Below are 288,358 nucleotides of genomic sequence, written 5' to 3' on the forward strand. Positions count from 1 at the left end.
ATCATTAGTGTCTGAAGTGAAAGAGAAACAAGACCAAGATCCTATTTTGCTTAAATTAAAGGAAAATGTTCATAAGCAAAAAGTTATGGTTTTTTAACAAGGGGGAGATGGTGTATTGAGGTATCAAGGTAGATTGAGTCTACCAAAGATGGATTAATTCCAAGAGAGAATCATAGAAGAAGCTCATAGCTCCAGATATTCTATCTATACGAGTTCCACAAAGATGTATCGTGACTTGAGAAAAGTATATTGGTGGAATAGTATGAAGAAATGTATCACAGAGTTCGTTGCTAAATGCCTGAATCACCAAAAAGTTAAGGTAGAGCACCAAAGGCCCAACGGTATGGCCCAAACTATAGAGATTTCAAAATGGAAGTGGGAGATGATTAATATGGACTTTATTACTGGTTTACCACGGTCTCACAGACAACATGATTCTATATGGGTGATTATAGATCAAATGACTAAATCAACCCATTTTTTGCCTGTAAAGACTACCCATTCAACAAAGCATTATGCCAAGTTATATCTTCAAGAGGTAGTTAGACTTCATGGAGTTCCAGTGTCCATCATTTCAAATAGAGGTGCATAATTTACTGCATAATTCTGGAAGTCTTTCCCGAAAGGTTTGGGTTCAAAGGTGAACTTGAGTACTGCTTTTAATCCTCAGAAAGATGGTCAAGCAGAGCGCACTATTAAGGCTTTGGAAGATATGTTGAGGGCTTGTGTGATTGATTTCAAAGGTAATTGGGATGATCACTTACCTCTCATAGAGTTAACTTGCAACAATAGTTATCACTCTAGAAACCAGATGGCTCCTTATGAAGCTCTTTATAGGAGAAAATGCAGATCTCCTATTGGATGGTTTAAGGTTGGTGAAGCTGGGTTGATAGTACCAGACTTAGTTCATCAAGCTATGAAGAAAGTGAAAGTTATTCAACAAAGCTTGAAAACAACACAGAGTCGTCAAAAATCCTACACTGATCTTAGGAGAAGAGACTTAGAGTTTGAAGTAGATGATTTGGTATACCTGAAGGTTTCACCCATGAAAGGTGTCATGAGATTTGGTAAGAAGGGGAAGCTTAGTCCTCGGTATATTGGTCCATACAGGATACCCAAAAGGATTGGTAATGTAGCTTATGAGTTGGAGCTACCGCAAGAGTTAGCAACAGTTCATCTAGTGTTTCACATTTCCATGTTGAAGAAGTGTATGGGCGATCCTTCACTAGTTATACCAACTGAAGATATTGGTATTAAGGATAGCTTATCTTACGAGGAGATTCCTGTTCAGATTTTAGATCACCTGGTCCGCAAGTTGAGAACCAAGGAAGTAGCATCAGTCAATGTCTTATGGAGAAATTAGTTTGTTGAGGAAGCTACTTGGGAAGCTGAGGAGGATATGAAGAAGAGATACCCACATCTTTTCGAATCTGGAGAAATTCCAAATTAAGGTAATAATCATTTTCTTGGCATTTATTTTAAGTTGGCTTGTTGTATTATATATTGCGTGTTCGATGTTTGAGCTGAATGTTTGATGTTACACCCTTAGTCTACTTAGAGTAATCTCATTCGAGGAAGAATGTTCCCAAGGGGGAGATACTATAACATCCCTCCCTCAAAAGAACTAATTTTGGAAAGAATAAATTTGGAAATTTTGGCAAGTTATGCTAAGTATGAGTTTTGGGTCAACTTCAAACGACTATAACTTTCAGTACAAAAGAATTTAGGTGGCCGATAAGATATCAAATGAAAGGTCTTGGAATACTCTTTCCAACGCCACCGAGTTTGCTAATTTTCGAGCTCGTATGAGGGAGATATGCCCGTTTGAAATTGGGTTGTCTAGTTAATGAAAGTTACCCGGATTTAAGAGGAGTATTTGGTCTTTTCCTTACCAAATTAACTTAAAACGAAATTTGTTAATATCTAGGGTCTAAACTAATTTGGTTCATTTTTGCAAATCCAAATTTATGCTAGGGTTTTGAGAGAAGTTCAAGAAGAGGAGAAGAGGAGAAGAGGAGAAAAAGTGAAGTGTTCGTACAGTTCTTAAGGATTTTCATTGTGAATTTCACCAAGGGTTTGATCACTAAAATGTATGTGAGTTCACATAGTGTTGGGTTCATTCACCCACGTACCAATCATGATTTATTCAGCGTAATTTCGCTCTTGAAAGTAAAGAATTTGAGTTCTTGATGAGTTTTGTTATAGTTTCCTTAATAATCTTGATTGTTGAGGTTTTGATGAGTTCTTGAGGTAATCATATGAGTTTTAAGGTTGTTTTTGGAGTATATTCTTGTGCACTATTGTTGGGTAATCGAATCATACTGATTGGGGAAGAAACCATTCGATTCTAGGTGAATTGGGGGTTAGAAAATGAGTAAGAAAATTCATCAAGTTTCTGGGCAGGGGGCTGGCGCACTGCGCCACTCAGTGCCCCAGCGAAGAGTGTCTGTAGTTTGGGCTCTGGGGCGCCATGCCACTTAGTGCGCCCCAACCCAGGTCCTGTAGTTCAGGGTCTGGAGCCCTGCACTACTCAGTACACCAGGTCATCTACCATTTCCCACTTCTTTCCGTTTGAGTTCCCTCAAATTGTACCTATGTTTTCTAATTGATTTCTACACTCTAAGGTACGTCTAAACATCATGAGATCATCGTTAACATGAAATCATAACCCTTTAATCCATAATTCAAATTCAAGGTAGAGCTAAGAGTCAAGGCTAGAGAGTTCTTTAAGTCTTTTTAAAAAGTCTTTTACAAATATTTTAACCTTGTTTTGAGACTTCAACATTGAGTTGAGGAAGAGTAGAGTCGATGTTCATTTCTTTAAAATGATATATGAGAACTAAGTATTCCCAAGTGTAAATGTTTTCATATTTAAGATGAGAGGAAACACTGATTTCCAAAAGAGTTTTCATGAGCCGTTTTAGTACCATCTCTTTTAAGAAAAAGATTTTTGAGTAATAATCTCAAACCACAGAGAAACTTATATTTTTAAACATATGATTTGGTTACACTTTGGGAGTAGTATTGAGCACCGATATGGGGACGAGTTCAGATAACTCAAAGTCTCTATAAACCATGTAGCCAACGTGGGTAGAAAGGGTCATACTTTTTAGATGATTCCTTAATGTTTTTTAGCATAGACTACTGGATCAACATAGTGATTAGTCCTATACACCAGCAAAGTATATGACAGTTTTGGCAGCGTGGACGAGACGTTGTATTATCACATAGCTCATAGTGATGGTTGTCGGTTAGAGAATCTCCCACAGAGTTACTTGTATTTTAATATACAAAACTAAGTTACTATTGTATTTTTCAATACACTGAATTGTTATCTACATGTTTTAAAGATTTTGTTTATACTGCATCTTTATTACTGCTTTATATTGAAATGAGTTGAGTTGAGTTGAGTTGAGACGAGGTAAGTTTCTTCGGTTCCCTTTCAAGCTTATGTCTTGTTTTAGAATTCCCCTCACATGCTCATACATTCCATGTACTAACACCAATTGGCCTGCATCTTTTATGATGCAAATACAGGTAACCAAGATCAACATCCAGTGCTTAGTTGATCCAGTTGAGCTTTAGAGTTGTTGGTGAGCCTCTTTACTTTCGGAGGACCCATTTTATTTGCTTTATCAGTCTAGTTTTATTAAGATATCGTGGGTCTTGTCCCGACGTACATCTTAGTTATTAGAGGCTTCATAGATAGATAGATATAGTTCATGAGTCTTTTCATTTTCATTCGGTTATGTTAAGACTTGAGTTGCCACTTTGGCTAGTTGAATGTTTATTTATAAAACATTCTAAGTTATCATTTGAGTTACAGTTTACTTTTGAAGTGCTTTTATTATGAGTAAGTCTTCTGCTAAAAGTTAATCCAAGCTAAGCGTTCGCTTGGGGCCAGCAATGGTTCTCAAGTGCTGGCCAAATCCAAGGTGTAGGCTCGGGGAGTGACACTCAGTAACACTTGAACCGGTGAAGTCTGGAGGATTCATCCTAAGAACTCACGGATCCTTGATGTATAAGCCACATTCTGTTGATTCCCTCTTTGTTGTCCATCTTGGTCGGTCACCACTTGACTCAACATCCGGAGAGCATCACGGAACTCAACATTTGTGACCTCTTCTTGGGGTTGCACTTCTGGTGCATTGGGTACCCCTTGATCCCGAGGATCAACATTCCTCGTAGCAGAACGACCTCAAACAGCTCTTCGTGAAGGCATGATCTGAAAGATATGCGCATGCATGAATTAGAAAGAAACTTTATAGAGTTAAAATCTATCGCACGTAAAGAGTATGAAAGACGGGAAGTGTTTCCTAAATGTCACAGCCTCCTAATTATAGGTGTGGCGCGATTCACACCGATAACTAGGTCTCTACAGAAACGGCTTGATAGACACCCTAGGACTCTTGAACTCTGTGCTCTGATACCAAATTTGTCACCCCCTGAGCCTACACTCTGGACGCGACTGCCACTCGAGAACCATTGTTGGCCCCAAGCAAACACTTGGCCTGGCTCAACTCTCAAAAGTAGAAACTTTAACTCAAATGTCTCAAAATAATAAACTCAAAATGTCTAAGAACATTCAACTGGCCAAAAGAAGGCAACTCGAGTCTCAAACATTAACAATGGAAATTAAAAAGACTCATAAACTACTACTGTCTATCTATGAAGCCTCTAATACTATGAATTGTCATAGATACTCATATTATATGAAATCAATAAGATAAATGTTTTCATCTTGGGCATTCTTACTTTCAATAAGTGAAGTATAAAGAAATTTTAATGAAAACATATATAAGATCTTTAAAATTGTTTATAAAAACAATATATTAAGTATGTATATTAACAAAATATATGTATATAATTCATCGGTTCGGTTAGGTTATTTCTTCAATTTTTTTGAATAAAACCATAACCAAACCAAATACTACCGGTTTTTAAAAATCTAAAACCAAACCAAACCAAACCCAAATAAAATCAGTTTTATTTTATCGATTTGGTTTGGTTTTTCGGTTTGGATCGGTTTTTATCCAAACCGTGAACACCCCTAACAATGAGAGATGTCGGGACAAGACTCCTGATCATCCTAACAAAACTTAAATAATAGAAATAAATAAGGGATCCTTCGGAAGCAAGGAAGCTCACCAAAAAACTCTGGAACTACAAATGGTATCAATGAATAGCCTGTTGATGACCCTGATCTCCTGTATCCGCATCATGAAATATGCAGGACAAATGGCGTCAGTACATGGAATGTATGAGCATGCAAGGGGAAATCTAAAACATGACATAAGCTTGAACTGGAACTGAAGAAACATACTCACCTCATCTCAACTCAATGATACTTAAGGATACTCAAAGGTGTTCAAGATACTCAAACTCAGAAATACTCAACTCAGTTTAATATAAAAGCAACAATAGAGATGCATTATAAAGAATGTTTTTAAAATAGTAGATAACAACTTAATGTATTTAAAAATACAATAATAACTCAGTTTGTATGTAAAGATACAAAATAACACAATTTGGGAGATTCTCTAACCGACAACCATCATTATGAGCTATCTGATGATACAACGTGTCACCCATGTTGCAAGAACTGTCTTATAACTTGCCGGAGTATAAGACATCCTCAACTAAGTGGATCCACTAAGCTAATGCTTAAAAATCAATAAGGAATCGTCTAAAAGTATGACCCCTTTTATCCACGTTGACTACATGGTTTATGAGAACTTTGAGTTATTTGAACTCATTCCATATCGGTGTTCAATACTACTCCCAAAATATAACTCAGCTCATATGTTTAAAAACATTTCCTCATCCTCAAACTTTGAGATTATTACTTAAAATATTTCTCTTAAAAGAGATAGTACTCAGAACTCCTCATGAACTCATTTGGAAATTGATGTTTCCCCTCATTTTAAATGTAAAATCATTTACTCTTTGGGAATACTTAGTTCCCATATATACATTTTTAAAAATGAAACTCAACTCTACTCATCCTCATACTCGAGTACTCAAGTCTTAAAACAAGTTCTAAGTGATTGTAAAAGACTTTTCAAAATGACTCGAAAGAACTCTCAAGACTTTACTCTTAGCTCTACCTTGAATTTTAATTATGAATTCAAGGGTTATAATTCATGTTATGAAGGATATCTCGATGTTTAGATGTATTTTAGAGTACTAAGAATCAGAAAGGAGTGAAGATACAATTTAATAGAACTTAGACGGAGCAAACGATTGAAAACAGGACGGGGCATAAGCGACTTCGTGGCACACTGCTGGCGCGGCGCGCCTGCCCCTTGCCTAGAAAATCCGACAAATTTTGTTTCTCATTTTCTGACCCTAATTCGCCTAAAATCGATTGTTTTCCTCAAATTTTCCTTAGATTCAATTACCCAATACAAGTACACAAAAATCTACTCACTTTTCCTCAAGAAGAACCCTCAACAATTGAAATCGTCACCTCAAAATTCATCAAACTCCATAAACCAAGCATGAAAAACAAAATCTGAAGGACACCTATCAAGAATTCAAATCATTCAACCTCAAGAACGAAATTACGGGTGAAATTTATATGATTGGTGTGTGGGTGAATGAACCCAACACTATGAAAACTTACATACCTCGATTGGCGAAACAAATCCTCGATTCGCAAGAAATCTTGACAGTTCTTCCTTTTCTCCTCTTGAACTCTCTTTTAAAATCATAAGCGTAATTTAGGACTGTGAAGACTGATCCAAATCAGTTTAGACCCCTTAAATATTACCAAAAATGTTTAAAACTGATGGGGTAAGGAAAAGACCAAAACACCCTTCATTAATTCGGGTAAATTCTCTTAACTGGACAGGTTGACTTCAAACGGGCATATCTCTCTCATCCGAACTTGAAATTTAGCAAACTCGATGGCGTTGGAAAAAGGATTCAAAGACATTTAATTTGATATCTTATGGTCCATCTAACGTATCCTTTACTGAATGCTATGTTAATTAGAAGTTGACCCAAAACTTACAACTTAAACATGACTTGCCAACTTCTCAATTTCACTCTTTCCAAATTAGTTCTTTCTAAAAATAGCTCGTTCCAAGACCGAGGTGTTACATCATCTTCATCATCATCGTCGTCGTCGTCATCATCATCATCATCATCATCATCATCATCATCGTCATCGTCCTTGTCATCACCATCGTCGTCGTCATCATCGTTATTGTTATTGTTGGTGTATGTTATTGTTATTGTTATTGTTATTGTTATTGTTGTTGTTATTGTGTTTGTTATTGTTGTTGTTGTTGTTATTATTGTTGTTGTTGTTGTTATTGTTAATGATGTTATATTTATAATTATAAGGGAAAAAGGACAAATATACTCCTGAACTTTCAAAAATGGTATGTATATACCCTTTGTTATACTTTGAGACTGTATATACCCTTGCCGTCTTATTTTTGGGTCATATATATCCTTACAACAAATGGAGAAACACTTGGCAACATCTCAACAATTGACTCTATTTTATTTTATTTTTCACCTACAAAACTAAAAACCCACTCAAATACTTTAAACCCACCCGGTTATCCAATTTTATTTCTACATCGTCCCCATTCACTAGCTCCGATAACTTTCTCAAAACTATCGCTGCCGCCACCCAGTCATAAACTACATTCAATTTTATCCCTTCTCGATCGATTTCTCGTTTTCTAATCGATAAATTATCACGCAAAACACTCTAACAACATGAAGAAGAACACATCTTCTTAGTTTGAATTCAAAACCCTGACAACCTCTTGTTATTTTGTCTCCTTTTCTTGGTACAATAACAAAGCAATATTCAATACTCCATAGTGTATTATCTTCATAACCCAATGTAATGCGAAAACTCCGGCAGAGTCTTGCCGTCAGCTTAATGCGAGCCAACTTAGACATTTTACTTCATCCCCAAATCATACATATAAACATTGATTGGCCGCAACGATTGATTAGAACGTACTGTTACCCGACGGATATGAAAAAAGCAGAAATTTCAGTTTATTATGAATAGTTCGATCACTATACAAAAGATGTGAAGAAAAACTATTTGTAATCAATAGTTTGATCTTTGCCAAAAGTTATTGAAATTTTGAAATGGATTTCTACAGCCAAATGAATTTTCCACCATGGAAACATATGATCTGATTATTGGGAATAGGAAAAGAGGAATAGATGAAGATGGAATCAAGTGATTTGCTGCACTGTAAAGGTGTTTTAGATTGGGTCAAGTTTTTTTTAATACGGGTCGGGTAAAATAAATTAATAGTTGGTGAGTGGGTTTTTAAACTTTCAACAAAATAAAATAAAATTGAGACAATTGTTGAGATGTTGCCACGTGTTTCTCCGTTTGTTGTAAGGATATATATGACCCAAAAACATGACGGCAAGGGTATACACAGTCTCAAAGTATAACGAAGGGTATATACATACCATTTTTAAAAGTTTGGGGGTATATTTGTCGCTTTTCCCTAATTATAATTATAATTATAATAATTATTATTATTATAATAATAATAATAATAATAATTATTATTATTATTATTATTGTTATTATTGTTATTGTTATTGTTATTGTTGTTGTTGTTGTTGTTGTGACAACATTATTATGTGTCTGAAGGTAATATTTTTAGCGACGAGATGAAAATAGTGATAACATTATTATGTCTATGAAGGTGATATTTTTAGCGACGAGATGAAAGTTTTGGCTACAAATTTAAAATTGTCGCTTATTTATTTATTTAGCGATGAAACATTTTTTTGATATAGAAATTTGCCGCCTGGAATACAAGTAAAACTTAATACACTAATTTGGAAATCACTAAGGTTTTGGCTCATAATTTAACAAATTGATCAATTAGCCTGTTTGCTCAAACTCTTGGCACGTTAAAAATACTTATTTGTTTAAAAAAAGATATGTTTACCAAACTTTTAGAAGAAAATAAACTTTTATTCAAAAGCTTTTTTTGTTTTTTTTTTTTTTGAAAAGATACACTTTTAGAAGCATTTTAAAAAAATTAGTCAAACATTTATTGTTGCTCAAAATGTTTTTAAATTTATTCGTGAACATTTCTTGACCAATTCTATGAGGCTGCCTAGTTTTAAAAAAATTTCCATCACAGACAATTACAAATTAAATGTACTTTTTTACTTTTTTTTATAAACACTAAGCCAATAATTGGAGCTAGTATTAGATGGAAGCTTAAATATATTTTTCCTTCAATTGCTTCTCAAGTCTCACGGGATGCACTCATACATAAATTATTTTAGAAAAGTTAGGCAAAAGATTAATTCTGTTTAGGCTCTAAACTAGTACAAGGTACATTGTATACTATAATAAACTAGATAATACAATATCCTAACATCATACCACAATATTTAATAACAATTACTACTACTTTGGTCTCAATTTATGTGACACGCTTTTTTTTAATCAGCAAAAAAGAATGATATATTTTCTTTTACAAATATTTAATTACACTATTAATATTTTACCTATGTTCGGCTCCACTTATTTGACAAAAAAGTCTACAAAATCGTACTTTCCTATTTAAAAATTCATTTACTTTTAGGGAAGTCTTGTAACAACCCAAAATTTTCATATATTTCTTAGGCGGAATGACTTGAGAGACCCTTATACTTGATTTGAATTGTCACCTAGATCCTTCTACTCATAACTTTACCAAGTGAATCTTAAAGTTATTAAAACACATTATTTTAAATCCCTTTGACTATTAATCAAAGTTGCATGATATTTATTTAGCTGAATCATATGAAATGCATGAATACATTCGTTTAAAAGCGAGTGTAGACAATAATTTTAATTTAAAATATTAAAATTAAAAAGAAAAAAATATAACAATCAAAATAAAAGAGAAAGCATCCCATCCCCATCTACCATTATGAATCAGCAGAGTCATAGATGAATTATTATTTTGCAAAAGTTAGGCAATAGACTTGTGATTAGGCTCTAAACTACAAGGTACACTGTACATACACTGTATGATCATTGCTTTCAATTAGTTACCATATATATATATATATATATATGGCAAATTGACAAACACCTTCGTTGGGAATATTTTCATTTTGAAGAAATTTAAATATATATATATATATATATATATATATATATATATATATGGCAAATTGACAAACACCTTCGTTGGGAATATTTTCATTTTGAAGAAATTTAAATGATATAAAAACCTCTCAGCCTTTTTAAGAACGGAGCAAAATATTTTCTAAAAAATGTTAGTCTATTTTTTCATGTTTCAACACTATCGGAGACCTTTTCTCTAACAGAAAAATAAGTTCCTTAAAAATTATTATATATTTAGTAAAAAGTGAGAAAAATTAGGTTTATCAAGTGACATTCCATACGAATTATCTAAATACTCATCATCCACCCAACAGTTGCGTAGCCACATGTACTTAAGGGGGACATCCCTTTGTCGAAAAATTATATTGTATAGTTAGGTAAAAATCATATTTTATATTTCATATTGACATTCCTTAACTTCTTCGTGAATTTAGTTCTTTATATTTTGACATTCCTTAATAAAAATCTTGGCTCCACTACTGCCACCCCACCCCCAGCCCTTGCCCGCCACTCCACACTGTATAACTCACTATGTTAACCTTAATAGTATTTGACTAGATTATATACAAATTCTTTTGAAATAATATTTTTTATTTATTTACCAAATATCAGAAAATAAGTAAACACCCATCCAAAAAAAGAAATCCTTCAAACCAAACACACCCTATGTAAATAAATTAGTCATTCCCTACGTTATAGCAATTGCATTATTACACCATGTGGTGGGATTGCCTAACTTTGTAAGCATGCCAATATATAGAGACGATAGTGTACATTCTTATTGGCAAATGTGAGTTCATTTTAAGACATAAAAAGGTATACATATATTTTTTTTTAAAATTGTCATATTTTTCAAAATAGTGGTAGAATTTTGCCAACATATGCTCTTATTATATAGTGTTGAATATTATTCAACTTGTTAATTTCCCTAACACAGTTGACTTTTTTTATGTTCTCAGTTGGGACAATGGTGGCAACAAGATCCTTCAAACTTGTTTTGTTACTCCTTTGTTCATTGACCTTTTTATTAGCAGAAAGTACACCTAATCAACAAAAGGACACATATAATTATGATGAATACTTTGTTGAGAAAACAATCCTTAAGAATGCTGTGTCTAAAGGAGCAGGTAAAATCCTTCACTTATACAACTCAAAGCCGAGGTGAAGTCAAAATTTTAAATTTATGACTGTTTTAAATTTTATAACCATAATTTCAAGTGTTAATAATTGAGTTCTTAACTTAATATTTACATATTTAATAAACTTCTTAATATAAATGCACTATTTAAGTTCGGAATTCTGTTTACTCACTTTAAATTGAGTATTCCTTCCCCTCCCTTTCCTACTAGGATTGGAATTTTTTTATTTTACATATCCAAACGATTGAATATATATATGTCTATTGACTTATTTTAGATCATAATTTTTTAAAAGAAAATAACTTGGTGCTCAATCAAAGGATATCACATAAAATAAATAATATAGAAGAAAATAATATTCTCCAAACCTACCTATATCCTATTTTAAAAGTGTCTTCTAGTGTTGTAACCTCATTTAGATGCAGTTTGCTTGGATGGAAGCCCACCAGCATACTACATGGATAGAGGATTTGAAGAAGGTGCTCAAAGCTGGATGATTCACCTCTCTGTAAGTTTCGGAGGATTAATGATTGTCTATTTATTAACTTAGTCTATTTTAACAACATAATTCAAGACGTTAAAATGAAATTTGTCTAAATTATATATAAATATTCTTTGTGATAGTACGTACGTACCAAAATCAAACACCAGAAATAACATTTTTTGTCACACCCTAGAATTTGTGCATTTTTTGTTTGTTATTTTTAGGGAGGAGGATGGTGTAGAGACGTGAGAGAGTGCCAAAATCGTTCAACTACTTCTTTTGGTTCTTCAAAACATATGCCTCCATTCAAATTTAGAGGTCACTTTAGCAACAATAAAAATGCTAATCCAGGTAATTAAACACCAATTTTATTTTATTTTATTATCTGTGCTATTTTTGGTTACAAAATTAGAAGGAATTAATTAATCACTAACAGCCACTTATATTAATGTGATTATAAGTCTTCCACTTAATAGGTGTAAGTTCGATTCTCACTATCGGAAGATATTTTAATTTATATTTGTGGTTAATTTTGCAGAACAATTAATAACCTTTACAATGCAAAACATGCAGATTTGTTCAACTGGAACAAAGTTATGGTTGCATATTGTGATGGAGGAGCATTCACTGGAGATGTTGAAACAGTTGATCCTGTATGTTATTATAAAGCAACATTATCTTATAATTTTATTCATATTAATTATCATATAGTTTTATTTTTTTGTCTTTCTAGGCTACCAACCTTTACTTTAGAGGTGCAAGGATTTTTTCTGCAGTGATGGAGGATTTGTTATCAAAAGGATTAAAGGATGCCAAAAATGTATGTCAACTTACTTTACTTAATTATTATACAAAGTATAAATAACTCTGTCGCTGAACTCTTGAAAATATCAATAAATATATGTCAAATACTCTGTAAATATGCATTTTGGAGAATCCGAGCAACATAGGTAAAAAAAATATTGTGTCTAGACATACTAATAAGTCGATGTTTAATTTTATTGTACTACTAGGCCCTTCTTATTGGAAGTTCTGCTGGCGCATATCCAGCAATGTTATATTGTGATCGCTTCAGCAAACTATTGCCTAATACTCCTAGAATAAAATGCTTGACCGATAGTGGTTATTTCATTGATGTGTAAGACATTTTTATCGTGTTATATGATCAATTTTTGAAGAACGATTCATATGTTTATGAATTACATTATACAATTTGTTCTTTTATTTCAGCAACAAGAATCTTCAGAAGGGAAAAGGCTTCGAAACAATCTATAAAGCACTTGTTACATTACATGTACATAATCTCCTTTCGTATTTCTTCTTGTTTCATTTTATATTACTCAAACAGACAATTCTCGTGACTAAAGGTGTCAAATGAACGAGTCAAAAATAAATTGATGAGTTCATATATGCAGGGGTCTGCCAAAGCACTACCAAAATCCTGCACTTCAAGAATGAAGCCAGAATTGGTACAAATTGTTACTTGATTAATTTTTATTCTTGTGGATTAATGTTGATAATATTACTGAAAATTATTGCGATACATTTTTCCAGTGTTTCTTTCCACAAAACATGCAACAATATATCAAAACGCCACTTTATACAATCATGTCACCATTCGATATAGTTCAGGTAATTATATTATATACACTTGTCATGTTTTTTTCTCCGAGAGTCAAACTACATGAATTTTGACCAATAAATTGTATTGCAGGTTGGAACTTCATTGGGTGATTATTACAATGCCATTAAACAGAATAATTGCTCTGCTAATCAAAAGAAAAACCTTAGAGGTCAGATTAATTTTTTTTTTATTTTTTCCCAAAGTACAAATTTGTAATTTTCTAATTATTTGAATTATTTTATTCCAGAACTTAGAATGGAGTTGTTAAGTAAATTGCCCAATGCAAGTGACACAAAATCAAGAGGAGGTTTTATTGACTCTCAATTTCATCATACTAGACTTCAGAATTACTGGAAGCCACAGAATGTCAGTGTGGTGAATAATGTGGTATGACATTATTTAGTCTGTCGTCTCAAAAAAGATGCCATGTTTTAAAAAAATAACTCAACTTTCAAAAGCATCTTTTTTTCATAAACTTTGTGTCTAGTCTAATGGTGCCACGTAACGCTTATTAATGAAGGCTTTTATGCAGACAATGATAAAGGCATTTGGAGATTGGTACTTTGACAGGCAGTATTATTATCTCATAGACAAGCATGACTTGCCAATCCCATAAAATAAGCTCCTTGGATCATGCTGCTGGGGTTACTTAAACACATGAAAACTGCAAAATGGCATGTAATATATTAAAAAGTTGTGAAATAAAGCATATGTTAATTATTCAAGTACTTGATACATGTATTTTGCAGCAAGTTTCTAATATATATAATAGATAACAAATTCAACAGATGTTCTTACAATACATTACTACTAGGAGTGGTCTTCCTCTATTTTAATACTTTTCAGTCTTTCAGAAGCTAAAACAAACATAGTATCATAAGAGTCAGTTTCTCTATTAAGTGCACAATGGACATGAACCACTTCATCGAGGTCGAAATTGTAGTACATGAAGCTCTCTTTTGAGTTTAACTCGCTGGAACAGCCACTGCATTTGATAACTGCCATCTCACCATCATATGGATACGAATAGAGAAGTTTATAAGAAACTTTCTTGTTTGTGCCAAGGGTAAATGTCATGGGAGCACCAGCACAGCAACGATGGAGACTGAATTTACAAGTAGAGCAACGGTATTTTGCACCTTCTTCATGACCACAAGCTCTGCATTTGGACTTTGGGGGATCGTTATAGCTAGCGAGTATGAGGGGGTGATTTGGGTGAAAATGGTGTTGTATCCTTCGCGGAAGAGGGAAACAAGTCTCGTCGATGAAATAATTGCATAGCTGGCAAATGTAACCGGATAAAGCCTGGTTTGAACACATGCAGCAATTCATGATTGACGCCTTATTCGTTTGTTTAATTGCTTTCAACGGGTGGCGGTGGCTGAAGTGTATAACTTCTCCTAGCTTTTCGAGTTTCTGTTGTTGGCCAGAACAACTTTTTTGGAGGAGCAAGGATTTCTGGACTTCAGATAGGAAACTTTGATCCCCTATAACTCCAACCTCTTCTTCAGCAGCACACTCGAAATGACAGATGTAATCAAACTCGCGATTATAGAAAAGCCAAGCGGATTGCCTATTCATAACTTGGTTACAAATACAACATAACAGGGTTGCCCCTTCACTTTTTAGTGGAAAGGAAGTGAAGAGATCAAGAGGGTATTTTACCTTATGGATCAATTTCGTCGTCACAGAAGCACATTCAAGATGAAGATCAAATTTACACAAATCACAATGATAGTAAAATGAAAACAATGAGTTGTCATAACCACATGCCACACAACAGAATTCACTTTCCACTTTCGAATGCCAAAGAGCGATTGAAGGAATGGGAAGAAGAGTGATTGAGTGCATAGGATGAAAATCATGTCGAATTCTTTTAGGAATGTTAGAACATACCTCATGGAGAAAGTAACGACAACAATCGCAGCCATAAGCTACCCCGGAAATTATAATAGTACACATGTTGCATCTTATAACGTCTGTTCCTTTAAGATGAAATCTTAGCAAAGGATGTCTGTGGCTGAAATGCACCAGATCACCATCACGAAGACGAGGAGGCATTTTTGACACACAAATTTCCTCTTCCTTATCAATCAATTTAGAACAGCTTGTTATTTCTGTTTGTATCTTTTTGTGCCTCAGCCTAAATCTGTACAGAACAGCTTGTTTGCCTTTTGCTTCATCCAACTGATCTGAAGCATCTGATTTTTCGTTCGTAACGATTTCTATCTCTCTTTTTTTGGGCTGAGACATATGTTGAGGATGATGAATTAGCAATTGAAGAATAAATTTGAGCAGACAATAAACCAGAACAATAGTTGGCAGCAATATAGAAAGGCCCTGTAAATAACTGAATTCCAAATTGTTATCATCAAATTGTAAACATAGCATCTTCTTGTCGTCCGGCATCAATTGATATTACTAGCTACTTGATTATTTTTCTTTAAGACTTGATTATAATCTTTGAAATAGCATACGACAAGTGAAATTATTGAAAAAGCAAAAAGCTAAAGAAGCCAAAAAGTCAAAAGTGAAAAAGGCAAAAAAGTAGAGAAACAAAGAAAGATTCTTGTTCTACAGTAGCTTGCCTTTTGGAAAGAAAATAAGTTGTTTATCTTTGTTTTAATAGGATGTCAATTCCAAATTCTACTATACAATTTTGTTTTGAAAATGAATAGTTTTTACCTTTTCCTCTCTTGTGTTTCAATAATTCATAGGCCAAAATGACATTTTAGATGAAGCCTTGGGTTTTCTAGTAAATTTCTCATATAGTAACTAAGTAAAAGAAAAGTGGATAATTTGTATACACCTTAGATCAAATATGAACTCTAAGATTAACTTAAAATAAACACTCTAGCTATATTTGAACTCAGGTCTCACAAGTGGATTCTCTAACTTGTACCAATAGCACAACGGCACTCCTATGATTTTCATGGGTGCACTTTTAATTATATCTTAGTTTTTGTCAGTTTCTCAAGATAGATATACATACATATACATGATATTTTTTGAAGTTAATGGGTGCACGTGCACCCCCACCTAGAGGGGTGGACCCGCCTCTGTCCGTAATCATCAACCAACAACACTAACCACCATCATAATCATCACTATCATTACCATTGTCAACCACCACTTCTTGGAGCAATAATACAATGATACATTGACATAATTATTAAAAATGAAACGCTCCAAAGTATGAGGTTGAATCACTATTTTACTCCTCCATTAAATTATAAAATAATTAAATACAAATATTTCAATTACATAATAACATAATTTGAAGTTTAACAACTGCACTTTAATACTTTTGTTATGACATTAAAATTCTCTTAGTTATTACACTACGGAATGTTAGTACATTCAATTACAATGAAAATAAAATGGCTAAATGCTTTATTGTTTGTTAAAATAATACTACATCTTGTAACACCCCAGAATTTTTTTTAGCTAAGACTTGAATCATCCTTCGTTGTGAGTAGGATTTTATCAAAGAATTTAAAATTTCTTAAGTATTAAGGTCAGGTCACTAGATGTAGCACCTTGAGTTCCAAAAAGAACTAAATTTGGAAATAGCAAAATCTGAAGTTTTGCAAGTTATGAGTTTTGGGTCAACTTCAAACGACCATAACTCTTAGTACATGATGAGTTAGGCGGGCTACAAGATAACTAATGAAAGGTCTTTGAATTATCTTTCCAACGCCACTGAGTTTGCTAAGTTTCAAGTTCGTATGAGTGAGATATTCCCTTTTGAAGTTAGGCTGTCCGGTTAAGGCAAGTTACCCGAAAATAGTAAGGGGTATTTTGGTCTTTTCCAAACCCAATTAGATTTAATTCATTTTTAGTATGTTTTTAAGGATCTAATCCGATTAGGTTCAGCTTTATAATCCTAATATACGCCTAGGGTTTTAGTTGAGAGTTCAAGAAGAGAAAAGAAGAGAAAAGAGGAAAGGATCAAGGCGTTCGTCGAGGTTCGTGAGTTTTGTTGCGAATTTTCGCCATGAGTTTGATTCCTAAGAGGTATGTAAGTTTCCATAGTGTTGGGTTTGTTCACCCACATGCCAATCATGTTAATTTCAGCGTTAAATTCGTTCTAGAAAGTTGAAGGTTTGATGTTCTTGATATGTGTTCTTGAATTTACTTTCGTTCTTGAATTGGGCTGAGATTGAGGAGTTCTTGAGATTATTGCATCGATTTATGGAGTTGTTTTGATTTATATTCTAGTGTACATGTATTGGGTATTTGAATCTAAAGAGAAGTTGAGCAAAAGAATCAAATTTAGACGAATTGGGGTTAGAAAACGAAGAAGGAAAAAGTCGGGCGAATATGGCAACCCAATCCGCGTCGCGGACCTGCCTTCCCATTTCATAAAAACTTTCTTCGCGTCACGGAGTGGTCACCGACCCCTCTGCCTCAAAAGTTATTTCGCGACCAAATATTAAAATGCATCTCCGCGTCGCAGACTTGCTTCCAGACAATGATTTCTTGATCTTTTCTCAGGTTTAACTATCTAAAATCACCTCTAAACATCACAAGATCTTTCATATCACAAATGACAACCTTGAATTCATAAATCAAATTCAAGGTAGAGTTGAGAGTCAAGTTTGAGAGTTCTTTCAAACATTTTTGAGAAAGTCCTTTTGAGTCTTTTTGAGGAGTCTTCTACAATTTCTAATAACTTGTTTCAAGACTCAAGCAAGTGAGTATGAGAGTGAGGAGAATGTATTCATAAGTCTACTTGATCATCGTGAGATCCTTCATGTCATGAACCATAACACTTGAATTCATAATTCACATTCAAGAGAGAGTTAAGAATAGAGTTCAAGAAAGTCTTTGAGTTCAATTGTGAAGCCTTTGAGATCAACTATCGATTTTGAGCTAAGTTTTGAGGAAGTAAGTATGAGAATGAGAAGAATCCTATACATGAGTTCCATACTGTTATGTAGACCCTTGGGCCGAGTCGTTCATGCTCATAAATTACGCATGAACTCCATACATTGAGTGTCTTCGAGAGGAGTAGCATCTTCGAGTTCTAAGTCATTGAGCATTGAGTCCTAATTCTTTGAGATTTTATTCCTAATCATGGACCATTTACATATTATCCATGGGGTCCATGAGTTGAGTTGTTCATGCCCATAATTCCGCAGGAACCCTACGAGTTGAACATTCTTGAGATGAGTATGTCACGCTCGGAGCCTACACTCCAGACGTGGCTGGCACTCGAGAACCATTGATGGCCCCAAGCGAACCCTTGGCCTGGCATACTTACTCAGCGGAAGGCTCTAAGCATTATTACAATGATCAAATGCACTTACTCAATGGTTTAGTAAAATAATTTAGAATGTTTAAAAGTCAACATTCAACTTGGCCAAAATGGCAACTCAAGTCTTAACATATGAAATGACAATGTAAAGACAGCTAAACTACTAACTATCTATGAAACCTCTAAAACAAAAAGGGATGTCGGGACAAGACCCCCGATCATCCTAACAATGAAATACTGAAAGCAAATGATAAAAAGAGTCCTCCGGAATGCAAGGAAGCTCGCCAACTGACTCTAACTGCTCAACTAGATCAACGAGGCGCTGGATGCTGATCATGGTTACCTGCGTCTACATTATCATAAGATGCAGGCCAACTGGCATCAGTACATTGAATGTACGAGTATGCGAGTTGTAATGCTAAACATAACTTAAGCTTAAAAAGAATTTGAAAGAAACACTTACGTTGGCCTTACTCAACTCCTGAATAACTTAACTCAATATAAAGCAATAAAACACATGCAATACATATAAAGCCTTTAAAACAACAGAAAACAACTTAATTCGTTAAAGAAAATGCAATAACAAACTCAAATTTACTCATATAATAAACTAATATAGTTTCTATGGGAGTTTCTCTAACCGACAATCACCACTATGATCCTAAATGGTGATACAACGTCTTGCCCATGCTGCCAGTACTGTCCTATACTTTGCCGTCATATAGAACGCCTTAACTAAGTGGATCCTCTCGTCTATGCTAAAAGCATCTTAATGTGTCATATAAAAAGTATGATCCTTTACTACCCATGATGGCTACACAGTTTATGGAGACTTGAGTTAATATGAACTCGCATCCTCATATCAGTGCTCAATACTACTCGCAAAATATACTTAACTCATATGATTTAAAATCAAAACTTCTTTCTTTGGTTTGAGATAATTACTCAAAACTTTAGCTTAAAAGCTCTCTTGGAAAGCGATGTTACCCTTTCTTGTTCAAATGTGAAAACATATTAAACTCTTGGGAATACTTAGTTCCCTTATAGATTTTTGAGAAATGAACTCAACTCTTTACTCTTTGATTAACTTGAAACTTAAGTCTTAAAACAAAGTTAAAACGTTTGTGAAAGACTTTTGAAAACTTTATAAACTTCTCTTGACTTGCTTCTTTACTTCTAGACTTGACTCTTAAGTTTCCTTGAATTGAATTATGGATTCAAGGTTCATGATCTCATGTTTAGGGATGATTTCATGATGTTTAGATGTACCTAAGAGTGTTGGAATCAACTAAGAAACATAGGTACATTGCTAAGGAACAAGTATGAAAAGATGGGGGACGAATGGGGAGAACTGGCGTTCTTGGCGCTCTAAGAGGCGCGGGGCGCCAGCCCTCAAAATTCAAAGACTGGTCTGGGGCGCGCTGGCTGGCGCGACACCCCAAGGGTGAAAATCCAGAAACCCTTTTGGGGCGCGCTGGCTAGCGCGACTCCCCACCCTTTTCCCAGCTGTTTTACAATTTTTCTTGCTCGTTTTTCATCTCTAAACCCTCTAAACTTCAATGGTTCTTTTCACAAATATTTAGAATCGACTAAACCATCCAAATACATCAGATTCTACTTGAAATCACAACTAATTACATGAATTAGAATCAAACAATTCCTCAACAATTTCAACGAATCAAGAATTCAAAGGAACTTCAACAAACCCATCAAGAATTCAATTTCTAAACTTTCAAAGACTCAATTCACTGAAATAAAACATGATTTGGCGCGTGGGTGAATTGAACCAATGCTATGTGACATACCTTGTAGGGATCACCCCTTGACGAAATCCACAAGCTTAACTCGAACGTTCTTAACGATTTCTCCTTTGTCCTCTTTTCTCTTTTCTCCAAGCCCTAGCGTGAACTTCAAATTTTATAAACTGACTAAAATCTGAATTTACCCCAATTAAACTCCTAAAAATGAATTATAACAATTGGGTAAGGAAAAGACTAAATTACCCTTCCAAAATCCGAATTGGACTTTCCTTATCCGAACAACCCAACTTCCAAAGGGAATATCTCACTCATAAGAACTCGGAATCACGCAAACTCGGCGGCGTTGGAAAGATTATTCCAAGATATTTCGTACCATATCTGGAAGTACACCTAACTCATCCTGAGCTAGGAGTTATGGCCATTTGAAGTTGATCAAAACTCAACTTATTCTAACTTAACAAAATTTCCAGATTTTCATTCTTTCCAAAAACGACTATTTCCAATTATTTACTCCTTCCTAGTTATTTCAATTTATGAGATGTTACAATATCTCCCCCTTGGGAACATTCGTCCTTGAATGAGATTACTCTTACTAGGCTAAAGGTGTAACATATAACATTTAGCTCAAACACCCAACAAGCAAAGCAATTTCAACATGTTAACTTATAAATGAAAGAGTCCTAAGAATATAATTAGTACCTTGGTCTGGAACTTCTACGGTTTCAAAGAGATGTGGATATCTCTTCTTCATATCCTCCTCGGCTTCCCAAGTAGCTTCCTCAACAAATTGGTTCCTCCAAAGGACTTTGACTGATGCTACTTCTTTTGTTCTCAACTTGCGAACTTGGCGATCTAAAATCTGAACAGGATCTCCTCATAAGACAAGATATCCTTAATCCCAATATCTTCGGCTGGTATGATCAATGAAGGATCACCCATGCATTTCTTCAACATAGAGATGTGAAGTACCAGATGAACCGCTGCTAACTCTTGTGGTAGCTCCAATTCATAAGCTACTTTGCCAATCCTCTTGACTATTCAATAAGGTTCAATATACCGAGGACTAAGTTTCCCCTTCTTACCAAATCTCGCAATGCCCTTCATGGGTGAAACTTTCAAATACACCCAATCGTCTACTTCAAACTATAATTCCCTTCTCCTAACATCAATGTAGGATTTCTGACGACTCTGTGCGTTTTCAACCTCTCTTGAATCACTTTCACCTTCTCCATAACTTGATGAACTAAATCTGGTCCTATCTGCCCTGCTTCACCAACTTCAAACCATCCAATAGGAGATCTGCATCTTCTCCCATAAAGAGCTTCATAAGGAGCCATTTGGATGCTAGAGTGGTAATTATTGTTGTAAGCAAATTCGATGAGGGGTAGATGATCATGCCAATTACCTTTGAAGTCAATCACACAAGCCTTCAACATATCCTCTAAGGTCTGAATAGTGCGCTCTGTTTGCCCATCAGTCTGAGGATGAAATACGGTACTTAAGTTCACATTTGAACCCAAGCCTCTTTTGAATGACTTCCAAAACTATGCAGTAAATTGCGCACCTCTGTCTGAAATAATGGAGATCGGAACCCCATGAAGTCTTACCACCTCTTGAAGATACAACTTAGCATAATCTTCTGCTGATTTTGTCATTCTGTAGACAATCACCTAAATAGAATCATGCTGCCTGCGAGACCTTGGTAAACCTGTGATGAAATCCATATTATTCATGTCCCACTTCCATTTCGGAAGTTCTATATTCTGGACCAAATCACTGGGCCTTTGATGCTCAACGTTAACTTGTTGGCAATTCGGACACTTAGCAACAAATTCTGCAATGCCCTTTTTTCATGCTGCTCCACCAATAGAGTTCTCTCAAATCGCAATACATATTTGTGGAACCCGGATGAATGGAATATCTGGAGCTATGAGCTTCCTCCATGATCCTCTCTTGGAGTCCATCCACCATTCGTACACATAATCTACCTTGATATCTTAATACACCACCTCCCCCTTGTTCAAAAGCTAATACTTTTTTATTATGAATATTTGCCTTCAATTCGAGCAAAATAGGATCTTTCTCTTGGTTTGCTTTCACTCCTGACACTAATGAAGATTCAGCCCCATTCATTACCACTACTCCTCCTTCTGTGGAATCCATTAGTTGGACTCCTAAGCGTGCAAGTCTACGTACATCTCTCGCTAACTCTCTCTTTTATTCTTCAACATGGACGGTACTACCCATAGAAAACCTGCTTAAAGCATCAGCAACCACATTAGCCTTACATAGGTGATAAAGAATACTCATGTCATAGTCCTTGAGTAATTCCAACCACCTCTTTTGTCTGAGATTAAGCTCTTTCTGAGTAAACACATACTGAAGACTCTCGTGATCAGTGAATACATCAACATGAACACCGTACAAATAATGACGCCATATCTTTAAAGCAAATACTACATCAACCAACTCTAAGTCATGGGTTGGGTAATTCTTCTGATAAATTTTCAACTGTCTGGAGGCATAGGCTATAACCTTGCCATTCTACATTAACACGCAACCCAAACCAACTCTAGATGTATTACAATACATCATAAAACCTTGAGTACCTTATGGTAAGGTCAAAACTTGGGTAGTAGTCAACCTCTTTTTCAATTCCTGAAAGCTTTTCTCACAAGCTTCATACGATTGAAACTTCACTGTCTTCTGAGTCAACGTGGTCAAAAGGGATGAAATAGATGAGAACCCCTCTACGAACCTTCTGTAATTGCCAGCCAAACCAAAGAAACTCCTAATATCAGTTGGAGATGTGGGTCTAGGCCAACTCTGCACTGCCTTTATCTTTTGGGTATCAACTCTAATTCCATCACCGGAAACTATGTGGCCCAAGAACACCACAGACTCAAGCCAAAACTCACATTTAAAGAATTTAGCATATAACTCCTTATCCTTCAAAGTTTAAAGAACTATTCTTAGATGACTAGAATGATCTTTTTCATTCCTTGAATAGATTAGTATGTCATCAATGAACACGATAACAAATATATCTAAATAAGGCTTGAAAACTTTATTCATAAGGTCCATAAACATTGCAGGTGCATTGGTTAAACCGAACGACATGACCAGAAACTTATAATGACCATAACGGGTCCTAAATGTTATCTTGGGATTATCACACTCCCTTACTTTCAACTGATGGTAGCCAGATCTGAGGTCAATCTTAGAAAAACAAGAAGCACCCTGAAGTTGATCGAAAAGATCATCAATTCTCGGAAGAGGATACTTACTCTTGATAGTAACCTTGTTCAATTGGTGGTAATCTATACACATACTAAGGGAACCATCTTACTTTCTCACAAATAAGACCGGAGTGCCCCAAGGTGCGACACTTGGTCGAATAAAGCCCTTATCAAGGAGATCTTTCAACTGCTCTTTAAGCTCTTTCAACTCAGCTGGTGCCATTCTATATGGCGGAATAGAGATAGGACGAGTATCTGGAAGAATGTCTATGCCGAAGTCTATTTCTCTCTTAGGAGGGACTCTGGGTAAATCATCTGGAAAGACTTCTGGAAACTCTTTTACTATAGGAACTGACTGAATATGAGGTATCTCAACACTAGAGTCATTAACTCGGACCAAGTGATAGACACAACCCTTGGAAACTAACTTTCTTTCCTTAAGGTACGAAATGAAATTACCCTTAGGCATTGTTGAACTACTTTTCCACTCTAAGACTGACTCATTAGGAATTTGGAACTTGACAACTCGAGTTCTATAATCTATTGACGCATAGCAGGCATGAAGTCAATCCATACCTAGAATGACATCAAAATCTACCATGTCTAACTCAATTAAATCAACCATGGTGTCTTTGTGGTTGATAGAAATGACACAATCACGATAAACTCACTCAGCTAGAATAGACTCCCCAACAGGTGTAGAAACACAAAAAGGTTCACAGAGTTTCTCAGGAAGAGCATCAAACTTATTTGCAACATAAGGGGTTACAAAAGATAAACTTGCTCCTGGGTCTAGCAAAGCATAAACATTAAAAGTAAAGACTTTGATCATACAAGTGACAACATCTGGAGAGTTCTCTTGCTCATGACGACTAATGATTGCATAGAGGAGGTTTGCTCCTCCGCTAGTATCGGAAGTAGCTCTTCTAGGTGTAGCCCTGTCTGGTGGAGCAACTGATGAAAATTAGGCTCTATTGCCCTGATTTCCACTACCTTGACTGTTCTTAGGGCACACTTTCATGAAGTGACCCTCTTGCCTACACTTGAAATAAACTGACTGGCCATCACGACACTTACCTAGGTGGGTTCTACCATACTTAGCTCATGCAGGAGCCCAATTACCTCCTTGTGCTACACTACTCTGAGACTGCGCAGGTCTAGCTCTGAAGTTATGCAAATTCTGACCATTATACTCATCTTTGTTTCTGGGTGTAGGTGCACTAGCAGATGATGGAGCATGTCCCTTTTGCTTTTGCTGAAAGGACGAATGGTTCACATTACTTTTCTATTGCCTGAACTCATTACCTATCTTAGCTTTCTTATTTCTAAACTTCTCCCTATCCCTCAACTTCTCTTCTTCAACCTGCAGCACATAGACCATTAACCTTGATATATCCATGTCCCCAATTAGCATCGTTGCCATGCCCTCTTTGCTTGATAGACGGGCAACCCAGCAACAAACAGACTCATTCTACTCCTCATATCTGCAACCATCTCCGGAGCATAACGGGATAGTTGGGTGAACTTCAACTCACACTCATGAACACTCAAGGAATCCTGCTTAAGGGTAAGAAATTCTCGTACCTTAGCCTCTTTCAGTTCTCGGGGAAAGAAACGCCCCAATAAGGCCTCCTCAAAACATGCACAACTCGCAGGTGGTGCATCCTCAACTCTACCCTCTTTCCACTGGTCAAACCAAGTCCTTGCAATATTCTTCAGTTGATATGCAACTAGTTCAACTCTCTCAGTATCGGCAACATGCATAACCTCAAATACCTTTTTCAGTTCCTCAACAAAACTCTCTGGATCCTCAGTAGTGCTTGAACCCGTGAAACTTGGAGGATTCATCCTCAAGAACTCTCGGATCCTCAAAGTATCAGTCACTTCCTGTCTAGCTCCTCTTTGTTACCCAACTTGGTAAGTCACAACTTGGCTCAACATCCGGATAGCCTCACATAACTCAACATTGGTAATCTCTTCTTAGGGTTGCACTTCAAGTGCATTAGGTACTCCTTACTCCTCAACATTACGCCTAGTAAGACGACCTCTGACAACTCTTCATAGAGGTATGATTATTTGAAAACACGCGCAAGCACGAATTATAAAGAAACTTTTTAGAGATAAAACTCTAATGCACGAAATGATTGTGAAATAAGTGAGAAAATTTCCTTGCAGCCTCCTAGTTATAGATGTGGCGCGCTTCACACTGATAACTAGGACTCTACAGACACGACTTCATATACTCCCTAGGACTCTTGAACTATGTGCTCTAATACCAAGTTTGTCACGCTCCGAGCCTACACCCCGAAAGTGGTTGACACTCGAGAACCATTGTTGGCCCCAAGCGAACCCTTGGTCTGGCTTACTTACTCAGCGGAAGACTCTAAGCATTATTACAATGATCAAATGCACTTACTCAATGGTTTAATAAAATAACTTAGAATGTTTAAAAGTCAATATTCAACTTGGCCAAAATGGCAACTCAAGTCTTAACATATGAAATGATAATGTAAAGACAATTGAACTACTAACTGTCTATGAAGCCTATAAAATAAAGAGGGATGTCGGGACAAGACCCCCGATCATCCTAACAATGAAATATTGAAAGCAAATGATAAAAAGAGTCCTCTGAAATGCAAGGAGGCTCACTAATTGACTTTGAGTGCTCAACTGGATCAACGAGGCACTGGATGTTGATCCTTTTTTCCTCCATCTGCATCATAATAAGATGCAGGCCAACTGGCTAATACATTGAATGTACGAGTATGGGAGTGGGAATGCTAAACATAACTTAAGCTTGAAAAGAATCTAAAAGAAACATTTACCTTGGCCTTACTCAACTCCTGAATAACTTAACTCCATAAAAATAAATAAAACACATGCAATATATAGAAAGCCTTTAAAATAGTAGAAAACAACTTAGTTAGTTAAACAAAATGCAATAACAACCTCAACTTTACTCATATCATAAAGTAATATAGTTTATGTGGGAGTTTCTCTAACCGACAACCACCACTATGAGCCTAAGTGGTGATACAATGTCTTCCCCACTCTTCCAGAACTGTCCTATACTTTACCGTCATATAGAACGCCTTAACTAAGTGGATCCACTAGTCTATGCTAAAAGCATCTTAAGGAGACATCTAAAAGGTATGATCCTTTACTACCCATGATGGCTACACAGTTTATGGAGACTTGAGTTAATATGAACTCGCATCCTCATATCAGTGCTCAATACTACTCGCAAAATATACTTAACTCATATGATTTAAAATCAAAACTTCTTTCTTTGGTTTGAGATAATTACTCAAAACTTTAGCTTAAAAGCTCTCTTGGAAATCGGTGTTTCCCTTTCTTGTTCAAATGTGAAAACATTTTAAACTCCTGGGAATACTTAGCTCTCTTATAGCTTTTTAAGAAATGAACTCAACTCTTTACTCTTTCCTTAACTTGAAACTTAAGTCTTAAAACAAAGTTAAAACGTTTGTCAAAAACTTTTGAAAACTTTATAAACTTGTCACGACCTGATTTCTCGAGTCATGATGGCACGTACTATACCCTACCAGTACGTAAGCCAACCCGTAACCCAGAATATCAACCAATGAGCGAAAGGGCAGAAACTAACGAAAACAATAATCTAAACAAGAATAACAAGGCGGAAGCAACCCAAAATAAATATATACAGAAATCTCTCCCAGAACCTGGAAGTCACTAGTACAGAGCTATCTAATAAAGAGTACAAGTCCCAAAAGTGGACCACAACAGAGCGTGTCTCAAAGGCAACAAGACTAGCTAAAACAAAAGAAGGAGACAAAACAAACCCCAAAACGCCAAGTGCTCGCCCTCGTCTCCGAATCACAGATGCAAAAGAAGGCTGGAACTAATCACCGCTGGTAATTGGTACTGGGACCTGCATCACGAAATAGATGCAGAGCGTAGCATGAGTACCAACACAACAGGTACTCAGTAGGCATCATAGGCCGACTGAGCAAAAAGGGTAAAAACAATAAGAAATGATAGAATCTAGACACAGAGAGGTCAAAACGGATAAGAAAAGAAAGTACACGAGCATACCAGAAACAAACTAAGTACAACTAAACAAAACCTAATTAGACCCCATATGCCCAGAAGGTACACTCGTGCGCAAGCTCAAATAAAACTTGAACAAACCCCCATAAGCCCGACATGTACACAGAAAAGCTAAGTCTACTGAGAAAGAAGAAAATCAGACTCCCAGCCCAAAGTAACTAAGATAATCCATCAGACTCCACCCAGCCAGCAGTGCACTCCCAGCCCAGCTAGAAAGAATGACCCTAGGGGGCACCCAACCAAACAGTCCACTCCTAGCCCAGCTAGAAAGAGGGACCCGTGAGTGAGATAGATATTGCGAGTCGTCCTACCAGGCAGTCAGCTCCCAGCACAACTAGAAAGAGCGACCGAGGGACACCCAGCCAGCAGCACACTCCCAGCCCAGCTAGAAAGACAGGCCCGGGGGCGATCGCCGATATCACCGAGTCTACTCAGCCAACGATACGTTCCCAGCCTAGCTAGAAAGAATGACCCCGGGAGTGATGGTATCTCCAATAGGATTCAATCCAACAACAACCACCGTGGAACGCCGTCCACTCTAAGACATCACAGAAAAGGCTCCAAGCCTATACTATCTCAATCCCACGCCTCGAGTGATGCACCAAACCTTCGAGAATGCATCGGAACCGCAGAATGAGATGGAGAAGATACAAAAGTTCAGCAAGTAGTGATAACGCCTAATCTAAGGCTCAAACTATCAGACTCAAGTCTGCTATTTTAGTCTACAAAGAGCTAAGTCATCCGAACGATGTCGGCAGCAAGTCAAGGCTATCCAGCCCACACTGTCATAAGTCTAAGGAAATGTTAGCCTAACCTAGACTAAGGACATCATGCTTACAGTTAAGGATGAACAAGGCATGCAATACATAGCATACAAGCATACAATAATATTTAGCACATAAGCATGCAACTCTACTAAACCGGCTAACATGATACTATACTCAAAATGTGGTCAATTGATCCTAACATAAGGTATCTAATCAAAGTAAGGTAGTAAATTGGTACCCACCCCCAATTCACTCCAATCGACATGTTTTTACACAATTAAGCTCAATCTAAAAGAAAGGAAGTCGTAGCCTACCTTAAAGCCGATCGCGCGCTCTCCAAATCACTTTACTGGAGCTTTTTCTTCCCAAATGACCCTTCCGGAGCTGATAGAATCGTCAGAATTGGATTTCGATGTCATCTTCTTAAACTTTTGATCGAAAATGATCGTTCAAGGTTCATAAGCTCCAAAACACAAAAACTCGCACCAAGACCAAACGAACGACCAGGTGACCGAACTGTCAGTCCCAACAGGTCATAAATGACTTGGGGTCGCTACAGGAACACTCTAAATGACAAACACAAAAGGCAAGACATAGAAATGACCTGGAGGGTCATTACAAAACTTCTTTTGACTTGCTTCTTAACTTCTAGACTTGACTCTTAACTTTACTTATATTGAATTATGGATTCAAGTTTCATGATCTCATATTTATGGATGATTTCATGATGTTTAAATGTACCTAAGAGTGTTGGAATCAACTAAGAAACATAGGTACATTGCTAAGGAACAAGTACAAAAAGATGGGAGGACGAATGGGGGGACGAATGGAGAGAACTGGCGTTCTTGGCGCTCTGAGTGGCGCGGGGAGCTAGACCTCCAAATTCAGAGACTGGTCTGGGGGAGTCTGGCTGGCGCAACGCCCTAAGGGTGAAAATTCAGAAACCCTTTTGGGCCGCGCTGGCTGGCGCAACGTCCTACCCTTTTCCCTAGTTGTTTGACGACTTTTCTTGCTCGATTTTCATCTCTAAACCCTCTAAACTTCAATGGTTCTTTCCCCAAATATTTAGAATCGACTAAACCATCCAAATACATCAGATCTACTCGAAATCACAACTAATTACATGAATTAGGATCAAAGAACTCCTCAACAATTTCAATGAATCAAGAATTCAAAGGAACTTGAACAAACCAATCAAGAATTCAATTTCTAAACTTTCAAAGACTTAATTCGCTGAAATAAAACATGATTTGGCGCGTGGCTGAACTAACCAAACGCTATGTGATCTCACATACCTCATAGGGATCACCCCTTGACGAAATCCACAAGCTAAACTCGAACGTTCTTGACAATTTCTTGATTTCTCTTCTCCTTTCTCCTCTTTTCTCTTTTCTCCAAGCCCTAGAGTGAACTTCAACTTTTCTAAACTGACTTAAAATCTGACTTTACCCCAATTAAACTCCTAAAAACGAATTAAAACAATTGGGTAAGGAAAAGACTAAATTACCCTTCCAAAATCCGGATTGGACTTTTCTTATCCGAACAACCCAACTTCCGAAGGGTATATCTCACTCATACGAACTCAGAATCATGCAAACTCGGTGGCGTTGGAAAGACTATTTCAAGAGATTTCCTACCATATCTGGAATTACACCTAAATCATCTTGAGCTATGAGTTATGGCCATTTGAAGTTGACCAAAACTCAACTTATTTTAACTTAACAAAACTTCCAGATTTTCATTCTTTCCAAAAATGACTACTTCCAATTATTAACTCCTTCCTAGTTATTTCAATTTGCGAGATGTTACAGAGTAGTATCCTGAAGTCCATGAGTTGAGTTGCTCATGCCCATAACTCTGCATGAACCCTCGGAGTTGAGCATTCTTGAAGTAAGTAGTATGTTTGAAGTTCTTAAGTTTTGAGTTGTCGAGTTTCGAGTATTGAGTTCTATGCATGGTTATTGAAAACCTTGAATTGAGTCGTTCACGTCCATAATTCGGCATGAACCTTATTTTGAGAAGTCTTTTTACAATTTTTTCTAAAGAGCACTTGAGTTGAGAAAGAGTAGAGTTGAGTTCATTTTCTTTAAAATGATATATGAGAACTAAGTATTCCCAAGAGTAAATGTTTTCACATTTAAAAGAGGAGGAAACTGAGATTTCCAAAAGAATTTTGAGCTGGTTGAGTAACATCTCTTTTAAGAGAAAGATTTTTGAGTAATAATCTCAAAACACAGAAAAAGTTATGTTTTTAAACATATGAGCTGAGTATATTTTGGGAGCAGTAGTAAGCACCGATATGGGGACGAGTTCAGATAACTCAAGTCTCCATAAACCATATAGCCAACGTAGGTAGAAAGGGTCGTACTTTTTAGATGATTCCTTAGTGCTTTTTCGCATAGACTAGTGGATCCACTTAGTTGAAGAGTTCTATATACTGGCAAAGTATAAAACAGTTCTGGCAGCGTGGGCGAGTCATTGTATCATCATATAGTTCATAGTGATGGTTGTCGGTTAGAGAAACTCCCACAGAGTTATATTATATTTTATTATATATAAATTGAGTTGTTATTATATTCTTCAATACACTGAGTTGTTGTCTACTGTTTTAAAAGTTTTCCATATATTGCATGTGTATTGTTGCTTTATATTGAGTTAAGTATTTCGAGTTGAGTATCCTGAGTTGAGTACCTCCGAGTTGAGTATCTTGAGTTGATATGTGCTTCATTGTGTCAAGTACCTTATTGTTGAATTTCACTGAGTTGAGAACCTTATTACTGAGTTGAGTATCTTATCCTTGAGTACTTCTGAGTTGAGTAAGTTTGAGTACTTCTGAGTTGAGTAAGTTTGAGTATCCTTGAGTTGAGTAAGTTTGAAAAGAGGTAAGCATCTTATTCTTGAGTACTTCTAAGTGGGTCCTCTGCAGCCATAAATTAGCCATGGGATTTTCACTTCCCATCGAGTTTGAAAAATTTGTGGTTGTATGACTTCCCTCTGTTGTTCGATTTACTATCAACAATAGTGAGACTGCCCAACCTTGAAGAGTTGATCCTTTATCGTACAATCATCCATGGGAAAGAATTGAACATGGGGGAGGAAGACACCTTTGAGAATCTCAAATGTCTGAAGTTGCATAGAGTGACTCTTTCCAAGTGGGAGGTTGGAGAGAAATCCTTTCTCGCGCTTGAGAAATTAAAACTGGAGGGATGTTGTGATATTGAGGAGATTTCACCTAGTTTTGGGGAAATTTATTCATTGAAAATTATCAAACTTGTAGAGAGCCCTCATCTTGAAGATTCCGCTATGAAGGTAAAGGAAATGCTGAAGATATGAGGGGAGGAGACGAGCTTCAAGTTGTTGGCCGAAAGAATATCCCGTTATTTAAGTAGCATTATGTGTGAACAGGTTCTTCTCCATTTTTTGTTGTTCTGATTCTTGTTAAAAAATGTCTAAAATGTGTTTGATGAAAGTCCATCTGAACTGTCTGTTTTTGAATACTAAGTAGAAATATCATTGTTATAAACAAGTTTGAGAAATATATTTGAAATATACATGGCCTTATATTATGTCTCGACAATATACATCTGCCCTTGACCTATATCGTTATAGGTTTTGTTTCCTTTTTCATCTTATAAACTACTCTTCTTCTCTTTTTTGTGTGTCTAAATCAACATTGTGGGATAATGTTTTGTAAGCGCCATTTGATCAATATATTGAAAATGATTTTTTATATGTCCGACTTATCTGCAGAATTGTGAGATTTACCGACTAGTTTTGGAGTCATTTATTCATTAAAAATTATCACAGTTGAATGAAGATATGATGTGAGAAGACAAGCTTCAGGTGTTTATTACTTCTTCCCTTTTTCTTCATTTTGTGTTCCAAGATTTGTTCTTTCAAGTTATTTGCATATCATGTGTTTACTCTTCAAGTCCGGCTACATCAGGATTCTCTGTACTATATGAAAATTATTCTATATCTCAGTTTTTTCAAGATTTTGTATATCTTTCAAGATATACATTTGTGGTTTATTCTTTGGTGCTTCTGATATACAAATTTGACATTGTGGATTCACTTTGAACATAACATATGGAAAAAAAACTATGTTACAAATATAGTTGTTGTTGCAGTTAACTCTACATGAGGATAAAATTGTTAAACAACAGAAGACAAACTTGAGTGACGGCAAGGCCTAAGCCAGTGTCTGCTTAGAAACCAAAATATGTGTGTTTTTCAGATTAATTTAGTCGTTTACAGTCTTTTGTGAGTCCTACTTATGGTACCATGGCGATTATCATTCCTAATCAGAAAGGGTTTTTGTTTGCGTGGATTACCTAGTTGAACATAGTTTTAACCCATTCAGCTGTCATGTTTTTATTTGATTTTGCTTTCAGCAACCATCCTCCCTGATGTATCTCTTCCTGGAAGTGAGAACTCTGCTGCCCGACCAAGGAAATAAGGAGAAGATTGAAAGGGTTATGAATTCCATTGAGTTAGTCCTCCTTGACCGAATCAGCCAGGCGGAAATTGACACCGACGTTGAAATATGTCTGTAAGTGATGAATGTCTCAACTGAACTATTTGTGAATATTATGTAGAATTTGAGTAGATAAACATGTGTTGTTTTATGCTCTTTTTCTTGTCATCATTTTATTTGTATAAAAATATTTTTAGATTAAAAAAATATGTATATATAAATTATAACAGGTTATTCTGAAGCACATTGCAACACTTAAAAGATTTTGATTAATTGAGCCTAAAATAACTTGAGCTAAGAAGCTCCCATTTTGTTCGTTGTCTATATCTTATAGTCCAACTATTATTACCTAGCTGGTATTAGTACAATTATGAACCAAATTACTCTACGAACTTACTGTCTAGTGCACTCAAGCAACTATTTATCACTCAAAACTCTTCACAGAAAATATTAAATCATCGTTCGCCATGTGGACAAAATGGTCTTGCAAAATCAGATGGATTTCTGTTAATCCATTAATCCATAATGACATAAATAAGTTTTTTCTCATACGAAAATATCATAGATGAGCCAAACTTTATAATAATGACATAGATGAGATTTTTTTTTTCAAATTTCGTATATTTAAGCCTATTCCCCATTAATATATGATGTAAATTTTAGAATGAAGATCAAAAATATATCTGAACTATCATTTTTTCACGAGTCAACAATTCTTTTTTTCTATTTAAACTATCACAATTTATATATTAAAACATATTTCAAAATTGATTAGACCAACGATCAATTGATAAGCACCAAAACAGGTCCTTGTTCATTTTTGCACAATTGTTTTTGCTGTTGTGATTCTTGTAGAAAAGATGCCCACAATGTGTTTGATCAAAGTCTCCACTAAACTGTTGGTTTGTTTCTTCTTCTCTTTCCGATTATTTTTTTAGACTTTTAGACTTATGTTTTCTGGTTGGGGTTGCATCCCCTTTATTCTAGATACTTTAGAGTTTTGGTACTATGACTTTCAGGTTCTAGGGAGTTAAATTCCGCAAAAGATTTTATTAAATGAATGAGTTTATGAGAACTTGATTCTTTGATTGTTTTAAATTGTTTCCTAGCATCTTATATTATGATTTTGCTTCTTAAATGCTTACTAGCTAGGTTAGTTTGGGGTTCTCCCACCGAAGGATTAGTGTGGGTGTCACTCACGGCGGTTTGGATCGTGACAAAAGGATACTATATAGTGATGGACAACTCTGATATGGCTGTTTTGAGTTGTCAATTTGAAAAATCTGTTGTATTATTTCATTGGTGAATTTTGTGTTGGATTTTGAATGTGTAACCTTTGTCAATGAATGCCTATGTCCTAATATATAGTTTGTTGGAAGTATTATAGTCATACACAAAAACAGATAAAAACCATGTGAGATTTTTCATCAACTAATATTGGGACATCTCTATTTGGAATACAGGAGAAAAACAGACAGGAGTAGAACAATCATCTCATCAACTAAAAAGGTTAGTCGTCTTTAATAATATAACTAAAATTAAAGTGTGTTTTATTTATGAAATTGTATGCTTCTTTCTTTGTTTTTCTCGTGATAGAGTTTTTATCTACTTTTTATACATCAGATCCGGAGAATTTGAGCAGTGAAACTTAAAGAGTCATGGAAAATGAAGGAGAAAGAGAGAAAGGGGAAGCAAACAACTTTGCGGTATGTCACTCAACTTTTTTAATGGAGGGTATATCTGGACCTTTTCCCATCGCTTAATTTGTGTTATTTGAAATTTTTAGTAGAAGATAAAGTATATAACAAGTATCCGATAATTTTAGATGAAGTATTAGGTCAAATAGATAACATGAATTTTCATAAGATATTCCTAAAGGATGGCTCTTCAAATTCACGTAAAATAACATTTGATTATTTGGAAGGAATCATTTTCTGCTGGCAAGGACATTGACGATGTTCTTGATTTCCTAGAGAGATTAAAGAATGAAGAATATCAAAATGCTGTTGACGTGGCCGATCAAATTGAAACGCTGAAATCAGAGCTGGCATTTATTTGTACATACGTCCAGCTTTCTTATTCCTATTTGGAGCAGTTTGAAGATGTAATGGCTGTCAAAGGACAAGAGGTTGAGAATCTGTTTCGATCAATTTTGTATGATGTTGACAACAACGTTGAGTGTAAATACGACATGCATCATGTCCTTCCTAGCATCAGGGATAATATCGATCATTGTATCAGCTCACAACATCGTTCTACATCAAGCGCCACCATGACTGAGGAACAGTTGAACTTCCTCCTCCTGAATCTCCATCACCTATCCAAGTTTCTTGCTGAGCACAAGTTTCCAATAGTGACTCAGTATGAGATTCTTCAGAATGTGTGTGGCAACATGAAAGATTTACATAGGTTGATCGTGAATGGTTGCGTTGAGCACGAGATTGCTGAATATGTCTTACCTCAGTTTCAACTCATGACTGAGAGAGTAGGACACTTCATTTGGGATGATCATATTGATAGAATTTCTCGTCTCTTCAAGCTAGTTCATCTATTCTTGAAGATTATTCCAATTGATCTGGATACACATGTTATACAAATTTGAAAGCTTCAACTTCAGAAAAAGTTGGATGCTTCATTAAGCAGCTCCTAGAAACCTCTCCGAATATTCTTCGGGAATAGCCTATTCTTCGGGAATAGCCTATTCATTTACAAGAGCACATGGTAACTGTTACTACCCCTAGCAGTTTTAGGGCTCGAAACATTTATGTCATGATTGAGTTCCTATTAATTATTCTTTTTGATATGCAAACGGACTCTATTCATCATGACAAACTTTTTTATCTATTGGCTCGTGTTGGAGAACTTACCAGGGAGGTATCAACTCTTGTTAGCGACTTAGAAGAGAAATCAAGGAATAAAGAGAGTACCGATGAGACAAATCGTGCCACTCTAGACTTGTAGGAAAATATTGAACTCCTCAAGAAAGATCTCAAACATGTTTATCTGAAAGCCCCGGACTCATCTCAATGTTGCTTCCCCATGAGTGATGGACCCCTCTTCATGCATCTACTACACATACACTTACATGATTTGCTAGATTCTAATGGTTATTCAATTGCTTTGATAAAGGAACAAATTGGGCTGGTGAAAGAAGACTTGGAATTCATAAGATCTTTTTTTGCGAATATTGAGCAAGGATTGTATAAAGATCTCTGGGCACGTGTTTTAAATGTGGCATATGAGTCAAAAAATGTCATTGATTCAATTATTGTTCGAGACAATGGTCTCTTACATCTTATTTTCTCACTTCCCATTACCATAAAGAAGATCAAGCTTATCAAAGAAGAGGTCTCAGATTTACATGAGAAGATTCCCAAGAACAGAGGTCTCATCGTTGTGAACTCTCCCATGCAGGGGCGGACCCACGTGTTGTCGAGGGGGTTCACCCGAACCCCCTCGATAAAAAATTACACTGTATATATAAGGTGAATTTTTTGGATTTATGTGGATATATATATTTTGAACCCCCTCAATGACAAGGTGAAGGAGATAGCCCAGCGGTAGCTCCCTTCAATATTAAGCCTGACGTCCAGGGATCGAATCCCTGGGGTTAGCGTCTTTTTTTTAGTTTTTTACTTTCAGTTTTTTTTTTTTAGTTCCAGTTTCAATTTTCATGTTTTTTTAAGTTTTTTTTTTTTTAATAAAAAGTGCTAAAATGTGGTGTTAAACCCAAAAAATTCAAGGGTCCCATACTCCCATTCCTAAAAGCTAATAACTTTTTCACTTTTCAAATCCCTAAATCACTTTCTTGTTCTTCCCAACACTCAAAACTCAAATATTAAAATCATCTCCCATAATATTCTATTGTTGATTTGACATATTTTAAAGGGCTAACTTTTTGTTTCACTGTAATCACTTATGTTAGTTTCAGATTTCTTGTAACGAAACTAACTTTTTGTACCTATAAACTATATACTACTACTTCATAGAAATTTATTTTTTTTGGCTTATTTACACGTTTATACTTTTATTTTTCGAACCCCCTGAACGAAAATCCTGGGTCCGCCACTACTCCCATGAAGCCAGTTAAAAACAAGTCATCATCGGCTGGTAAAATAATTGTAGGTTTCGAGGAGGAGACAAATTAGCTAATGAGAAAGCTCACCAGTGGACCGACAGATGTCATTTTGATCACTGGTATGCCGGGTTCTGGTAAAACTACTTTGGCGTACAAAGTATACAATGATAAGTCAGTTTCTAGTCATTTCGACCTTCGTGCATGGTGCACAGTTGACCAAGAACATGACGAGAAGAAGTTGTTGGGTACAATTTTTAATCAAGTTAGTGATTCAAATTCAAAATTGAGTGAGAATCTTGATGTTGCTGATAAGCTACGGAGACAACTGTATGGAAAGAGGTTTCTTATTGTCTTAGATGACGTGTGGGTTACTACTACATGGGATGAGTTAACAAGACCTTTTCCAGAAGTTAAGAAAGGAAGTAGAATCATTGTGACGACTCGAGAACAGGAAGTGACTTTGCATGGAAAGGTATACATTGATCCTCTTAACCTTCGATTGCTAAAACCCGAAGAAAGTTGGGAGTTATTAGAGAAAAGGGCATTTGGAAACGAGAGTTGCCCTGATGAACTATTGGATGTTGGTAAAGTAATAGCCCATAATTGTAAAGGGCTTCCTTTGGTGGTGGATCTGATTGCTGGAGTCATTGCTGGGAGGGAAAAGAAAAAGACTGTGTGGCTAGAAGTTCAAACTAATTTGATTCCTTTATTTTGAACAGTGAAGTGGAAGTGATGAAGGTTATAGAATTAAGTTATGTCCATTTACTACATCAAGTAAAGCCATTCTTTACCTTGCAAGTTTTCCAAAGGACAGACCTATAATAATCTCTGAGTTAATAGATGTATAGCGTGCTGAAGGACTTGTGGAACAGACAGAGAAAATGAGTGTGGAAGAGGTGATGAAGGTTTATTTGGATAACTTAATTTCCAGTAGCTTGTTAATTTTTTTCAATGAGATAGGTGATTACCCTACTTGCCAACTTCATGATCTTGTGCATGACTTTTGTTTGATAAAAGCAAGAAAGGAAAAGTTGTTTGACAAGATAAGTTCAAGTTCTCTATCTTCTTCTTCAAATTTGATGCCACGTATAGTGAACATTCATTACAACAGAAAGTTCTTTGGGCTTAACAATTTTGTCCTGTTTGGTTCAAATGAGAAAGGCCTTTCTGGTAAACACATGTATTCTTTGGGGATAATTGGAGACTGTCGTTTTGATACATTTCACCTAAGACACTTGAGGCTTCTTAGAGCACGTTGTACCTGGATCCCTCTTTTATCATGGTGAAAGATTCTTTGCTGGATGAAATATGCATGTTGAATCATTTGAGGTACATAAGAATTGGGACAGAAGTTATTGTCTTTCTCAAGCCTCTGGAATCTAGAAATCATGTGGGTGGATAACGAAGAATCAACCCTGATACTATTACCGAGAATTTGGGATCTTGTAAAGTTGCAAGTGCTGGTCATGACTGCTTGTTCTTTCTTTGATATGGATGCAGACGAATCAATACTGATAGCAGAGGACACAAAGTTAGAGAACTTGAGACATTTACACAAACTCGTGCTTTCGTATTGGAAAGATACAGAGGATATTTTCAAAAGGCTTCCCAATCTTCAATTGCTTCAATTTGATCTCAAGGAATCATTGGATTATTCAACAGAGCAATACTGGTTCCCGAAACTGGATTGCCTAACTTGAACTAGAAGACCTCACTGTAAATTTTGAAAGTTCAAACACAAATGACAGTGGGTCCTCTCCAGCCACAAATCGGCCATGGGATTTTCACTTCCCTTCAAGTTTGAAATGTTTGCAGCTGTATCACTTTCCTCTAACATCCGATTCTCTATCAACAATAGCGAGACTGCCCAACCCTGAAGAGTTGTTCCTTTATCGTACAATCATTGAGGGGGGAGAATGGAACATGGGGAAGGAAGACACCTTTGAGAATCTCAAATGCTTGACGTTAAATAAAGTGACTCTTGCCAAGTGGGAGGTTGGAGAGGAATCCTTTCCCGCGCTTGAGAAATTAAAACTGTGGGGATGTCGTAAGCTTGAGGAGATTCCGCCTAGTTTTGGGGATATTTATTCATTGAAAATTATCAAACTTGTAAAGAGCCCTCAACTTGAAGATTCTGCTCTCACGATTAAGGAATACACTGAAGATATGAGGGGAGGGGACGAGCTTCAAGTTGTTGGCCGGAAGAATATCCCGTTATTGAAGTAGCTCTTAAGAATTATGTGTGAACAGGCTTTTCTCCACTCTTTTGCTATTCTGATTCTTGTTAAAAGATGTCTACAATGTGTTTGATCAAGGTCTCAACTGAACTGTCTGTTTTTGAATACTAAGTAGAAATATCATTGTTATAAACAAATTTGACTATATTTGAAACATACATGGGATTATATTTGTTTCTAAGACTGTCTGCTTAGAAACCAAAATATATGTGTTTCTCTGATAAATTCAGTCGTTTACAGTCTTCTGTGAGTCCCTACTTATGGTACCACTGCCATTATCATCCCTAATCAGAAAGGGTTTTTGTTTTCACGAATTTATCCAGTTCACTCAAGCAGCTATTTATTACCCAAAACTTCCCTCTTTGATATTTCTTCTGTAAAGGATTCATTGGGTGTTTATAATTTGGGTGCGTTTATAGTTTATTCTTAAAAAATGGTAAATTCAAATGGATTTAAAAAATTTAGCTGATTTTTTTTTTTTTTTTTTAATAATAATGATGTGGTGGCCGAATCATCATCTCCATGTGGACAAAATAATTTTTGAAAATTGGATGGTTTTTCCGTTAATCCATAATGACATAGATGAGTCTTTTCTCAAACGAAAATATCATAGATGAACCAAATTTTTAACGGATAACATAGATGGTTCTTTTTTGAAAGTTCGATCACATATTTGAGTCTTTTCCCAGTAATATATAATGTAAATTTTAGAGTTTAATGATAAAAAAAAAAATATACCTGAACCATCATTAAAACACATCTTAAAGTCTTTGTACATGTGTGTTCAAGTCCTCTTCTTTTGATACTTGGGGTATTGGCTTCTGCAAGTTGTGTGCTTTGTGGTTAGATTCTAGATTGTAATACAATTAAGAAATTCTATGTCAAAAGGTGAAGATTATGTTTAGGTCTCTTATCATCTATCCAAGCATTGTGTTGGAAAGGTGTTTCCATTAGTGACTCAATATGAGGTTCTTCAGAAAGTATATGGCAACGTAAGAGATTTCCATGGGTTGATAGTGAATGGTTGCATTAAGCATGTGATGGTTGAGAATGTCTTACCTCTGCTTCAACTGATGGCTGAGAGAGTAGGAGATCAGATTAATGATGGAGACTCTCGACTTTTCGAGGTAGGTGAGGATGATCAAACTCATGAAGATGCTCAACTCTCCGAGGTAGATGAGAATGATCAGACTGTTGAAGTCTCTCGACTCTCCGAGCAAGATGAGGATGACCGTGGTGTCTGGGTCAACTTTCACGCACCTCGACTAATTCCACGGGATATATGTCACCTCCCACTAGCAACAAGATATTAGGTAACTCTGTCTACCAATGATATAACAGATGGGAAGAATCATCTGGTGTTTTTACCTCGGGATTTGAACCTAAGACCTTAGGAATCTCAACCACTTCATTGACTACAAACGGAGAGTATTGAAAGTTTGATTAACTTTCTTATATGTTTCCTTTGTGGCAGACAAGCATACTTGTGTACAAGTTAAAGGTCATAGTTGTTTTCTGAAGCCTAGTTAAGGGTCTTGTTAATGTGTTATGCCTAAAAAGAATGAATATAACTTGGAAACAAAAAGTAAATCAAATATATTCTAGAGGATAAATTGGCAGCACCAACAGGATCTTACACCTTTTTACTGTTCTGAAATTGGTAATGTTAAAAGATGTCTACAATGTGTTTGATGATTGAACTATTAAGTAGATGATATGATCCTTCTAACTCTTAGCAGATGAGGTTACTAAAATAACAAGCAACCAAAGCAGTTTAGAGAGATCACGAGATTTTTCTAGTAAGGTTTTAACTAGGCATATTATCTACTAATGGACATCCAGTGTTGTAAAATATCATGCTAAGAGTTACTACTTTGGTTTGCTCATTATTATTGAACATTGCTTTCATATAGTGAGTTAGTATCATTATTTGTTTGACGACACTATACAAATTCAATTTAGATTACTCTGGGTAAACAAGCCATATAGTACAACTTAAATAGCTCATCCTTTCAGCTATTAATATTTCTAGTTGAGAATGAATGCCTGTACAGTCCCAATGTCAGCTGACTGATTGACTTGTTCAAACATATTTTTTTTGATTTTCTTACTATCTTCTCCTCCACACAAATCTTATCAACCTAATAAATACTTTGTTGGAAGGACTATAGTCATACACACAAACAGACAACACCCATATCAGATTATAAGTGTGTGCTTAAACTTGTTATCTACATCAGATCCGGAGAATTACTGTCATGGAAAGAAGCAACTAAGAGGTATCTTATATTTACTTGGATCATTATCTTATTATAATATATAATCAAATTCAAAGTAGAAATAAAATAAAATACTGCACGTAGATTCTCGAGTTAATTTCACCCATGATCAATGAACTTTACTTGTGTATATGTAAAATTCTAAAAACTAATTTTCGTCTTACTAGATTCACTGAACCTTATGTGCTGTATCAATATAGCCACAAAATTAACTTTTGAATCATTAAATTCACTGAACTGTTTGTTAGTTACCCAGAAAGTATAATTCATCGGAAAGTCAAATATTTGGGCACTGAAATATAACATGTCAGCAGTTATTTTAAAAAATCTTACTGCAATGAAAATGCATTCCTTGAGAAATGGAAAATTTTAACCACCAAATTGTCGATAAACCCCACTAGATGCCTAGAGAAATCGAAAAAACCAACTGAACGGACATATTATGCTTCAAGAACCAATGGAGCTGATCACCAATAAGTACATAGGAATTGTACGGTATGTAATATGGCAGAATGAAACATGAAACATAACTAAAAGAGAAACAGGACGTCCAATAGAATCATAATCATAACATAGGAGGGAACATGAGTGGCATATGAGTATAAAAGGGGAACCATAAAAGCTACAATAGAGGAAGCAAACAACTCATCGGTATGGTAGGTGCCTAAGTAGAATAACATATAGCATGGTAGAAATGTGGCTTCGTAAATTTAATAGGACTAGGAGAATAACAGTTGGTCTTTTGGCAGGTGTCATTTTTTGCTCTTCACAAGGACGTTGACAATGTTCTGGATTTCATGGAGAGATTAAAGAATGAAGAAGATCAAAAGGCTGTTGATGTGGATCTAATTGAAAAGCTGAAATTGAAGCTGACATTTCTTTGTACATATATCCAGCTTTCTTATTCCGATTTGGAGCAGTTTGAAGATATAATGACTAGAAAAACACAAGAGGTTGAGAATCTGCTTCAACCAATTTTGGATGATGATGGCAACAAATTCGGGTGTAAATATGTCCTTACTAGCCTCGCCGGTAATATGGATGACTGTATCAGCTCGCATCATCGTTCTAAATCGGATGCCACCATGATGGATGAGCAATTGGACTTCCTCCTCTTGAATCTCTATCATCTATCCAAGAATCATGCTGAAAAAATGTTTCCTGGAGTGACTCAATATGAGGTTCTTCAGAATGTATGTGGCAATGTCAGAGATTTCCATGGGTTGATAGTGAATGGTTGCATTAAGCATGAGATGGTTGAGAATGTCATACCTCAGTTTCAACTCATGGCTGAGAGAGTAGGACACTTCCTATGAAGCCTCTCAACTCTCCGAGCTAGCTAAGGATGATCAAACTGATGAAGACAAAGATGATCAGACTGATGTGTCAGTTTTGCTGAATGCCTCTCAAAGTGAGAGTCTTTCCATTATAGAGAGAATAAAGATTACACATCCCTAAAGATCCGTCATTCCTATTCCTAAAGATCAGCTATTCTATCTCTACAAATATGCTATTCAATCCCTCTAAATCTGCTTTGCTATCCCTCCTAATCAGCTAATCTATCACAATATTTATTCCTTTGATTCTACAACAAATCTATTTGATCATGTTATTTTATATCACTACATAATTACATTAATATATACAATTGTTTAGATGTCCACCATGCTAACATCCCCTCTCAAATTAATGTTGGTGGATCAAGAAGCATCAATTTGCCTACTAGAAACTGATGGTGTTGCTGTGCCATGGATTTTGCAAACACATCAGCTATTTGAAGGTCACTGGACACATGTGGAAGAGTAACAATTCCTTTATCTACAACTTCTCGTTTATAATGACAATCTACTTTGATGTGTTTGGTCCTCTCATGAAAAACTGGATTAGTAGCAATCTGAATAGCACTTGTATTATCAGCATGGAGAGGAGTAGGATGAGATTGAGGAAATCCAATCTCAGCAAGTAATCCACGAAGCCATACAACCTCGGAGCAAGAAGTAGACATGGATCGATATTCAGCCTCTGTTAAAGATTTTGACACACGATCTTGCTTTTTACTCTTCCAAGATATCAATGACTCTCCAAGAAACATGCACCAACCAGTGACTGAACGACGAGTATCAGGACATCACGCCCAGTCAGAATCACTAAAAGCCACTTGGAAAGAACAATCCACGAGTAGATGTTCCTAGAAGATACCGAATGATGCGACGAATAGCCACCAAGTGGAGATGACGGGGAGCTTGCATAAATTGACTAACTTGTTGCACTGCAAAAGAGATATCAGGCCGAGTAATAGTAAGGTAATTTAGACTCCCAACTAATTGTCGAAACATAGTTGGATCAGGAAGAAGATCGCCTTCCTCACGACGATACTTCACATTCAATTCCAATGGAGTATCTACAGAGGAGAAGTCTTGAAGACCAGCCAAAGAAATCAAATCCTGAGTATATTTGTGTTGGTTTAGAAACACACCTGAAGCAACATTATGAACTTCCAAACCCAAAAAATATGTAAGAGTACCAAGATCTTTCATATGAAAAGAATATTTAAGTTGTTGTTGGAGGCTAGTGATTAGTGAAGAATCAGTTCCTATGATGATAATGTCATCTACATACACCAAAAGAAGAACACAACCTGTAGATGTTTTTCGAAGAAACAAAGATGAGTCATATTTGCTCTGCTCAAAAGAAAATTGTAGCAAAGTAGACCGAAACTTATCAAACCAAGCTCTTGGAGCTTGTTTTAAACCATACAAAGACCGCTTCAACTTGCATACATCTGATGTAGGTGATGGGAATAAACCAGGTGGAGGTTTCATATATATATGTCTTCTTTGAGATCACCATGGAGAAAAACATTTTTTACATCCATTTGATAAAGAAAGCAGTTTTGTGAAGCAGCAATGGCAATAATAGTTCGCACCGTAGTCATTTTTGCTACGGGTGCAAAAGTCTCATCATAGTCCACCCCATACTTTTGTATGTTACCAAGAACAACCAATCGAGCTTTGTACCGATCAAGAGTTCCATCAGAATGAAGTTTAATTGAATAAACCGATTTACATCCAATAGGGCGGACATTTGAAGAACATGAAACAATGTCCCATGTGTCATTTTCTTTAAGAGCCAAAAGTTCCTCCTCCATTGCTTTTTGCCAACATTCAAGCTTGGAGGCTTGTGAGTAACATGTTGGAATCGAGATGGTGGATAAAGTAGAAGAAAAATCATACCGTTTAGGAGTTTGAGACACTCTAGTAGATCGCCGAGGAGGCTCAAGAAGAGCAGACCTTGAAAAAATCTCAGATTCTGATTGTGGAGCAATCTCAGGTGGCGGATCTGTTTCAGGATGGGGTAAAGTTGGCCGACGTCATTCATACACAAATCCTGGTTTGAAACGCTTAGAAGACAATGACAAATCCTCAAAAGTAGGAAGAAGAGGAGAAACATAAGATGACTTAATATGAGTAGGAAAGAAATACTGATTCTCAAAGAAAATAACATTTCTAGAAACACGAAATTTGTTAGAACTTGGATCATAGCAAATAAATCCTTTCTGTGAAGTACTATAGCCCATAAAAGCACATTTAATAGACTGAACAGAGAGTTTATTGCGTTGAAAATGAGGCAGGTGCACAAAACAAACACAACCAAATGTATGAAAACTATGATAGCTAGGATGCTTGTGAAAAAGACAATAATATGGAGACTCAATGTTTAACACTTTAGATGGAAGTCTATTAATCAAATAGACAGAAGTAGACAAAGCTTCAACCCAATATTTAGATGGAACAGAGGACTCAATCAATAAAGTACGAATGATATCCAAAAGATGACGGTTTTTAAGCTCAGCAACCCCATTTTGTTGTGGCGTATATGGGCAAGAGCATTGTGATACAATTCCTTTCTCAAGCAAAAAATTATTGAATTCATGAGACATATATTCTCCACCAGAATCAGATCTTAATATTTTGATGCATGTGGAAAATTGAGTCTCAACGTAAGCCAAAAATTTCTTGAATATGGAAAACACTTCAGATTTAGATCGAAGAAAATACACCCATGTAAACCGACTATAGTCATCTATAAATGTCACAAAATACTTGAAATGAGCATGAGAAATAACTGGTGAAATGCCCCAAACATCAATATGAATGACATTAAAACACTTTGCAGCATGACTACCAAAATTAGGAAAAGGAAGAGTTTTACTTTTGCCTAATTTACAAGTAGAACAATCAAAGAAAGAAGCTGAAAATTGATTTTTATTTCCCAATAATCCAAAATTGGACAAATGAGACAAGCAATAGAATTTGGATGTCCTAGACGTTTATGCCAAACCTCATTCTTAGTAGTGGTAGAAGAAAAAGCTAGAACACGAGGAATAGAAAAATGTATAGGAAACAATCTGCCAACTTTAGGCCCCTTTGCGATTATCATCCCCGACACCTGATCCTGCACAAGGCAACCATTACGAGAAAAATTCACATTACAATTGTTATCTACCAATTGGCCAACTGAAATAAGACTAGTGGAGAGCTTTGGTGATACAAAAACATTCTTGAAAGTTTCAGTAATATCCCCAACCTTGGTAATGGATAAATTACTACCATTGGCAACCTGAATTTGTGTTGGACCACTATACTCACGAATGTTTTTAAGTATATTAGTTGAGTTGGTCATATGATTGGAAGCGCCAGAATCAACAAGCCAAAATTTAGATATTACATCATTACCTTGTAGTCCCAAAGTTGAAAATGCTGACAAGATCATTTGTTGTACCGTTTCAGGAGTAAGAACTTGTCCTACTGAAGACAAGTTATCTGTAGTGGAACCATTTATCCCAACTTGAAAAGCCTTTGCCCTACGATTTTGAGGATGTGTGGGACACAGTTTGATAATGTGTCCTTGTTGTTTACAATAATTACTGTAACATCCGGCAATTTGAAATATCTATGAAGAGGCTTAAAAATCGGAAATAGTCATTTTTGGAAGGAATTCAAAAAAATTAGAAATTTGGCTAAGTGTGGAAATCAGTGAGTTTTGGCCAACTTTGAGCAGTCATAACTCCTAGCTCCGGATGAGTTAGGAGTAGTTACAGTTATGTTTGGAAATCCCTTGGAATAATCTTTCCAACGCCGCCGAGTTTGCTCGATCCCAAGTTCGTATTAGCGAGTTATGCCCTTTGAAAGTTGGGCAGTTGGCAGGGAATCCGTCCGGAAAATTTAAGGGCATTTTGGTCTTTTCCCTAGCCATTTCTTTTGGGATTATATTGTGGTGTTAGGCTGATTTTTGGATAATTTTGTCCCATTTTAAAAGAGTGAGAGCTAGGGCTTGAGAATGAAGAGGAGAAGAAGAGGAGAAAGAGAAGATCAAGCAAGGAGTTTCCGTCAAGGATCGTCGGGGGTGATCCCTACTAGGTATGTGAGTTCTTAGTGTGGGTTGATCCTTTCCCCCACACACCAAAATCATTATTATTGAGAAAGATTGGATATGTTGTTGAAGTTGTTGGGTTGTGTTGTTGATGTTGTTGATTGTGTTGTTGAAGTTATTGTTAGTTGTGGGACATGATTTGGTTGTGTGTTTGAGCTGAATCTCTAGTATATTGGGGGGTTTTATGATCCTTAGTGTTTGGGGTTGAATCCATTGAGGTTAGAGAGGTTTAGAGTTGGAGAAAAGAGGGAGAAAAGTCGGGTTTTCTGGGGAAGGGTCTGGCGCGTCGCGCCAGCCAGCACGCCCCAAAGGGGACTCTGAAGTCCAGCCCTTGGGGCGGCGCACCTCTCAGAGTGCCAGTAGGTGCCTTCTGAGCTTCGAGGACTGGTGCTTCGTGCCTTGCAGAGCGCCAAGGACGCCATGTTCTCCCTTTCTTTCCACACTTTCTCATGCATGTTCCTAGGTATTGTACCTATGTTTCCTACTTGTTTCCAACACTCTAATGTACATTTAAACCTCCCGAACTCATCTATAAACATGCGATCATATACCTTGAATCCATGATTCAATTCGAGGCGAGTTTGGATCAAAGTCAAGTGAAGTTAGAGTCAAGTTAAGCAAGTTAAGAAGTAAGTCCAAGCAAGTCTTTAGAGTTGTTAAAGAGTCTTTATTGAACGTTTTAACTTCATTTTAAGGCTCAAGTTTCAAGTCGAGTAAAGAATATAGAGTTTCAAGTTAAGTCAAGAACATAAAGTTGAGTTCATTTCTCAAAGTTATTAGGGAACTATGTATTCCCAAAGAAGTTTTAAAGAAATGTTTTTACATTTAAACAAGGTTGGAAACTGAGATTTCCAAAGAGCCTTCGGGCTAGTTTTTGAGTAATTATCTCAATCAGCAGAAAGACATATGTTTTAAAAAACATAAGAGCAGTACATTTTTGGGAGTAGTATCGAGCAACGAATTGGGGGAGTGTTCAAAGAACCCACAGCCCCCATAGAACCATGTTAGCCACCATGGGTAGAAAAAGGGTCATACTTTTTAGATAAACCCTTTTCCAGATAGACTAGTGGATCCATTAGGCAGTTCAAGTCTTATACCTTTGGCCGGGTGTAAGATGCTCTGGCAGCGTGAGGTCGATCGTCGTATCATCACTATAGCTCTTAAGTGATGCTTGTCGGTTAGAGAAATTCCCACAGCAGTTATTGTATTTTCATACACAGAAATTATTGTATTTTTATATACATTAGTTCATTGTATATCTATATACATCTCAGGCTTATTGTAACTTTGTATACACACAGAGTTTATAATATGTTTTAAACAGTCTTTCTTTATATCGCACTTGCTTTAAATTGCCTTATATTGAAAGAAGTCAGTCAGGTTGAGTTGAGTTGAGCCAGGTAAGATATTCAGTTTCTTCCAGATTTCCTTCTAGCCTTTGTTGCTTAGTTTTCCAACTCGCATACTCGTACATTCCATGTACTGATGTCAGTTGGCCTGCATCTTATGACGATGCAGATACAGGTACCCCGGATCAGCATCCTGCATGTCGTTGATCCAGCTGAGCACTCTAGAGTCAGTGGTGAGCCTCCTTGCATTCCGGAGGACTCAATTATTTTGTATTCTTAGTTTTGTTTTATTTGGATGTTGCGGGGTCTGTCCCAACATCCATCTCAGTATTTTAGAGGCTTCATAGACAGTCAGTCAGTTAGTTTTGAGTCTCTCATCTACGTATATATGTAAATATTCTATTTTTAGATTCGAGTTGCCTTTGTGGCCAGATTTCATAAGTTAAGTTGTTTTGTATCAGAGCAAAAAGTTCTAGAGTCCTAGGGAGTCTATCAAGAGTCCTAGGGTGTAGGCTCGGGGTGTGAAAAACTTGGTATCAGAGCATAGAGTTCAAGAGTCCTAGGGAGTCTATGAAGTCGTGTATGTAGAGTCCTAGTTATCTATGTGAAGCGCGCCACATCTATAATTAGGAGGCTACAACATTTAAGAAGATTTCTCATTTCTTTCACACTCATCTCGTGCATTAGAGTTGATCTCTAAAAAGCTTCCTTTTAATCTGTGCTTGCACGTGTTTTCAGATAGTCATGTCTCCACGAAGAGTTGGTAGAGGGCGTCTTCCTAGACGTTATGTGGATGAGCAAGAGTTACTTTATGCCCCTGGAGTGCAAGATCAAGGGGAAGTTTCTAATGCCGAGTTCAGAGAGGCAATTAGAATTCTGAGTCAAGCTGTAACTAATCAGATTGGTCAGCAAAGGGGAGCTCGACAGGAAGGAGCTAACACTTCTAGGATCCGTGAGTTCTTGGGGATGAATCCTCCGAGTTTCATGGGTTCGAGTACTACTGAGGATCCAGAGGACTTCATTGAGGAGTTGAAGATTTTTTATGTGATGCATGTGGCAGATACTGAGCGGGTTGAACTAGCTGCGTATCAATTGAAGGATGTTGCTAGAACTTGGTTCGACCAGTGGAAAGAGGGCAGAGCTGAGAATGCACCACCTGCGAGTTGGGCTGATTTTGAGGAAGCTTTCTTGGAGCATTTCTTTCCTCGAGAATTGAGAGAGGCCAAGGTACGTGAGTTCCTCACACTTAAGCAGGAGTCTTTGAGTGTTCATGAGTACAGTCTGAAGTTCACCCAACTATCCCGCTATGCTCCGGAGATGGTGGCGGATATGAGAAATAGAATGAGCTTGTTTGTTGCTGGACTGTCTCGGTTGTCAAGTAAGGAAGGTAGGGCTGCAATGCTTATCGGGGATATGGACATATCCAAGTTAATGGTCTATGTACAGCAGGTTGAGGATGAGAAGCTGAGGGACAGAGAAGAGTTCATAAGTAAGAGAGCCAAGATCGGTAATGAGTCCGGGCAGCAGAAAGGTAATTCAAACCGTTCCTCCTTTCAGCAAAGGCAAAAGGGACCTGCTCCATCATCTGCTAGAGCACATGCACCCAGATACAAAGGTGAATTTTATGGCCAGAATTCAAAGGACTTCAGGGCTAGACCAGCACAATCTTCGGGTAGTGTGGTACAAGGGAGTAGTAAGCCTCCTGCCTGCGCCAAATGTGGTAGGAACCACTCAGGTATTTGTCGAGAGGGCTCCATTGGTTGTTTCAGGTGTGGTCAGAATGGACATTTCATGCGAGAGTGTCCAAAGAATAGGCAGGGTAATGGGGACAATAAAGCACAGTCTTCTTCAGTTGTTCCACAAGACAGGACGGCACCTAGAGGAGCTACTTCTAGTGTAGGTGGAGGAGCAAACCACCTCTATGCAATCACTAGTCGCCAGGAGCAAGAGAACTCTCCTAATGTTGTCACTGGTATGATCAAAGTCTTTGCTTTTGATGTGTATGCTTTGCTAGACCCAGGAGCAAGTTTATCTTTTGTAACTCCTTATATTGCAAATAAGTTTGATGTTCTTCCTGATAGACTTTGTGAACCCTTTTGTGTTTCTACAGCTGTTGGGGAGTCTATTCTAGCGGAAAGAGTCTATCGTGATTGTCCTGTTTCTATCAATCACAAGAGCACCATGGCTGATTTGGTTGAGTTAGACATGGTAGACTTTGATGTCATTCTAGGTATGGATTGGCTTCATGCCTGTTATGCATCATTAGACTGTAGGACCCGAGTGGTCATGTTTCAGTTTCCGAATGAGCCAGTCTTAGAGTGGAGTAGTAGTTCAGCAGTGCCTAAAGGTCGTTTCATTTCATACCTTAAGGCAAGAAAGTTAGTTTCAAAGGGTTGTATCTATCACTTAGTCTGAGTTAATGACTCTAGTGTTGAGGTACCTCCTTTTCAGTTACTTCCTATAGTAAGAGATTTTCCAGAAGTTTTCCCTGATGATCTACCCGAAATTCCTCCTGAGAGAGAAATAGATTTCGGCATAGATCTCATTCCAGATACTCGTCCTATCTCTATTCCGCCATATAGAATGGCACCAGCGGAGTTGAAAGAGTTGAAAGAACAATTGAAAGATCTCCTAGAAAAGGGTTTCATTCGATCGAGTGTCTCGCATTGTGGTGCTCCGGTCTTGTTTGTGAGAAAGAAAGATGGTTCCCTTAGGATGTGTATAGATTACCTCCAGTTGAATAAGGTTACCATCAAGAACAAGTACCCTCTCCCGAAGATTGATGATCTTTTCGATCAGCTTTAGCGTGCCACTTGTTTTTCGAAGATTGACCTCAGATCAGGCTATCATCAGTTAAGAGTAAGGGAATGTGATATTCCGAAGACAGCCTTCAGAACCAGTTATGGTCATTTTGAGTTTTTGGTCATGTCCTTTGGTTTGACCAATGCACCGGCAGCTTTCATGGACTTGATGAATAGAGTCTTCAAACCTTATTTAGATACATTTGTAATCGTCTTCATTGACGACATACTAGTCTATTCAACGAATGAAGAAGATCATGCTAGTCATCTCATAACAGTTCTTAAGATTTTGAAAAACAAGGAGTTGTATGCCAAGTTCTCTAAGTGTGAGTTTTGGCTTTAGTCTGTGGCATTCCTAGGCCACAGTGTGTCCGGTGACGGAATTAAAGTAGATACTCGGAAGATTGAGGCAGTGCAGAATTGGCCTAGACCCACATCTCCAACTGAAATTAGGAGTTTCTTGGGTTTAGCTGGCTATTATAGAAGGTTTGTTGAGGGGTTCTCGTCTATTGCATCTCCTTTGACAAAGTTGACTCAGAAAGCAGTGAAATTTCAATGGTCTGAAGCTTGTGAGAAAAGCTTTCAGGAATTGAAAAAGAGGTTGATTACAGCTCCAGTTTTGACGCTACCAGAAGGTACTCAAGGTCTTGTGGTGTATTGTGATGCATCTAGAATTGGTTTGGGCTGTGTCTTAATGCAGAATGGCAAGGTTATAGCTTATGCCTCCAGACAGTTGAAAGTTCATGAGAAGAATTACCCAACCCATGACTTAGAGTTAGCGGCTATAGTGTTCGCTTTGAAGATATGGCATCATTACTTGTATGGTGTGCATGTTGATATATTCACTGATCACAAGAGCCTTCAGTATGTGCTTACTCAGAAAGAGCTTAATCTCAGACAGAGGAGGTGGTTAGAATTACTCAAGGACTATGACCTGAGTATTCTTTACCACCCAGGTAAGGCTAATGTTGTTGCTGATTCTTTGAGCAGGTTGTCTATGGTTAGCACCGCCCATATTGAAGGAGGAAGGAGAGAGTTAGCAAAAGATGTACACAAACTGGCATGCTTGGGAGTCAGATTTACAGATTCCGCAGAAGGAGGAATAGCGGTGGCGAACGGGGCCGAGTCATCCCTAGTGTCAGAAGTGAAAGAGAAACAAGATCAAGATCCCATTTTGCTTGAGTTGAAGGAAAATGTTCAAAAGCAAAGAGTATTAGCTTTTGAACAAGGGGGAGATGGTGTTTTGAGGTATCAAGGTAGATTGTGCGTACATATGGTAGATGGACTCCAAGAAAGGATTATGGAGGAAGCTCATAGCTCCAGATATTCCATTCATCCGGGTTCCACGAAGATGTATCATGACTTGAGAGAAGTTTATTGGTGGAATGGCATGAAGAAGGGCATTGCAGAGTTTGTTGCTAAGTGTCCAAATTGCCAACAAGTGAAAGTTGAACACCAAAAGCCCGTTAGTTTAGCTCAGAGGATAGAACTTCCAGAATGGAAGAGGGAGATGATCAACATGGATTTCATCATAGGGTTGCCAAAGCCTCGCAGACATCATGATTTTATTTGGGTAATTGTCGATAGAATGACAAAGTCAGCCCATTTTCTACCGGTAAAGACTACCAATTCAGCAGAAGATTATGCCAAGTTATATGTTCAAGAGATAGTGAGACTTCATGGAATTCCAATCTCCATTATTTCAGATAGAGGTGCACAGTTCACTGCACAGTTCTGGAAATCTTTTCAGAAAGGCTTGGGTTCGAAGGTGAACTTAAGTACTGCCTTTCATCCTCAGACTGATGGGCAAGCAGAGCATACTATTCAAACTTTAGAAGATATGTTGAGGGCTTGTGTGATCGATTTCAAAGGTAATTGGGATGATCACCTACCTCTCATTGAGTTTGCCTACAATAACAGTTATCACTCTAGCATCCAGATGGCTCCATATAAAGCTCTTTATGGGAGAAGATATAGATCTCCTATAGGATGGTTTGAAGTTGGTGAAGCATAGTTGATAGGACCAGATTTAGTTCACCAAGCTATGGAGAAGGTGAAGGTGATTCAAGAGAGGTTGAAAATGGCACAGAGTCGTCAAAAATCCTACACTGATGTTAGGAGAAGGGCGTTAGAGTTCGAGGTAGACGATTGGGTATATTTAAAAGTTTCCCCCATGAAAGGGGTTATGAGGTTTGGAAAGAAGGGGAAACTTAGTCCCTGGTATATTGGACCTTACCGCATAGCCAAGAGAATTGACAATGTTGCTTATGAGTTGGAGTTACCACAGGAACTAGCAGCGGTTCATCCGGTATTTCATATCTCCATGTCGAAGAAGTGCATAGGTGATCCTTCATCGATCCTGCCAACAAAAAGTGTTAGGATCAAGGATAACTTATCTTATGAGGAGATTCCTGTGCAAATTTTAGACCGTCAAGTTCGTGGGTTGAGAACGAAGGATGTAGCCTCAGTTAAGGTCCTTTGGAGGAACCAATTTGTTAAGAAAGCCATTTGGGAAGCCGAAGAGGACATGAAGAAGAGATACCCATATCTCTTTGAATCCGGAGGAAATGTAGACCAAGGTACTAATTTCTTTCTTAGTGCTCTTTAAATTTTTGTGAGCATGTTGTTGCTTGTTGTTGTTTGCATGAATTGCTTGTTGGGTGTTTGAGTTTGATGTTACACCCTTAGCCTTGTTAGAGTAATCTCATTCGAGGACGAATATTCCCAAGGGGGAGATATTGTAACATCCGGCAATTTGAAATATCTATGAAAAGGCTTAAAAATCGGAAATAGTCATTTTTGGAAGGAATTCAAAAAAATCTGGAAATTTGGCTAAGTGTGGAAATCAGTGAGTTTTGGCCAACTTTGAGCAGTCATACCTCCTAGCTCCGGATGAGTTAGGAGTAGTTCCAGTTATGTTTAGAAATCCCTTGGAATAATCTTTCCAACGCCACCAAGTTTGCTCGATTCCGAGTTCGTATGAGCCAGTTATGCCCTTTGAAAGTTGGGCAGTTGGCAGGGAATCCGTCCGGAAAATTTAAGGGCATTTTGGTCTTTTCCCTAGTCATTTCTTTTGGGATTATATTGTGGTGTTAGGCTGATTTTTGGATCATTTTGTCCCATTTTAAAAGAGTGAGAGCTAGGGCTTGAGAGTGAAGAGGAGAAGAAGAGGAGAAAGAGAAGATCAAGCAAGGAGTTTCCGTCAAGGATCATCGTGGATATCGTCGGGGGTGATCCCTACTAGGTATGTGAGTTCTTAGTGTGGGTTGATCCTTTCCCCGATACACCAAACTCATTATTATTGAGAAAGATTGGATATGTTGTTGAAGTTGTTGGGTTGAGTTGTTGATGTTGTTGATTGTGTTGTTGAAGTTATTGTTAGTTGTGGGATATGATTTGGTTGTGTGTTTGAGCTGAATCTCTAGTATATTGGGGGGTTTTATGATCCTTAGTGTTTGGGGTTGAATCCATTGAGGTTAGAGATGTTTAGAGTTGGAGAAAAGAGGGAGAAAAGTCAGGTTTTCTGGGGAAGGGTCCGGCGCGTCACGCCTGCCAGCGCGCCCCAAAGGGGACTCTGAACTCCAGATCTTAGGGCGGCGCGCCTCTCAGAGTGCCAGCAGGTGCCTTCTGAGCTTGGAGGGCTGGCGCTCTACGCCTTGCAAAGCGCCAAGGATGCCATGTTCTCCTTTTCTTTCCACACTTTCTCATGCATGTTCCTAGGTATTGTACCTATGTTTCATACTTGTTTCCAACACTCTAATGTACATTTAAACCTCCCGAACTCATCTATAAACATGCGATCATATACCTTGAATCCATGATTCAATTCGAGGCGAGTTTGCATCAAACTCAAGTGAACTTAGAGTCAAGTTAAGCAAGTTAAGAAGTAAGTCCAAGCAAGTCTTTAGAGTTGTTCAAGAGTCTTTATTGAACATTTTAACTTCATTCTAAGGCTCAAGTTTCAAGTCGAGTAAAGAGTATAGAGTTTCAAGTTAAGTCAAGAACATAAAGTTGAGTTCATTTCTCAAAGTTATTAGGGAACTATGTATTCCCAAAGAAGTATTAAGGAAATGTTTTTACATTTAAACAAGGTCGGAAACTGAGATTTCCAAAGAGCCTTCGGGCTAGTTTTTGAGTAATTATCTCAATCAGCAGGAAGACATATGTTTTAAAAAACATAAGAGCCAGTGCATTTTTGGGAGTAGTATCGAGCAACGAATTGGGGGATCATTCAAAGAACCCACAGCCCCCATAGAACCATGTTAGCCACCATGGGTAGAAAAGTGAAACGACCCCAAAAATGCCCGAAAATGTGCTTCGGAAACACCTATAATTGTAATTTCCATATATCTCAAAATCCATTTCGTTTTTCGAAAATCCGACTTCATATTCTTGTTTAGGGGGTCAAATTGAGTGGGAAATGGGTCTAACCCAAATTTTAGAGCAACCGTATCAAAATCCAAAATTTCCAAGTGAAGCCTTTTTCGAGGGTCTACTTTGGAGGGTCATATCTCCTAGCACACAAATTATTTGGTGGCCAATAATATATCCATGGAAATCCCTTTGAGTTAGCTATCTAACGCACTTCGTTTCACCTCATTCGGAGTTCGGACGAAGAAGTTATGCCCATTTTCGTAAAATCTTTCCGGCAGAAAAAGACAATTTCCAGTAGCTAATTTTACTGTTCACCCGCCCCATTTTTTTTTCTAAGTGTTGGACGATTTTCTTCCAAAGGGCATATGTTATTTCCTATATAGCATTAGTTCAAATTTCATCTCTAAAACATTTCCAAAACACCTCTCCCATACTTAGACACATTTTCTCTCAAGTTCTCTCAAGAACCCTAATCCAAAACCTTCCTCAAGATTGAAGAGACTCTTGTTCCAAGTTGCAAGCTTCCATTGAAGACACTCTCAAGACCTTCATAAGAACTCAAGGTATGTGGTGTTGAACTCATGGGTCCTTCCACCCATAGTGCCTAGACTCTATTCTACTCACTAATTCATGGTTTAAGTTAAGATTCATATATTAGTCTTGTTCTTTGTAATAATTTCCTACACATTGAATTTTAAACATGAAAAGTGATTGTTTTGAGCATGTTGTGACCCTAGAACTTGAACCTAAATTTGGAATGGATGTGGAGATTTTCATGTGGTATTGTGGGTGTTAAAAAGGTGTTGTTGTAGGTTGTTCATTGGTTTGGCTGCATAATTACTACCCTATTTCCCATGCTCTTTGATTCCATTACATGCCTTCAAGGTGTTTGACAAAATGTCCAACTATGGAGAATTGATAAATTGATGCTTTAAAGCTTGAGTTATGAGATGTATGGAACTCCAAAGATGTGTTGATGACAAACTAAGCTTGTGTATATGTTCATTCCATACGTGAGATTGCATTAGAGCCTAATGAGAATTTCCTATATAAAGTGTTGCATGACCATGTCCGGTCCGGGGGAAAAGAACCGGACAACCATGTGAGAGGTTTATATCTCACCACCTAGGATGCTTGGGGTGTGACCAACATCAACCATGTGAGAGGTTTATATCTCACCACCTAGGATGCTTGGGGTGTGACCAACATCAACCATGTGAGGGGTTTATACCTTGCCACCAGGGTGTCCGGGTGTGAACGGCATCCCCCATCCTAAGTTGGGGTTATAGATTGGTTGGATCATGCATACACATATGATATCTACTATTAGTATAGATTTACTTAAACATGTTTTGACTTCACTTTGATTATGCATCCTCATATTGTTATTCATAATGCCTATGAAACTATTTCTTGTATTTCGATTGTGTCCTTGTCTATTGTTGTGTTGCACCCCGCATACTTAGTACATTCCAAGTACTAACGCATATTTTGCCTACATGATGTCACCATGTAGGGATCGGAGCTACTCTTGATCCTTCTCTCCATTCACGTGGCTAGTACGACGCTTATCCGAGTTTGTTGGTGAGTCCTCAATAATTCGAGGGCTATGTTATGTTTCTTACTCCTATGTTTTGAGACTTTAGCTTGCAATTGTATTTTAACTATGAGGGGAGCCGGTAATATGTCATGGCCCCCGTCCTATCTATGTATGTAGAGGTGTGCGTTGGACAAGTATTTTGTAAACGAGCTTGACTCTTATTCTATGATGTCATTTTGAAATGGTTTGCCTTAGTCCCTATTTCCCGTTAATTAATGTTGAATGTACTTCCGCGATCGATGAAGTGTGATGACAAGTTTGAGAGGCTTGTTTGGGGTTCCTTCGGGTTCCTCATTCGCCATGTCACCTCTAGGCCCTAGGCTTGGGTCGTGACAAGCTTGGTATCAGAGCACTAGGTTGTTAAATCCTCGGAGTCCAACACACCGCGTTGAGTAGAGTCCTAATCATGGTTGTGAAGCGTGCCACGACTATGAATGGGAGGCTACAAAACGTTTTAGGAAAGGTTTCCCTTCTTCATGTTCTATGTCGTGCTTAGAGTGTGATAAGGTGATTCCTCCCTAACGCTTGTTCTTTGATTGCTAGATCATCATGCCAAACATGAGGGGAAGACGGGCCCGATCACCGGAAGAGCCACCCACCAATGGTGAGCTCCGTGATGCACTCACCATGCTTGCACAAGTGGTATCTAACCAAGTGCAACAAGGAGCCCAAGCTCCTCGAACTACCACCCCGGGGGAAAGGGTGAGAGATTTCATGAGGATGAACCCTCCGGTCTTCCATGGTTCAAAGGTAGATGAGGACCCGCAAGAGTTCATCGATGAGGTATGCAAAATCTTGACCATTATGGATGTTGGTGCTTGTGAGAAGGCGGAATTGGCGGCTTACCAACTCAAAGGGGTTGCTCAAATTTGGTTTGATCAATGGAAGGGTGAGAAAGGTAATGGCTATGTGGTGTTGTGGGAGGAGTTTAAAATTGCTTTCCTTAATAGGTTCTTCCCTCTTGAGCTTAGGGAGGCAAAGTTGGTGGAGTTCATGAACTTGAAGCAAGGAGCTATGAGTGTGAGGGAGTATGCCCTCAAATTTGTCCAACTCTCCAAGTATGCACCTCACTTGGTGGCCGACTCTAGGTCGAGGATGAACAAATTTGTGATGGGTGTATCCGACTTGGTTAGTGAGGAGTGTCGGTCCGCTATGCTCATTGGAGATATGGATTTGTCTCGGTTGATGACTTATGCCGAGCAAATGGAGGAGGAGAAATTGAGGAAGAGAAGGAGGCACGAGGCCAAGAGGGCCCGATTGGAGAATAGGTTCCCTAAGGGTGCTAGATTTCATCAAGGCCGAGGAAACCCTCATGTCAACCGGGGATTTGCTATCAATGTTCCTAGACCTCAAGGGGGAGGTGAAGTGGGTTCTATGGATGTATGCCCTAAGTGTGGGAGGAAGCATGGTGGTCCTTGCATGAAGGGTTCGGGTGCTTGCTTTGAATGTGGAGAAGTAGGTCATAAGAGGTTTGAATGTCCCAAGATCCGCAACAAGGTTCGAAGTGCTAACACTACTCCTTTGGGTAGAGGTGCTTCTCAAAGTGGTGCCCCAAGGAACAATCGATTTTATGCTTTGCATGGTAGACAAGGTGTTAATGAGACCCCGGATGTGGTGACCGGTATGTTGCAAATCTTTGATCTTGATGTTTATACTTTGATTGATCCGGGTGCCACCCTTTCCTTTGTTACCCCCTTAGTTGCTAGAAAATTTCATGTTGAGTCAGAATTGTTGCATGAGTCATATGAAGTATCTACTCCCATTGGTGTCTCTATTGTTGCTAGAAAAGTGTATAGAAATTGTCCGGTTTGCATATTGAATAAGTTGTTGCCTTGCGATCTTATTGAGTTGAACATGGTGGATTTTGATGTTATTCTTGGGATGGATTGGTTGCATGCATATTATGCTTCTATTGATTGTAGGACTCGTAAAGTCAAGTTCCGATTTCCTAATGAACCCGTCCTTGAGTGGGAGAGCCGGGATGTTGTGGTGAAGGGGAAATTCATTTCTTGCATTAAAGCCCATAGGTTGATTTCCAAAGGGTGCTTGTACCATATTGTGAGAGTCAATGATGTGGAGTCTAAAGTCCCTCCTATTGAGTCTATTCCGGTTGTTAATGAGTTTCTAGATGTCTTCCCAGAAGACGTTCCCGGTGTCCCTCCCGAAAGGGAGATAGATCTTGGTATAGACCTCCTTCCCGATACTCAATCTATTTCTATCCCCCCTTACCGTATGGCCCCGGCAGAGTTGAAAGAGCAATTAAAAGATTTGTTAGAGAAGGGATTTATTACACCTAGTCATTCTCCCTGGGGTGCTCCGGTTTTGTTTGTGAAGAAGAAAGATGGGTCTCTTAGAATGTGTATTGATTATCGACAACTTAATAGGGTCACCGTCAAGAATAGGTATCCTCTTCCAAGGATTGACGATTTATTTGACCAATTGCACGGGGCTAGTCACTTCTCTAAGATTGATCTTCGGTCAGGGTATCATCAAGTGAAGGTGAGGGAGTGTGATATTCCCAAGACGGCCTTTCGTACTAGGTATGGGCACTATGAGTTTGTGGTGATGTCTTTCGGGTTGACTAATGCTCCGGCTCTCTTTATGGATTTGATGAATAGGGTTTTCAAACCCTACCTTGATTCTTTTGTGGTGGTGTTTATAGATGACATCTTGATCTATTCTCGGGGTGAGGAAGAGCACAAGGGTCACTTGAGGGTGGTACTCCAAAGATTGAGGGAAGAGAAGTTGTACGCTAAATATGAAAAGTGTGAGTTTTGGTTGAAGGAAGTTGCTTTCCTAGGCCATGTGGTGTCGGGGGATGGTATTAAGGTGGATCCTAAGAAGACCGATGTTATTAGGAATTGGCCTAGACCTTTGACCCCGTCGGATATAAGGAGTTTCTTGGGTTTAGCGGGTTATTATAGGAGATTTGTAGAAGGGTTTTCTTCTCTTGCTTCTCCTATGACTAAGTTGACTCAAAAGAAGGCTAAATTTGTGTGGTCGGATGAGTGTGAGGAAAGCTTCCAAACTTTGAAAGAAAGGCTTGTGTCCGCTCCTATTTTGTCACTTCCGGATGGGTTAGAAGGTTTTGTTGTTTATTGTGATGCTTCCCATATTGGTTTGGGTTGTGTGTTGATGCAAAGTGGTAAGGTTATAGCCTATGCTTCTAGGCAACTTAAGGTTCATGAAAAAAATTACCCAACCCATGATCTTGAATTGGCCGCCGTGGTTTTTGCTTTAAAGATTTGGCGTCATTATTTGTATGGGGTGCATGTTGATATCTTCACCGACCATAAGAATCTCCAATATGTGTTCACACAAAAAGATCTTAACTTGAGACAAAGGAGGTGGTTAGAATTCCTTAAGGATTATGATATGAGTGTTCACTATCATCCGGGGAAAGCTAATATGGTGGCGGATGCATTGAGTAGAGTGTCCATGGGTAGCTTGGCTCATGTGGAGGAAGGTAGTAAAGAGTTGGCTAAGGAGGTCCATCGGTTGGCCAAATTGGGAGTTAGGTTAGAAGGGGTGGATAGTGGAGGAGTAGTTGTTGTTGATGGTTCAAGGTCTTCCTTGGTTGATGAGGTGATAGTCAAGCAAGATCTTGATCCTTCTTTGGTAGAATTAAAGGCTTCGGTGAGTAGTGGTAAGGTGGAGGTTTTCTCCCAAGGGGGAGATGGTGCCCTTAGGTACCAAGGTAGATTATGTGTTCCTTGTGTGGATGGTGTGAGGGAAAGAATCCTTGATGAGGCTCATAATTCTTCTTATTCTATTCATCCGGGGTCAACAAAGATGTATAGAGACTTGAGGGATGTGTATTGGTGGGGCGGTATGAAGAAGGACATTGCAAAATTTGTTTCGGGTTGCCATAGTTGTCAACAAGTCAAGGCTGAACATCAAAGGCCGGGTGGCCTAACTCAAGACATTGAGATACCTACTTGGAAGTGGGAAGAAATCAACATGGATTTTGTAGTGGGCTTACCCAAGGCTAGAAGAGGCTTTGATTCGGTTTGGGTGGTGGTTGATCGGATGACAAAGTCGGCTCATTTCCTACCGGTTAAAACTACTTACGGGGCTGAAGAGTATGCCAAGTTGTACATTCATGAATTGGTAAGGTTGCATGGGATTCCTTTGTCTATCATCTCGGATCGTGGTGCCCAATTCACTTCTCACTTTTGGAAGTCATTCCAAAGGGGTCTTGGTACAAAGGTAAAGCTTAGCACGGCCTTCCACCCTCAAACGGATGGCCAAGCCGAAAGAACAATTCAAACCTTGGAGGATATGCTTAGAGCTTGTGTATTGGAGTTGAAAGGTAGTTGGGATGATCATCTTCCTTTGATTTAATTTGCATACAACAATAGTTATCATTCTAGTATCGGTATGGCTCCTTTTGAGGCACTTTATGGTAGACGGTGTAGGTCACCGGTTGGGTGGTTTGAAGTCGGAGAGGTGGCCTTGTTGGGTCCGGATCTGGTCATGGATGCTCTTGAGAAGGTAAGGATGATTAGGGAGAGGTTGAAAACAGCCCAAAGTCGTCAAAGGTCTTATGTCGATGTGAGGAGACAGGATCTTGAATTCAAAGTGGGTGATTGGGTTTATTTGAAGGTTTCTCCAATGAAAGGTGTGGTTCGTTTTGGTAAGAAGGGGAAATTAAGTCCTAGGTATGTCGGTCCTTATGAGATAATAAGAAGGGTTGGTAAAGTAGCCTATGAGTTGGGGTATTCCATGTATCGATGTTGAGGAAATGTGTTGGTGATCCTAACGCTATTGTACCTCTTGAGGTTGTGGGTGTTGTAGAAGATAATTTGACGTATGAAGAAGTCCCGGTTCAGATCTTAGATAGACAAGTTAAAAGGTTGAGGAACAAAGAAGTGGCGTCTGTTAAGGTGCTTTGGAGAAATCAACAAGTGGAGAGTGCTACTTGGGAGGCCGAAGCGGACATGCAAAGACGTTATCCTTATCTATTCAACTCCACTCAAGCCTAAGGTATTAAATCAAGTCATTTGTACTCCATCGAGTCTTACATTTCAGCCTCTGAATCATTAATGTGCATACATGTTTAAATTGATGAGTTATGGATGCTTTACACTAAGTTTTGAAATCTTAAAGTGATGTTTAAATAAAAATTTTGCATTCATGTTGGGGCTGATATGTTCTTACTAAGTCTTGCCTTGTACGTCTCTTCCACATTCGGGGACGAATGTTCCCAAGGGGGAGATATTGAAACGACCCCAAAAATGCCCGAAAATGTGCTTCGGAAACACCTATAATTGTAATTTCCATATATCTCAAAATCCATTTCGTTTTTCGAAAATCCGACTTCATATTCTTGTTTAGGGGGTCAAATTGAGTGGGAAATGGGTCTAACCCAAATTTTAGAGCAACCGTATCAAAATCCAAAATTTCCAAGTGAAGCCTTTTTCGAGGGTCTACTTTGGAGGGTCATATCTCCTAGCACACAAATTATTTGGTGGCCAATAATATATCCATGGAAATCCCTTTGAGTTAGCTATCTAACGCACTTCGTTTCACCTCATTCGGAGTTCGGACGAAGAAGTTATGCCCATTTTCGTAAAATCTTTCCGGCAGAAAAAGACAATTTCCAGTAGCTAATTTTACTGTTCACCCGCCCATTTTTTTTTCTAAGTGTTGGACGATTTTCTTCCAAAGGGCATATGTTATTTCCTATATAGCATTAGTTCAAATTTCATCTCTAAAACATTTCCAAAACACCTCTCCCATACTTAGACACATTTTCTCTCAAGTTCTCTCAAGAACCCTAATCCAAAACCTTCCTCAAGATTGAAGAGACTCTTGTTCCAAGTTGCAAGCTTCCATTGAAGACACTCTCAAGACCTTCATAAGAACTCAAGGTATGTGGTGTTGAACTCATGGGTCCTTCCACCCATAGTGCCTAGACTCTATTCTACTCACTAATTCATGGTTTAAGTTAAGATTCATATATTAGTCTTGTTCTTTGTAATAATTTCCTACACATTGAATTTTAAACATGAAAAGTGATTGTTTTGAGCATGTTGTGACCCTAGAACTTGAACCTAAATTTGGAATGGATGTGGAGATTTTCATGTGGTATTGTGGGTGTTAAAAAGGTGTTGTTGTAGGTTGTTCATTGGTTTGGCTGCATAATTACTACCCTATTTCCCATGCTCTTTGATTCCATTACATGCCTTCAAGGTGTTTGACAAAATGTCCAACTATGGAGAATTGATAAATTGATGCTTTAAAGCTTGAGTTATGAGATGTATGGAACTCCAAAGATGTGTTGATGACAAACTAAGCTTGTGTATATGTTCATTCCATACGTGAGATTGCATTAGAGCCTAATGAGAATTTCCTATATAAAGTGTTGCATGACCATGTCCGGTCCGGGGGAAAAGAACCGGACAACCATGTGAGAGGTTTATATCTCACCACCTAGGATGCTTGGGGTGTGACCAACATCAACCATGTGAGAGGTTTATATCTCACCACCTAGGATGCTTGGGGTGTGACCAACATCAACCATGTGAGGGGTTTATACCTTGCCACCAGGGTGTCCGGGTGTGAACGGCATCCCCCATCCTAAGTTGGGGTTATAGATTGGTTGGATCATGCATACACATATGATATCTACTATTAGTATAGATTTACTTAAACATGTTTTGACTTCACTTTGATTATGCATCCTCATATTGTTATTCATAATGCCTATGAAACTATTTCTTGTATTTCGATTGTGTCCTTGTTTATTGTTGTGTTGCACCCCGCATACTTAGTACATTCCAAGTACTAACGCATATTTTGCCTACATGATGTCACCATGTAGGGACCGGAGCTACTCTTGATCCTTCTCTCCATTCACGTGGCTAGTACGACGCTTATCCGAGTTTGTTGGTGAGTCCTCAATAATTCGAGGGCTATGTTATGTTTCTTACTCCTATGTTTTGAGACTTTAGCTTGCAATTGTATTGTTACTATGAGGGGAGCCGGTAATATGTCATGGCCCCCGTCCTATCTATGTATGTAGAGGTGTGCGTTGGACAAGTATTTTGTAAACGAGCTTGACTCTTATTCTATGATGTCATTTTGAAATGGTTTGCCTTAGTCCCTATTTCCCGTTAATTAATGTTGAATGTACTTCCGCGACCGATGAAGTGTGATGACAAGTTTGAGAGGCTTGTTTGGGGTTCCTTCGGGTTCCTCATTCGCCATGTCACCTCTAGGCCCTAGGCTTGGGTCGTGACAAAAAGGGTCATACTTTTTAGATGAACCCTTTTCCAGATAGACTAGTGGATCCATTAGGCAGTTCAAGTCTTATATCTTTTGCCGGGTGTAAGATGCTCTGGCAGCGTGAGGTCGATCGTTGTATCATCACTATAGATCTTAAGTGATGGTTGTCGGTTAGAGAAACTTCCACAGCAATTATTGTATTTCATACATAGAAATTATTGTATTTTTATATACATCAGTTCATTGTATTTCTATATACATCTCAGGCTTATTGTATCTTTGTATACACACAGAGTTTATAGTATGTTTTAAACAGTCTTTCTTTATATCGCACTTGCTTTAAATTGCCTTATATTGAAAGAAGTCAGTCAGGTTGACTTGAGTTGAGCCAGGTAAGATATTCAGTTTCTTCCAGATTTCCTTCTAGCCTTTGTTGCTTAGTTTTCCAACTCGCATACTCGTACATTCCATGTACTGATGCCAGTTGGCCTGCATCTTATGACGATGCAGATACAAGTACCCCGGATCAGCATCCTGCACGTCGTTGATCCAACTGAGCACTCCAGAGTCAGTGGTGAGCCTCCTTGCATTCCGGAGGACTCAATTATTTTGTATTCTTAGTTTTGTTTTATTAGGATGTTGCGGGGTCTGTCCCAACATCCATCTCAGTATTTTAGAGGCTTCATAGACAGTCAGTCAGTTAGTTTTGAGTCTCTCATCTACGTATATATGTAAATATTATATTTTGAGATTCGAGTTGCCTTTGTGGCCAGATTTCATAAGTTAAGTTGTTTTGTAAATCTTGCATTTGCATTGAGTTTTTCTGTTGAGTTAGGTTTCCGCTGAGTTAAGAAATTCCGGCCAAGGGTTCGCTTAAGGCCAGCAATGGTCTCCTAGTGCCGGTCTCACCCAAGGAGTAGGCTCGGGGCGTGACAATTACAGAACTTCTTGCCACAATTGCTAGCAATATGACCATATTTCTTGCAAATGTAGCATTGAGTTCTAGCCATATTCATGCCATTTCCTTTCCCTTGAGCTGCAAATGTAGCCGTGACAACATTTCCTTGATGGAAAACATTTTGTGTGAAGAGACGCTGCTCTTCACGAAGTAATTCCCTAAAACAGACATTCAACGAGGGAGATGGATCACGGCTCATCAAGTTGGAGCGAACACTTTCAAAGTCAGATCGTAATTTCATCATGAATTGATCTCGCTTGCTTTGTTCATGAACTTCTTGAATGATGGAGAGAGATTCAAAAGGTATTTTAGCATAAACGATATCGGTAAATTCAGCCCATAAGTTCTGAAATCCAGAGAAATAATCTTGAATAGAGAGACCTCCTTTAGAATACATAGCAATTTTATTCTCTAACTGAAAGCGCCTTGCACTATGGTCTTGGTTGTAAACCTTTCGTAAATAATCCTACATGGTCTCTGTTGTCTTGTATGGCCTGAGATGAAGAACAATAAGAGGGTCAATTGACCCTAAAATCCATGTCATCACCCGAGCATCTTTAACCTTCCATTGACCGAGCTTTGTAGGATAGGTAGGAGTAGGATCGCTTCCATCTATATGTCCCCATAATCATTTTTCGGTGACAAATAGTTGGAATTGAAATTCCCAGACAGAGTAATTTTTTCCTGTGAAACGAACATGGAAGGACTCAAACTGATATGACACCATGATCTTGACAAGCTAAGGAAAATAGAAATGTAATGATGCAAAATAACCAGAATGACCAAGACTAAGATTCCAAGACACTTTGGACTAACTGTTGACTAACAGTAAGCAGAACCAAAACTTTCAAAAAAAATTCTAAAAGGAACCACATATGAAAGACACTAAGAATTTAAGCACTGAAAAAGGCTCTAATACCGTGTCAGTTTTGATGAATGCCTCTCAAAGTGAGAGTCTTTCCATTATATAGAGAGAATAAAGACTACACATCCCTATAGATCTGTCATTCCTATCCCTAAAGATCAGCTATTCTATCTCTACAAATTTGCTATTCAATCCCTCTAAATCTGCTTTGCTATCCCTCCAAATCAGCCAATCTATCACAATACATATTCCTTTGATTCTACAACAAATCTATTTGATCATGCTATTTTATTTCACTACATAATTACATTAATATATACAATTGTTTAGATGTCCATCATGCTAACATGATGAAGACAAGGATGATCAGACTTATGAAGACTCTCAACTCTCCGAGCTAAATGAGGATGAGCAGACTGATGAATATGCTCAAATCTCCAAGCAAGATGAGGATGATCAGAATGATAGAGACTCTCGAATCTTCAAGCTAGCACATCTACTCTTGAAGATTATTCCAACTGAACTGGAGGTTATGCACATATGCTATACAAATTTGAAAGATTCAACTTCAGCAGAAATTGGACGCTTTATTAAGAAGATCATGGAAACCTCTCCGGACATTCTTTGGGAATATCTTATTCATCTACAAGAGCACATGATAACTGTTATTACCCCTAGCACTTTAGGGGATCGAAAAATTCATGTCATGATTGAGTTCCTATTAATTATTCTTTTTGATATGCCCAATGACTTTATTCATCATGACAAATTATTTGATTTTTTGGCATTTGTTGGAGCACTTATCAAAGAGGTATCAACTCTTGTTCGCGACTTAGAAGAGAAATTAAGGAATAAAGAGAGTACCGATGAGACAAATCGTGCAACCCTAAAGTTACTAGAAATTATTGAAATCCTCAAGGAAGATCTCAAACATGTTTATCTGAAAGTCTCAGATTTATCTCAATGTTGCTTCCCCATGAGTGATGGACCTCTCTTTATGCATCTGCTACAGAGACACTTAGATGATTTGCTGGATTCCAATGCTTATTCAATTGCTTTGATAAAGGAACAAATTAGGCTGGTGAAAGAAGACCTAGAATAAATAAGATCTTTTTCTGTGAATATTGAGCAAGAATGGTATAAAGATCTCTGGGCACGTGTTTTAAATGTGGCATATGAGGCAAAAGATGTCATTGATTCAATTATTGTTCGAGATAATGGTCTCTTACATCTTATTTTCTCACTTCCCATTACCAGAAAGAAGATCAAGCTTATCAAAGAAGATATCTCCAATTTACATGAGAAGATTCCTGAGAATAGAGGTCTCACTGTTCTGAACTCTCCCAAGAAGCCAGCTGAGCAAATCATTGACAACTGATAAAATAATTGTAGGTTTTGAGGAGAAGACAAACCTGATACTTAGAAAGCTAACCAGTGGACCGGCAGATCTAGATGTCATTTCTATCACTGGTATGCCGGGTTCAGGTAAAACTACTTTGGCATACAAAGTAAAAAATGATAAATCAGTTTCTAGCCATTTTGAACTTCGTGCATGGTGCACGGTCGACCAAGGATATGCCGAGAAGAAGTTGTTGGATAAAATTTTTAATCAAGTTAGTGACTCAAATTCAATATTGAGTGAGAATATTGATGTTACTGATAAGCTACGGAAACAACTGTATGGAAAGAAGTATCTTATTAGCTTAGATGACGTGTGGGATACTACTACATGGGATGAGTTAATAAGACCTTTTCCAGAAGTTGAGAAAGGAAGTAGAATTATTTTGACAACTCGAAAAAAGGAAGTGGCTTTGCATGGAAAGCTCTACACTGCTCCTCTTAATCTTCGATTGCTAAGATCAAAAGAAAGTTGGGAGTTATTAGAGAAAAAGGAATTTGACAACGAGAGTTTCCCTGATGACCTATTAGATGTTGGTAAAGAAATAGCCGAAAATTGTAAAGGGCTTCTTTTGGTGGCTGATCTAAATGCTGGAGTCATTGCTAGGAGGGAAAAGAAAAGGACTGTGTCGCTTGAAGTTCAAAATAATTTGAGTTCTTTTATTTTGAACAGTGAAGTGGAAGTGATGAAAGTTATAAAATTAAGTTATGACCATTTGCCACATCACCTGAAGCCATGCTTGCTTTACCTTGCAAGTTGTCCAAAGGACACTGCACTGACAATCTCTTTGTTGAAAGCTGTATGGAGTGCTAAAGGACTTGTGGAACAGATAGAGATGAAGAGTGTGAAAGAAGTGATGGATGTTTATATGGATAACTTAATTTCCAGTAGCTTGGTAATTCTTTTCAATGAGATAGGTGATGAACCGAGTTGCCAACCTCATGATCTTGTTCATGACTTTTGTTTTATAAAAGCAAGAGAGGAAAAGTTGTTTGAATGGATAAGTTCAAGTACACCATCTTCTTCTTCAGATTTGATGCCACGTATAGTGACCATTCATTATAACAGCGAGTTATTGGGGCTTAACAATTTTGTCCAGTTTGATTCAAATAAGAAAAGGCATTCTGGTAAACACATGTATTCTTTGACAGTAGTTTGTGACGACAGTGTTTCTGAAACATTTCAACTAAGACACTTGAGGCTTCTTAGATACTTGGACCTGGATCCCTCTTTTATCAAGGTGAAAGATTCTTTGCTGAATGAAATATGCATGTTGAATCATTTGAGGTACTTATGCATTAGGACAGAAGTTAAATCTCTGCCTTTGTCTTTCTCAAACCTCTGGAATCTAGAAATCTTGTTGGTGCATAATGAAGGATCAGCCTTCGCACTATTACCGCGAATTTGGGATCTTGTAAAGTTGCAAGTACTGTCCGTGAATGATTCTTCTTTCTTTGATATGGATGCAGATGGATCAATAGTGATAGCAGAGGACACAAAGTTAGAGAACTTGAGAATATTAGGGAAACTACTCGTGCTTTCCTATTCGAAAGATGCAAAGTATATTTTCACAAGGTTTCCCAATCTTCAAGTGCTTGTATTTGTTCTCAAGGAATCATGGGATTATTCAACAGAACAACATTGGTTCCCGAAATTTGATTGCCTAACTGAACTAGAAAACCTTAGTGTAGGTTTTAAAAGTTCAAACACAAACGACAGTGGGTCCTTCGTAGCAACAAATCGGCCGTGGGATTTTCACTTCCCTTCGAATCTAAAAAAATTGTGTCTACTTGATTTTCCCCTGTCAACCAATTCACTATCAACAATAGCGATACTGCCCAACTTTGAAGAAATGACACTTTATGATACAATCATCCATGGGGAAAAATGGAACATGGAGGAGGAAGACACCTTTAAGAATCTCAAATGTTTGAAGTTGCATAGAGTGACTCTTTCCAATTGGGTGGTTGGAGAGGAATCCTTTCCCGCGCTTGAGAAATTAAAACTGGAGGGATGTTGTGATCTTGAGGAGATTCCGCCTAGTTTTGGGGATATTTATTCATTGAAAATTATCGAACTTGTAGAGAGCCCTCAACTTGAAGATTCTGCTATGAAGATTAAGGAATATGCTAAAGATATGAGGGGAGGAGACGAGCTTCAACTCGTTGGCCGGAAGAATAACCCGTTATTTAAGTAGCATTTTATATGAACAAGTTCTTCTCCATTTTTTTGCTCTTCTGATTCCTGTAGTGGCAAATGTTAAAAGATGTCTACAATGTGTTTTTGAATACTAAATAGAAATATCATTGTTATAAACAAGTTTGAGAAATATACATAGCCTTATATTATGTCTCGACAATATACATCTGCCCCTGACCTATATCGTTATAGGTTTTGTTTTCTTCTTTCTCTTATAAACTACTCTTCTTCTCTTTTTTTGGGGATAATGTTTTGTAAGCGCCATTTGATCAATATATTGAAAATGACTTTTTATATGTCTGACTATATCTGCAGAATTGTGAGATTTACCGCCTAGTTTTGGAGATATTTATTCATTAAGAATTATCAGAGTTGAATGAATATATGACAGGAGAAGACAAGCTTCAGGTCCATGTACGCTAAAAAATATGTGAGTACAGATGAATTTATTACTTATTCCCTTTTTCTTCATTTGTTCTTTCAAGTTATTTACATATCATGTGTTTACTCTTCAAGTCCAGCTACATCACGACTCTTTGTACTATATGAAAGTTATTCTATATCTCAGTTTTTTCAAGATATACATTTATTGCTAATTCTTTGGTGCTTCAGTCTCAAAGAGGGAAACAAGTCTCGTCGATGAAGTAATTGCATAGCTGGCAAATGTAACCAGACAAAGCCTGGCTTAAACATATGCAACAAATCATGATCGATGCCTCATTCGTTTGTTTGATTGGTTTTTCAACGGATGGCGGGGCTGAAGTGTGTAACTTCTCCTAGTTGTCCTTGTTTTTGTTGTTGGTCAGGGAAGCTTTTTCGGAGGAGCAACGATTTTTGTGTGATATTAATTCTCACTTATTCATTTATTGTAATGCAAAGAACACAAAGTAAAATATGTTACAAAGAAAGTAAATTTTCTGTTCCAAAGCAAAACAAGAGTTTCTGTAGAATGTGATGTAATGGCCTTTAATTCCATTAACATTCACAATGTGTTATAAAAAATTAACTCTTGACTCTACAATAACTCCTATAGAAATTTCATTTATAAGTAGTGCCTTTGTGAATGCTAAGAAACCAACAAAAAGGAAAATAAAACATTTCCCTCCTTTCTTCTTATCTTTAGAATATTTTTGGGCAATTGGTTTTAGGCAACCTCCAAACTCTCAGTCACGAGTGCACGTGTTTGAGAGTAACTGTGGAACCTTGGGGAGCGACCGGCTACAACGATTTGCACTGAAGTCGAGCCAAAATCGCTTTCATGGCAGTGGCTTGCCACGACACAATGTTTGTGATAAGTTATTTACTACTTTATAATTCCAATCTAATATCAATATTGTAGATATTTTCCCAACAATTTGAAAGCGATTTACTAACATACAATATTGATAAATGGTTATTTCTTTGAACAAAACTTTTTCTGATTTCTCAAAACTTGAGCCTTTGGATGGAAATAATTTTAAACGATGGTCACAAAAACTTTTAATTTTCTTTGAACAATTAGAAGTTGATTATGTTTTATTTAACGAACCTTCTATGAATGGTTCTAATACTACTATTGATTCTAGCAATGTTATGGTTGTTGATGATGTTGCTAAAAAGAAGTTTGAAAAGGATAACAGAACTGTGAGAGGACAGTTGCTAAATCATACGACTAATCCTTTATTTGATTTATTTGTTACTTATAAATCTGCCAAAGAAATATGGGATAGTTTGAAAAAGAAATATGGTGCTGATGATGCAGGAAAGAAAAAATATGTTGTTGGTCAGTGGATTAAATTCCAAATGGTTGATAATAAGCCAATAATGGAACAGGTTCACGAATATGAGAACTTGACTGTTGATGTTCTAAACGAGGACATGAAGATGTGTGAGATATTTCAGGCTAATGTTTTGCTTGAAAAATTCCCACCATCTTGGAGTGATTATAGAAATCAATTAAAACATAAGAAAAAGAATTTAACTCTCCAAGAACTTATTAGTTGTATGAGGACTGAAGAGGCGAACCGTCTCAAAGATAAGATGGAAGAACTTTCTTTTAATTCTTCTAAAGCTAATCTTGTTGAATCTTATGGTACTGTTGTGAAAGACAAGTTCAAAGGAAAACAGAAGAAAGTCTCAAAAAAGGAACATATGAAGAAGAAAAATCAATTCAACAAGCCGGAGAGTCAAATTCAAAAATTTAAGGGTCCTTGTTTTGTTTGTGGAAAAGTTGGTCACGGGGCTGCCAAGTGCTATCAAAGAAAAGGGCAAGACTCAAAGCAAGAAGGAAAGAGTGATGTCCAAGCTCATCTTGCTGAGGGTAATGAAGTGATTGATGTTGTAGTCGTTGAGGCAAATCTAGTGTCTAACAAAACTGACTGGGTGCTAGACACAGGCGCTTCAAGGCATTTCTGTGCTAATAAGAATTTATTCCATGACTTTGAGGAGTCCACTGATGGAGAGTGTGTTTACATGGGTAACTCCACTACTGCTGGAGTTATGGGTAAAGGAAATTTTTTACTTAAATTAACTTTTGGAAAAACGTTATCCTTGAACAATGTTTTGTACGTTCCCTCCCTCAGTAGAAACTTAGTTTCCGAAGCACTTCTCAACAAAGTAGGCCTTAAACTTTTTTTTGAAGCTGATAAAATAATTATTTCCACTACCAAAAAATGCTCATTTTTTAGCGGCTAACTTGTGGGAGTTTTTAAAAGTCCCACTAATAATTCATTTTGTGGCATTTTATTATAACCCCCACAATATAAATATTTTTATGGTGGTTTTATTAAGGAGGTTAGAAAATCGCCACAATTTAATATTATTTATTGGGATTATCGAGCCCCAAAAATTTAGTAGATTAGTTACATTTAGAAATTAATTTATATAATATAATATAATATAATATAATATATAGTATTTTTTTCAAATTATATAATATATAACATTTAATGTTGAAAGTTAATTTTATTATATATATACATACACACGAGACATCCTTCTCCTTCTTTTATTTTAACTTGATTGTGATTTTTTTATCCTCTATTTCTTTTATATATTAAGATACTCTTCGAATGTTTTTTTACTTAGTATATGCAATTTCACTTAGACATTTATCTTATATAGTAATACTTTAATTTATATTATTTAGTGATTTTTGTTGTCTCATAACACAAAAATTTAAATTTTATAACTTTTAAAGCTAAGTCAATAGTAATATTTATATATATTTATTTGTATTTGTATTTTAACTTTATTTAAGATTTTATAATACTAGTTGAGGGTGAAACATTTTAATTAATAGTTAGTACTTATCATTAAAAATTAAAAATAAAAGCTTGTTTTATGCACAAAATTCTTTTATCTTTCATTTAGATCCAACTCAATCAAAATTTTAATACATCTCCCTCCAAAATTTAAAAAAAAACAAACTAAAGACTATAATTCCCCCTAAAATCATTCAAACATAATCAAATAACCACCCCCTCCCACCCATTCCTAAATCCCACGTAAACAACACACAAATACCTTTTTTTTCTTTCTCCTTAACTCATTTCTTTTTCCCCTTAACCCATTAATTCCCACGTAAAACACACACCCTCCCCTCTCCTCTCTCCTTTTGTCTTTCACTCTTCCTTACTTCATTTTTTTATATGTAGTTTTGCTAATTATATTTTTCATTGTAGGCTTTGCAAAGTGGAATAGAGGAAAAATAATTCATTATTTGAATACAAAGGTAATTTTGTGTTACGCGAGTTTGATGATTCATACTAGAATTTGAAACTCATATTATTATTTGATCATTTTATATTTTGCAAGTTGTTAAACTTACTGAATCAATGTTTTTTTTTACATATTTCAGATTTTGTTTGAATTCTCACTACATCGTAAAGTCGTCTATATCCAATCATTGATTGATTTATGGTAAATCATAATTTTATTTTTGTTTAGTTAAGAATCACGTAATCATTTTATTCTTGATTGGATCGACTATTACAAATTAAAGGACATTTTTTCATATTAGATTGTGATCGATATCAATATAACTTTAAAATTATGTATTTTCTTATTCAGTACGATAAATTGTTGAAGTTATGATTACTTTTTGGTAAATGAAAGAAAAAACTAAGGTCAAAGAGGAAAGTCTAACTTATAAATCAAGAGAAGTGAAAAATACTTGAACCAACGTGTTAAATCGAATGAGCAATCATTATATGATTTTGGAAAATATAAACCTAGTAAACTTATGTAGAAATAATCATGAAGTTGTTGTTATTCACTTTATTAGTGTGTATGAGAGAACATCAAAGTAAATTTCTTTCATCCATAATCTTATAATTATTTGTAAAATCAAAGCTTTATATGCTTTGCTTTTGAAATGAATTGAATTTTAATACTTTTTTATCAAGATGTACGAAGATATATGGGTATCAATATATGTTTATCTGATTATATATAATGTTTTCATTGTTTCAGCCTGATGCAGAGAGCTTATGTCACTTTGGATAAAAAGATTGGACGACAACAACATAAATCACCAAACAAGTGCTACAAATTTTTTGTTATGTTTATTTGATGTGGATTTTAAAAAGATTTAACATTGTTATGTTAAAATTATTATACACAAGTTTGTATTACTTTTATTTGACATAAATTTGAATTTGTGAAACTTATTAATATAAACTTGCTTAGTGAAATTTAATTTGCTTTAAATGTGTTATTTAGTAAAATTACTTATTATTCTGAAGAATTGATGTAAATCAAATTTAAAACTACTTATTATTTTGAAGGCTTGATGTAAATAAAATTTCACATTTATTATTAAAATAATAATTTTGTAAGACTCCACAAATCAAATTATAAATGTAAATTTTAATTTAAAGCCATGACAGTTTTAAATCCACACAAATTTGAGTTTAAAAATATTGAAATCATATTGTGAAGGTTCTAAACCATCAAAAATTGTATCGGAAAACCTCCACAAATTTAAAAGTCATTTTGCGGGGGACGTTGTGGAGGTTTACTAAAACCGCTGCAACTATGCTCGTGGCAAGGGTAATTGTGGCATTTTTAAAAACCGTCACAATTTAATTTGTGGGATCCCTAAACCGCTATAAATTGACAAAATAACCCCCATAAATTGAGCATTTTTTTGTAGTGTTCTCGTGGAGGAGACTTTGTTGGGAAGGGATATCTTAGTGGAGGATTGTTTGTATTGAACATTGTTCAAGAGATTGTCAATAATGCAAGTATTTCAAATTCCTCTTATATTGTTGAGTCTGTTAATTTATGGCATGGTAGACTAGGTCATATTAATATTGCTTCTATTAGAAGACTTAGAAAAATGAAATTAATTCATATAATAAAACTGGTGATTTTTCTAAATGTCTTGTGTGTGTAGAAGCAAAGCATGCCAAAAAACCTTTCAAATCTGTTATTAGTAGAAAGACCAAATTACTTGAACTAATACATTCAGATTTAGCAGATTTCAAGAACATTGTTAGCAGAGGTGGAAAAAAAGTATTATATTACTTTTGTTGATGACTTTTCTAGATACACTAAGGTATATCTTCTTAAGTCTAAAGATGAAGCTGAAAGCATGTTTTTGAAATTCAAAGCAGAAGTGGAAAATCAATTAGACAGAAAAATCAAGAGTTTCGGATCTGATAGGGGCGGTGAATATAGTACTAAAACTCTAGAGAATTTTTGTGAGAAAAATGGTATTATTCATGAAGTTAGTGCTCCATATACTCCCCAACAAAATGGCGTAGCCGAACAGAAAAATAAAACCCTTAAAGAAATGATGAATTCTATGCTTTTAAGCTCTGGTATATCTGACAATATGTGGGGAGAAGTTGTCTTGTCTACATGTTATATTCTTAATAGAGTCCCTCATAAGAAGTTAGACAAGACCTCATATGAGTTGTGGAAAGGGTTTGCTCCTAACTTGAAATTTTTGAAAGTGTGGGGGTGTTTGGCTAAGGTTGGTCTACCTGATTAAAACGAGTAAATGTTGGTTCTAAGACTTCTGATACTGTGTTTATTGGTTATGCTCAAAATAGTGCTACATATAGATTTATGTCTCTAAGTGATCATTCTATTTGTGAATCTAGAGATGCAGAATTTTTTGAGCATATTTTTCCTTTAAAAATGAATGTGTCAAGTGATGTGCAAAACAATGCTTCTACATCTATGTCAGATAATTCTCATGTAGTGCCTTCTTCGAATGTTATTTCTAATGAGCATGAAAATGAACTCAGAAGAAATAAAAGATGTAGATTTGAGACTAATTTTGGTCCTGATTTTATCACTACTTTCTTAACTGAAAATTTTGATATTAATGTCTTAAACGATGAATTAGTGTCTATCTATTTAATAGAAGAAGACCCTAAATTTTACGATGAAGCAATGAGATCAATAGATGTTATATTTTGGAAATAGGCTATTAAAAGTAAATTAGACTCTATAGTTTCTAATCACACTTGGGACTTGTATGATTTACCTAAAGGTTGTAAACCCATAAGTAGCAAGTGGATATTTAAGAAGAAATTGAAACTGATGGTACAATTGAAAAATATAAGGCTAGACTTGTGATTAGGGGTTTTAACCAAAAGAAAGGTGTTGATTACTTTGATACTTATTCTCCTATGACTAAAATAGCGACCATTAGAACTCTTATTGCTTTAGCCGCTGTTCATGATTTAGTGGTACATCAAATGGATGTCAAAACAACATTTCTAAATGGTGACTTAGAGGAAGAGATCTATATGACTCGACCTGAGGGTTTTGTGGTTCCAGGACAAGAGGATAAAGTATGCAAATTGAGAAAATCGTTGTATGGACTAAAACAAACACCTAAGCAATGGTATGAAAAATTTAATATCACATTAGTGGATAATGACTTTGTTGTAAATTAATCTAATACCTGTGTTTATTCTAGGATGATAGGTTCAGATTGTGTGATTATATGTTTATATGTAGATGACATGTTAATCGTTGGTCCTAATGTGAATGTTATAAATGAGACCAAAAACTTTTTGTCTTCTAAATTTGAAATGAAAGACCTTGGCGAAGCAGATGTGATTTTGGGAGTTAGAATCAAAAGAACTGCTAATGGTTTCTCTTTGTGTCAATCTCATTACATTGAAAAAATGTTGAAAAAATTTGATTGTTTTGCTGTAATTCCAGTGAGAACTCCTTATGATCCTAGCATACACTTGAAGAAGAATACAGAATCTAGTGTTTCTCAAACTGAATATGCTAAAATAATTGAGAGTGTAATATTTCTCATGAACTATACTTGGCCTAATATAGCTTATGTTGTTAGTAGATTGAGTAGATATACTCATAATCTCAGTAGTGAACACTGGAATGCTCTTCATCGCTTGCTAAGGTATGTGAGAGGTACTATGAATTGGTGTTTGCATTTTAACAAATTTCCTGCCGTTTTAGAAGGTTTTTGTGATGCAAATTGGGTAACTGACAATGATGAAGTTAGCTCCACCAGTGGCTATGTGTTTACTTAGGGTGCAGGTGCTATTTCGTGGAAGTCTTCCAAACAAACTTGTATAGCACGTTCTACCATGGAATTAGAATTCATTGCTCTCGAGTTGGCAGGGCAAGAAGCTGAGTGGGTAAGAAATCTTTTGGAGGATATGCCATTGTGGGGAAGACAAGCTTCATCAGTCTCTCTTCATTGTGACTTACAAGCAACAATTGGAATTGCCAAAAATAACGTGTACAATGGAAAAAAGAGATATATTCGCATCAGACATGGTACGGTTAAACAGTTGTTGAAACTGGGTGTTATTTCCTTGGAATATGTAAGGTCCGAAAGAAATTTGGCGGATCATATGACCAAGGGTTTGACAAGGAAAATAATCCTTGAAACGTCGAGGGGGATGGGGCTAAAGCCCCTTGATTGAGCTAGTGTGGTGGACCCATTAGGCCTCAATATACACCACATTTTCAATCCCTATGGCGTGAGACAGTATTTTAAAAGATTGAGTTTATTTTTCTCTTAATGATTCTATAGTCGTAAGGTGGTGTATTTGAGATAGACTTTATGGAATCACCTACGTGAGTGTAAAGGTGTGGTCGCCTTTTATGAAAGACTTGGGTCGTCTTTCTAGAGCACTCATAAGACCCAAGGTGTGTGTGCATGACCATAAAAGCACTTTGTATCACAGAGGTTGCTTAAATTTAAGGATATAGTATTTGTTACGGGAGTCTCAATTTAAATCCACTCAGTTCAAGAGTACTTCACTTTGTGTATATTAAGTTGTTGCCTCATATCACTACGTGTCAATTCAAATCGAAAGATATTGACACTTACGTACATGTTCCTTCCTTTTGTCCAAAATTTGTTCTTACTCTTTGTCTTTGAATTAGTGGAGGATTGTGATATTAATTCTCACTTATTCATTTATTGTAATGCAAAGAACACAAAGTAAAATATGTTACAAAGAGAATAAATTTTCCGTTCCAAAGCAAAACAAAGAGTTTCTATAGAATGTGATGTAATGGCCTTTAATTCCATTAACATTCACAATGCGTTATCAAAAATTAACTCTTGACTCTACAATAACTCATATAGAAACTTCCTATATAAGTAGTGCCTTTGTGAATGCTAAGAAACCAACAAAAAGGGAAACAAAATATTTCCCTCATTTCTTCTTATCTTTAGAATATTTTGGGCAATTGGTTTTGGGCAACCTCCAAACTCTCAGCCACGAGTGCACATGTTTGAGAGTAACTATGGAACCTTGGGGAGCGACCGGCTTCAACGATTTGCACTGGAGTCGAGCTGAAATCGCTTTCAAGGCAGTGGCTTGCCACGACACAGTGTTTGTGATCGATAAGTTATTTACTACTTTATAATTCCAATCTAATATCAATATTGTAGTTTTTTACCCAACATTCTGTACTTCAAATAGGAAACTTTGATTTCCTATAACTCCAAGCTCTTCTTCAGCAGCACACTCGAAATGACATATGTAATCAAACTCGTGATTATAGAAAAGCCAAGCGGATTGTCTATTCATAACTTGGTTACAAATACAAGATAACAGACTGCCCCTTCACTTTCTAGTGGAAAGGAAGTGAAGTGATCAAGAGGGTATTTTACCTTATGGATCAATTTCATTGTCACAGAAGCACATTCAAGATGAAGATCAAATTTAGATGAGGCCTTGGGCTTTAGAGTAAATTTCTCATATAGTAACTAGGTAAAAGAAAAGTATGAAGCAAAGTCGTTTTTTTGTTTTATATCAATAAAATCACTAAATTTTGTTTGGATAATTTTTATTTACCTCAGCTCAATATGAGCTCTAAGATAAACTTGAAATAAAAACACTAAAATAAACTAGATTTGTACCCGAGTCTCACAAGTGGATCGTCTAGCTTGTACCAATAGTACAACGACACTCCTATGATTTTCATGGGTGCACTTTTAATTATATCATAATTTCTGTCAGTTTCTCAAGATAGATACATACATATACATGATTTTCTGAAGTTAATGGGTGCATGTGCACCCCCACCTAGAGGGGTGGATCCGCATGTAATCATCAACCAACAACACTAATCACCATCATAATCATCACTATCATTACCATTGCCAACCATCACTTCTTGGAGCAATAATACTAAACAATGATACAGTGACATAATTATTAAAAATGGAAAGCTCCAAAGTGTGAAGTTGAATCACTATTTTACTCCTCCAGTAAATTATAAAATAATTAAATACAAATATTTTAATTACATAATAACATAATTTGAAGTTTAACAACTGCACTTTAATACTTTAGTTATGACATTAAAATTCTCTTAGTTAGTACTCAACTGAATGTTAGTACATTCAATTACAATGAAAATAAAACGGCTAAATGTTTTATTGTTTCGTTAAAATAATACTCCATCTGTCCCAATTTATGTGACACTTTTCATTTTTCGTCAGTCAAACAGTTTAAGTTTGATCGGTAATTTGTGCATGCAATCTTCAATTTATTTTAAATGATATTTATATATTTGTAAACTACGTAAAAATTTCTATAAGTCAAAATGTTCAAAAGATCTATGAATAACTTACGGTAAAAAAAATAGACTTGTTTGAATCTCGAAATCTGAAAAGTGTCACATAAAATGGAACAAAGGGAGTATAAAATAAATAAATTGACACTTGGCCACGTGCATTCTCACTTACTGCACCATTCATGTATTGAATAGATTCCATGTATCAATATTCATTGCAACCTTTAGAATGTCAATTAAATAGTTGACATAATAGATAAATGTGTTCTTTAATTTGGTTTCAGCTCGTATTTATGGCCTTCAACTTGTGGAGAATAGCAGAAGAAAAGTATAATCGGAAAACCCTTCTGCTAGCCTAAGATTATTAACTAAGATCAGAAGATTCAACTAAAGAAGAGGAAATTAGAAAGGAGAACTTGTTTATGGAAAAAGACTCTTGAATTGTCTTTGTTTTGGGTTGATTACAAATGCCTAATGTCACCCATATTCATACTTGTATAGGGATGCTTCTAGAAATTATTCTAGATACATCTAAAAGAAATATCTAGATATCCTTATCTTCTAACTATGTAACAAGAACATCTAGATTTTTCTTAAGTATAAATATCAAAGATATTTACTCTACCAAATTCTAGAAAGTTCTACTTAATATCTAAGATATTTTTTGTACTTCAAAAAAATATCAACTTTAATTTTTCACACTCCCCCTTAAAGTGATTTTTTGGAAACTACACCACACTTGTCGTGGAAGAGCTCAAACGAAGCTTTGATCCACATCTTGGTGAAAATCTCGGCAATTTCTTTCGAACTCCTCTTGCTTCTTCAAATGATAAAGATTCTTCATCGTCAGTTAATCCATGTAGATTATCTCCTTATTGAGTTCTCAGACTCCCCCTTTCTCTTAACTTCTCAACAATTATTTTATCTAGAGAAACACTATCAATTTTCTGTGAAGTCTCAACACCAACATAGGATCCACTGCCATATTCTCTTATCATCTCATCATTAGATAGTTTCATAGCTTTCTCTATAAAGGTCGTTACTAGCCATGTAGTTTCAGTTATTGCCTGTTCAGGATCTTCTTCTTTGATTTTTTCTATAGAAGCTATCATATCACCACTGGGAACATCCTCAATAATGTCTTGTTTCGTGCCGTCAACAAAAACTTCTTGCTTCTCCAAGTGATCGGCTATATTATATTCTAAATCCCCGATCCAATATTTTTCAAGATTAATGGAAATCATGGCATCTATTGCTCGAACCTTAGCTACTAAACACTTTCCCCATTCTTCTTATTCTTCATCAACTTTTTGAGCCATATTGCTCTCCTTGGCTCCGCAATATCTTTTTATGTGCCCTACTTCGCCACAACGATAATATCTGAAAGGCTTCTTACCATAATAGTTAGAAGGCTCTTTCTTCTCTCCAGGTGAGTGTGAACCACCTGAGGATCGAGAGTGTGGCATATCTCTTATTTTTCCTTTAAAGTTCCACTTATTGTCTACAAGAGCATTTTCTTCTCCTTCTTCGACAACTACACTAGCAAACTACTTGGCTAGTAGTTCCTGTGACGACAAAAAATTTTAAACTCCTCCAAGGATGGTTGTTGAGCCCATCCTTGAATCGACGTCACAAATGGAATATATTCAAGTTTCAAACAACAAATGACAATTCTTCTCATTCGTGCTTTAGAGATAGCCTCTTCTGGATTCAACAAAGATATCTAAGAACATAAGTTCTTAATCTTCAAAAAATACTAGGCGATAGAAAGGTTTCCTTGAGTGGTGTTAGTGAATTCATTCTCCAATATCTGCAGTCGAGCTTTATTCTTCTTGTAGAACAGACGATCGAGGGTCCTCCATATCGGAAGATTCAACTAAAGAAGAGGAAGTTAGAAAGGAAAACTTATTTATGGAAGAAGACTCTTGAATTGTTTTTGTTTTGGGTTGATTACAAATGCCTAATGTCACCCCTATTTATACTTGTATAAGGATGCTTCTCGAAATTATTCTAGATACATCTACAAGAAATATCTAGATATCCTTATCTTCTAACTATGTAACAAGAATCTAGATATTTCTATACTTCACTATAAATATCTAATTATCTAGAACACATAGATTTTTCTTAAGTATAAATATCAAAGATATTTACTCTACCAAATTCTAGAAAGTTCTACTAAATATCTAAGATATTTTTTTGTACCTCCAAAAAAATCAACTTTAATTTTTCACATTAGGATGTGCATAAGTAGATAGTTAAAGTTATATAAAATTGAATACAATATTTGAATAATAAAAATTGGGAGTTTAATGTATGCAATGCGCTTGACTAGACCTAATATAACATTTGTTATCGGCAAACTTTCAATATTTACAAACAATCCAAGTGATATTCATTGAAAAGCTATAATTATAGTACTTGGATATTTAAAGAAAATAAAATATTTACGAATTTGTCATAGTGATTTTTCTATCGCGTAGACGATATTCTTAAGTGAGTTGTATAATAAGTATAAATGATAAAAAGGTTATTTCATATTCGATATCCACTTGGAGGGGGGGGGGGGGAGGGGGGGGGGGTACATTAGTTGGGTATCCAAGAAACAAACTTGTGTTTCTCATTTCACATTAAAATCTGAATTAATTGCATTAGCAACTATTGGAAAGGAATCAGAATGACTAAGAAATATATTACTGGATATAATGTGTTGTGGTCGCAATCTATGTCAACCATTTTCATATTTTGTGATGGTGTGATTACTATATGTGCAGCTCACAATAAATATATATTGGGAATTAAATGAATACATATAAACTTAAGACATGTTTTTATATAAGAGAGATAGTTACTTGTGAAACTATAACTATAATGTATATGAGATCCACTAACAATTTGGTTGATCAACTTACAAAAGCATTAAATAGAGATGTCGTACAATAAACTAGAAAGAATGAGGCTAAAACTCTTAAATCAAACACAAGTAATAAAAAATCAATTTTGAGTTGGTATACACTCTAACAACACAAGCTCAATAGATAATTACAAGTTTTTTTTGTTTAAGAACGAATCTTCTCGTTTAAATCTTTGGTTTGGTGTACTGTTTAGTGTGACAAGATGAGTTTAGGAGTTGTTAAGTGCCTACATTAAAAGGGGTATAATAACAAACTTCAAAGTGCATACTATTACAAAAAAAAAAAAGGTGAATTAATTTTTAATGAAATTAGCAAATAATGTTTGCAGTAATAGCAACATAAAGTCTAGTTTCATCTATATTAATATTGAGGTGGTGCCTCTTCAAACAAGATTTATGGTGTTGACGTTGTTAATATTAATGAATTTGGATTAGCACACTATCATAAATGTGCTAAAGCATAATATTGAATTGTTTCACTACTTAATAATATTATGTGTGTGATACTTTTGATTTGACAAAAGAGCAGTTTAAATCTTAGGATACTAATATCATCGTCAAACTTTACGGTATTTACAAATTACACTTATGCAAAGTTCAAATCTGAATAAGATATTTTTTTATGTGTGATATTTTGAGGTATATTACAAATTAGTGGGGATTATTCTGTAGTTGTAATATGAGGAAAATTCCACATTGGTGGCTTCTTTCCACCCTTAGGGCCTTTAGCCTTTTAAGGACAAGCCCATTAAGTCTAACAAATTGAGTAAGTTTAAATGGAAACTACGTAAACGAGCCACAAAACATAAAATAATTACAATTTCATAGTTCAATCCAAACTAATTCAGTAAATACTCGCTTTGCCAAAATAAATTACAATTCATGCCCCTCCCCGTTTAGTTTAGGCTCAATTTCCTTCCAGCCCCCTTTAAATTTAGTAAAATTTTTAGAAATCTCAGTGTAAGGAGGAAACTACTTTTATCCCTACTTTTTTTTAATTTACAAAAAATCTCTAAATTTGTTGTCATCCGGGTACATCTCATTCTTCTTGATACATCACATTTGATACATTATATAACTAGGTTGTTGAGATTAAAAAGGAAATTAAATATAAAATTAAATGCCAGCAACACTTTTTTAAAAATGATGAACAACTTTTTACTTTTTACTTCAAAAATTTTCTTTTAAAAATAATTCAAAATATAATTTTGTATTCATATAAATTACAATTTGAGATCAATACTTTGTTGTACATTAGTAATAACTCATACATATATCAAACGATAAATAATTTAAGCATCGATTATTTTAATAATAATCTGCACCTTTACACTTTGATGTTTTTATGATTTAGTTCTTTGTTAACCATTTTAGTTATAAGAATATAACGACGTCAAACATGAAATGAGTATTTTTTTTATCAGACATCATTTTAAAAAGAAAGGCACAATCACTATGAGCTATGTGATGATACAACGTGTCACCCACGCTGCCAGAACTGTCCTATACCTTGACGGAGTATAAGACATCCTCAACTAAGTGGATCCACTAAGCTAATGCTTAAAAAGAAATAAGGAATCATCTAAAAGTATCACCCTTTTTACCCACGTTGGCTACATGGTTTATGAGAACTTTGAGTTATTTGAACTCATTCCCATATCGGTGCTCAATACTACTCCCAAAATATAACTCAGCTCATATGTTTAAAAACATTTCCTTGTCCTCAAACTTTGAGATTATTACTTAAAAGAATTCTCTTAAAAGAGATAGTACTTAGAACTCCTCATGAACCCATTTGGAAATCGATGTTTCCCCTCATTTTAAATGTAAAAACATTTACTCTTTGGGAATACTTAGTTATCATATATTCATTTTTTTAAATGAAATTCAACTCTACTCATCCTCATATCAAGTACTCAAGTCTTAAAACAAGTTCTAAGAGATTGTAAAAGACTTCTCAAAATAACTCGAAAGAACTCTCACGACTTTACTCTTACCTCTACCTTGAATTTGAATTATGAATTCAAGGATTATAATTCATGTTATGAAGGATCTCTCGATTTTTAGATGTATTTTAGAGTACTTAGAATAAAAAAGGAGTGAAGGTACAATTTAAAAGAACTTAGATGGAGCAAACAATTGAAAACAGGACGGGGCAGGCGACCTTGGCGCACTGAGTGGCGCGGGGTGCCAACCCCTAAACTTTAGAAGTGACTTCCTGGCGCACTACTAGCGCGGAGCGCCTGACCCTTGCCCAAAAAACCCGACGAATTTTGTTTCTCATTTTCTGGCCCTAATTCGCCTAGAATCGATTGTTTTTCTCAAATTTTTCTTAGATTCAATTACCCAATACAAGTACACAAGAATCTACTTACTTTTCCTCAAGAACAACCCTCAACAATCGAAATCCTCACCCCCAAATTCATCGAACTCCATAAACCAAGCATGAAAAACAAAATCTCAACAACACCCATCAAGAATTCAAATCATTCAAGCTCAAGAATAAAATTACGGGTAAATATACATAATTGGCGTGTGTGTGAATGAACCCAACACTATGAAAACTTACATACCTCGATTTGGCGAAACAAATCCTTGATTCGCAAGAAATCTTGACCGTTCTTCCTTTTCTCCTCTTTTCTCCTCTTGAACTCTCTTCTAAAATCCTAAATGTAATTTAGGATTGTGATAACTGACTCAAATCAGTTTAGACCCCTAAAATATTACCAAAAATGTTTAAAGTTGATGGGGTAAGGAAAAGACCAAAATACCCCTCATTAATTCGGGTTAATTTTCTTAACTGGACAGGCTGACTTCAGGCGGGCATATCTCTATCATCCAAACTCGAAATTTAGCAAACTCGGTGGCATTGGAAAGAGGATTCAAAGACATATAGCGCATTTTGTACTGAATGTTATGGTCATTTGAAGTTGACCCAAAACTCACAACTTAAGCATAGCTTGCCAAATTCTCAATTTGACTCTTTCCAAATTAGTTCTTTCTAAAATAGCTCGTTCTATGACCGAGGTGTTACATCATCATCATCATCACCATCGTCATCATCATCATCGTCATTGTTATTGTTATTGTTGGTGTATGTTATTGTTATTGTTATTGTGTTTGTGTTTGTGTTTGTTATTGTTGTTGTTGTTGTTGTTATTGTTGTAGTTGTTGTTATAATTATAACTATTATTGTTATTGTTGATATGACAACATTATTATGTCTATGAAGGTAATATTTTTAGTGACGAGATGAAAGTAGTGATAACATTATTATGTCTATGAAGGTGAAGTTTTAGCGACGAGATGAAAGTTTTGGCTACAAATTTAAAATTGTCGCTTATTTATTTATTTAGCGATGAAACATTTTTTTGGTATATAAAAGGACACTATACAATGACAAAATTATGATTGTTCAACTTAACTTTAAAGATAATAGATATCGTCACTAATTAAACTAGATAGTCAGTAACATGTGGTTTCATCAGTATTAGTAACCATTTTAGCTAGTGACAAAAACATACAATCTACTATAAAATCTTATATTTTATATGATAAACAAATTTAACACAAATACTATGCATTTAGAGATGAAAAAAAAACATAGTTAATATTTGATATAGAAATTGGCCGCCTAGAATACAAGTAAAACTTACTACAATAATTTGGAAATAACTAAGGTTTTGGCTCATAATTTAAAAAAATTGATATATGTCACGACCCAGACCGTCGTGATTGGCACCCACACTAACCCTCCGGTGGGAGAACCACTACTACAACTCAAACAAGCAACTAAACCAAAACTAAGACATTTAAACTACAAAAACAAATTAATTAACTAAAAAATGCGGAAATTTAATACCTATAACCTGAAAGTCAATGTACCAAAACATCTAAAGTTCAACAAGTCTAAGCGAGAAAATCGTCTACAGAACTAGTCTAAGTCCGAATAGGATGGACTAGTCAAAAAGAGAACTCAAGGCAACCCGGAAGAACTGACTCACCCTTAAATTCGAATCGGCGATCACTGATCTTCTAAACAAGGTCTGTCAATAGCCCCGGAAGATGTCCTGTACTCAACAAAAATAAGAGCAAGTGCAGTATCAGCACACAACAACCGTGTATTGGTAGAATCACGCGACTATCCCACTAAGTGTAACATACATTAGTCACTACAACAATATAATCACATGCACATATCAAACATATACAATATCATCAACATATACGAACAATGAACAATTTCACGATTCTCACATATCACAGTTATATCAATTTAGAGCAACATGCCATCTTCCAATATCAATTATCATTAGATATGAACGAACTCATCACAAGTAGATACACAGCACAATTCAATGGTCCTCTCATGGAACCCAATTCTATGGTCCCCTCATGGAACCTAAACCCAAACAGTTAGTATGTCGGAACGTGGCAATCTGATCCCATTCACACACCACAATCACAAACACAAGTACATCATCAAGATCATACATTTAAGTCATGATTTCATGGCAATGATATCCATTTATCTCATTTACAACAAGTGTGATCAATAATGCAACATTCGCATACATACATGTATTATAATGAAGCAAGAACAAACATACATCACACAATCATAGAATCACAACCATCACCTACCTCGAAACAAGCTTGAAACCCTAAGAAACTTGATCCTTCCCTTTCTGGATTCATTCCGCTTGTTCTTGGTCTACAAACAATCAATATAATACGAGAATCAATAAACAATCATTAATTACCAAGATTACTAACAATTCTATAAACCCTAGATCAAACCCATGATCCTAATTATCCAAATTAGTGTTGTTTCCATCATAGAATCTATAACAAAATCCTCCCCCATCAATATTCACCCATTCTATTACGTTCAACGGATCGAAAAATGGATTTGGGGAGTGAAAAGCTTACCTTTAGCCTCAAGAATGGTGAAAAACGAGTACGAGTCGCCTGGGGGTCGTTCCTTAGCTCTAAAAGTTGAAAAGTGCATAATGAGGTCGTTTAGGGGTTTATTAACGACTTTAATTGGCGTTGGGCCCGCCACAGCGGCCACCGCCCCGCCAGAGCAGCAAACATTCTCGTCAAAGCTGCCAAAATGAAACAGAGAGCTATTTCAAGAACTCCAAAATTCCCATTTCACAACAGACCTCTAACCTACGACGCTCAGTAAATACTCTTTACGCTAAGATCTATTCCGGGAGTTCTACTCGCCCGAATTCAATTCTGTAAAGTCGTACATTTTCCTTAATGAGTTATCTAACTACTCATGTAATCAAAATCATAAATGATTCGCCCGATTGTTACCAGATTTCCCTACACCTCAAAGACTCTGATTTCGTCCAAATCTGGACAAGGTTGGGAAAAATCCAAATACTACAAAAAAAGGTTTCTGACCCCAATTCTTTCCCCATTGGCTTTTCCATAACGATGAAAATAAGGTCGTTACAATAGATACCAATTTACCCATCACTCGTCCCCGAGTGATCAACTAGGAAAGACTGGCTAAAGTAAGGGTAGAGTAGTATATGAATCATCGAATTATTAGAGATACTTGTCTCGCATGCCCTTCTTACCGAATCTCATTACCCCCTAAGAGTTTTACATCTCCAACCTCAAATCAACCAATTGAATACCTACACATCCTCCCTTACAATGCCTCAATAAAGTCATCTCAACACTCGAGTGATAAATATTGTTGTATGTAAACTTAACTAATCAACAAAATGATTCCCAACAACCACCAAAGTTGATCGTACACACATCTGCCACATGTTATCAAGGATCTTGACACAAACATCAGGACGAATCCTTTCTCACACAACCATGATAAAATCCTAAATCAAAACTCGACACAATTAGAGGTGAACCTGAACCAACCAACACACAATCATAGTTCTTATCAATATCTCCATCTCACAACCCAATTTCCCATGAGTTTAAGTTATTACAAATCTGATCTTTAGAAATCATATACTCATCGAGGGATATGTCCAAGCATACAACCTCTCCAACAACACTATCAAAATGCTATATTTAGAAATTGTAGATTACCTCTTAAGAACAGTAGAATTGGACCCAATGATCCCCACATTCAACCATACATAATCGATACATGACCTCAACGACAAGATGAAAATTAAGATTGACGGATAACCACAAATACGCATGGTAGCTCTTCTATAAATTCTCATAAACAAGGTGGAACATGTAGACCCACTAAAATACTTTAACAACTCCTAGACAACACCAATTATGTCATTCGAAATAACCAAAACTTCCCAATTTTCCCACTTAACCAAGAGAACATCGCAGGATTTGGTACCTCATAATTTACCACTAGGGATCCACCCACAAAAGTGAAAACACACGAGAGCATAGCTAGTGAATCATACTCACATTACTAACAACCATCATAAACATTTCGACCATTTACCTTATCATAAACCAACACTTTTAAATGAAACCTTTCTTGGTACTTTAACAATCAATAGTAGTAAACTTACGACTCAACCCAGGTGTAAGTCCTTTCAAATGCTCAATACCGGATACAATTGATCATTTCTCAGCTTGACAATTCATACCTTGACAAAATACATCCCCATGAATGTAGACTCACAATGAAAAATCTAAATTGTAATTTCCACCATAAAACACAACATTAGCTTGTACCTTGAAGATTTTTATGAAATCATGGATCTTCGTTTATCATCGATCGCATTTCCATCGATCTTACAATATCTTTCGCTAACAATCCAATCATACTCATTGCTAGACTCAAAACAAAACCAAACACTTGTCATCACACTGAAGCTAATGTCCGCACACTCCTTTCTCAAGTCTTTTTCGATAGTTTTTAACCAATTCGACACACTTGTGACACTATTACCATACCCACATCAAAACAAATGAAATCACACGTCTCTGAACCCAATTATCTACTCCTTTAAACATAACTATTTATCATTTGCAATCAAATAAAATATTCTTCCTCTTGCCTCTCTCTAAAGGTTGTATTACATCCCACTATCTTTCTTCATCATGACCCTAGCTCTTTTAAATTCTATTCGAGTGGTGTCCCCCCATCTCTTAAAACTTTCCATACAACCACGTTACTCACCAAATATTAGGAACACACAACCTTAGGTACTCGCAAGTCGTAATTACTATACAAAATTCGCTTAATCAACAATCTCATTATATAGTTGCATCCCATCACAATCCATTGCGAACTCTTATTACCATTACGCTCAGTTAGCCCTGACTATAACTATGAAGTCAACCTTTTCATCAACATGACACCTAAAACTCAGGTATACTCATCAAATTTAAAGGACTAACCCAATCTTGGTACGCACTTATTTACGAAAATCTTTTATTTCCTTCACCCCAAGTATACTCAATGGAACTTTCTTTATCTGTAAGCTTGTCATTCTGGTATTAATCCACTCCCTTATGGTTTAGATAAAATCATCAATCATCATATTACCTTTCTTCTTCTTAACAAACAAGATAGGAGCACCCCACGGGGAAGCACTAGGACGGATGAAACCTTTATCAAGAAGCCCTTGGATTTGAGCTTTAAGCTCTCTCAATTCTGACACCACCGTAATAGACTCAATAGAAGGGGATTCAACTTCAACATCCCGAACATGGGCCAATAAGCCAACAATCATGCCCCACCAGTTTCCTAGCCAAAATAAATGATATGATCTTATCTAGCTTAGGCTTGTACACCCCTTCCCACTCTAATCTTTCCTTATCGGGGATCTTTAGAGTTACCGACTTAGTATTATAATTAAGCTGGGTATAATAGGGGGACAACCAAGTCATGCCTAAGATTATATCAAATCAGTCATATCTAGCATAACCAAATCAACCCAAATCTGAAAATCCATAACCATAACAGGACAACACGATACACATGGGTGACTATGACGACTCTTCAACTGGGGTAGAAACATGGATGGGGGCATCAAGTATATCAACAAACCACATCAAATCCCAAGGTAATTGAACTAACATGTACGAATAAGTAGAACCCAGATCACGTAAAACAATAGCCATCCGGGCACAGACAAGAGCAGCACTAGTGACCAATGCATCACACACCTCAAACTTGGTCTTGCCCGGAAAAGCATATAACTGAGCCTTGTCGTCTTGACGGGCAGCCTCATCGCCTGGCTGCACTACTCCTCTACCTGCATTACCATTTCCCCGCCCTTCACGACCTCACTAATTTCCTCCTCATATGCCCAGGTTCTCCATAAGTTAACATACTTTACAACTTATATTTGATTGCTGAACAATGAATTAGATTGCGAGGGTTAGTTCGGGTACTATTCAGGGTCTATAATTGTGACTAGGGGAAAATAGGGGAGACAGGTTAAGGTTCTGCCTCACCTCATCCCGTTCTGGCAGGAAAATTTCCGCACTGGTGGCCTCGCCTTGGCTGGAAAAGTTCCGCCCCAGCGGCCATAACGGAAACAGAACCCCTGCCAATAATTTTTCTAGGGTTCTTTTCTTTTCTAAATTCCACAAAGGTTCTCAACTTTACTTAGCAATTTTAGAATAATCCTCATAACTAGGATAATCATTGTCTACCCCCAGTCAATCCCACGATACACGAACCAATTCATTCTTGTCAATTCAACACAACAACCCACACATCCCCAGGATACACCCAGACACTCACACGATTCTAAGTCAAGATCTTCCTTTCACAACGAATTTCACGATACTCAAGTATTTACAACATACATAACTTCAACGACCAGCCCAACATATTGTACATATCAAAGTTCAGACACATATTTATTGTGCATATAATGACCTCATAATATTCAAGCAATTACAACTTCACATTCACAGTTAATTCAGACATCCAGAAGCATGCATTCAAAGTTTCCAAGATACAATTTACAGATAAGTCCAAATTCTTAATTAATTATTTCGTTCCATGGATGGCCATTCCAGATCATCCATGCATTCACACCACCCCTAGGGAGATACCAATTGGAACCTTCTCAGTTTCCAATTTGCTTTGTTTGTGGCCCCTCAGTCGTGATCACGACGTCTAGTTCACTTCGTTGAGATACCAATTGGAATTGGGAGATACCAATTGGACTCAACTCATACCACAAGCGACAATAGTAGCTAGCGAGCCCCTCAAAACTGCTAATTTCAGTCATATAACTTGGTCGAACTCAATTCTTAACCGCCTCAATTTTTAACTGATGGTAACCAGATCTTAAATCAATCTTAGAGAAAATCGATGCACCTTGCAATTGATCAAAAAAGACATCTATCCGAGGTAATGGATACTTGTTCTGAATGATGATCCTATTCAACTATCGGTAGTCTATACACATCCTCTCTTGCTAGCGATGGTGTTACCACTTTTATTGCTCTAGTTTGGACCATAGAGTGAACGAGGAAAGATAACAATTTGTATCACCCATATACCAATTGGATTCAAGTCATAGTATGAAGGAGTAGAAAGAAGTAAGTTTTTCCTAAAGTCCTATAGCCTCTCAAAGAAAACTACGGACATTTTCGTACCGTTCCAAAAGACTCTACTAGACTCGTTTTGGTACAATGAGATTAACGAACCTAAGGCTCTGATACCAACTTTGTCACGACCCAGACTGTCGTGATTGGCACCCACACTAACCATCCGGTGGGAGAACCACTACTACAACTCAAACAAACAACTAAACCAAAACTAAGGCATTTAAGCTACGAAAACAAATTAATTAACTAACAAATGCGGAAATTTAATACCTATAACCTGAAAGTCAATGTACCAAAACATCTTAAGTTCAACAAGTCTAAATGAGAAAATCATCTATAGAACTAGTCTAAGTCCGAATAGGATGGACTAGACAAAAAGAGAACACAAGGCAGCCCGGAAGAACTAGCTCACCCTTAAATTCGAATCGACGATCACTGATCTTCTAAACGAGGTCTGTTAATAGCCGTCAGAAGATGCCTTATACTCAACAAAAATAACAGCAGGTGCAGTATTAGTACACAACCACCGTGCACTGGTAGGATCACTCGGCTATCCCACTAAGTGTAACATACATTAGTCAATACAATAATATAATCACATGCACATATCGAACATATACAATATCATCAACATATACGAATAATGAACAACTTCACGATTTTGACATATCACAGTTATATCAATTTAGTGCAATATACCGTCTTCCAATATCAATCATCATTAGATATGAACGAACTCATCACAAGTAGATACACAATACAATTTCATTGTCCTCTCACGGAACCCAGTTCAATGGTCCTCTCATGGAACCCAAACCCAAACAGTTAGCATGCCGGAACGTGGCAATCCGATCCCATATTTATGCCGGAACGTGGCAACCGATCTCATAATTATGTCGGAACGTGGCAATCCGATCTTATATTTATGTCGGAACGTGGCAACCGATCCCATAATTATGTCGGAACGTGGCAATCCGATCTTATATTTAAGTCGGAACGTGGCAACCGATCCCATAATTATGCCGGAACGTGGCAATCCGATCCCATAATTATGCCGGAACGTGGCAATCCGATCCAAGTTAGTTATGCCAGAACGTGGCAATCCGATCCCATTCACACACCACAATCACAAACACAAGTACATTATCAAGATCATACATTTAAGTCATGATTTCATGGCAATGATATCCATCTATCTCATTTACAACAAGTGTGATCAATAATGCAATATTTGCATACATACATGTATCATAATGAAGCAAGAACATACATCACACAATCATAGTATCACAACCATCCCCTACCTCGAAAAAAGCTTGAAACCCTAAGAAATTTGATCCTTCCCTTTCCGGATTCGTTCCGCTTGTTCTTGGTCTACAAACAATCAATATAATACGAGAATCAATAAACAATCATTAATTACCCAGATTACTTACAATTCTATGAACCCTAGATCAAACCCATGATCCCAATTATCCAAATTCGGGTTGTTTCCACCATAGAATCTTTAACAAAACCCTCCCCTATCAATATTCACCCATTCTATTATGTTCTACGGATCGAAAAACGGATTCGGGGAGTGAAAAGTTTACATTTAGCCTCAAGAATGGTGAAAAATGAGTAGGAGTCGCTTGGGGGTCGTTCCTTAGCTCTAAAAGTTGAAAAGTGCATAATGAGGTCGTTTAGGGGTTTATTAACGACTTTAATTGGCGTTGGGCCCGCCACAGCGGCCACCGCCCCGCCAGAGCAGCAAACATTCTCGTCAAAGCTGCCAAAATGAAACAGAGAGCTATTTCAAGAACTCCAATATTCCCATTTCAGAACACACCTCTATCCCACGATGCTCAGTAAATACTCTTTACGCTAAGATCGATTTCGGGAGTTCTACTCGCCCGAATTCAATTCCGTAAAGTCGTACGGATTCCTTAACGAGTTATCTAACTACTCATGTAATAAAAATCATAAACGATTCACCAGATTGTTGCCAGATTTTTCTACACCTCAAAGACTCCAATTTTGTCCAAATCTGGACAAGGTTGGGAAAAATCTAAATACTACAAAAAGATTTCTGGCCCCAATTCTTTCCCCATTGGTTTTTCTATAACGACGGAAATCAGGTCATTACAATATATTAGACTGTTTGTTCAAACTCTTGGGATGTTAAAAGTACTTATTTTTAAAAAAAAGATATGTTTGATCAAGCTTTTAGAAGCAAATAAACTTTTTCAAAAGCATTTTTTTTTTTTTGAAAAAATACACTTTTAGAAGCATTTTAAAAAATTTAGTCAAACATTTATTGTTGCTCAAAATGTTTTTAAAATTTATTCGTGAACATTTCTTGACCAATTCTATGAGGCTGCCTAGTTTTAAAAGATTTCCCATCACAGCCAATTATAAATTAAATGTACTTTTTAATTTTTTTATAAACACTAGTCAATAATTGGGGCTAGTATTAGATGGAAGCTTAAATTTATTTTTCCTTCAATTGCTTGTCAAGTCTCACGGAATACACTCATACATTAATTATTTTAGAAAAGTTAGGCAAAAGACTACTTCTGTTTAGGCTCTAAACTAGTACAAGGTACAGTGTATACTATAATAAACTGAATAATACATTATCCTAACATCATACCACGATATTTAATAACAATTACTATTACTTTTGTCTTAATTTATATGACAATTTTTTTAATCAGCAAAAAAAATGACATATTTCCTTTTACAATATTTAATTACACTATCAATAATTTACCTATGTTCGGCTCCACTTATTTGACAAAGAAGTCTACAAAATTGTACTTTTCTATTTAAAAATTCATATATTTTTAGGGAAGTCTTGTAACATCACAAAGTCTTCCTATATTTCTTAGGTGGAATGACCTGAGAGACCCTTATACTTGGTTTGGATTGTCACCTAGATCCTTCTACTCGTAACTTTACCAAGTGAATACTTAGTTATTAAAACACGTTATTTTAAATCCCTCTGACCATCAATCAAACTTACATGATATTATTTAGCTGAATCATATGAAATGCATGAATACATTCGTTTAAAAGCGAATGAAGACAATAATTTTAATTTAAAATATTAAAATTAAAAAGAAAAAATATAACAATCAAAATAAAAGAAAAAAAACATCCCATCCCTATCCCCACCTACCATTATGAATAAGCAGAGTCATAGATGAATTATTATTTTGCAAAAGTTAGGCAATAGACTTGTGATTAGGCTCTAAACTACAAGGTACACTGTACATACACTGTATGATCATTGCTTTCAATTAGTTACCATATATATATATATATATATATGGCAAATTGACAAACACCTTCGTTGGGAATATTTTCATTTTGAAGAAATTTAAATGATTTAAAAACCTCTCAGCGCATTTATAAATAAATTACATCCTTAATTCATTGGCTTAAACTAGTTTTAAGTTAAAGGAGGTTTTGGGTTCAAAATTACTTCACTACATTTTTTTAGTACGAGTAATATATTTTGCAAAAATAAGCTTTGATTGAGGATTAAATCCGGGACCCCAAACACAAAAACCAGATGCTGAACCAAAGCGCCATCAGAATATTATTGTTAAATAGTGTCATTTTAGGGAAAAGTCATAAATCCCTCCCTTAAACTTGTTCGAAAAGTCATTTACACGCTCAAACTATAATGGTGACCTTTTACATATTTATACTACTCAAAAGTGAATTCTAATTTTTTTTTTACCCCCTAAAACTGGCGTGGCAAAAAAATAAAACATAGGCGCGTCAATTTGAAATTAAAGTAAAAAATAATAATTAGAATCATTTTTCCCACCCTCACCCCCCACACCTTTTCTTGTTCACGCCCCACTCATTGTCCTTTTCTTCTCCATTCTTTATTTTCATCACACTTCTTTATTTTTTATCACAATCTCAAAGCACAATTTTTTTTTTAATTCACAATTAGGCTAATTCCTATAGATATATTAGTAAGTAATTATATTTTATCTAGAAAAATTTTGGTTGATTATTCTATCTATTTCACTTTTTTTTTACTTTGTTAAAAAAATTTTGGTTGTTAGTCAATTTTTGGGTTTGGTGGTGATGGGTGGCGGGTGGCAAAAATTAAAAGAGGTAAATGAAGGTGGTAAAGAAGAAAAAATCGATATTGATGATGGTGGTGGTGATATTTGGTGGTGGGTGACAACGAAGAAGAAGAAGAATTGAAGGTGATATAGTGATGGTGAAGAACAAAGAATCGATAGTGAAGGTGGTCGGATATGATTTTTCCGATGAGAAGAGAATTGAAATGAGTGGATTTAGTGATGAAGAAGATATAATTATTAGAGAATTAAAATAATTAATTAGGGATTAATTAGAGTAAAATATAGCCAACAAACGAAATTTTTTTTTTTATAATTTCTGACATGACGCTGATGTACGTGGCAGCAAGTGTAATACACCACATACTGTGAAAGCGGTGCTACACGTCTCAGGGTGGTAATAAATTCACTTTTGAGTAGTAAAGGTATGTAATAGGTCACCATAATAGTTTGAGCATGTAACTGACTTTTTGGAATAAGTTCAGGGGGGAATCTCTGTCTTTTCCAGTCATTTTATTATACATAAACATTTATACATAGTATTAAAATATAGTAAATTTTTCCGACAAAGGGTGTCGCTTGACACTCCTTCGCCTTACGTGGGTCCGCCCATACCTTTTTCAGAATGAAGGAAAATATTTTCTGAAAAATGTTTGTATATTTTCTCATGTTTCAACACTACCGAAGACCTTTCTCTATCAGAGAAATAAGTTCCTTAAAAATGATCATTTCTCTAGTAAAAAGTGAGAAAAATTAGGTTTAATAAGTGATATTCCATATTAATTATGTAATACTCACCATCCAATATCCTCCACCCAACAGTGGCGGAGCCACATGTACTTGAGGGGACGCCCTAGTGGCAGAGCTAGTAATTTCATAAATGGCGTCCTAGCACAACAAAAATTCTTTTCAAAAAATAGAACTAATGAGATTCGAACATGCAAACACTACCTCATTCCAAGCATCTAAAACCATTGGGCTACAATAACTTGTTGTGTTAAGAATGTCCAAAATATGTTATTCAATCTTTTCATGTATCATTTTACTTGTATATACGATATTTTTTTACAATGAATTGGACACCCTGACAATCATGTAGCTACGCCACTAGACACATACTGTGTAGCTAGGTAAAAGTCATATTTTATGTTACATATTGACACTCCTTGACTGCTTCGTGAATTTGGTTCGTTATATTTTGATAACCCTTAATAAAAATTTAGGCTCCCGCCACTGCAACCCCACCCCCAACCCTAGCCCCTATCCTCACCACCCCACACTATATAGCTCACTATGCCAACCTTAATATAGTATTTGATTAGATTATATACAAATTCTCTTGGAATTATTTTTATTTAGTTACCAAATATCGAAAAATAAGTAAACACCCACTTACTTTTCCAAAAAAAATTCCTTCAAACCAAACACACCCTATGTAAATAAATCAGTCATTCCCTACGTTATAGCAATTGCATTATTACACCATGTGGTGGGATTGCCTAACTTTGTAAGCATGCCAATATATATAGACGATAGTGTACATTCTTATTGGCAAGGGTGAGTTCATTTTGAGACATAAAAAGGTACACATATATTAAAAAAAATTGTCATATTTTGCCAAAATATATAGACGATAATGTACATTCTTATTGGCATTATTCTATTTGTTAATTTCCCTAACACACTTGACTTGTTTTATGTTCTCAGCTGGGATAATGGTGGCAACAAGATCCTTCAAACTTGTAATTTTGTTACTCCTTTGTACTTCATTGACCGTTTTATTAGCAGAAAGTGCACCTAATCAACAAAAGGACACATATAATTATGATGAATACTTTGTTGAGAAAACAATCCTTAAGAATGCTGTGTCTAAAGGAGCAGGTAAATTGCTTCACTTATACAACTCAAAGCCGAGGCGAAGTCAGAATTTTATAATGATGATTTCAAGTATTAATAATTGGGTTCTTAACTTAATATTTGTACGTATTAATAAACCTTTTAATATAAATACACAATTTAAGCAAAAGTTATTGAACTTGATGTTGAGTCTAACAATATCACGTAAAATAAGACAGACGAAATTAATATTCTCCGGACCTACCTATATCCTATTTCATAAGTCTCTTTTAGTAGTGTTGTAACCTCATTTAGATGCAGTCTGCTTGGATGGAAGCCCACCAGCATTTTACATGGATAGAGGATTTGGATAAGGTGCTCAAAGCTGGATGATTCACCTATCTGTAAGTTTCGGAGGATTAATGATTGTCTATTTATTAACTCAGTCTATTTTGATAGTACAATTCCAACGGTTTAAACAAATCTTAAGATTTGTCTTAATTATATACAAATACTTTTATGATAATACTCGAGCCGTATGTAATACTTTGTTGTTATTAGGGAGGAGGATGGTGATGTGAGAGAGTGCCAAAATCGTTCAACTACTTCTTTTGGTTCTTCAAAACATATGCCTCCATTCAAATTTAGAGGTCACTTCAGCAACAATAAAAATGCTAATCCAAGTAATTAAACACTATCTCCTTTTTCTTTCTTTTTTTAATCTGTGCAATTTTTGGTTACAAAATTAGAATAAATTAATTAATTAATCACTAATAATAGCCTTTACAATGCAAACCACGCAGATTTGTTCAACTGGAACAAAGTTATGGTTGCATATTGTGATGGAGGAGCATTCACCGGAGATGTTGAAACAGTTGATCCTGTATGTTATATATTATAACGCAACATAATCTTATAATATTGTTCATATTAATTACCATATGGTTTTATTTTTTTGTTGTGAAAAAAAATGGGGCGGGGGTGGGTTAATAACTTAATACTCAACGCTTTTAGTCATTTCATGATTCAATTGAACATTCCATTTTTCTTTACCAAACATATGCGATCCAATCAGTATGATTCATCACACAAGTACCACGGGTTTTGGGTAAATTTCTTTCATTTTTGAATTAGCTTGTGACAAGGCTAGTATTAATATGAGTTCGTTGACCACGTAAAGGCGGTCCATCAAGATGATGAATTCCACAATAACATACTATTGTTCATTATAAGAATTTAGAGGTTAAAAAAGCTTCAATTTATGTACTTAATTACTTCTTTTTTTGTCTTTTTTAGGATACCAATCTTCACTTTAGAGGTGCAAGGATTTTTTCTGCAGTTATGGAGGATTTGTTGTCAAAAGGATTAAAAGATGCCAAAAAAGTATGTCAACTTACTTTACTTATTACACAAAGTATAAATAACTATGTCGCTTAGACTCTTCAAAAATATTGACCAACATGTACTGTCAGATACGCTAATAGAAGTTTAATTTATTGTACTATACTAGGCCCTTCTTATTGGAAGTTCTGCTGGGGCATATCCAGCAATGTTTTATTGTGATCGCTTCAGCAAACTATTGCCTAGTACTCCGCGATTAAAATGCTTGACCGATAGTGGCTATTTCATCGATGTGTAAGACATTTTTATCGTGTTATATGATCAATTTTTGAAGATGATTCATATGTTGTAAGAACCACATTATGCAATTTGTTCTGTTTTCTCAGCAACAAGAATCTTCAGAAGGGAAAAGGCTTCGAAACAATCTATAAAGCACTTGTTACATTACATGTACATAATCTCCTTTCGTATTTCTTCTTGTTTCATTTTATGTTACTCAAACAAAGGTGTCAAATGAACGAGTCAAAAATAAATTGATGAGTTCATATATGCAGGGGTCTGTCAAAGCACTACCAAAATCCTGCACTTCAAGAATGAAGCCAGAATTGGTACAAATTGTTACTACATTATTTTTTCTTCTTGTGGGTTAATGTTGATATTATTACTGAAAATCGTCGCGATACATTTTTGCAGTGTTTCTTCCCACAAAACATGCAACAATATATCAAAACGCCACTTTATACAATCATGTCACCGTTCGATATAGTTCAGGTAATTATATTATATATATTTGTCATGTTTTATTCCCCGAGAGTCAAACTACATGAATTTTGACCAATAAATTGTATTGCAGGTTGGAACTTCATTAGGTGATTATTACAATGCCATTAAACAGAATAATTGCTCTGCTAATCAAAAGGAAAACCTTAGAGGTTAGATTACAATTTTATTTTTTTTCCTAATGTACAAGTTTGTAATTTTCTAATTATTTGAGTTATTTTATTTCAGAACTTAGATTGGAGTTGTTAAGTAAATTGCCCAATGCAAGTGACACAAAATCAAGAGGAGCTTTTATTGACTCTCAGTTTCATCATACTAGACTTCAGAATTACTGGAAGCCACAGAATGTCAGTGTGGTGAATAATGTGGTATGACATTATTTAGGGTGTGTTTGGTATGAAGGAAAATGTTTTCCATGGAAAATGTTTTCCTAGAAAATGTTTTCTTGGAAAACAAGTTGATTTTTGACTTATTTTCTCATGTTTGGTTGGTGAGTAGAAAATATTTTTTGTGTTTGATTTATGAATGAAAAATGTTTTTGAAAAATTTCTTTTATTTATACTAGAGTAGAAAATAATTTTTGAAATTGAAAATATTTTTTTAAAACAAACTTAATTTTTTTTTGGGGTGGGGGCTGGTAGGGGGTGGGGGGGGGGGTCGAGGGTAGGGGTGAAAAATTGAAATTTTGAAGTTAAATTTTTTTTTAAAAAAAAAATGCCTTAAAATTTTTTTTGGGGGTGGGGGACTGGTAGGGGGTGGGGGGGCTGGTAGGGCGTGGGTGGGGGGGGGTGTCGAGGGTAGGGCTAAAAAAATGAAATTTTGAAGTCAAAAATATTTTTTAAAAACTAACTTAAACTTTTTTTTTGGGAGGTGGGGGGGGGGGGGGGGGGGGGGGGGGGGGGGGGGGGAGGGGCTGGTAGGGGTGAAAAAATGAAATTTGAAGTCGAAAATATTTTTTAAAAACTAACTTAATTTTTTTTTTGGGGGGGGGGAGGGGGGCTGGTAGGGGGTGGGGGGTCGAGGGTAGGGGTGAAAAAAATGAAATTTTGAAGTCGAAAATATTTTTTTAAAAACAAAACTTAAAATTTTTTTTGGGAGGTGGGGGGGGGGGGCTGGTAGGGGGTGGGTGGGTGGGTGGGGGTGGGGGGGTCGAGGGTAGGGGTGAAAAAAATGAAATTTTGAAGTCGAAAATATTTTTTAAAAACTAACTTAATTTTTTTTTTGGGGGGGAGGGGGGCTGGTAGGGGGTGGGTGGGTGCGTGGGGGTGGGGGGGGTCGAGGGTAGGGGTGAAAAAAATGAAATTTTGAAGTCGAAAATATTTTTTAAAAACAACTTAAATTTTTTTTTTGGGAGGTGGGGGGAGGGGGGGGGGGGCTGGTAGGGGGTAGGGGGTCGAGGGTAGGGGTAAAAAAATTAAATTTTGAAGTCGAAAATATTTTTTAAAAACAAACTTAAATTTTTTTTTGGGAGGTGGGGGGGGGACTGGTTGGGGGTGGGGTGGGGGGTCGAGGGTAGGGGTGAAAAAATGAAATTTTGAAGTCAAAAATATTTTTTAAAAATAAACTTAAATTTTTTTTTGGGGAGTGGGAGGGCTGGTAGGGGGTGGGTGGGGAATGGGTAGAGGGGTCGAGGGTAAGGGTGAAAAAATGAAATAATATTTTTTAAAAACAAACTTAAATTTTTTTCTTTTTGAAGGGGGTGGGGGCTGATAGGGGGCTGGGGGGGAGGGGGGGCGAGGGTAGGAGGTGGAGGGTAAAAAATAAAAAATTGAAATTAGAAATATCTTTTAAAAACAACTTTTAAATTATTTTTTTTTTGGGGGGGGGGGGGGTTGGGGGGGTTGGTTTGAGTGTAGGGACAAAATAAATTGATTTTTTCAACAATTTTTTTTTTAATTGGAAGTTGGAAGAGAGTTTTGGAAAATGTTTTCCTTAAGTTTTGAAGGGAAGTCATTTTCCTTAAATTTGAGGAAAATGAGTTGATTTGGAAAACATTTTCCAAAACATTTAACCCAACCAAACATGAGAAAATTGGAAAACATTTTCCGGAAAATGTTTTCCTTCATACCAAACACACCCTTAGTCTGTCATCTCAAAAAAGATGTCATGTTTTAAAAAAATAACTCAACTTTCAAAAGCATTTTTTTCTTTCATAAACTTTGTGTCTAGTCTGACGGTGCCATGTAACGCTTATTAATGAAGGTTTTTATGCAGACAATGATAAAGGCATTTGGAGATTAGTACTTTGACAGGCAATATTATTATCTCATAGACAAGCATGACTTGCCAATCCCATAAAATAAACTCCTTGGATCGTGCTGCTGGGGTTTCTTAAACACATGGAAATTGCAAAATGGCATGTAATATATTATAAAGTTGTGAAATAAAGCATATGTTCAAGTACTTGATACATGTATTTTGCAGCAAGTTTCTAATATATATACTCCATATATGGACATTCATGTTGAAGGACATCTAATTTTCTCTGTATCGTTCCAATTTTATTGATGTCCCCGAAGGGATGCCTAGTAAGCATGAAAACATAACTTTCATAGATAACAAATTCAACAGATGTTCTTACAATACATACAAGCTAGCTAGAACTTTGTAATTACTACTAGGAGTGGTCTTCCTGTATTTTAATACTTTTCAGTCTTTCAGAAGCTAAACCAAACTTAGTATCATAAGAGTCAGTTTCTCTATTAAGTGCACATTGGACATGAAGCACTTCATCGAGGTCGAAACTGTAGTACATGAAGCTCTCTTTTGAGTTTAACTCCCTGGAACAGCCACTGCATTTGATAACTGCCATCTCACCATCATATGGATACGAATAGAGAAGTTTATAAGAAACTTTCTTGTTTGTGGTAAATATCATGGGAGCACCAGCACAGGAACGATGGAGACTGAATTTACATGTAGAGCAACGGTATGTTGTACCTACTTCATGACCACAAGCTCTGCAATTGGACTTTGGAGGATCGTTATAGCTAGTGAGTATGAGGGGGTGATTTGAGTGAAAATGGTGTTGTATCCTTCGCGGAAGAGTGAAACAAGTCTCGTCGATGAAGTAATTGCATAGCTGGCAAATGTAACCGGATAAAGCCTGGATTGAACATATGCAGCAATTCATGATTGACGCCTCATTCGTTTGTTTAATTGCTTTCAACGGATGGCGGTGGCTGAAGTGTATAACTTCTCCTAGCTTTTCGAGTTTCTGTTGTTGGCCAGAACAACTTTTTTGGAGGAGCAAGGATTTCTGGACTTCAGATAGGAAACTTTGATCCCCTATAACTCCAAGCTCTTCTTCAGCAGCACACTCGAAATGACAGATGTAATCAAACTCGCGATTATAGAAAAGCCAAGTGGATTGCCAATTCATAACTTGGTTACAAATACAACATAACAGGGTTGCCCCTTCACTTTTTAGTGGAAAGGAAGTAAAGAGATCAAGAGGGTATTTTACCTTATGGATCAATTTCGTCGTCACAGAAGCACATTCAAGATGAAGATCAAATTTACACAAATCACAATGATAGTAAAATGAAAACAATGAGTTGTCATAACCACATGCCACACAACAGAACTCGCTTTCCACTTTCGAATGCCAAAGAGAGATTGAAGGAATGGGAAGAAGGGTGAGTGAGTGCATAGGATGAAAATCATGTCGAATTCTTTTAGGAATGTTAGAGCATACCTCATGGAGAAAGTAACGACAACAATCGCAACCATAAGCTACCCCGGAAATTATAATAGTACACATGTTGCATCTTATAACTTCTGTTCCTTTAAGATGAAATCTTAGCAAAGGATGTCTGTGGCTGAAATGCACTAGATCACCATCACGAAGATGAGGAGGCGCTTTTGACACACAACTTTCCTCTTCCTTAGCAATCAATTTAGAACAGCTTGTTATTTCTGTTTGTATATTTTTGTGCCTCTGCCTAAATCTGTACAGAACAGCTTGCTGGCCTTTTGCTTCATCCAACTTATCTTCAGCTTGATCTTCAGAATCTGATTTTTCGTTCTTAACGATTTCTATCTCTCTTTTTTTGGGCTGAGACATGTTTTGAGGATGATGAATTAGTAATTGAACAAGAAATTTGAGCAGACAATAAACCAGAACAATAGTTGGTAGCAATATAGAAAGGCCTAGTAAATAGCTGAATTCTAAGCTGTTATCATCAAAGATCAAACGTAGCATCTTCTTGTCGTCTGGCATCAACTGATATTACTATTACTAATTGATTATTTTTCTTCAAGAATTGATCATAATCTTTGAAATAGCATAGGACAAGTGAAATTATTGAAAGAGCAAAAAGCTAAAGAAACCAATAAATCATAAGTGAAAAAGACAAAAAAGTAGAGAAAACAAAGAAAGATTCTTGTTCTACAGTAACTGGCCATTTCCTCTCTTGTGTTTCAATAATTCATGGGCCAAAATGACATTTTAGATGAGGCCTTGGGCTTTAGAGTAAATTTCTCATATAGTAACTAGGTAAAAGTAAAATAAACAGTCTAGCTAGATTTGTACCCAAGTCTCACAAGTGGATCGTCTAGCTTGCACCAATAGCACAACGGCACTCCTATGATTTTCATGGGTGCACTTTTAATTATATCATAATTTCTGTCAGTTTCTCAAAATAGATATACATACATATATATGATATTTTGTGAAGTTAATGGGTGCACATGCACCCAACCTAGAGGGGTGAATCCGCCTGTAATCATCAACCAACAACACTAATCACCATCATAATGATCACTATCATTCCACTTCTTGGAGCAGTAATATTAAACAATGATACATTAGCATAATTATTAAAATGGAAAGCTCAAAAGTGTGAAGTTGAATCACTATTTTACTTCTCCATTAAATTATAAAATAATTAAATATAAATATTTTAATTATATAATAACATAATAACATAATTTGAAGTTTAACAAGGGCACTTTAATACTTTAGTTATGACATTAAAATTCTCTTAGTTATTACTCTACTGAATGTTAGTACATTCAATTACAATGAAAATAAAACGGTTAAATGTTTTATTGTTTCATTAAAATAATACTCCATCTGTCCCAATTTATGTGACATTTTTCATTTTTTGAGAGTCAAACAATTTAAGTTTGATCGGCAATTTACACATGAAATCTTCAATTTCTTGAAATGATATTTATTTATTTGTAAACTACGTAAAAATTTCTATAAGTCACAATAATTGATAATTTAAAATGTTTAAAAGATCTATGAAAAACTTACGATAAAAAAATAGACTTGTTTGAATCTCAAAATGTGAAATGTGTCACATAAAATGGGACGAATGGAATATAAAATAAATAAATCGACACTTGGCCAGGTGCATTCTCACGTACTGCACCATTCATGGATTGAATTGCTTTCCATATATCAATATTCATTGCAACATTTAGAATGTCAATTAAATAGTTGGCATAGATAAATGTGCTCTTTAATTTGGTTTCAGCTCGTATTTATAGCCTTCAACTTAGAATGTGCATAAGTAGATAGTTAAAGTTATATAAAATTGAATACAATATTTGAATAATAAAAATTGGGAGTTTAATGTATGCAGTGCGCTTGACTAGACCTAATATAACATTTGTTATCGGCAAAAGACTTACAAACAATCCAAGTGATATTCATTGAAAAGCTATAATTATAGTACAATTGAATATTTAAAGAAAATAAAATATTTAAGAATTTGTCATAGGGATTTTTCTATCGTGTAGACGGATATTCTTAAGTGAGTTGTATAATAAGTATAAATGATAATAAGGTTATTTCATATTCGATATCCACTTGGTTTGGGGGGGGGGGGGGGGTTTCCATTAGTTGGGTATTCAAGAAACAAACTTGTGTTTCTCATTTCACATTGAAATTTGAATTAATTGCATTAGCAACTATTGGAAAGGAATCAGAATGACTAAGAAATATATTACTGGATATAATGTTGTGGTCGCAATCTATGTCAACCATTTTCATATTTTGTGATGATGTGATTACTATATGTGCAGCTCACAATAAATATATATTGGGAATTAAATGAATACATATAAACTTAAGACATGTTTATATAAGAGAGATAGTTACTTGTGAAACTATAACTATAATGTATATGAGATCGACTAACAATTTGGTTGATCAACTTACAAAAGCATTAAATAGAGATGTCGTACAATAAACTAGAAGGAATGAGGCTAAAACTCTTAAATCAAACACAAGTAATAAAAATTCAATTTTGAGTTGATATACACTCTAACAACACGAGCTCAATAGAGAATTACAAGTTTTTTGTTTAAGCACGAATCTTCTCGTTTAAATCTTTGCTTCTGGTGTACTGTTTAGTGTGACAAGATGAGTTTAGGAGTTGTTAAGTGCCTACAATAAAAGGGGTATAATGACAAACTTCAAAGTGCATACTATTAAAAAAAAAAAGGGTGAATTAATTTTTAATGAAATTAGCAAATAATATTTTCAGTAATAGCAACATAAAGTTTAGTTTCATCTATATTAATATTGAGGTGGTGCCTCTTTAAACAAGATTTATGGTGTTGACGTTGTTAATATTAATGAATTTGGATTAGCACACGATCATAAATGTGCTAAAGCATAATATTGAATTGTTTCACTACTTAATAATATTATGTGTGTGATACTTTTGATTTGACAAAAGAGTAGTTTAAATCTTAGGATACTAATATCATCGTTAAACTTTACGATATTTACAAATTACACTTATGCAAAGTTCAAATCTGAATAAGATATTTTTTGATATGTATGATATTATGAGGTCTATTACAAATTAATGGGGATTATTATGTAGTTGTAATATGGGGGAAATTCCACATTGGTGGCTTCTTTCCACCCTTAGGGCCTTTAGCCTTATAAGGACAAGCCCATTAAGTCTAACAAATTGAGTTAGTTTATAGGGAAACTACATAAATGAGCCACAAAATACAAAATAATTACAATTGCATAGCTCAATCCAAACAAATAAAGAAAATACTCATTCTCTCAATAAATTACAATCTATCCCCCCCCCCCCCCCCCTTTAGTTTAGGCTCAATTTCCTTCCAGCCCCCTTTAAATTTAGTAAAAAAATTAGGAATCACATAGTGTAAGGAGCAAACTTCATTTTATCCCTACTTTTTTTAAATTTACAAAAATTTCCTAAAATTGTTGTCATCCGGGTACATCACATTCTTCTTGATACATCACATTTGATACATTATACAACTAGTTTGTTGAGATTAAAGAGGAAATTAAATATAAAACTAAATGTTAGTTCCCCAAATCATGCAAATCAAATTGATGTCAGTCTCTCCCAAATCACAGCTCCAAACAATTCAAATTTCCAATTTTCTTCTCTCAAATCTCTCCCAAATCGTAACAAATTCAAATTTTTTTTGACAATTTTATATAGTTATGTATCATATACAAAAAAAAAACTATGAATATGATATACACTAATTTAGTTATAAAACAGTGTTACGGATATTTAACAACATATGATACATCACAACATTTGATGCATAATTGTGTTATATACATAACAAAGTTATGTGTCATATGCATAGCTATAAATATGATACAAACTGCTTTTGTTATAAAACATTAGTGTTTATGTATCAACGATAATATTTGATAGTATCTACAGATATATAGTCTTCTAGTTGAATAAGATTGGGTGAATGTATCTGGTAGTAAGAAATAACGAAATTGTAATAGTCGTGTATCCAATACATAACTATGAACATGATACACACTAATTTGTGTTTCAATAAATTAGAGTTATGTATCAAAACAAATATTTGAAAATAATGTATTGTACATGATAAAATTGTAATGTATCATAAATGTGAAATGAACGAATTATACATTAATTTAAGAATAAAAATCAAATAGATACATTAAAAGATCTGCTGAAAGCAACAAAAAATCAAAAAAGAAAAATCAACAATTTGATATGCTAAATGCAAAAAAAAAATAAAAATGATGAAGAAATTCTTCCACACTTTGTTTTTTGCTCTGTATCAACTCTTGTAGTTTTTTTTTTCACTTTCAACAATGGTGTCACCCATGGATCTCGACCCAAAGCCCTTACCGGAGACACCAACAACTGTTGATAAAATTGTAATGTATCATATTGTTGAAACAAAGTCATTATACATTAATTTAAGAAACAAAACAACTAGATACATTAAAAAACTAAACCCATATGTATCAGAAAAAGATGAACAACAAAAAATCAGGAAAAAAGTCAACAATATGATTTGCTGAGAGCAAAAGAGTTGATGAAGAAATCCTTCTACACTTTCTCTTTTGCTCTGTATCAACTCCCGTAGCTTTTTTCACTTTCAACAATGGCGTCACCCATGGATCTCAACCCAAAGCTCTTATCGAAGCGACCAACAACTCGACCTCCCCCCCCCCCTTCGGTGTTTTTTCCACAATTGATTTTGAAGTTGAAGATGCATCCTTCTTCGACTAAACTTTTAGATGAAAAAGCTAAAAAAAATAATTAAAAATCGATACAGGATGAAGTGGAAAGAAAAAAAATAGTTGAAGAATAACTACATCTTCAATAACTAGCAATTGATAAATCAGAAAGAGAAAATATTTGAAATTCAAAAATAAAGTAATGGAGATAATTGGTGATACCATTGAGTGACTTTAGGCGTGAAAAAGGGAAAAAAATCACGGAGTGAAGTTACAATGATGTATCTGGAAAAGTGAGAGGAATTGTGGAAAAAGAGATTTTTGTAATTTTTTGGATTGATAGGGAATAATTAAAAAAAATAGGGTAAAAAATGATGCATAGTTTGGTAATTTTTCCTTAAATTTAGACTCAATTTTGTCCAGCCGTTTTAAATTTAGGCCCAATTCGCCCTAGCTGAAGTCTTTTGTCCTATTATTAATTTTTTTTTCTCATTTATTATTTTTGTCCTATCATTAATTACGTTTGTTCATTCTCATTTATTATTTTCGATTTATTTTTATTCTTTTCTCATTTATTATTCTTATTCTTTTTTTATTTTATCCTTTATTAGAGATACCATTTAGTAATATTTTATTATTTTTTTCTTTGTTTTCTTCGTTTATCTTCTTTTTAATTTTTTTTCTCTCTTTCTATATTTTTACCTTTTTAAGAAAATAAAATAAATTATTTTTGTTCTTTTTTTTTTCTCTTTTATTCTTTTCTCATTTATTATTTTAATTTTAATTTTTTCATATTATCCTTTATTAAAGATACCATTTGATAACAATTTTATTTTATTTTTCTTTTTTTTATTAGTTTATCTTCTTCTTTTTTTTTTCTCTCTTTCTATATTTTTACCTTTTTAAGAAAATAAAATAAATGTTACAATCCATTTAATTGTGGATGTTTCTCTTAATCTATTCCTAGCGTAATGTATCTATTTATTATATTAATTAAATACAATATTGTAACGACCCATTTCCGTCGTTATAGAAAAGCCAAGTCAACGGTGAAAAATTTTGGGCCGGAAAACTTTTTCCTAGTACCATGAGATTTTTGAACCTAGTCCAAATTTGGATGAAATTGGAGTCAGTAAGGTCTAGGGAAATCCGGTACCAAATGAGAGATCTAATTATGATTTTGATCACATGACTAGATAACTAAGATGTTAAGGAACCCGTACGACTTTACCGAATTGAATTTGGGCGAGTAGAACTCTTGAAATTGACCTTAGCGTGAACGGATATTTTCAAAGTGTCATGGGATGAAGGTGTGTTGTGAAATGGGGGTTTGGAATTCTTAAATTTGCTCACTGGTTCCATGCAAGACGCAATGGCGGGATTATTCCCGCCTGGGCGGGGCCGCTGGTGCGGGTTGAGGGTTGCCGTAGCGGGACAGTGGCTATTTAAGTCGGAAATAAACCCCAAAATAGTTTTCTTCTGCACTTTTCGACTTTGAGAACTAGGAGGCGACCCCAGGTGCTTTCTTGACAGTTTTCCACCATTCTTGAGGCTAAAGGTAAGGTTTTCACTCCCCAAATCTGTTTTTCGATCCGTAGAATGTAAATTTGTGGGTAATTATTGTTGGGGAAGGGTTTTGGAACTGTTTGGATGGTAAGAAAATCCCTAATCTGGGTATGGGGATCAATGGTTTGACCTAGGATTGATGTTATTGATTATAATCTGGATAATTAGGCCTCATTTGTTGATCCTTGCCTTAATTGCATATTTTTTTACCACGAACAAGTGGGAAGAATCTAGAAAGGGAAGATTCAAGTGCCTTAGGGATTCAAGCATGGATTCGAGGTAGGTGAGGGTTGTGATTTCATGTTGGTGTGATATATGTTTGCAATTACTACATTATGATGCATGTATGTATACAAATGTTGCGTTATTGATCACACTACTCGTAAATAAGGTTGATTGAATAATTGTATGCCATGAAATCATGAATTGATTGTATGATTATGAGAATGTACATTGTGATTGTGATTGTGGCTTGTTGAATGGATCAATTGCCACGTTTCGGCATAAAAATAGGATCAGTTACCACGTTCCGGTATAAATATGGGAATTGGGTACCACATACCGGTACACTAACAATTTGGGTATGGGTTCCATGAGAGGACCATTGAATTGGGTTCCGTGAGAGGACCATTAAATTGTGTTGTGTATCTGCTTGTGATGATTACGTTCATATCTAATGATATTGATATTAAAAGACTGTTTGTTTCTCTGAAATGATAACCTATGTGTATTATTGAGAACGTGGAATGCTACATTAATCCTGAAAAGATGACTAATATTGTATATGTTTGATATATGCCTGTTTTATAATGTTGTGGTTACTTGCATGTGTTTCACTTATTGGGATAACCGCGTGATCCTACCAATACACTGTGGTTGTGTACTGATACTGCACTTGATTGTTCTTTGTTGAGTACAAGACATCTTCAGGCGGCTAATGATAGACCTCAACTAGGTGACTATTGAGTGTGACCGGATTCAAGGGTGAGTCAGTTCTTTCAGGCTACCATGGATCTCTCTTGTTTAAGTCCACTCTTTTTGGACTCAGACTATTTGCTTAAGGTGTTGTTTAGTTTTGGGGTTGTACCCCTTGTTCTTAGACTTGTCGTTATTAGAGTTTTGGTACAATGACTTTCAGGTTCTAGGGGTTGTTCTTCCGTATTAGTTTGACTAGTTTATTTAAACCTTTGGAGTTTATGGGAACTCCGTATTTCTTAGGCCATTTAAACCTGCTTCCGTATCTTTAAATGCATAGTTTTAGGTTAAGTTGTTTAGTTCTTTGGTTAGCTAATTAGTATTAATAGTTCTCCCACCAGAGTGTTAGTGTGGGTGTCAATCACGATGGTCTGGGTCGTGACAAAGTTGGTATCAGAGCCCTAGGTTCATTGATCTCATTGTACCAAAATGAGTCTAGTAGAGTCTTGCGGAACGGTACGAAGACGTTCGTATTTTTCTTCGAGAGGCTATAGGACTTTAGGAAAAAACTCACTTCTTTCTACTCTTTCGTACTATGACTTGAATCCAATTGGTATATTTCCTTCTTCACTCTATGGTCTGAACTAGAGCAACACAAGTGGTAACACCATCACTAGCAATAGAGGATGGGTATAGACTACCGACAGTTGAATAGGGTCACCATTCGGAACAAGTATCTGCTGCCTCAAATAGATGATCTTTTGACCAGTTGCAGGGTGCATCAGTTTTCTCTAAGATTGATCTAAGGTCTGGCTATCATCAATTAAATATTAGGCCTGAGGATATACTAAAAATGGCATTTAGGACCCGTTATGGGCACTATGAGTTTCTAATTATGTCGTTTGGGTTGACAAATACGCTTGCAACTTTCGTGAGTTTGATGAATGGTGTGTTCAAACCATTTCTTAATTCGTTTGTTATAATATTTATTGATGACATTTTGGTTTATTCGAAAAGTGAGGAAGAGCATGCCGACCATCTTCTTATTATTCTGGGTATTCTTGGGAAACAAAAGTGGTATGCAAAATTTTCTAAGTGTGAGTTTTGGTTGATTTCGGTTGCCTTTTTGGGGCATGTAGTTTCAAGGGAAGGGGTAATGGTAGATTCCCAAAAGATTGAAGTAGTCAGGAATTGGGCCCGACCTAGTTCTGTGATTGAAATTATGAGTTTTGTGGGGCTCGCTAGCTACTATTATCGCTTGTGAAGGGATTAAGGTCAGATTTGCAGATTCAAGTTATAGGTGACAACATTCAAGAAGTTTTGGTAAGAGGCGGCTAGATAATGAACACCGTTACTTTGCAAAATGCAGTTAGTTTTGTTGTCACAATATGTATGGGTTGTTTAGCGAATGATGAAATTAAGTTATGTCAATTGAGGTTAGAAGCTATACTGGGATTTCATGGATTGATTATTTATCAAGGATGGTCAGGATACGACTGCTCCAATAGCAATGATGTTTACTTGGTTAAGTTATTAAGTCTGTTACAATTATGGAGAACTTGTGCATACGAGGAGGAAATCAGCAAGGCCGTGGAGGTCGGGGAAATGGTAATGCAGGTAGAGGAACAGTGCAGCCAGGCAAGGAAGTTGCCCATCAAGATGACATGGCTCAGTTTTATGCCTTTTCGGGCAAGACCGAAGCTAAGGGTCTGATGTAGTAATCACAAGTACTATTATTTTTTGTGACCGGATGACTAATGTGTTGTTTAATCCAGGTTCTACTTATTCTTATGTGTCTTTGCCTCAGAATTTGATATGATTTGTGATATACTTGATACCCCCATCCATGTTTCTACCCCAGTTGAAAGAGTTAGTCATAGTCACCCATATATTTCGTGTTGTCCTGTTGTGTTTATGGATTTTTAGATTTGGTTATGCTGGATATGATTGACTTGATATAATCTTAGGCATGACTTGGTTGTACCCCTATTATACTGCGCTTAATTGTAATACTAAGTTGGTAACTTTAGAAATTTCAGGAAGGGAAAAGTTAGAGTGGGAAGGGGTGTACAAGCCTAAACAAGCTAAGATCATATCCTCCATTCGGGCTAGGAAACTAGTAGGGCAAGGTTGTTTGACTTATTTAGCTCATATTCGAGATGTTGAGGTTGAGTCTCCCTCAATTGAGTCTATTCCGGTGGTGTCAGAATTTAGATAAGTGTTTTCTACTGATTTTCTTGGTATGCCTCCGCATAGAGATATAGATTTTTGTATTGATTTGGAAACTGACACTTGCCCCATCTTCATTCCTCCTTATCGCATGACTCTGGTAGAATTGAGAGAGCTTACAGCTCAAATCCAAGAATTTCTTGATAAAGGTTTCATCTGTCCAAGTGCTTCCCTGTGGGGTGCTTATGTCTTGTTTGTTAAGAAGAAGAAGGGTAGTACGAGGACTGATGATTTTATCTTAAGCCATAAAACAGTGGATTGATACCGGAATGGCAAGCTTATGGATAAAGAAAGTCCCAATGAGTATACTTGGGGGAAGGCAATTGAAGTATTTTAGTAAGAAAGTGCGTATAAATTGGGTTAGTCCTTTGAATTTGTTGAGTTTACCTGAGTTTGAGGCGTCGTGTTGATGAATAGGTTGACTTTGTAGTAATAGTCAAGGCTGACTGAACGTAATGGTAATAAGAGTTCGTGATGGATTGTGACGAGATTTAACTTAATCGAAGGGAATAAGGCATCAAGTCAGGATAAAGCAAAGGCTATGATTTTCCTTTGTCATCATCTTGATGAAAGCTTGAAGCTTGAATACTTGATGGTAAAAGATCCATTTGAATTGTGGATAGGTTTGAAAGGGAGGTATGACCACCTCAAGGCAACGGTATTGCCAAGGGCTCGTTATGAGTGGATGCACTTACAATTTCAAGATTATAAAATTGTAATTGAGTATAACTCTGTTGTATTTAGAATCACTTCCCAATTGAAATTATGTTGGGAAACTATAAAAGATGAGGACATGTTGGAAAAGACACTAACTACTTTCCATGCCTTTAATACGATATTACCGTAGCAATACCGTGACAAGGGTTTTCAAAAATAGTCTGAATTGATCTCATGCCTTTTGGTGGCTGAGTTGCTTAATGACCTTTTAATGAGAAATCATGAAGCCCGCCCCACTAGAAGTGCTCCATTATCGAAAACACACGGGTTAGAAGCACACGACCAATCTAAAATAAGATAAAATGATCGGGGCCATGATAATGTGCATAGGTGTGGCAAGGGCAAAATACGATATAATAATTGTCAAGGTGGTGGTCATAACAAAAGGAAGAGCAATATGGGTTTTCAAAAAAATCCTTCAAAAGAAAAGGGAGATCATTGTCATCATTATGTGCCTTAAAGGTCACTGGAAAAATGAATGTTGGGCACCTGAGTGTTTTGTCGGGTTGTATCAAAATTCCTTTAAAAAGAAAGGAAATAAAGGTGGTGTCTCCTCTTCTAATGCCCTGTGGAGTCACATTTAACTCTCAAAGATGATGCTCAAGCAGGATCTTCTCAAAAATATGATGAGAATGTTGAGGCAAATTTAGCATTTAAAGATGATGCCTTTGATTCGATGATATTACTCATCTAGAAGCTGAGGACTTCTTTGGGGATCGCAACTGAAGATTGAGAATTGAACTGAGAAATGAATAATGTTGTTATGTGTTTTTAATGTCTTACTTAAAGTTTATGCACTAAAAATTTCTTTTGTTAAGTTTCGTACTTCTTATTATGTATTTTTATTTTTATGAAGATAAATAAAATTTCTCAGTCTTCTAAATAATAGAGATATGTGCCTTTTGGACGGTGACACAACTCATACGATACTAAGAGAAAGAAATATTTCTCTCATTTTATTATGAAAAAGGCATATGTTTATACAATATCGGGTAGTACAAAATTGATTGAGGGCTCTGGAAGTGTGGCCTTATTAATACTTGGAGGAATATTATTGGTAATTGATAATGCATTGTATTGTAGTAAGTTTCAAAGAAATTGGACTTATTACTACTCTTTGTATCAGCTCTCATCATCGTTCTAAATCAGATGCCACCGTGATGGATGAGCAATTGGACTTCCTCCTCTTGAATCTCTATCATCTATCCAAGCATCGTACTGAAAAGATGTTTCCTGGAGTGACTCAATATGAGGTTCTTCAGAATGTATGTGGCAACATAAGAGATTTCCATGGGCTGATAGTGAATGGTTGCATTAAACATGAGATGGTTGAGAATGTCTTACCTTTGTTTCAACTGATGGCTGAGAGAGTAGGACACTTCCTTTGGGAGGATCAGACTGATGAAGACTCTCAACTCTCCGAGCTAGATGAGAATGATCAGACTGATGAAAATGCTCAACTCTCCAAGCTAGATGAGGATCAGACTGATGAAAATGCTCAACTCTCCGAGTAAGATGAGGATGATCAGAATGATAAAGACTCTCGACTCTTCAAGATAGCACATCTACTCTTGAAGATTGGTCCAACTGAACTGGAGGTTATGCACATCTGTTATACAAATTTGAAAGCTTCAACTTCAGCAGAAATTGGACGCTTCATTAATGAGATCTTGGAAACCTCTCTGGACATTCTTCGGGAATATCTTATTCATCTACAAGAGCACATGGTAAATGTTACTACCCCTAGCACTTTAGGGGATCGAAACATTCATGTCATGATTGAGTTTCTATTACTTATTCTTTCTGATATTCCCAAGGACTTTATTCATCATGACAAATTATTTGATCTTTTGGCACTTGTTGGGGCACTTATCAAAGAGGTATCAACTCTTGTTCGCGACTTAGAAGAGAAATTAAGGAATAAATAGAGTATTGACGAGATAAATCGTGCAACCCTAAAGTTGCTGGAAAATATTGAACTCCTTAAGGAAGATCTCAAACATGTTTATCTAAAAGCCCCGGATTCATCTCAATGTTGCTTCCCCATGAGTGATCGACCGCTCTTCATGCATCTACTACACATACATTTGAATGATTTGCTGGATTCCAATGCTTATTCGATTGCTTTGATAAAGGAAGAAATTGAGTTGGTGAGACTAGACCTGGAATTTATAAGATCGTTCTTTGTGAATGTTGAGCAAGGATTCTATAAAGACCTCTGGGAAAGTATTCTAGATATGGCTTATGAGGCAAAAGATGTCATAGATTCAATTATTGTTCGAGATAATGGTCTCATACATCTTATTTTCTCACTTCCCGTTACCATAAAGAAGATGAAGCTTATCAAAGAAGAGGTCTCTGATTTACATGAGAACATTCCCAAGAGCAGAGGTCTCTCCCAAGAAACCAGTTGAGAGCAAGTCATTGACAACTGATAAAATAATTATAGGTTTTAAGGAGGAGACAAACTGGATAATTAGAAAGCTCACTAGTGGACCAGCAGATCTAGATGTCATTTCGATCACTGGTATGCCAGGTTCAGGTAAACCTACTTTGGCATTCAAAGTATACAATGATAAATTAGTTTCTAGTCATTTCAACCTTCGTGCATGGTGCACAGTCGACCAAGTATATGATGAGAAGAAGTTGTTGAATACAATTTTTAATCAAGTTAGTGAGTCGGATTTAAAATTTAGTGAGAATATTGATATTGCTGATAAGATACGGAAACAACTATTTGGAAAGAGGTATCTTATTGTGTTAGATGACGTGTGGGATACTACTATGTGGGATGATTTAACAAGACCTTTTCCAGAATTTAAGAAAAGAAGTAGAATTATTTTGACAACTCGAGAAAAGGAAATGGCTTTGCATGGAAAGCTCCACACTGCTCCCTCTTAACCTTCGATTGCTAAGACCAAAAGAAAGTTGGTAGTTATTAGAGAAAAGGACATTTGGAAATGAGAGTTTCCCTAATGAACTATTGGATGTTGGGAAAGAAATAGACAAAATTTGTAAAGGGCTTCCTTTAGTGGCTGATCTTATTGTTGTAGTCATTCCTAGGAGGGAAAAGAAGAAGACTGTGTGGCTTGAAGTTGTAAATAATTTCCATTCCTTTATTTTGAAGAATGAAGTGGATGTGATGAAAGGTATAGAAATTAGTTATGACCACTTACCTGATCACCTCAAGCCATGCTTGCTTTACTTTGCAAGTTTTCCGAAAGACAGAGCAATGACAATCTATGAGTTGAAATCTATATGGGGTGCTGAAGTGTTTGAAGAAAAGACTGAAATGAAGAGTATGAAAGAAGTGGTGAATCTTTTATTGGATGATTTAATTTTCAGTAACTTGGTAATTTATTCCAATGATATCGGTGATGCAACGAAATGCCAAATTCATGATCTTGTGCATGACTTTTGTTTGATAAAAGCAAGAGAGGAAAGGTTGTTTGATTTGATAAGTTCAAGTGCTCCATCAGATTTGTTGCCTCGTCAAATTACCATTCATGATGATAAGGAGCACTTAATTTTGTCTTGTTCGGTTCAAATAAGAAAAGGCATTCTGGTAAACACCTCTACTCTTTGAGGATATATGGAGACGAGCTGGACGATTGTCTCTCTGATACATTTCACCTAAGACACTTTAGGCTTCGTAGATTGTTGTACCAGGATTCCTCTTTTATCATGGTGAAAGATTCTTTGCTGAATGAAATATGCATGTTGAATCATTTGAGGTACTTAAGAATTGGGACAGAAGTTAAATCTCTGGCTTTGTCTTTCTCAAATCTCTGGAATCTAGAAATCTTGTCGGTGGATAACAAAGAATCAAACTTGATACTATTACTGATAGCAGAGGACACAAAGTTAGAGAACTTGAGAATATTAGGGCATCTTGTGCTTTCCTATTCAAAAGATACAGAGGATAATTACAAAAGGCTTCCCAATCTTCAAGTTCTTTCAATTGAACTCATGGACTTATGGGATTATTCAACAGAGCAATACTGGTTTTCGAAATTGGATTGCCTAACTGAACTAGAAGAACTCATTGTAGTTTTTGAAAGTTCAAACACAAATGACAGTGGGTCTCTGCAGCCATAAATCAGCCATGGGATTTTCACTTCCCGTCGAGTTTGAAAAAATTGTGGTTTTATGACTTCCCTCTGTTGTCCGATTCACTATCAATAATAGCGAGACTTCCCAACCTTGAAGAGTTGACCCTTTATCGTATAATCATCCATGGGGAAGAATGGAACATGGGGGAGGAAGACACCTTTGAGAATCTCAAATGTCTGAAGTTGCATAGAGTGACTCTTTCCAAGCGGGAGGTTGGAGAGAAATCCTTTCCCGCGCTTGAGAAATTAAAACTGGAGGGATGTTGTGATATTGAGGAGATTCCTCCTAGTTTTGGGGATATTTATTCATTGAAAATTATCAAACTTGTAGATAGCCCTCATCTTGAAGATTCCTCTATGAAGATTAAGGAATATGCTGAAGATATGAGGGGAGGAGACGTGCTTCAAGTTGTTGGCCGGAAGAATATCCCGTTATTTAAGTAGCATTATGTGTGAACAGGTTCTTCTCCATTCTTTTGTTGTTCTGATTTTTGTTAAAATATGTCTACAATGTGTTTGATGAAAGTCCATCTAAACTGTCTGTTTTTGAATACTAAGTAGAAATATCATTGTTATAAACAAGTTTGAGAAATATACATGGCCTGATATTCGACAATATACATCTTCCCCAGACCTATATCGTTATAGGTTTTGTTTTCTTCTTTATCTTATAAACTACTCTTCTTCTCTTTTTTGTGTGTCTAAATCAACATTTTGTAAGCGCCATTTGATCAATATATTGAAAATGACTTTTTATATGTTTGACTATATCTGCAGAATTGTGAGATTTACCCATTAGTTTTGGAGACATTTATTCATTAAAAATTATCACAGTAGAATGAAGATATGATGTGAGAAGACAAGCTTCAGGTGTTTATTACTTCTTCCCTTTTTCTTCATTTTGTGTTCCAAGATTTGTTCTTTCAAGTTATGTAACACCCCAACTTTTTGAAACGTCTACATTAACTCGTACCTTCGTGGAAAGACAGAGAGGGTGAGTAATAAATTAAGAATGATGTGGTATGTCATATTTTAAGTGTTCAAGGGTTGTATCTCAAGTTTTGAAGTAAGGTAAGTCGCAAAATAAAAGTTGGCGAAAGTTATCGTAAGTTCCTTTTTAAAGATTTCTCTAAAATTTGGGTCAAATATCTCGGAAGTTTTCTCCCAATCTATAAAGAGTTATGGCGCTCAAGACCCAATAAATCAAAGGTCTACGAGTCTAGTTTCCAACGTATCAAACGGTTTGATCATACGACTTCAGAATAGAGAGATATTCACGTTTTCGCGAGACTGCACAAGCAAGAACGTGAGGTGGGTCCCCTAAGTCGGTGGAAGCCTATAAGATAGCATCTTCTTCATTTTTCCTCATTCAAACTCGTAAGTAACCCACACAAATCAGAGAAATTCTCCTAAAATCATCCTTGTGTGTTCATAATCTCTTCTTGGCTCCTTATCGAAAATTGCCCTACTTCGCGAGCTCGTCGTTTTGGTATAGTTTTCATGGTGAATTGATCGGTGTAGCTCTGTGGAGGCTGTGGCAGCAGAGTTTTTTTCATTTGTTTGATTTTATTTAAGTGTTCTGGGCCTGTAAAGAAAGGTAGGAACCATCTTTTATTAGTTTATGGATACCTTAGGTCTTGGATAGTAATTTCCGATAGGAATTCTATCGATTGTCGTAGTAATTCTTGTCCTTAATTAATGATTGATTTTACCTTGTTTTTTTAGTGTTGTAGTGGTGCGGACAGAGGTATTTTCAGCATAAATTATAAAGGAAAAGGTATGTTAAGGCTATTCCCTTCGTTCGGCATATTTCCTTAGAACTTGGGAGTGATATAGTAGGGTAGTTAATGTTGGTGATCTTGTAAATGTAATTGTGAATGGTTACATGATTGAGTGGTTATAAACCCTCATCATAGGGACTCAGAATCTATTAAGAACAACCATGAGTTAGGAACGACTTGGAAACTATATATATATATATATATATATATATATATATTGTTTATAGCTAAATTACTCACCTTTAGCTTATTCAATTGTTTATTGTTGCCCTTGGGGTTATTGTGGTTAGTTGTTGAGCTATGAACTGCTTATGGGGGCTATGATATTGTCTAATAGGACTATGTTATTGCTTAAGAGGGCTATGTGTTGCCCACGTGGCTATATCGATGCCAAAGAGTGTTATATGTTGCCTACTGGGCTATTTTGACGCCAAAGAGGGCTATGTGTTGCCTACAGGGCTATGTGATGCAAAAGAGGGCTACGTGCAGCCCATATAGCTATGATGATGCATAAGAGGGCTATGTGCTGCCTACGGGGCCATATCGCTGCCAAAAAGGGCTATGTGACTTCTTACAAAGACAAGGGGCTACCGATAGGGTTATGTAGATTGATTTGGCACCTTCTGGGCTTATGGGGGCCTAGGTAGGTGGTATGTTGTTTGTACCTACCGAGCTTATGGGGGCTTGGTTAGGTTGTTGTTTGATCATTATTGTATTTTTTTTAGATTCAGTAGTGGGTTAGCATGCTTATCTAGATTGGATTTCCTTACCTGATTGCTTTTGGTATATTATGATACTTACTCATTTAGTCTATAGCCTTTCATACTCTGTACATTATTTTGTACTGATGCCCCATTGCCTGGTGGCCCTGCATTCATGTATGCAGGACCCGACAAACGACCCAGTAGACCTCTTCAGCAGTAGGATTGACTTCTATCTGGTTGGCTAGCCCCTTTCCTCCGGAGCTGCTGATGCTAATCGTGACCAATGACACTAACCTACGGTTTGAGTGTCTACGATCGTCGATAATATAGTAACCCAACAAAAGGTTGAGGTCGTGTCCCAAGGGAGAAGCTTTGAGAATCAATAGCTAATTAGAATTTCATTCAAATTAGTCGTAGTTAAAGACATTGTAAATCAAGAGTGACATAAAAGTGTCAAATATCACTTGGGGGTTTTGAAACAAGTCTAGTAAAACAACAAAATAAACAAGAAAATCAAGTATGGGGAAAGGTTCTTGGGATGTGACCGCAATACAAGTTGAGATAAATCGCTGGGTACATGCTTTCAATAGGAAATTTACAAGATAATAGTGACTAGGCTAAGCTTTAAATGGAAATAAGTTCCTTCTCGGGCAACTTACTCCGTTTCAATTGCGTTCCTCTCAGACACCCATTTGCGGCATGAAGACCAGCCTACGCCTTACCCCGCTCACTCTCTCGAGCTAAGTGTTAGGATATGGGACTAGGGCTCACCCTCTTGGGTTGAACCTCATGTTGGCACACTCCTTAGGCCATCAGTCTAGTGGTCTTGGTTTCACGACCTCCCTCTCGGGCAAGCCGAAAACACATGGGTGGTTTTGTATTTGTAACTACAAACCCTTTAGATTAAACCACAACCACTAGGTGAAATCACCATTAAACTACATCTAACCTATCAGCAAGCAAAACCCAACAAGAATATCAACCCATATTTGCTAAATCACACCCCAAGAATGGGGGTTTTTAGCCACACATCAAGAAATAAGAAATTATACCTAACATGATAATGAAACCAACTGGGTATAAGAATTAAACCTTGATTTAAGCTAATGAAGAAGAATAGAGAAAACCCACTTCCAATTTGGGGAAGATGAACTCATTTCTTCAAGTCTCCACAAAACCCCCTCCCAAACTTGAGAGAATACAAATATAAGCTAAAATATTAAAAATATGTTCTAAAGTGAAAATCCTCTTCGTAATTACAACTCTCAACGAGTATTTATAGTTTTCACAGATTGTGATGCGGAGGATTGTTCGGCGATGTTAGTCGGGATCGCTGATGAACTCGGCGATCTGCCCTTTGGTCAGCTCATCGCCTACAGTGTCTTGCCTTCAGCATCCTCGCATTCTGGATCATTAGGCGATACCGTACTGCTTCGTGGAACTAATCGGCGACTCGCCAACTGCTCCTTTCATCGCCTTTTGATCCACTTTCTTCAAGGCTTCGCATACTGGACAAAGGGCGGTACATGTCATTTCGATGACTTGCCAAGTTAGACACGGCGATCTGCATGATTTCATTTCTTGTTCTTTTCAGCCCTTTTTTCTCCATTTTGCGCCTAAGTGTCCATGCTTCCACTAAAACTTCAAATACCTGAAACTTAAGCATTTTAATCAGGCATTGAGATAAGACAAGCATTCAAGGACACTATTTCTATTAAAATAAAGCCCTAAATGGGTCCAATTTGTGGACTTATCAACACCCCCAACTTAAGCTTTTGCTTGTCCTCAAGCAAACTCAAGATCATCAGTTCAAATAGGATGTCTCAAATAGTGCTACTCAAGACTAACTCATGAACACACACAACAAGGCCCCAATTACTTATGCATAGGTCAAATGTGTACTCAAAGATTCAAGATGTGACACACCATTATCAAAGATTCTCATGCTCGCAATACTTGCTACTTGTGCAAGTTCAAGCTCAACAAAAAGTATCTAAATGGCTTCACATAAAGAATGATTTCGTATTCACACACATATATTAGTCAATTTAAGATCAGGAATCAGATACAACGCTCACACTCAAAATGAGGAACACAATGCATGTTTTTCACCCATAGGTTTGCCCTTATTTTCCAATTGACTTTCGATTCGGCTTACTCAAGATTAAAAAGGTCTTTCTAAGGCTTGTAATGGGGCTGAGTGCAAAGGTATGGTAATTTTAGTCTCAGTGACTTTTTCCTCGTGAGATGTGGTATTCTCAAGGCATTCCCTTCTTTTCTTTTATCACTTCTTTTTCTAGTGCTTCGAAGTCATCCTTTTATTCATTCTCCATGAATTGCTTAGAACCCCAATTTTTTTTGTACTATATTCCACAAATTTTCTTTTTCATTCTTTTTTCTTTTTCTTTTTTTTTATATGGAGGGTTCCATTGTTCCGCAGCACCATGGGTTAAGGGAGACTTCTTATAACACTCATTGACTTCGCTTTTTCCTTTTTCACCACACCCCCAACTTAAACTTTTGGCCTAAGTTGGCTATTCACTAAACCACAAATTAAGAGGATTATAGGTAGTGGGTCCAGTAAGGTCTAGGGTACATCAAGGTTCTTCCAAAGAAAGGTGATGTCCAAGGGGTGTTCAAAAGAGTTTCACACGCTCATGGGTAGGCCACAAAAGAGGTATATGTTAAATTTGGCTCACACTCTTTAAAGTTGCCTAAGATCATCTCAAGAGGACACCTTTCTAAATCAATCAAACTAACTAGGCAAATTCTAGGTTTATTCATGCATGGTTCAAAGTAAGTTAAACACACAAGGAAGGCATCGATACTTCTGTCAAACAAGACTACACACGTTCACTAGTGTGCAACGGTCATTACAAGAGAATCAATTTGATACATGGCTAATCACAACGAGATGCAAAGAGTTCACATATTGTCTATGTAACTTCATTTGGCCTCATCGTAGCTGTACATTCATGTTCATTCAATTGAGAGAACTGTTCAAGTCATCGGTATTGATCAAAACTGAGACTCTAATTTTTGCAAAAGAACAGCCACATTTAACTCACGAGGGGTGGCAAAAATGCGAAAAAAATTCAAATTTTTTTGAAAGGGTCAAAATCGTTTTCAATTTTCAATTAAAAGAAAAAGGGAGCCATGAGATCAAACATCCACAAAAAATAGTGTAAAAACAATTTAAAACAGAACAACCCAAATATATTCAGAACAAAACATGAATGTCAACACAAAAGGTGTGGGCCTCACCCCACCACAAATAAAAATAGTTGTCCTCAAATGCGAATAATAAGTATCCAAAAGTAGATGCTAGTAATTTAGAGAGAAGGGTAGAGAAAGGTCCTGTCTACGCAGTCTCTCTATCTGCTAGGGCATCAGTGCCCGATGCATCTTCCTGAAGCAAAACAATGGTCCCCAAAGCATTGTTATTTTGGACTCCATTGTTTGCTTTTGTCTTAGCCTTTGCAGCAAGATTTCCTGCAATCATCTGATCTATCTCTTGAGTTGCTCTGAAGGCATGTATTGCATTAACTAAACTTCGATCATAATGGCGTACTTTACGATCGAAAGGAATTCGTCTATTTTCCCTAGCTTCCTTGGTGTACTTCCTTTGTCTGGCTAGCTCTGCTCTCTTTTCATCGTTTCTAAATTCTCGTGATCTTATGTACCTGGGTGGATCATCTCTCCCTGCGACTTTTGGTCTAGCCATTTATGCAAAAACTTCAAGGATAAGTTAAATAGTAATTCAAATAGGAGCACAAATGGTGTTTCTGAGTGTGGAATTTCTCAACTAAGCTGTTAGGCTAATTATTGAAATTGATGTATAAATGATACAAGGGCTCTTTCGGCGAGTCGCCGAGTGTATTATGCGAACCAAACTGACCACCGAGAGTCACAGGGTCAATCAGTACATAAAACATGCAGTTAAGAGCAAAATAGGGTTGTTAGGCAAACCGCTGAGCAGTTCGGCATAATTTGTTCACCTCGCCTATCAGCTCAACGTGTCCATTATCAACCCAGCCTTTCGAATCTCACCTAGCAACCCTAGATAATGTAGCTTACGCGCATATAACTCAATTTCAACGAAGACACATAGAAACTTCTATTCCCACCATGTAACAATTCAATTGAAAGCATAGCTAAGTGGGAACTCTCCGAATAATGCACTAGGTACTAAATTATAATCGAAAATATATGTAATCCAAGTAACTCAGAGACTTAACAAAGTTTTAACACTTTCATCATTATGCAAATGAGTACAATTTTAATATTTTTAAGCGCGAGGTTCAGACTACCAACCTTTGATGTTGAATAGATGCTAATGAAGTGCTAGGCAACAATGCAATCCAAATCCACGCACAAATCAATGAACCACAATATTCCAAAAGTGCAAGAAATATAAAACTAGAGTGCAGGTGTGAGTTTGGTAGGACGAAGAAATAAGAGAAAGTGAGTGAAATAGGACTTTTAAACATGTGGATTGCAAAAAGCATCCAGTTCCTGCCCGTTCAGCGATGTGAGTCAGGTTCGCTCAATCATTCAGCAAAGCGCCAAGTGTCTAGATAGTTCGCCAAATGTCACAGAATCTGCAGCTCCTATGAAGATTTCAACGGCGGTCTACATCGCAATCGCCGACATGGTTGGTGATGCACCACTAGCTTCTCTAGACCGCCGAGTTGTACAGGGTTTAGGCTGACAATTGCCTTGTGTTAGCCAGCGGACAGAATCGTGTTCGCCAATCTTTTCAGCGATCCACCAACTGAACCTGTTGCTTGCCTCCATATCCTATTTCAATCACCTCCCTTATTTCAACCTATACAAACAACACACCATTATTTTCTTAAAGCAAAACAAAGCAATAAAGGGTTATGGGTTGCCTCTCAAACAACGCCTTAGTTAACATCATGGCACGACGCAAGTCAACCTTCAAACCTCACTCTTGGGGTTAGCCGTAGTATCACTAGGCAAACCCCCATGCTGTCTTGGGTTGAGATGAGATGATATATGACCCATTTGGGTCTCTAACTGCTTGATTGAAACTGAATGAGAGGTGACAGTCTGAGTGAGGGTAGACACATCTTCTTTCATGCCTTTTAGCATTTTTTCTGACCCTTCAACTTTGTTTAGGATACGTGAGAGCATATCCTCAGATCTACCACCTTTCGAATCCTTGGGTTTTTGTCGCTCGTGAGGCGGCACATATCTGTCTTTTTCGCCATCCTTCCAATTTGGATTCCGGTCCCTCCATTCACGGTCTCGATCTTTCCATCCTTCGTCTCTAGCCCAACCTTAATTACCACCCTGCCTTGGGTAGTTTGAACGATAGGCCCCGCATTGGTTAGCTAGAAAATTCACCTCTTCGTCATACATGGCTTCAAACTTCATTTCCTCAGGGTTCACACCCCCAATCCCCACAGCGTTGACACCATGGGCACCAACCACTATGACATTTTTGGATAAAATATCAAGTTGTGTTATGATCTTAGCCATGTTTTGGTCTCTTTCATGGTCCTTTTCAATCTGCTCCTTAGATAGTTAGATGGTGACATGGGAGACTTGGTCCTCGCGAGTATACCATGCTCTGTTAATGGTTGTCATGCCATCCAAAAGTTGGGCTGCTACTGCATATGGTTGTTGGATTAGGCCTCCGGGTGAGAATTGGTCAGCGACACCCTTGTTTACTGAGTCTAGACTCCGGTAGAAATATTGAAGGAGCACATTGTTAGGAAGGCCATGGATTGGGCATTGTTGCACCCGTTTTTTTAAATCGGAGCCAAGTTTCATACAGAGTCTCTCCATTCAGATGCTTGAAGTTTTGGATGCTATCCCAGATAGTCATCATCTTTGAGGAAGGGAAAAATCTCACATTGAATGCATTCACCAACTCCTCCCACGAAGTGATTGAGTTACATGGCAACTCGGCTAACCACTTGCACGCCCCACCCATCAATGAGAAAGGAAATAGCCTTAATCGAACTGATTTTTGAGAGATGTTCTTGAACGAGAATGGTCCACACACATTGACGAAGTTTCGAAGATGCTTATGTGGGTCCTCATAAGCTAATCCGCTAAAAAGCCCTTTTAGTTGCAAAAGTTGCAACATGGTGCTAGTTATGTGGAATACTGCATTTCCCTCTGCTGGAGGTAGACGAATAGCTCCAACACCACCCATGAGATGTAGATCATTGAGATTGGGTTCTTGGACATCATGGATATTATCGATGTCATCCTAATGGCCCACTTGGCTTCCATTACTATCGCTGACACTCATGCTTTCTGCAATGTTTACAGAATCACCAAAACACAACTAAAAATTAAGTTAGTAAACTACACTAAATAGAACATAATTTCTAGTAGACTACAAATTCTCAAATAACACCACTCCCCGACAGCGGTGCCATTTTGATGCTTATCGTGACCAACGACACTAACCTACGATTTGAGTGTCTACGATCATCGATAATAAAGTAACTCAACCAAGGGTTAGGGTCGTGTCCCAAGAAAGCAATTTTGAGAATCAATAGTTAATTAGACTTTCATTCAAATTAGTCGTAGTTAAAGACATTTTCGATTAAAGACATTGTAAATCAAGAGTGACACAAAAGTGCCAAATATCACTTGGGGGTTTTGAAGCAAGTCTAGTAAAATAGCAAAATAAACAAGAAAATCAAGTATGGGGAAATGTTCTTGGGATGTGACCGCAATACAAGTTGAGATAAATCGTTGGATACATGCTTTCGATAGGAAATTTGTAAGATAATAGTGAATAGGCTAAGCTTTAAATGGAAATAAGTTCCCTCTCGGGCAACTTACCCCGTTTCAAATGCATTCCTTTAGGACACCTATTTACCGCATGAAGACCAGCCTACGCCTTACCCCACTCACTCTCTCGAGCTGAGTGTTAGGATATGGGACTAGGGCTCACCCTCTCGGGTTGAACCTCATGTCGACTCACTCTTTAGGCCATCAGTCTAGTGGTCTTGGTTTCACGACCTCCCTCTCGGGCAAGCATAAAACACATGGGTGGTTTTGTATTTGTAACTACAAACCCTTTAGATTAAACCACAACCACTAGGTGAAATCACCATTAAACTACATCTAACCTATCAGCAAGCAAATCCCAACAAGAATATCAACCCATATTTGCTAAATCACACCCCAAGAATGGGGTTTTTAGCCACACATCAAGAAATAAGAAATTATACCTAACATGATAATGAAATCAACTGGGTATAAGAATTAAACCTTGATTTAAGCTAATGAAGAAGAATAAAGAAGACCCATTTCCAAATTGGTGAATATGAACTTCTTTCTTCAAGTCTCCACAAAACCCTCTCTCAAACAAGAGAGATTAAAAATATAAGCTAAAATATTAAAAATATGTTCTAAAGTGAAAACCCTTTTCTTAATTAAAACTCTCAACGAGTATTTATAGTTTTCACAGATTGTGCTGCGGAGGATTGTTCGGTGATGTTAGTCGGGATTGCCGATGAACTCAGCGATCTACCCTTTGGTCAACTCATCGCTTTCAGTGTCTTGCCTTCAGCATCCTCGTATTCTGGATCATTGGGCGGTACCGTATTGCTTCGCGGAACTAATCTGCGACTCGCCAACTACTCATTTCATCGCCTTTTGATCCACTTCCTTCAAGGCTTCGCGTACTGGAACAAAGGGCGGTACATGTCATTTCGGTGACATGCCAAGTTAGACTCAGCAATCCGCATACTTTCATTTCTTGTTCTTTTCAGCCCTTTTTACTCCATTTTGCGCCTAAGTGTCCATGCTTCCACTAAAACTTCAATTATCTGAAACTTAAGCATTTTAATCAGGCATTGAGATAAAACAAGCATTCAAGGAAACTATTTCTATTAAAATAAAGCCCTAAATGAGTTCAATTTGTGGACTCATCAGCTGCCAAAGTTGGGAGGTTTGTTACCTTTTGTTGTATATATCTTTATGGGTAGGTTGGGGCCCTGTCCCGCCTATCTTTACTACTCTTAGTGGCTTGCAGACTAGTATGTTAGGTGTACAACTACATTATGGCCATGCTGGCCTAGTTTGTTGGTTTGATGCTGTTTGTTAGCTGTTTGATGTATTGTATTGATATATACCTGCTTTCAGTTTCGCTATAGAGATCATGGTGGCGTCGACAGCCCAATCAGGACTTATGTGCTAGTTGGCTATTTCTTTATATGAACTCTTGGGAGTAGCTGTTTCTTTTGTAGATCTGTTGACAGGGGCCTTGCCGGTCGAGGGCCTAATTTTAAGCCGAGATATACTTGTTTGTTTTTCTTGATTGCGTATGGCTGCCATGAGCTAGTAGCAAATTGTTCAGCAGGGTCGGTTCGGGCCTGAGTTCTGGCATTAAGAGCCAATTACACCCCTCGAGTTTTGGGCGTGACAAACTTGGTATCAGAGCAACATCGTATCCTAGGGAGTCTGCAAGTCGTGTCTAGTAGAGTCTTGTTTATAAATGTGTTGTGCACCACATTCAATAAGAAAGAAGCTACCGGGCATGTTAGAATGACTATCCTTCTTTTGCTCACCTCGTGTTATAGAGCGGTGTCTTAAGGGTTGAGGTTTCTTGCTTATAATTGATACTTGTAAGCAGATAGAGATGGCTGACATTGGACAGACCATAGCTAGCCAGGGGCTAGATACAACTGCAGGCAAGGGTACCGGCAAGGTACCACAGGTGGAGGTAGCCCATTGTGAGACCCATGGGGAGACATCTTCTCAGCCCCCTATAGCTTCTCCACCGCTTCAGGAGCCTTCAAGGGCTACAGGACTTTCGGCTCCACCAACAGTACCACCTCTAGTTCCTCATATTCCATCTGATCAGGATTTCAAGAGTATAGTATATATGTTAGCACAGTTAGTAGCAGCACAACACCAACCAGTTGTGTCAGATGTTGTCGAACCTTCTGAAAGGCCCGAAAGTTCAAGAATTCGTGAATTTCTTGCCTTGAATCTTTCAAAGTTCACAGGGACAGATCGCAGAGAGGACCCTCAGCACTTTGTTGATCAGCTTCATAGGATCTTCAGAGTCATGCATGCCTCATCGAATGAGTTAGCAGCATTTCAATTACGTGATGTTGAAGTATTGTGGTACTAAAGTTGGGAGAGATCTAGGGGAAAAGATGCATCTCTACCCACTTGGGATAACTTTACAGAAGCTTTCATAGATCACTATTTGCCTCGAGAGATTAGGGATGGCCGTGTGGACCAGTTTTTGAACCTCCGATAAGGTAGCATGAGTGTCCGAGAGTACGGGCTGAGATTTGATTCATTGGCTAGATATGCACCAGCATTTGTTAATATGATGCATGACATGATGTGTAGATTTGTGGGAGGGCTTGACTTAGACTATATCGATGTTTGTTCTACCGCTGCACTAAATAATAATATGGATATCTCGCGAATTCAGGCCTTTGCACAAGGCATAGAGGATCGTCGACATCTACAATATATAACAGAGAGGGTCGATAGAGACAGAAGAGGGATAGGCCCACTAGTTCTTATGGAGATTTTCAGGGTGGTCCCAGAAGCCCAGGTGAGGGTTCATGAGCATCAGGCTCACAACAGCAGAGGGGTTCAGGCCAGGCTAGGACAGCCCCTCCGCGTTGCGCTACTTGCGATAGGATGCATTTCGGGAGGTGCAGACAGGGTTCCACAGGTTGTTATTCTTGTGGACAAGAGGGTCATGGGTGGAGAAACTGCCCAACCATAGGTCAGGGTGGTATAGGACAGTCGACCACGTCAGTAGTAGGTTCCTTCTCATCAGCACAGTCTACAGGGCGTGGACCCCAAACTTCAGCACGTAGAGGTAGAGGCGGAGGCAGAGAGGGAGCATCTAGTTCTGGTAGTGGACAAAACCGTACATATTCACTAGCCGGCCAATAGGACTCAGAGTCATCACCAGATGTTGTGACAGGTACATTGATTGTTTGCTCCCATTGTGTTTATGCTTTGATAGATCCTGGATCTACTTTGTCTTATGTTACACCATTTATTGCGGGGAAGTAATGTATAGTACCAGAGTCATTAGATCGACCCTTTATTGTATCTACACTAGTTGGTGAGTCTATTGTTGCCAGGAGAGTTTATCGAGGTTGCACGGTAGAAATTATCGACCGTTAGACCTCTGTCGATCTTGTAGAGTTAGAGATGGTAGATTTCGACATTATTATGGGTATGGACTGGTTAGCGTCTTGTTATGCTAATGTTGAGTGCCGGACAAACATTGTTAGATTCCATTTTCCATGAGAGGTAGTTCAGGAATGGAAAAGCGATACAGCAACGCCGAAAGGTAGGTTTATTTCCTATCTTAAGGCAAGGTGGATGATTACTAGGGCTTGTATTTATCATCTTGTTCACGTTCATGATATAGATGCAGAACCACCGACTCTTCAGTCTATTCTGGTAGTTAATGAGTTTCTAGATGTATTTCCAGATGAGCTCCCTGGTATCCCTCTAGAACGAGAAATTGATTTTGCTATCGATATGCTAGCGGGTACGCCACCCATATCTATCCCTCCTTATAGAATGGCTCCTGCTGAGCTAAAGGAGTTGAAGGATCAGCTGAAAGGCTTGCTAGATAAAGGCTTTATCAGGCCTAGTGCTTCACCATGGGGTGCACCAGTGTTATTCGTGAGGAAGAAAGACGGCTCACTAAGAATGTGTATCGATTATCGACAGCTGAATAAGGCGACTATAAAGAATAAGTATCCCCTTTCGAGGATCGATGACTTGTTTAATCAGTTACAAGGTGTTGAGTGTTTCTCAAAGATTGATTTAAGATCAGGATACCACCAGATACGAGTTCGGGAGAAAGACGTTCCAAGACAGCTTTTAGAACCAGATATGGACACTTTGAGTTCTTGGTAATGTCTTTTGGATTAACTAATGCCCCAATAGTGTTCATGGACCTAATGAATAGTATATTCAAGCCGTATGTAGACTTGTTTGTGATTGTATTTATTGATGATATTTTGGTGTATTCACGTTTAAAAGCTGAGCATGCAAATCATTTGCGAGCAGTCCTTCAGGTTCTTCGAGAGTAAGAAATTTATGCAAAGTTCTCCAAGTGTGAGTTCTGGTTGAGCTCTATGGCTTTCCTAGGCCATATTGTATTAGATGCAGACATTGCGGTTGATACACAAAAGATTGAGTCCGTAAAGATTTGGCCCAGACCCATGACTCCGACTGAGGTTCGTAGTTTCTTAGGGTTAGCTGGGTACTACAGAAGGTTTGTAGAGGGGTTTTCTTCACTTTCAGCACCATTAACAAAGCTGACTCAAAAAGTAACTATGTTCCAGTGGACTGAGGCTTGCGAGCATAGTTTCCAGGAGCTTAAGGACAAGTTGACATCAACACCAATTCTAACATTGCCAGAGGGTTCAGAAGGCTATGCGGTGTACTGTGATGCTTCTAGTGTTGGGTTAGGATGTGTTCTAATGCAATATGGTGAGGTTATCTCATATGCTTCAAGGCAGTTGAGAAAGCATGAAAAGAACTATCCGACCCATGATTTAGAGTTGGCTGTTTGTGCATGCATTAAAGATCTGGCGACACTATTTGTATGGCGTTCATGTTGACATCTTCACAGATCATAAAAGCCTTCAATATATCTTTAAACAAAAGAAGTTAAATCTGTGACAACATCGATGGCTTGAGTTATGAAATACTATGACATGGATATTTTATATCATCCAGGAAAGGAGAATGTGGTAGCTGATGCCCTCAGTCGAAGATATATGGGTAGTTTATCCTATTTAGGTGTTGAGAAGCGTGAGCTAGCGTGAGAGCTTCATTAGTTAGCTAGCTTGGGAGTTAGATTATTAGAGGCAGAAGATAGTAGGGTAACAATTCAGGACACAGCCGTATCATCTCTAGTTGTAGAAGTGAAATCACGGCAACAAGAGGATCCTAGCTTAGAGAAGCTCAGAGCCAAGGCTCAGAATCAACAGACTTTAACATTTGATATAGCAGGAGATGGAGTCCTTAAAAGTAGCGGTCGATTGTGTGTTCCGAATGTTGTAGGGCTTCGACACCGAATTATAGAAGAGGCACATCATTCCCGTTATACTATTCACCCTGGTTCGATGAAGATGTACCATGATATTAATGAGATATATTGGTGGCACGAGATGAAGAAGGACGTTGCTGAGTTTGTTGCACAGTGTCCTAACTGCCAACAGGTGAAGGTTGAGCACCAAAAGCCCGCTGGGCTAGTTCAGGAGATAGTCATACCTTTGTGGAAGTGGGAAGCAATTAATGTGGATTTTATTACAGGGTTACCTCGATCGCGTCGCAAGTTTGACTCTATTTGGGTAATTGTTGATAGACTAACAAAAATCAGCCCACTTCTTACCAGTCAGGGTTACTTTTACGGCCAAAGACTATGCAGGGCTCTATATTAGAAAGATTGTTAGGCTACACGGTGTCCCAATATCTATTATCTCTGATAGAGGAGCACAATTTACCGCCAACTTCTGGAAGTCCTTCCATAAAGGACTTGGGACACAGGTTAATCTTAGTACAGCCTGTCACCCTCAGACAGATGGCCAGGCTGAGCACACAATTTTGACACTCAAGGATATGCTATAGGTGTGTGCGCTAGACTTCAAGGGGAGTTGGGATTACCAATTACCTCTTATAGAGTTTGCATACAATAATAGTTATCATCCCAACATCGGGATGGCACCTTACGAGGCTTTGTATGGGAGAAAATGTAGGTCCCCTGTTGAATGGTTCGAGGTAGGTGAGTGAGGGTTGATTGGACCCGACTTAGTACAGCAAACAGTGGAGCAGGTTAAGCTCTTTCGGGAGAGGTTGTTAACAGCTCAAAGCCGACATAAGTCATACTCAGATGAACGACGAAGGGACTTAGAGTTTTTTGTCGATGACTGGGTATTCTTAAAAGTCTCACCTATGAATGGTGTTATGAGATTTGGAAAAAAGGGCAAGCTTAGTCCAAGATTCATAGGACGGGTGGCTTATAAGTTAGAATTGCCTTCGGGGCTAGAATCTGTTCATCCAATTTTCCATGTATCGATGCTACGGAAGTGCGTAGGAGACCCTTCTCAGGTTGTCCTGGTTGAGGATGTTCATATCATAGAGGAGTTGTCCCACGAGAAAATTCCAGTTGCCATATTAGATCGACAGGTCCATAAATTGAGGACCAAGGAGGTGGCTTCGGTTAAAGTATTGTAGAGAAACAAGAATAGAGAAGAGGTGACCTGGGAAACTGAGGATGGTATGAGGTCCAAATATCCTCACTTGTTTCATACCCCCAAGTTGATAGCATATCAGTTTATATTAGTGAAGTAAGGTAAGATACCTATCTAATTTTTTATATTATTGCTTATTATTATGGTTGTTGTCGTTGTATTTTTACTCGCACTGTTATTGCGGAGCTTATAGTGCTTAGCTATTTATGTCGTCCTGTGAGACGCCTTGGTTAGAATTTTTATGTTTTAGGTTCTGGATAGTCACATTCACAAAGGATACTTTGGCAACTCCTAGGGACACAATCATGTGACTCAGATTTTTCATTCGAGGATGAATGTTTCTAAGAGGGGAAGGATGTAACACCCCAACTTTTCAAAATGTCTACATTAACTTGTACCTTTGTGGAAAGACAAAGAAGGTGAGTAATAAATTAAGAATGATGTGGTATGTCATATTTTAAGTGTTCAAGGGTTGTATCTCAAGTTTTGAAGTAAGGTAAGTCGCAAAATAAGAGTTGGTAAAAGTTATCGTAAGTTCCTTTTTAAAGATTTCTCTGAAATTTGGGTCAAATATCTCGGAAGTTTTCTCCCAATCTATAAAGATTTATAGGGCCCACAACCCATTAAATCAAAGGTCTATGAGTCTAGTTTCCAACGCATCAAACGGTTTGTTCATACAACTTCAGAATAGAGAGAAATTTGTGTTTTCGCGAGACTGCGCAAGCAAGCACGTGAGGTGGGTGGTCCCCTAAGTCGGTGGAAGCTTATAAGATAGCATCTTCTTCATTTTTCCTCATTCAAACTCGTAAGTCACCCACAAAAATCAGAGAAATTCTCCTCAAATCATCCTTGTGTGTTCATAATCTCTTCTTGGCTCCTTAGCGAAAATTGCCCTACTTCGCGAGCTCGTCATTTTGGTATAGTTTTCATGGTGAATTGATCGGTGTAGCTCCGTGGAGGCTGTGGCAGCAGAGTTTTTTCAGTTGTTTGATTTTATTTAAGTGTTCTGGGCCTGTAAAGAAAGGTAGGAACCATCTTTTATTAGTTTATGGATACCTTAGGTCTTGGATAGTAATTTCTTATAGGAATTCGTATTGATTATCGTAATAATTCTTGTCCTTAATTACTGATTGATTTTACCTTTTTTTTAGAGTTGTAGTGGTGCAGACAGAGGTATTTTCAGCATAAATTATAAAGGAAAAGGTATGTTAAGGCTATTCCCTTCGTTCGGCATATTTCCTTAGAGCTTAGGAGTATATAGTAGGGTAGTTAATGTTGGTGATCTTGTAGATGTAATTGCGAATGGTTGGCTGATTGAGTGGTTATAAACCCTCATTATAGGGACTCATAACCTGTTAAGAACAACCATGAGTTAGGAACTACTTGGAAACTATATATATATATTGTTTATAGCTAAATTGTTCACCTTTAGCTTATTCAATTGTTTGTTGTTGCCGTTGGGGCTATTGTGGTTAGTTGTTGAGCTATGAACTGCCTATGGGGGCTATGATGTTGTTATATCGATGCCAAAGAGTGTTATGTGTTGCCTACTGGGCTATTTTGACGCCAAAGAGGGCTATGTGTCGCCTACAGGGCTATGTGATGCAAAAGAGGGCTACATGTAGCCCATATAGCTATGATGTTGCCTAAGAGGGCTATGTGCTACCTACGGGGCCATATTGCTGCCAAAAAGGGCTATGTGACTTCTTACAAAGACAAGGGGCTACCGATAGGGTTATGTAGATTGATTTGGCACCTTACGGGCTTATGGGGGCCTAGGTAGGTGGTATGTTGTTTGTACCTACCGAGCTTATAGAGGCTTGGTTAGGTTGTTGTTTGATCATTATTGTATTTTTTTTTTAGATTCAGTAGTGGGTTGACATGCTTATCTAGATTTGATTTCCTTACCTGATTGCTTTTGGTATATTATGATACTTACTCATTTAGTTTATAGCCTTTCATACTCTGTACATTATTTTGTACTGATGCCCCATTGCCTGGTGGCCCTGCATTCATGTATGCAGGACCCGACAGTCGACCCAGTAGACCTCCTCAGCAACAGGATTGACTTATATCTGGTTGGCTAGCCCCTTTCCTCCAGAGCTGCCAGAGTTGGGAGGTTTGTTACCTTTTGTTGTATATATCTTTATGGGTAGGTTGGGCCCCTGTCCCGCCTATCTTTACTACTCTTAGTGGCTTGCAGACTAGTGTGTTGGGTGTACAGCTACATTATGGCCATGCTGGCCTAGTTTGTTGGTTTGCTGCTGCTTATTAGTTGTTTGATGTATTGTATTGATATATACCTGCTTTCAGTTTCGCTATAGAGATCATGGTGGCGTCGACAGCCCAATCAGGACTTCTGTGCTAGTTGACTATTTCTTTATATGAACTCTTGGGAGTAGCTGTTTCTTTTATAGATCTGTTGACAGGGGCCTTGCCGGCCGATGGCTTAATTTTAAGCCTAGATATACTTGTTTGTTTTTCTTGATTACGTATGGCTGCCATGCGCTAGTAGCACATGGTTCAGCAGGGTCGGCTCGGGCCTGAGTTCTGGCATTAGAAGCCAGTTGTGCCCCTCGAGTTTGGGGCGTGACAAGTTATTTGCATATCATGTGTTTACTCTTCAAGTCCGGCTACATTATGATTCTCTGTACGTACTATATGAAAGTTATTCTATATCTCAGTTTTTTCAAGATTTTGTACATCTTTCAAGAAATACATTTGTGGCTTATTCTTTGGTGCTTTTTATATACAAATTTGACATTGTGGATTCACTTTGAACATAACAGATGGAAAAAAAAGTATGTTACAAATATAGTTGTTATTGCAGTTAACTCTACATAAGGAAATAATTGTTAAACAACAGAAGACAAACTTAAGTGACGCCAAGGCCTAAGCCAGTGTCTGCTTAGAAACCAAAATATATGTGTTTTTTGGATTAATTCAGTCGTTTACAGTCTTTTGTGAGTCCCTACTTATGGTACCATTGCGATTATCATTCCTAATCAGAAAGGGTTTTTGTTGGCGTGAATTTACCTAGTTGAACATAGTTCTAACCCATTCAGCTGTCATGTTTTTATTTGATTTTGCTTTCAGCAACCATCCTCCCTGATGTGTCTCTTCCTGGAAGTGAGAACTCTGCTGCCCGACCAAGGAAATAAGGGGAAGATTGAAAGGGTTATGAATTCCATTGAGTTAGTCCTCCTTGACCGAATCAGCCAGGCGGATATTGACACTGACGTTGAAATATGTTTATAAATGTGTTTGATGAATGTCTCAACTGAATTATTTGTGAATATTATGTAGAATTTGAGTAGATGAGCATGTGTTGTTTTATGCTCTTTTTCTTGTCATCATTTTACTTGTATAAAAATATTTCTAGATTAAATAAAAATGTGTATATAAATTATAACAAGTTATTCTGAAGCACATTGCAACACTTAAAAGATTTGATGAATCGAGCCTAAAATAACTTGAGCTAAGAAGCTCCCATTTTGTTCGTTGTCTATCTCTTATAGTCCAAATATTATTACCTAGCTGGTATTAGTACATTGGCATGCCTAGTACATTTATGAACCAAATTACTCTACGAACTTACTGTCTAGTGCACTCAAGCAGCTACTTATGACTCAAAACTCTTCACATAAAATATTAAATCATCGTCCGCCATGTGGACAAAATGGTTTTGCAAAATCAGATGGATTTCTGTTAATTCATAATGGCATAAATGAGTTTTTTCTCAAACAAAAATATCATAGATGAGCCAAACTTTATAATAGATGACATAGATGAGATTTTTTTTTAAAAATTTCGTATATTTAAGGCTTTTCCCCATTAATATATGATGTAAATTTTAGAATGAAGATCAAAAATATATCTGAACCGTCATTTTTTCACGAGTCAACTATTCTTTTTTTCTATTTAAACTATCACAATTTATATATTAAAACATATTTCAAAATTGATTAGACCAACGATCAATTGATAAGCACCAAAACAGGTCCTTGTTCATTTTTGCACAATTGTTTTTGCTGTTCTGATTCTTGTAGAAAAGATGCCCACAATGTGTTTGATCAAAGTCTCCACTGAACTGTTTGTTTGTGAATATTAAGTAGAAATTGAGCAGATGATAGATAGATATGATCACATTTGTTGTTTTGTTTCTTCTCTTTCCGATTAATTTTTTAGACTTTTAGACTTATGTTTTCTGGTTGGGGTTGTATCCCCTTTATTCTAGATACTTTAGAACTATTACTTTCAGGTTCTAGGGGGTTAAATTCCGCAAAAGATTTTATTAAATGAATGAGTTTATGAGAACTTGATTCTTTGATTGTTTTAAATTGTTTCCTAGCATCTTATATTATGATTTTGCTTCTTAAATGCTTACTAGCTAGGTTAGTTTGGGGTTCTCCCACCGAAGGATTAGTGTGGGTGTCACTCACGGCGGTTTGGATCGTGACAAAAGAATACTATATAGTGATGGACAACTCTGATATGGCTGTTTTGAGTTGTCAATTTGAAAAATCTGTTGCGTTATTTCATTGGTGAATTTTGGAGTTAATAACTTCGATGGTCACTCAACTATCAACTATTTTCACAGAAAGTCACTCAACTTTCATTTTCAACTCAAAAGTCACTCAACCTATTTAATTATTTTTTTCACTAAAATTTTCTGACATGGAATTTTTATTTTTAACCAAAATTTTAAGAACCAAATATATATTCATTTAAACCATTTAATGACCCATCCCATTTAACCCGACCCGATAAAACTATAATATTTATTTTACCATTAATTCCCCAAATCATTCTCTCTTGTCTCCTTCTTTCTCCTAAGCATTCTTCTTTTATTTTTTTAAAAGGAAATTAAAAAATTGTGTAAGTATAAATATTTTACTATCAGAATTTACTAAACATTTGAATTCACATGTATTCTCAGGGTTAAAAACATTTGAAATCGTATAAAAGATAATATGTTGCATAAATTCACTTGCTATCTAAGACTTTATTGTCAACCAGATTCCTTCTTGCATTGCCTCGGCATCGTTCTCCTTTTCCTTATGTCTCCAATAGTCGTATCACAGGTTTAACCTTTAATCCTCTATACAAAGAGTTCCAACTATCAAATCAAACCAGGAAAAAGAGACATACCATGAAACTTTAAGAGTTATATATATACATAATACTGAATGATTGAATCAATTTTAATTTCCGATTTGCTCAGACATCTTTTCATTTATTCTTTAATTTCCTTTTAAAAAAAAGAAGAAGAATGCTTAGGAGAATGAAGGAGACAAGAGAGAATGATTTGGAGAATTAATGGTAAAATAAAAAGTTCAATATTATATTCTTATTGGGTCGGGTTAAATGGGGTGGGTCATTAAATGGTTTAAATTGATATATATTTGGTTCTTAAAATTTTGGTTAAAAATAAAAATTCCATGTCAGAAAATTTTAGTGAAAAAAATAATTAAATAAGTTGAGTGACTTTCTGTGCAAAGAAGTCATAGTTGAGTGACTTTTGAGTTGAAAATAAAAGTTGAGTGACTTTCTGTGAAAATAATTGATAGTTGAGTGACCATCAAAGTTATTAACTCGTGAATTTTGTGTTGGATTCTGAATGTGTAACTCTTTGACAATGAATGCCTATGTCCCAATGTTAGTTGACTGAATTTATTTTGTGATTTTCTTACTATCGTCTCCTCCACACAAATCTTATCAACCTAATATATTGTTTGTTGGAAGTATTATAGTCATACACAAAAACAGATAAAAACCATATCAGATTTTTCATCAACTAATATTGGGACATCTCTATTTGGAATACAGGAGAAAAACAGACAGGAGTAGAGCAACCTTCTCATCAACTAAAAAGGTTAGTCGTCTTTAATAATATAACTAAAATTAAAGTGTGTTTTTATTTATGAAATTGTATGCTTTTTTCTTTGTTTTTCTCGTGATAGAGTTTTTATCTACTTTTTATACATCAGATCCGGAGAATTTGAGCAGTGAAACTTAAAGAGTCATGGAAAATGAAGGAGAAAGAGAGAAAGGGGAAGCAAACAACTTTGCAGTATGTCACTCAACTTTTTTAATGGAGGGTATATTTGGACCTTTTCCCATCGCTTAATTTGTGTTATTTGAAATTTTTAGTAGAAGATAAAGTATATAACAAGTATCCGATAATTTTAGATGAAGTATTAGGTCAAATGGATAACATGAATTTTCATAAGATATTCCTAAAGGATGGCTCTTCAAATTCACGTAAAATAACATTTGATCATTTGGCAGGAATCATTTTCTGCTCTTCTCAAGGACATTGACGATGTTCTTGATTTCCTAGAGAGATTAAAGAATGAAGAATATCAAAATGCTGTTGACGTGGCCGATCAGATTGAAACGTTGAAATCGGAGCTGGCATTTATTTATACATACGTCCAGCTTTCTTATTCCGATTTGGAGCAGTTTGAAGATGTAATGACTGTCAAAGGACAAGAGGTTGAGAATCTGTTTCGATCAATTTTGTATGATGTTGACAACAACGTCGATTGTAAATACGACATGCATCATGTCCTTCCTAGCCTCAGGGATAATATCGATCATTGTATCAGCTCACAACATCGTTCTACATCAAGTGCCACCATGACTGAGGAGCAGTTGAACTTCCTCCTCCTGAATCTCCATCATCTATCTAAGTTTCTTGCTGAGCACAAGTTTCCATTAGTGACTCAGTATGAGATTTTTCAGAATGTGTGTGGCAACATGAAAGATTTACATGGATTGATCGTGAATGGTTGCGTTGAGCACGAGATTGTTGAATGTGTCTTACCTCAGTTTCAACTCATGGCTGAGAGAGTAGGACACTTCATTTAGGATGATCATATTGACAGAATTTCTCATCTCTTAAAGCTAGCACATCTACTCTTGAAGACTGTTCCAACTGAACCGGAGGTTATGCACATATGTTATACAAATTTGAAAGATTCAACTTCAGCAGAAATTGGACGCTTCATTAAGCAGCTCCTGGAAACCTCTCCGGACATTCTTCGGGAATATCTTATTCATCTACAATAGCACATGATAACTGTTATTACCCCTAGCACTTTAGGGACTCGAAACATTCATATCATGATTGAGTTCCTATTAATTATTCTTTTTGATATGCCCAAGGACTTTATTCATCATGACAAATTATTTGATCTTTTGGCATTTGTTGGAGCACTTATCAAAGAAGTATCAACTCTTGTTCGCGACTTAGAAGAGAAATTAAGGAATAAAGAGAGTACCGATGAGACAAATCGTGCAACCCTAAAGTTGCTGGAAAATATTGAACTCCTCAAGGAAGATCTCAAACATGTCTATCTGAAAGTCCTGGATTCATCTCAATGTTGCTTCCCCATGAGTGATGGACCTCTCTTCATGCATCTGCTACAGAGACACTTAGATGATTTGCTGGATTCCAATGCTTATTCAATTGCTTTGATAAAGGAACAAATTGGGCTGGTGAAAGAAGACCTAGAATCAATAAGATCTTTTTTCGTGAATATTGAGCAAGAATGGTATAAAGATCTCTGGGCACGTGTTTTAAATGTTGCATATGAGGCAAAAGATGTCATTGATTCAATTATTGTTCGAGATAATGGTCTCTTACATCTTATTTTCTCACTTCCCATTACCATAAAGAAGATCAAGCTTATCAAAGAAGATATCTCCAATTTCCATGAGAAGATTCCTGAGAATAGAGGTCTCACTGTTCTGAACTCTCCCAAGAAGCCAGTTGATAGCAAATCATTGACAACTGATAAAATAATTGTAGATTTTGAGGAGGAGACAAACCTGATACTTAGAAAGCTCACCAGTGGACCGGCAGATCTAGATGTCATTTCGATCACTGGTATGCCGGGTTCAGGTAAAACTACTTTGGCATTCAAAGTATACAATGATAAATCAGTGTCTAGCCATTTTGACCTTCGCGCATGGTGCACGGTCGACCAAGGATATGCCGAGAAGAAGTTGTTGGATAAAAAATTTAATCAAGTTAGTGACTCGAATTCAAAATTGAGTGAGAATATTGATGTTGCTGATAAGCTGCGGAAACAACTGTATGGAAAGAGGTATCTTATTGTCTTAGATGACGCGTGGGATACTACTACATGGGATGAGTTAACAAGACCTTTTCCAGGAATTGAGAAAGGAAGTAGAATTATTTTGACAACTTGAAAAAAGGAAGTGGCTTTGCATGGAAAGCTCTACACTGCTCCTCTTAATCTTCGATTGCTAAGATCAGAAGAAAGTTGGGAGTTATTAGAGAAAATGGCATTTGGAAACGAGAGTTGCCCTGATGACCTATTAGATGTTGGTAAAGAAATAGCCGAAAATTGTAAAGGGCTTCCTTTGGTGGCTGATCTGATTGCTGGAGTCATTGCTGGGAGGGAAAAGAAAAGGACTGCGTGGCTTGAAGTTCAAAATAATTTGAGTTCTTTTATTTTGAATAGTGAAGTGGAAGTGATGAAAGTTATAGAATTAAGTTATGACCATTTACCACATCACCTGAAGCCATGCTTGCTTTACCTTGCAAGTTGTCCAAAGGACACTGCACTGACAATCTCTTTGTTGAAAGTTGTATGGACTGCTGAAGGACTTGTGGAACAGACAGAGACGAAGAGTGTGAAAGAAGTGATGGATGTTTGTATGGATAACTTAATTTCCAGTAGCTTGGTAATTCTTTTCAATGAGATAGGTGATGAACCGAGTTGCCAACTTCATGATCTTGTGCATAACTTTTGTTTGATAAAATCAAGAGAGGAAAAGTTGTTTGAATGGATAAGTTCAAGTGCACCATCTTCTTCTTCAGATTTGATGCCACGTATAGTGACCATTCATTATAACAGCGAGTTATTGGGGCTTAACAATTTTGTCCTGTTTGATTCAAATAAGAAAAGGCATTCTGGTAAACACCTGTATTCTTTGACAGTAATTTGTGACGACACTGTTCTGAAACATTTCATCCAAGACACTTGAGGCTTCTTAGATACTTGGACCTGGATCCCTCTTTTATCAAGGTGAAAGATTCTTTGCTGAATGAAATATGCATGTTGAATCATTTGAGGTACTTATGCATTGGGACAGAAGTTAAATCTCTGCCTTTGTCTTTCTCAAACCTCTGGAATCTAGAAATCCTGTTGGTGCATAATGAAGGATTTGCCTTGGTACTATTACCGAGAATTTGGGATCTTGTAAAGTTGCAAGTTCTGTCCGTGAATGATTCTTCTTTCTTTGATATGGATGCAGATGGATCAATAGTGATAGCAGAGGACACAAAGTTAGAGAACTTGAGAATATTAGGGAAACTACTCATGCTTTCCTATTCGAAAGATACAAAGCATATTTTCAAAAGGTTTCCCAATCTTCAAGTGCTTGTATTTGTTTACAATGTGTTTTTGAATACTAAGTAGAAATATCATGTTATAAACAAGTTTGAGAAATATACATGGCCTTATATTATGTCTCGACAATATACATCTGCCCCTTAGGTTTTGTTTTCTTCTTTATCTTATAAACTACTCTTCTTCTCTTTTTTTGGGGATAATGTTTTGTAAGTGCCATTTGATCAATATATCGAAAATGACTTTTTATATGTCTGACTATATCTGCAGAATTGTGAGATTTACCGCCTAGTTTTGGAGATATTTATTCATTAAGAATTATCAAAGTTGAATGAAGATATGACAGGGGAAGACAAGCTTCAGGTCCATGTACGCTAAGAAAATATGTGAGTACAGATGAAATTATTACTTCTTCCCTTTTTCTTCATTTGTTCTTTCAAGTTATTTGCATATCATGTGTTTACTCTTCAAGTCCGGCTACATCACGACTCTCTGTACTATATGATTTTTTTCAAGATATACATTTATGTCTAATTCTTTGGTGCTTCAGTCTCAAAGAGGGAAACAAGTCTCGTCGATGAAGTAATTGCATAGCTGGCAAATGTAACCAGACAAAGTCTGGCTTGAACATATGCAATAACTCATGATCGATGCCTCATTCGTTTGTTTGATTGGTTTCAACGGATGTTTGATAGGTTTCAATGGATGGCGGTGGCTGAAGTGTGTAACTTCTCCTAGCTGTCCATGTTTTTGTTATTGGTCAGGGAAGCTTTTTCGTAGGAGCAACGATTTCTGTACTTCAGATAGGAAACTTTGATCTCTTATAACTCCAAGCTCTTCTTCAGCAGCACACTCAAAATGACAGATGTAATCAAACTCGCGATTATAGAAAAGCCAAGCGGATTGCCTATTCATAACTTGGTTACAAATACAACATAACAGGGTTGCCCCTTCACTTTTTAGTGGAAAGGAAGTGAAGAGATCAAGAGGGTATTTTACCTTATGGATCAATTTCGTCGTCACAGAAGCACATTCAAGATAAAGATCAAATTAGATGAGGCCTTGGGCTTTAGAGTAAATTTCTCATATAGTAACTAGGTAAAAGAAAAGTATGAAGCAAAGTCGATTTTTCGTTTTATATCAATAAAATCACTAAAAAAATTTGGATAATTTTTATTTACCTTAGCTCAATATGAGCTCTAAGATAAACTTTAAATAAAAACACTAAAATAAATAGTATAGCTAGATTTGTACCCAAGTCTCACAAGTGGATCTTCTAGCTTGTACCAATAGCACAACGACACTCCTATGATTTTCATGGGTGCACTTTTAATTATATCATAATTTCTGTCCGTTTCTCAAGATAGATATACATACATATACATGATATTTTCTCAAGTTAATTGGTGCACGTGCACCCCACCTATAGGGGTGGATCCACATGTAATCATCAACCAACAACACTAATCTCCATCATAATCATCACTATCATTACCATTGCCAACCACCACTTCTTGGAGCAATAATACTAAACAATGATACATTGACATAATTATTAAAAATGGAAAGCTCCAAAGTGTGAAGTTGAATTACTATTTTACTCCACCATTAAATTATAAAATAATTAAATACAAATATTTTAATTACATAATAACATAATTTGAAGTTTAACAACTGCACTTTAATACTTTAGTTATGACATTAAAATTCTCTTAGTTAGTACTCCACTGAATGTTAGTACATTCAATTACAATGAAAATAAAACGGCTAAATGCTTTATTGTTTCGTTAAAATAATACTCCATCTGTCCCAATTTATGTGACACTTTTCATTTTTCGTGAGTCAAACAGTTTAAGTTTGACCGGTAATTTGCGCATGGAATCTTCAAAAAAAATTTAAATGATATTTATATAATTGTAAACTACGTAAAAATTTCTATAAGTCAAAATGTTCAAAAGATCTATGAATAACTTACGGTAAAAAAATAGACTTATTTGAATCTCGAAATCTGTAAAGTGTCACATAAAAGGGAACGAAGGGATTATAAAATAAATAAATTGACACTTGGCCAGGTGCATTCTCACGTACTGCACCATTCATGTATTGAATAGATTCCATGTATCAATATTCATTGCAACCTTTAGAATGTCAATTAAATAGTTGACATAATAGATAAATGTGTTCTTTAATTTGGTTTTAGCTCGTATTTATGGCCTTCAACTTGTGGAGAATAGCAGAAGAAAAGTATAATCGGAGAACCCTTCTGCTAGCTTAAGATTGTTAACTAAGATCGGAAGATTCAACTAAAGAAGAGGAAATTAGAAAGGAGAACTTGTTTATGGAAGAAGACTCTTGAATTGTCTTTGTTTTGGGTTGATTACAAATGCCTAATGTCACCCCTATTCATACTTGTATAGGATGCTTCTAGAAATGAACTAGATACATCTACAAGAAATATCTAGATATCTTTATCTTCTAACTATGTAACAAGAACATCTAGATTTTTCTTAAGTATAAATATCAAAGATATTTACTCTACCAAATTCTAGAAAGTTCTACTAAATATCTAAGATATTTTTGTACTTCCAAAAAAATCAACTTTAATTTTTCACACTCCCCCTTAAAGTGATTTTTTGGAAACAACCCCACACTTGTCGTGGAAGAGCTCAAACGAAGCTTTGAGCCACATCTTGGTGAAAATCTCGGCAGTTTCTTTCGAACTCCTCTTGCTTCTTCACATGATAAAGATTCTTCATCGTCAGTTAATCCATGTAGATTATCTCCTTATTGATTTCTCAGACTCCCCCTTTCTCTTAACTTCTCGACAATTATTTTATCTAGAGAAACACTATCAATTTACTATGAAGTCTCAACACCAACATAGGATCCACTGTCATATTCTCTTATCATCTCATCATTAGATTTTTTGGCAGCTTTAGAGCTTTCAAAAATCATATTGTTTGCCTCCAAGACTTCAATATCATCTTCGTCCTCTATTTGATCTCTACTTTCTCCATCTGCTTTCAAAAATTTCTCTGAGTCATTAACTGGCCTTGATATTGCAGACGATTGACCAAATACTTCCGCTTCCAATACATCTCCCTCAGTGTTTTCTCTATAAAGATCGTCACTAGCACATGTAGTTTTAGATATTGTATGTTCAGGATTTTCTTCTTTGATTTTTTCAATAGAAGCTATCATATCACCACTGGGAACATCCTCAATAATTTCTTGTTTCGTGCCATCAACATCAACTTTTTGCTTCTCCAAGTGATCGGCTATATTATATTCTAAATCCCCGATCCAATATTTTTCAAGATTAATGGAAATCATGGCATCTATTGCTCGAACCTCAGCTACTAAACACTTTCCCCATTCTTCTTATTCTTCAGCAACTTTTTGAGCCACTTGGCTTCGCAATATCTTTTTATGTGCCCTACTTCGCCACAACGATAATATCTGAAAGGCTTCTTACCATAATAGTTAGAAGGCTCTTCCTTCTCTCCTGGTGAGTGTGAACCAACTGAGGATCAAGAGAGTGGCATATCTCTTGTTTTTCCTTTAAAGTTCCACTTATTGTCTACAAGAGCATTTTCTTCTCCTTCTTCGACAAATACACTAGCAAACTGCTTGGCTAGTAGTTCATGCGACGACAACAAATTTTAAACTCCTCCAAGGATGGTTGTTGAGCCCATCCTTGAATCGACGTCACAAATGGAATATATTCAAGTTTCAAACCACGAATGACAATTCTTCTCATTCGTAACTCAGAGATAGCCTCTTCCGGATTCAACAAAGTATCTCAAAACATAAGTTCTTAATCTTTAAAAAAATACTCGATGATAGAAAGGTTGCCTTGAGTGGTGTTAGCGAATTCATTCTCTAATATCTGTAGTCGAGCTTCATTCTTCTTGTAGAACAAACGATCGAGGGTCCTCCATATTTCATGAGCTGATTTACACTTTATAATATGATCGAATAAACTGGAGGAGATTGTCCTCTTCAGAATGAACTCCGCCTTTGCATTAATCTGCTTCCACTTCTTGTACGCACTGCTATTTTCCGGTTCGTCAACAGGAGGATTTGTGTTACTCCCATTAACAACATCCCACAAATCTTCTCCCATAAGGTTTGATTCCATACATATCTTCCATACCTTGTAATAGGACTGATTCAACAACTCCATCCCCAGTCCATTAACACGAACGCTAAAATCCATCTACACAAACTAGTTGAATCTACCACCAACCCGATCTTGAAATAAAATCTAGAAGCCAACGTATGACTATGGCTCTGATACCATGTAGATAATAGCAGAAGAAAAGTATACTCGGAGAACCCTTCTGCTAGCCCAAGATCGTTAACTAAGATCAAAAGATTTAACTAAAGAAGAGGAAGTTTGAAAGGAAAACTTGTTTATGGAAGAAGACTTTTGAATTGTTTTTGTTTTGGGTTGATTACAAATGTCTAATGTCACCCCTATTTAAACTTGTATAGAGATGCTTCTCGAAATTATTTTACATACATCTACAAGAAATATTTAGATATCATTACCTTCTAACTATGTAACAAGAATCTAGATATTTCTATACTTCACTATAAATATCTAATTATCTAGAACACATAAATTTTTCTTAAGTATAAATATCAAAGATATTTACTCTACCAAATTCTAGAAAATTCTACTAAATATCTAAGATATATTTTTGTACCTCCAAAAAAATCAACTTTAATTTTTCACATTAGGATGTGCATAAGTAAATAGTTAAAGTTATATAAAATTGAATACAATATTTGAATAATAAAAATTGGGAGTTTAATGTACGCAATGCGCTTGACTAGACCTAATATAACATTTGTTATTGGCAAACTTTCAATATTTACAAACAATCCAAGTGATATTCATTGAAAAGCTATAATTATAGTACTTGGATATTTAAAGAAAATAAAATATTTACGAATTTGTCATTGTGATTTTTCTATCGCTTAGACGATATTCTTAAGTGAGTTGTATAATAAGTATAAATGATAAAAAGGTTATTTCATATTCGATATCCACTTGGAGGGGGGGGGGGGTCCATTAGTTGGGTATCCAAGAAACAAACTTGTGTTTCTCATTTCACATTAAAATCTGAATTAATTGCATTAGCAACTATTGGAAAGGAATCAGAATGACTAAGAAATATATTACTGGATATAATGTTGTGGTCGCAATCTATGTCAACCATTTTCATATTTTGTGATGGTGTGATTATTATATGTGCAGCTCACAATAAATATATATTGGGAATTAAATGAATACATATAAACTTAAGACATGTTTTTATATAAGAGAGATAGTTACTTGTGAAACTATAACTATAATGTATATGAGATCCACTAACAATTTGGTTGATCAACTTACAAAAGCATTAAATAGAGATGTCGTACAATAAACTAGAAGGAATGAGGCTAAAACTCTTAAATCAAACACAAGTAATAAAAAATCAATTTTGAGTTGGTATACACTCTAACAACACAAGCTCAATAGATAATTACAAGTTTTTGTTGTTTAAGAACGAATCTTCTCGTTTAAATCATTGGTTTGGTGTACTGTTTAGTGTGACAAGATGAGTTTAGGAGTTGTTCAGTGCCTACATTAAAAGGGGTATAATAACAAACTTCAAAGTGCATACTATTACAAAAAAAAAAGGTGAATTAAGTTTTAATGAAATTAGCAAATAATGTTTGCAGTAATAGCAACATAAAGTCTAGTTTCATCTATATTAATATTGAGGTGGTGCCTCTTCAAACAAGATTTATGGAGTTGACGTTGTTAATATTAATGAATTTGGATTAGCACACTATCATAAATGTGCTAAAGCATAATATTGAATTGTTTCACTACTTAATAATATTATGTGTGTGATACTTTTGATTTGACAAAAGAGCAGTTTAAATCTTAGGATACTAATATCATCGTCAAACTTTACGGTATTTACAAATTACACTTATGCAAAGTTCAAATCTGAATAAGATATTTTTTTATGTGTGATATTTTGAGGTATATTACAAATTAGTGGGGATTATTCTGTAGTTGTAATATGAGGAAAATTCCACATCGGTGGCTTCTTTCCACCCTTAGGGCCTTTAGCCTTTTAAGGACAAGCCCATTAAGTCAAACAAATTGAGTAAGTTTAAATGGAAACTACGTAAACGAGCCACAAAACATAAAATAATTACAATTTCATAGTTCAATCCAAACTAATTCAGTAAATACTCGCTTTGCCAAAATAAATTACAATTCATGCCCCTCCCCGTTTAGTTTAGGCTCAATTTCCTTCCAACCCCCTTTAAATTTAGTAAAATTTTTAGAAATCTCAGTGTAAGGAGGAAACTACATTTTATCCCTACTTTTTTTTAATTTACAAAAATTCTCTAAATTTGTTGTCATCCGGGTACATCTCATTCTTCCTGATACATCACATTTGATACATTATATAACTAGGTTGTTGAGATTAAATAATTTAAGCATCGATTATTTTAATAATAATCTGCACCTTTACACTTTGATGTTTTTATTATTTAGTTCTTTGTTAACCATTTTAGTTATAAGAATATAACGACGTCAAACATGAAATGAGTATTTTTTTTATCGGACATCATTTTAAAAAGAAAGGCACAATCACTATGAGCTATGTGATGATACAACGTGTCACCAACGCTGCCAGAACTGTCCTATACCTTGACGGAGTATAAGACATCCTCAACTAAGTGGATCCACTAAGCTAATGCTTAAAAAGCAATAAGGAATCATCTAAAAGTATCACCCTTTTTACCCACGTTGGCTACATGGTTTATGAGAACTTTGAGTTATTTGAACTCATTCCCATATCGGTGCTCAATACTACTCCCAAAATATAGCTCAGCTCATATGTTTAAAAACATTTCCTCGTCCTCAAACTTTGAGATTATTACTTAAAAGAATTCTCTTAAAAGAGATGGTACTTAGAACTCCTCATGAACCCATTTGGAAATCGATGTTTCCCCTCATTTTAAATGTAAAAACATTTACTCTTTGGGAATACTTAGTTATCATATATTCATTTTTTTAAATGAAATTCAACTCTACTCATCCTCATATCAAGCACTCAAGTCTTAAAACAAGTTCTAAGAGATTGTAAAAGACTTCTCCAAATAACTCGAAAGAACTCTCAAGACTTTACTCTTACCTCTACCTTGAATTTGAATTATGAATTCAAGGATTATAATTCATGTTATGAAGGATCTCTCGATGTTTAGATGTATTTTAGAGTACTTAGAATAAAAAAGGAGTGAAGGTACAATTTAAAAGAACTTAGACGGAGCAAACAATTGAAAACAGGATGGGGCAGGCGACCTTGGCACACTGAGTGGCGCGGGGTGCCAACCCCTAAACTTTAGAAGTGACTTCCTGGCGCACTACTAGCGCGGAGCGCCTGACCCTTGCCCAGAAAACCTGACGAATTTTGTTTCTCATTTTCTGGCCCTAATTCGCCTAGAATTGATTGTTTTTCTCAAATTTTTCTTAGATTCAATTACCCAATACAAGTACACAAGAATCTACTTACTTTTCCTCAAGAACAACCCTCAACAATCGAAATCCTCACCTCAAAATTCATCGAACTCCATAAACCAAGCATGAAAAACAAAATCTCAACAACACCCATCAAGAATTCAAATCATTCAACCTCAAGAATAAAATTACGGGTAAATATACATAATTGGCGTGTGTGTGAATGAACCCAACACTATGAAAACTTACATACCTCGATTTGGCGAAACAAATCCTTGATTCGCAAGAAATCTTGACCGTTCTTCCTTTTCTCTTCTTGAACTCTCTTCTAAAATCCTAAATGTAATTTAGGATTGTGATAACTGACTCAAATCAGTTTAGACCCCTAAAATATTACCAAAAACGTTTAAAGTTGATGGGGTAAGGAAAAGACCAAAATACCCCTCATTAATTCGGGTTAATTTTCTTAACTGGACAGGCTGACTTCAAACGGGCATATCTCTTTCATCCAAACTTGAAATTTAGCAAACTCGGTGGAATTGGAAAGAGGATTCAAAGACATCTAGCGCATTTTGTACTGAATGTTATGGTCATTTGAAGTTGACCCAAAACTCACAACTTAAGCATAGATTGCCAAATTCTCAATTTGACTCTTTCCAAATTAGTTCTTTCTAAAATAGCTCGTTCTAAGACCGAGGTGTTACATCATCACCATCATCACCATCGTCATCATCATCATCGTCATTGTTATTGTTATTGTTGGTGTATGTTATTGTTATTGTTATTGTTATTGTGTTTGTGTTTGTGTTTGTTATTGTGTTTGTGTTTGTGTTTGTTATTGTTGTTGTTGTTGTTATAATTATAATTATTATTGTTATTGTTGTTATGACAACATTATTATGTCTATGAAGGTAATATTTTTAGTGACGAGATGAAAGTAGTGATAACATTATTATGTCTATAAAGGTGAAGTTTTAGCGACGAGATGAAAGTTTTGGCTACAAATTTAAAATTGTCGCTTATTTATTTATTTAGCGATGAAACATTTTTTTGGTATATAAAAGGACGCTGCTATACAATGACAAAATTATGATTGTTCAACTTAACTTTAAAGATAATAGATATCGTCACTAATTAAACTAAATAGTCAGTAACATGTGGTTTCATCAGTATTAGTAACCATTTTAGCTAGTGACAAAAACATACAATCTACTATAAAATCTTATATTTTATATGATAAACAAATTTAACACAAATACTATGCATTTAGAGATGAAAAAAAAAACATAGTTAATATTTGATATAGAAATTTGCCGCCTGGAATACAAGTAAAACTTACTACAATAATTTGGAAATCACTAAGGTTTTGGCTCATAATTTAAAAAAATTAATATATGTCACGACCCAGACCGTCGTGATTGGCACCCACACTAACCCTCCGGTGGGAGAACCACTACTACAACTCAAACAAGCAACTAAACCAAAACTAAGACATTTAAACTACAAAAACAAATTAATTAACTAACAAATGTGGAAATTTAATACCTATAACCTGAAAGTCAATGTACCAAAACATCTAAAGTTCAACAAGTCTAAGCGAGAAAATCATCTACAGAACTAGTCTAAGTCCGAATAGGATGGACTAGACAAAAAGAGAACTCAAGGCAACTCGGAAGAACTGGCTCACCCTTAAATTCGAACGGCGATGACTGATCTTCTAAACAAGGTCTGTCAATAGCCCCGGAAGATGCCCTGTACTCAACAAAAATAAGAGCAAGTGCAGTATCAGCACACAACAACCGTGTATTGGTAGGATCACGCGACTATCCCACTAAGTGTAACATAAATTAGTCACTACGACAATATAATCACATGCACATATCAAACATATACAATATCATCAACATATATGAACAATGAACAATTTCACGATTCTCATATATCACAGTTATATCAATTTAGAGCATCATGTCATCTTCCAATATCAATCATCATTAGATATGAACGAACTCATGACAAGTAGGTACACAACACAATTCAATGGTCCTCTCATTGAACCCAATTCAATGGTCCTCTCATGGATCCTAAACCCAAACAGTTAGCATGTCGGAACGTGGCAATCTAATCCCATTCACACACCACAATCACAAACACAAGTACATCATCAAGATCATACATTTAAGTCATGATTTCATGGCAATGATATCCATTTATCTCATTTACAACAAGTGTGATCAATAATGCAACATTCACATACATACATGTATCATAATGAAGCAAGAACAAACATACATCACACAATTATAGAATCACAACCATCACCTACCTCGAAACAAGCTTGAAACCCTAAGAAACTTGATCCTTCCCTTTCTGGATTCATTCCGCTTGTTCTTGGTCTACAAACAATCAATATAATACGGGAATCAATAAACAATCATTAATTACCAGGATTACTAACAATTCTATGAACCCTAGATCAAACCCATGATCCCAATTATCCAAAATAGGGTTGTTTCCATCATAGAATCTATAACAAAACCCTCCCCCATCAATATTCACCCATTCTATTACGTTCGACGGATCGAAAAATGGATTTGGGGAGTGAAAAGCTTACATTTAGCCTCAAGAATGGTGAAAAACAAGTACGAGCCGCCTGGGGGTCGTTCCTTAGCTCTAAAAGTTGAAAAGTTCATAATGAGGTCGTTTAGGGGTTTATTAATGACTTTAATTCGAGTCAGGCACGCCACAACGGCCACCACCCCGCCAGAGCGGCAAACATTTCCGTCAAAGCGGCCAAAACGCAACAGAGAGCTATTTCAAGAACTCCAAAATTCCCATTTCACAACAGACCTCTAACCCACGACGCTCAGTAAATACTCTTTACACTAAGATCTATTCCGGGAGTTCTACTTGCCCGAATTCAATTATGTAAAGTCGTACATTTTCCTTAATGAGTTATCTAACTACTCATGTAATCAAAATCATAAATGATTCGCCCGATTGTTACCAGATTTCTCTACACCTCAAAGACTCTGATTTCGTCCAAATCTGGACAAGGTTGGGAAAAATCCAAATACTACAAAAAAAGGTTTCTGACCCCAATTCTTTCCCCATTGGCTTTTCCATAACAATGAAAATAAGGTCGTTACAATAGATACCGTCCCCGAGTGATCAACTAGGAAAGACTGGCTAAAGTAAGGGTAGAGTAGTATCTGAATCGTCGAATTATTGGGGATACTTATCTTGCATGCCATTCTTACCGAATCTCATTACCCCCTAAGGGTTTCACATCTCTAACCTCAAACCAACCAATTGAATACCTACACATCCTCCCTTACAATGCCTCAATGAAGTCATCTCAACACTCGAGTGATAAATATTGTTGTATGTAAACTTAACTAATCAACAAAACGATTCCCAATAACCACCAAAGTTGATCGTACACACGTCTGCCACATGTTATCAAGGATCTTGACACAAACATCAGGACGAATCCTTTCTCACACAACCATGATAAAATCCTAAATCAAAACTCGACACAATTAGAGGTGAACCTGAACCAACCAACACACAATCATAGTTCTTATCAATATCTCCATCTCACAACCCAATTTCCCATGAGTTTAAGTTATTACAAATCTGATCTTTAGAAATCATATACTCATCGAGGGATATGTCCAAGCATACAACCTCTCCAACAACACTATCAAAATGCTATATTTAGAAATTGTAGATTACCTCTTAAGAACAGTAGAATTGGACCCAATGATCCCCACATTCAACCATACATAATCGATACATGACCTCAACGACAAGATGAAAATTAAGATTGACGGATAACCACAAATACGCATGGTAGCTCTTCTATAAATTCTCATAAACAAGATGGAACATGTAGACCCACTAAAATACTTTAACAACTCCTAGACAACACCAATTATGTCATTCGAAATAACCAAAACTTCTCAATTTTCCCACTCAACCAAGAGAACATCGCAGGATTTGGTACCTCATAATCTACCACTAGGGATCCACCCACAAAAGTGAAAACACACGAGAGCATAGCTAGTGAATCATACTCACATTACTAACAACCATCATAAACATTCCGGCCATTTACCTTATCATAAACCAACACTTTTAAATGAAACCTTTCTTTGGTACTTTAACAATCAATAGTAGTAAACTTACGACTCAACCTAGGTGTAAGTCCTTTCAAATGCTCAATACCGGATACAATTGATCATTTCTCAACTTGACAATTCATACCTTGACAAAATACATCCCCACGAATGTAGACTCACAATGAAAAATCTGAATTGTAATTTCCGCCATAAAACACAACATTAGCTTGTACCTTGAAGATTTTTATGAAATCATGGATCTTCGTTTATCATCGATCGCATTTCCATCGATCTTACAATATCTTTCGCTAACAATCCAATCATACTCATTGCTAGACTCAAAACAAAACCAAACACTTGTCATCACACTCAAGCTAATGTCCGCACACTCCTTTCTCAAGTCTTTTTCGATAGTTTTTAACCAATTCGACACACTTGTGACATTATTACCATACCCACATCAAAACAAATAAAATCACACGTCTCTGAACCCAATTATCTACTCCTCTAAACATAACTCTTTATCATTTGCAATCAAATAAAATATTCTTCATCTTGCCTCTCCTAAAGGTTGTATTACATCCCACTATCTTTCTTCATCATGACCCTAGCTCTTTTAAATTCTATTCGAGTGGTGTCCCACCATCTCTTAAAACTTTCCATACAACCACGTTACTCACCAAATATTAGGAACACACAACCTTAGGTACTCGCAAGTCGTAATTACTATACAAAATTCGCTTAATCAACAATCTCATTATATAGTTGCATCCCATCACAATCCATTGCAAACTCTTATTACCATTACGCTCAGTTAGCCCTGACTATAACTATGAAGTCAACCTTTTCATCAACATGACACCTAAAACTCAGGTATACTCGTCAAATTTAAAGGACTAACCCAATCTTGGTACGCACTTATTTACGAAAATCTTCTATTTCCTTCACCCCAAGTATACTCAATGGAACTTTCTTTATCTGTAAGCTTGTCATTCTGGTATTAATCCACTCCCTTATGGTTAAGATACAATCATCAATCATCATATTACCCTCCTTCTTCTTAACAAACAAGATAGGAGCACCCCATGGGGAAGCACTAGGACGGATGAAACATTTATCAAGAAGCCCTTGGATTTGAGCTTTAAGCTCTCTCAATTCTGACACCACCGTAATAGACTCAATAGAGGGGGATTCAACTTTAACATCCCGAACATGGGCCAATAAGCCAACAATCATGCCCCACCAGTTTCCTAGCCAGAATAAATGATATGATCTTATCTAGCTTAGGCTTGTACACCCCTTCCCATTCTAATCTTTCCTTATCGGGTATTTCTAGAGTTACCGACTTAGTATTATAATTAAGCCCAGTATAATAGGGGGACAACCAAGTCATGCCTAAGATTATATCAAATCAGTCATATCTAGCATAACCAAATCAACCCAAATATGAAAATCCATAACCACAACAGGACAACACGATACACATGGGTGACTATGACTGACTCTTCAACTGGGGTAGAAACATGGATGGGGCATCAAATATATCAACAAACCACATCAAATCCCAAGGTAATTGAACTAACATGTACGAATAAATAGAACCCAGATCACGTAAAACAATAGCCATTCGGGCACAGATAAGAGCAGCACTAGTGACCAATGCATCACACACCTCAAACTCGGTCTTGCCCGGAAAAGCATATAACTGAGCCCTGTCGTCTTGACGGGCAACCTCCTTGCCTGGCTGCACTACTCCTCTACCTGCATTACCATTTTCCCGCCCTTCACGACCTCACTAATTTCCTCCTCATATGCCCAGGTTCTCCATAAGTTAACATACTTTACAACTTATATTTGATTGCTGAACAATGAATTAGATCGCGAAGGTTAGTTCGGGTACTATTCGGGGTCTATAATTGTGACTAGGGGAAAATAGGGGAGACAGGTTAAGGTTCTGCCTGGCCTCATCCCGCTTTGGCAGGAAAATTTCCGCACTGACGGCCTCGCCTTGGCTGGAAAAGTCCCGCCCCAGCGGCCATAACAAAAACAGAACCCCTACCAATAATTTTTCTGGGGTTCTTTTCTTTTCTAAATTCTACAAAGGTTCTCAACTTTACTTAGCAATTTTAGAATAATCCTCATAACTAGGATAATCATTGTCTACCCCCAGTCAATCCCACGATACACGAACCAATTCATTCCTATCAATTCAGCACAACAACCCACACATCCCCAGGATATACCCAGACACTCACACGATCCTAAGTCAAGATCTTCCTTTCACAACGAATTTCACGATACTCAAGTATTTACAACGTACATAACTTCAATGACTAGCCCAACATATTGTACATATCAAAGTTCAGACACATATTTATTGTGCACATAATGACCTCATCATATTCAAGCAATTACAACTTCACATTCACAGTTAATTCAGACATCCAGAAGCACGCATTCAAAGTTTCCAAGATACAATTTACAGATAAGTCCAAATTCTTAATTAATTATTTCGCTTCATGGATGGCCATTCCAGATTATCCATGCATTCACACCACCCCTAGGGAGATACCAATTGGAACCTTCTCAGTTTCCAATTTGCTTTGTTTGTGGCCCCTCAGTCGTGATCACGACGTCTAGTTCACTTCGTTGAGATACCAATTGGAATTGGGAGATACCAATTGGACTCAACTCATACCACAAGCGACAATAGTAGGTAGCGAGCCCCTCAAAACTGCTAATTTCAGTCATATAACTTGGTCGAACTCAATTCTTAACCGCCTCAATCTTTAACTGATGGTAACCAGATCTTAAATCAATCTTAGAGAAAATCGATGCACCTTGCAATTGATCAAAAAAGACATTTATCCGAGGTAATGGATACTTGTTCTGAATGATGATCCTATTCAACTATCGGTAGTCTATACACATCCTCTCTTGCTAGCGATGGTGCTACCACTTTTGTTGCTCTAGTTTAGACCATAGAGTGAACGAGGAAAGATAACAATTTGTATCACCCATATACCAATTGGATTCAAGTCATAGCATGAAGGAGTAGAAAGAAGTGAGTTTTTCCTAAAGTCCTATAGCCTCTCAAAGAAAAGTACGGACGTTTTCGTACCGTTCCGAAAGACTCTACTAGACTCCTTTTGGTACAATGAGATCAACGAACCTAGGGCTCTGATACCAACTTTGTCACGACCCAGACCGTCGTGATTGGCACCCACACTAATCATCCGGTGGGAGAACCACTACTACAACTCAAACAAACAACTAAACCAAAACTAAGGCATTTAAGCTATGAAAACAAATTAATTAATTAACAAATGCGGAAATTTAATACCTATAACCTGAAAGTCAATGTACCAAAACATCTTAAGTTCAACAAGTCTAAATGAGAAAATCATCTATAGAACTAGTCTAAGTCTGAATAGGATGGACTAAACAAAAACAGAACACAAGGCAGCCCGGAAGAACTAGCTCACCCTTAAATTCGAATCGACGATCACTGATCTTCTAAACGAGGTCTGTTAATAGCCGTCAGAAAATGCCCTATACTCAACAAAAATAAGAGCAAGTGCAGTATTAGTACACAACCACCGTGCACTGGTAGGATTACTCGGCTATCACACTAAGTGTAACATACATTAGTCAATACAATAATATAATCACATGCACATATCGAACATATACAATATCATCAACATATACGAACAATGAACAACTTCATGATTCTGACATATCACAGTTATATCAATTTAGAGCAATATACTGTTTTCCAATATCAATCATCACTAGATATGAACGAACTCATCACAAGTAGATACACAATACAATTTCATTGTCCTCTCATGGAACCCAGTTCAATGGTCTTCTCATGGAACCCAAACCCAAACAGTTAGCATGCCGGAACGTGGCAATCCGATCCCATATTTATGCCGGAACGTGGCAACCGATCTCATAATTATGTCGGAACATGGCAATCTGATCTTATATTTATGTCGGAACGTGACAACCGATCCCATAATTATGTCGGAACATGGCAATCCGATCTTATATTTATGTCGGAACGTGGCAACCGATCCCATAATTATGCCGGAACGTGGCAATCCGATCCAAGTTAGTTATGCCAGAACGTGGCAATCCAATCCCATTCACACACCACAATCACAAACACAAGTACATTATCAAGATCATACATTTAAGTCATGATTTCATGGCAATGATATCCATCGATCTCATTTACAACAAGTGTGATCAATAATGCAACATTCGCATACATACATGTATCATAATGAAGCAAGACTAAACATACATCACACAATCATAGTATCACAACCATCCCCTACCTCGAAAAAAGCTTGAAACCCTAAGTAATTTGATCTTTCCATTTCCGGATTCGTTCCGCTTGTTCTTGATCTACAAACAATCAATATAATACGAGAATCAATAAACAATAATTAATTACCCAGATTACTTACAATTCTATGAACCCTAGATCAAACCCATGATCCCAATTATCCAAATTAGGGTTGTTTCCACCATAGAATCTATAACAAAACCCTCCCCTATCAATATTCACCCATTCTATTATGTTCTACGGATCGAAAAACGGATTCGGGGAGTGAAAAGCTTACATTTAGCCTCAAGAATGGTGAGAAATGAGTAGGAGTCGCCTGAGGGTCGTTCCTTAGCTCTAAAAGTCAAAAAGTGCATAATGAGGTCGTTTAGGGGTTTATTAACGACTTTAATTGGCGTTGGGCCCGCCACAACGGCCACCACCCTGCCAGAGCAGCAAACATTCTCGTCAAAGCTGCCAAAATGAAACAGAGAGCTATTTCAAGAACTCCAATATTCCCATTTCACAACACACCTCTATCCCACGACGCTCAGTAAATACTCTTTACGCTAAGATCGATTTCGGGAGTTCTACTCGCCCGAATTCAATTCCGTAAAGTCGTACGGATTCCTTAACGAGTTATCTAACTACTCATGTAATAAAAATCATAAACGATTCACCAGATTGTTGCCAGATTTTCCTACACCTCAAAGACTCCAATTTTGTCCAAATCTGGACAAGGCTGGGAAAAATCTAAATACTACAAAAAGGTTTCTGGCCCCAATTCTTTCCCCATTGATTTTTCCATAACGACGGAAATCAGGTCGTTACAATATATTAGACTGTTTGTTCAAACTCTTGGCATGTTAAAAGTACTTATTTTAAAAAAAAGATATGTTTGATCAAGCTTTTAGAAGCAAATAAACTTTTTCAAAAGCATTTTTTTTTTTTGAAAAAATACACTTTTAAAAGCATTTAAAAAAATTTAGTCAAACATTTATTGTTGCTCAAAATGTTTTTAAAATTTATTCGTGAACATTTCTTGACCAATTCTATGAGGCTACCTAGTTTTAAAAGATTTCCCATCACAGCCAATTATAAATTAAATGTACTTTTTAAATTTTTTATAAACACTAGTCAATAATTGGGGCTATTATTAGATGGAAGCTTAAATTTATTTTTCCTTCAATTGCTTGTCAAGTCTCACGGAATACACTCATACATTAATTATTTTAGAAAAGTTAGGCAAATGACTACTTCTGTTTAGGCTCTAAACTAGTACAAGGTACAGTGTATACTATAATAAACTGAATAATACATTATCCTAACATCATACCACGATATTTAATAACAATTACTATTACTTTTGTCTTAATTTATATGACACTTTTTTTAATCAGCAAAAAAAATGACATATTTCCTTTTACAAATATTTAATTACACTATCAATATTTTACCTATGTTCGGCTCCACTTATTTGACAAGGAAGTCTACAAAATTGTACTTTTCTATTTAAAAATTCATATATTTTTAGGGAAGTCTTGTAACATCACAAAGTCTTCCTATATTTCTTAGGTGGAATGACCTGAGAGACCCTTATACTTGGTTTGGATTGTCACCTAGATCCTTCTACTCGTAACTTTACCAAGTGAATACTTAGTTATTAAAACACGTTATTTTAAATCCCTCTGACCATTAATCAAACTTACATGATATTATTTAGCTGAATCATATGAAATGCATGAATACATTCGTTTAAAAGCAAATGAAGACAATAATTTTAATTTAAAATATTAAAATTAAAAAGAAAAAATATAACAATCAAAATAAAAGAAAAAAAACATCCCATCCCTATCCCCACCTACCATTATGAATAAGCAGAGTCATAGATGAATTATTATTTTGCAAAAGTTAGGCAATAGACTTGTGATTAGGGTCTAAAACTACAAGGTACACTGTACATACACTATTATGATCATTGCTTTCAATTAGTTACCATATATATATGGCAAATTGACAAACACCTTCTTTGGGAATATTTTCATCTTGAAGAAATTTAAATGATTTAAAAACCTCTCAGCGCATTTATAAATAAATTACATCCTTAATTCATTGGCTTAAACTAGTTTTAAGTTAAAGGAGGTTTTGGGTTCAAAATTACTTCACTACATTTTTTTAGTACGAGTAATATATTTTGCAAAAATAAGCTTTGATTGAGGATTAAACCCGGGACCCCAAACACAAAAACCAGATGCTGAACCAAAGCACCATCAGAATATTATTGTTAAATAGTGTCATTTTAGGGAAAAGTCATAAATCCCTCCCTTAAACTTGTTCGAAAAGTCATTTACACGCTCAAACTATAATGGTGACCTTTTACATATTTATACTACTCAAAAGAGAATTCTAATTTTTTTTTACCCCCTAAAACTGGCGTGGCAAAAAAATAAAACATAGCCGCGTCAGTTTGAAATTAAAGTAAAAAATAATAATTAGAATCATTTTTCCCACCCTCACCCCCACACCTTTTCTTCTTCACGCCCCACTCATTGTCCTTTTCTTCTCCATTCTTTATTTTCATCACACTTATTTATTTTTTATCACAATCTCAAAGCACAATTTTTTTTTAATTCACAATTAGGCTAATTCCTATAGATATATTAGTAAGTAATTATATTTTATCTAGAAAAATTTCGGTTGATTGTTCTATCTATTTCACTTTTTTTTTACTTTGTTAAAGAAATTTTGGTTGTTAGTCAATTTTTGGGTTTGGTGGTGATGGGTGGCAAAAATTAAAAGAGGCAAATGAAGGTGGTAAAGAAAAAAAAATCGATATTAATGATGATGGTGGTGATATTTGGTGGTGGGTGACAACGAAGAAGAAGAAGAATTGAAGGTGATATAGTGATGGTGAAGAACAAAGAATCGATAGTGAAGGTGGTCGGATATGATTTTTCCGATGAGAAGAGAATTGAAATGAGTGGATTTAGTGATGAAGAAGATATAATTATTAGAGAATTAAAATAATTAATTAGGGATTAATTAGAGTAAAATATAGCCAACAAAAGAAAAAAAATAAAATAAATTTATAATTTCTGACATGACGCTGATGTGGCAGCAAGTGTAATACACCACATACTGTGAAAGCGGTGCTACACGTCTCAGGGTGGTAATAAATTCACTTTTGAGTAGTAAAGGTATGTAATAGGTCACAATAATAGTTTGAGCATGTAACTGACTTTTTGGGATAAGTTCAGGGAGGAATCTTTGTCTTTTCCCGTCATTTTATTATACATAAACATTTATACATAGTATTAAAATATAGTAAATTTTTCCGACAAAGGGTGTCGCTTGACACTCCTTCGCCTTACGTGGGTCCGCCCATACCTTTTTCAGACTGAAGGAAAATATTTTCTGAAAAATGTTTGTATATTTTCTCATGTTTCAACACTACCGAAGACCTTTCTCTATCAGAGAAATAAGTTCCTTAAAAATGATCATTTCTCTAGTAAAAAGTGAGAAAAATTAGGTTTAATAAGTGACGTTCCATATTAATTATGTAATACTCACCATCCAATATCCTCCACCCAACAGTGGCGGAGCCACATGTACTTGAGGGGACGCCCTAGTGGCAGAGCTAGTAATTTCATAAATAGCGTCCAGAAATAGCACAACAAAAGTTCTTTTCAAAAAATAGAACTAATGAGATTCGAACATGCAAACACTACCTCATTCCAAGCATCTAAAACCATTGGGCTACAACAACTTGTTGTGTTAAGAATGTCCAAAATATGTTATTCAATCTTTTCATGTATCATTTTACTTGTATATACAGTATTTTTTCCAATGAATTGGACACCTTGACAATCATGTAGCTACGCCACTAGACACATACTGTGTAGCTAGGTAAAAGTCATATTTTATGTTACATATTGACACTCCTTGACTACTTCGTGAATTTGGTTCGTTATATTTTGATAACCCTTAATAAAAATTTAGGCTCCCGCCACTGCAACCCCAGCCCCAACCCTAGCCCCTATCCTCACCACCCCACACTATATAGCTCACTATGCCAACCTTAATATAGTATTTGATTAGATTATAAACAAATTCTCTTGGAATTATTTTTATTTAGTTACCAAATATCAAAAAATAAGTAAACACCCACTTACTTTTCCAAAAAAAATTCCTTCAAACCAAACACACCCTATGTAAATAAATCAGCCATTCCCTACGTTATAGCAATTGCATTATTACACCAAGTGGTGGGATTGCCTAACTTTGTAAGCATGCCAATATATATAGACGATAGTGTACATTCTTATTGGCAAGGGTGAGTTCATTTTGAGACATAAAAAGGTATACATATATTAAAAAAAATTGTCATATTTTGCCAAATATATATAGACGATAATGTACATTCTTATTGGCATTATTCTATTTGTTAATTTCCCTAACACACTTGACTTGTTTTATGTTCTCAGCTGGGATAATGGTGGCAACAAGATCCTTCGAACTTGTAATTTTGTTACTCCTTTGTACTTCATTGACCGTTTTATTAGCAGAAAGTGCACCTAATCAACAAAAGGACACATATAATTATGATGAATACTTTGTTGAGAAAACAATCCTTAAGAATGCTGTGTCTAAAGGAGCAGGTAAATTGCTTCACTTATACAACTCAAAGCCGAGGCGAAGTCAGAATTTTATAATGATGATTTCAAGTATTAATAATTGGGTTCTTAACTTAATATTTGTACGTATTAATAAACCTTTTAATAGAAATACACTATTTAAGCAAAAGTTATTGAACTTGATGTTGAGTCTAACAATATCACGTAAAATAAGACAGACGAAATTAATATTCTCCGGACCTACCTATATCCTATTTCATAAGTCTCTTCTAGTAGTGTTGTAACCTCATTTAGATGCAGTCTGCTTGGATGGAAGCCCACCAGCATTTTACATGGATAGAGGATTTGGTGAAGGTGCTCAAAGCTGGATGATTCACCTATCTGTAAGTTTCGGAGGATTAATGATTGTCTATTTATTAACTCAGTCTATTTTGATAGTACAATTCCAACGGTTTAAATAAATCTCAAGATTTGTCTTAATTATATACAAATACTTTTATGATAATACTCGAGCCGTACGTAATACTTTGTTGTTATTAGGGAGGAGGATGGTGTAGAGATGTGAGAGAGTGCCAAAATCGTTCAACTACTTCTTTTGGTTCTTCAAAACATATGCCTCCATTCAAATTTAGAGGTCACTTCAGCAACAATAAAAATGCTAATCCAGGTAATTAAACACTATCTCCTTTTTCTTTTTTTTTAATCTGTGCAAATTTTGGTTACAAAATTAGAATAAATAAATAAATTAATCACTAATAATAGCCTTTACAATGCAAAATTAAACATGCAGATTTGTTCAACTGGAACAAAGTTATGGTTGCATATTGTGATGGAGGAGCATTCACCGGAGATGTTGAAACAGTTGATCCTGTATGTTATATATTATAAAGCAACATGATCTTATAATTTTGTTCATATTAATAATTACCATATGGTTTTATTTTTTTTGTTGTGAAAAAAATTGGGGCGGGGGTAGGTTAATAACTTAATACTCAACGCTTTTAGTCACATTTTCATGTTTCAATTGAACATTCCATTTTTCTTTACCAAACATATGCGATCCAATCAGTATGATTCATCAGACAAGTACCACGAGTTTTGGGTAAATTTCTTTCATTTTTGAATTAGCTTGTGACAAGTCCTAGTATTAATATGAGTTTGTTGACCACGTAAAGGCGGTCCATCAAGATGATGAATTCCACAATAACATACTATTGTTCATTATAAGAATTTAGAGGTTATAAAAGCTTCAATTTATGTACTTAATTACTTTTTTTTTTGTCTTTTTTAGGCTACCAATCTTCACTTTAGAGGTGCAAGGATTTTTTCTGCAGTTATGGAGGATTTGTTGTCAAAAGGATTAAAAGATGCCAAAAATGTATGTCAACTTACTTTACTTATTACACAAAGTATAAATAACTATGTCGCTTAGACTCTTCAAAAATATCGACCAACATGTACTGTCAGATACGCTAATAGAAGTTTAATTTATTGTACTATACTAGGCCCTTCTTATTGGAAGTTCTGCTGGGGCATATCCAGCAATGTTATATTGTGATCGCTTCAGCAAACTATTGCCTAATACTCCGCGATTAAAATGCTTGACTGATAGTGGCTATTTCATCAATGTGTAAGACATTTTTATCGTGTTATATGATCAATTTTTGAAGATGATTCATATGTTGTAAGAATCACATTATACAATTTGTTCTGTTCTCTCAGCAACAAGAATCTTCAGAAGGGAAAAGGCTTCAAAACAATCTATAAAGCACTTGTTACATTACATGTACATAATCTCCTTTCGTATTTCTTCTTGTTTCATTTTATGTTACTCAAACAGATGTGTCAAATGAACGAGTCAAAAATAAATTGATGAGTTCATATATGCAGGGGTCTGCCAAAGCACTACCAAAATCCTGCACTTCAAGAATGAAGCCAGAATTGGTACAAATTGTTACTACTTAATTTTTTCTTCTTGTGGATTAATGTTGATATTATTACTGAAAATCGTCGCGATACATTTTTGCAGTGTTTCTTCCCACAAAACATGCAACAATATATCAAAACGCCACTTTATACAATCATGTCACCGTTCGATATAGTTCAGGTAATTATATTGTTATACTTGTCATGTTTTATTCCCCGAGAGTAAAACTACATGAATTTTGACCAATAAATTGTATTGCAGGTTGGAACTTCATTAGGTGATTATTACAATGCCAATAAACAGAATAATTGCTCTGCTAATCAAAAGAAAAACCTTAGAGGTCAGATTACAAATTAATTTTTTTTCCCAATGTACAAGTTTGTAATTTTCTAATTATTTGAGTTATTTTATTTCAGAACTTAGATTGGAGTTGTTAAGTAAATTGCCCAATGCAAGTGACACAAAATCAAGAGGAGCTTTTATTGACTCTCAATTTCATCATGCTAGACTTCAGAGTTACTGGAATCCACAGAATGTCAGTGTGGTGAATAATGTGGTATGACATTATTTAGTATGTCGTCTCAAAAAAGATGTCGTGTTTTTAAAAAATAACTCAACTTTCAAAAGCATTTTTTTCTTTCATAAACTTTGTGTCTAGTCTGACGGTGCCACGTAACGCTTATTAATGAAGGTTTTTATTGCAGACAATGATAAAGGCATTTGGAGATTGGTACTTTGACAGGCAGTACTATTATCTCATAGACAAGCATGACTTGCCAATCCCATAAAATAAACTCCTTTTATTATGCTGCTGGGGTTACTTAAACACATGGAAACTGAAAAATGGCATGTAATATATTAAAAAGTTGTGAAATAAAGCATATGTTAATTATTCAAGTACTTGATACATGTATTTTGCAGCAAGTATCTAATATATATAATATATGGACGTTCATGTTGAAGGGCATTTAATTTTGAGCTTCACCTCATATGTATTTTCTCTGTATCGCTCCAATTTTATTGATATCCCCGAAGGGATGCCTAGCAAGCATGAAGAATGTAGTCGTGAATTAAACTAGAATGTCACAAACAGATCATAGATAACAAATTCAACAGATGTTCTTACAATACGTACAAGCTAGCTAGAACTTTGTATTTACTACTAGGAGTGGTCTTCCTCTATTTTAATACTTTTCAGTCTTTCGGAAGCAAAAACAAACTTAGTATCATAAGAGTCAGTTTCTCTATGAAGTGCACATCGGACATGAAGCACTTCATCGAGGTCGAAATTGTAGTACATGAAGCCCTCTTTTGAGTTTAACTCCCTGGAACAGCCACTGCATTTGATAACTGCCATCTCACCATCATATGGATACAAATAGAGAAGTTTATAAGAAACTTTCTTGTTTGTGCCAGGGGTAAATGTCATGGGAGCACCAGCACAGGAACGATGGAGACTGAATTTACAAGTAGAGCAACAGTATTTTGCACCGTCTTCATGACCACAAGCTCTGCATTTGGACTTTGGGGGATCGTTATAGCTAGCGAGTATGAGGGGGTGATTTGGATGAAAATTGTGTCGTATCCTTCGCGGAAGAGGGAAACAAGTCTCGTCGATGTAGTAATTGCATAGCTGGCAAATGTAACCGGATAAAGCCTGGTTTGAACATATGCAGCAATTCATGATTGACGCCTCATTCGTTTGTTTAATTGCTTTCAACGGATGGCGGTGGCTGAAGTGTATAACTTCTCCTAGCTTTTCGAGTTTCTGTTGTTGGTCAGGGAAGCTTTTTCGGAGGAGCAAGGATTTCTGGACTTCAGATAGGAAACATTGATCCCCTATAACTCCAAGCTCTTCTTCAGCAGCACACTCGAAATGACAGATGTAATCAAACTCGCGATTATAGAAAAGCCAAGCGGATTGCCTATTCATAACTTGGTTACAAATACAACATAGCAGGGCTGCCCCTTCACTTTTTAGTGGAAAGGAAGTAAAGAGATCAAGAGGGTATTTTACCTTATGGATCAATTTTGTCGTCACAGAAGCACATTCAAGATGAAGATCAAATTTACACAAATCACAATGATAGTAAAATGAAAACAATGAGTTGTCATAACCACATGCCACACAACAGAACTCGCTTTCCACTTTCGAATGCCAAAGAACGATTGAAGGAATGGGAAGAAGGGTGAGTGAGTGCATAGGATGAAAATAATGTCGAATTCTTTTAGGAATTTTAGAGCATACCTCATGGAGAAAGTAACGACATCGATCGCAACCATATGCCACCCCGGAAATTATAATAGTACACATATTGCATCTTATAACTTCTGTTCCTTTAAGATGAAATCTTAGCAGAGGATGTCTGTGGCTGAAATGCACCAGATCACCATCACGAAGACGAGGAGGCGCTTTTGACACATAACTTTCCTCTTCCTTTGCAATCAATTTAGAACAGCTTGTTATTTCTATTTGTATCTTTTTCTGCCTCTGCCTAAATCTGTACAGAACAGCTTGTTGGCCTTTTGCTTCATCCAACTGATCTTCAGCTTGATCTTCAGCGTCTGATTTTTCGTTTGTAACGATTTCTATCTCTCTTTTTTTGGGATGAGCTATGTTTTGAGGATGATGAATTAGCAATTGAAGAAGAAATTTGAGCAGACAATAAACCAGAACAATAGTTGGTAGCAATATAGAAAGGCCTAGTAAATAACTGAATTCCAAATTGTTATCATCAAAGATCAAACAAAGCATCTTCTTGTTGTCCGGCATCAATTGATATTACTACTTGATTATTTTTCTTTAAGACTTGATCACAATCTTTGAAATAGCATAGCACAAGTGAAATTATTGAGAAAGCAAAAAGCTAAAGAAGCCAATAAGTCAAAAGTGAAAAAAGGTAAAAACAAGAAAAGAGAATAGGGAAAGGCAGAGGAAAAGTAGAGAAATAAAGAAAGAATTCAGTTCTACATTATACAGTAACTTGCCTTTTGCAATGAAAAAAGTTGTTGTTTTTGTTTTGAAACTGACCAGTTTTAACCTTTTCTATCATATGTTTCAATAATTCACAGGCTAAAATGATATTTTAGATGAGGCCTGGATTTTATCGTAAATTTCTCAAATAGTAACTCAAGTAAAAGAAAATTATGAAGCAAAGTCGCCTTTTGTTTTATATCAATAAAATCATTAAACTTTGTTTGAATAAATTTTACCCCACTATATTTGTAATCATCAACCACCACCACTAACTACCTCTGCCATCACTATCAAATGTGTGGCGGTTTGTTGTGCTATTGTTCCCTGAGGAAGTCGATGGACCTGTGGTGGTCGCTAGCTATCTGAAAGAAGATGGACAATGTCTCTTCCTCATGCCTCCTTAACCAAAGTGCACAATATGCTAGTGCTAAGGTCTGTAGTTTTTCTTGCTTTTCTTAATTGTTCCTTTGTCGGGGTCAACATTACTTCTGACCTTGTAGTTTGATTCTCCCTTCTCAGGCTAGCGTTTTGGCTGTGAATGGTCTGCAATGATGACTATGCCTCTTCTTCAGGTGATGATGATAGAAATTCGGTCACCTTATAGCTAGACTGATAAATGTACCTTTGTATTAATGTGTTGTTATCTCAATTTCGAGAGTAAGTCCTTATGTTACTATGTTTTCTTCTTGACATCGAGAGTGTATTCTTGAGTCAACCTCAAAAGTTAGCACAAGATGTGAGGATTGCACAAATCATATCAAAGATACCATCTCTATCCCCGAAAGAGACGATGTGAGACTCTTCAAAACCCTTCCCACAAAATTAACATTTGCTTAATGTAATCCCAACTCTATTTGAGAGCTTACTCATATTGTCAATCTCATAGTCATATGAAAGAGGGAGATTCTGTTAGGTTGATGGATAACATAAGCTAGTTAATTTATGAAGAATTTTCACAATACCGAATATGTTTGAAACGTGTTCATTACTAGATATGTAAATTCAATTCGTCAAATAGAGCGAATATATTACAGTTGCAAACTTCAAAATAAACAAAATAATCAAATTTTCTTACAGATCATATACTAGGCATTATCATTCCATTAGAGTTACATACAAGCTAGCTAAAACTTTATAATTACTACTAGGAGTCGTCTTCCTCTATTTTAATACTTTTCAGTCTTTCAGAAACAAAAATAAACTTAGTATCATAAGAGTCAGTTTCTCTATTAAGTGCACATTGGACATGAAGCACTTCATCGAGGTCGAAATTGTAGTACAAGAAGCTCTCCTTTGAGTTTAACTCCTCGGAACAGGCACTGCATTTGATTACTGCCATCTCGCCATCATATGGATACGAATAGAGAAGTTTATAAGAAACTTTCTTGTTTTTGATAAGGGTAAATGTCATGGGAGCACCAGCACAGGTACGATGGAGACTGAATTTACAAGTAGTGCAACGATATGTTGCACCGTCTTCATCACCACAAGCTCTGCATTTGACTTTGGATGATCGTTATAGCTAGCGAGTATGAGGGGGTGATTTGGGTGAAAATGGTGTTGTATTCTTCGCGGAAGAGGGAAACAAGTCTCGTCGATGAAGTAATTGCATAGCTGGCAAATGTAACCGGATAAAGCCTGGCTTGAACATATGCAGCAACTCATGATTGGCGCCTCATTCGCTTGTTTGATTGGTTTCAACGGATGACGGTGGCTGAAGTGTATAACTTCTCCTAGCTTTTTGAGTTTCTGTTGTTGGTCAGGGAAGCTTTTTCGGAGGAGCAAGGATTTCTGGACTTCAGATAGGAAACATTGATCCCCTATAACTCCAAGCTCTTCTTCAGCAGCACACTCGAAATGACAGATGTAATCAAACTCGCAATTATAGAAAAGCCAAGCGGATTGCCTATTCATAACTTGGTTACAAATACAACATAGCAGGGCTGCCCCTTCACTTTTTAGTGGAAAGGAAGTAAAGAGATCAAGAGGGTATTTTACCTTATGGATCAATTTCGTCGTCACAGAGGCACATTCAAGATGAAGATCAAATTTACACAAATCACAATGATAGTAAAATGTAAACAATGAGTTGTCATAACCACATGCCACACAACAGAACTCGCTTTCCACTTTCGAATGCCAAAGAACGATGGAAGGAATGGGAAGAAGGGTGAGTGAGTGCATAGGATGAAAATCATGTCGAATTCTTTTAGGAATTTTAGAGCATACCTCATGGAGAAAGTAACGACATCGATCGCAACCATATGCCACCCCGGAAATTATAATAGTACACATATTGCATCTTATAACTTCTGTTCCTTTAAGATGAAATCTTAGCAGAGGATGTCTGTGGCTGAAATGCACCAGATCACCATCACGAAGACGAGGAGGCGCTTTTGACACATAACTTTCCTCTTCCTTTGCAATCAATTTAGAACAGCTTGTTATTTCTATTTGTATCTTTTTCTGCCTCTGCCTAAATCTGTACAGAACAGCTTGTTGGCCTTTTGCTTCATCCAACTGATCTTCAGCTTGATCTTCAGCATCTGATTTTTCGTTCTTAATGATTTCTTTCTCTCTTTTTTTGGGCTGAGACATATGTTGAGGATGATGAATTAGCAATTGAAGAAGAAATTTGAGTTTTAAATGATACTAATCACCATCATAATCATCAACCAACAACACTAATCACCATCATAATCATCACTACCATTACCATTGCCAACCACCACTTATTGGAGCAATAAATAATAATACTAAACAATGATACATTGACATATAATTATTAAAAATGGAAAGCTCCAAAGTGTGAAGTTGAATCTCTATTTTACTCCTCCATTAAATCATAAATCATATATCATATATATATATATATATATATATATATATATATATAAGAGAACCCTAGGCCCGCCTATGTGGCGCCACCACAAACAATGATTCCCTTTTAATTTGTTTATTTCCAAAACTAGTCTTCCCCTTTCATTAAAAGTTGCGACTTTGATCAAAACATCATGAAAAGTTGCGACTTTTATGAAGAGTTGCGATTTTTATGAAAAGTTGTGACTTTTATGAAAGATTGTGACTTTTATGAAAGGTTGTGATCTTTCCGAAGGGTAGTAACTTTTCCAAAGAGTTGTGACCTTTCCGATAAGGCACAATAAACATTTGTTCATACTATCCTTTGGTGTCTATAAATAGAGGGATTTCCTCTCATTTTAAAACAACGAAAATTCTGAACTTCTTCTTCTTCTTCTGCACAATTAAATATTTGTGTCTTTTGCTCATGTTGAGTGGCTCACTACACCATAATTTTTGTATCAATACACTGGTGAATAAAATCGTTCTATCCTGAGAGGATCAATTCCTCTAAACCTCGGGTACTAGAGGGGAATGACTTCTTAAGGGGACATTGTGCATTCAGTGGGCTCGATATTTTCCTTTCTCTTTCATTCTATTGTTACAGATCCTGGTATGTATTTTTTACAGTCATTAATTTATACTTATGTTATTAATTATTTTTTTGAGTACATGTTTTAAACTTTTTTGTTTATATTTCTGCAAAGTTATTGTGATAAGTATTTGTTAGTAAAAATTAAAAAACACACGTTAATTAAGTATTCACGCAGGTTTTATCTGCTGAAATTATTAAGGGTACAGTAAAAATATTCCTTAAAGATTTATACTACCTTCTCTTGAAGACAAAATTCAAATTTGGTATGTCATTGTAAGGACATAAAGACATTAAAAACTTTATCACACCTTGATGTGCAAAGTGAACCTAGAAAAGAAGACAAAAATTAATAAACTTTTGACATGGGTTCAAGGATGAGCCGGATGACCTTTACAGGAATATGACTAGATTGGGGCCTCTTTTAATCCCAAAGACATAGATAACTACACAATAAATTTATTGTTCATATTCAATATGAAGTATGGAAAGATTCTCAAGTTTACTGCAAGTTGTAAATACTTCTCTTGAAGTAATAGATATGTTTCTCTATACTGCGATTGGAATAGAAGTGTAGTTTCAAATTGAACTTCATCACTTTGGTAAGTTGATTTTAAAAAAATACCCAAACAAACTTAATAGTTTTGTGTAATATTTTTCCCTTTCAAGTATATATAATAAGTTTAGTTGTTATCCAATATGATACATTCTCCCTTTAATTTTTCATTTTAATAATTACTTATGATACATTTAAATGGAGAACTTTAAAATGATAGATGTAAAGTAAAAGGTAGGGCTGAACTTTCTACACATTAAAATTAGAATATTTCTTCACTTTTTTCAGCCTTTAAAAATTTATTTATCCATTCACCAACGATAATTTTTTATTAGAAAATTTAATATCTCCGCTTGAAGTTCATTTGATTCCCCAAAAATATAAAATCGTAACACTTCCCGGAAGAAAAAGTATAAATTATAAAATCAAATTAAAGATGATTGATTGAAAGATAAATGATAAGATATTATAATTATCATCTTCCTATACATTATTAATATTTGTTACTACGTAATCTTGTATGTAAGACAATATAGTTTTTTAGTTTCAATGATTGATATGTTTTAAATTCAAATTATAAATTCCATGATATTAAATTCCTGCGCAAGGCGTGGGTGATTTTACTAGTTATAAAATAATTAAATACAAATATTTTAATTACAGAATAACATAATTTGAAGTTTAACAACTGCACTTTAATATTATGTCATTAAAATTCTCTTAGTTATTACTCTACTGAATGTTAGTACATTCAATTACAATGAAAATAAAATGGCTGAATGCTTTATTGTTTCGTTAAAATAATACTCCATCTGTCCCAATTTATGTGGCACTTTTCATATTTTGAGAGTCAAACAACTTAAGTTTGACCGGTAATTTGCGCATGAAATCTTCAAATTTTTTGAAATGATATTTATATATTTGTAAACTACGCAAACAATTCTATAAGTCAAAATAATTGATAATTCAAAATGTTTAAAAGATCTATGAATAATTAATGGTAAAAAATAGACTTGTTTGAATTTCGAAATCCAAAAAGTGTCACATAAAATAAAACGAAGGGAGTATAAAATAAATAAATCGACACTTGACCAGGTGCATTCTCACGTACTGCACCATTCGTATTGAATTGCTTTCCATATATCAATATTCATTGCAACCTTTAGAATGTCAATTAAATAGTTGACATAATAGATAAATGTGTTCTTTAATTTGGTTTCAGCTCGTATTTATGGCCTTCAACTTGTGGAGAATAGCAGAAGAAAAGTATAATCGGAGAATCATTCTGCTAGCCTAAGATACTTAACTAAGATCGGAAGATTCAACTAAAGAAGATGAAGTTAGAAAGGAGAACTTGTTTATGGAATAAGACTCTTGAATTGTCTTTGTTTGGGTTGATTACAAATGCCTAAGTCACCCCTATTCATACTTGTATAGGGATGCTTCTAGAAATTATTCTAGATACATTTACAAGAAATATCTAGATATCCTTATCTTCTAACTAAGTAATAAGAATCTAGATATTTCTATACTTTACTATAAATATCTAATTATCTAGAACATCTAGATTTTTATTAAATATAAATATCAAAGATATTTACTCTACCAAATTCTAGAAAGATCTACTAAATATCTAAGATATATTTTGTACCTCCAAAAAAATCAACTTTAATTTTTCACGCTCCCCCTTAAAGTGATTTTTTGGAAACTACCCCACACTTGTCGTGGAAGAGCTTGAGCCACATCTTGCTGAAAATCTCGGCAGTTTCTTTCGAACTCCTCTTGCTTCTTCAAATGATAAAAATTCTTCATCGTCAGTTAATCCATGTAAATTATCTCCTTTTTGAGCTCTCAGACTCCCCCTTTCTCTTAACTTCTTGATAATTATTTTATTTAGAGAAACACTACCAATTTCCTGTGAAGTCTCAACACCAACATAGGATCCACTACCATATTCTCTTATCATCTCCTCATTAGATTTTTGGTAGCTTCAGAGCTTTCAAAAATCATATCGTTTGCCTCCAAGACTTCAATATCAACTTCTTCCTCTATTTGATCTCTACTTTCTCCGTCTGCTTTCAAAAATTTGTCTGAGTCATTAACTGGCCTTGATATTGCAGACAATTGACCAAATACTTCCGCTTCCAATACACTCCCTCAGTGCTTTCTCTATAGAGGTCGTCTCTAGCACATGTAGTTTCAGCTATTGCCTGTTCAACATCTTCTTCTTTGATTTTTTCAATAGAAGCTATCATATCACCACAGGGAACATCCTCAATAATTTCTTGTTTCGTACCGTCAACATTAGCTTCTTGCTTCACCAAGTGATCGGCTATATTATATTCTAAATCCCCGATCCAATATATTTCAAGATTAATGGAAATCATGGAATCTATTGCTCAAACCTTAGCTACTTAACACTTTCCCCATTCTCTTATTCTTGAGCAACTTTTTGAGCCATATTGCTCTCCTTTGCTCCGCAATATCTTTTTATGTGCCTTACTTCACCTCAATGATTATATCTGAAAGGCTTCTTACCATAATAGTTAGAAGGCTCTTCCTTCTCTCTAGGTGAGCGTGAACTACCTGAGGATCGAGGGTGTGACATATCTCTTGTTTTACCTTTAAAGTTCCTCTTATTGTCTACAAGAGCATTTTCTTCTCCTTCTTCAACAAATACACTAGCAAACTGCTTGGCTAGTAGTTCCTGTGACGATAACAAATTTTAAACTCCTCCAAGGTTGGTTGTTGAGCCCATCCTTGAATCGACGTCACAAATGGAATATATTCAAGCTTCAAACCATGAATGAAAATTCTTCTCATTCGTGCTTCAAATATAGCCTTTTCCAGATTTAACAAAGATATCTCAAAACATAAGTTCTTAATCTTCAAAAAATACTCGGCAATAGAAAGGTTGCCTTGAGTAGTGTTAGCCAATTCATTCTCCAATATCTGCAGTCGAGCTTCATTCTTCCGGTTGAACAAACGATCGAGGGTCCTCTTCAGTATAAACTCCGCCTTTGCATTAATCTGCTTCCACTTCTTGTACGCATTACTATTTTCTGGTCCGTCAACAGGAGGATTGTGTTACTCCCATTAACAACATGTCACGCCTTAAGCCTACACCCTGGGCGCGACTGACACTCAAGAACCATTGTTGGCCTCAAGCGAACCCTTGGCCTGGCTTAACTCTTAGTGGAAGACTTACTCAACATAAGATAAACTCAAATGAAAGCTTTAATTCAAAAAAAAGTTTCAAATTAGACAACTTAGAATAGTTTAGAAATAAACATTCACTAGCCAAAGAGGCAACTCAATTCTTTAAACATTTATAATTGAAAATGAAAAGACTAATGATCTACTGTCTATCTGAAGCCTCTACTAACTGAGATGGACGTCGGGACAAGACCCACGACATCCTAATAACAAAATGAAATAACTGAAAGTAAATAAGGGATCCTTCGAAAGCAAGGAGGCTACCAACAACTCTGGAACTCAACTGGATCAACGAAGCGCAGGATGCTGATCTTGGTTTTCTGTATCTGCATCTTAAAAGATGCAGGCCAAATGGCGTTAGTGTATGGAATGTACGAGCATGTGAGGGGAAATCTAAACAAGACATAAGCTTGAACTAGAACTGAAAGAAACACTTACCTCGTCTCAACTCAACTCATTTAAATATAAAGCAGTAGTAAGGAATGCATTATAAAGAAAGGCTTTTAAAGCAGTAGATAACAACTTCATGTATTTAAAATACAATATATTCAGTCTATATGCAAGAATACAAAATAAACTCTGTTTGTATATGAAAATACAAAATAAAACTATGTGGGAGATTCTCTATCCGACAACCATCACTATGAGCTATGTGATTATACAACGTCTAGCCCACGCTGCCAGAACTGTCCTATATTTTGCCAGGGTATAGAACCTATTACTAAGTGGATCCACTAGTCTATGCTAAAAAGCATTAAGGAATCATCTAAAAAGTATGACCCTTTCTACCCACGTTGGCTACATGGTTTATGAGGACTTTGAGTTATCTGACCTCGTCCCCATATCGATGCTCAATACTAGTCCAAAAATATAACTAGCTCATATGTTTAAAAACATAACTCTTTCTGTGGTTTGAGATTATTACTAAAAAATATTTCTCTTAAAAGAGATGGTACTCAAACCTGCTCATGAAAACTGTTTTGGAAATCGATGTTTCCTCTCTACTTAAATGTAAAAACATTTAATCTTGGGAATACTTAGTTCCCATATATCATTTTAAAGAAAACGAACTCAGCTCTACTCTTTCTCAACTCATGTTCTCAAGTCTTAAAATAAGTTTAAAAATGATTGCAAAAGACTTATTAAAATGACTCAGAGGAACTCTCAAGACTTGACTCTTAGCTCTACCTCTTAATTTGAATTATGGATTCAAGGTTTTGATCTCATGTTATGGATGATCTCTCGATGTTTAGACATACCATAGAGTGTAGAAATCAATTAGAAAATATAGGTATGATTCGAGGGAACTCATACTAAAAGAAGGTCGAAAGGGTAGAGGACTTGGCGACCCTGGTGCACTGAGTGGCGCAGGGCGCTAGACCTTGAACTACTGTTACACCTCACTATTTGAAAGAACAAGAATTAGAAAGAAACCGTTTTTGGAAATAATCAAATTTGGAAAGTTTGACAAAGTATGAGTTTTGGGTCAACTTGAAATGACCATAACTCCTATAACAGGATGAGTTAGGTGAGCTACAAGATATTTTAGGAAAGATCTTTGAATTATCTTTCCAACACCACTGAGTTTGCTAAATTTTGAGTTCGTATGAAGAAGATATTCCAATTTGAAGTTGGGATGTCTAGATAAGGAAAGTCAAAACCGGATTTTAGAAGGGTATTATGGTCTTTTCACGTCCGGGGTGCAGGCTCAAGAACAGAAACAATACTTCAAGAAACTAATCAAGAACTCAAACTCTTCAACTTCAAAAACGAAATTTCACTGAAAATAACATAATTGGTGTGTGGGTGAATGAACCCAACACAATGAGAACTCACATACATCTTAGGGATTAAACCCTTAGCGAAACGACCTTCGATTCGCAAGCAAACTTGAAGAAAGCTTTGAACTTTCTCCTTTTTTCTCCTCTTTTCTCTTCTTGAACTTTCTCCTAAAACCCTAAGCGTACTTAGGATTGTGAAAACTAAACCAATTCATTTTAGACCTCTAAATATTACCAAAATTCGCTTAAATCTGATTGGGTAAGGAAAAGACCAAAATACTCCTCTTAAATCAGGGTAACTTTCCTTAACTAGACAGCCTGACTTCAAACGGGTATATCTCCCTCATACGAGCTTAAAATTTAGAAAACTCAGTGGCATTGGAAAGAGGATTCCAAGATATTTCATTTGATATCTTATGGGCCACCTAACTCATCTTGTATTGAAAGTTATGATTGTTTGAAGTTGACCCAAAACTCACAACTTAAGTATAACTTGAAAACTTTTAGATTTAGCTCTTTCCAAATTAGTTCTTTCTATTTTTGGCTCTTTCTAGGGCGGGATGTTACAATATCTCCCCCTTGGGAACATTTGTCCTCGAATGAGATTACTCTAAGTAGACTAAAAGTGGTAACATCTAACATTCAGCTCAAACACCCAACATGCAATATATAACACATCACATCAACTTAAAGAGTACTAAGTAAAGAATTAGTACCTTAATTTGAAGCTTCTCCTGGAGTAAAGAGATGTGGGTATCTCTTCTTCATATCCCCATCTTCCTCCCAAGTAGCTTCATCAACAAATTGGTTCCTCCATAAGACCTTGATTGATGATACCTCCTTGGTTCTCAACTTGCGAACCTGACGATCCAAAATCTGAATGGGAATCTTCTCGTAAAATAGGTTTTCCTTAATACCAATATCTTCTGTTGGTATAATAAGTGAAGGATCACCCATACACTTCTTCAACATTGAAATGTGAAACACCGGATGGACTGTTGTTAATTCTTGCGGTAGCTCCAACTCATAAGCTACATTGTCGATCCTCATGGATATCCTGTAAGGACCAATATATCAGGGACTAAGCTTCCCCTTCTTACCAAATCTCATGACACCCTTCATAGGTGAAACCTTCAAGTATACCCAATCATCTACTTCAAACTCTTAAGTCTCTCTCCTAACATCTGTATAGGATTTCTGACGACTCTGCGTTGTTTTCAACCTTTCTTGAATAACTTTCACTTTCTCCATAGCTTGATGAACTAAGTGTGGTCCTATCAACCTAGCTTCACCAACCTCAAATCATCCAATAGGAGATCTACATCTTCTCCCATAAAGAGCTTCATAAGGAGCCATCTGGATGCTAGAGTGCTAACTATTATTGTAAGCAAACTCTATGAAAGATAAGTGATCATCCCAATTACCTTTGAAATCAATCACACAAGCCATCAACGTATCTTCTAAAGTATGAATGGTGCGCTCTGCTTGACCACTTGCAGGTGTTTCATTGATACCACTTGCAGTTCCAGTTTGTTATGGTGAGCCTCCTTGATTATGGAGGTTTCATTTACTTTTCAATTTCATCAGGATGTCATGGGTCTTGTCCGAACTTCCATCTTTGTCATTTAGAGGCTTCATAGATAGACAGTAGAGTTTGAGAAGTCTGTTTCATTTATTTTGTTAAATGTTTTAAAGACTTGAGTTGCATATTTCTGGCTAGTTGAATATACTATTTTATTCAGAGTTAATCTTTTGACTTAAAGATTTTGTAATTGAGTTCAATGAATTTTATTTAGTTTTAAGCTTTTTATGCTTGATTTAGTCTTCCGCTTGAAGTCAGCCAGGATGAGGGTTCGCTTGGGGACCAGAAATGGTTCTCGAGTGTCGGCCACGTCTAGGGTGTAGGCTCGGGTCGTGACTAACTTGGTATCAGAGCACATAGTTCAAGTGTCCTAGGGTGTCTATAAAGTCGTTTCAGTAGGATCTTGTTTATGGTTGTGAGGGCCCTACTTCGTTAAATGAGGGACTACAAACATTTAAGAAAAAGTTTCCCTTATTTCATACTCTTAATCATGCAATAGAGCTATGGCATAGAGATTTATTCTAACTCATGAGTTCTCATATCCATTCAAGTACCATCATACTAGAGGTGGTTGAAAAGCAAATTCAGTCCTTTATCAATGAGTTGCTCTTAGCAAGAGTCTTGAGGAAGTCATTTGACTCCAAAGGGGCTTGAGAGAAGCCCATGAGTGAGTAAGTGTTCAGTTTCAGAGGAATGCACCCATATTCATATGAATCGTGCATTTGAGCTAAAACCGAGTTATACTCTATTCCCTAAGCCTTGTTTTGGGTAAGATCCTTATGAGGAAGTATATTTAGAGTTTGGGTAGTATTTTCACCCGAAAAGGTAGCATGAGTTACGACATCATGAGCAATAGTAGTGAATGTGAGGAAAGTATGCAGAGGTAAGGTAATCAATGAAAGAGAGATAGTAATGGGGAAGATTATGTTATCATAGTCATGCACCCAGTAAGTTGTTGATGAGGAGTTTTCCCTTATGGGTAGACTAAGAAGTGATGAGTTGTGAAGATTTCATCATAGGAGGTAAAGTGTGTTTTAGCTAGAAAGAAGCTTGTGATGAAGTGTCATTGTGTAGGTAATAACCAAGTGTAAGTGTCGAATAGAAGAGCAAAAGTATTCATAAAGTGATAGACCTAAGCTAGGCATATGATTTGTTTGAGAGGGTCATGATGTTCAGAAAGTTATAGAGCTGATCAAGTAATGAGGTGTAGCATAATATGCGAGCAATCGTACTGATATTCAGGTTTAGTAATGAACATTAAGCTTGAATTTGAGATGAGTGTCATGATCCAAAGAATGGTAACATGAGGGTGATGATGTTAGTCTTGAGATTTGATCTAGTAGACTTGACATAAAAGTAGGTGAGAAATTGAAATGTTTGATCCAATGAATATGAGTAGTACCAGTGAGAGATCCTAACATTTAGATAAGGGCAGTGAAGTGTGGCTAAGTCACAAGAGTAACAAGACCATTATGAGGTGTATCGAGAGGATATGTAATTAGAAGAGGATAACAGAAACACCTTAGAACGAAGTCTTAGTACTTGCTTATTGAGAGTTCGGTAGTCATGATATAAATATCTCCCGAGTGTTAAGAGTAAAAAAAAATGTAGACTAGTTAGAGATAATTGAATAGGTCCATAGCTTTCAAGTGTCAGCTTTACACCTAAGGAGGAGATGACAAGATGAGAAATCAAGTCAAGTGTTTGAGAGTAAGATAGTAATGAGTTCCAAAGAGTATGTGAGATATCTTCTCAGAGGTTCTTTTAGTAATTGAGTGATGTTAGAAAGAGGAGGTTGATGTTCTTATCGTGATAGTGATGGTGTGATAGTTCCATCTAAGGTTATAAATGTAACACCCCGTAACTAGAAACAGCTAGAATGAGAAAGAGTGATTTTTGGAAATAAAAAAAATCTGGAAAATTGGTTAAGTTAAGTTTGAGTTTTTGGTCAACTTCAAATGACCATAACTCCTATCTCAGGATAAGTTAGGTGTGCTTCCAGATATCGTAGGAAAGATCTTGGAATAATCTTTCCAATGCCGCTGAGTTTACTCAATTCCGAGTTTGTATGAGTAAGAAATGCCAGTTTGAAGTTGGGTTGTTCAATTAAGGAAAGTCAAATCCGGGTTTTAGAAGGGCATTATGGTCTTTTCCATGCCCCATGAATTAATTTCATTTTATGGTATTTAATTGGGGTCTAAACTGATAGGATTCAGTTTACGCTTTTACAATATTGAGTTAGGGTTTTAGAGAAGAGAAAAAGAAGAGGGGCATAGAGGAGAAGGAGCAAGAATCATCAAGATCTTCAAGAATCGCTTGTGGATTTCGTCAAGAGGTGATCCCAACGAGATATGTGAGTTCACATAGCATTGGGTTCGTTCACACATGGGCCAAACATGTTTATTTCAGTATGATTTTCTTCCTAAAAGATTGAGACTTTGATGTTCTTGAGTTTTATTCTTGAATTGCTTTTGTTCTTGAATTTGGGATGAGATTGAGGAGTTCTTTAGAATTTAAGATCGATTATTAGAGTTGTTTTGAGTTAGATTCTTGTGTATATGTTGTGGGTACCTGAATCTAAAGAGATATGGAGAAAAAAGAATTGAATCTAGGCGAATTGGGGCTAGAAAATGAAAAAGGAAAAAGTCGGGAAAATCTGGGAACTAGGTCCGCGTCACGGACTTGTTCCTTAAGATTGATAAGAATTTTCTCCGTGTTGTGGAGTGGTCACGGACCGTTCTGCCTCAAAATTTATTTCGCGATCAAATAATTAAATGCATCTCCGCGTTGCGGACTAGCTTCCAGACAGTGATTTCTTGATCTTTTCTCATGTTTAACTATTTAGAAACACTCCTAAACATCATGAGATCGTTCCTATCACAATTACAAACCTTGAATCCATAATTCAATTCAAGGAAAGTTAAGAGTCAAGTCAAGAAAAGTTCATAGAGTCTTCCAAAAGTCTTTTACAAATATTTTAACTTTGTTTTAAGACTTAAGTTTTGAGTTGAGTAAAGAGTAAATATTGAAGTAATTTCTTCAAAAGAGTATATCGGGACTATGTATTCCCAAAGAGTAAATGCTTTCACATTTAAACAAGAAAGGAAACTGAGATTCTCAAAAGAGCCTTTGAGCTAGTTTTCAGTAAAGAGTAAGAGTAAAGTTCATTCTTCAAAGATTATACGGGAACTAAGTATTCCCAAGAGTTAAAATGTTTTCACATTTGAGCAAGAAAGTAAACTGAGATTTCCAAGAGAGCTTTTAAGCTAAGTTTTTGAGTAATTATCTCAAACCAAAGAAAAAGTTTTGTTTTTACAAACATATGAGCTAAGTATATTTTGGGAGTAGTATTGAGTAACGATATGGGGACGAATTTGAGTTCAGATCACTCACGTCTCCATAAACCATAAAGCCATCATGGGTAGTAAAGGATCATACTTTTTAGATGACTCCTTAAGTGTTTTTTAGCATAGACTAGTGGATCCACTTAGTTAAGGCATTCTATATGACGGCAAAGTATATGACAGTTCTGGTAGCGTGGGCAAGACGTTGTATCACCACTTAGGCTTATAGTGGTGGTTCTCGGTTAGAGAATCTCCCACATAAATTATATTACTTTCTTATATGAGTAAAGTTGAGTTTGTTATTGCATTTTCTTTAACTAACTAAGTTGTTTTCTACTGTTTTAAAGGCTTTCTATATATTGGATGTGTTTTATTGCTTTATATTGAGTTAAGTTATTTAGGAGTTGAGTAAAGTCAAGGTAAGTGTTTCTTTCAGATTCTTTTCAAGCTTAAGTTATGTTTAGCATTTCAACTCGCATACTCGTACATTCAATGTACTGATGTTAGTTGGCCTGCATCTTATTATAATACAGACGCAGATAACCAGGATCAGCACCCAGTGCCTCGTTGATCCAGTTGAGCACTCAGAGTCAGTTGGTGAGCCTTCTAGCTTTCCGGAGGATCCTTTTTATTGCTTTCAATATTTTAGTTCATTAGGTTGTCATGGATCTTGTCCCAACGTCCATCTCAGTTTTTTAGACGCTTCATAGACAGAGTTAGTTGATGTTAGTTCATGAGTCTTTACTTTCCTTTTTCTAGTTGCCACTTTGGCAGTGAATGTTATTTATTACATTCTAAGTTATTTGTTGAGCAATTATTCTTTTAAAGTATATTTACCTTGAGTAAAGTCTTCCACTGAGTAAGTAAGCCAGGCCAAGGGTTCGCTTGGGGCCAGCAATGGTTCTCGAGTGACGGCCACGTCCAGGGTGTAGACTCGGGGCGTGACAAACTTGGTATTAGAGCACAGAGTTCAAGAGTCCTAGGGAGTCTATGAAGCCGTGTCTGTAGAGTCCTAGTTATCGGTGTGAAGCGCGCCACATCTATAATTAAGGGACTGCAACATTTAGGAAATTCCTTCACTTCTTTCATACCCATTTCATGCGTTAGAGTTTTATCTCTAAAAAGTTTCTTTCTAACTCGTGTTTGCTCATAATCGATTGTAAATTGGACTGTTTTGAGAGTGCTTTCATGGGGTGTTTCTTTCCCCGTGAGATAAGAGAAGCAATGAGATGGTTGTTGACATGAGGAGCAAAATGAGTTTATTTGTTGTTGGGTTGACTCATCTATCAAGTAAGGAAAGTAAGGCAGCCATGCTAATAGGTGACATGGGTATAGCAAGGCTAATGATTCATGTGCAACAAGTTAAGGAGGACCAACTAAAGGATAGAGAAAAGATTAAGAATAAGAGGGCTAAGCCATCAGGGAATGAATCCGGCCAGGAAAAGAGTAATGTGAACCGGTCTTCTTTCCAACATAAGAAGAAAGGACCTGCTCCATTATCTGCTAGTTCACCTGTACCAAGGAACAAATGTGAGTACAATAGTCAGAATTCTCAGAACTTCAGAGCTAGACCTGCGCATTCGCAAGGAAGTAAGGTACAAAGGGGTACTAAGACTTATGCATGTGCTACATGTGGTAGGATCCACTCAAGGGTGTGTCGTGATGGCTCCACTGGTTGCTTCAAGTGTGGCCAGAACGGTCATTTTATGAGATAGTGTCCTAAGAACAGGCAGAGTAATGGTAATGGGGGTAATAGAGCCTAGTCTTCTTTAGTTGCTACACTAGACAAAGATGCATACTTCGAGGGCAGACGGAGGAGGAAACCATCTTTATGCTATCACTAGTCGCCAAGAGCAAGAGGATTCGCCAGATGTTGTCACTGGTATGATCCATGTCTTTAATTTTGATGTTTATGATTTGCTAAATCTAAGAGAGAGTTTATCTTTTGTAACTCCTTATGTTGCGATGAATTTTGATGTTCTTCCTGAGCAACTTCTTGAACCCTTCAGTGTTTCTACACCTGTTGGTGATTCTATTCTAGTTGAAAGAGTCTATCGTGATTGTACAATTTTCGTCAATCACAACTGTACCATGGATGACTTAGTTGAGTTAGATATGATAGATTTTGATGTCATTCTAGGTATGGACTGGCTTCATGCCTGTTATGCATCAATAGATTGTAGAACTAGAGTAGTCAAGTTCCAGTTTCCCAGTAAACCAGTTATAGAGTGGAAAAGCAGTTCAGCAGTGCCTAAGAGTCATTTTATTTCATACCTCAAGGCGAGGAAGTTGGTTTCTAAGGGTTGTGTCTGTCACTTAGTCCGAGTTAATGACTCTAGTGTTAAGATACCTCTCATTCAGTCAGTTCCAATAGTAAAAGAGTTTCTAGAAGTCTTTCCAGATGATCTACCCAGAGTCCCTCCTGAGAGAGAAATAAACTTTGGTATAGATATTCTTCCAGATACTCGTCATATCTCTATTCCACCATATAGAATGGCTTCATCAGAGTTAAAAGAGCAGTTGAAAGATCTTCTAGAGAAAGGTTTCATTCGGCCAAATGTCTTACCTTGGGGCGCTCTGGTCTTGTTTGTGAGGAAGACAGATGATTCCCTTAGGATATGTTTAGATTACCATAAGTTGAACAAGGTTACCATCAAGAATAAGTATCCTCTTCCGAGAATTGATGATGTTTTTGATCAACTTGAGGGTGCCTCGTTTTTTTCTAAGATAGACCTCAGATCAGGCTATGATCAGTTAAGAGTAAGGGAATGTGATATTCCAAAGACAGCTTTCAGGACCTGTTATGGTCATTATGACTTTTTGGTCATGTCGTTCGGTTTAACTAATGCACCTGCAGCGTTCATGGACCTTATGAATAGAGTATTCAAGCCTTATTTAGATATGTTTGTAAATGTGTTCATTGATGACATTTTAATTCGAGGAATAAGGAAGATCATGCTAGCCATCTCAGAATAGTTCTTCAGACTTTAAAAGATAAGGAGTTATATGCTAAGTTCTCTAAATGTGAGTTTTGGCTTGAGTCTGTGGCATTCTTAGGTGACATAGTTTTCGATAATGCAATTAGAGTTGACACTCAAAAAATAGAGGCAGTGCAAAATTCGCCTAGACCCACATCTCCAACTGATATTAGGAGTTTCTTGGGGTTGGCTGGATATTATCGAAGGTTTATCGAGGGATTCTCGTCTATTTCATCTCGTTTGACCAAGTTGACTCAGAAAATAGTGAAGTTTCAATGGTCTGAAGCTTGTGAGAAAAGCTTTTTTGGATTGAAAAATAGGTTGACTACTGCCCAGTATTGACCTCAACATAAGGCACGCAAGGCTTTGTTGTATATTGTGATGCGTCTAGAGTTGGTTTGGGTTGTGTGTTAATGGATAATGGCAAAGTTATAGCTTATGCCTCCAAACAGTTGAAGGTTCATGAGAAGAATTAACCAACCCATGATCTAGAGTTGGCTGCCGTAGTAATTGCTTTGAAAATATGATGTCATTATCTTTATGGTCTTCATGTGGATGTGTTCACAGATCACAAGAGTCTTTAGTATGTGTTTAGTCAGACAGAGCTTAATCTCAGACAGACGAGGTGGTTAGAATTACTCAAGGATTATGACATAAGTATTCTTTATTACCCAGGTAAGGCTAATGTTGTTGTTGATGCCTTGAGTAGATTATCTATGGGTAGTACCGCCCATTTTGAGAAAGATAAGAAAGAGTTAGCAAAAGAGGGTGCATAGACTTGCACGGCTAGGAGTTCGACTAATGGATTCCCCAGAAGGAGGAGTAGTGGTGATGAATGGGGCTGAATCATCATTAGTGTTAGAAGTAAAGGAGAAGCAAGACCAAGATCCTATTTTTCTTGAATTAAAGGCAAGTGTTCATAAGCAAAAAGTAATGGTTTTTGAACAAGGGGGAGATGGTGTTTTGAGGTATCAAGGTAGATTGTGTGATTGATTTCAAGGGTTATTGAGATGATCACCTACATCTCATTGAGTTTTCTTACAATAATAATTATCATTCTAGCATCCAAATGGCTCATTACAAAACTCTTTATGGGAGAAGATGCAGATCTCTTATTAGATGGTTTGAAGTTGGTGAAGCTGGGTTAATAGGACCAAACTTAGTTTGTCAAGCTATGGAGAAAGTGAATGTTATTCAAGAGAGATTGGTCCTTACAGAATATCCAAGTGGATTGACAATGTAGCTTATGAGTTAGAGGTACCACAAGAGTTAGCAGCAGTCCATCCGGTGTTCCACATTTTTATGTTGAAAAAGTGTATGGGTGATCCTTCATTGATTATACCTACTGAAGATATTGGTATCAAGGATAGCTTATCATATGAGGAGATTCATGTTCAGATCCTAGATCACCAAGTTCGCAAGTTGAGAATTAAAGAAGTAGCATTAGTCAAAGTTCTATGGAGAAATCAATTTGTTGAGAAAGATACTTGGGAAGCTGAGGAGGATATGAATGTAACATCCGACAATTTAAAATGAATATGAAGAAGCTTGAAATTGGAAGTAGTCATTTTTTTGGAAAAATTTAGAATCTGGAAAATTTGGCTAAGTGTGGAAATTAGTGAGTTTTTGGCTAACTTTGAGTAGTCGTAACTCCTAGTTCAGGATGAGTTAGGAGTATTTCCAGTTATGGTTGTGAAGCTTGTGGAACGATCTTTCCAACGCCACCGAGTTTGCTCGATTCCGAGTTCGTATGAGCGAGTTATGCCCTTTGAAAGTTGGGGCAGTTGGCAGGGAGTCCGTCCGAAAATTTAAGGGCATTTTGGTCTTTTCACAAATCATTTCTTTTGAGGTTATATTGTTGTGTTAGGCTGTTTGTGGATCATTTTTGTTCCATTTTAAAAGAGAGTAAGAGTTAGGGTTCTTGAGTGAAGAAGAGAAGAAGAGAAGAAGAGAGAAAGAAGAGAAGAAGAAGAGGAGATCAAGGAGATTCGTCAAGATCATCGTGGATTTTCGTCGGGGGTGATCCCTATCAAGGTATGTGAATCTTTAGTGTGGGTTGATCCTTTCCCCCCCACACACCAAGCTCATTTGTATGATTTGAGAAGAGATTGGATTTGTTGTTGAAGTTGTTGAGGTTGTTAGTTATTGTTGATGTTGTTAGTTGTGTTGTGGAAGTTATTGTTGGTTGTGGGACATGATTGGGTTGTGTATTTGAGTTGAAATCTATTGTATATTGAGGGATTTTATGATCCTTAGTGCTGGTTGGTTCATACCCCCACACACCAACTCGTTTTTAATTCCAAGAAAAGAATTATTTTGGTTGTTGAAGTTGTTGGTTGTGTTGTTGAAGTTCTTGCTGATTTGGGACAGAATTTAGTTGTGTTTTTGAGTGGAATCTACTGTATGTTCAGGGGCTTATGACCCCAAGTGTTTGGGAAAAGAACCTTTGAAGTTAAGAGGGTTAGAGTTGGCATCATGAAGGAGAAAAGGAAGGCTGCTTTCAGGGAAACAAGTCTGCGTTACAGCTGGGTTCCCACTGTGAACAGAATCTGATCTATTTTCAGAATTTAATTTCGAAATTTTTCTTAAGTCTAGCTGTTCTAAATTATTCCTAATCATCATGCGGTCTTTCCAAACACAATTACCCTTGAATTCATAATCCAAGTAAAGTGAAGTTAGTTTCCAATTCAAGTGAAGTTAGTTTCCAATTCAAGTGAAGTTAGTTTCCAAGTCAAGTCGAGTTAGAAGTCAAGTGAAATTAGAAGTCAAGCTTAGAAGTTAAGAAGTTAGTTCAAGCAAGTCCTCCAAGCTTTTCAAGAGTCTTTATTGAACGTTTTAACTTCATTCTAAGGCTCAAGTTGCAAGTCAAGTAAAGAGTAAAGAGTCAAGGGTTTAAAGTTGAGTTCATTTCTCAAAGTTATTAGGGAACTATGTATTCCCAAAGAAGTTTTAAAGAAATGTCTTTACATCTAAACAAGGTTGGAAACTGAGATTTCCAAAGAGCCTTCGGGCCAAGTTTTTGAGTAATTATCTCATATCAGCAGGAAGACATATGTTTTCGAAACATAAGAGCTAGTACATTTTTGGGAGTAGTATCGAGCACCTAATTGGGGGAGCGTTCAAAGAACCCACAGCCCCCATACCACCATGTTAGCCACCATGGGTAGAAAAGGATCATACTTTTTAGATGAATTCTTTTTAGATTAGACTAGTGGATCCATTAGGCAATTCAGGTCTTACACCTTTGGCCGGGTATAGGATGCTCTGGCAGCATGAGGTCGATCGTTGTATCAATTCTATAGCTCTTACGTGATGGTTGTCGGTTAGAGAAACTCCCACAGCAGTTATTGTATTTTCATACACAAAGATTATTGTATTTTTATATACATCAGTTCATTGTATTTCTATATACATTTCAGGCTTATTGTATCTTTGTATACACACAGAGTTTATAGCATGTTTTAAACAGTCTTTCTTTATATCGCACTTGTTTTAAATTGTCTTATATTGAAAGAAGTCAGTCAGGTTGAGTTGAGTTGAGCCAGGTAAGCTATTCAGTTTCTTCCAGATTTCCTTCTAGCCTTTGTTGCTTAGTTTTCCAGCTCGCATACTCGTACATTCTATGTACTGATGCCAGTTGACCTGCATCATTTGATGAAGCAGATTCAGGTACCCCGGATCAGCATCCTGCACGTCGTTGATCCAGCTGAGCACTCCAGAGTCAGTGGTGAGCCTCCTTGCATTCCGGAGGACTCAATTATTTTGTGTTCTTAGTTTTTGTTTTATTAGGATGTTGCGGGGTCTATCCCAACATCCATCTCAGTATTTTAGAGGCTTCATAGACAGACAGCCAGTCAGTTAGTTTTGAGTCTCTCATCTATGTATATATGTAATTATTCTATTTTGAGATTCGAGTTGCCTTTTGTGGCCAGACTTTATAAGTTAAGTTGTTTTCTAACCTTGCATTAGCATTGAGTTATTCTGTTGGGTTAGGTTTCCGCTGAGTTAAGAAAGCCAGGCCAAGGGTTCGCTTGGGGCCAGAAATGGTCTTCAGGTGCCGGTCCCGTCCAGGGTGTAGGCTCGGGGCGTGACAATGAAGAAGAGATACCCACATCTCTTCAAATCCAGAGAAGTTCCAAATTAAGGTACTAATCCTTTTCTTGGCTTTTATTTTAAGATGACATGTTGTATTTACACTTTGTTTGTTGGCTGTTTGAGCTAGGTGTTAGATGTTACGTCTTAGCCTACTAAGAGTAATCTCATTCGAGGACGAATGTTCCCAAGGGGAGATATTATAACACCCCGTAACTATAAAGATATAGAATGAGAGAGTGATTTTTGGAAATAATAAAAATCTAGAAAATTGGTTAAGTTAAGTTTGAGTTTTTGGTCAAATTCAAATGACCATAACTCCTAGATCAGGATAAGTTAGGTGTGCTTCCAGATATCGTAGGAAAGATCTTGGAATGATCTTTCCAATGCCGCTGAGTTTCATCAATTCCGAGTTTGTATGAGTGAGAAATGCCAGTTTGAAATTGGGTTGTTCAATTAAGAAAAGTCAAATCCGGGTTTTAGAAGGGCATTATGGTCTTTTCCATGCCCCATGAATTAATTTCGTTTTATGGTATTTAATTGGGGTCTAAACTGATAGGATTCAGTTTACGCTTTTACAATATTGAGTTAGGGTTTTAGAGAACAGAAAAAGAAGAGGGGCAAAGAGGAGAAGAAGCAAGAATCATCAAGATCTTCAAGAATCGCTTGTGGATTTTGTCAAGAGGTGATCCCAACGAGGTATGTGAGTTCACATAGCATTGGGTTCGTTCACACATGGGCCAAACATGTTTATTTCAATATGATTTTCTTCCTAAAAGATTGAGACTTTGATGTTCTTGAGTTTTATTCTTGAATTGCTTTTGTTCTTGAATTTGGGATGAGATTGAGGAGTTCTTGAGAATTTAAGATCGATTATTAGAGTTGTTTTGAGTTAGATTCTTGTGTATATGTTGTGGGTACCTGAATCTAAAGAGATATGGAGAAAAAAGAATTGAATCTAGGCAAATTGGGGCTAGAAAATGAAGAAGGAAAAACTCGGGCAAATCTAGGTACCAGGTCCACGTCGCGGACCTATTCCTCAGGATTGATAAAATTTTCTTCACGTTGCGGATTGTTCACAGACCGTTCTACCTCAAAATTTATTTCGCCACCAAATAATTAAACGCATCTCCGCATCACGGACTTACTTCTAAATAGTGATTTTTTTTATCTTTTCTCATGTTTAACTAATTAGAAACACTCCAAAACATCATGAGATCGCTCCTATCACAAATTACAATCCTTGAATCCATAATTCAATTCAAGGAAAGTTAAGAGTCAAGTCAAGAGAGGTTAAGACTCAAATCAAGGGAAGTTCATAGAGTCTTTCAAAAGTCGTTTACAAATATTTTAACTTTGTTTTAAGACTTAAGTTTTGAGTTGAGTAAAGAGTAAAGATTGAAGTCATTTCTTCAAAAGAGTATATCGGGACTATTTATTCCCAAAGAGTAAATGTTTTCACATTTAAACAAGAAAGGAAACTGAGATTTCCAAAAGAGCCTTTGAGCTAGTTTTCAGTAAAGAGTAAGAGTAAAGTTCATTCTTCAAAGATTATATGGGAACTAAGTATTCCCAAGAGTTAAAATGTTTTCACATTTGAGCAAGAAAGGAAACTGAGATTTCAAAGAGAGCTTTTAAGCTAAGTTTTTGAGTAATTATCTCAAACCAAAGAAAGAGTTTTGTTTTTACAAACATATGAGCTAAGTATATTTTGGGAGTAGTATTTTTTACGCACCGATATGGGGACGAGTTTGAATTCAGAAAACTCACATCTCCATAAACCATGTAGCCATCATGGGTAGTAAATGATCATACTTTTTAGATGACTCATTAAGTGCTTTTTAGCATAGACTAGTGGATCCACTTAGTTAAAATGTTTTATATGAGACAACGTATAAGACAGTTCTGGCAGCGTGGGCAAGACGTTGTATCATCACTTAGGCTCATAGTGGTGGTTGTCGGTTAGAGAATCTCCCACATAAATTATTCTACTTTCTTATATGAGTAAAGTTGAGTTTGTTATTGCATTTTCTTTAACAGACTAAGTTGTTTTCTACTGTTTTAAAGGCTTTCTATATATTGCATGTGTTTTATTGCTTTATATTAAATTAAGTTATTCAAGAGTTGAGTAAAGCCAAGGTAAGTGTTTCTTTCAGATTCTTTTCAAGCTTAAGTTATGTTTAGCATTCCAACTTGCATACTCATACATTCAATGTACTGATGCCAGTTGGCCTACATCTTATTATGATGCAGACGCATGTAACTAGGATCAGTACCCAGCGCCTCATTGATCCAGTTGAGCACCCAGAGTCAGTTGGTAAGCCTCCTAGCTTTCCGGAGGATCCTTTTTATTGCTTTCAATATTTTAGTTCATTAGGATGTTGTGGATCTTGTCCCGACGTCCATCTCAGTTATTTAGAGGCTTCATAGACAGAGTTAGTTGATGTTAGTTCATGAGTCTTTACTTTCCCTTTTCAGTTAAGTTGAGGCTTGAGTTGCCATTTTGGCAGTGAATGCTATTTATTACATTCTAAGTTATTTATTGAGTAGTTCAATTATTCTTTTAAAGTATATTTATCTTGAGTAAAGTCTTTTGCTGAGTAAGTAAGCCAGGCCATGGGTTCGCTTAGGGCCATCAATGGTTCTCAAGTGCCGGCCACGTCCACGGTGTAGGCTCGGGGAGTAACAATAAATTAGGAGGATGAGGTTTTACTATGAGGAATAGTTAAATGAAAGCCCTTAGTTGGTTCTGAAGGAGTTGGTTAGTAGGAGTCCATGGAGTTGTTAGAGTACTAAGCTTGAATGTGGTGTTGTTAAACATTAGGTGGTTCTTAATATGAGCCTAATGTGGTGGTAAAGAGTAATAGTTTTAGGATAAGATTTCCTATAGAGAGGTATAGAACCCGAACCTAAGGATTGGGTTAAGGTTGAATATAGTAAGAGCATACCATTAGATTCAGACCTCAGTAAGAATAACCCCATTCCATACCCAGTCCAGTTGTCATTAGAGGACGAATGATCCCAAGGGGGAGATATTATAACACCCTAGAAATTTTTTGAGCTAAGACTTGAACAATCCTTCGTTGTGAGTAAGTTTCAAGGAATTTAAAGTTTTTCCTAAGTGTTAAGGTCACTATATGTAGCACCTTCAGTTCCAAGAAGAACTAAAGAAAGTTCATTCAAGTCATTCCTATGTTCTCCTAAGTTTTGGGTCAACTTCAAACGACCATAACCTTCGGTACAAAATGAGTTAGGTGGGCTACAAGGTATCAAATGAAAGGTCTTGAAATCCTCTTTCCAATGACACCGAGTTTGCTAAATTTCAAGCTTGTATGAGGGAGATATCCCCGTTTGAAGTCGGGCTATCCAAATAAGGAAAGTTATCCGAAAATAGTAAGGGGTATTTTGGTCTTTTACTTACCCAATTAGATTTAATTCATTTTTAGTAAGTTTTTAAGGGTCTAATTCGATTAGGTTCAGTTTTATAGTCCTAATATACACCTATGATTTTAGTTGAGAGTTCAAGAAGAGAAAATAGGATAAAAAAGTAAAGGATCAAGGCGTTCGTCGAGGTTCTTGAGTTTTGTTGCAGATTTTCGCCATGGGTTTGATCCCTAAAAGGTATATAAGCTTCCAAAGTGTTGGGTTTGTTCACCCACACACCAATCATGTTAATTTCAGTGTTAAATTCGTTCTAGACATATGAATGATTGATGTTCTTGAATTGTGTTCTTGAAATTGGCTTTCTTTCTTGAGTTATGATGAGATTAATGAGTTCTTGAGGAAATCGTGTCGATTTTAGAGTTGTGTTTGATTAGATTCTTGTGTACATGTATTGGATATCTGAATCTAAAAATAAATTGAGAAAAAGAATCGAATTTAGGCGAATTGGGGTTTGAAACGAGTAAGAAAAGATCGGGAAAAGTCGTGGACCTGTTCCTCAGAAGTGATACTTTTTTCTCCGCATCGCTGAGAGAACACGGACTCCACTGCCTCAAAAATTATTTCGACCAAACATTATAATTCATCTCCGTGTCGCAGACTTGCTCCCCAAACAAGGTTTTTCAACCATTTCTCATGATTAACTATCTAAAATACTTTTAATCATCACGATATCTTTCCTACCACAAATCATAACCTTGAATTCATAATTCAAATTCAAGGTAGAGCTAAGAGTTAAGTCTAGAGTGTTCTTTCGAACATTTTCGAGAAAGTCCATTTGAGTCTTTTTGAGGATACTTCTACAATTTCTAACAACTTGTTTCAAGACTCGAGCAAGTGAGTATGAGAATGAGGAGAATGTATTCATGAGTCTAGTTTATCATCACGAGATCTTTCATATTATGAACCATAACTTTTGAATTCATAATTCATAATTCACATTCAAGAGAGAGTTAAAAGTAGAGTTCAAGAAAGTCTTTGAGTTAAATTGTCGATCCTTTGAGATCAACTATCGATTTGAGCTAAGTTTTGAGAAAGTAAGTATAAGAATGAGAAGAGTCGTATACATGAGTTCCATATCGTTATGTAGACCCTTGAATCAAGTCGTTCATGCCCATAAATTTCGCATGAAATCCATAAGTTGAAGTATCTTTGAGAGGAGTAATATCTTCAATTTCTAAGACTTGAGTATTGAGTTCCTAACCCTTTTTAGATTATATTCCTAATCATGGGACTATTACACGTTACCCATGAAGTCCTTGAGTTGAGTAGTTCATGCCCATAATTCCGCATGAACCCTATAGGTCGAGCAGTCTTGAGATGAGAAGTATCTTTGAGTCCTTGAGTTGAGTAGTTCATGCCCATAATTCCGCATGAACCCTATGAGTTGAGCATTCTTGAAATAAGTAGTATCCTTGAAGTTCTTGAATTCTGAATTGTTGAGTTCTGAGTATTGAGTTCTATGTATGATTATTGAAAACCTTGAATTGAGTCGTTCACGTCCATAATTCGGCATGAACCTTATTTTGAGAAGTCTTTTACAAATTTTTCTAAACTTGTTTTAAGACTTGAGCACTTGAGTTGAGAAAGAGTAGAGTTGAGTTCATTTTCTTTAAAATGATATATGGGAACTAAGTATTCCCAAGAGTAAATGTTTTCACATTTAAAAGAGGAGGAAATTGAGATTTTCAAAAGAGTTTTGAGCAGTTTGAGTAACATCTCTTTTAAGAGAAAGATTTTGAGTAATAATCTCAAACCACAAAAAGAGTTATGATTTTAAACATATGAGCTGAGTATATTTTGGGAGTAGTATTGAGCATCGATATGGGAACGAGTTCAGATAATTCAAGTCTCCATAAACTATGTAGCTAACGTGGGTAGAAAGTGTCATACTTTTTAGTTGATTCCTTAATGCTTTTTTTAGCATAGACTAGTGAATCCACTTAGTTGAGATGTTCTATACCCCAGAAAAGTATAGGATAGTTCTGGCAGCGTGGGCAAGATGATGTATCATCACATAACTTATAATGATGGTTGTCGGTTAGAGAAACTCCCACAGAGTTATTTTGTGTTTTCATAGACAAAAATAGTTTATTTTGTATCCTTGCATACGAACTAAGTATATTGTATTCTTAAATACATTGAGTTGCTATCTATAGTTTTAAAAGCTTTCCATTTATTGCATCTTTTACTATTGCTTTATCTTGAGTTGAGTACCTTTGAGTTTAGTAGCATATCCTTGAGTTGAGTATCTAATATTTGAGTTGAGTATCTTATTCTTGAGTTGAGTGAGTTGAGAAGAGGTAAGTATGTTTCCTTTTATCAAGTTCAAGCTTATGTTTATGCTTTAGAATTCCCCTTATATGCTCGTACATTCCATGTACTGAGCCATTTGCCTGCATCATTTCATGATGCAGATACAGGTATTCAGGATCATCAACGGGCATTTCGTTGATACCACTTGCAGTTCCAGTTAGTTATGGTGAGCCTCCTTGCTTCTGGAGGATTTCATTTACTTTTCAGTATCGTCAGGATGTCGTGGGTCTTGTCCCGACTTCTATCTTTGTAATTTAGAGGCTTCATGGACAGACAGAAGAGTTTGAGAAGTCTGTTTCATTTATTTTGTTAAATGTTTTAAAGACTTGAGTTGTCTATTTCTGGCTAGGTGAATATACTATTTTATTCAGAGTAAATCTTTTGACTTAAAGATTTTGTAATTGAGTTCAATGAATTTTATTCAGTTTTAAGCTCTGTATGCTTGAGTTAGTCTTCTGCTTGTAGTCAGTCAGAATGAGGGTTCGTTGGGGACCAGAAATGGTTCTCGAGTGCCGGCCACATCCAGGGTGTAGGCTCAGGTCGTGACAGTTCATCACTCTATCATATCCATCATATAATATATAATATATGTGGAGTGTGGTCCATGATAAATGAAGAATGAATATGTATGCATGATAACGATAATCAATAATGCTCAATTCGCAATAGGAATAAGCGTAAAAAACAACGTTCTTAGCATAAAGAGCTTCATATGGAGCCATCTGGATGCTAGAGTGATAGCTGTTGTTGTAGGCAAACTCAATGAGAGGTAGATGATTATCCCAATTACCTTTGAAATCGATCACACAAGCTCTTAACATATCTTCTAAAGTCTGAACAGTACGCTCTGCTTGCCCATCAGTCTAAGGATGAAAGGCTGTACTTAAGTTCACCTTCGAACCCAAGCCTTTCTGAAAAGATTTCCAGAATTGTGTTGTAAACTGTGCTCCTCTATCTGAAATAATGGAGACTGGGACTCCATGCAGTCTCACCACCTCTTGAATATACAACTTGGCATAATCTTCTGCTGAATTGGTAGTCTTTACCGGTAGAAAATGACCTGACTTTGTCATTCGATCGACAATCACCCAAATATAATCATGTTGTCTGCGAGACCTTGGCAACCCTGTGATGAAATCCATATTGATCATCTCCCATTTCCATTCCGGAAGTTCTATTCTCTGAGCCAAACCAACAGGCCTTTGGTGTTCAGCTTTCACTTGCTGACAATTTGGATACTTAGCGACAAACTCTGCAATGCCCTTCTTCATGCCATTCCACCAATAAACTTCTCTCAAGTCACGATACATCTTCGTGGAACCCGGATGAATGGAATATCTGGAGCTATGAGCTTCCTCCAAAATCCTTTCTTGGAGTCCATCTACCATAGGTACGCATAATCTACCTTGATACCTCAAAACACCATCTCTCCCTTGTTCAAAAGCTAATAACCTTTGCTTTTGAACATTTGCATTCAACTCAAGCAAAATGGGATCTTGATCTTGTTTCTCTTTCACTTCTAACACTAGTGATGACTCAGCCCCATTCGCCACCGCTATTCCTTCTTTTGCGGAATCTGTAAATCTGACTCCCAGGCATGCCAGTTTGTATATATCTTTTGCTAAGTCTCTCCTTCCTTCTTCAATATGGGTGGTGCTACCCATAGACAACCTGCTCAAAGAATCAGCAACAACATTAGCCTTACCTGGGTGGTAAAGAATACTCAGGTCATAGTCCTTGAGTAATTCTAACCACCTCCTCTGTCTGAGATTAAGCTCTTTCTGAGTAAGCACATATTGAAGGGTTTTGTGATCAATGAATATATCAATATGCACACCATACAAGTAATGACGTCATATCTTCAAAGCGAACACTACAGCCGCTAACTCTAAGTCATGGGTTGGGTAGTTCTTCTCATGAACCTTAAACTGTCTGGAGGCATAAGCTATAACTTTGCCATTTTGCATTAAGACACAACCCAAACCAATTCTAGATGCATCACAATACACCACAAAACCTTGAGCACCTTCTGGTAACGTTAAAACTGGAGCTGTAATCTCTTTTTCAATTCCTGAATGCTTTTCTCACAAGCTTTAGACCATTGAAATTTCACTGCCTTCTGAGTCAACTTGGTCAAAGGAGATGCAATAGACGAGAACCCCTCTACAAACCTTCTATAATAGCCAGCTAATCCCAAGAAACTCCTAATTTCAGTTGGAGATGTGGGTCTAGGCCAATTCTTCACTGCCTCAATTTTCCGAGTATCAACTTTAATTCCATCACCGGACACAATGTGGCCTAGGAACGCCACAGACTTAAGCCAAAACTCACACTTAGATAACTTGGCATACAACTCCTTGTCTTTCAAAGTCTGAAGAACTGTTTTGAGATGACTAGCATGATCTTCTTCATTCCTTGAATAGACTAGTATGTCATCAATGAAGACGATAACAAACATATCTAAATAAGGTTTGAAGACTCGGTTCATCAAGTCCATGAAAGCTGTCGGTGCATTGGTCAAACCAAAAGACATGACTAAAAACTCATAATGACCGTACCTTGTCCTGAAAGTTGTCTTCAGAATATCACATTCCCTTACTCTTAGCTGGTGATAGCCTGATCTGAGGTCAATATTTGAAAAACAAGTGGCACCCTAAAGATGATTGAAAAGATCATCAATCCTCGGAAGAGGGTACTTCTTCTTGATGGTAACCCTGTTCAACTGGCGGTAGTCTATACACATTCTAAGGGAACCATCTTTCTTTCTCACAAACAAGATCGGAGCACCCCAAGGTGAGACACTCAGTCGAATGAAACCCTTGTCTAGGAAATCTTTCAACTGCTCTTTCAACTCTTTCAACTCTGCTGGTGCCATTCTATATGGCGGAATAGAGATAGGACGAGTATCTGGAATGAGATCTATGCCGAAATCTATTTCTCTCTCACGAGAAATTCCGGGTAGATCATCAAGAAAAACTTCTGGAAACTCTCTTGCTATAGGAACTGACTGGAAATGAGGTACCTCAACACTAGAGTCATTAACTCGGACTAAGTGATAGATACAACCCTTTGAAACTAATTTTCTTTCCTTAAGGTACAAAATGAAACGACCCTTAGGCACTGCTGAACTACTACTCCACTATAAGATTGGCTCATTCGAAAACTGAAACTTGACCACTCGAGTTCTACAGTCTAATGATGCATATTAGGCATGAAGACAATCCATACCTAGAATGACATCGAAATCTACCATGTCTAACTCAACCAAATCAGCCATGGTGCTCTTGTGATTGATAGAAACAGGACAATCACGATAGACTCTTTCTACTAAAATAGACTCCCCAATAGGTGTAGAAACACAAAAAGGTTCACAAAGTCTTTCAGGAAGAACCTCAAACTTATTGCAACATAAGGAGTTACAAAATATAAACTTGCTCTTGGGTCTAGCAAAGCATATACATCAAAAGAAAAGACTTTGATCATACCAGTGACAACATTTGGAAAGTTCTATTGCTCATGGCGACTGGTGATTGCATAAAGGTGGTTTGCTCCTCCACTGGTACTAGAAGTAGCTCCTCTAGGTGCCGTCCTATCTGGTGGAACAACTGAGAAGACTATGTTCTATTGCCCCCATTACCCTGCCTATTCTTCGGACACTCTCGCATGAAATGTCCATTCTGACCACACTTGAAACAACCAATGGAGCCCTCTCAACAATTACCTGAGTGGTTCCTACCACACTTGGCGCAGGCAGGAGGCTTACTACTCCCTTGCACCACACTACCCGAAGATTGTGTTGGTCTAGCCTTGAAGTCCTTCGAATTCTGGACATTAAATTCACCTCACCACTGACTCTGGAATGCTCAGCTGGATCAACGACGTGCAGGATGTTCATCCAGGGTACCTGTATCTGCATCGTCATAAGATGCAGGCCAACTGGCATCAGTACATGGAATGTACGAGTATGCGAGTTGGAAAACTAAGCAACAAAGGCTAGAAGGAAATCTGGAAGAAACTAAATAGCTTACCTGGCTCAACTCAACTCAACTCAACCTAACTGACTTCCTTCAATATAAGGCAATTTTAAAAACAAGTGCGATATAAAGAAAGATTGCTTAAAACATGCTATAAACTCTGTGTGTATACAAAGATACAATAAGCCTGAGATGTATATAGAAATACAAATGAACTGATGTATATAAAAATACAATAATTTCTGTGTATCAAAATACAATAACTACTGTGGGAGTTTCTCTAACCGACAACCATCACATAAGAGCTATAGTGATGATACAACGATCGACCTCACGCTGCCAGAGCATCCTATACCCGGCCAAAGGTATAAGACCTGAATTGCCTAATGGATCCACTAGTCTAATCTAAAAAGAATTCATCTAAAAAGTATGATCCTTTTCTACCTATGGTGGCTAACATGGTGGTATGGGGGCTGTGGGTTCTTTGAACGCTCCCCCAATTCGGTGCTCGATACTACTCCCAAAAATGTACTGGCTCTTATGTTTCGAAAACATATGTCTTCCTGCTGATATGAGATAATTACTCAAAAACTTGGCCCGAAGGCTCTTTGGAATTCTCAGTTTCCAACCTTGTTTAAATGTAAAAACATTTCTTTAAAACTTCTTTGGGAATACATAGTTCCCTAATAACTTTGAGAAATGAACTCAACTTTATGTTCTTGACTTAACTTGAAACTCGATACTATTTGCTTGACTTGCAACTTGAGCCTTAGAATGAAGTTAAAATGTTCAATAAAGACTCTTGAACAACTTTAAAGACTTGCTTTGACTCACTTCTTTAACTTCTAGACTTAACTCTTAATTTCACTTGACTTGGAAACTAACTCTCCTTGAATTGGAATTATGAATTCAAGGTATATGATCACACGTATATGGATGACTTCTTGATGTTTAGAAGTACTTTGGAGTGTTGGAAACAACTAGGAAACATAGGTACAATACCTAGGAACATGTATGAAAAAGTATGAAAAGAATGGGGGAACTTGGCGTCCTTGACGCTCTGCAAGGCGCGGAGCGCCAGCCTTTGAAGACAACAACTTCAACAACATATCCAATCTTTTCTCAATAATAAAGATGAGTTTGGTGTGTGGGGGAAAATATCAACCCAACACTAAGAACTCACATACCTATTGGGGATCACCCCCAACGATATCCACGACGGAAACTTTCTTGATCTCCTCTTCTTCTCTCTCAAGCCCTAGCTTTCACTCTTTTAAATGGGACCAAAATGATCCAAAAATCAGCCTAGCATACAATATAACCCCAAAAGAAAAACTAGGGAAAAGACCAAAATGCCCTTAAAATTTCCGGACAGATTCCCTGCCAACTGCCCAACTTTCAAAGAGCATAACTCGCTCACACGAACTCGGAATCGAGAAAACTCGGTGGCGTTGGAAAGATCATTCCACAAGCTTCAAAATCATAACTGGAACTACTCCTAACTCATCATGAGCTAGGAGTTATGACTGCTCAAAGTTGGTCAAAACTCACTGATTTCCCACACTTAACCAAATTTCCAGATTTTGAATTCCTTCCAAAAATGACTATTTCAAATTCCAAGCTTCTTCATAGTTATTTTAAATTGTCGGATGTTACACTATCCATGCTACCAACACCAGAATTTCTCTATTGTTTTCATTCCCTCATCCGAAACTACTACTAACTCTATCAACTGATACTCTCACTTAAGCTCCCATGCTAATATCTTAGCCATTGACCAACTTAGTTAACCACTTACAATGACTAACCTTAACTCCAAAATCCACGGGACAGGTCCACAACCCCCACAACATAAAACAAGCCATACTTGATTCATCACATCTTTCAAGTATTCGGACCCTCAACGATTCCTAAGATCTCATTTACAGTGTATAACATGCAATGTATGTCACGCTCCGAGCCTACATCCTGGGCAGGATGGGCACTCAAGAATCATTGTTGGCCCCAAGCGAACCCTTGGCCTGACTTAACTCTTAGAGGAACACTTAAATAATAGGAAAATAGTCTGAAAAGATAACTCATGAAATAACTTAGAATGTCTTAAAAGAACATTCAACTAGCCAAGATGGAAACACATGATTAAACATAAGCCAATAACAAGATAGTGACAAATGAACTAACTAACTGTCTATGAAGCCTCTAACAACTGCGATAGACGTCGGGACAAGACCCACGACATCCTAATTAACTAACTAACAAAGTAATAAAAACGTGTCCTCTAGAAGAAAGGAGACTCACCAACAACTCTAAAGCTCAACTAGAACAAATGAAGTGTTGGATGCAGATCTTGGAAACCTATATCTGCATTATAACAACGATGCAGGCCAAATGACGTCAGTACATTGAATGTACGAGCATGCGAGGGGAATTCTAAAACAAGACATAAGCTTGAAAGGAACTAAAAGAACATACATGGGTTCAACTTAACTCAACTTAACTCATTTCAATATAAAGCAATAATGTAAATGCATTATAAAGAAAAGCTTTAAAAACATGGATAACAACTATGTATATTTAGAAATACAATAGTAACTCTGTATATATAAAAAGATACAATATAATCTCTAGATGTATATGAAAATATAATTAACTCTGTGTATATAAAATTACAAAATACTTCTGTGGGAGTTTCTCTAACCGACAACCATCGCTTTATAGCTATGTGATGATATAACGTTTTTCCTCACGTTGCCAGGGCCATCCTATACCTTGCCAAGGGCATAAAACCTAACTACTAAGTGGATCCACTAGTCTATGCGAAAAAGCACTAAGGAATCATCTAAAAAGTATGACCCTTTTTCAACCCATGATGGCTACATGGTTTATGGGGGATGGGAGTTGTCTGAACTCTCCCCAATATCGGTACTCAATACTACTCCCAAAAGATACTAGCTCATATGTTTAAAAACATAACTTCTTTCTGTGGTTTGAGATAATTGCTCAAAAACTTAGCTCAAAGGCTCTCTTGGAAATCAAAGTTTCCTCTCTTTGCTTAATTGTGAAAGCATTTACTCCTTATTGAAAAACTAGCTCAAAGGCTCTGTTGGAAATCGGTGTTTCCTTTCTTGTTTAAATGTGGAAACATTTACCCTTTGGGAATACATAGTCCCTATATACTATTTTTGAAGAAATGAACTTCACTCTTTACTCTTTACTCAACTCAAAACTCATGTCTTCAAACAAGTTTAAAGCAATTGCAAAAGACTTTTGAAAATGACTCTAGACACTCTCTAGACTTGGCTCTTAACTTCCCTTGAATTTGAATTTATGGATTCAAGGTTATGATTCATGTTTACGGATGAATTATAGATGTTTAGAAGTCATTTAGAGTAGTTAGAATCAGTAGGAAGTGTTAGTACACTTTAGAAAGACTTAGACGGGCTAAACGACAAAAAATGGATGGGGGCAGATGAACCGGGCGCGATCCTGGCACAGGGCACCCTCCACTAAGTTACTGGGGCTTATTTCTGGCGCACCCCCTCGGCTTTGCCCCCGGTGTTCCTGACAAACTTTTCAACTCATTTTCTGATCTTAATTCGATTGTTTTACTCAATTTCTCTTTAGATTCATATACCCAATACATGTACATAAGAATCTAACTCAGAACAACTCTATTGTCACGCCCCGAGCCTACACCCTGGGCGGGACCAGCACTCGGAGACCATTGCTGGCCCCAAGCGAACCCTTGGCCTGGCTTTCTTAACTCAGCGGAAACTTAACTCAACAGCATAACTCAATGCAATGAAAGGTTAAAAAGAACAACCAACTGATAAAATACGGCCAAAAAGGCAACTCGAGTCCCAAAATAGAATATTTACATATATACATAGCTGAGAGACTCAATACTAACTGACTGACTGTCTATGAAGCCTCTAAAATACTGAGATGGATGTTCGAATAGACCCGCAACATCCTAACAAAACAAAACTAAGAACACAAAATAACAGAGTCCTCCGGAAAACAAGGAGGCTCACCACTGACTCTGGAGTGCTCAGTTGGATCAACGGCGAGCTGGATGCTGATCCGGGGTACCTGTATCTGCTTCGTCATAAGATGCAGGCCAACTGGCATCAGTACATTGAATGTACGAGTATGCGAGATGGAAAGCTAAACCACAACTTAAGCTTGAAAGGAGTATAAGAGAACACTTACCTTGGCTCTGTACGACTCATGAATAACTGAACTCAATATATAAAGCAATAAGACACATGCAATATATATATAGCTTGTAAAACAATGTAAACAACTTAGCTCGTTAATGATAAAACAATAACAAACTCAACTTTACTTATATAAAAGTAATATAACTTTAGTGGGAGATTCTTCAACCGACAACCACCACTATGAGCCCTAGTGGTGATACAACGTTTTACCTCACATTGCCCAAGGACCATCCTATACCTTGCCGTGGTATAGGACCTTACTTTAACTTAGTGGATCCACTAGCTTAATCTTACGTAGTCATCTAAAAAGAATGACCCGTCAAGTCCCATGTTGGCGCATGGTTCTTATGGAGAGTTTAGTTAATATGAACTCGTGTCCCCAATTCGGTGCTCAATACTACTCCCAAAAATACTTTGGCTCATAAGTGTTTTTAAAACACATCTTTCTTTAGTTGAGATAATTACTCAAAACTTAGCCCAAGGGCTCTTTTGGAAATCATGGTTCCCCTCTTGCTCAAATGTAAAAACCTTTATAAACTTCTTTGGGAATACTTAGTTCCCTAATAGCTTTTGAGAAATGAACTCAACTTTAAACTCTTGACTTAACTTGAAACTCGATACTCTTGACTCGACTTGAAACTTGAGACTCTTTACTTAGCTTGAAACTTTACACTCTTTGCTTGACTTGAAACTTGAACCTTAAAACGACGTCAAAACGTTCAATAACGACTCTTGAAAAGCTTTAAAGACTTGCTTGAACTTACTTCTTAACCTTGCTTGACTTGACTCTAACTTTGCTTTGACTTGACACTAACTCGCCTTGAATTGGATTATCGATTCAAGGTGTATGATCACACATTTATGGATGAGTTCTTGACATTTAAACGTACCTTGGAGTGTTGAAAACAACTAGGAAACATAGGTACAATACCAAGGAACATGCATGAGAAAGTATAAAAAGAAAGGGGAAACTCGGCGCCCTTGGCGCTCTGCAAGGCGCGGAGTGCCAGCCCTCGAAGCTCAGAAGGGGCCTGCTGGCGCTCTGCTAGGCGCGCCGCCCCAAGGGCTGGACTTCAGAGTCCCCTTTGGGGCGCGCTAGCAGGCGCGAAGCGCCAGCCCCTTCCCCAGAAAACCCGACTTTTCTCCCTCTTTTTCCCAACTCTAAACCACCCTAACTTCAAAGGTTTGAATCCCAAACACTAAGGATCATAAAATCCCTCAACATACAAGAGATTCAACTCAAAAGCACAACCAAACTCATGTCCCAAATCAACAAGAACCTCAACAACACAATCCACAACATCAACAACACAACCAACAACTTCAACAATACAACCATTCTTTTCTTGAAAATAAATCGAATTTGGCATGTGGGGGAAAAGGGCCAAACCCACACTATGTACTCGCATACCTAGTAGGGATCACCCCCGACGATATCCACGATGATCTCCTTGCTTGCTCTTCTCTTTCTCCTTTTGTTTCTCTCTTCTCTCCCAAGCCCTAGCTCTCACTCTTTAAAATGGGACAAAATGATCCAAAATCATTCTAACACAACAATATAACCCCAAAAGAAATGGCTAGGGAAAAGACCAAAATACCCTTAAAATTTCCGGACGAATTCCCTGCCAACTGCCCAACTTTCAAAGGGCATAACTCGCTCATACGAACTCGGAATCGAGCAAAATCGGTGGTGTTGGGAAGATCATTCCACAAGATTTGCAATCATAACTGGAACTACACCTAACTCATCCTGAACTAGGAGTTATGACTGCTCAAAGTTGACCAAAAACTCACCTTTTTCCCATAACCAAATTTCCAGAACTTTAAAATTCTTTCCAAAAAGAAAATTTCCAATTCTAAGCCTCTTCATAGTTATTTCAAATTGTCGGATGTTACATCTATAAATCGACGCAATAATCTCAAGAACTCCTCAATCCAAGCCCAATTCAACAATGAAAGCAAATTCAAGAACACACATCAAGAACATCAAACTTTCAACCTTTTTAGGACGATTCACGTTGAAATAAACATGTTGGGAGCGTGGGTGGACAAACCCAAAGCTATGTGAACTCACATACCTCGTAGGAAATTCTACAATCAATTCCTCCAGAAATCGACGAATCTAGACTGTTTCTTCTCCTTTCTCCTCTTGAGTTCTTTTCTCTAAAACCCTAGAGTGATTTGGTAAATGTGTAAACTGAACCCATTCAGTTTAGACCCTAATTAATTCACTAAAAACGAATCAAACCAATTGGGTATGGAAAAGACCAAAATACCCTTTTAAAATCCGGTTTCGACTTTCCTTATCTAGACAGCCCAACTTCAAATGGGGATATCTCCCTCATACAAACTAGAAAATGAGAAAACTCGGTGGCGTTGGAAAGATAATTCAAAGATATTTTCTACGGTATCTGGTAGAACAACTTAATATCGATGCATATGTTAAAAACAGTCTAGGACATAGGGGCTTAGGGGGTCTAGTCAGGAATCACTTAGGTCATTGGATCATTGGATTATTCGAACACACCCCCCTCACCAACCCCATTAGAGCCGAACTCCTAGCCATTAGGAGAGGACTTCATATAGTTGTAGACCACAGCCTTACTCCCCTTGAAATTAATATTGACTCTACTGAAGCAATTCACATGATTAAGGACAATAACTTGCTCTATGATAATCTAATTGTTGATTGCAGGTACTTGATGTCAAAGCTGGAAGTCACGAAGCTATCCCATGTGTTTCGGGAGCAAAATAGAGTCGCAGATGCACTGGCCAAAGAGGGGACAAAGGTGGCAATTTTTGACGAGCCAACCATTTTGATAGTTCCTCCATTGTTTGTCCAAAAGGAGGTGGAAGCAGACATTCTAGGAACTATGTACATTAGATTAACGAACAATATTTTTAACTCTTTACAGGGTAGGGATGTGACCCAAAGTAACGAAAACGGACATCTCACTGCGGTAGATGCACCAATACATTGCCCCTCTTGATTATATAATATATTAAATTCCTTTTTGACCCAAAAAAAAAAAAACCTCATTTAGATGCAGTCTGCTTGGATGGAAGCCCACCAGCATATTACATGGATAGAGGATTTGGAGAAGGTGCTCAAAGCTGGATGATTCACCTATCTGTAAGTTTCGGAGGATTAATGATTGTCTATTTATTAACTCAGTCTATTTTGATAGCACAATTCCAATGGTTTAAACAAATCTCAAGATTTATCTTAATTATATACAAATACTTTTATGATAATACTCGAGCCGTACGTAATACTTTGTTGTTATTAGGGAGGAGGATGGTGTAGAGATGTGAGAGAGTGCCAAAATCGTTCAACTACTTCCTTTGGTTCTTCAAAACATATGCCTCCATTCAAATCTAGAGGTCACGTCAGCAACAATAAAGATGCTAATCCAGGTAATTAATCACTAACAATTTAAATTAATAGGTGTAAGTTCGATTCTCACTATCGAAAGATATTTTAATTCATATTTGTGGTTAATTTGCAGAATTAATTATAACCTTTACAATGCAAAATATGCAGATTTGTTCAACTGGAACAAAGTTATGGTTGCATATTGTGATGGAGGAGCATTCACTGGAGATGTTGAAACAGTTGATCCTGTATGTTATTATAAAGCAACATAATCTTATAATTTAATTCATATTAATTACCATATGGTTTTTTTTTTTTTGTTGTGAAAAAAATTGGGGTGGGGTAGGTTAATAACTTAATACTCAACGCTTTTAGTCACATTTTCATGTTTCAATTGAACATTCCATTTTTCTTTACCAAACATATGCGATCCAATCAGTATGATTCATCAGACAAGTATCACGGGTTTTGGGTAAATTTATTTCATTTTTGAATTAGCTTGTGACAGGTCTTAGTATTAATATGAGTTCGTTAAGGGCAGTCCATCAAGATGATGAATTCCACAATAACATACTATTGTTCATTATTAGAATTTAGAGGTTATAAAAGCTTCAATTTATATACTTATATACAATTTTTTTGTCCTTTTAGGCTACCAATCTTCACTTTAGAGGTGCAAGGATTTTTTCTGCAGTGATGGAGGATTTGTTATCAAAAGGATTAAAGGATGCCAAAAATGTACGTATGTCAACTTACTTTACTTATTATACAAAGTATAAATAAACTCTTCAAAAATATTGACCAACATGTGTCAGATACTCTAAAAATATGCATTTTGGAGATTGGAGAGTCAGAGCAACATAAGTAAAAAAAATATTGTGTTTAGACATACTAACAGAAATTTAATTTATTGTACTACTAGGCCATTCTCATTGGAAGTTCTTCTGGCGCATATCCAGCAATGTTATATTGTGATCGCTTCAGCAAATTATTGCCTAACACTCCTAGAATAAAATGCTTGACCGATAGTGGCTATTTCGTCGATGTGTAAGACATTTTTATCGTATTATATGATCATTTTCTGAAGAACGATTCATATGTGAATGAATTACTTTATAAAATTTGTTGTTGTTTTTTCAGCAACAAGAATCTTCATAAGGGAAAAGGCTTCGAAACAATCTATAAAGCACTTGTTACATTACATGTACATAATCTCCTTTCTTATTTCTTCTTGTTTCATTTTATATTATCAAATAGACAACTCACGTGACTAGAGGTGTCAAATGAACGAGTCAAAAATAAATTGATGAGTTCATATATGCAGGGGTCTGCCAAAGCACTACCAAAATCCTGCACTTCAAGAATGAAGCCAGAATTGGTACAAATTGTTACTAGATTAATTTTCCTTCTTGTGGATTAATGTTGATATTATTACTGAAAATCATCGCGATACATTTTTGCAGTGTTTCTTTCCACAAAGCATGCAACAATATATCAAAACACCACTTTATACAATCATGTCACCATTCGATATAGTTCAGGTAATTATATTATATATACTTGTCATGTTTTATTCCCCGAGAGTCAAATTACATGAATTTTGACCAATAGATTGTATTGCAGGTTGGAACTTCATTAGGTGATTATTACAATGCCATTAAACAGAATAATTGCTCTGCTAATCGAAAGAAAAACCTTAGAGGTCAGATTACAAATTAAATTTTTATTCCCAATGTACAAGTTTGTAATTTTCTAATTATTTGAGTTATTTTATTTCAGAACTTAGATTGGAGTTGTTAAGTAAATTTCCCAATGCAAGTGACACAAAATCAAGAGGAGCTTTTATTGACTCTCAATTTCATCATACTAGACTTCAGAATTACTGGAAGCCACAGAATGTCAGTGTGGTGAATAATGTGGTACGACATTATTTAGTCTGGCTTCTCAAAAAAGACGTCATATAAAAGAGGGAGATTCTATTAGGTTGATGGATAACATAAACTAGTTAATTTATGATGAATTTTCACAATACCGAATATGTTTGAAACGTGTTCATTACTAGATATGTAAATTCAAATCGTCAAATAGAGCAAATATATTATAGTTGCAAACTTCAAAATAAACAAAATAATCAAATCTTCTTACAAATCATATACTAGGTATTATCATGCCATTAGAGTTACATACAAACAAGCTAGAATTTGTAGTTGCTACTAAGAGTGGTCTTCCTCTATTTTAATACTTTTCAGTCTTTCAGAAGCTAAAGAAAACTTAGTATCATAAGAGTCAGTTTCTCTATTAAGTGCACATTGGACATGAAGCACTTCATCGAGGTTGAAATTGAAGTACATGAAGTTCTCCTTTGAGTTTAACTCGCCGGAACAGACACTGCATTTGATAACTGCCATCTCACCATCATATGGATATGAATAGAGAAGTTTATAAGAAACTTTCTTGTTTTTGTCAAGCGTAAATGTCATGGGAGCACCAGCACAGGAACGATGGAGACTGAATTTACAAGTAGAGCAACGGTATGTTGTACCTTTTTCTTGACCACAAGCTCTGCATTTGAACTTTGGAGGATCGTTATAGCTAGTGAGTATGAGGGGTGATTTGGGTGAAAATGGTGTTGTATCCTTCGCGGAAGAGTGAAACAAGTCTCGTCGATGAAGTAATTGCATAGCTGGCAAATGTAACCGGATAAAGCCTGGAATGAACATATGCAGCAATTCATGATTGACGCCTCATTTGTTTGTTTAATTGCTTTCAACGGATGGCGGTGGCTGAAGTGTATAACTTCTCCTAGCTTTTCGAGTTTCTGTTGTTGGCCAGAACAACTTTTTTGGAGGAGCAAGGATTTTTGGACTTCAGATAGGAAACTTTGATCCCCTATAACTCCAAGCTCTTCTTCAGCAGCAAACTCGAAATGACAGATGTAATCAAACTCGCGATTATAGAAAAGCCAAGTGGATTGCCTATTCATAACTTTGTTACAAATACAACATAACAGGGTTGCCCCTTCACTTTTTAGTGGAAAGGAAGTAAAGAGATCAAGAGGGTATTTTACGTTATGGATCAATTTCGTCGTCACAGAAGCACATTCAAGATGAAGATCAAATTTACACAAATCACAATGATAGTAAAATGAAAACAATGAGTTGTCATAACCGCATGCCACACAACAGAACTCGCTTTCCACTTTCGAATGCCAAAGAGAGATTGAAGGAATGGGAAGAAGGGTGAGTGAGTGCATAGGATGAAAATCATGTCGAATTCTTTTAGGAATGTTAGAACATACCTCATGGAGAAAGTAACGACAACAATCGCAGCCATAAGCTACCCCGGAAATTATAATAGTACACATATTGCATCTTATAACGTCTGTTCCTTTAAGATGAAATCTTAGCAAAGGATGTCTGTGGCTGAAATGCACTAGATCACCATCACGAAGACGAGGAGGCGCTTTTGACACACAACTTTCCTCTTCCTTAGCAATCAATTTAGAACAGCTTGTTATTTCTGTTTGAATATTTTTGTGCCTCTGCCTAAATCTGTACAGAACAGCTTGCTGGCCTTTTGCTTCATCCAACTGATCTTCAGCTTGATCAGAAGCATCTGATTTTTCGTTCTTAACGATTTCTATCTCTCTTTTTTTGGGCTGAGACATGTTTTGAGGATGATGAATTAGTAATTGAAGAAGAAATTTGAGCAGGCAATAAACCAGAACAATAGTTGGTAGCAATATAGAAAGGCCTAGTAAATAGCTGAATTCCAAGTTGTTATCATCAAAGATCAAACGTAGCATCTTCTTGTCGTCCGGCATCAACTGATATTACTATTACTAATTGATTATTGTTCTTCAAGAATTGATCATACTCTTTGAAATAGCATACGACAAGTGAAATTATTGAAAAAGCAAAAAGCTAAAGAAGCCATTAAGTCAAAAGTGAAAAAGGCAAAAATGTAGAGAAAACAAAGAAAAATTATTGTTCTACAGTAACTCGCATTTTGCAAAGAAAAGATATTTCTATACAATTTTGTTGTTAACCTTTTCCTCTCTTGTGTTTCAATAATTCATAGGCCAAAAAGACATTTTAGATGAGGACTTTGGGTTTTAGAGTAAATTTCTCATATACAAGCTAAGTAAAAGAAAGGTATGAAGTTAAGTCGCTTTTTGTTTTTATATCAATAAAATCACTTAATTTTGTTCGGATAATTTTTACCCCCGCCTCATCCATAATCATCAACCTGATTACCAATAGCACTAACCACCTCTGTCATCATAATCATCACTATCATTACCGTCGTCAACCACCACTTCTTGGAGCAATATATAATACTAAACAATGATACATTGACATAATAATAATTTATTCATTCATATATTCATTCATACATACATATATTATTAATACATATTATTAAAGAGAAAAGACATAAATTTCACATTAAACTTGTATCGAAAAGTTACTTACGTGCTTAAACTATCATGATGACCTATTACACACATTTACAATCCAAAAGTGAATTTATTTACCCCTTAAAACTGATGTGGCGAAGAAATAAAAAGAAAATAAAAATTATACGTGTCAGTTATAAATAAAAATAAAAACAATAATTAGAATTAGCTTTTAACCCCCCCCCTCCACCCCATCCCTACCCCCACACCTCTTCTTCTTCACACCTATTTTTCTTTTTCAACATCTCTTCTTCTTTTTCATATATCTTTTTCTTCATTCTTTATACATCACAATCTCAAAGCACAACTTTTTTTTTTTATCAGCAATTAGGTTAATTCTCATATATTTGTTAGTGAATAACTGTGTTTTGTGATCATTTTTACTAAAGGAAGAATCTAAAAAGAATTTCGGATATACCTAAATAAATAAATCCTTAAGTTATGTTTAGGTGATTTTGGTTGATTGTTTCGATCTTTTCTATTTTTTAACTTTGTTAAAGAAATTTTGGTTGTTAATCAATTTTTGGGTTTGGTTGTAGTTGTAGCTTTATGGGTATGGTGGTTCTAGCTAATGGGTGAAAAAAAGAAGAGGAAATTGAAGATGGTGAAGAAGATTAATCAATTTTTGAATTTGGTGAAGATGACAACTTCATGAGTATGGTGGCATTGGGTAACGATTTTGAAAAAAAAAATGGAAATTGAAGATGGCGAAGAACAAAAATATTATATTGGAAATGATGATGGCGATATTTAGTGGTGGATGGCAAAGAAGAAGAAGAAGAAGAAGAATTGAAGGTGATATGACGGTGGTGAAGAACAAAGAATCAATAGTGAATAAGGTAGTTGGATATGGTTTATTCTGTGAGATAAGAGATGGAGTGGGTTGAGATTTTGTGATGAAGAATGTATAATTATTAGAGAATTTTAATAATTAATTAGAGATTAATTAGTGTAAAATATTGTTAACAAAAGAAAAGTAATTAATAAACAAAACAAAACAAAAAAAATTATATAAAATTGTAATTTCTGACATAGCGTTGATGTGGCGGCGAGTGTATTACACAACACCCCGTGAGAGTGGTGTTACACATCTCAGGGTGATATTAAATTCACTTTTGAATAGTAAAGGTGTGTAATAGGTCATCATGATAGTTTAAACGTATAAGCGACTTTTCGATATAAGTTCATGCGAAATTTATGTCTTTTCCCATTATTAAAAGTAAGAAGAATCTAAGTCAAAAATTGAATTACGAAAATTCCCCTTACCTATTAATTTATTTTCTTAAAATCATTTAAAAAAATTATTTCTGCATTTAAAATCAAATTCATAACTACACCTCTCATTTTCCTAACTTATCATCATATTATCATAAATAAATAAATAAATAATAATAATAATAATAACACAACAACAACAACAATAACAAAAACAATAACAATAACAATAGTAACAATAACAATAGTAATAATAATAATAATAATAATAATAATAATAATAATAATAATAGTAATAATAATATAATTAATAATAATAATAATAATAGTAATAGTAATAGTAATAGTAATAGTAATAGTAATAGTAATAGTAATCGTAATAATAATAATAATAATAATAATAATACTAATAATAATTATAATAATACTAATAATAATTATAATAATAATTATTTTTATTATTATTATAATTATTATTATTACTATTATTATTAAAAGTGGAAATCTCCAAAATTTGAAGTTGAATTGTCATTTTACCCCTATACTAAATAAAAAAGTTATAAAATTATTTTATTAATTAAATACTAAATAATAATCATAAATTAATTTGTCATTTTTCCTTCACATATAAAAAAAGAGAAATAAAACTTCTAATTATTATTAAAAGTGGAAATCTCCAAAATTTGAAGTTGGATTGTCATTTTACCCCTATACTAAATAAAAAAGTTATAAAATTATTTTATTAATTAAATACTAAATAATAATCATAAATTAATTTGTCATTTTTCCTTCACATATAAAAAAAGAGAAATAAAACTTCCAATTATTATTAAAAGTGGAAATCTCCAAAATTTGAAGTTGGATTGTCATTTTACCCCTATACTAAATAAAAAAGTTATAAAATTATTTTATTAATTAAATACTAAATAATAATCATAAATTAATTTGTCATTTTTCCTTCACATATAAAAAAAAGAGAAATACAACTTCTAATAGTAAGTATATATATAAGTGGAACCAAAATATTTTAAAAATTGAATTATCAAAATGTCCATAAAATATTGAATGACATTAATATCCTCCAATCAGATATTATTCCTTACAATAATATTGTATAAGAATATAAATATACACTTAGTTCAATGCAATGGCTATTGAATATATATACACAAAAATACCCACTAATATTTTTCCATTTATTTAACTCCTATTTATGTAATATTTTTTGCTAAAAAGTAAGTCTATCTTCTAATAAATATAAATAATAATATAGCAAATGAATGAACTAGATAAATTCAAAAGACATGGAGTTATATGTATTCAATTTCTGTAAATGTTTTTTTATCCTCTGATTCCTAATGCAAAAAGTAAAACATCTCTTCGTAGTAATAAACATAGGGAGAATTTGAAAAGTTACTTGGTATATTCAATGTGGAGTAATTCTTTTGATCAATTCAATACAATATATTCACTTACTAAATGCTATATATTATGTGTATATATAGTGAAAAATCACAAGACAACTATCTCAATCCATCAAATTATTAGATTATCAATCCTACTTTGTGTGGGTACATTTTCTCATATTCATTTTGTGTTTGTGTCTCTCTTTTCTACTTATGTTTATGCTCTCTATTTATTCTATTCCCATTATAAGTTATTATCTTTAATTCGACTTATTTGTATATGTTTTCTGATGAGTTGAAAGTTATCTTACTTGGGTAGGTCTACGTGTGTATCATAGTTATTTCATCTCTTGCAACATAGAAATTTGTCATGCAAATATCAAATCAGTTGAGATTACTTTAATTTCTTTTTAATTATAACTTCTTGGAGTATCATGAAACTGTATATTCTTGTTTGTGTAAATTTTGGTTAGGAGTCAATTTACATAATTTAACTAATATATTTTTTGTTAAATTCATAGATGATAGAACTAATCATTTTGAATTATGCAAAGTGTACACGTACCTATACTAATTATGATTTATATACATCGATTAGATATTTTAGCAATTATTTTTATCACTAATGATAACTATTTTTTTTTTGTAGGTGTACACCACAAAATTGACAATGATCCACTAGCTATCATAAGAAGGGTATATGTTGATCTAATTTATGTGCAGTTTTTACAAAACACAATTCACGTTCAACAACAACTTCTTTATTTGTATGTGATTATAAAAAGATAGAGGCTACAATTTCTTAGAAAGAAGGCAAAAATTTTAAAACATGAAATATTTGAACCAATCAGAGACACTTAAATTATGTGTTCTGACATATTAAATTTTTTTTATCAAGTTGAATACTTGATATATTAAAAAAAAATACAAAACTAAAATTATTTGAATATTACTTTTAAAATTCATTTGATAGCAATAATTCAGCATTATATACCTTGTAATGATAATAATCTTGATTGAATAGGTTCATCATTCATTGGTTAAGCTTGTAAATTTTCTCTTTAATTACTATGCAAGATATCACACAATGATCATCTACAAGTTATCTTAAGGAAGACATAGATTGAACAAATTTCTATTTAACTTTTGCAAAACACTACTCTCATTCGACAACAACTTCTTAATACATATGCAAATGTGAAAAGGTGGAGACTACAAAGATGAAAAAGAATATGAAAAACTCAAGATCAGAAATATTGTGAAATCACACTTGACATTTAAATTATGAGTTATGACATATTAAACAAAAGAAAGTTTTATCAAATTGAATACTTGATATATTATAAGAATTACACAATTGAAGTTATTGGTTTGAACTTGTATATTTCTGTTCAATTTTTGTGCAACTTATCACACACTTATTATTGTAATATTTTCAAAGTTCTTGTACTTAATTAGCATAGGATATACGAGCAACATACATGTCCGAATACATAAATATCGTTATAACAACTCCACACAACTTAGCATGGGACACACGTTCCCAGGACTAGTAATTATTAAAAATGAGAAGTTGTAAAGTGTAAAGTTAAATTATCATTTTACCCTTCCACTAAATTATAAAATAATTAAATATCTAATTATATATAATATTTTAATGACATAATTTGAAGTCTAACAACTGCACTTTAACACTTTAGTTATGACATTAAAATTGTGAAAGGTATTACTGAAAGTTAGTACATTCAATTACAATGAAAACAAAATGGCTAAATGCTTTAATGTTTTTCTTTAAAATAAAATAAAATAAATCGACGCGTCGCCAGGTGCATTCTCACGTACTGCACCATTCAATGTATTGAATTGCTGTCCAGTAACCTTTAGAATGTCAATTAAATAGTTGGCATAATAGATAAATTGTGCTCTTTAATTTGATTTCAGTTAATATTTATGGCCTTTAATTTAGGATGTGTATAAGTAGATACTAAAAGTTATATAAAATTGAATACAATATTTGAATAATAAAAATTGACAGTTTAATGTATGCATGCACTTGACTAGACCTAATATATCACTTGTCATCGACAAACTTTCAGGATTTACAAACAATCCAAGTAACATTCGTGGCGATTGATGAAGTCTTTTGAAGAAATAAAGATTATATATATTCTTTTAACATGGAATGTGTTGGCTCATAATCTAGCTAAATTTTCTATTTCATGTGTAAATAAGATTTCTTGGGATTCTACCTTCCCAAGCGTTGTTGTAACTGATGAAATGGTGTCCTATGGACATCTGAAACATATTTTAAAATAATGCAATGTTTTTCTGAAAAAAATATATTTAAAGAAAACAAAATATTTAAGCATATGTTATAGTGATTTTTATATCGTGTAGAATGATATTCTTAAGTGAGTTGTATTACAAGTATAAATGATAATAAAGTTGTTTTATGTTGGATATTCACTTGATTTGGGGGGAGGGTCATTAGTTGGGTATCCAAGAAACAAATTTGTGTTTCTCATTCCACATTGATATCTGAATTAATTGCATTAGCAACTACATGTACCACCTTACTGATGAGAATTTACAGAAGAGCTACCATGGGTATATATCGTTGTCTGGCAGTTTTAATATTCACCTAGTCATCAAGGTCACGTTCTGTTTATGTTTGGTCGAATGTGGGGACCATAAAATCTAGTTCTACCATTCTTAAGGGTTTTCTATGATCACATCGATCTACTTATCTAGCACTCTGACGGTGTTGTTAGATATTTTGTATACTTGGGTGTACGCTTGACACTACAAGAAAACTGTGAATTATATGGGGATTTTCCTGGGGATTAGTATGAAAATTCATAGGAAACTTATTTTCCTGCAAATTTTCATACTAATCCCTAGGAAAATCCCCATGTAATTCACACTTTTCTTGTAGTGTGATGGGTGGTTACTTGATCTTGTTCTTCTTTGGGTTAGATAAGTTTGATCCTCCCTTGATGAGTACCCGATGTTTAAAGATCATATTTTTATAACTTAAACTCCTGAAAATATTGTGTTGTAAAAAGGAAATCTTGATAAGATATGTGATGGTTTGTGCATTATGAAGGTGTGGTGGTTGGTTCAAGTTCACTTCTGGTGGTAGCCAGTATCGATTCAAAATGTTATCTTGATTATGTGAGAAAATATTCATCATGATGGTTGTGTTATGGTCTAGTGAGTTTCAGTTTAGATTGGGTTCATGGGTTAGTCTGTGGCTTGATAATCACTCCTGATTTATAGATCTGTCAAATTATGATTTGATAGTTTAGTTCTTGCTAAGTTGATCTTGATGGAATGGTCCTAAGTATGAGTTCACTTTGAGAGATTAACATGACTGTGGAAATCATACCTCAGGCTCTTGGTATCATTCAAGTATTCTACTTTCTTTTACTTTATGTTTGAGGACGAACATGGTTTTTAGTGGTGTATAATGTAATGAATCGAAAGATCATTTTTGAAAATTTTGAACTATTCAGTTAACTTTAGTTAATTAATTAGCATAATTTTTTTAGAGAATTAATTTAATTGGTAATTAATGGGCTAAGTTTATAATTTAATAAAACCCTATACCACTTGACCATGGATTAAAGTGAATTAATTTAGTTGGAATTTAATATATGGATCATAACTGAAAGGGATAATTGTACAGAATGGCAAACTTATAATCTAAAATAAATGGAGTAGCTACTGTTTGATTTAATTGCGCTCCGTAGCAAACGTTTGCTAGTCGCCTCTCTCCCTCCAAATTTTCGCTCGCCACTCACCCTTTCTCGCCCGCTCCCTCTATGCTCGCCTCTCTCGCTTTATACAACAAAATTGTATAAATTGTGCTTTTGTTTGTATAAAGTGAGAGAAAATTGTATATACACATGCAAATACATATATATTCGTCTTATACACTTATAATTATACAATAAAAATATTCTCCTGCTCAGTTCTCTTTTGCCTTTCTCTCTTTCTCGTTTTGTACAAACACAAATTATACAATATAATGTAAAATTTATGTTTGTATAATGTATAATTTATGTTTGTATAAAGCGAAAGAAAAATGTATATACACATGCAAATACATATATATTCGTCTTATACACTTATAATTATACAATACGAATATTCCCCTGCCCAATTTTCTTTTGCCTTTCTCTCTTTCTCGTTTTATACAAACACAGATTATACAAATATAATGTATAATTTATATTTGTATAATGTATAATTTATCATTGTATAAAGCGAAAGAGAGAGCGATTTTTGATATACAAATATTTTGTCAAACGATTTATACAAATGAGAGGCTAACAATAATTTATACAAATGGTCTGCCAGCGAAATTATACAAATCTGAAGAGGAGCCAACGAATTATATAATTTCTTCTTTTTGTATATATATATATAGCGAAATAGACATAGCTTTCAATTGTATATGTATAGCGAATTATACATATATATGCTTGCTATGGAGCGCAATTTTGCAAACTTTACTATAACATATAAATATAATTTTTATTTGCTATATGTGAAAGTTGCTCTAACTGAAAAGGGAAAAGAAGAGGACGTGCGGCTATAGAAAGGAGGAGGAAACTCACTGCGACAGAGAAAACAAATCAAAGGAAAATCGAGTGAATCGAGTAAGGTAGTAAAGTCTTTTTTTTCAATGTGATTATTATATAGTTGGATGATCTAATTATTGATAACGTAATGTGTATTGCTGGAGCATTGTAAAGGAGAAAACGACAATATTTGTCATAAATGGGTTGAACATAAGAAGGAAGTGAATGGAAAATTTGTAGTTATTCAACGTGGGTCCCTGGAAAAACATTGTGTGACTAATTTTAATGAATAACAAATATGTAATGATTGCTATGCTATGTGTGGTCAACGATTAGGAATTAGGATGGGTATACAGTGAGGACAAAGGGTTTTTAGGTTCGGAGGTTGTGTTCTCTCCGTGGATGATTTGTAATTTGGCTTAATTTCTTATTATTATCACATTATGAGTTAAATTTTAGTATATTGAGATAGTTAACTAAATATTAATTCAAGGTTAAATATATAGTAATGTGGGTGTTGTTAGTTTCGAAATTTTATTGTGAATATGTACTTGAATAGATTGCATTGATTTGGATGCTCAACGAAAAGGGAAGGCTCAAGTCCCAGAGTGATTGTTCGAGTATTTGAGGCAAGTGGATTTCTAAACCCTTGTTAAGTGCATAGAATCGTATATTTCCATGTGGTATGTGTTGGAGAGTAATGGAGCTTGGTGATGGGTTGACTTGTCCATATTGAATAATTCTAATGATGAAAAAGGGGTAATAAAATGCAAGGTGATTAATTGTTGGTGTGTGATGTGTTGAGAATGGTTTGAAAGGCTTATTGACTCATTGTTGATGTTGTATCACGATTGTGTTGTTGTGAATTGTGCATTATTATGAAAACGGTCATCTCTTCATTATTTATGTGAACATGTCATTTGCATTGATTCTGAGACATGGTTGTGATAAATGTTATGTGAATTGAGAAAGAATAAGAAATTAAAGAGGATGTACCATTTCAAGGGACGCGTCGCACGCCGCGACGGATACTATATTTTGAGGGACATGTCGCACGCCGCGACGGATACTATATATCAAGGGATGTGTCGCGCATCGCGACGGATACACGGATACTATATTTTGAGGGACATGTCGCACGCTGCGACGGATACTATATATCAAGGGATGTGTCGCGCACCGCGACGGATACTATATATCGAGGGACGTGTCGCGCGCCGCGACAGATGCTATATATCGAGGGTCATGTCGTACGCCGCGACTGATACATGGACAAATATGTCCCCCATGGATCCCATACTTAGAGACATCGGGTTTGTATTGTTAGGTCAGACATGCATCGCTATTCTTGACATTACATTTCATTGAATTGCACATCTTTATCATTGGTGGACATGATCTTGTGTGTTGTTGATTTTGTGAGTGCCTTTCTGTGGAACCTGAGATTGATGAATATTAAACTTGTTGTTAAGGATATGTAATTGTTAAAGTGTTGTTGTTGAGTTGTGTGCTATGTAAATTGTGAACTATTAGGTTGGGCTGGTTTTATGCAGGTTGTAGTTGTAGAGGTTCGGTTGGGGTATAAGGAGTACCCACATTTTATTCCCTTAGATTGTGTTTAGAAGTTTACTTGTTGAGTCTCGTGTCCCTTGCTTCTTCCTTTTTAATAGGTTACTAGCCTGAACCTTCGTGATACTTTCTCTTCTTTCCTTGTCTGAGGCTTCTTGTGGAAGTTTGTGAGGTAGCTGCTTGCCATTTAGGCTGACCTTCTTACTCTTATTTATGATCTTGTTATATTCTAGAAACAATGTCATTTGAGACTTGTATTTTTCTTTTGAATCAATTGTAATACTTTAAAGGCTTGTACACGTGATAACCAGGTTTTGGGGTTTTATTAAGTTGACTTAGTTATCCGCACTTATGATATTTTGAGATGTCAATTTGTCTTACTTCCGCATTTTTGTGATATTTGAGTTTTAGGTTGACTTGTCTTGATGGATAAGATGAGTGTCATCATGTTTATTTTTGGATCGTGACATGTATTTTGTATTTTCATTAGTCAGTTCTCTTGTATAAATAACATTTTTGTACTTAGTAGCTCATATACCTGTGACACTAGGTCCAGAGATTTGGTTCTTGTGTCAGTTTGTCGTTCTTGGCCATTTGGATCTGTTTATATATTATGTATCGTACTTACATTCTATACTACGGCTCTATTCTATATCCTTATTCCTTTTTCCGCTTGTCCTTTATTATAATTATTATCAAATTGCTATCTTCCACCAGTTCTTTCTCTCCAACGGCTTTCTCTCCATAACCCAACGACTTTCTCTCTGTCGACGCTGGAGAAACTGAGAGACACCAGCGCCATCTCGAGCACCAGCGCTGCTCCGACCAGGCGGCAGCTCCGACGGGATTGCTCCGTTCCCCTCTTTCTCTTTCTCTTTCCCTCTCCTTCGTTCTTCTTCTCCGTCTCCTCTTTCTCTTCGTCTGTCCAGCAGCCGACGAGGACTACCAGCAACCACTGGACAGCAGCAGCCGGCGACAACCCACGACAGCAACATCTCCGGTCAACAACAACCAACGAGAGCCAACTCTGACTTCGGCAAGCTACCGGCCAAACAACAGCGCACCATCAGTGCTACTGTTTGTCGCCGGAGACCAACCAGATCTGGCCGGAAAATTGCCCAAAGACCACCGAAGCCCTCCATCTTCACCGACCAGGTTCTATCTATCCTGTCTCTCTTTCTTTCTTGATCTGAATCTATTTTCTGGGCCCTCTCTTGCAGATTTTGTGTTTTTGTTTTCTACTTTGAAACCCTTCTTGTTAGGTAAGTTAATATTGCTTGGTAGGTAATTACACCGTACTTTCAATAATTTGAAGAGCATAAGAGTAGATTTTAAGGTTACCTGATTGTGCATTGTGCGCTACACTCTGATTATCTGTATTTTTTATTTCTGATTGGCATTTTAGTTCAGATTAGGGCTCCATCTTCTATATTCCGGATCAGTACTGTCTTGTTTTCTATTATAGTTTGGATCAGTGCTTCAGCCTTTAGTATAGTTGTTGCTATCTTGTCTTTTAGATTATACACCTGTTGCAGTATTATTAAGTGTTTTCCTGTGTAGATTTTACATTAGATTCAGTATCTTTCTAGTGGATTTGGTTTCTGATGGTGGTATTGAGTCATGTCATCGGTTGAGGCCGAGGACGAGGGAAAATAGTGGTAAGTGGGTTACGGGTTCCCATAAATTGAGGGTAGGATCATGGAACATAGGTTCGTTGACGGGGAAGTCCATAGAGCTAGTGAAAATTGTCAAGAAGAGAAAGATAAATATATCTTGTGTCCAAGAGAATAGATGGGTAGGTTCCAAGTCTCGGGATGTCGACGGGTTTAAGTTATGGTACTCAGGAGGCTCAAGGGATAGAAATGGAGTGGGTATTTTAGTGGACGGGGATTTGAGGGAGCAAGTGGTGAAGGTTAGGAGGATCAATGATAGGTTGATGACGATTAAGCTAGTCATTGGAGGATGTACTTTGAGTGTTATTAGTGCTTATGCACCTCAAGTGGGCTTGGACGAGGAGGCCAAAAAGCTCTTTTATGAGGATTTGGATGAGGTAGTTAGAGGTATATCAAACACCGAGAGAATTGTCATTGGTGGAGATTTTAATGGCCATATCGGGGCAACTTCTAGTGTCTTTGATGATGTTGATGGAGGCTTTGGTTTTGGGGAGAGAAATGAAGGTGGAACTTCGCTTATGGATTTCGCTAAAGCCTTTGAGTTGGTGATTGCTAACTCATGCTTTCCCAAGAAGGAGAACCACTTGGTTACCTTTCGTAGCTCGATAGCTAAGACTCAGATAGATTACTTACTCCTTAGGAAGGGTGATAGAGGTCTCTGTAAGGATTGCAAGGTTATCCCAAGTGAAAATCTTACTACCCAACACAAGTTTTTGGTGATGGACCTTGAAATTAAGAGGGATAGGAAGAAGAAGATTGTTTTTGATCGACCGATGATTAAATGGAGTGGCATGACCCCTGCCCTTTCTCGGGAGATGGGCGAGAAGTTGACTGGGATGGGGGCTTGGAGTGGTAGTGAGGATGCGGACACCATGTGGAATAAAGCAGCTAGTTGCATTAGGGAAGTTGCTTCAAAGGTGTTGGGGGTATCAAGGGGTAACTTTGGAGGCCATAAAGGAGATTGGTGGTGGAATGGGGAAGTCCAAGGCAAAGTGGAAGCAAAAAAGGCGGCATACACAAAGTTGGTGGAGTGCGTAGATGAGGAAGAGAAGCGGACGCTTAAGAAGGTTTATAAGACGACAAAGTGAAACGACCCCAAAAAAATGCCCGAAAATGTGCTTCGGAAACACCTATAATTGTAATTTCCATATATCTCAAAATCCGTTTCGTTTTTCGAAAATCCGACTTCATATTCTTGTTTAGGGGGTCAAATTGAGTGGGAAATGGGTCTAACCCAAATTTTAGAGCAACCGTATCAAAATCCAAAATTTCCAAGTGAAGCCTTTTTCGAGGGTCTACTTTGGAGGGTCATATCTCCTAGCACACAAATTATTTGGTGGCCAATAATATATCCATGGAAAGCCCTTTGAGTTAGCTATCTAACGCACTTCGTTTCACCTTATTCGGAGTTCGGACGAAGAAGTTATGCCCATTTTCGTAAAGTCTGTCCGGCAGAAAATCCAAATTCCAGTAGCTGATTTTACTGTTCATCTACTGTTCACCCGCCTGTTTTTTTTTCTAAGTGTTGGACCCTTTTTTTCAAAGGACTTATATTAATTCCTAGATACCATAATCCAATTCCCATCCCAAAAAAAAACATTTCCCTCTCTACAATCCTCCATTTAAGAAGAAGAAGAAGAAGTGGGAGCTAGGGCTTTGGATTCAAGGCTTTCTTCATCAATTTTCGTGGGAGATCATAGCAAAGGTATGGGGGTCTTGATCCTTGTCTAATTTTCCATACAAGGAGCCAAATCCAAAGTTACTTCAAAATATGAAAAATCTAGGTTTTCACTCAATCTCATGGGTTCTTCCATCAAATGGTTTTAAAAGGTTTCTAATGGCACTTTATGGTTATATTGTTGTTGTATTGACGATTTAAGATGAAAATACTCCATGAACCCATGATTTCTCTCTATTCCTAGTTTATGCCTTTATGAAGTGGTTGCTAGATAATGAATGTATATGAATCAAACTTGTTTAAAGGTCTTTAGATTGTTGAAGTATGTCATTACCCATGCTTATTTTATGGTGTATTGTTGGTGTATTGGTATGTGAGGCTTATGGCCTTAAAGGCATAGTATGAGAAATTGGAGTGTTATCATGACATTATATGAATGAGAATCCAATGAAGATAATGTGATCATGTTATGAATGTAAAGGTGTTGTTGTAGGTTGTTCACTGTTTTGGTTGCATAATTACTACCCTAATTTCCATGCTCTTTGATTTCATTACATGCCTTCAAGGTGTTTGACAAAATGTCCAACTATGGAGAATTGATAAATTGATGTTTTAAAGCTTGAGTTATGAGATGTATGGAACTTCAAAGATGTGTTGATGACAAACTAAGCTTGTGTATATGTTCATTCCATACGTGAGATTGCATTAGAGCCTAATGAGAATTTCCTATATAAAGTGTTGCATGACCATGCCCGGTCCGGGGGAAAAGAACCGGACAACCATATGAGAGGTTTATATCTCACCACCTAGGATGTTTGGGGTGTGACCAACAACAACCATATGAGAGGTTTATATCTCACCACCTAGGATGTTTGGGGTGTGACCAACATCAACCATGTGAGAGGTTTATATCTCACCACCTAGGATGTTTGGGGTGTGACCAACATCAACCATGTGAGAGGTTTATATCTCACCACCTAGGATGTTTGGGGTGTGACTAACATCAACCATGTGAGAGGTTTATATCTCACCACCTAGGATGCTTGGGGTGTGACCAACATCAACCATGTGAGGGGTTTATACCTTGCCACCAGGGTGTCCGGGTGTGAACGGCATCCCCCATCCTAAGTTGGGGTTATAGATTGGTTGGATCATGCATACACATATGATATCTACTATTAGTATAGATTTACTTAAACATGTTTTGACTTCACTTTGATCATGCATCCTCATATTGTTATTCATAATGCCTATGAAACTATTTCTTGTATTTCGATTGTGTCCTTGTTTATTGTTGTGTTGCACCCTGCATACTTAGTACATTCCAAGTACTAACGCATATTTTGCCTACATGATGTCACCATGTAGGGACCGGAGCTACTCTTGATCCTTCTCTCCATTCACGTGGCTAGTACGACGCTTATCCGAGTTTGTTGGTGAGTCCTCAATAATTCGAGGGCTATGTTATGTTTCTTACTCCTATGTTTTGAGACTTTAGCTTGCAATTGTATTTTAACTATGAGGGGAGCCGGTAATATGTCATGGCCCCCGTCCTATCTATGTATGTAGAGGTGTGAGTTGGACAAGTATTTTGTAAACGAGCTTGACTCTTATTCTATGATGTCATTTTGAAATGGTTTGCCTTAGTCCCTATTTCCCGTTAATTAATGTTGAATGTACTTCCGCGACCGATGAAGTGTGATGACAAGTTTGAGAGGCTTGTTTGGGGTTCCTTCGGGTTCCTCATTCGCCATGTCACGTCTAGGCCCTAGGCTTGGGTCGTGACACAAAGACAGAAGCTAAGTTAGTAGTTATGAAGGCTAAGACGGCAGCTTTCGAACGCTTGTATGTCGAGCTGGGGGACAAAGGTGGGGATAAGAAATTGTATAGGCTCGCAAAAGCAAGAGAGAGGAAGGCTCGCGACTTGGACCAAGTGAAGTGTATCAAGGATGAGGAAGGCAAAGTATTGGTGGAAGAGACCTCCATCAAGCAAAGATGGCGAAGATACTTTCACAAACTTTTAAATGAAGAAGGGGACGGAGACATTGTGTTGGGTGATTTGGCGCACTCTGAAAGACTTCGGGACTTTGGGTACTATAGGTGTTTTAGGATCGATGAGGTTATACGTGCTATTAGTAGGATAAGCAGGGGAAGAGCGACCGGACCCGATGAGATTCCGGTGGAATTTTGGAAGAGCACGTACAAGGCAGGTATAAAGTGGTTAACTGGGCTGTTTAATGTTATTTTTAAGACATCAAAGATGCCTGATGAATGGAGGTGGAGTATAATGGTTCCGTTGTATAAAAACAAGGGTGATATCCAAAACTGTAACAACTACAGGGGTATCAAACTGCTAAGCCATACTATGAAGATTTGGGAAAGAGTGGTGGAGATGAGGGTGAGAAGAGGGGTGTCCATTTATGAGAATCAATTTGGATTCATGCCGGGACGATCGACTACCGAAGCCATTCATCTTATGCGAAGACTGGTAGAAAAATATAGTGAAAGGAAGAGAGACCTACATATGGTGTTCACTGACCTTGAAAAGGCCTATGACAAAGTACCGAAGAATGTCCTCTGGAGGTGCTTGGAGGCTAGAGGTGTCCCGATGATTTATATTAGGGGGATAAAGGACATATACGGTGGAGCCAAGACTCGGGTTAGAACGGTTGGAGGAGACTCGGAACATTTCCCAATTGAGATGGGGCTGCATCAGGGATCAGTCCTTAGCCCTTTTCTATTTGCTTTGGTGATGGATGAGTTGACGCGGTCTATTCAGGAGAAGGTCCCATGGTGTATGTTATTTGCGGATGACATAGTACTGATTGATGAGACGCGGGACAGAGTTAATGCGAGGCTGGAGGTGTGGAGACAAACGCTGGAGTCCAAAGGGTTCAGGTTGAGTAGGACCAAAACTGAATATTTGGGGTGCAAATTCAGTGATGCGTTGGATGAGGCAGATGGGGAAGTGATACTTGACACACAAATCATTCCTAAGAAAGAAAGTTTTAAGTATCTTGGGGCTATAATCCAAGGAAGTGGTGACATAGACGATGATGTCACACATCGCATTGGGGCTGCTTGGATGAAATGGAGGCTTGCCTCTGGAGTCTTGTGTGATAAGAAAGTTCCACCTAAACTTAAAGGTAAGTTCTACAGAGTGGTAGTTAGACCGGCCTTGTTGTATGGAGCGGAGTGTTGGTTGGTTAAGAACTCATATGTTCAAAAAATGCATGTTGCGGAGATGAGGATGTTGAGATGGATGTGTGGGCACAATAGGAGCGATAAGATTAGGAATGAGGTTATCCGGGAGAAGGTGGGAGTGGCCTCAGTGGTGGACAAGCTGAGGGAAGCGAGACTGAGATGGTTTGGGCATGTGAAGAGACGGTGCGCAGACGCCCCAATGAGGAGGTGCGAGGGGCTGGTTGTAGAGGGTACGTGGAGGGGTAGAGGTAGGCCTAAGAAGTATTGGGGAGAGGTGATTAGACAGGACTTGGCTCAGCTTCACATTACCGAGGACATGACTCTAGATAGGAAGGGGTGGAGGTCGCGTATTAAGGTTGAAGGTTAGTAGGGTTAGCGTGTTGTCTTTCTTTGCAAGGGTATGGGTTGGTAGCGTTTGTAGTAGTCCTAGCCTGACACTTGTAGTTCTTGTGTGTGATCCTATAGCCATATGTTGTTTACTGTGTTTCACCTCTCACAGTATTTTCTTGATGTTATTGTCTCCTTTGTTGATTATGCACTATTTTTCTTATTGGATATTATGTTTTATATACTGTTTCCTCTTCTTTTACTTGGTTTTGATGTACTTGAGCTGAGGGTCCTCCGGAAACAGCCTCTCTACCTCCACGAGGTAGTGGTAAGGTCTGCGTACACTCTACCCTCCCCAGACCCCACTTAGTGGGATTTCACTGGGTATGTTGTTGTTGTATCTTCCACCAGTTAGTTTTAGGTTTTGGCTTGCCTACCCAGGGTTGTGCTAAGCGCCATCACAATTTGATTTCAGGTCGTAACATTAGTAAGTAAAAACAAATGAAACAAGTAAGAGAGTGAAGCATATGGAGTTTCTAGCTTTGTTGTTGTTACCGAGACTGGATCCAAAGACCAAAGGCGTAGGTCTTAGCTCCAAAAATGTTTGAGGATAAAATGCTTAAAGAACAAGTAAGGTAAAGCAAATTTGCAGCTCAAGCATAAAAGAGTTTTTTGGAATCCAGGATAACCCGCAATCACTATAACCTATGCCACAGTCTCTGTCCTTCAGGTGAGAACTCTGTGGTGAGCACTTTGTGCGCACTGAGTAAATTCTCCACTGTGTAATAGCCTGCAAACCACATAGGGATATAAACTGCACTAGGCAAGTCCTATGCGACATGCTCGACTCAGAAGACATTGAGTGGAGATTAATCCCGAATCATCGGATAACCACCCTCCAAATCAATTGAGTCATCCCAAGGACAAGAATAATTGAATTGTAATTGTATTTCTAAAGTATTAGAATGTCTTTGCAAATGAATGGAGTAGACTATTGATAAGTTATAATGGTGGGAAAGTAGTCAATAAGAAAGCTTCACTCGAGCCTTAAAGTATCTTAATCAATGGTTGAAAGCCACGAAGTAATATTCATGTCATGCTCAGATGAGCTGTATGACTTTGTCTGCGCCACCTGCCCCGTTTGTCTCTTCATTGTGTCCCTTCCTTCTATTGCCACGTGTTTTAGCCAATTTTGCCCAATACATAGGTCTAATTTACATCATTAGTTTAAAGTTTGTCTACACTTTGTACACGTTATAAATATTTTAAGATAAATTGACTAGCTGGCCACCTCACAATTTTTTTATTGTTTTTTGTTTGGCAAAGTATTGCTATATATAATCATATAGATATGTTGTTTGAAAGTAGATATGATGCTGGAAGTCAAGTAATGGTACAAGGAAAATGCCATAAAATTGAATCAGAATACCAACATTTTCCCATTATTATTATACAAATAAAGTAATGTTAGAGGGAACATGTAATAGCAAATGTTTTTACTCCAAAAGATTCCAACTAAACTCATGTGATTGCTTCACTCTTTTGGAAGTATCTTACTTGTTTATATCCAAGGACTGGCGTGTCTGGCCCCTCCATCTACGTGCTCAAATTAGAGGTTAGTAATTGATAGTTTATTGATTTGGAATGATCCGTTGGGTTGTTTTGAGTACTCAAACTTTTGTTTCTAAGATTGAATTTATTACGTATTTTATGACTTGTGATGATGCCATGATGGATGCCACAAGTTCTGCGAGACTCGGGTATGTTTTGAAGAAGAAAAATCAAATCTCGTAAGGTCTTAAGTTTCACGAACTCAAACTTTGATAATATTAAAGCACAACTTTGAGAAATTTTTTTTAAAACAAATTAAAATCTGGTGATGATAATGTGTTGTAAAATAAAGCTCAAAATACTAATGTAAAGACTGAAATAAGATAATCTGTTATTTTATGTTTGCCCTGTATATCTCGAAAAGCCTCATTTTTTAGCAATTTAAACAAGAAGTAAGTGCGAATTAAAAGCGTTACAATGAATCAAACTTGGGAAAATGGTCTAAAAAATATTTCAACTTTGGCCGAAATTAACTTTGGCCGATACCAAACTTTATGGAGGACCTTTTACCCTATACTATTTAATAGTGTATTTTAAAGGTATATATGTGCCCTCGTGGACACGTTACTATTTATAATTATGAAATAGTTATGATGTCCACGTGGGCACATATATACCTTTAAAATACACTATTAAATAGTGTAAGAGGTAAAAGGTCATTTTCAAAGTTTGGTATCGTTATAGCAATTTTGGTCAAAGTTTGAATATATTTCAGACCATTTTCCTATCAAACTTCAAACAATAAGAATTGTGTTAAGAATGTATCTTGACGGGGGAGGTTACGAAGGCATAGAGACCAAGAAAAAGGTCATAAAAATGTGAGAATTTATATATAATAACTAGTAAAATTACTCGCGCTTCGCGCAGGAATTTAATACCACTGAATTTATAAAATAATACTTAAAATCTATCAGTCATTAAAACTAAAACACTATATTATCTTATATACATTAGTAACAAACATTAATAATGTAAAGGAAAATGAAAATTATTAAATCTTATCATTTATTCTTAATAACATAGTCATAAGTTAATGACCGTAAAAGTACATACCGGATTTGTAACATAAGCAATGGTGTCAGTGTGCCACTCAACCAGTGACGGATCCAAGATTTCTGTGGAGGGGGTTAGAAATATAAAGAAGTAAACATGTGAAAATTACAAGATAAAAAACTAAGCAAGATAGGAGGAAACTAGTAATCTGAATCCAATAAGTTTAACTTGCCTTGTCATGCCGCATTTAATTTTTTTTACTTGTCCCTTTTACATCGAGCTTTTTAAAAAAAATATTTCTTGTGCTTTTTTTCTCTTTTAAATTGCAGTGTTCTACTTTATTTTTTGAATTTTTTTTAAAATTCAACCACTAAGATATTATAATATATATTCATAAGATAAATAATTGACATCGTCAATTTTTTAGTTCATTTAATTCAATTTACTAGGTTAGTCATTCGTGAAAAAGACAAATGATGAATAGAACAAATAAGTTTAGTTTAGTTTTCATCTTTTTAAAATCGAACTGAAACAAAATAAGAAATAAATACTATAAAATTAAGGGGGGGAGGGGGGGGGGGAATCAATTAATTAGATTTTATTAAAAGATTATACACGACTTTTAAATTTCTTCATTCGATTAACTTTAATTTAATTTATTTTATATAATATTTTTTGTAAATCACTTTCAAATTTAATAATAATTCATTGTTAATACATGGAAATAGACTTGTGCAAAAATAAAATGAGAATTATAAATAAGAAGAATAAAAGACAAAAGTATCTAAAATATGTCTAATAAATTTAAACAAAGATAAATTGAGAAAAAGAAATAGCATAGAGAGAAAAATAAAGATAACAAAAATAATAAGAGAATTTTTTTTAAATGTCAATATTTTAACATTTAATTGGATCCAATAGCAACACTTTCAATATTTAGTAAAAATGTCATAAATTTAGTTTGTTATGTATCTTATTTATGTTTTTATTATTTATTTTAATTTAAAGAATACAATATTTATATAACAGATTGGAGAAATTTAGGGGAGAGAAATATTTTAAAAAGGAACAAACGCTTAAAAGTCTCATTAGTTACAAATAAAAAAATAATTGAATGAATTTTCTCATTATCGATGTTGAAGTCTCAGTTGAAAAAAATCCGTCGACAATCAAGTTTTGGGAAAGAAACTCGATAAAATTGGCGGAATATACATTAGATCAGATATTGGTTAATTGCTTCATCCTAATCTGTATGTAATTGATTATAATTTGATATGAGTTTTTTTAGATAAATTTAAATCGTATATATTTTCGTTTAAATTGTATGTATTGAACAAGGTATTGAATCATTAGTTTTGCTGGATTTGTTGAATTTGTTTGCTTGTCGAATACGTAAATAATGATTGATTGTAAAAATACAGACTTTTTTTATTGGTTTTTTGTTGTAACTTTTGTGAAAAAAAAGTGTATCTATAACGGAATGCAAATTTGAGGAGGTACAATTTTCGACAACAATTTGTACTGTATGTTTGTTTTATTTTTTGAAATAAATTGTATCCCTAATAGAAAATTATATGATAAAAGTAATGAAAATGTATAAGTGGTTGATCTGAATATAAGTTCGATAAGTGTGTAGGATACGTAATATGTTGGCAGATAAGAACATAAATGTAAATAAATCGTATTTTAGCTTAGCTAGGTCCAAATACAAAATATGTTGGAGGTGTCAATTGGAAATACAATTTTATTGTGCTATAATCTTGTTATTGTTTGTAGCATATATTTGAAAATGGAAAATATAGTTTAGTTCAAAACATGGTACAAGTACTATTGTAAATATATAAATTTGTAATTTGGATACAAACACGGGTAACATCTCTAATTATGTATCTAGTAATGACTAGGGTATGTTTTTTTTTGTTTGGTTGAATACAAAGCATATATGGGGAGAAGAACAAGAATTCTTGTAGTACTTGTGGGCACAAGGGGCATAATTGGCGGTCATGTAGGAATGGACCACGAACTGAATAGTTAGATATGTTTGATTTTTTTTGAAAAGTAATTTGAAAGTGTTTGTAAATATCGTTTGTCCTCAGTTTTATGTAATTGATGTTTTGATCATCTTTAATGAATATTATATTTCAAAATGTATTTGTATGCCATTTTATATTTGTATCCTATTTTGTATTCATTATAATATATTACTAAAATGTTCATATTCAGTATAAGTAAAATGGATACAAAAATTAAACTAAGATAAAGTAGTTCTTATACCAAAATGAAAATACAAAAAAAACTGTTGCGAAACAATGATGATATAGATTGAATGAATTAACAAATACAAAAAACAATTTGGTATTCATATGCCATTTTGTATCTGTATTTGAAAGATCACTAAATATTCCGACCTATCACATTGTATATGAATAATCGTGACAACACACATTGTATATGTATTTGAAAGATCACTAAATAATCCAACCTATGTTACTGTATTTTAAGGCATAACCATTTGTATTCAATACTCTATGGAGAGATAAGAGATATGCCATAATGAATGCCAACACATGAAAATAAATTAAATTATAAAGCACACAACACAACTACAACTAATATGCCATAATGAATACAGAACAATCAAGAAACAGGTAATGAATACAATTTGATATAGCATCATTGTTTGTTATAAAAGAATTCAGATGTTAATATGTATCATTGCTTTCCTGGATACAACCCTCTTAAAAGGATGATTCCAAATACAAGATACAACATATGCAATCAATGAAAAACTATATATATATATATCAAACCTTTTTAATGATAAATCAAAACTTCATACAATCAAAATGATAAGTATGCAGACTAAACTGCTACATAATAGTTGATCAAAATGATAAGTATGCAGAATAAGCTGCTACATAAAAGTTAATGTATAATAGACAAAGTAGTTTAGAATAAAACAAGATTAACCATCTACTATAAATACACGACTATTATATTTCAATTGTTTCACAACCATCACAAACTATGTGAGGCATATTGGGATGCCTCACTATCACTAATGGCTCCGGGGTCAAGCTTCTGTTGGCCATAGTTTCAAAGAAGTGCAACATATCTTGACCTTAAAAACATTACATTGAAGTTACAGGTTGATTTCCTTGTCCATAAGACAATCATTCGGCATAATCAAGCATATAAATATCGCAATCCCTATGTATAATAAGAGAATAGAAAATTTCTAACTTAACTTGGCAAGCATATAAATATAAAAATTCTACCATAAAGTAACTTAGAAACTACATCACATAAATACAAAGTTATACCTTAATGTAACTTATAAATCAAACCAAACATATACAATAATTACAATAATCTAATGAATACACCAACTACGCCATAGTGAATACAAAACAATGAAATACTACTGAATGAATACAGTTAATATGTATCTTTACTTCAACTTAGAAACCAATCAAATAGCATCAATATTTCTTAAAAATCAAAACAAATGTATAAAGATTATTGTATCTTTACTTTACTGGATATGAACATGACTCTCACAATGTCAATAACTAGAAAATGATACATAAAGCATAATGAATACAATCACATGTAAAACAACACAACTAAAATAAATATGCCATAATGAATACAAAACAAACAAATAATAAGGAATGAATACAATCTGGTATAGCATCACAACAAAGTTACAACAAATATACCACAATGAACAAAAAATCATCGAATAAAAATTTATTAATAAAATCTGAAATAGCATCTTCATGTAAATTTTAAATATATCCTTGATTTACTGAATACCTACTTATGTAGAAAACAAGAAAGCGATGGTTCCAAATATGTGGTACATTATCAGAACTAACAAAATATCCCAGAATACAAAAATTCATTAAATTTGGAAATACAAAATACATACTAACAAACTCACAATAAATTTCCATAGACATTTCCAAATCTATTCAATATCAGTACAACTACTAAATGAATTTTGAATACAAAAAAAAATAGATCAAATCGCAGTCTAACATAAAATTATTGAAAAAATTGGTTCTTTAACACCTTCAACTGAACATGCAAATTACAGAACATGCAAAAATACATAAATACCTCTTTGCCAACTATTTGGTCTTCATCGTTATGAATTTGAGGAAGGTTTTGCACACCAATTGGGTCATATAAGTGTTCCGGTCGTCTCTCCTCCATCAATTTAACAGCGGATCCTACATTATCCGTTATTTCTTGAATAATACATAGATTAAAGGATGGAAAATCACTAGAAATTTGATGATTTAGTCGGATACCTCTAGTAAGTCTCTTAAATTAAGCCATTTGAGAGTGTTTTTGAGGTTATCAAATCCTAATCGAGATTTTAACTACAGACAACGATTCAGAAAGATTTAAACAACAATAAAATCATAAAACAAAAATAAAAATAGGATAAAAATGAATACCTTAATCAATGGAATTGTTGAGAATCTGAAACCAAAAATGGGGAGAGAGTGATATACGGAATCTGAATAATAGGGGAGAATTGAAGAGATAAATCTTAGAGAGAGAAAATAAATTATTATTCTTTTAATATGAGAAAGAGTTAATTGAGAGACGTGTAATCAATGTGAGGGAAATTAGGATACACTATTTTTTTTTTAAAATAATGGCATTTTTGATATTTTTACTAATATTTTTAAAGTATGGAGATTTTTATTAAATATGTTAGTTTTTTTGACTAGTTTGCTAATTTTCCCAAATAATAAAGCTTTACATTGAACCAAAAATAATGGGACATTTCATTGAGTTGGGATTTGAGCCCGAAACCAGAGCCCATTCAGACTTCCAAAAATAATGAAATGGAGTTGGATTTGAGCCTAAAGCAAGAGCCCATTCAACCTTTCAAAGTAAAAAAAAAAACAAATGGGAAAATGTTGCAAGTGGGAATCAAACCCAAACCCTCTCGATTAGAGTTGAACCCCTTTGCCGCTGAGCCATGCTTCTCTTTATACTTGAGGGAGTTCATTTTAATATATGTACTCATAAAATCAGAAAAAGACCTTATATATACAATGTAATTTTCGACGAGGGGATTCAGGTGAACCCCCCTGACCTCCACATGGGTTCGCCCCTGCACTCAACAGGAGCAAAGTACACAAATATTTATTTGTGAAGAAAAAGAAGAGGTTTAGAATTTTCGTTGTTTTAAAATGAGAGGAGATCCCTCTATTTATAGACAACAAAGGATAGTATGAACAAATGGTTATTGTGTCTTATCGGAAATGTTACAACTATTGGAAAAGTTGCAACCCTTCGGGAAGGTCACAACCTTTCATAAAAGTCACTACTTTTCATCATAAAAGTCGCAACTCTTCATTAAAGTCGCAACTTTCCATAAAAGTCGCAACTTTTCATAATAGTCGCAACTCTTCATTAAAGTCGCAAGTTTTCATAAATGTCACAACTTTTTATGAAAGACTAGTTTTAAAAATAAATAAATTAAAAGGGAATTTTGATTTGTGATGGCGCCACGTAGGCGGGCCTAAGATTTTCTTTTATATATATATATATAATAAAGCATGGAATAAACTTTTAGTGATGTGGTACTCTCTAAAGAAAAAAAAAAATTATATCGTTTCTCTTTCTCTTCTCCTTTTTTTTTTTTGTCTTTCATCATTGTTTTTCAGATTTTTTGTCTTATAATTTGAAGATAATATTTTAAAAAAAACATATAACCATAGTTATTGTTCAATTAGATGGACAATTAATACGTGCTAAAGTGAATAATTAGTACATATCAAAATATCCATGTTTCTTTTAGTCGTTAAAAAACTTGTAATGATAAAAAACTCTGAACTTGGCACGAAAACTTACTTTAGTACTTAAACTACACGGGTGTTTATATACCCCCCTAACATCTTTTAAGTGATTTTTTTCAACCCTCCCATCACCAGCCCAGCTGAAGCTGAGTGTTGTTGAGTCACACGCGTTTTCATTTGTCCACGTGTAGATTAACAAAATTCCTAATTAATTGCTTAAATCTCCATAATAATTTATTTTTTTTAATATTGAGCCAAAAATTAAAACCCATCAATGAATTTACTCCTCAATATACAAATTATAATTCAAATTTCAATTGCATTTTCAGTTTAGTTATACGATACCACCTTCCTCAAAAATTTTAAAAAATATTTGCATAAAAATGAAAATTATTAATGAATTGGGAGAAATCTCCATAGTTAATCTTTTGCCAACAATATCTTCAATTTTTTTTTAATGGAAGTCAACTTCATTCTAATAACGCTTTAAACTGATAGATCTAATAATCTTCTTTGATGTCAAAAATGGTGGGTGAATCAAACACCAAAAATTTTGTAAAAAAAAGAAAGAAACGATTAAAAATAGAAAGAAAAGAAGAAGAAGAAATGTGAAAGAAGTTATATTTGGAAGTAAATGTTTACTTGAACTAAATGAAAAGAAAGAGTTATGAGAAGAGAATAAAAAATGAAGAAGAAGATGCAGAAAAAGAACAAAAATTAAAAAAATAAATGAAGAAGAAGATCAGAAAAAGAAATATAGAGAGAGAAAAGTTAATTCAAAATAAAATATTTAAAAATTAGTAAAATAAGTTATTAAGTATGTTATCCAATAAAAAGATGACATGTGTTAGTTTTTTGGTGTCTTTTCCTTTTTCATGCGCTTATGAAAAGTTGGTGATACAAATTTTGCCACGTCACTCTTTAAAGGGTAATTAAATTCAATTCAAATTAAATTAAGGGGTATATAAACACCCGTGTAGTTTAAGTACTAAAGTAAGTTTTCATGCCAAGTTCAAGGGAGATTTTATGTTTTTTCCCTTTATTTATTGCGTATTTTGGTACACTATATACATTCATTAGAACTTACAAAGTGATAAAGTGGGACACTAGTCACCTAGTTAATTACATAAGAATGAAGTGTCAAAAACAGAGATAAACTATCTTACTTTTTTGAGTTTCATATCTAAACTTTTGGAAGTGTGAGTTTCATATACCTAAACTATCACTCATTAGTTTGAGAAACACACATCAACTAATATGTGTTGGTATGTGTGCAACAGTCTCTCATTTATTTTAAAAAATCTTGCCACATGGTATTCAACATAGACAAAAAAATTTATCACGACAAAAAAATGGATGTGATAGCACTCCTCTAATATCACCACGAAAAGTCAGCCTAAAACCCAACAATATGAAAGAAATGCATAAATAAACTAATAATAATATAAATGCTAAAAAATTAATCATTCTAAAATACCCCAAAAATCTTGATGTCATGTGTACAAGCCCTAGTGTAATAATACAAAATTTGAAAGATAAATAGAAGTCTCAATGTCATTCTCTCTCGAATAGAACAAATCATAAGTAAGGAATAACAGGGCTCGTCGGGATGCCAGGCAGTTACCTCTCAAGTATCCACAGAAAACCTTAGATGTAGATAGAAGAAGAGTAATCACGCAGATTCGAGCTCAGACCTACAGAAGTGTGGAAGCAAGGAGTTAGTACCAAACAACACGGTACTCAGCAAACAACCCACTAAAACAAGGTAAAATAGCTAGAAAACGAGAACTCTTTTCATCCCAATTAAACCACCTCAACTACAATGTGCATAGAAATCAACTCAACCTAACAATTTACAATACACAATTCACAAGGCTTCATAGTCATAGTTCAACAATTACATTTCATCAAATCATAAGTGTCAACTCATCAATCATAATAGTCAAAATCATCAATCACAAGTATCAAAATCATCAATCACAAGTATCAAAGTTATCAATTAAAAGTTCAATTATCACAAATGTCAATCACACTCGCTGGCAATAACCTCAACATCAATAACACTTACCAGTTGTGACCTCGGCATCAATATCACTTGGTAGCAATGACTTCGGCGTCAATCACTCTAAATGACAATGACCTTGGCATCAATATCATTCGCCGGCAATGACCTCAGCATCAATCACTCTCGTCGGTGATGACTTAAACATCAATAACATCGTCGGTAATGACTTCGGCATCAATCACACTCGCCAACAATAACCTTGACATCAATTACACTCACCGGCAATGACCTCGACATTAATAGAGTATATCTCCATATAGTGTTTTAGAATCAATGCAAATAGGCTTGTTCACACAATAGTGAAGATATAACAATCACAAGCAATTCACATCCACAACCATACTATCAAAGTATCACATTCATCACTGAATAAATATCAACACTCAAGGCAACTCACAATGCACATTATAATATTATCAAAACAATGTCTTTTTAGTTAACCCCGTCTCTATCATTAAGTTTATTCATTTTGAGCAAATTAACTCATGACCTCATTTCCATTACTCCCCAACACATATAAGAAAGAGAGTACAAGATTCTACAAGTCTTAACAAGCCTTAGAAGTTCACTTACCTTAATTCAATCAAAAGTCAATCCAAGACTTGAGTTTTTCCTTCCGAACAATGTCCAAGTCACCACAATCTAGTCAAACACGTATTCATAATGAAATTTTGAAACTAACAACACTCATATCAAGCAATTTGAATAAATGAGTGCCACGATCCAGACCGCCGTGATTGGGATCCACACTAACCCTTCGGTGGGAGAACCATTACTACAACCCAACTAAACAATTTAATGAAAACTAAGCATTTAAAGATGCGGAAGCAGGTTTAAATGACTAATTAAAATACGGAGTTCTCATAATTTTCGAAGGTCTAACAAACAGCTATTGCAGAAATTCAACCCCTAGAACTAAAGGTCATCGTACCAAAACTCTATTTAACCAACAAGTCTAAGGAAAAAGGGGGTGCAACCCTAAAACCATAACATAACAGCCCAAATAGATAGTCTGAGTCTGAAAATAATGAACTAAGTAAAAGAAGGATCTATGGCAGCCTGAAAGAACTGGCTCACCCTCGAATTCGGTCCCTATCAATAATCTCCTAACTGAGGTCTGTCAATAGTCGCCTGAAGATGCCATGTACTCAACAAAGAAAGAGCAAGTGCAGTATCAGTACACGAAACCACGATGTACTGGTAGGATCACGCGGCTACTCCCATAAGCACAATGTATACCAACAATTACAACACAGTAAGCACACAGAATGCATAATTCAGTTATCATTTTAGGAGCAACATACCATTTCCCAATTTCAATGACAGGTAAACATGAACATAATAATCACAAGTGGTCCTCTCATGGAACCCACACCCAAACTGTTAGTGTGTCGGAACGTGACACCCAATCCAATATACATGTGTCGGAACGTGACACCCGATTTAATTTATGGGTCAAAACGTGACATCTGATCTAATATATGTGTCGGAACGTAACACCCGATCCAGTCAGCATAACCACAATCATAATCACACCCATAATGAACAATGCTCATACTCATACAATCAAGTAATATGTTTATGGCATGTAATTGTTCCCACATAATCATTTCATTAGATAGATTGCATTTCCCATTCACATATATACGTGCATACAATGAAGTAATTAACAAGCATACATCACACAACAGGAAATCAAACCCTCATCTACTTCGAAACCAAGCCTGAATACTCCTAAAACACTTGAGCCTTCCATTTCTGAAGTCTTTCAGCTTATTCTTGGTCTATAAACAAGTAATTAACGCAATGATCAATAAACAAGGTCTAATATACCTGGATTATAACAAACTTATCAATCCAAGACCAAACCCATGATCCTAATGTTCAACTAGGGCTTTTCCCACCATCAACTTCAGGCCAAAACCCTTCCCCAACGATAATTACCCAAGGTTCTAAGTTCTAGTAATCGAAATATGGATTAAGGGAGTAATTAACGTACCTTTAGCGCTAGAAATCGTGGAAAACTGTCAAGAAGCCCTAGGTCGTCCCTTAGCTCTTAAGAACGAAGTTTTGTAGAAAAATAATGAAATTGGGGTTTTTCCCCGACTTAAGTCGCGACTGTCCCGCCGGAGTAGACCCCAACCCACCACAGCGGCCCCACCCTGGCGGGACTAAAACTACCCTTTCACTCTAGGATCAGTTTCGGGAGTTCTACTCGCTCGAATTTGATTCCATAAAGTCGTGCAGGCTCCTTAATGTCTTGGCTATCCACTCATGTAATTATATTACCCATTCATTACCAGATTTCTCTAGACTTCACCTAACTCAGATTCTATCCGAATGTGTCCTAGGCAAGAAATTTCCAAGTTACTACTCAGAAAGTCGTGCAGGCTCCTTAACGTCTTGGCTATCCACTCATGTAATTCCTTCTCCATTGGCTTTTCCATTATGACAGGAACATGTCATTACAATAGATACCAATTTACCCATCACTCATCCCCGAGTGACAACTAGGAAAAAATGGCTAAAGCAAGAGTAGAGTATTACTTGAGTAGTCGAATAACTACGGATACTTGTCTTACAAGTCCTTCTTGGTTTCCCAAGTAGCTTCCTCAATCAGACGATGCTTCTATTGAACTTTCACAGACTTTATCTCCTTGGTTCTCAACTTCTAGACATCGTGATCCAGAATTGCAACTAGTTCCTCCTCATACTGAAGGTCCTTGTCTGACAAAAATGAGTCTCACCTTATGATGTAATCTCTGTCCCCGTGATACTTTTTCAACATGGACACATGGAACACTGGATGGACTCCAGATAGCCTAGGCGGTAAAGCCAACTTATAAGCCACTGGCCCTACACAGTCAAGAATCTCAAATGGCCTGATGTATCGAGGACTAAGCTTGCTCTTCTTACTGAATCTCACCACCCCTTTCATGGTCTACACCTTTAGAAGAACTTGCTCACCAGCCTGAAATGTCATGTCCCTTACCTTGAGGTTTGCTTACTTTTTCTGTCAACTCTGGGCTGCTAGAAGCTTAGCTTGGATACTTCTCACCTTATCCTCAACATCCTTCACCAAATCAACCCCCAAAAGTTTCACATTTACAGCCTCAAACCACCATATGGGTGATTGATATCCCCTCCCATAAAGTGTCTCGAACGGTGTCATGTCAATGTTGGAGTGATAATTGTTATTATAAGAGAACTTGCACAGCGGTAAGAACTTATCCCGATGCCCTCAAAAGTCAATCACACATGCCCTCAACATGTCCTCGAACACTTAAATAGTTCTCTCTGATTGCCTATCCATTTGTGGATGGAAAGTTATGTTAAAAGTGAGTTAAGTGCCCAACTCCTCATTCAATTTTCCCCAAAGCATGGATGTGAAATGTGTACCACGGTCTGAGATGAAAGAAAGGAGCACCCCATGCAACCTCACTATTTCTTTCACATAAACCTTAGCCAACTGCTGAGCATTATAGTCTACTCTAATTGGAATGAAGTGGGCTGACTTAGTCAGTCTATCAACCATCACCTAAATAGAGTTAAACTTTCCCAAGGTCTTGGGAAGACTAACCACAAAATCCATAGCTATCATTTCCCATTTCTATTCAAGAATTGACATTCCCGGAAGCAAACTTGCAGGCCTATGGTGCTAATGCTTTACCTGGTGATAGTTTTGGCACTTAGCCACAAACTCATCTATGTCTTTCTTCATGCCAGGCCACCAATAAAGTCATTTCAAATCTCGGTACATCTTGGTCACACCCAGATGAATGGAATACCGCGAACCATGGGATTGTGTCAACATTTTTTGAATCAAGTCATCCATTTGGGGAACACAAATTCTTCCCTTAAAACTGAGTACACCCCCGCATCAAGAACCACATCTCGTGTCTTACCAAACATTGTTTTCTTTCTTAGCTCATTCAAACTCTCATCATCAAACTACTTGGACTTGATCTCCTCAATGAATGTGGGTTTAATCTCAATGATAGCTAACACCACACTTTTCTCTGAGATGCCCAACTGCATGAACTTAGACTCCAAGGTCTGAATCTCCTTGCTCAAGGGTTGCTTGGACACACCCAAGCAAGCTAAACTAACCATACTTACCGTCTTCCGTCTTAGTGCGTTTGCCATCACATTAGCCTTACGTGGATGATACTGGACGGTAACATCATAATCCTTGAGTAACTCAATCTACCTTATTTGTTTCAAATTTAGGTCTCTTTGAGTGAATACATGTTGTAGACTACGATGATCAGTAAACACATCATACTTGACACCATAAAGATAATGCCGCCATATCTTGAGAATAAACATTACCACTGCCAACTCCAAATCATGTGTCGGGTAATTTCTCTTATGCACCTTCAGCTGTCATGATGGATAAGTTATGGCATTTCTTTCATGCATCAACATAGCACCCAAGCCCGAATGTGAGTCATCACAATAAATAATGAAATCTTTACCTTCCACCGGAAGGGTCAGAATAGTTGTTGTGGTTAGAAGAGTCTTGAGTTTCTAAAAGCTCTCTTCACATTTGTCCGTCCACTCAAAAGGTACCTCCTTTTTAGTCAGCCTTGTCAAATGTGTGGCGATAGAAGCAAAATTCTTTACAAACCGACGATAGTAGCTGGCGAGCCCCACGAAACTCCTAACTTTAGTCACAAAGCTAGGCCAGACTCAATTCTTGACTGCTTCAATCTCTTGGGGATCTACCATTACCCCTTCATTTGAAATCACATTCCCCAAAAAAGCAACTGAAGTCAACTAGAACTCACACTTGGAAAATTTGGCATACAACTCCAGTTTTCGAAGAACACCCAAAACAATATGGAGATGCTCGGCATGCTCTTCCTTACTCTTCGAATAAACTAGAATGTCATCAATAAAAATGATAACAAAATAATCCAGTAATGGTTTAAACACATCATTCATCAAACTCATGAAGGCTGCAGGTGCATTGGTCAACCCAAACGCTATCACTAAAAACTCATAGTGCCCATAGCGGGCTCTGAATGTCGGTTTGGGTACATCCTCATGCCTAATCTTTAACTGATGGTAACCAGACCTTAGATCAGTCTTAAGAGAAAATTGATGCACCCTACAACTGGTCAAAAAGATCATCTATCCGAGGCAATAAATACTTATTTTGAATGGTGACCCTATTTAACTATTGGTAGTCTATGCACATCCTCATACTACCATCATTCTTCTTAAAAAAACATTACAGGAGCACCCCACGGGGAGGCACTAGGACGGATGAAACCTTTATCAAGAAACTCTTGGTTTTGAGCTTTAAGCTCGTTCAATTCTGTCAGAGCCACGCGATAAGGAGGATGGAGATGGGGCGAGTGCCCGGTTCCAAGTCAATGCAGAAATTTATATCTCTATCATGAGGCATAGCAGGCAAACCGGTAAGAAACACTTCCTTGAATTCAGACACTGCAGGAATAGACTCAATAGAGGGAGACTCAATATCAACATCCCGAATATGAGCCAAATATACCAAACACCCCTGCCCCACCAGTTTTCTAGCCCAAATGAAAGATATAACCTTAGTTGGCTTAGGCTTGCACACCCCTTCCCACTCTAACTTTTCCCTATCCAAAATCTCTAGAGTCACAAACTTAGCATTACAATTAAGCACAACATAATAGAGGGACAACCAAGTCATGCCTAAGATTATATCAAAGTCAGTCATATCCAGAATAACCAAATCAACCCAAGTCTGAAAACCCATAAACAAGACAGGACAAGGATGATAGAAATGGGTGACTATGACACTTTCCAACTGGGGAAAAAACATGGATGAGGGTATCAAGCACATCACAAATCGCATCAAATCCCATGGCAAACTGAACTGACACATATGAATAAGTAGAACCTAGATCAAATAGGACAGTAGCCATCTGGTCACATACAAAAATAGTACTTGTGATCACTACATCAGATGCCTCAACCTCGGTTTTTCTCGAAAAGGCATAACACTGAGCCCCGACATCTTGGTAGGTGACCTCCTTGCCTGGCTGCACTTTTCTTCTACCTGCATTATCATTTCCCCGACCCCTATAGCCTCGCTAATTTCCTCCTCGCCCACCTCATGGATGCCCTCTATCATTACTGTAGCTGCCCGCTAATACCACTGCTCTAGTCTGTTGTTGCACAGGGAACATGCGCGGATGGGGACAATATCTCCTCATATGCCTAGGTTCTCCACAATTGTAACAATTGCGGTCAAAAGACGGCCTGCTGCCAGATGTAAGTGCGGCTCCCTGACTATCCTAAATAAGATTCTATTGTGGAGTTCCTGAGTAACCAACTGTAGATGCAGGCATGACTGACTGAATAGGCCGGGCTGCAAGTGTTGACCTACTTGAACCTCTGGAGTAGGAACCATGAAAGTTACTTGTGCTCTTAGGCTTCTTAGCCAAAGCCTTGGCCTGGCCATCACGTCTAAATCATTCCACTTTCTTCACAAAGTCTGTCACCTCATTAAAAATTTTACCTGCAGATGTCATGTGAACAACAATACCTGTAACTCGGGGTTCAATCCCTTGATGAATAGACAAATCTTTTCCTCGTCTATAGTCACTAACTGTGTAGCATATCTGGACATGCATGGAACTTCGCCTCATAGGCAACTACAGTCAACCACCCTCCTCCAAAGCCATAAACTCATCCTTTTGCGATCCCTTAAAGTCCAGGGCACATACTTCTCTAGGATCAGAGTATGGAACTGCGTCCAAGTGAGTGGGGGCAAGACTAGTGATCTGCATTCCACATAGGTCATCCACCGCTGCTTAGCCTCACCTTGAAGCTGAAAGGTCACAAATTCTACTCCATGCTGATGTACAATGCCCAACTTGTAAAGCCTCTCATAGCAATCCAAAATGAACTCATAGGCATCCCACTATCAGAACCATAGAACACAGGCGACTTCAATTTCAGAAACTTAGTTAACATTTCATGCTCAGTACCAGTCATCACAGGACCCAATAAGGGACGGAAGAAGGCATCAGTGCCTAACGCTCCATCTGCCTTAGGGACAGTAGCAGCAATAGGACGGTTGGCTAGAGGTTGACCCGCTTGCACTGTGGGAAGGACTCCAGGGCCGACCAACCTCTTTAAAAAAGACATTATCTACTGAGCTAACACTGGGTCTAAGGGAGGAATGCCAATATTCTCAGTCTGTACATCCTCCTTTAGTCCAACATCCTTCTCGTCTACAACCTCCATATTCTCTTCTAACTCTTCTTGAGGTATAAAAGGGGCCTCTTCCCAAGGATCATTCTCAGTTGGGGCTCTACCCCTGCTGGGCACCACTTTTCCTTGGCCTCTACCCCTTCATCTTCTTCTACACCTGCCTCAACTGCGGCCTCTTGTTGCTAGTTCCTCAGCTGGCTCATTGATGGGGCTACGGTTCTGACGCCGTTATATCGCGTATTAACCATCTGCGGACAAAAGAGTGAAAGAGAATTAGATACCAATCTGGATCACCAGATACCAATTGGAATCAAGTCATAGCACGAAGAGAGAAAAAGACAAAGAGATTTCCTAAAGTCCTATAGCCTCTCGAAGAAAAGTACAGATGTCTCTGTACCGTTCCGTAAGACTCTACTAGACTTCTTTTGGTACAATGAGATCAACGAATCTAGGGCTCTGATACCAACTTCGTCACGACCCAGACCACCGTGATTAGCACCCACACTAACCCTCTGGTGGAGGAACCATTACTATAACCAACTAAACAATTTAACGAAAATTAAGCATTTAAAGATACAAAATCAGGTTTAAATGACTAATTAAAATACGGAGTTCCCATAAACTCCGAAGGTCTAACAAATAACTATTGCGGAAATTCAACCCCTATAACTGAAAGTCATCGTACATAAACTCTATTTAACCAACAAGTCTCAGGAAAAAGGGGGTGCAACCCCGAAAACTAAACATAACAGCCTAAATAGATAATCTGAGTTTGAAAAAAATGGACTAAACAAAAGAAGGATCCATGGCAGCTTGACAGAATTGGCTCACCCTCGAATTCAGATACAATCAATAATCTCCTAACTGAGGACTGTCAGTTGCCCCCTGAAGATACCATGTACTCAACAAAGAAAGAGCAAGTGCAGTATCAGTACACGAAACTACGGTGTACTTGCAGGATCACGCGGCTATTCCCGTAAGCACAATGTATACCAGCAATTACAACATAGTAAGCACACATATACAAAAATCATAATTCAGTTATCATTTTAGGAGCAACATATTGTTTCACAATTCCAATGACAGACATAAACATAATAATCACAAGTGGTCCTCTCATTGAACCCACACCCAAACTGTTAGTGTGTCGGAACGTGACACCTGATCCAATATACATGTGTCGGAACGTGACACTCAATCCAATATATGTGTCGAAACATGACACCCGATTTAATATATATATCGGAATGTGACACCCAATCCAGTCAACAAAACCATAATCACAATCACACCCATAATGAACAATGTTCATACTCATATAATCAAGTAATAGGTCCATGGCATGTAATTGTTCCCACATAATCATTTCATTAGATAGATTGCATTTCCCATTTACATGCATGCATACAATGAAGTAATTAAAAAGAATACATCACACAACAGGAAATCAAACCATCACCTACCTTGAAACCAAGCCTGAATACTCCTAAGACACTTGAGCCTTCCATTTATGAAGTCTTTCAGCTTGTTCTTGGTCTATAAACAAGTAATTAATGCAAGGATCAATAAATAAGGTCTAATTTACTCGAATTATAACTAACTTATCAACCCAAGACCAAACTCATGATCCTAATGTTCAACTAGGGTTTTTCCCACCATCAACTTTAGGCCAAAACCCTCCCCCAACGATAATTACCCAAGATTCTAAGTTTTTAGGAATCGAAATACGGATTAAGGGAGTAATTAACTTACCTTTAGGATATAAATCGTGGAAAACTGTCGAAAATCACCCTGGGTCGTCCCTAGGCTCTTTAGAACGAAGTTTTGCAGAAAATAATGAAATTGGGATTTTTCCCCAACTTAAGTAGCGATTGTTCCACCACAGCGGACTCTAACCCACCACAGCGTCCCCGCCCTTGCGGGATTCATCCCTCCTCGACGGCTTGCACGGAGACAGAAACTCGGAGTTTGAGTTCCAATCTCCCATTTCACAACACACTTTCAAATCGGGACGTTCTAAAACTATTCTTTCACGCCAAGATCAGTTTCGGGAGTTATACTTGCCTGAATTTGATTTCGTAAATCCGTACAGGCTCCTTAACGTCTTGGCTATCCACTCATGTGATCAAATTTATAATTAAATTCCCTTTTCATTACCAGATTTCTCTAGACCTCACCTGACTCAGATTTCGTCGGAATTTGGCCTAGGCTAGAAATCTTCAAGTTACTACTCAGAAGTTTTTTGGCCCGAATTCCTTCCCCATTGGCTTTTTCATAACGACAGGAATAGGTCGTTACAATGGGTCAAATCGACTCCAAACCCCGATTCCAAAAATAAGGTTTGAATCTGAAACTTGTTACATAAATATGTTATCCAAGACATTTTGAACTCATCAGTGAAAATGATTTAAAAAATGGATTAGAATCTAGCTCATAATCATCATTTTACTTCAAAACTCAAGTTCTTGAAAACCTTCCACTTTGCCAATTAAAAATTCCAATTTTTTTATGTTAAAAACCACAATTGATAATAGAGAATTGAAAATTTAGGGTTACAAACACTTACCCAAAAGATTTAGCACGAGAATCCTCTTTAAAAATCACTTCCAAGGATTTATCAAAACTCTAAATGGGAGAAAACGGGGTAAAACCCCAAAAAATCAGACAAAAGGCTCTCAAAAATCGCTTTCGCGAACCTAGGGTCGCTTACACGTTCATCACAATTGTGACCCATGGTTTGCTTAAGCGAACCTTGTAAAAATATGACCTCATGATTTCAGGACCAGCCATCATTAAAGTGAAGGTTGTGAAAGTAGCCACGTACCGACGAATTCGAAGGTCGGGGGGCTGCCTCCTCGCCAACGCGACCTGTACCTTGCGAAACAGAACAGCCTCTCGCTAACGCGAGGCATACCAGGTATCATGAAAACCAGTCAACTCTCAAAACTTTGAATGGACTCTCAAAATTAGTTCAGAACCTTGTATACACAAACCAAATATGCGACTAGACTATACTTGACATTTCGGATACAATAGAACCACAGAAACATGGTTTTGAGTTCTCCTTGACCGGGATTCTGTGTAAGTCACAAAAGCAAATATAATGCCTAAAAAGTCAAATAAAGCTCAGGGCCTCTAAAAATTAACCAAGACCTCTCCTAAGCCTAGAAATATCCTCTGAATTCAACGAAATTATCAGACATCCGATCAGAGCATCCAAACCTCAAATATTGACCAAAGTCAATACAAAGGCTAAAATCTTATTTAATGGGAGGGGAGCCGGTGGTAGGGGTGAGTGGTTTGAGGGGAGGGGGTGAGATTTTTTTTAAAAAAAAAACTCTTAGAAAAGAAATTTAAAATAATATTTTTGGGGGGTTGGGGGGTTTGGGGAGCGGTACATGGGGATGTAGTAGGTGGGGTAAGAAAACTGTTTTAAATATTATTTCAAACAAAATATAAAAATTCATTTTTTTAGGATATTTAATTTTTAACTAATACTAATAATTTATTATATTTTTATAATGGTGGAATGTTTTATCCATGTGGAAAAGATTTTTAAATAAAAAAGAGAGTGTAGTACACATACCAACACATATTAGTTGATGTGTGTTTCTCAGACTAATGAGTCATAGTTGAAGTTTGAAATTCGCACTCTCAATAGTTTAGATATGAAACTCAAACAAATAAGATAGTTTAATTATGTTTTTAAAGAAAACACATAACCACCCCCCTCTCTCCCCCGAACTTGGCAGGACAACGTACTTTAGGACTTAAACTATATGGGTGTTTAATTATTCCCTTAACATCTTTGAAGTGAATTCTTTTCAACCCTCCAGACACCAGCCCAGTTGAAGGTTGGGTGTTGTTAAACATGCATGTTTTCATTTGTCCACGTCCAGAGGCGAAGTTAGGATTTCAGGCCTGTGGGTTTTAAATTTTAAAAAACGACAACAATCTTAACGTAAAGTAACAACCGTCAAATTAATGAATAAATATGCAAGTATTTAATTCACTAAACAACGACGATTTGAATCCTAAAAATCACAAAAACCACAAATTATGTTAATGAGATGTTAGTCATGTTTAAAAACATTATCTTAGACATTGTTATTGTAAAACTTAATTTAATAATATGAAGATTTGAGTAATTTAATTTAAAATTTTAAAATACTGTTTATAAAATATGAATAATTTTTAATATAAATTTTGAACATTTTACTGTAATCTTCAATATTGTTCAAGCCAGTATGGTACCACTCTCTCCTCAAATCGAATATTGGACCCTATTATCGAATAGGTTCTTTCAGCTACTAAGTGAGATTAAAATTATTAAATTCACCATTAACATTTTGGCACCTAAAACATATATTTTATTAGTTTCATTTTCACCTAGAACCATTATTGTCTTCAAAAGTTAAAATTTTGAAAGCAAACAACAATTATTTTAATATAATCAATTATCAATATGTGGAATAACCTTACAAACAAATAAGAAAAAAAATGAAAAAGAAGAGACAAGAGTACATAGTACATACCGGAGGACAAAGATCGGATAGTAGCAAAATCAAATCTATAATAAAAGTTAGAACCCTAACCTTTGAAAATAAATTTGGCTTAAAAGCTTTTCAATAACTGAGTAGAAATCAATAGTTAGATATTGTTTTAGAGTACGACACAAAAACATTTTTTTGCTTTTCTTTTTCATTTACAGATTTTCTTATTTGTATAAAATATTTTAATCTTTAGGATAGAAAAATTAATTCCAAAAACAAAGTTCCCACAACAAGTTTCAAACCCATGTCGCGCAAACAGAAGGAATTCGTTGGGTGCGTAGAGACCACTGGGCCACCCGCCTCACTATGCTTGTGGGTTCGCAAGAAATGTATTTTATATTTGATATTTCAATATATATAGGATCTACGGAAAAGCCAGTGGGTTCGTCCGAACCCCCTTCCAATACAGTAGCTTACGCTAATGATTTTTAAAAATAACTTACTAAATTATATACAACCCACTCGTTTCCAAAATAAAACTCGACCTATTTCTAAACAAATATCCCCTAAATCTCAAATTTCATTTCTAAACAAATATCCCCAAAGTCTAAACATAATCTCAGTTTATTACGAAGGGATCTTCAACGCATATTGTGAAAGGATTTTTCAAATTTGTGGTGTTTTTTTATGAAAATAGAGTTACCAGGTTATTATTTTTTGTTTGGATGGTTGTAGCATTTGAGTTTAGGGTTTTGCCTAAAGCATAATCTATTTTTTTAATCTTTTTAGTTTGACAATGGATGTGTGCGTCACCTTGAGGTTTCACCATGGTGGAAAATTACGACAAAAATCTTGTATTAAGTATGACGGAGGTACTATCACTGATTGTTTTGATGTAGATATTGATAAATTCTTATACTTTGAATTTGTTAATTATATTTTTTTAAAATTGGCTATAATTGTTATGATTGTATTATTTATATTAAACCACCTAAAGCTTGTCATGTTGTTGAAGTTAAAAGTGATAGAGATATTATGGGTGTTGTAACTCAGTTAAAAATGGAGACATTGTTGAACTTTATATGACTCATTTAGTTGAAGGACCTATTGTGGTCCCCCCTGAATTGGATATGCAAATGATGTGGGTGGGAATCTAGTGTTATTTTTGATAAAGAATCTAGTTAAACATTTGAGGGTAGTGAGGGTTTAGGGTTTGAAGAGGCTGTACAACCTCAAGAACCTGTTGTGGGTGGTACATTTGTTGATGTTGGTGAAGACCTTGGTAGGACTTCTACTAGTGTTTGAGAAGACTTGGGTAGGACTTTTGTTAGTGTTGGAGAGGACTTGGGAAGCACTTCTATTAGTGTTGGAGATGACTTGGGTGGGACTTCTTCTGCTGGTGCTGGTGCTGGTGCTGCATCTGATATTTTAGTAGTTGGATCTGATTGACCAAGTGAAATAGAAGCAGGTGAAGATTCAGACAATGGAAATTCGTTTGGTGAAAGAGAAGATGAGTATGGTAGCTAGTGATGTTCATGAGGAGGTTATAAATCTTTGTAAAGAGAAAAGGGCTGCTAAAAAATGAAAAAAAAAATTCTAGTTCTGAAGGAGTTGATTTGGGAAAACATGAGTTGATTTGGGATATAATGAATATTTATCCAAGAAACAAACTACTTTAGAGGGTAAGATAGCTGGAGATGAATCCTACTTTGATTCAGATGAAGTTGTTTGTTTTAAAGTAGATACTGAATGAAGAGTTTGAGAGACTGGTCTTGCTTTTGAAAGAAAAGCAAAAAGAAATTAAAAAAAAAAGTTGTCTTTGATCTTACTTGTCTGTTAATAGTTTGAGAGACTGATCTTGCTTTTGAAAGTGTTAAGAAGTTTAGAGAAGCTATTACTAGATATGGAGTTCAAGAACATGTTGAATTAGATAAATATGTTAATGAAGCAACTAGGGTGAGGGTAAAGTGTACAACTGGTTGTCCATAGTTGTTGTTTGGAAGTCATGATTCAAGAACATGAGATTTTGTGGTGAAGAATTATAAACCAGTACATAAATATCATAGAACAACCAAAAATAAACTAATAAATTCAAAATACTTATCAGAAAGGTACAAGGACAAAATTATTACTGAGTCTAGCATTAGATTTTTTTAGTTTCAAAATTTAGTAAAGAAAGAGTTTGAGGTGTATGTTCGGAGGACTGTAGCAAGAAAATTTAAAAACATTGTGTTGTAACAAATTATGAGTGATGATGTGGAGGAGTTTAAAAGAATTCAAGATTATAAAGATGAGCTCTTAAGGAAAAATCCAGGCAGCACATGTGTGGTGAAACTTAGTGAAGAAACCTTTAAAGGTAGAAGAAAAATGTTCCAACCATTTTACATATGTTTTGATGCTTGAAGAAGGAATTCAAAGCTAGAGCTAGAAGATGTATAAGATTTAATGGTTTCTTCTTGAAAGATGTTGATAAAAGTCAATTACTTGTGGTTGTATGATAGGATGGGAACAACTAGATGCTACCACTAGCATAGGCAGTGATTGAAGTTGAAAACACATTCACTTGGAGATGGTTTATTGTAAGAGATAATCTTGAGCTTGGAGATGTATCAGAATTGACAACCATTACTGATATGCAGAAGGTATTTTTCTTTTCTTTTCATTTATTCAGTAGGCGTTTTATTCATTAATAATACTTATGTTGTCTAATATGTTTGAATTTTGTTGAAGGGTCTTGAAAAAGCTATTCAATATATTCTACCAAATGTAGAACAAAGAATGTGTGCAAGACACATTCTAGCAAACTGATCCAAGGATTGGAAAGGCACTGAAAGAAGAAACTGTTTTTGGAGATGTGTCATATCACAAATGAACAAGAATTGAGAAGAAATTTGAATCATATGGAAAAGTTAAGCAATAAAATATGTGAGAACTTACTATGGTACAATATAGAGAGGTGGTCTAAGGTATACTTTAAGTTTTTTTTGTTTTTGTGATAGTATTGACAACAACATAATTGAAAGCTTCAATTCAATAATTTTGGGGCCAAGACACAACTATCATCACAATGCTTGAAGAAATAAGGGTCAAAGTGATGAGAAGAGTAGGACAATTGAGGGAGTTCTATGATACTTGGATAACTTACATATCCAATGGCTCTAAAAGTATTGCAAGAGAACAAAACAAAATCAATGAAGTGTAACCTTGAATAGAATGGTGAATTTAGTTTTGAGGTTAATGACAGTTGGGGTAACATATTTGTTGTGAATCTGAGCAATCAAACATGTGCTAGTAAATCTTGGATGCCAAGAAGTATACCTTGTTGTCATGCTATAGTTGCACTTCATTTTAGAAAATCGAAGCTCATTAACTATGTTACACATTGGTATAGCAAGGAGACTTATCTCAAGATCTATAATCACTACATTCAACCAGTACTAGCATGGAAATGTGGCCATAGTCAAGCAACCCTTCTATTATACCACCTGATATAAGAAAACTACCAGGAAGGCCTAGAAAGTGTAGGAGAAAGGAGCAAAATAAAAACAAGATAGGAAAATTGTCCAAAAAAAGTGTTGAGATGACCTGCAACCTTTGTCATGCAAAGGGTACAATAAGATGGGTTGTCATTTGAATAATCAAGCTAATGCAGCTAGAGGGAGAGGAAGATCAAGAGGGACTAGTTTAGCAAGATCAAGTTTTGGTTCTTCTACAACATCAACTCAATCACAATCAAGCACAAAGAGAGGAAAAGGTCGACCATGAGGTTCTACAAAATAGGTATTGTTTCTAGCAATAAATTCAGTTGTTATTTTACATCTTAATTACTCTAATATTTTTTATAATGAACTTATGTTATAGGCTAGTGTTACTGTTGTTGGTGGTGCCATTGGAAGAAGGAAGAGGGATTGGTGTTGCTATTAATGTTTTTTATGTTATTGAAAGGGAAAGAGGGATTGGTGTAGCTGTTATTGTTGTTGGTGGTGCCACTGGAAGGGAAAGAGGAACTGGTATAGCTATTACTGCTGCTATTGGTGCCACTGGAGGGGAAGAGGGACTGATGTAGCTGTTAATGTTCCTGATGCTACTAGAAAGTGAAAAGAGGGACACCTTTTAAAAGACCAAGAATGGTTGGAATGAGAATACTACATATACAAAGTGGTTTTTATGATTCATAATGTATGTTGTCGTAATTATTTTACACACTTTTCAATTTAAACTTATCAAGCATCTAAGACAATATATTTCTGTTAATCTAGCTTGGACTGTCTATGAACTCTTCTATAGTGACTAGAAATCTTAGGCATCATAAACTAAGATCACGTTTAAAATGGAAAGGAAAGGTTGATGTAACTCAACATGGTCTTCAAGAGATGAGAGAAAACTAAATAATGAGAACAAGGTACAATGTTGTTGTAGTGAATCACTTGAGTCAAACAAGCTCATCAATTTTCCAGTAAATGGAGAAGAGAATGATTTTTATTTTTTGACCGTTTTTGAAACAATTATGTAGTTGTGACTGCATTAGTTTGATTTGTATTTGTTTTTCAAATAATTATGCAATTGTGACTGCATTAGTTTGATCTGTGTTTGCTTTGGAAACAATTATGCAGTTGTTATTGTATCTGTTTGATATATGTTTGTTTCTGAAATAATTATGCAATTGTGACTGCATTCTCTAATTTTATCTATACAATTATGCAGTTGTAACTACAATTTAGTGTTTACATTATGTAGTTGCTTTAACTCTTTAGTTATTGATGGTTCTCTTATAACTTTGACTTTTAGTGTCTATATTATGCAATTGAAACTATGCTTATTTCATGCCTATATCTGAAACAAAATAAGAGATCTCACAAAATGAAATGCACAAACAAGTAAATTATATTATTTTACGAGACTAAGATGAAGATAAAGTTCATTACAAAAGAGTCTACAACACAAACAATGTCACGCTACACCAACATTGATCATACTACATCGAGGGCCTAAGGTAACTCTATCAAACCTTTCTTTATATATATATCACCCCGAACCAATAGTTTATAGCTATAACTACAACAAAATAGAGTACACTCTCCCAAGTTCTTCTCCCTTCTTTCATCTTCTCAACCGCTTATTGCAACATTTTAAATTTTATACCTGGACAATTATTATCTTGTTTGAAATCTCTAGGCTTGTCAACTTCTTTAGAAACTAATTTCAACGGTATTAAAGATACTACATCTAATACTAAGCATCATTGATCGTTCAACAGTAATATAACCCAACTAATGAGTTGCGGTCAAGTCCCAAGGGAGTGGTTCATACTCAAGAATCAATAGAAAAGCATAAATATGCTCTAGTCAATCATAGCTAAAATATTTACGAAGAAAAACATGGTTTAAATTATAGGTGACACAAGTGTCAAATATCAAGGGGGTTTTGTTTGTACTATCAACTAAAACAGTAAATAACACAAAAATACGAATATAAAGACGGGATTCTTGGGATGTGATAGGATTATGGGCCAAGGTAAACAATCGGGTAATTGCAATTAATAATAAACAGCTGAAAATCAGTGAATAAGTAAGACTTTAGTAGGGGTAAACTTTCTCTCGAACAATTTACCCCGAATCAAATTGGTTTCTCTCGAACACCAATAAGCGGCAATGAAGCACAACCTTCGCTTTAGTACATTCACTCTCTCGAGCTGAATGTGTGGAAAAGGGTTTAGGAATCACTCTCTCGTTCTGAACTCATGACAACCCAATACCTACAGACCATTGATTCAGTAATTTTGGTTTTAAAATCTCTCTCTTGAACAAGCCAAAAACACGAAGTTAAGATTGTATTTGCAACTACAACCCATTAAATTCAACCATAATTACTGAATGAAATCACTTTTAAACAACAAATAAACTATCAATTAACAATACCCAACAATTAAATCAACCCATAATCACATAATTACACCCCAAGAATTGGGGTTTTAGCTACACATAGTAAAAAGATAAAAATTGTTACCAAGTTGTGTTTTCATCAACTGGGTACGATTGATATTGTCTTTACAAAGGTTTGAGATGAAGAATCTTCAACCCTCACTTCGAATTTCTTAGAAATGGAAATCTTCAAATATTCAAAGCTAAAGAGATATTGTCTCTCTATTCAGTTCTAAGTTCTCAACTTCAAAAACTGAAAAATAATATGTTTCAATACAAGATCAGATACTAAGCTAAAAATTTAAACAAGTATTTATAGTTGTCAAAAAGTGTGTTGTGAAGCTCCAGTCGATGCAGTAAGTCGGGATCACCGATCCACTCGGTGATCCGCCCTTTGGTCAATTCCATCACCTTTTTGCTTTGGCCTTCAGCATCTTCAAGTTCTGTAACTTTGGGCGACATGGCACTGCATCACAGAACCGTTCGGCGACTCACCGACTGCTCCTTTCTATCGCCAACTTGATTTTCTCCTTCAAGGCTTGGCACACTGGACATTAGGTGAGGCCAAGGCCGTTCGGCGACTCGCCCAATGGGTTAGGCGATCCTCAAGCCTTCTTTTCTTCGTTCTTTCAGTTGCCTTGTTCCTTTTGCTCATTAGTGTCCATGCTTTGTTCCTCTATCCAAATACCTGAAATTCAAGGATTTACATCAGTTATTAGTACAAAATATGCATTTGAGGACACTAAATCTATTCAAATAAAGCAGTGAATGAGTCCAAATCATGGACTCATCAACACCCCCAACTTAAACTTTTGTTTGTCCTCAAGTTCAGCAGTTCAAAAAAGATGTCTCAAATAGTGCTACACAAGATTCAATCATGAATGCACACAACAAGACTCAACTTACTCATGCAAAGATCAATCGTGCACTCAAAGAGTCAAGTAGTGACTCACTAATATCAAAGAATCTCAAACTCACAATATTTGCTTCAAATGCAAGCTCAAGCTCAACAAAGGTATTCAAATTCCCTCACACAAAGAATGATTTCATATTCACACACAATGGTTCAATAATTTAAAGTTCCGGAATCAAATGCAACACTCACACTCACAAAGATGAACACAATGTATGATTTCATCCATAGGTTGGCCCGTATTTTCCAACCAACACTTGTTTCAGCTCACTCAAGATCAAAAAGGTCTTTTCAAGGCTTGTAACGGGGCTGAGTGCAAGGGTATGGTCATTTAGGATCAATGACTATAGTCCTCATGAGATGTGGTGTGAACAACACTTCCTTTCCTTTTCTTCATCATTTTTCATTCGTGCTCACAAGTCATCACATTATTCACTTTCCATGGATTGTTGGAAACCCCATTTTCTTTTCGCTTTCACAACTTTATTCCACAACTTTTTCGTTCTTTTTCTTTTTCTTTGTTTTCCTTCTTTTTTTTATATGGAGGGGTTCCATTTTTTTTAAACATGGGTCAAAAGGGGATCTTCTTGCACTTCTTGATTTACCTTCTCTTTTCACCACACCCCCAACTTAGACTTTTGGCCTAAGTTGTCTATTCAAACTAACCACAACTTCATGAGGATTATGGGTAATGGATAAACAAAGGTCATAGTTTCATCAAGTTTCTTCCAAGAAAAGGTTAAGGCTCAAACGGGGTTCACACGCTCACAAGGTAGGCCACAAAAGAGGTATAATGTCAAATTATTTCACACTCTTTAAAGTTGCCTAAGATCCTATCAAGGATTGCATCACTTAGTCAACCGGACCAACGGGACAAATTCTAGGTGTCATCACACATGGTTCACGGTAAGCTCATCACATAAGGCATTGACACCAATGACAAACAAGACACCACACTTTCGCTAGTGTGCAACGTTCATCACAAGAGACTCAATTTGATACTTGGCAAGTCACAATGAGATGCAAAGAGTTCATATATTGTATGTGCAACTTCATTTGGCCTCATCTAGCCGCACATTCATTTTTGTTCGATTATGAGCACTATTCAAGTCATCGGTATTGATCAAAACCGATACTCAAATTTGCAAAAGAACAACCATATTCAACACAAACAAGAGGTGGAATTTTTTTTCGGAAGGGTCAAAAATCATTTACAATTAAAAACAAGGAGCCACAAGCTCAATCTTCCACAAAAGCAGTGTAAAAACCCAAATATATAAACAAAACATCAATATTCACAGAAAGTTACACAAAAGGTGGTCCTCACCCCACCACAAATGAAGTCATTTGTCCTCAAATAAAAACAAAAATATCTAAAAGTTAAAATAAAATAAGACAGAGAGAGAGGTAAAGAGGGGATTCATTCTACACAGTCGCTCCATCTGTTTGGGAATCAGTGCCCAGTGAACCAGTATGGACTTGGGCATCAGTGCCCGGAGTCACCTCAGAAGGAACAGTAATAGCACTAGGAGCAACCAAGGGAGTATCTACTAAGGAAGCCTACAAAACAACATCTATCATGGCCTCTTCAGTCTCAGTAAGGCCCTCATATGAAGCATCCGCAGCGACCTCGAGCATCTCCTCATTAGTCTCCACCTCAAACTCAAGATCACCTGTTTCCTCAACTCTAATTTCATCTCTGGTGGTAGCCGATGGCATATCTGGTACATCTGGAATCTCTACCGTCCCGAAGATCATGGACATGGCGGTGGACTTCAGCTGATCCACGTCACTCTTCAAGACAGCAATAGTAGCCTTTAAGGCCGTCACCTCCTCGGTGGCCTCTTGGCCACGCTCACACACTGTTATCCTAGCCGCAAGGGAGTCAATGCTAGTGCTCAAGGGTGTCACAGCATTAGCTAGGGCAGTCTGAATCATGCTCGAAATGGAGGCCTCGGGTATGGCAGCCCGATGATCCGCAGAATGGGCAAGCTACCCCATCCGGAGTGTCACGGCCCGAGTCTACACCCTGGACGTGACTGGCAGTTAAGGAACCATTATTGGTCCCCAAGCAAACCCTCATCCTGGCTGACTATAAGCGGAAGACTAACTTAAGCATGCAAAAGCTTAAAACTGAATAAAATTTAAGAAACTCAACTTTTCAAAACTTTAACTCAAATGAACAACTTAGACTAAAAATAATATATTCAACTCACCATAAAATAGACACTTAGGTCTTTAAAACATTTAATAAAATAAATGAATAGTACAAACTTCTCAACTATACTGACTATCTATGAAGCCTCTAACTGATAACGATGGAAGTTGAGACAAGACCCATGACATCCTGGCTGAACTGAAAAGTGAATGAAATCCTCTAGAAGCAAGGAGGATCACCATAGCTAACTCGAACTCTCGGATGTATCAACGAAGCTCCTGTTGATGATCCTGAATACATGTGTCTACATCATGAGAAGATGCAGGCCAAATGGCTCAGTACGTGGAATGTACGAGCATTTAAGAGGAATTCTAAAGCATAACATAAGCTTGAAACTTGATAAAAAGAAACATACTTACCTCTTTTCAATCTTGCTCAACTCAAGGAATACTCAAGGATACTCAAAACTACTCAAACTTACTCAACTCAGAAGTACTCAAGGATAAGATACTCAACTCAGAGATTAGATACTCAACTCAAAAATATGGTATTCGACTCTGGGTACTCAACTCTTGATACTCAACTCAATATGACTGAACTCATTTAAATATAAAGCAATTTAACACAAGTGCAATATAAAGAAACAAATTATTTAAAAACGTGTTGTCAACTCTGTGTGTATGCAAGGATATAACATAACTCTGAAATGTATGGAAAAAAATACAATTAACTATGTACATAAGAATACAATAACTTCTGTGGGAGATTCTCTAACTGACAACCAACACTATGAGCCTAAGTGATGGTACAACATTTTACCTCACGTTGCCAAGGACCGTCATATACCTTGCCATCTGTATAGAACCTGAACTACTAAGTAGATTAACTAGTCTATGCTAAAAGCATCTTAAGAAGTCATTTACAAAGTATGATCCTTTACTACCCATGATGGCTACATGGTTTATGGAGACTTGAGTTATCTGAACTCGCATCCCCATATCGGTGCTCAATACTACTCCCAAAATATACTTAGCTCATATATTTGTAAAAACAAAACTCTTTCTGTGATTTGAGATAATTGCTCAAATACTTAGCTCAAAGGTTATCTTGGAAATCAAGGTTTCCTCTCTTGCTTTATTATGAAAGCATTTACTCTTTAACTGAAAACTAGCCCAAAAGCTCTTTACTGAAAACTAACTCAAAGGCTCTTTACTGAAACACTAGCTCAAAGGCTCCTTTGAAAATCTCAGTTTTTCGTTCTTATTTAAAGGTGAAAACATTTTAAACTCTTTTGGGAATACATAGTCCCCATATACTTTTGAAGAAATGAACTTCAACTTTACTCTTTACTGAACTCAAAACTTAAGTCTTAAAACAAAGTTTAAACATTTGCAAAAGACTTCTTAAAATATGGTTCATGCCAAATGATGGGCATGAACGACTCAATGCAAGGTTTTCAATAACCATAGATAGAACGCAATACTCAACAACTTCAATGATACTACTCATCTTAAGATTTTTTGACTTATAGTGTTCATGCGGAATTATGGGCATGAAATATTCAACTCAAGTACTCAAAGATACTTCTCAAAGGGGATTAGGAACTCAACACTTAAAGACTTAGAACTTGAAGATACCACTTCTCTGAAAAATGCTCAACTTACAAAGTTCATGCGAAATTATGGGCATGAAACAACTCAACTCGATGGTCTACATAACTATATGGAACTCATGAAAACGACTCTTCTTATTCTCTGACTTACTTCCTCAAAACTTAGTTCAAATCGATAGTTGACCTCAAAAGATTCACAATTGAACTCAAAGGCTTTCTTGAACTCTACTCTTAACTCTCTCTTGAATGTGAATTATGAATTCAAGAGTTATGGTTCATGGTAGGAAGGATATCGTGATGATAAAGTGAACTCATGAACACATTCTCCTCATTCTCATACTCACTTGCTCGAGTCTTGAAACAAGTTATTTAAATTTGTAGAAGGTTCTTCAAGAAAACTCAAAGGGATTATCTTAAATGTTCAGAAGAACTCTCAAGGCTTAACTCTTAACTCTACCTTGAATTTGGATTTATGGATTCAAGGTTATGATTCATTTTCATGGATGATTTCTAGATGTTTAGAAGTCATTCAGAGTAGCTAGAATCAATGGAAAATGTTAGGACACTTTAGAATAACTTAAATAGGCTAAACGATGCAAAACTGGTGAAAAACATCGATCCGAGAGCGTCCCTGGCACGCTGCATTAGGCCCCAAGTTACTGGGGATCGTTTCTAGCACACTGCTGGCGCGTTGCCCCAGCCTTCCTGGCGCAACAGGAGTGCGTCGCGCCAGCATTGCCCCAAGCAAAATTGATGAACTTTTCCTCTCATTTTCTGACCTTAAATCGCTTTTAATCGATTTATTTTCTCAAGTTTTCCTCAAATTCAATTAACCAACCTAAGTGCACACTAATCCACTCAAAACAATCACTTTCATCTCAAGAAATCATCAAAACCCAACAAAACAAGATTTAGAATGAACTTCAAGAACACCTATCAAGAACTTAAATCCTTCAACTGTTGAGAATGAAATTACGCTGAAAATAACATGTTTGGCATGTGGGTGAACTAACCCAACATTATGGAAGCTTACATACCTCTTAGGGATCAAACCCATGGCGACAATCCGCAACAACTCTCAAGAATTTCGACGAACGCTTCGATCATTTCTCTTTTCTCCTCTTCTCTCTTTTTCTTTTCTCTTCTTGAACTCTCAACTAAAACCCTAGGCGTAAACTATGATTATTAAAATGAACCTAATCATATTAGACCCCTAAAATATTATTAAAAACGAATTAAATCTGATTGGGTAAGTAAAAGACCAAAATACCCCTCTAAAATCCGGTTTTGACTTTCCTTATCTAGACAGCCCAACTTCGAATGAACATATCTCCCTCATACGAACTCGAAACTGGGCAAACTCGGTGGCGTTAGAAAGATAATTCAAAGATATTCCCTATGGTATCTGGTATCACACTTAACTCACCTTGATCTAGAAGTTATGGTCATTTGAAGTCGACCCAAAACTCATACTTAGCTTAACTTGCAAAATTTTCGAATTTGCTATTTCCAATTTAATTCTTTTTGGAACTCAAGGTGCTCCATCTAGTTTCCTTAACACTTAAGAAATTTTTAATTTCTTGGTAAAATCTCACTCACTATGAAGAACGGTTCGAGTCTTAGCTCGAAAAATTTTTCTAGGGTGTTACACGGAGTAATGAAGCCTGAGTGAGCGGGGCCCATGAGATAGGAGCAGCAACAGGTCTAGGAGGCAGTACAACAGCAGCAGAACTAGGAACTTCAGAAGGGACAACACAAGAAGTACCTGAAGCCCCAAGGGCAGGAATAGTCAAATATGCCTCTGCATGTACTGAGTCTATGTCTACAACCGGGGAAAAGTCCATCGGGGCTGCCTTCTTCTTCTTTTCTGCATCATCCTTCAAATATTCAGCCTCGATTCTTCGAATATCAGTAGAGGATGTGGTAATCACTTCCACATCCATCTTTACATCTCTCAGAACTTGAGCCCGTCTGCATAGCTTAGTGATCAACACCGGAAAGGAGAGTGAGGTCTGGCGCTACTTGGCCCTCATGACGCTATAATCATCCCTAGATTAAGCCTCGTCTCATCAATGATGCAACCCAGACAGGCTACTTTGGCATGCCGGAGAATCGACTTGTTCTGGGATGGCATAATAGTACTGCTAATGAAGCCAAACCAGAATCTTACAGTTATGTTTAGATCCTTCTTCTCGATAGGTGCTACAACTTTCAGCCATTTAGGGGCACCGTCTGATATGAAGTGAGCTAACCACTTCTTCATAGTTTCTAATGTGGTAGTCCGGATCATGTGTTGGCAGTCATCATCAATATCATTAAGGTAGTCCAGGACAACATTGATAGCCTCACTATCCCACTTGACCTTCTTTCCCCGAACTACTACATAATCAACCGGATTAAATGCAACTGCTTGCTTCTTCTTCTGTGGTATCAAGGTCCATAAGAAGCATAGAATCCCGAATCCAATTTGGAATATATGTGTTGTGGGGCTTTGTGAAGATTTGGAAATTATGAGACTTTAGACATCTCATAATCTCGGGGTACCTATCAATCACACCATCCGTGGAAAGGTGATTATCCTCAATGATTGTCCTCAGCCCCTCAGTCTTTAATCTATTCATCGACTTCGAAGGCGGACCCAGTACAGGAGGTGCTAGGACTACTGCCTGCTATGAAATTAGAGGAGAAAAAGTAGTGGGTGGAGGAGTCCTGATCCTAGACAAATCATGCATTCTTTTTAACGTAGCTTTGCCATCTGTGTTACTACCAACTCATCATCATCAGAAGCTATAGTCTGAGGCTCCTAATGCTCACCCTCACTCTCAGAAGTGGTGAGGTAAGTGTCATAGATGTCATCACTGTCGGAGCTTGCCTCCAGTGACGCAGGTGCTTTGCCTTTACCGTTGCCTTTCCCACCAGTTGTGGGGAGTTTTGTGGTCTTGCCCCTGGATGCAGTTGCATCCTCATTGAGTGCAATATTTTTTTCTTTCCTTCGGGATGGCATGTTTCTTCCTGCAACTTTAGATCTAGCCATGTCTGCAAAACATCGAGAAAAAGTTAGAAATAATTCAGTTAGAATCACAGAAAAATAGTTGCAAACAGACTCGCCGAACCGGTCCGCAAGTCACCAAATCTCTTTGGCGAGCTAGATCAGGCTCGCCGAAAGGACAGGCTCTAAAATTTTAGAAAAAATTGACAAGTCAGCGTTGGGAAGGCCTTTTGGCAAATCACCGACAGAATTCAGCGAGTGAGGGTCATCCCGCCGAAAGTTACAGTGCAAAAAGGATACAATGGTGCAGACAAAGGGCGATCAAGAAGCCTTTCGGCGAGTCGTTGAGTGCCTTCGGCGACCTCAGGCTTCTCGCCGAAAGTTACAGAATTCAACAACACATTTAGCATGAAATTAAAGGAGAGATGAGGAACTTCGGTGAACCGCCGAGTGGTTCGGCGAGATCAATCCAGCTCGCCAAACGACCCAACTTGCCTACTTTCAACCCAACTTCTCGAATTCAATCCTGCAACCCCCGAAAACAAAATCAAAGCATGCACTACTCAAATTAAAACTAGACCCATAGCACCCATTACCCCGAGATACTCAGACTTCTCCCTTTTTTGTCAAATTTGGTCAATTGACGACTTTTGCCCTTAAGAATGATGTCATCCGTTCTATCATTGGGCAAATTACGTCGTTTGGTACAAATACGGGCTACACAGACTTCACCCAACTAAACCCAACGACATGCAAGCACAACCCCACAAAATTTAAATCATTTTAATGCACATAATTACGGGATTTCAACATTCAAAACAATATGCGCAAGATTATCAAATTAAAATAGGCATTCAAACAAATTAACACTATTAGAGAGGCCCAGCACACAACAACAAGATAAGATCATTTGCATAAGAGTACAAAATTTATAAAAATAAACTCAGGGTTCGGAAAACAAACATTTTATGCCGAAAAAATAAAATTGAAATGTTAGGCGGCAATATAATCCAACTCTAAGCACCAATCAACAACTCAAATACAGTTAAAACGCAAGAAATATAGAAAATACTAAACGGGTGTAAGTTTGTGAGGGTAAAAAGTGAGGGAAAGTGAAGAGTTTAAAAGTTTAAACATTTGGCCTTACAAAAACCGTCCAGTTCTTGCCCATTCGGCGACATTAGTCGTGCTCGCTGACTCATTCGGCAACACGCCGAGTGGTCACTTACCTTGCCGAGTTTTACAGGGCCCTCAGTTGATTTGGGGGTCCAAACGGCGGTATAGATCGTGATCGCCGACCTGGTCGGTGATTCGCCAATAATTTTCTGGGCTCCCCGAGTTTTACAAACTCTAAGTTAAAATTGCCTTGAGTCCAACGACGGTCTGGGTCGGGGTCGCCGACCTCTTCGGCGATGCGCCGACTGGACCTTTGGCTTGCTAATTTGCATTTTTCACTCACTTTCCACACGTCGACCTACACAAACAATACACCATTATTTCTTAAAGCAAAAATAAAGTTGTAAAAGCTTGGGTTGCCTCCCAAGAAGTTCCTTAGTTAACGTCGTGGCACGACCCAAGTCCACACTTTATCTCCATTTTTGGGGTTGACCTTAGTGTCACTAAGTAACCCCTTTTGTTTGTTTGGGTGGAGATGAGGCAATACATGACCCATGAGGTTTTCAATTAGCTGGATAGATCTGGAGTGAGAGCCAATCATCTGATTTAGCACTTCAACATTCTCCTTCATCTCTTCTAGCACTCTATCATGCTCATTGACCTTTTGGAGAATGATTGAGAGCATTCTTTCGACACGTCTACCCTCATCGTCTTTAGGCTTTGTTTGCTCATGATGAGGGATGTATCTATCTTTCCTTTTGCATTGGACTTCAATCTCCATTATCTTTTTGGTCAACTTATCCAGCTGAGTTATCAGTGCGGCCAACACGAAGTCCCTCTCTACTTCTTGGTTTGTTTCAACCATGTGATCAAGCAGTTGGGCTGCTATCACATAGGGTTGTTGTGCAATACCACCTGGGATGAGTTGATCAGCCAACACCTTGTTCCCGGGACCAAGACTTCTGTAAAAATATTCTAGGAGGACTACATCAGGAATTTCATGAGTTGGGAATTGAACTATTAGTGCTTTAAACCTTAGCCACGACTCATGAATCTGTTCACCTTCCAATTGTTTGAAGGTTAGGATATGATCCCTGAACATCATCACTTCTAACAGAGGAAAATCCATTTGTTTGCAATTACTGCCTGACATGCTCACCTCCTCTATTTCAAAGCACAAGCACACAAAACAAAACTAAAAATTAAGTAAGTATCACTTGAACTAACAAGAACAAACATTCCACTTAACTAAAAATTCTCAAGTAACACCACTCCCCGACAGCGGCGCCATTTTGATTTCAACGCTATTAAAGATACTTCATCCAATACTAAGAATCATCGATAGTTCAATAGTAATATAACCCAACTAGTGAGTTAGGGTCGAGTCCCAAGGGAGTGGTTCGTACTCAAGAATCAATAGAAAAGCATAAATATGCTCTAGTCAATCATAGCTAAATATATTTACGAAGAAAAACATGGTTTAAATTATAGGTGACACAAGTGTCAAATATCAAGGGGGTTTTGTTTGTACTATCAACTAAAACAGTAAATAACACAAAAATACGAATATGGAGATGGGATTCTTGGGATGTGATAGGATTATGGGCCAAGGTAAACAACCGGGTAATTGCAATTAATAGTAAACAGCTGCAAATCAGTGAATAAGCTAGATTTTAGTGGGGGTAAACTTTCTCTCGAACAATTTACCCCGAATCAAATTGGTTTCTCTCAAACACCAATAAGCGGCAATGAAGCACAACCTTCACTTTAGTCCATTCACTCTCTCGAGCTGAATGTATGGAAAAAGGTTTAGGAATCACTCTCTCGAGCTGAACCCATGACAACCCAATACCCACAGACTATCAATTCAGTAATTTTGGTTTTAGAACTTCTCTCTCGAGCAAGCCAAAAACACGAAGTTAAGATTGTATTTGCAACTACAACCCATTAAATTCAACCACAACTACTGAATGAAATCACTTTTAAACAGCAAATAAACTATCAATTAACAATATCCAGCAGTTAAATCAACCCATAATCACATAATCACACCCCAAGAATTGGGGTTTTAGCTAGACATAGTAAAAAGGTAAAAATCGTTACCAAGTTGTGTTTCCATCAACTGGGTATGATTGATATTGTCTTTACAAAGGTCTAAGATGAAGAATCTTTAACGCCCACTTCAAATTTCTTAGAAATGGAAATCTTCAAATCTTCAAAGCTAAAGAAATATTGTCTCTCTATTCAGTTCTAAGCTCTCAACTTCAAAAACTGAAAAATAATATGTTTCAATACAAGATCAGATACTAAGCTAAAAATTTAAACAAGTATTTATAGTTGTCAAAAAGTGTGTTGCGAAGGTCCAGTCGACGCAGTAAGTCGGGATCGCCGATCAGTCGGCGATCTTCCCTTTGGTCAATTCCATCGCCTTTTTGCTTTGGCCTTCATCATTTTCATGTTCTGTAACTTTGGGCGATATGGCACTGCATCGCGGAACCGTTCGGTGACTCGCCGACATCTTCTTTCTATCACCGACTTGATTTTCTCCTTCAGGGCTTGGCACACTAGAACATTAGGCGAGGCTAAGGCCGTTCGGCGATTCCCCCAATGGGTTAGGCGTTCCTCATGCCTTCTTTTCTTCGTTCTTTCACTTGCCTTGTTCCCTTTTGCTCAATAGTTTCTATGCTTTGTTCCTCAATCCAAATACCTGAAATTCAAGGATTTACATCAGTTATTGGTACAAAATATGCATTTGAGGACACTAAATCTATTCAAATAAAGCCCTAAATGAGTCCAAATCATGGACTCATCAGAAACTTCAATCAATTCAAATTCAGTGGCTGATGTTTGAGAGGATTCTACTAAATTCTCAAACTCACCCAATTTCTCAATTAGTTTAGGAATCACAAATTTCGACCTTGGATCTATACTATCTTTATTCTTCCAACATCAAAAGTGGCAAGATCTAGGATCATTCAAAAATGAAAAAGGAGGCATAAGTGCTTAACTATTTGAAGTCCAAGATATTTTCAAATGCTCCATAAGTCCATGATTACAATAATTTTTTTCTTCGTAGTATGATCATCTTCTTCCATACATAGGTTTGTCAAATTAATCGATCTCATTATGTGCTACACTTTTGTGGAAGAAGTAATCACAATTTGAAAGAAACTGACAATAAGGAAAAGGGAGAAAACAAAAATCAAAATAATATATAAAGAAGATAAGTTTGAATTTTACCTTTTCTCGAAGAAAAATTATTCCTTCAATGATTCAATTTTTAGGTTTTAAGAGCTAAAATTTGAGATGAATCAAGAAAACGATAAGAAATTGGATCGCTATTTTCGGGTAGGTTGTTCTTGAAGGTGAGGGAGAAGAGGAAATTAGGGTTGGTTGTTCTTGAAGGTGAGGGAGAAAAGGATATTGGATCGGATATTACCGTGAAGGGACAAAATGGGTTTAATGTAGACATAAAGTCACCATTGTAGTTGTTTCGAATTTTCAAAAAGACATCTTAACTTTGCAACCGTCCTATTACCCTACTAAATAATTTGAACAAATATTATTATATCATTTTTCGATCAGCCCCAGATTTTAAGAAGCAAGTGTGTTCACACACCAATCATTACATGACATGTGTTAATTTAATTTAAAATGTAATATATTTTTTTTTAATTTTAAGTTTTTTCTCTCTCTATATATATATCTCTCACTCACACACACACACACTTTTTGACTTATTTTAATTTTGATTTCATCTTAAATTTCACTTCATCTTCCACCTCCCACTTTCAAGTGATTTATTCCTCCATTTTCTTTCTTTTTCTTCACCTCCCACCCTCACCCACCCCCACGTCAAGTTGAACCCCACTTTCATTTTTTTTTCTTTTTCTTCTTCTTCTCTTGTCAAATTCCTTATAGAATTCATACTATATATTTTTTAGACTTTATTGTATTATTGATAACAAAAATAATTATTTTTCTAAGAAAATTTAAAATTTTGAAGGTATCATCAACTACTCCTTTTCATATAACTTTAAAATTAGAAATGATAATTTTAAAAGAATCAATGAATTTCCCAAAAATTGAAAAAACTTACTTGAAATCGAATAAAAAAAGCTATATGATACTTCCTAATCATCTTGAAATCTAATGGGTTTATCAAATTGTTCGAAATGAAAGAAAATATTTAGATAAAGTTTTAAAATTAAAGAGAGTAAAATTAATAGTAGTAAAACAAGGAAGGTGAAGTTGTGATAAAAATGGTGACATTGAAAGTGAGAAGCTTCAATGGAGATGGCAATGAATTTTTGAAGAACAAAGAAGAAAGAAAGAGAAAAAATAAAAAGGAACAATAGTTAAATTAATAAGAAAATATATTTTATAATAAAATGCTTGTAAAAATAAAATTATATTAGTTATTTTAGGTTGATCACTCTCTTTGAGAGAGTGCACACCACTCTCTTTGAGAGAGAGGTGGACGCAACATGATATAATACTATTTGTTCAAAATTGTTTAGTGGGGTAATAGGACGATTGCAAAGTTAAAGTGTCTTTTTAAAAATTTGAGACAACTTTAGTGGTGAGTTTATGTCTTTTCTCTTACAAAAAAAAAGAAGATAAATTGGAAGATTAATGCATCGAAGAAAGTGTTTTCAACACACCTGTTGGGGAAGTGTTCGGAGGGTTGAAAAGAATTCACTTCCAAGATGTTAAGACCCGTATAGTTTAAGTGCTAAATAAATTGTCCTGCTAAGTTCGGGGGGGGGGGGGGGGGGGGGGTTTGGGTCTTTTTCCCTTCCTACGTGGATAAATAAAAGTCCAAGGTTTTGGGTCTCTTTCCTTTCCTTTGTGGATAAATTTAAGCCCAAATTTGGCTAGCCCACTTTGCCCATAAGCCCATTATTATGGTGCATATGTAGACTTTCTTTTAGGTCTTATTTTGAAGAATCACAAGAGTTAGATCACCAGTCATATAGGGAGAAAAGTGAGAGAGTGCAGATTTTCACACAAGCCCTAGCAACCAATTTCAAATCGCGATTTCCACTTCGCTTCTTGGCTGATTGAGCTGATTTTTTGACAGCTTGTTCCTTTAGACTTAATATTTGTTTGAGAACTGAGAGAGGGTGATTTGGAGTTCTGTAGCTTCATATTTTTGCTCGTGAACAGTAGATGCGTATTTGGTGTTTTTGCTCCTTTTATTTCTCTAGTTTTTGGTGTTATTTTGTAGTTGTGTTTCTCATTATTTGGCACTTTGTTGGTGGCCATTTTGGAGAACACTTTTATAACTCTTTTTTATTTTAGTGGAGTTTTGGCCTTGTGGTTTTTACTCTTCACACCGAAGAGGTTTTCCACGTTAAATTTGGTGTCTCGTGTGTTGATTTATTTTCTTTGCTTTGGTTGATTTGTTTGCTGCCCCAAACAATGTTTCTCTTGCATTATTTTGTCTTCTCTTGGTTCAATTAAAATGAAAAGTTTTCTTTTTAATTACAGTGATTCAAGATTTTATGGCAATTTTATTGTCTACTCCACTTAAGTTCTTTTAAGAAAATATTAATTTGAACATGCAATTTCACATATTTTTTACCTTTTTATTATAATAATTCAAGATTTCATGACAATTTGTCTACTTTTCTTAAATTCATCTAAAAAGTTTTAATTTGAGTGTGTGAATGCACATATTTTAACTTTTCGAAACCATCTAAATTTATGTTGGTCTCACAGTTTCCTATATTTAATGCATATTATGATAAATTTTATAATATGAAGCTTAAGTTAATTTCTTTAGATTTTGTAAGAAGTTTTGTAATGCCTTTTAAATTTATCCAGGTCATATTAGATGTTGGCTTATGTTGATGATATATTTCTATGTGCTTTCTACTATGTGCTACATGAAATTATAATTTAAATTATTTATTTAACATTTCAGAGAAATACCAAAAAAATAAAAATGATTTGGAGTTTAAATGTGCAAAGGAACTGTGCCCCTTTTTAGTTTTGAATTCTACTTTTGAAAATTTCTTATATTATTCTAGGGTAAATAAGGTAGTGTATGGAAAGAATGTTGATTTTTAAAACTAAGGCACTATCCATTAATCTTTTCCTTTTAACTCATTATTGTGTTATATTCAATTAGTTTCAATTAATTGTATACGAAAGAAAAATTACACTGAACAACCAATTAACTAATGAAATTTCAATGAAAATATTTGAATTTGTAAGTCAAAAATTCGATTAGTGCCACATATATAGGATAGATGAAGTAACATACATTATTTGAAACTGAGGTAAATAATAATGTAAATTATAATAATTAACAACTTTAAAATTTAAAAGATATATAATACAATAATTAACAACTTTTAATATTTGAAACAATTAAATATTGACCTACTCTCTAAATTCTATTTGTATCACATATGACGTAAATAATATTGTGAATCATAATAATTAACAACTTAATAATTTAAAATATATATATAATACAAAAATTAATAACTTTTAATATTTAAAACAATTAAAAATTGACCGACTCTCCAAATTCTATTTGTATCATATATATATATATATATATATATATATATATATATATATATATATATATATATATATATATATTGAAATTGACGTAAATAATATTGTAAATCATAATAATTAACAACTTAAAAATTTAAAAGATATAATATTATGTTTTTGCTAATACGGAATGTTGTGTCTAGTGTGTATATTTATATATATAATAGCCTTTTATATGAAATTAATTGTTTTTCGTAAATATGACGAATATAAATTATTTATGAATTTAAGAAGGAATAACAAAATACAACAATTGAGTAGATTGAATGTTACACTACTTTAAGAAAAGGAAAAAAAAAGTACTCTATATGATTTTTTAATGTTATAAGCTTATTAGTATATTAAAAAAGGTAAGAAAACTATTGTGATAACTTTGAAGACAATAATGGGCCCTACATTTATAGAAGTCCGTGTGTTTTGTTTTACTCTTCCAATGTGTGGATAGCCACGTGACCTTAAGAATATGCTAGAATTTGGGTGGTTTTTCTGGAATTTCAGTACTTCCTATGCACGAAGTACAATGGTTATTAAGCATGTACATTTTGCTTATTTACGAATTTGCCCTTGATCATCCTGGTCGTCTTCACCTTTTTATATAATAGAAATAGAAATATATATAATTTATAATAAAGGACACATTTCCCCATATTTGCTGAGATGTATTGTTTGCTATAACTTATAAGACTAAATTAATTCACCTACTATGTTATATTTTTTTTGGGATAAGGTGCAAGTATTCTCCTAGACTATAATTGAAATCTCATACACACACATTTACTAAACTAAAGTCATATTACCCCCTGAACCCATTTTTTTTTGTAATTTTGTACATCTTTTTTACTTACGTGACATCCAAGTATCTCTCATGCACCTCAACTATGTGGAGTCACGGAGTGTGCCACGTAAGTCAAAAGGTGTACAAAATTACAAAAAAAAAAAATGAATTCAGGGGTAATAGAACCTTAATTTAGTTAAGGTGTATTTCTGAAATTTGATCATAGTCTAGAGGGTACTTATGTCTTATCCCTATTTAATTTTTTTAGAAGATTGAAACTCTAAAAGTTGCACAGTGATATGGTAGAAACAAAGAATAAATAATAAAAATTTATTTTTCAAACATGAAGATGGAGCTTAAATTGTTAAACAAGAAAAATACTAATATACAAAATTGGATGCTAAATAATGAAAGGATACAAAATTGAATGTTAAATTATAACGCAAATTTTTCAGTACCCTATATTTTATTCTTCTTATCCCTATTGTCTTCTTTTTGTCCTTTTATCTACGGTTCTTTTTTGGGACAAAGTGTTACAATCCAACCTGTCGAATTGTGTAGACACCTATTTTAATACTTAGATAGGAAAAATTTTATCATTCAATTTAAAAATACACCATGTGGAATTAATCTAACATACGAAAAACTTTTTAAATATCTTTAAAAGGCTTATATTTGTTATAAAAATCATCTTTTTTTACAACCAAAAAATCTTCCTAAGAAACTAGTTTAAACAGGTACAAGAGTGACTAATTAAGGAGATACAAAGTACAAGAAAAAATATGACACTACTCCCACCATAAGAAAAGATGAGTAGAAGTTGTCAGATAGCATCATAACTTTCTTCTATGAAACATCACTCAATCATGCAACCAGATAACAACAACACACAAACAATGATAGACATCATCGATCAACCCAAACCCACCACACAATATCATGCAATAATCAAGAAACATGCAACTTGAATATAAAATCAGTACCCCATTTCACACCCTGCACCACCTTCATTATAAGTATCACTACCTCAATACTTAATACACCTTATCCCTTCCACTGTCAATTTTACCACGCCTCCCCTCCCCCCACCCCCACCCCCCTCCAATCAGATCAATAACCTAACTCTTCTATCATATAACATTTCTCCAAACACCTGACTACTAAATCTACCACAACTTATCTTACACACTACACACTCCCCTTATACCACATGCAAATAAGTAACCCCAATTTATAACAAACATAAACAATTTTAACCACCAGCATAGACTAGCCTGAATATCTAAAAACTCGCAATCATTGCCCACCGCATCTAATACATCATCCCAATCCGCACAAGGAATCACCCAGTGTTTAAACACACCAACCAAGCCCTCCAGAGACCAACACACACCACTACATATATATGCACTGGTGTGGCACCTGATCCCCTAATATTATATAAATATAACGAAACACAACTACAGAGAATCGTGATCATACCAGTACATTCATGTAACTCATACATTACATGTGATTGACAATATCTTGCATTTCACACTATGTCCTTTCAACTAATTTCCTTATCATGTATCATGCATGCATTACTAACGAGGTAATAAACAAACACATATAACATATACAGAAAAACAACAATCATCCTTTATCAGAAGGATTCCCTTCTGAATGTTTCCTGATCACAGTCCGATTATCCACATGTTCTTCCCGGAATAACACCCAACAACCATCACAAAGTCAATAATACTGAATAGGTTCATCATCCGCCTAACCACAGGTATCCATACATACATACATGCATACATACATTGTAACATCCCGCTAATTGAAAGAACTAGAAAGAGTTAGAATTGGAAATAGTCATTTTAGGAAAGAATGAAAAATCTGGAAATTTGTTAAGTTATGTTAGGTTTGGATTTTTGGTCAACTTCAAATGACCATAACTCCTAGCTCAGGATGAGTTAGGTGTTCTTCCAGATACCGTAGGAAAGATCTTGGAATTATCTTTCCAACTCCGCCGAGTTTGCGCGATTCCGGGTTCGTATGAGTGAGATATTCCCATTGGAAGTTGGGCTGGTTGGATAAGGAAAGTCCAATCCGGGTTTTGGAAGGGTGTTTTGGTCTTTTCCATACCCTATTATTTTAATTTCATTTTTGATAATTAGTTGGGGTCTAAACTGAACTTGGTCAGTTTACGCTTTACAATATTGAGTTAGGGTTTTTAGAGAAGAGAAAGGAAGAAGAGAAAAGAGGAGAAGAAGCAAAAAACGTCAAATTCTCGAAGCTAAGATTGTGGATTTCGTCAAGGGGTGATCCCTATGAGGTATGTGAGACTGTCATAGTGTTGGGTTCGTTCACCCACGCGTCAATCATGTTTAGTTCAGTGAAATTCGTCCTAAAAAGGGTTGAAAGTTTGATGTTCTTGATATGTGTTCTCGAATTTATTTTCGTTCTTGAATTGGGCTGAATTGAGGAGTTCTTGAGATTATCGCATCGAGTTTTGGAGTTTTTTTGAGTTAGGTTCTTGGGTACATTTACTGGGTACCTGAATCTAAAGAGAAGTCGAGAAAAATAGTCGAGTTTAGGCGATTTGGGGAAGGGAAAAGTTGGGGGAATCTGGGCACCAGGTCCGCGACGCAGACCTGTTCCTCAGATTTGGGGAAACCTTCTTCGCGGAGCGGAGCAGTCACGAACTGTTCTGCCTTAAAATTTATTTCGCGACCAAATATTTAAATGCATCTCCGCGTCGCGGACTTGCTTCCAGACAGTGATTTCTTGATCTTTTCTCATATTTAACTATCTAAAAACACTCCTAAACATCATGAGATCTTTCCTATCACAAATCTCAATCCTTGAATCCATAATTCAATTCAAGGAAAGTTAAGAGTCAAATCAAGAGAAGTTAATAGTCAAGTCAAGAGGTTAAGAGTTAAGTCAAGAGAAGTTCATGAAGTTTTCCAAAAGTCTTTCACAAACGTTTTAACTTTGTTTTAAGACTTAAGTTTTGAGTTGAGTAAAGAGTAAAAAAAACGTTCAATTCTTCAAAGATTATACAGGAACTAAGTATTCCCAAGAGTTAAAAATGTTTTCACATTTGAACAAGAAGGGAAACACCAATTTCCAAGAAGAGCTTTTGAGCTAAGTTTTTGAGTAATTATCTCAAACTAAAGAAAGAGTTTTGTTTCTAAAACATATGAGTTGAGTATATTTTGGGAGTAGTATTGGGCACCGATATGGGGACGTGAGTTCATAATAACTCAAGTGTCCATAAACCATGTAGCCATCATGGGTAGAAAAGGATCATACTTTTTAGATGATTCCTTAGTGCTTTTTACCATAGACTAGTGGATCCACTTAGTTAAGGCGTTCTATATGACGGCAAAGTATAGGACAGTTCTGGCAGCATGGGAAAGACGTTGTATCATTACTTAGGCTCATAGTGATGGTTGTCGGTTAGAGAAACTCCCACAGTATTATATTACTTTATTATATGAGTAAGTTGAGTTGTTATCGCATTTCTTTAACAAACTGAGTTGTTTTCTATTGTTTTAAAAGCTTTCCATATATTGCATGTGTTGTCGCTTTATATTGAGTTAAGTTATTCATGAGTTGAGTAAAGCCAAGGTAAGTGTTCCTTTCAGATTCTTTTCAAGCTTACGTTATGTTTTAGTATTCCCCTCGCATACTCGTACATTCAATATACTTATTCCATTTGGCCTGCATCGTTTTATGATGCAGACACAGGTAATCAGGATCAGCATCCAGGGTCCTGTTGATCCAGTTGAGCACTCAAAGTTAGTTGGTGAGCCTCATTGCATTCCGGAGGACTCCTTTTACTTTGCTTTTAGTATTTCAGTTGTTAGGATGATCGGGGGTCTTGTCCCGACATCCCTCTTTGTTTTAGAGGTTTCATGGACGAGTAGTTATAGCTCTTTAGTCTTATTCATTTTAGATGTTATTTAAAGACTTGAGTTTGCCTTATTGGCTAGTTGAATGCTTTCTTATTAACATTCTTGAGTTATATGGGTTTATTTTTGTTAAGTTAAGTCTTTCGTTGAGTAAGTAAGTCAGGCCAAGGGTTCGCTTGGGATCAAAAATGATTCTCGAGTGCCAGTCCCGCCCAGGGTATAGGCTCAGGACGTGACATACATACATACATACATAGTGCCTGAAGGCCCAAACACGATATCTCCTGACAGTCTACAAGACATTACATGAATAAATATGGATCTAATTACTCAGCTAAGAAAAGTAGTCTATCTGGGCGCCAAACAGCTGTTGAAGAATTTTGAATGCACCCCTTTGCTCCTTGGGGCGAATCCTGACGAGCGTTGACCGAAAATCGGTGGTCTTGCCCTTCTTTGTGCGAAAATTCCTCTCCTCTATTGCCCTTGAGCTTAAAGTGGTTTAGGAGAATTTAGAGTAACCTTTGCTTGTTATGTTGGAAAGAAAAATAAAAGATATTGTTTTATCTAGGGAATGATTTCGTCAACACCGCTATAGCGGCCCTACAGGCACTATAGCGGTGCTGCCATAGCAGGAGACGTCCAGCTATGACAGACTAATGTCAACTCGGATAATATCAAATTTAATAATTTCGTCGTGTGCCTCAAAATTTAAATTTGACACCAAAATTTTAAGACTTTGACGAAGTGCATTTAAATAACGACGGTTTGAGTCATTACACAAACTTCTTGTTTAGATGGTTATTGTATTAAATTGATGTTTTAAATATCATATTTGTTTTGATTGTCACTTTAAATTTTATTATATTATAATTATTAAATTAATTGCTACATAATTATAGAAAGTCTCATTTTACCTAACGATCAATTTGTTGAAGATGGAGGAAGTAACATATATTATCTGAAGATGGCGTAAAAAGTAATATAAATCATAATAATCAACAACTTAAAAATTATACAAACTTTAATCGACTCTTGAAATTTTATAAGGAAAAAAAATTGGAACAAATAAAATAACATATGTTATTTAAAAAATACTATAAATCATAATATTAATAATTCTATATATCTAAAAATTATATTAAAATTTAACTAACTCTCAAATTTTATTTGTGTCACGTATATTGAACTCATGCTAGCTAGCACAGTCACCCGTACCAAATATAATCATAGTCAATTATTATATTCCTTTACCTAATCCTCCTTTCAGGTGCTTTATTCGAGCCTCGAGGGAATAATACACATACATAGTTTCAGAAAACTAATCAGACAAAAGAATCTAAGATTTAAAATAAGTCAGAGATATCTACGTGATTATAAGTTATAAATAATTTACTAGATATAAAAATATATTATTTTTCTAGAATTAATTAGATAAAAAAATGAATTATATAAATTAGACATCTTGTTTTAAAAATAAAGAAGCACATCTGTGAGATACTTTATTCATTTCAATTTATGTGGTATTTTTCGAATTTTGAGATTTAAACAAATCTATTTTTTACTGTGAGTTTTTCATATATATTTTAATTATTTTAAATTGTCAATAATTGTGACTTATAGTACTTTTTACATAGTTTACAAATATATAGATTTCATTTTATAAAAAAATTTAAAAATTTCATGCGCAAATTTCCAATCAAACTTAAAATGTTTGACTCCCCGAGAAAAAAAAAATGTCACTGAGACATAGAAAGTGCATCATTCAGCAAAGACTTGTAAACGTCACAAATTTGGATAATTCTCCATGGATATATACTTGACTTTAATTGGGTCCGGCAATATATTAATCATTAAGGATGTGTAAGAAAAATATTTTAAAAAAATAAATAGAGAATTTTGTATTTATTTCTTGTGTTTGCTATGCCAATATGTTTTTGATGAGCTGGTCGCTTGAGTCTATAGGCTATTTTTCCTATCTGTTTTTCTATGAGGTCTATAAAAATGTTATTTTCTTTGTTTTCATTTGTCTGACTTATTTCAATTTAACAAAAAAAAATTACAAAATAAAAAAGACTCTCGGATCATGTGATTTAAAATTAAAGATAGGTCAAATGTATCAAAATATCTTTTAATTTTGTGGTTTAAGCATGTCATTTGAAAATTAAAGAATTACTAAAAAGGGAACTAGTCATTCTTTTTTAAACAGATTAAAAAAAAGTAACTCAAACTAATTGAAACAAAGAGAATATATTAAACCATTTGTATATAATCTAATAAATACTATGAAAGGTGAATCTATAGGATAGGGGGCGTGGGATGTGGAGAATTCGGGTGCACCAATATTACCTTAGCTCATGTATGAGCTCTAAGATAAACTTAAAATAAAAATAATGAAATAACGTTGTAGCTAGATTCGAACTGTTCAGGTCTCATTAGTGGTTCCTCTAGCTAGTATTAGCAACACAATGACACACCTATACTCTTCATGGATGCACAGTTAATTGTATCATAATTTATATCAGTTCTAAAGATAGATACATACATATACATATAATTTTTTCCAAAGTTCACGGGTGCACGTGCACCCCTACCCTATAGGATGGGTCCGCCTCTGGGTGGAGATGAGAATCATGAGTGGTGGGATGGGGGCTACAGAAAGTAAGAATTTCGTTAATCCATTATATATAAATATTATTACTTAAATTCTGAAACCTAGTTATAACCACTTGAAATCATTCTTCTTTTGAAATCCTGACCCCCCCTCCGAAACTACCTAAAAAACTCTATAAAAAGAAAGGCTTCCTCTTCTATAAGAAAAAACAAATGTAACACTATAAAAATAGAAAGACTAAAACTCAAAATGCCACTCTCTCCCTCAATACTCAAATCTTTAACAACTCCAACGATTTCTCCTATGGCCAAATCAACTCCAAAATTCACACAAAGTGCTCTTGGTTGGGCTGCTCATGACTCCTCTGGCAAGTTGACACCATTTATGTTCAAGAGAAGGTTTATAATAACATATCTTAATTAGTACATACATTATTATAACATCAACAATAGTACTATATAGTATATTGTTTTGTTTCCTAGCTAGTTTTTGAAAATATATTCTAACAATTTAAAATTAATTGTAGAGAAAATGGTGTTGAGGATGTGACCATCAAGATCTTGTATTGTGGGATGTGTCGTACAGATGTACACTTTGCCAAGAATGATTGGGGCAACACAACCTATCCTATTGTCCCTGGGTAATTATTTTTATGGACAATTATTTTTGTAATCCTTTTTAACAAGTATAATATATAAATATGTCGTTTAACTTGACTTCAGTTTGTATCTATACCTTCCAATTTTAGGTATGTATAAATAGACACTTAAATTTGTATAAAATTGAACAAGTAGACACATGTGTCCTACATGGCATAATACATATAGGAATATGGGACGCATATGTTTACTTGTTCAATTTTATACAAATTTAAGTGTTTATAAGCACACACAAAGTTGGAGGGCATAGATGCAAACTGAAGCCAAGTTAAATGGCATATTTATCCATTATGTCGTTTTAATATTTCTAAATTGACATATATAAATTGAATAGCAATAGCATACTCAGTATAATCCTATAAGTGAGCTCTACAATGAATTGGATGTACACAGAACTTATGAAGTAAGAATGTAAAAATGCAAATTTTTAATGAAAAAATATAATATAAAGTTAGAATAATAAAACTTCACTCAAGAATTTGAGAAGTTGATGTACTGATATCGAAATAATTTACGCTGAATTTAATAAACTAATATAATGCTATTGAAATAGTGTTGACTTGTTGCAGTGCTTGAAATTCGATGAAGACACTAAAAAGCAATTTATTTTTATTATTTTATAAACAGGCAACAATAGATTTTGCATAACGCAGAAGGTTTGACCGTTTGGACTTTCGAATATTCAATAACAAGAGAATAAAAATAGTGAAAGGAGATTAAAAAAAGTAAAAAAGGAAGAATAATATAGGTTCATGTTAATCGTCAGGATATAAATGATGAGACGACAAAATAGGTAGTCACGTAAGAAATGATACTTACAATTATATAAAATACATCTTTAAAAAAAATGAGAACACCAAAAAATTCAAGCCCTTAGCCGTTGCTTTAGTTGCCTTATGGTCAAGTCGATCCTGATAGTTAATCTCAACTGCATGCATGTAGGGGTATTTGAGAGAAATGTGTGACAATAACGTTATATGTAGGGTATTTGACAATAAAAATGACTTTCCTAATAGAAATAGAGAAAACAAGTTATATAAATAACGTTCCAAGTTTATTGTCTCCTTCCCACTCACTCATTCACTCAATCTTCACTCCTTAATTAACCATCCCACCCCCTGCCACCCCTGAATCCCCACTCTCCATTCATATCCGCCTTCTTAATAGTTTACTAAATAACATATAAATATTCTTAAAGTAATCCAGTTTTTGTATTTATCAAACGCTAATCAAAACCATTAAGCTAATGTACAAATTAAGGTAACATTGAATTAGTCAACTTAGGATCATTACATCATTTCTTACACTATTTGGATAGGACAAATATAACCTAGCTAAAACTCTTTTTGCGAGTTTCTTTAATATTATAATGACCTTTAAAAAGAAAGATGACAAATTCGTTTGTCACAAAACCATAATAAGAATTATAGTTGGTCTTTTCTCCTTGTCAAAGCCCACAATATCAAATTGATCTAAAAAGTTGTCACATTTTTATAATTAAAATTAGTTTAATTTCAAAATTCTTTATTCGTCCTTTAATGAAAAATGTTAAAGATTTATTTCAGACCACAAATTTTAAAAATCTATTTTTTTTTCTTAAATTTTGAGATTATATACCACACAAATTGAAAAGGAGGGAGTAGAATACATGGATAACTTTAACAAGTTTAGCATTTGATCAAGTTGTTATTTTTCTGAAAATATGCTTATATTTTCATATCTACTGAACACTTAGCTGAAAAGTTTCCTTACATGATTATTTTCCTATTCTTTTATCAATTATTATTATTATTATTATTATTAGGGAAAAGGGGCAAAAATGACCTTAAACTATGTGAAAGGAACAAAAATGTCATTTGTTTATAGTTTGGCTCAAAAATATCTTTACCGTCAATATTTTGGTTCAAAAATGCCATAAGGAACAAAAATGCTCTCCGTTTGTAGTTTGGTCCAAAAATGCTCTTGCCGTCAGCACTTTGGTCCAAAAATGCCCTTATTTTTATTTAATGGGCCAAAATGCTCATTTTCCAAATAAATATATTATTATTTTCTTTTAACACATTCTTTTTCTAATAATATATTTTTAAATTAGCAAATGTTTATCTTACTTCAATTCAGAAAAAAATAAAAAAATGAAAATATTTCTTATTTTATTATCATTATTTTTTATCGTTATATAAATATAAACTAATGATGGATAAACTATGATCTTATATATATGACATATATTATATGTCGAAGGGTACATGAAGTTATTCTATTCTAATTGATAAAATGAGATTAAGAAGAAAAAAAATATTTCCTACATTTTTATTTGTTAAAGTGATTTTAGAAGAAAGAAAACAAGAATTGTGTTCTTTAATAATATTTTAATTAGGAAGAAGATGTGTTTAAAAAGAAAAAATATATATTAATTAAAAAAAGGGCATTTTTGACTCATTTTGTAACTATAGGACAATTTTGGACCAAAGTATTGACTGTAAGGACATTTTTGAACAAAGTATTGACGATAAGGGCATTTTTGAGCCAAACAATAAACGGAGAACATTTTTGTTCCTTTCACATAGTTTAAGGGCATTTTTTACCCTTTTCCCTTATTATTATTATTATTATTATTATTATTATTATTATTATTATTATTATTTAAGTTATATACACTAATCATACATATAACAAATTTGTTACATTATAGTGAATTTAATTATCTACAATAGCAAGTTATAAGTTACCATTTTTACTGGCTACCAATTGATAGTTCTCATATAGATTTATCTACCACTAAAGCTTGTGACATACTCTCTTTATTTCTATTTACATGTGTCCTTACTGAAAATATGTTAGTTCTCATATAGATTTATCTACCACTAAAGCTTGTGACATACTCTCTTTATTTCTATTTACATGTGTCCTTACTGAAAATATGTTAGTTCTCATATAGATTTATCTACCACTAAAGCTTGTGACATACTCTCTTTATTTCTATTTACATGTGTCCTTACTGAAAATATGTGTTACTTAATATTTGTCATTTTACAAAATCAATAAATAAATGATATCATTCTTTCTATTTTATCCTTGTGAGCTATTAGCTTTGAAAATATGAATTTAACAAACATAGGAAAACTAAATGATTAATTCATGTTCATTGGTCAATTTAATTAATCATAAAATTTGTGATTCTTGATCAAAAAGATGAGCAAGTTTCACCTAATTAATCCCTAACTCAACTATACATATAAATTTGATCATTTCATTTGTAACAAAATTTTCGAATGCCTCTATTTATAGGACATAATATGGAATACCAAAAGATACTGTGAATATGACTCTATTAATATGAATTAGGAGTTATGATTATCAAAAGTCATGAGAGTAATGAAAATAAAGACAATTACGTTTTTATATTTAATAATATGAATAAGTGGAGTAGTAATTGACACATTCATTTTTGTACAATAATAATTTTTAAAATAGAAAAAATTGTCAAAAAAATGAGAAAAAAAGGATAAATAGAATCCTTGGCCAAAGAGAGATGCCACATCACTTTTCTTTTACCTAGCTTTATATTATATAGGGATAAGGGTCTGAAAAATACCCCAACTTTGGTCGGATTTGCTGTTGCGATATTAAACTTTCATGAGGACCTATTACCTCCCTAGACTATTTAATGCCATATTTTAAACATATATATTTGCCCACATGGACATAAAAAATAATGCAAAATTATAAATAATAATGTGTCCACGTGGGCACATATATACCTTTAAAATACACTATTAAATAGTTTATGGGGTAAAAAATACAGTATTAAATAGTCTAAGGAGGTAATAGGTCCTTATGAAAGTTTAGTATCGCAACAGCAAATCCGACCAAAGTTGGGGTATTTTTCAGACCGTTATCCCTATTATATATAGATTAAAGCTAGTGACATACTCTTTCTCTGTTTCTATTTACATGTCGTCCTTACTGAAAATATGTGTTCCTTAATATTTGTCATTTCACAAAATCAATATATAAATGATATCATTCTTCCTATTTTATCCTTGTGAGTTATTAGCTTTGAAAATATAAATTTGACCAATACAGAAAAACTAAATGATTAATTCATGTTCATTTGTCAATTTAATTAATCATAATAAATTATTTCATGTTCATTTATTAAAAATTTGACTTCAAGAAAACACTAAGAGTCTGTTTGGATTGACTTAAAAGTTCATTTTTTTAACTTAAAAGTTATTAAAGTTTTAAAAACTACTTTCAAAAAGCTATTTTTTTAAAGTTAAGCCAAACAGATTATAAATAGGGGTACAATGATAAATTTACCTAGTTTCATATAGAAAATGATCAAATCTAAAATTATGACAGCTAAATAGAAATGAAGGAAATATTTATATGAATATTTTTACACTATCAGTGCATAAAACTTACAACTTTCTTCTTTATGTATATATATAATTTTAGGTATGAAATTAGTGGAATTGTAATTAAGGTGGGAAGCAATGTGTCAAAGTTCAAGGTAGGTGAAAGAGTAGGAGTTGGATATGTAGCAGCTACATGTTTGGATTGTGAGCTTTGCAATAGCTTCCAAGAGAACTATTGTGACCAAATGAAACCTGTCTATAATAGCATTCATTGGGATGACACTCCCACCTATGGTGGTTACTCCACTATCATGGTTGTTGATCACAGGTAAAAAGATTAAACAACATTTTAGTACATTTTTACGTATTTTTGTTTAAGATCATAAAATTTAAAGTCATCACAATTACTTCTTCTGTCCCAATTTATATGATATAGTTTGACTTGACACGTAGTTTTTTTTTTTTGAAATTTATGGTCTAAAATAAGTCATAAATGTTTGTGTGAATATAAATCATTTTAGAATAAAATAAACATTTTAAAGATGATTGTCAAATCAAAATCAGACTAACAAGTTGAAAGGTAAGGAGTAAGTCTTATTAAATCATGATGCTTTAATTTATTCACCCCCTAAGCTCCCATCCCCACTACCTCACACCCCTACCCCACCCTTATCACTCCACGTCATATTTGTCTAGATTATATAAAAATACTTTTACTATAATATCTTTTGCTTAAATATCGAACATAGAAAAATAAACAACGAATTCACTTATTTTCCTTCGTACCGAATACACTCCTAATGTTTTCTCTTTTTTTAAAATGTAGATATGTAGTGCACATACCTGAGAGCTTGCCTATGGATAGAGCAGCACCACTAATGGGAGCTGGCTTGACAGTGTACACTGCCATGAAAAATAGCAACTTATTTGAGTCACCAGGCAAACATATGGCTGTAATAGGTTTAGGTGGTGTTGGGCATATGGCTATCAAATTTGGGAAGGCTTTTGGTCATCATGTTACTGTTATTAGCACCTCTCCTTCTAAAGAAAAAGATGCAAAACACAAATTGGATGCTGATGGCTTTGTCTTGAGCACAGACCTCAAACAAATGCAGGTTTGTAAACTCTGTGCACATGTCACGTGTCAAAAAAGAGATAAATCAATTTTTTAAATAGTCTAATAAAAATTAGACAAATAAATTGAAATAGAGGATATAAGTTGAGTTGCTGACAATATACATGTTTACAATTTTTAGAGTGGGTTAAAGTCTCATGTTGGTTGGGAAAATACACCTATCATCTTCTTATATGGATTTGGACAATTCTCCTCGAGTTAAATTAGACTCATGTGTGTCATATCTTTCTATGGTATTGGAATAGAACTCATCTCACCGAATGTTAGGCCCCAAATTAAATTTCCCCACGCACCAGATGTCCAACCCTGGGTGTGAGGCAGGATGTTGAAAAATGACAAAATCTCATATCGATAGTTAATAAGATGAGTGGTCTCCTTATAAGCCTTGGGCAATCCTCTTCCCTTTGAGCCAACTTTTGGGATGTGACTTAGACCCAAGACCTAATTTTGCATGATATCAAAGTCAGGTTCATCCTCATTTGAACTCTTGGTCCACGCTATAGTTGGACGTGGGCGTGAAGGATATGTTAGAATGGGTTAAAGTCTCAATCAATGTGGACGGGACCAGTAGTCTTCTCAAATGAACTTAGGCAATCCTCCTCTTATGAGCTAGCATGCATTTGGATTGATTATACTAAGGTGTCATATTTTTACAACACTCAATATAATTATTTTATGAATGTGATTAAAGCTGTTAAAACGGGCTGACCAACCCAAGGCTGGAGATTGCAACGGCCTAGCCTACCCTAGCTCAATCCTCCATTTAAAAGAGCGGGTCATTTGACCTTTTGCCCCTATTTTTATGTTGGTTTTTAATTTATGTTCCTCGTAACAAATAATTTTTCGTGATACAATATACAATGATTAGTTTTATTTTTTAGTACAATAAATTGAAAGTTTAGTACTTATTTTATTCTTTTTTCCTTTTCACCCTTTTTGGTGGCTGGCAGAGGAACAGAAGAAGTTTAGATTTTATTATTGACACAATATCAGCAAAGCATTCTTTAGGGCCTTATCTTGAGCTCCTAAAAGTGAATGGAACTATATCAATTGTGGGAGAACCAGCTCAGCCAATTGAAGTCCCAGCTACACCTTTGATATATGGTAAATATTTTTCATTGAACTATTTATAAACGAATTCAAAATTTAAAGTTGAAGAATTCCTACAATGACCTCAATTTAACATACTACACTAATTACAGAGTTTACAGTCAAATATTTATAGATGTTTAGCAAATGTTCTAAATACATATAACCATATGGGCACAAAGTTATTGGATTTCCATAAAACGGTATACAAGATATCCCCTAAAATTACTATTATTATATAAAACACATGTTGTTCAGTCTTTTCAAAAATATCGACAGGTGCGTGTCAGAATCTCCAAAAATAGTGTATTTTTGAAGGATCCGACACAAGTGCGGCAATATTTTTGGAGGTATAAAACATTCATGTTATATCAAGTTGTTTAATTATTTTTTGAAAAAATGTTTCAGGCAAGAAAGTTGTTAGGGGTAGCATTATTGGAAGTGTGAAGGAGTTACAAGAGATGATGAATTTTTGTGGAAAACACAACATTTTGTGTGAGATAGAGCTTGTTTCAATTGACAAAATTAATGAAGCCTTTGATAGGCTTTCCAAGAATGATGTTAAGTTTCGATTTGTCCTCAATGTAGCTGCCCACCAATATTCATCAAGGCTTTAGAGACTGTTTCTTGTTCAAGTTGTTTGAAATTGTTATTGTGAGTTATTGTTATTATCTTGTTGACACCCAATTTTGACTTTTCTTTCTTCCGATATATTGTTTTCGAGCTTTTAATTTAATAACGTCTAAAATAATCCTTTTTCACAATTATTTTTGCTATTATGACTATTCATCTTCTAAAATTATACGTTTTATCATCGAAATAATTATTATCACTTTTTACACCTATTTCCCTTAAATAATCTATTGTCGTCATTTTTGTTTCAAGTTTCGTATTTTATAAAATTAATTATAAAGTCATATTCTCGTATCTATATTTTTATATTAGCATAAAATCGTAATATTGATATTTTTATTTCATAAATTATTAGTTGTCATCCCATAATATATATTGTATTAGTTATTAAGTTAGAAACTCAAAATAATTTAAAGAAGAAAGGAAAAAGCCTAAGAAAATTTGATTAAAGCCCAAAAAGCCTCCAGCCATTTTCCAAACCATCTTTCAACCCACATAATTTCTAAATGTCCTGAAATGCCCTTTATCTCCTAGGAAACCTAATTTCAAAATTTGCAACTCAGCAGCTGCTCTTTGTCTCTCTTCCGCCCCTTCCATTTTCCGAAAAAAAAAAACAACGAACTTGTCAACCATGGACAGAGCTCAACTACTCCATTTCCGTGATACATGCCTATCAATCACTATCAATCATGTGAAGCTGACAAACCTTGAAAAAAAGCTCTGAACGTTAAGATTTGGAAGAGATTTTCTTTTGACCAATTTCGGATTTGAAATTCAAAATCCCACCCAAACTAAGAGCACTAATCTTCTGCTGCTATAAATATTAAGGCTTGGGAAAAGCCTCAACAAGTTTTGAAGGTTGCCCTCTTCATCCACAAGTTTCATAATATTTTTCAGATTCTTCTCGATTTGTCCTTCTCTGTTAGCTTTCAAGACTTTGCATTTAACTTTTCCCGAATTAGTCTCGCTTTTGTTCGCTAAAGGGTGTAGACCGGTGGCTCAAAAACGCCCCAGTTCGCTGCCCCAAAACAGGTCAGTTCTTTTTTTTCTTTTTTTTTATTTGCTGAATCTGATTTTAAATCTATTTTCATATACAATTTTGCAAGTAGAGTTTCTTTCCGTTTTAAGAATGTATTGCTGCTAGTTTGTGCATATGATATATGGTTATTCTTCATACAAGTGTCCTCTTATATGTTTTTGATTTGTAAAAATAAATAAATAAAATATTTCTAGAGTTCATTCATCATATAAAAAAAAAAAACAAACTTGGCCGTAGATATATATATTTAACACTTTATTTCGATTTTCTCTTGAAATATTTGTTGCAATAATTTGCATTATGTTTTATTGTTCTTTAGTTCTCTTTTAAACTGAAAGTAATTAGCTTTAACACATAAGAACAAATTTGTAGGTAAATTTGTCATTAATGTATGTAATATATGTTTGCTTATGTAAGTGACCATGCCCAGGTAGCCTAAAGTTTGTCAAGTCCATTTTAATGAGTATTACTGAAAATACATGACTTTGTTTGCTAATACTCGTGCCCCACTTTAGACGTGTTGTCCCAAATTTTCTTCACGAATTTACGTGTTAATTTTCTTATGACTTGGATATCATATTTGCAAGTATTATTTAGGCAAAAACTGATGCGAATTGGCTCAATGTGCGTTCACGATTTTTTGTTCAAATTTACAGTAGAGATTATGTTGTTAATTCAATGTTACTCTATGTATAATTGGTGTTGGGATAACTATAGATGTGTTAAAGCGTTAATATTATGATTTTACATATGTCATTTAACTATGATACAAGAACTGATTTATGTTATGTTTTAAGGATTAGAAATTTAGAAGTATTTGTTTATGTGTTTATGTGTGTGAGTGTTTCACTTTAGTGTATTTGTCTTTCTAATTTTCTTTGTTACCTTTCTTTACATGTACACTTGGGAGCGCATATGGAGTTGCAATATGACTCCACCTCTATCCAAATTAGAGAAGCAACCTATCTTGCATTTAGCTCGTGTCTAGAATGATTCACTCATTCCAAAAGAAAATCCCGCACTTCCTCCTTATCTCAAAGCTTTATATTTTTTATGCATACATATATGTTGTTATCTTTGACTAATATTTTATACTTTCTTTTGGTACCCATATTTATGTTTCGTTTCAATTTATGTTTGAACTTATGCAAACTAATTAACTAAGAACTTAAGCAAACCTATGTAGCACACCTTCCCTTCCTCTAGATATTGGGTTTAATATATTAATTTGGCTTAGAACAATGACCTATAAATTAAGTTCTTTTGTTGCTTAACTCGCTTGTTAGTTTGAGAAAGCTT

The 288,358-nt window shown here is 35.8% G+C and overlaps 6 protein-coding genes and 6 pseudogenes across 6 annotated transcripts; 8 read left to right on the forward strand and 4 right to left on the reverse strand.

Annotated features, from left to right (window-relative positions):
• The first annotated feature begins 11,093 nt into the window (after window positions 1-11,093).
• Window positions 11,094-13,989, forward strand: LOC125836010 (pectin acetylesterase 8-like). The gene is made up of 12 exons (XM_049515103.1): window positions 11,094-11,253; window positions 11,691-11,773; window positions 11,974-12,100; window positions 12,323-12,402; window positions 12,483-12,569; window positions 12,763-12,887; window positions 12,980-13,043; window positions 13,165-13,218; window positions 13,304-13,381; window positions 13,464-13,542; window positions 13,621-13,760; window positions 13,906-13,989. The coding sequence occupies exons 1-12, from the start codon at window positions 11,094-11,096 to the stop codon at window positions 13,987-13,989; spliced, it is 1,161 nt and encodes a 386-aa protein (XP_049371060.1).
• A 194-nt stretch (window positions 13,990-14,183) lies between these two features.
• Window positions 14,184-168,839, reverse strand: LOC125835990 (uncharacterized). Its single transcript, XM_049515083.1, has 2 exons — window positions 168,731-168,839; window positions 14,184-15,798 (listed from the first exon to the last, which is right to left on the reverse strand). The coding sequence occupies exon 2, from the start codon at window positions 15,780-15,782 to the stop codon at window positions 14,184-14,186; it is 1,599 nt and encodes a 532-aa protein (XP_049371040.1). The 5' UTR covers window positions 15,783-15,798; window positions 168,731-168,839.
• On the forward strand, window positions 31,576-39,287 carry LOC125836087 (putative late blight resistance protein homolog R1B-23; annotated as a pseudogene).
• LOC125836088 (putative late blight resistance protein homolog R1B-8) lies at window positions 40,321-69,765 on the forward strand. The gene is given in 5 exon segments (XM_049515172.1): window positions 40,321-40,516; window positions 42,182-42,210; window positions 42,309-42,874; window positions 66,575-67,528; window positions 67,530-69,765. Coding segments are annotated over 5 exon segments (3,981 nt in total).
• LOC125836001 (pectin acetylesterase 8-like) lies at window positions 98,024-102,563 on the forward strand (annotated as a pseudogene).
• LOC125835989 (uncharacterized) lies at window positions 102,883-104,487 on the reverse strand. Its single transcript, XM_049515082.1, has one exon. It carries the CDS (start codon window positions 104,485-104,487, stop codon window positions 102,883-102,885), a length of 1,605 nt encoding a protein of 534 aa, XP_049371039.1.
• On the forward strand, window positions 112,758-118,709 carry LOC125836089 (putative late blight resistance protein homolog R1A-3; annotated as a pseudogene).
• Window positions 140,022-143,452, forward strand: LOC125836090 (putative late blight resistance protein homolog R1B-17; annotated as a pseudogene).
• LOC125836091 (pectin acetylesterase 8-like) lies at window positions 163,873-209,212 on the forward strand (annotated as a pseudogene).
• Window positions 167,104-168,739, reverse strand: LOC125835986 (uncharacterized). The gene has a single exon (XM_049515080.1). It carries the CDS (start codon window positions 168,712-168,714, stop codon window positions 167,104-167,106), a length of 1,611 nt encoding a protein of 536 aa, XP_049371037.1. The 5' UTR covers window positions 168,715-168,739.
• Window positions 209,213-209,461: 249 nt separating the features above from the next.
• On the reverse strand, window positions 209,462-211,080 carry LOC125835987 (uncharacterized; annotated as a pseudogene).
• Window positions 211,081-278,298: 67,218 nt separating this feature from the next.
• LOC125836011 (probable cinnamyl alcohol dehydrogenase 6) lies at window positions 278,299-286,018 on the forward strand. The gene is made up of 6 exons (XM_049515104.1): window positions 278,299-278,541; window positions 278,670-278,783; window positions 283,264-283,491; window positions 283,990-284,278; window positions 285,249-285,402; window positions 285,796-286,018. Exons 1-6 carry the CDS (start codon window positions 278,393-278,395, stop codon window positions 286,002-286,004), a joined length of 1,143 nt encoding a protein of 380 aa, XP_049371061.1. The 5' UTR covers window positions 278,299-278,392; the 3' UTR covers window positions 286,005-286,018.
• The last annotated feature ends 2,340 nt before the right edge of the window (window positions 286,019-288,358 follow it).

The sequence above is a fragment of the Solanum verrucosum genome, unplaced genomic scaffold (genome assembly GCF_900185275.1).
Source record: "Solanum verrucosum unplaced genomic scaffold, falcon-dt-bn FXZP01000208.1, whole genome shotgun sequence".
Lineage (NCBI taxonomy): Eukaryota > Viridiplantae > Streptophyta > Magnoliopsida > Solanales > Solanaceae > Solanum > Solanum verrucosum.

Excerpts from the sequence above, each read along its gene's own strand:
- LOC125836010 (XM_049515103.1), top strand. The coding sequence starts at position 11,094 with ATGGTGGCAACAAGATCCTTCAAACTTGTTTTGTTACTCCTTTGTTCA. Across the intron at positions 11,254-11,690 it reads TGCTGTGTCTAAAGGAGCAG|TTTGCTTGGATGGAAGCCCA; the intron begins GTAAAATCCTTC and ends ATTTAGATGCAG. Across the intron at positions 12,570-12,762 it reads GATTAAAGGATGCCAAAAAT|GCCCTTCTTATTGGAAGTTC; the intron begins GTATGTCAACTT and ends TTGTACTACTAG.
- LOC125835990 (XM_049515083.1), bottom strand. The coding sequence starts at position 15,782 with ATGCCGGACGACAAGAAGATGCTATGTTTACAATTTGATGATAACAAT.
- LOC125835989 (XM_049515082.1), bottom strand. The coding sequence starts at position 104,487 with ATGCCAGACGACAAGAAGATGCTACGTTTGATCTTTGATGATAACAGC.
- LOC125835986 (XM_049515080.1), bottom strand. The coding sequence starts at position 168,714 with ATGCCGGACAACAAGAAGATGCTTTGTTTGATCTTTGATGATAACAAT.
- LOC125836011 (XM_049515104.1), top strand. The coding sequence starts at position 278,393 with ATGCCACTCTCTCCCTCAATACTCAAATCTTTAACAACTCCAACGATT. Across the intron at positions 278,784-283,263 it reads ACCTATCCTATTGTCCCTGG|GTATGAAATTAGTGGAATTG; the intron begins GTAATTATTTTT and ends ATATAATTTTAG. Across the intron at positions 283,492-283,989 it reads ATCATGGTTGTTGATCACAG|ATATGTAGTGCACATACCTG; the intron begins GTAAAAAGATTA and ends TTTAAAATGTAG.